This window comes from Candoia aspera, chromosome 2 (genome assembly GCF_035149785.1).
Source record: "Candoia aspera isolate rCanAsp1 chromosome 2, rCanAsp1.hap2, whole genome shotgun sequence".
NCBI lineage: Eukaryota > Metazoa > Chordata > Lepidosauria > Squamata > Boidae > Candoia > Candoia aspera.
In genome coordinates this window covers 41,412,546-41,700,903 of record NC_086154.1, presented here as the reverse complement: position 1 = coordinate 41,700,903, position 288,358 = coordinate 41,412,546, and the positions used below count along the sequence as shown (strand labels likewise).

Sequence of the window (288,358 nt, the reverse complement as noted above, 5' to 3'; positions counted from 1 at the left end):
TGTCAGTTTGATAAAAGCAGGGGATCCTGCAGATGCCTGTGCCTCTGTCCCACATGGCTTCATTTTGCCTCTAGTCATTTAATTTAAAAATAATAAATTAAAAGATAGGATGCAGCAAAACAACTACCTGCCTTCAGTGCCATCTTTATTTATAAAACTGTCTTTGGACACTACCCAGGACACCAAGACATTGCTAGAAAATAAAAATAGTAGATGGTAAGAGCTTGTGCTTTGTTTGGAAGTGTGCCCACCTGCCCAGAAAAAAATTACATAGTAAGAGAACAACCCGGGGGCTAAGAGGGGGTTTGTTGCAACCTCACATATATATCTTCTAATGCTTGGGTGTTTTGTGACTGGCCACATCAACAACAGCTGTTTTGTAATTAGGGAAGCCCTCATTACATTACTCCCCAAGGGTTGCCTACTCAATGGCCATTTGATACACAGAATTCACATTTCTCTTCTCACATTTTCCCCCATGACCAGTATTCCACACTTCATAACTACTTCTACATCCTTGATACAGTACAGAAAAAAAAAGTTTGGCAACTTTTATTTAAATAGGGATAATCTGAGCATGTGCAGTGTTGCTGCAGCTGATAAATTTAAATCGCAAAGCCATCATAACCCTTTTGTTACTGAAAGGACTAGTATACTTTTAAGAAGAAATAGTAAAATAAGGACTATAATGAATGAGTGCCTAAGTAGCTGTTACCTTTCTTTAAAAATAAAGAAGGGGGTGCTGCAGCAAGTAGTGTCAATCTCAGTAAACAATGGCTTGCTGATTCTGACCTAGGTGCTGAGTTCTTTGCCCCTGCCGCAGTATGGACCATTCTTTGGGCAATCATGCAGGTGATAGGAAAGGATAATGCTGCTCTATGGAACCACTGCCCTTGAAATCCAATCATAGCTGCACTACTGATCCAGCCCACTTAAAACCTTCAGTCCCAACTACCAGTTTCATCCTACAGTTTTTTCAACACAACTCTGTCTGTAGCCCATTGCTCAGACCTGAGAGTTAGGAGGATTTTATGCAAGGGCAAGTTCAGAATGAAATTCCCGCATGGCATTCTATACTATTCAACTAGAACATCAATATTTCATGGGCATAGTGCATGGCATATTGCACTGAAAACTATAAAACAGTGGAGTAGGAAAACAAATAGCAGTGTAGAAAAGTGCTACAGTTAAGAAGTTTGCTCTACCTTGATCGATTGGACATGGTCAAATATTCTATTTTCGTAGGATCTCTACATATTCTGCACTGGTATTTTCTAGCACTCTAAGCCTTGGTTTTGTCCTTTCATATCTGTGGGCCATACGGGGTCAGAAAATATGCACGTAGATGGAAACCTTCATTGTTGATCCATGCCCCCCCTGCAATAGCACTCATGAAGCCAAAACCTTCCAAACAGAGTTGGGGAAGACCTCCAAAAGGCTTTTGGCCAACACAAGAGCCTAGAGCTGCTAACTTGCAGGTTACTGGAGGACTTGTACATCACAGTAGAAGTGCACTGCCCCAGAGGAAACTTTTCTAAAGAAAAGGGATAATACAAATGGTATCCTTGATGTCGTCCCTTCTGCAATCTCACCCCTGCTTCCAGCTCTTGTGTCACTTACAGTGAGAATCTCTAGAAGCCATTCATGGTAGTGAAAAAGCTCAGAGAAATCCTCATTATTCCTTTTGCAACACTAGGCCTTTCTCTCTCTATAAAATCTTTGCATGAGGAACTAATGGCCATGTTAATGTTTTACAGGAACAAACATAAAATCTTGATAAAACATTTTAAGAATAATAGATTGACTGTGGCATGATTTTTCATGAAGCTCACTTCATCAGACACATGGTCTGTTAGCCTCATTATGCAGGCACACTGTTCTTATGTTTAAATGGATACAGAAGGGGAAAATGTGAATAATAAGACAAGAAGGCGAATGGCATGATAGAGATACAGCCTGTGACATTTTTAAATGGCAAATCAGAGGTGTGCAAAATACATACACAAGTACTTCAAGGATTTTATGTGTGAATGTTAAACAAAGTTCAGACTCAGAAGAAGCAAGCATTTAGCTATAGGATAACAGACCGTTTTCCCCCCAGTTACATTATACTTTGAATCACAAGGAAAGCAGATACCACAATGATTCAGATGCATGCTGGTGATTCAGGCAAATTACCAGAAAAAAAGAAGGTGGGGGGGGTGGAGGGAAGGGCAGGAGAAGCACAGCTCAGCAGTGGAATTTTACAAACTTTTTAAAATCATCCTGTTTCAAGAGGAGCAGGCAGATTAACCTGCCATTAGTATTCTGGCAAAACAAAATTAAATCAGGTACTGGCATGTAAAGCTGTGTTGCACCTCTCATAGTTAATAATGATATGAATATTATAAAAGAAGCTGGTGCTGGAGTCCAGACTAATGGAAACTTAAGCAAAATTAATCTGAGACTATTCACTTGACTGGCATTGTGCCTTGGCTGTAACTAGGTTAGCTAAGTGAGCATGTTTAGCATGTTTTCTTTCCCTGATGCTGTTTTGTTTAATTTGCTTTTATGCATGATTTCTGAATGGTTACAGATTTTTCCTTACTGAAATTTTAATTGATACTTACAGTGTTGGTGGTCTTACACTGTTGTTATTCACTCTGGGATATTTTTGTGATGAGCCAACTACATAACAGAAACAGTAAGTAAGTACATAAAGATTCTCAGTAACACAAGCATGTTGGCCCTGAATTCATATCAGATAGGAATAAATAAAACATTCAAAAATCCATTTGTGAATATAACTGGATTTGAAGTGATTTGAAATAGTACTAGGATATAAAATTATGGCATGCGAAGTATAATTATATAATTGCTGATAATCAGTAATGGGCATGCATATTAAAAAAAAGAAAAAAATACTAAATGGGTTACTTGGAATGCAATCAGTACTGTTATTCTCCTAAACAGATTAGTTGTTTTTAATGACTGTGCTATGATCTTTTAGTCATCTGATCATGAAGCACAAAGAAAAAAAAGTAAGAGGAACATCATGTTCCTGCTTATCCGAAAAATGCTTGTATTTTCAAAAGGATTAAAATAAAATGCAGAACTATGGGGTAAGACCAATTGCTAGATTAAACTCTGCAAATCTTTTGCCTCTGTGGCAGGGGATTTATTAATTACTTAATTAGTTAGGTATACCATCGTAACTAACAAGACTCAAGGCAGTTGACAGATTAAAGACTCTCTCTCCTGGATTTTGCTCTCAGAGAAGCCTCAAAATACTTCCATCTTGTAAAGTATCATAATTACTTGCCATTATTTGTCAATATTTTTTTCTTCTTGCTGGAAAAACAGCAAAATGACAAAGAATTAGGCTCTTTATTAAAAAGAAATACTTTCCTGAACATTTTGCTTTGCAGTTCTTTAAAGACTGCATGGCATTAATTACAACCATCTTCTGTCATACAGTTGGGATCCAGTTTCCAAAATTCACAAAAGCTTCTATAGTTGGAATGCCCTTAGGGATTAACCCACTGACCAGTCCTAGGCTAACTTCTTGTTTTGTTGCGCTGGTGTTGAAATCTCAGGGAAAACATTAGTGATTCCATTGCTGCACCAAACTAACCAACTACTCTTTAGCAGATTCCCTGGCCAAGTTAACTGAATTTCCTGAAGGTTGTACATGGATGTGAGCCTTCTTTTGCATTGTCATCTCTTTTGTATTTATTTTTGTTTATGCTTATACATTCTCTTCCTGTTGAATGTTTTATTTCATTTAGGGTAGCCCTTCCAGCGAATATGATATTCCAAATATCTCCTCCTGCATCTAGGATCCAGAATAAATTCCGCTTCATACTCTTCTTCCCCATCCACAGAACCAGGGCAGGGGGGAGCATCTTTTAAATGCAAGGAACAGGGAGGTTCTTCAGAAAAAAACACTGATCAGTTGAAGACCAAATGAATCTTCATTGGAGCAGGCAATTATGAACGAAAGGCCACTGGATTAGTTTGCTGTGCAACTGGGAAGGGCTGATATAATTTTGAGTTCAGCTTTTTAGATGGGGGGGCAGAAGACAAGCACATAGTGGAAAGCTACATCAACACACACACACACACCAATCTCGGCATCCTCTTGCCTATGTGTATCTGTAGCATGTTTTTGGCAGCCTTGGCCAAACCCAACTGAGGAACTGAGCAGCCTGTCTCTCCTGTAGAAGTCAGAAGTGCATGGCACAATGGAGGCTGCGATTCTGGAAGGCAAGATGCAGGGATGGTAAACACAGACTGCCTGAAAGGGAGACAACCCTATGGAGGAATGAGTTTTTATAAGCCAATTCTGCGAGAGGCAACTTTCACTGCAATTGTCCTTCTGATAAGAGACATAACATCTCAAGTACTGTCCTAATGACTGATTCACTTTCTCCAATTGCTTGTTCAAGGCCAGATGATGCAAAGATGACAAATGAATCTGAATGTCTAATCACTGGAAGAGCATTTGTGTGCAAGTGCCTTCATGTCAGTTTTTGACTCCTGGTGACTGCCTGGACTAGACCCCGCAGTTTTCTTGGCAAGGTTTTTCAGAAGTGGTTTGCCCTTGCCTTCTTCCTAGGGCTAAGAGAGAGTGACTGGCCCAAGGTCACCCAGCTGGCTTTGTGCCTAAGGCAGGACTAGAACTCACGGTCTCCTGGTTTCTAACTTGATGCCTTAACCACTATACAAAACTGGCTCTAATCACTGAAAGACAGCCTTCCAAAACTTCAGTGTAAATCAATGTAAATTGATGTAAAACTTCCAAAACTTTGATGTAAATTGAAACGTGTGTTCTAAGATCACATGATTGTTTAAAGGCCCAAGCCTAAAATGTGGTCTAGAAAGAGTTGTGCAGTCTCCTAAGCCAATGGAAGGCCCTCGCAAGGAATAAAATAAGCCATCTTGGTAAACAAATCCACTGTCACAAAAATGGTTGCATAACCCTGTGCAGGTGGAAGATTGGTAATAAAATTCATTGATACAGAATCCCAAGGTTCAGAGGAGTATGAGCTGAGAGAAAACTGAAAGGGTGGCTGAAGTAAACTGATGGAGTGTGCAGAGACAGTCTTGATCTGACAACAGAGATGACAGGATGAAACACAGACACTGACATCTGCTTTCACCCTTGACCACCAGAATTCTCTGAGTACACCACGCAAACGATCCCATGTCCAGCAGCTCTACTGTCATGGCATAGTTGCAATCTTTTTTTCCCTTAGAGGAGAGAGAATGTATAAATGGCTGTTGGGAAGCAACTGTCCATCATTCATAAAGAAATGGAAGAATTAACCTGTGAGGCACCCAGTGGCCATCCATCCAAGCCCTGACATATGAACCCAGTGGTGGTTGCACTCAAATCCAGTCCAACAGATCTACTGCCTACCTTCCTGCCTGTAACTTTCCACCTTTCTGAAGGGTCTATACTCCGGGAAAGGGGACCGTTGCTTGGGTTTAGGAGCATGGCAGGGAGGAATGGGTATGGAAGGTCATATTCAGGTTTACACAATAGCACATCTGTTAGGATGTTCTGTGAGCCAGGGGCGTAAGTGATAGAAAAATTGAAACACTGTGCCCGCCTTAGCTGACATGGTGTGAGGGTTGGTGCTTTCTGCAGGTGCTCGAAATTCTGGCAGTCTGTGAGTATCTGCACTGGATGGATTGCTCCCTCCAATAAATATCTCCATTGCTGGAATGCTGTTTTGTATAGCAAGCAACTCTTTACTGAAAATGCCACAGTTCTGCACAAAGCAGGACACCTTTCCCACCCTCTTTCAGAACTTGGAAGGAAACAGTGGCTGCTGAAGCATCTGTTTGCATCAAAAGGGATGAGAGGGGTCCCCACTGGGAAGAGAAAAAGACTTGCAAGTCCTGAAAAGCTGCTTGCTCTTGAGTAAACCATTTCAATGTATGTGCTTTCTTAAGAAGTTGGGAGAATGCTGCGTACTCAGCAAAATTAGGAAAGAACTTTCCATAGAAACTTTCTAGAAAACATTGGACATCCCTCACATTTCCAGGTATCTGCCATGTGAGAACATATTGTGCTTTTGCACTATTTGTACTCCTTCTGAAGAGCTCCAATAACCCAAAGGGTCCAATGAGGAAACATCACGTGCACACTTTTTGAACTCAGCAAAAAGTTTGTGTTTGCAGAGTTGCTCTAAGACATTTCTAACATGAAATGCTAAGATATATCTTCTGGAAAAAAAAAAAGCATATCATTCAAGTACACCACTACATATTTGTCCAAAATATCAGAAAATATGCAGTAATAAATCTGGAGAAGACCGCATTACACTTCATCAATCCAAAAGGCATCACTATATATTCAAATTTGCCATACCTGGTATTAAAGGTTATTGAATATTTATGCCCCTCTTTCATTCTGATCAATTTGTGCCTCTCAAGTCCAATTTATAAAGATGTGTGTCTTTTGAATGTGGTCCAGTCGGTCTGAAATAAAAGGCAGCGGGTATTCCTAACGGTTATTCTGTTATTCTGTTCAGGAATCTATAGACATGTACAGTCTTAAAACAATAATCCCTTGTAGGGAGGAAAAGCATGGATGCAGATGCTGAAGATTTAGAAGGGTGACTAAAATCTTTCTTTAAATCATTGTCCAGAAACTTCTTCAGTGTGGCTAATTCTTGAGTAGACAAGGATATTGCCTCTTAGCTGGGATCTAGGTTCCCAGCTTCAAATTGATTGTATAGTCACATGCCTGATGAAGAGGCTATGTAGTTGTTCCCTCTTCCCCAAAAACATTAGCAACCTTTGCATAATTTTCTGGCAAGGAAGGAATAACAGTAAAATGTACTTGCCTGTTGTCAGCTATCTGACCTTTTTTTAATTGTCTGAGAGCCCCCTCCTGAATTCTTGGGAGGGGAGCCTACACAGTTTTCCACAAATGAGGCTCTGGAGCAATTCAGGCACTTACTTCTTAAGTGGCCTGCAGTTCCATAGGTGCAGTATTGCGCCTGACTCAGAGATCTGTACTTTAATGGTACAAGTCTTGCTAGGTGTCCTGGGGCTTCACAGCAGATATATAAATAGAGATCTCTTCTTCTCTGTTTCACTGCTCTTATTTGCATTGGGTTCTTGGGAGTTGGCATTTCAGGAGGCTACAGGGAGGAGGGATAGTGGTGAAGAGAGAGTGTGAAATATCTTCCTGTATTTTTTTTTTAATCTCACCTTTTATTATTTTTACAAATAACTCAAGGTGGGGAACATACCAAATATTCCTTCCTCCTCCTATTTTCCCCACAACAACCACCCTGTGAGGTGAGTTGGACTGAGAGAGACTGACTGGCACAAAGTCACCCAGCTGACTTTCATGCCTAAGCTAAGGTGGGACTAGAACTCATTGTAAGGATTGCCTACCCTAATAGACTCAGACTCACAAGCAGGAACTTAATGATATCTGATTTATTAAAGAATAGTATGCAAATACAGAGAAAGCTGAGAATGAGCAAAAGCATGCCAAATACAAACTAAAAACCCTCGGCTCAAACGTAATCCCTCCCCTCGCCCTGCCATTGCAAACTCCCCCCCCCCCCCAGGTGCTGGTAACCATTTCTGCTGATGTCCTGGGAAAGGAACCTTGAACACACGAGATAACCCAAACATATTCCAATCCAGCTGCCAACATATAACAATCCCACGAGATGGAATCCTCCTCCCCTCCCAGACGAAACACGCATCAGCCAAATGACATGCGAAACGTTACGATGTAACGGTAACATTGGAACGGTGAACATGACATACCGCCCCCCCCAAAAAACACTAAGGAGCAGGTTTCAGAGGATAAGCCAGATGAAAGCGTCTAAAACAGGAGATTGAACATCACGGGCAGACACCCACTCAGGGTGGGGAAAGTGTTTCCAACGAATGAGGTACTGCAGGGTGCCACGAAGTCAGCGAGAATCAAGGACCTCCTTCACCTCAAAATGTTGCTGTCCATCAATCATGACCGGAGCAGGAGGTGGGGGTTGTGGATGCCAATGATCGGAGTGGTTGACAGGCTTGAGCAAGCTGCAATGAAAAACAGGATGTAAATGTTTCAGATTGTGTGGCAAATCCAGTTTAAACGTGACAGGGTTCACAACTCCCACAATGGGAAAAGGACCAACAAACTTAGGAGCCAACTTCTTCGAGGGCTGAGGGGACTTAATGAACTTGGTGGAAAGGTAGACCTTATCACCAACTTTAAAATCAGGTTGAAGGGCCCGTCGCTTATCAGCGTGCAGCTTATAGGCAGATTGGGCATCAGCCAACGCTTGCTGAATCACTGGCCACGAATCTGCCAGTTGAGCAGCCCAATCAGACGCAGAGCAGGGCTGCACAGGGGGTTGAGGCAACTCAGGAATGGGGACAAAATCCCGTCCAAAAACAATATGGAAAGGGGTGTGCCCTGTGCTCTGATGGACAGCGTTGTTATAAGCCACCTCAGCAAAAGGTAGCAGATCAACCCAATTATTCTGCTGATCGTTGACAAATGCCCTCAAAAATTGCTCCAGAGTTGAATTAAGAACCTCCGTAGATCCGTCAGTCTCCGGATGTGATGCAGTGGACAACGCTTGTTTGGTGCCCACCAGCTTCAAAAATCCTTCCAAAATTGGGAAGTGAACTGTGTCTCGCGGTCCGTGACCAAGCAGGAGGGGCTACCGTGAATCCAGTAGATGTGGATTAGAAAAAGGCGGGCCAATTGCTGAGCAGACGGAATAGAAGCACATGGAATGAAATGGGCTTGCTTGGAAAAGTAGTCCTTTACCACCCAAATCACAGTCTTTCTCTGACTAGGAGGCAAATCCACAATGAAGTCCATAGAAACCTCCTCCCAAGGATGGGAGGGGCTGGCCACCGGCTGCAGCAGCCCGTGCGGTTTACCCCCCTTCCGTTTTGACATGGCACAGACAGGACAAGAAGCAACATAACTTTTTATGTCATGTCTTAATGTGGGCCACCAAAATTGGCGGCGTACCAGATGCAAGGTTTTGACAAACCCAAAATGACCAGCCACTTTATCATCATGAGACCTATTCAAAATCTCCCTTTGCAAACTGTCAGGGACATAGAGGTGGTTCTGCTTCCAAGCTAAGCCTCTGTCATATGTAACATTGTGTCTATTTGCTTGCAACCAAGTATCAAATTGCACCTCTAGCAGAAACTGTTGTTGCAATTGCGAAGGAACTGGCGTCCTTCCCCCAGCTGGTGAAACTGAAGCTGGAGGCAGCTGCGCACGAGTTTGACTGCGTGTGACAGCTTGCAAACCCAATTGGGGTTCTGTCCACACCGAACCCACCACGTCAGGTGCCTGGACCGAATCCTGGGGCAGGCAGGAAAGCGCATCAGCCAGGAAGTTTTTCTTGCCCAGAATGAATTTCAACTTAAAGTCAAAGCGACTAAAAATTTGAGCCAACAGATCTGCTTAGGACTGAGCTTACGGGGCGTGCTGAGCGCTTCCAAATTTTTATGGTCAGTCCAAACCTCAAAAGGACATTTAGCCTCCTCTAAGAGGTGGCGCCATACCTCCAAAGCAGCCTTGACTGCAAAAGCTTCTTTTTCCCAAACATGCCACTGCCTTTCCATCTCGGAAAATTTCCGGGACAGATACGCACAGGGCTTCAGGCGGTTGTCAGCATCTGCTTGCAGCAACAGTGCTCCAATTGAGAAATCAGAAGCATCCACTTGAACCACAAAGGGTTTAGTGGGATCAGGGTGTTGAAGAATGGGTTCAGCAGTGAACAGGCTTTTGAGTTTGTCAAAAGCCAACTGGCAGTCAGGTGTCCAAGTGAGCAATGCTCCCGGGTTTTTTACCTTGCGTGGGTCTCCCAACCTCTTTGTACGTAACAAGTCAGTGAGAGGCAACGCAATTTCTGCGAAGCCCTGGATGAATTGGCGGTAATAGTTGGAAAACCCAAGAAAACTTTGGAGCTGCCTGCGGGTACGCGGGCGCTCCCACCCCAAAATGGCTTGAATCTTCGCAGGATCCATCTCAATGCCCTTGTCAGAGATCCTGTACCCCAGGTAGTCAAGCTGAGTCTGATGAAATTCACACTTAGAAAGCTTAGCATAGAGCTCAGCCTTTCTCAGTTTGCTAAGCACCTGTTTCACCAAGCGCTCATGTTCCTCTTCCGTTTCAGTATAAATCAAAACATCATCCAAATAGACCAGTACACCCTTGAACAAATGTTCATGTAACACTTCATTGATCAATTGCATGAACACCCTGGTGCCCCCACCAACCCAAAAGGCAAAACTTTATACTGAAAAGAACCCAGTGGACAATTGAAAGCAGTCTTCCATTCAACCCCCTCCCGTATTCGGATGCGGAAATAGACTTCCCGCAAATCCAGCTTAGAGAAGATTTTCCCCTTAGCCAGATGTGCTAACATGTCTGTTATTAACGGCAGAGGATATTTGTTTAATATTGAGACCGCATTTAATCTGCGGTAATCTGTACAAAGTCTCAATGTCCCATCCTTCTTCACTCGATACAAGATGGGGGCGCCCACTGGCGAATTTGCTGGTTCAATAAAACCCCTGGCCAAGTTTTTGTCCACAAACTCCCGCAACGGAGCCAGTTCCTTTTGAGTCATGGCATACATTTTCGGTTTGGGCAGTTGAGCGTCGGGGACCAACTCTATCGCACAGTCAGTTTTCCGATGGGGTGGGAGTTGTTCCGCTTCTTTCTCACCAAACACATCTGCAAAGCCTTGGTATTGCTCTGGCAAGCCCTCCAGTGGTGTGACAGCAAAATGCGGGGTTGCTGCCACTGCCCTCCCCACTGCAGCCTCCGGAGCATCGTCCTCCCCAGGGGCTTGATAGAAACCATCCCCAAAAGTCAAAGTCCTGTGCACCCAATTTATATAGGGGTTTTGTTGGACCAACCAAGGAATTCCCAGAATGACTAAGGGATGCCCCACAGGCGCCACCACAAACAGCAGCCCCTCACGGTGGCTGCCCATTTGCAACGCCACCATGCCCGTGAAATGGGTGACCGGTTTCCCCCCCACTGTAGAACCATCCAGCTGGGTGAAAATCATGGGATGTTGCAGTGGAAAGCTGGGTAACTCCAAAGCAGCCACCACATCAGGGTGCATCAAGCAGCGCAAACACCCCGAATCAATCAATGCCCAAACTTCAACGGTTCTTGTGCGGGAGCCTAACTTCACTTTCACGTTCAGTGTGGGATAGTTGGCACTCGCCAAAACATGTTCGTGCCCGTCCTCCACCACCTGCCCACAGGTGCTCCTTAGAGCAGGTGGCTGGCGTTTCCCGCTGGCTGGTGTAGATTGGGCTCCCCCTCGCACCCGAAGTGAGGAACCTCCTCCACTTCAGTTTCAGCCATGGCTGCCTTCATTTTCCTGGGTAGGGAGGGAGATTTCCCCGTCGGCTTCCCCGAACGATCATCGGTCTTGCCCTTCGGGCATGCTGCCACTTGGTGACCTTCCTTTCCACATTGGAGGCACTGCCCTTTCGCATAGTGGCACTCCCTCTCCTCCTCCCAGGCACGTTGGCCGGACTTTCCAGTGGGCGCAGCAGGGCGGGAACCCTTGCTGAGCCCGGAATATCTAATCACCTTCCTGTGAGCGAAGGTTTCATGGGCATGCTCAGCCTTCCCTGCCAACTGTATCCATTCATACAGGGTATTTGGGTCGTCCCTACCGAGCGACCATCTCAGGACCTCCGTGTTCAGACCATCCTTAAAAAGTTCTATTAAGGTAGATTGGGACCAATCCTCAACCTTCCCAGCCAGAGCCTTAAATTCCAGAGCATAGTCCGCTACCGATCGTGGCCCCTGGCTAAGCTCCCTCAGCGCCTGTTTTGCCCTTTCTTTAGCTAACGGGTCTTCAAAGTGTAGCTTCAACGCCCACAGGAATTCTTCAAACTCCTCCAGTTCAGGGGCATCCGATTGACATAACTGCACATACCAATCGGCAGCCCGCCCCTTGAGCTTAGTGGCAAAAGCATTAATCTTGGCTCTTTCTGAACGAAAATATGGTTTCCATTCATCCATATAACTCCTTGCATTGGTAAGGAAGAACGATAGCTTAGTTGGATCTCCGTCAAATTTAACTGTAAAGTCCTTAACCCCCACTCCGGGTGGTCCCTTCGCCACAGCTGGGCAGTCAGACTTTCTTCTAGCTCCCAGGGATCTCTGCTCTGGAGGAGGGGACCTTGAAATTCACACCCTCAGCGCCCTTGCCTCCTCTCTGTGCCGGGTCCTACTCCTTTCCTCCAAAGAAGGTGGGGGCGAAGAAGGGGACGAATGCCTATTACTAGATTCCTCTCTCCTCCTCTCCCGGGGACCCCAGTCCATTGATATTTTCTGAAGCATAAATTCTATTGACTCCAATTTGGCCTCCACCAGTCTTATACGGTCAGGGGGTTGGGAATCCTCCTTTCCCTCCTGCCTCACCACAGTTGGGGAACTCGGGTACCGCTGTTTCCAAGACGTTTTGGACATCCCTTGTAGGGGTCCCTGGGTTTCATCCCAGGTGGTCAGTTCGCCTGGCGACTCGCCGGTCGGTTCAGGGGCTCTTTTACCTCCAACCTCCTCTTCTCCCAGGCTGGAGCTCGACACCTCCCGAATTTCTGAGAGGTCCTGAGTAGGGACCCTCTCTGTTCTTATCACCGTGGAGTCGGGTTCCCCCTCGCTCGATTCCTCGCTTTCCATGGTTTGGGGATTTTGTTTGCTCATCGCTAGCACTTCTCCCTCACAAAATAAATCTGGAAAGGGGCTAACAGTAAATTTTTTTTTTAGATTCTCAGCTTTATGTAAGGATTGCCTACCCTAATAGACTCAGACTCACAAGCAGGAACTTAATGATATCTGATTTATTAAAGAATAGTATGCAAATACAGAGAAAGCTGAGAATGAGCAAAAGCACGCCAAATACAAACTAAAAACCCTCGGCTCAAACGTAATCCCTCCCCTTGCCCTGCCGTTGCAAACTCCCCCCCCCCCCCCAGGTGCTAGTAACCGTTTCTGCTGATGTCCTGGGAAAGGAACCTTGAACACACGAGATAACCCAAACACATTCCAATCCAGCTGCCAACATATAACAATCCCACGAGATGGAATCCTCTTCCCCTTCCAGATGAAACACGCATCAGCCAAATGACATGCGAAACGTTACGATGTAACGGTAACATTGGAACGGTGAACATGACACTCATGGTCTCCTGGTTTCTAGCCTGGAGCCTTAACCACTAGACCAAACTGGCTCTGTTTCCTCCATGCCTCAACAACTCTAATCGCCCATCAATTACCACCACAATAATTCTCTGGTGTGCTTTGTCTCACTAACTCATCTCTCCGTTCATCAGCAAGTTCTTCCTGAAACTAGTCAGTCAAAGCAAGTTAATTTCACCCCCACATCTCTGGCATACAATTGGAAATCCAACAGATACTCACAAACTCTGTGATCGGCTTGCTTCATTTTGTGAATCTGCTCTTTCTCTCCTGCTCTAACCATCATAAGCAGCTCTAAATGTTTGCATGAAATGTTGGTAATTATCCAGCAATGGATCATTGTCCTCAGTGAAAGTCACCACCCATTTGGTTGCCCGTTCTTTCAGCAGACTGGGAACAAAAGACAACCTGGAGAGATGTCAAGGAAATTCTGCTGGCCAACTCACAGTATCAATTCACACTGGGTCATATTAAAAGTCAGAAATTGATGCTAGGGTCCTCCAGACTATTCCAGCAAACTTCCATGAGAGCAAAGTAATACTGGTCAGGCTGCAAACTGTTGAGTTGCTCCTCTCTTAAGGCAAGCCTTGCCCCAATTGCTCTGTTGGTTGACTCATAGCATGGTAGAGGTGTGTTATTTGCATATGTATTTGCTGTTGAAATTGTAACAATGCTTCAGCAGGTTGTTCTGCAGACAATGGGTGCCCTGAGGACCTGATGACATCTCCACGATCAAAGTCAAGGTTTAATGATTCTGATTAAAAAGTGAAGAGGCTTTCAAGATTGATGCCAGCCCTTCGACATAGGCCAGGTCAGGAAACAGTCACCACAGGGACTACTGGAATTCTACTTTATTGTTGTAGGATATATTAACAGAATCTTGAAAGCCTGCAAGGTCTGCCCTCTGTCTCCTCTCGTACCAGACTCAAGGAGGGGTTATTCTGAGTTTCTTTCTCACATCTTTTCCTTTCCCAGGACTGAGTTGTCTCTTATTTTGCTTTAGCTGTTTCTGCATATCTTCAAGATTACCTCCACACTCCTCTACAACTACCCTACTGTGGCCCTACCCTCCTCACTCACCACTACCCACCACACTAGTTGCTGTGAGCATGCAAACTGTTTTTTTTAAGTCAGAATCCTAAAATAGTCCAAGTATTTGGCACCTTCTGAGACCAACTAGAACCATCCTGTAGGTATCTTCCAGGTTCATTGTACTTCAATGAAATCTTCCTCCATACTGGCTAATTTCTTAGGATAGATTCAGAGTTGCATCCATGAGCTTTGCACATCTATTGCAAATAGGACATGACAGCATGCTTTAAGCTGGTGCTTTGCATTGCCTGAAAAAGGTAGCTTGGCAGTTTAGTATATTAAGACATCTTTTCATAATTATGTCTTGGTACAGGTGTCAGCTTCCTACCACCTGCTGAGGAGGAGGACCACTTAGGTTTGTGTTTGTACAGATACTTACAGAAGCAACTGGACTGCAGAATATGCTGCATTTTCTGATTAACTTTACTGCTTCTCTGTCAATAGTCTTTTGCATTAACAAGCCTCCTTCAATTCTCAGAATCACATGACCTGATCAGCACTTCCTCCAGCTTGCCAATGGGGGAAGTTCAACAGTGGATGTTCCAAACAGTGGCCCTCATCCTTGCAGTAAGGGGAAATGGCCACTGTATAGGGGAGCAGCAAAGTCACCTTTCACACTGAAGAAGTTGAAGAGAATAGACAGGTACCCCCATACCTTGACTCAGGAAGCAATGGTGAATCTGAGATGCCAGGAGGTGGGATGATGCAAGAGTTTCTGCCAATGCAATCTGCCCACAATTCAGCCTGATAGAGGTTGTACAGTATGTGTAATTGACAAGCACATTTTTGTAACTCATCCAAGATTTGCTATGCAGCACCTGAGTGCTTAGAATGGAGTGTGCAGCACAAGACCACAAAGCATGCTATTACACTGCTACCAGTTCATAGGAGTGGGGTGTTTGATCAGTTACCCTCCCATTAAATGAGACTACAACGTTGAGTCCCAATGCATAGGCATGCATGCGTAATGTGCAGAAACAGGATTGCCAATACTTGTTCACCAACATTCAAGGTGAGCATTTCTGATCATGTTCCTTATAAATTAGCGGTCTTTTCACCAAGAGGGAAATGGCGGTTTGTTTTCTATAAGTACTTAATGATGCAGCACAGCTTTTCTTTGTGGTTTCAGTGTGAAACAGTGCAAATAAAGGATGCAATGCCTCTGGGGCTTCGATTACAGTACAGTTCCTTTCCCCTTCAATGGGAAGCAAACAAAAAAGGGTTGCACACATTATATAGAACATTATGGAGTAACAGTTAAACATTATGGAATAACAATTGAAATACATATCTCCCCCCCCCCCTTTTCTGTTTTGGATTTAAACGGTCTTTTTCTGGCAGCTGATTAAATATATAAAATACTAGATGAATTAGTGACTTTCTGGTATACCTACATTTCCATGAAGCATAATTATCTCATCACCACCCTCAAAAAGTATAGGAAAAGATTATATAAATTGCATTCACTTTATATTCATTGTTGCTGCTAAATCCTGCCTTTTTCAGTGACGTCTTGGTTTCTATAGTAACTAGTGTACTTGAGCAGAAAAATAATGGGGAGAGGAAAACACAGAAATGCTAAAAACAAGATACATACAATATGTGGCAAAATACAGGGCATCTCACATTCAGTTGCACCACCATTGAGAAGCACTAACCTTGCTCTGTGAATGTTCCTGCTTCTGGAATTAGTGTCCAAAATAATAAGGCCATTTCACAGAGAAGAGAGAAGAGAACAGCTGTGCACAGATGCACAAAGCAGAGAACAAAGGGAGTACATGCAGTGGATATGCACACATACAAAACATTCATATACGTATATGTGGCTGGATAGATAGAAATACAGTAATATACTTACCATAATCATAATTGTGCCTTAAGATTCTTATTTATTTCCCTAAATAGAGCTTCAAATGTAACCAAAACAGCATGATCCATGCACAAGAGGCAGTAGCAGACATGGAGAATCCTAAAGTTTACAGAAGTACAAAAACCTTACAGGATAACCTTTCACCCACCCAAATCAGCAGTGTGAGAACTGAGCATTGTCAGAAGCCATAAAGTGATAACTGGCTGTTGGTTGGAATAAGGAAAATTAGGATAAAGGGGAACGAAATGGAATAGGTGAAAAGGAGAATGTGGGACAGGCACAGAGATAACAGCAAATCTACCCATACGCTAGATTGGTCATTTCCTAGTCCATACAAGAAACCAAATTATTTTTATTCTCAGGGATGAAAGTGAGACAATGGTTTGTGTGCTGTAGTTCATGGTAAGACTAACCAATTTGCAGGCACTTCTGGTGCTGGGAATTCAAACTTCCTATGAATTGAAAACACATACATGTGCCATATTTCACTAATTTGGTATAAACACACTGCATAATTTAAGTCTGACTGAAAAAGTAAATTTCCTCTGACCCTTTGGAGGAAATTTCTTCTTCCAAGCTCTGGCTATGGATGCCAGAAGCATCACCAATAAAGTGATTTCTTTAAAGGTTTTCATAGTAAGTCAGCAATTTTATGTATTAGAGATCAAAGACATTATCACACTATTTTATTGTCGAGTACAAATACAGTTGGGTAGTAAAATTTATTTTTAACGTAAAAATGATCCTAATCATATATACAGCATGGGGGTCTCTGCATAATTTTATAGGGGAAGATTTTCAATACATAGATTGTCAAAAATACTTACTGCAGTAGTTCTAAAATAATCTTAGCCACCCTCCCTGGCACTTTGGTTAATGATATTATGGGATTTTTTAATCTCCATTTCAAGTTAACAGTCGAAGGCACCAGACTTTCAAGTGAAAAAAAAATCCAACAATTCAACAGAGATTTCAAAAATGCATTTTGCCAGTGGACTGAGTTTATGTTTATTCCTTGTCCTGATCTCAATATAATTTGTTTATCTCTAGCTTGCTGTAAGCATAGAAGAAACCTGAGGCAACCCCAGTCCTGTGTGTCAATGGCAGACAGTGCACTCTGTGTACTAAAAGAAGAGAAATCTGAGATAATTATCCCAGCCCAGAATTCTATATAACTTCAGGAAAATACATGGAAAAAAAATCACTAGTGCTCCAAGACTTGTGCTTAAATCAGTGTGTCACTGAGAGGCTATTTAACATGTCAAAGAGGGTTTGGGGACAGCTAGGTTCAAACCTCTATTCATCATGAAAAAAGGGATAGGTGATATTCAGTCGGTCACCATTTTTAAGCCTAAACCATCCTACAGGGCTGGGGTGAAGTTAAAAGGAATAACCCCCTTTGATTGTAAACTGAGCTAACAGAGCGAGGATGGGATATAAGTAGGCTGACCATACGTACCGTTTTGAATGGGACAGTCCCGTTTTTTTGACATTTCCCAACCGTCCCGTCGTTTTAATATAAATGTCCATTTTGTCCTGTTTTTTTAAAAACGTTGGAGCCGTTATTGGGAAAAGCGGGAAAAAAACTGAAATTGAAATTGAAAAGGAGGCTGACTTACCCCTTGGCAGTAGTTCTCAATCCGGTGGGAAACCTAAAACAGGAACCGCAGGAACAGCTGATTGGCGGTGAGCAAGAGGAAGAGTCACTGCCGCCAATCAGTGCAGTGGAAGACGGTCGGAAAAGCGTGCCAAGCAGAAAAGAAGCCAATTGGCTCTCAGGCCAAAACGGTGGGAAGAAAATAAAATAAAAGGGCACGCCAGAGAGGAACAGGTTGTCAGGGACAACCATTCACTAGACTCCTCCGTTCCTGTCCTTCCGTCCCAGCTCGCCGCCGCCTTCAGCCCTCCTGTGCTTCTCCAGCCTCCTGCTGCCTCCATTCCTGTCCTCCCGCCCCAGCTTGACATCACCCTCAGCCCTCCTGCAACCTCTCCGCCCGACACCACCCCTGCACTAGCCTTTCCGGACCCAACCACTGCCACATCTCCCCCTCCTGCACCTTCCCAGCTTACCGTTGCCTCCAAACCTGCCTTGCCCTTCCAGCCACTGTCAACCTTCATTCCTGCACCCCGTCCCGTTTTGCCATCCCAATGTCCTGTTTTTGTCTCAAGGAAATATGGTCAGCCTTGATATAAATCCTGTCATCAGCATCCTTCTTCTTCTTCCTCAGTCTCTGCACAGAGAGCTTCCAAAAGACTAACAACAGATATTTCTTGTTTACATTGCTTGCTTACAGAAGGCTTTTGGAATTAGGCCAGGAGCTGTGCATGGGCACTAGGCTGCCCATTTCAATTTAAGTTAATGGAAAGAATGTTATTGGACCTCCATGGGAAGCAATGCCTACCAAAACCGAGGTTTTTTAGGAATATTCTGAATGGAGAGAGCTTTCTGAATGAAGACACCCTCCAGCAAAAAGGAGGGAGCAGATTTGTCTGAAGTAATAAAAGCTGGTTTGATAGTGAAAAAGGAAGTACTGTCTGAAACAGTTTTAAGCTCTGCACTCTAAAGGCATCTTGGGATGTGGATATCTTTTGTCCCCACTCTCCCTCTTCTATGCTAGAATTGTTATGTGTGTTCTCCCCACTCCCCTCCACCCACACCAATACTCTAGATTTTTGTGCATATAACTACTTACATGGCAGCCATACAATCCATTCAGGTGAATAAGCAAGCAACAATATAAAGACCCTTACTAGTTCAGGCCTATGGTTCATCTAATCCAGCATTCTGTAGAGAGCCAGTTTGGTCTAGTGGTTAAGGCAACGGGCTAGAAACCAGGAGTCTGTGAGTAATAGTCCGGCCTTAGGCATGAAAGCTGGCTGGGTGACCTTGGGCCAGTCCCTCCCTCTCAGACCAACTTGGTGCAATGTAGACTAGCCTTCTCATGGTGCACCCCGGGCAACGTGACTTGTCATGGCTAAATAGTCTACACATCTGACTGCTGGACCTCACAAGGATTTCCCAGCAAGAAAAAGCAGCATGAACACCAAACTGCTATGCCATATGATTAAAAAAATAATCCAGCATTCTGTGCCCTTCAGTGACCAACCATATGAATTCAGGAAGCTCACAAACATGAACAGAGGAATGCTGGCTCTTTCCCATTTTGTTCCCATGCAGCTGGTATATTCAGGTCAGGTGCTTGTCATAACACAAATACCAAATGAGCCACCCAGAGTTGTTGAGAGTCAGGTGGCATACAAATTTAATTTATTATTATTATTATTATTATTATTATTATTATTATTATTATTAATTTACACAACAACATGAAATCACAGCTGCCAGTTCTTTAGGTGGTGTTGGCCTTCATTCACATCAAGTTCTTCCCAAAAACCTAGGATGATGATGATGATCATCATCCAGACTAGTAGTTTTGACAGCCTAATACTCCATGATTTTTCCAGTTTCCTTTCTAAGTCCATCTAAATTGTTAGCCATCATCCCATCTAATGACAGCAAATGTTATCTATTTGTCTACCTATCAACATTTGTATGCTGCCTACTCACAAGACTCAGGGTAGCTTATAATATACAAAACTAAAAATATCCATAAAAGCAGCTCAACAGAAGGAGGAGGAGGAGGAGGAGGAGGAGGAGCATTGCATAAGTAGAATGCTTATAATCATGGCAAATTTCCCCAGCAGTCTGCTGCCCTACCTGTCCTACATGATTGGATGTAGTTGCATTCATAAATCAAGTATTTCAAGACATGAGATATGCTATGTCTCTGGGATCTGTTCCTACACTGGGAAGCCAAATGCTGGTAGACCATGCTGGTGAAACCTCTCATCTTTCAGAGAACAGGGCAGCTGATAATACTATGAGAGGGTGCCCCACATTTTCTAGGTGTGAGTTACCAACCAATCTGCCAAGCTGGGAGCAATGAACACAATAGTATTGGAAAAGCAGGCAGGAATGTAGGCCTGATTCTTTGCCATAGACAAGCCAGTCAGCTCTAGCTTCTGTTCCAGCAGGACACAAATTTTTGTTGCCTGTTCAGCAAATGAGTCACTACTATAACCCAGGAGTAGGGAACCAGTGGCTCTCCAGATGTTGCTGTATAATTTTCTGTGCAATGGGTTAGCTCAATGTTTCTCAACCTTAGCAACTTTAAGCTGGCTGGGGAATTCTGGGAATTGAAGTCCACACATCTTAAAGTTGCTAAGGTTGAGAAACACTGAGTTAGCTGATGGGTGTTAGGATTCAATATCTGAAGGGCCCAGGCTCCCATTTCTGTCAACTAAGAGAGGTGAGTCTGGCACCACCAAGTACTTCACTATGAAAGCAAAATTGATGCTGCAGAGGACGGGTAGTATCTGAGGTTTGCCACCTCCGTGTGCAGAATCTTATCACCAGCATTATGCTTCTTTCAGTAATTGTGAGCCAAGAGCAGATGGAACTGCTTTTTTTTTCTTTCATAGGAAATGAATCACTATATGTGAAAAAAATAGCTCATAGCCTGCTTCTCCCATCAGGCCTTGGAGCATGTGCTATTTGTGAGTCAACATGCCATTACTGCTTTTGTATGAAGCGGAGCACTGGCTTTTGCTATCGTATAATTAAAATGGGATGGAACATAATGAGTACCAGCAGGTAATTAACCCGATCCCCAAAGTCTGCCTTGTGTTAAGTCTCAGCATTAGTATGAATTGGAGTGCTTTTTGGATGTTATTCTTGCCTTTTTCTTTAGTATTCTTCCCTGTAACAGAAAGACGCAAAAAGTACGGCCCAGGTGCCAAATGGAGCCCACCAGCATCCCGTTTCTCAGTTTAGAGGCTTGGGGAAGTTTAATGGGCAAAATTATGACAACACTGTGAAAGTTGTGTTGATTTTCTTTGCTTCTTTCCTTCCTACATTATTTCAACATTAATTCTGATAGTGCTGCAAAACAGCCTCTCTCTCTCAGTCATTTACTTAATGCATTCGTTATTGCTTAATTGTTTCGTAAAGCCTGCACATAATAGAAACATTTTTCTTTTATTGCAGGTTGTTGATGGGTTTTGTTGTTGTTGTTGTTGTTGTTTGGCTTTCGCTTTGCATACCTTTAGAACCTTTCATGGAGCATCTCCCTGCAATCTAATCCTGCCAAAACGCCTATGCTTTGCAGGCTGAAAGCATGGGAAATTTTCTGTAATAAGGTCCACCACCTTGGACCATTTAGAAAGGATAAATGAATAAAGCAGACAAATGAATTTAATGCTTTGTACACCAAACATCAAGAAAAGCATTATGATGGCCTGTATTATTAAAGTAATTGTTGATGACTTTTTTAAAAAGCATCTATGCCTCTTAAACCTATGTTGCATGTTCAGTTGTACTATTAATTATCATGCAGAATGAATTACAATCCTGATTTCAGTATCTTTCACAAGAATCCTGTCCTATCCTATCCTATCCTATCCTATCCTATCCTATCCTTAGTATTCCTATTTACAACTAGAAAACATAGCCTGGGATTTGTTCTCTGAATCTGGGGCTGAGTCAAGAGAGACATCTTGAATTATTCAATGTATTTCTATGATTCCAAGAACTTGATTATTCTGGTTCCCTGTAAAAGCAAAAGTTCATTATATATTAAAATGCATTATTGTAACTGTGTAACCTTCTAAGTATATAAATGTATGAATGTTAGTAAGTGTATTTTTGAGAAGCCATGTTAGTATTTTATTTCAGTGATGATCTACCAGAATATGTCTGAAGCTTCTGGGCTGCCATAGTCCTTATCCACAAGTGCCATATACCCACATTATAGCACAGTCTGTTTCTTTTTTCCTAACTCAGTGTTATATCCTCATGAGCATGCTTGGTCTTCAAGGAACCATTTACAGGAATTTCATCTGCATGGCTTCCTTTCTGAAATAGCTTCTGCACTTCTAGAAACCTTGGGGTTCCCTCAGAAGCTTCAGGGGAACTCCACATCTCCTGAGAACATAATTTGTTGAGAAGTCCTGATTCAGGTAATGAATCTACTGTAAATCTAATTATTACAGAAACAATGAAGCAAATTTCCCTGTAGATAGCTTATGTATTCATTATGGGTTCATTTTCTTTTTGGCAGGTCTTCAAAATTGAAGGCAAGGACATGAAAGCTGAATTCTGATCTGAACCTGCCCCCTGGGATGTTTATGAAGAAGTCCCCAAATAGGGATTGAATGTCAGCGTGAATAAATTTTGCTGACCTGCTGAAGCTAAAAGTCAGCAAAAGAAATTTGGGCATGATTTCACCCGTTGCATTATCAGCTCCTTGTGAGTCACCAGGCCCTGGCCACTAGTATGAAAAGGAGCAGAATAGCTTTGGTCTCAGTTATCCAGAAGAAAGCCCCTGTGGCTTTGGTGGCCATTTGATGCATTAACATATGAAAAGGAAAGAACTAGAATAATTAATTCTCATTTTCTGTTTGAATCCTGATGCTCCCTGGGATTTTTTAAAAAATCTTAATCTCAGTTTAGCATAATCATTTCATCTGATTTAAATCCATTGTTCAGTCTTTATTTAGTGCTACTTTAGTTAGGCTTAAGGATATGTATTTAATAAACACGTTGCTTCAATTTCTCCAAGCTCTGGGAACAATCCTAACTTTGCCAGGAAGGTGATGGAGAAAAAGGTGTGAGCATCTATTGCTGGTGAAATTCACTACAGGCTGACGTCCATCATCAGAAGTTCTTTGGTGAATGTTCTGCTTGTAATATTCTCCCGAAAAAGGAAAAAAAATGAGACATGCTGGGGGTTAGGGTTTAGGTCAAGATTCAAAGCTCTTTGTTCTTCTGACACAACCACAAAATTATCATGATATTTTGGAAGTTATTTCTCTATGATGCCCATCAGTGAGAAAAAAATGAGAAAAATCTTTCCCTATCCCTTATTACATCATATTTCCAGAAATCAATGGATGTGACAACCCTTCTGCCATCAAATCTCTGTGGGGAGTCTGCTACTTAGAATTTGCATGAGATCTCGCAGTTATGCCCCAAAAGATTGCTGACCTCTGCCTTATACCTCTGTCATATGCATTTTTTCTATCAGTACCTAAACTTTGAGGTACTACAATATTTAGAGATAATAAAATATTATTTTCATTTATTTATAATTGGTTCTATTACTCACCTTCAGCATTGTTGGATGGAGAAAATGAAAAGTTAGCATATGATACAGTATAGTATAATAATGAATCTAATCACTTATACCAGTCAAGAGATACTTGTTTTCATCACAAACAAGCAATTAGTGAAATAATATCTTGTGCAAGGACAGTTCTAGTCACACATCGCAACTTCCTTCCTCTCTTCTCTGCTTCTCAGATCTGCTCTGGAAAGTTCCCAGCTCTTCAGAGCAGATTTGTAATCACATTAGTGGATAGAGGAGAAGGCAAGTGTCTCCTCCACTGATGGAAGCAGAAGGAGCTAAGTGCCTATGAAACAGTTACAACAATTCTCAAAAACTCTGATTTCCAAAAAAAATATTTTGTTACCTATAAATATTCAGCTCACTCAGTGATATGCAGTCTAGTACTCTCCAGATGTTTTGGACTTTAACTGTCACAATCTCTTGTTATTGGCCATGGCAGTTTGAGGTGATGGGAGTTGAGACATTTAGAGGGCATCAGGTTGCCTACTAATGAGCTGTCTAACAACCTGCTCCCACATCACACAATGTTTTCATCTCCTAACAGAGATGTTATGATTGTTAAGAGATCTCTAACTGAGAAATCTCAATACTCTTATCCAAACACAGTTCCTAGGATCCTTGAAAGGAAAGTTAAGAGAACAGAAATCAGAACAGAGTTTGGTAGCATCTTTTAAGACAAACGAATTTTATAAGGCATAAGCTGTCTTAAGCTGCAATTCATTGGAGATCATTTAAGAGATTTTTAGGAGGGCAATGAGATTCCTCCCATTGTTTATTAATGAATTCTTTACAGAGTGCTGACTGCAATGAAACCAGGCTGCCATCATTGTTGTCATCATCATCATCATCATAGTTTGATTTATATCCCACCTTTTTAGGGTACTCAAGGCAGATTACATAGGGGTTCCTTTTCCATCTACACAACAAGATCCCTGTCAAGTCCATTGGCCTGACAGAGTGACCGGGGCCTTTGCTATAAATCTAATCCTATGGATCCCATGAGAGCATTCCAGGGCCATGAGATAAGTTGGACTCCTACCACCAAAAGCAGCAGGACTTCTGAACCTGGAGAAGAAGAATCTGACATAGTTCCTCTGTTCCTGTTTTGGGGGCTACTTCTTACTGAGATCTGGAAATCCAGACCTTGGAAAACCCGCAAAGACAATATTGCAGGGTGGTGGAGGGAGGGGGATGCAAAACTAATTATTTGCTCAAAGCAACCTTGTGTCTTTGACAAGACTAAAAATAAATAAATAAAATTGGCAAGCCTAAAGGATGGTCTAAATTTATTTCCTTCCACTGCAGACCACAGAAGTATTTTTTAAAAACAGCCTTTTAATATTTGGAGCACTCTAACAAGTCCTTAATATTGCTCTAACTTACACAGGCATGTAGAACATAACGTTAAATACAGACAAGTTACATGTTGGGCTTATATAGTTGCATCAATAGTTTGTAATAATGATTCTTAAAAGTGTTTTGCCAATCTATAACCTGCTCACCGGTACTTCATGAAACCAGCAGTGTGGTTTCATGGTCAGCCTAGAGGGCTGTAGAGCCTCCCCACAACCACTAAAACAAATCATCTGGCAATATGAGAGTGAGTGTGACAGCAATGGGTAGCGATTACAGATAGCCTTTCACGCCAAGAATTTCCCAAACTATGTGCTATGTAGCAAATTAGAAGCGGATTCCTGAGCTCTTCCACAGCAGCATTATAAATCTGCACTAGTGCTGATTGAATCGGCATCCTGTAGGGTATCTGGAGGTTGGCTTGGCTTGGCTTGGCTTTCAGTGTAAGGGGTTATCAGTGTTTTTTCAATCCAGATAAGTTCATAACAATCTCAGAGTTAGTGCTCATTTGTAAAGCTTACTCTATCATTATTTGATGTTCCTCTGTTATTCCTTTTATCCTTTATTTACCGCCTTGTTTTCCATGGTATCAGTTCACAGAAATAGTGCACAGCCTAGCTGACTACAGATTTTAAAAACACCCTTCTAATATTTATTCTTCTCCTGTGCCTTCCATTATACAGCTTGTTGATCTGCTTTTACTTATTAGTACAGCATATAAAAGAGACCTAAAAGCTAATCAGGAGTGGAAGGCAATAGAGCAGCCATCCCAGGCTGGCATCTTCCTCCAAGCATGGTGCCAGCCTGTGCTGAACTCCAGTTCACAGAATTCATGGTTCCCGTTGTTCCATCAAGCACAGTAGGAGGATATACTGGGACTGAAGAGTTTTGCTTGGCAGATGCATGTTTCAGTATGTTTTGTCTTCTTGCATAATGTTGATACATACTCTATTTGGTTTGTTTTATGCACAGGCTCATATATTATTTTTGAAGACTTTTTTTTCCCTTTCTGATTTTTTTCCCTAGTTGCCCAGAGCCTTTGGGACATTAGCCTTGTCACTAGGAATTCATGGTGAGGTCCAACAAATGGCATCCATACTTCAGTTACATTACAGTGCATTCCATGTGGGTCATTGCTACAAAACCAGAAGCTTCATTCAGTGCAAAATGTAGAAGTTAGGATGCTAATTGTTACATAATACCAGGATCACCTGATGGGCATGTTGATCTACATCTATATCTACAGAATTTCTTTCTGGCACAGTTTAAGGTATTGGAGATAATCTCTAAAGTTTTGAATGGCTTATGCCTGGCTGAGACACAGCCCCTTCCAGTATGAATTCCAGAATGAATTTACTGAACGTTAAAATCTGAACACCAGTCCTGAGGACCTGCATTTGGTCCCCCCCACCCCCCACCCCACTTCACTTGCCTTTAAGAGAGCAGTTAAGATACATTACTGCAGCCAGGTATTTAAACATCAATAACTTTCTTATCCAAAGATTTTAATTTTATTTATTTATGGAATAAATTTGTATACCACCTCATTCAAACTTATCTTGCCCGTATCTTGATTTTGTAAAATCCTTTTTGTATTTCCATTTGTTTTAATGTTATAGCTACCATGAACACTCCATGATTGGAAAGGCAGGTAGAAATTGAAAGAAAAAAATACATACAGGCACATCTAGACATAGGCTGCTATTAACCATGTTTGAAGAACCTTCAACCTTTCATTTTGGACAGTCTCCAAGATCTTTTTTTCCCCAATAAACACACAGGAAGAATAACATTGCTTTAGGAAGGCATCAGTGCTTCCATAAAACAGCAGCCATTATTTGAAGCTCCACCTTCATTTCAGATCTGAGCAGTTAATGGAGATCAGAAGACCCTTTAGACTTAATTTGCCTCTGTATCCTTGCTCCACAAAGTGCAGGCAGCTGTTCTTTGCCCAAATATTTCAGAATGTTGGCTTCCTGGGCAACTGCTACTTTTTCTTTATGACTAAATTGGATGTATATCCAGTATCCACAGAGAAGGAATGTTATGGAGGAAAGCAACAGCCAACATAAATGGCCTGGAAACAAGAAAGGGGGAGAGAGAAAGAGTCAAGAGAAAGAAAGGTAAGATAGCAATGCCAGCTGGCAAGGGGGGTTGGAACTAGCTTGTCATCTGATAAAAGAATAGCCTATTTTTCTGTGCTTAGTTCCAAACATATGCATTATTTGGTAGGTGTCCAACAAGAATCAGATGATCAGAATTTGCATTTACATCTATATTTCAGATGAGAAAGCTCAAGATTTTCAGTAGAGGAAGCACTAAGTCACAGTGCAATAATAAATACATGATTAAAACTGCATTCCAAAAATTTCTGCAAGTCATATGTACGTGATCAGGATCTCTCACTTAAAAAGAAAAGAAAAAAGAAAAAGTTGATCTGCTTCAGAAAAAGGCATCAGCTGGATCATTTGCATCCCATTCCATTCTTCCTGATTAAAATTGGGTCTCTGGTAAATTTGGCATGTATTATAATCAACCAAGCAACCATATGGTGGTTGTATGTTATCCCTGTGGGGGAAATGGCAGCTTGACGGGAATGGGAAAGGTGCAGAGATTAATCAGGAAAAAGGCACATATGGACTTATGAAATGAAGGAAACACAGCATTTTAATGTGTGCATTGCAAGAATCTCATTGGATGGTATTTAGTAGTGATGAATATTCATTAAGGCCACCTTTCTGAATTTCAACATTTCTCATTTAAATATTTCAAGGGTGAGTAACCTGCCTCCTGCCTACCTACAGACTGCCAACAATGGCCTGGGTCACTTTAGGGGTACCCAGAGCCCCTCAGACTTTTCTCTTTTCTTTAAAAAATAATAGGTTAACATGCCTATTTTGCTCTAAATCTCCTACCACTGTCTCCCTCCCAACACAGATATATGAGCCAAAGTGTTTGGACACCATCCCTCTTGATGACGTGGTTTTATTGCAGCACTCCCTGCAGCCTTCGTGGTCTGGAAACCTCTTCCTTTCACACAGAGTCCAACTCCAAATGCCATCCGCTGACCAGACGAGTTAGGATCAGGAGTATTATACCCATCTTGCAAATGAGGGAGGGGTCACTAGCAAGATAGTCTACTTCCCTAATATCCTCCATTTGCTTATACAACATGGCATACAAGTTCATTTGAGGTCTTCCTCATTTGCAGGTCAGTCTGCGGGCTATTACTCTGCATAGCTGTCTGTAATTCTCTGTAAGGATGCCCAGGATTGCATATTAATATACTGTAGGAATTAACAGCTTATAAATTAAGGGCCGTTGTTTCAACTGTGCTGTCCTGAGAGCAAGAATACTTGGATGAGGACAGAAATGTGTGGTAATTCTGAGCATGATCTGAAGGTTTATTTGTGCATCATTTATTGTTCAAAATGATTTCTAGCAAATATTAAGAATACAAATCTTCCTGCAATGAAAGACTGGTAGTAGGATTTTCCATTCCTTCTTTTTAATTCCTTCCTCCTGCCAATGTAGAAAGTAACAAATAAGATTGTCCAGTGCTATATCGTTTGAAGAAATGCTGCCTCCAGTTCAGTTGTGCAATAAACTTAAAACCAGGTTAGAAGGAGTGACAGTTTATTTATTGTCAATGAGTGTGCCCCGAAGTATTTCTCAGTACACTCTCTGCACTGAGAGGATTTTCAGAATAGAGGAAGGACCACATACATACTCCCAATCTGGGAATGCCCATCATGGCCTGGAGTCCCTCTCTGAAAGCTCTCCATCAGTCATGGAATAATCTCAACTGACAGGATTTCTTTCCTACAAAAACATGTCTTACATCACTGAATCCAGAGAAGCAGCCCTGCAATTAGCTTAGCCAATAGGAAACCACAATAGCCAATAGATTAAGAACATTATGTAAGTGGAATTATTTTCATCTCTGTCTCTCGGCAACCACTTGTGACCTATAACTACAAGTGCTTTGCAAATGGTTTCTTATCTAGATGTAGGAGAGGGAAAAAACATAACTTACACAGTGAATACCACTCTTGGTAAGTAGTTCAAATTTACAGCTGGACTGTCCAGCTACATAAGACGTCTCATTCTTCAGTCCAAATACAAACTGAAATACAGTGGCACAGCCACTTAGGTTTCTTGAATGTTAAGGCATGGTGTATCTTATTCTTTGCTATAACTGTCACTCTGCAATTTCCAGTTACAATAGTGGGTTGTTTGCATGTTCAGTGATACTGGGAGGGTGAAGAAAATACACTTTGCAGCCCCTCACTGCCTTTTCTTTTTCAGCAGAAAAAGGGAAGTGGAAAGGTATTCTAAAGAGTGTTCAGAACACCATTCCCCAGCATGCGACCTTCTACCATACATCAGTGTTTTTCAAACTTGGCAATGTTAAGATGCCGGCTGGAGAATTCTGGGAGTTGACGTTCACACATCTGAAAGTTGTCAAGTTTGAAAAATACTGTTCTACATCAAATGGGACTGCAGTGTTCAAAGTACCCCAGGCCACCAGCTGAGATGCCAGGTAGGGGGGATGGTTTATGGAGGAGTTTCAACAAGCTTTGAGGAGTTTCAGCAAGGCATCTGTCTTCTTCTAGAAGGGCTTTTCCCAGGAGCCCTTGCTACAGAGTGCGTTTTTCCACCAGCCACCCTGCAAATATTCTTTCTGTATTTTCCATGAGGAACCCTCATATGCTTGCCACATATGTTCTGTCCATTTTGAGGATAAACTGCAGTGTTTGCACTGAAATCACACTGATTTTGGGACAAACCAATTAGGTCCTATCTTCATCCTGCAGAAACTAAAAAATGCACTGAAGGCCCCACAACATACCTCCATGCTTTTGTTTAGGGTACATCACTGATTAGCACCAGACTGATGACTGTTTTCTTATTTTGATTCCTGCTTATTCCTAACATCCTAACGTTGGCTTTGCCTGCCATAATGCTTAGAATGAATGTTCCAGTTCCACCAGATTGCCATAATGGATTAATACAACACATGCATACAAAACACATGCATGCACACAAATATGCTAGCATATATTTGAATTCCAATTATTTCAGTATTCTGTGTCGCAGATTGTACAAATGTCTGCAAATTTTGTTTTTACAGTAGTCAGTGAAAACTGTAACTGAGATAAAATGGATAAGGTTTGGTTCAATTGACTGGGAGCAAATCAGGACTTATTTCTTACCCATCATCAGAACTGGCTGGCAATCATTACTGGAGGGCCAAAATGGACAACATTGCCCTCTATTGATCTCCAGTTGCTCTAAAAGCAACCCTCCACCAACAGGAGGACATGGTAGCCCTCAGTCCAGACTGAATACCTTGCAAACTATTGCCAGAATGCCTCAGTCCAGATATGATTTTCTTAAACCAGTTTAGAGTCAAGCTGGCATTTGCACAGGACAGGAGCAGCTTAAACAGTAAGTCTGGATATGTCCTGGATTTGCTCCATATAGAATGAGTCTAGCTTAGATGAGATGTCATATGTCTATTCAGATATGCATTTTAGTCCTGAGATAAATGATTAAATGTCATGAAGGCCAGGGCTCAGTTACAATGTTGCTTTGGCCAGAACTATTGATCTGCAGTCAGGGATTAACCTTCAAGAAATATGAGGCTAATTCAGTTAGATAATGAAGAGATAATCCACTTTTCTGAATCTTCATTAAAAGAAGATGGAGATCATGGACATCTGTTTGAATTGTGGCATAAGGGCCTCCTAGAGAATAAATACTAGCCACGGTTTCTTGGCTAATTTCCAGTATAGGTAATTATCAAGTGCAATGCCCTAGTTACACTTCCCTGTAGTTTCAATTAATCAAATTGTTATCATACTCTGTGGGGTACTTGCACTGTTCTTGTTAAATAGCTACAGCTTCTTCCCACCTAGGAAACTCTGCCTTTTCTTGGTGTGGCTGAATATGCACACATTATCAGCCCTTTGAGGTAGGCCTCAAGGGAAACAGACACCACATAGGCCAGTGTTTCTCAGCCTTGGGAGCTTGAAGATGTGTGGACTTCAACTCCCAGAATTCCCCAGCCAGCATGGGGAATTCTAGGAGTTGAAGTCCAAACGTCTTCAAGCTCCCAAGGCTGAGAAACACTGACATAGACTATTGGAACTCTCCTTTATTGTTGTACATATCATAAGAGAATCTCGAAAGCCTGCTGGAGCTTCCCTTTGGCCCCACTTATACCCTACAGAATCACAGTTGTTTGGAGTCTTGTCCTCACACTCCCACCTTTCCTAGAGCTGAGCTGTGGTTTGGTGTCTCTTTTATCTGCTAACAGTTGTTGCATTCCTTTGCCAAAGTTACCTCTGCCTTGTACACACCTATGTTTAAGTGGTTGATAGAATCCCAAATAGTGTAAATCAACATGATGTCCACCAACTTAATAGACCAATTTCAGTTTATCTCAACCAGGGATCTAGATCAGAGCCCTTGGAACTGATTTATTTCCTATATTAATGTTGCTATAAATGGCAGCTAATGATATGAAATATTATTGTTATTTGTTTGGACCTTTCAGGTCAAATTTCCAAACAGTGAGCTGTCTCATGCTGATTTTTTCATACAGCTACAGCACACAATTTCCTTAAACTGTGACACATGACCATCCACAGGAAACCCACAACAGGCATGCAGGCGTGCTTGTCAGTTTTAAAGAACAAGTAGACGTTCTATTTTTCTAAAACCTTGTTGATACAAGGATCTCTTTGGCTTCCTTCTGTGAGTTGAATGGGTCCAATAATTTCACATTGGTCCCATTCATACATATATATGGCACACAGACACACACACACACACACACATATTGTTTGCCTGATAATGGCAGAACTACTCTACTTTAAGCTGTAGTTTCACACAATTCCCTTTAAGACCCCTTCCTCACCCTCAGGTACAGCAGAAGAGTTTGTTCCTTTATTAGTGCTGAAAGTTCACACGAGAGGCTGTTTGAATTCCAGACATGAATTTGTCTTTTGCCTCAGTTGATCTCTAGCTCTAGTTCTCTTGATGCCAACCTAGGATTCCTACAATATGCCTGAAACAGCGATAGGCAATAAGGAAACCTGACATATTCACCAGGGGGCATTATACAGAATGTCACCCTTCTGTTGACATTTCCCTGGGTGGGTGTTTTACTACTTCTCTTTCAGGAAATAAATAGGGTTGAAATACAAGTCACACTACATTCTCAGAGGTCAGATTTTATGATTTCTTTCCCCACTGCTTTGTGCAACTCAGAAAACTCCTAAGTATAAGCAGCATAATGGGATATAGAAATGTTCAATATGAATCTTTCTTTCCACTTTGGGCGTTTAACAGGGATTGTGCACATGACCACAGTGGGATGCATCCTTTCTTTTCCAGCACCTGAAAATGTAAAGTTTTGATTATTGCTAGGCCAAAATACTCAGCTCTTTTTCCAGGACTGTTCTTGTTGTGAGCGGCATCCTCTGAAGACTGTGTATGTTTGGGAATGGGCACATTTTAAATACAAAGTCATCAAGGATTTGTTTTTCTTTGTTTAAAGAAACAACAAAGAAGCTATCGCTGCAAATGATGGCTACTTGTTTGCTCTCTGGCCTTATTCCTGGGACAGAATGCCCCTGGGAATGGCATAACGAAGTGGCTAAGAACAGCAGAGCTGCTGCATCATCTGGCTTGTTTATTTAATGGGGAAAAAGACGCTTGCTTGGCCCCCTTGTATTGGGGAGGGGGCAGGGGGAGAGGCCACTTCAATGCATGAACCTATGAAACTTAGCAAAACTTAGTGTTTTTCAGCTTACAAAAAGGTCTTAATTTTTGTTAGCCCTCATCCTTGTTTGCCTTTCCTTTCAAGTGAGGTGTTCCTCATCTCTGATAATTTTTGCTGATTTTTGTTTGCTCAGATCTTATTACAACATTCAACACAGGAACAAAGTTCTACATAGTAGTGTTACTGAATGGACTATACAAGAAGTATATGATCTAGCATGATCGATTGATTGATTATTTGCCATCAAGTTGTTTTCAACTCCTAGCAACCACATAGGTTTTCTCCATGACAATCTAGCCTTACTTAACCTGTTCTTTCAGGTCTCTCAACAGTGCACCCATTGACACTGCAACTGAGTCCATCTACTTTGCTGCTGGTCGTCCTCTTCTCTTTCCTTCCACCTTTCCCAGCATTGGAGCCTTCTCCAGAGAGCGATGTCTTCATATAATGTGGCCAAAGTAGGATAAATAACTGCCCAGAGTCCCTCTTTTGGGGGAGATGGGCGGTAACAAAATTTGAATGATAAATAAATAGAGAGAGAGAGAGAGAGCCTGGTCATTTCTGTCTCAAGTGAGAACTCTGGGTTGATTTGTTCAATGATCCATTTGTTTTCTTGGCTGTCCACGTTATTCTCAGGAGACTTCTCCAACATAAAAGTTGAAAAGCATCAACCCTATCCTGCTTCTTCAAAGTCCAACTTTGTGGAGTGTCACAGAAAATACCATGGCTCACGCAATTCTGATTTTTATAGGCATAGACACATCACAGCATTTGAATATCTTTTCCAAGACTTTCATGGCTGCTTTACTGCATGCTATTCTGCGGTATATTTCTTGACTGCTTGTTCTGTTACTGTTGATGGTTAATCCTAAAAGACAGAAGCTGTCTACCACTTTGATATCATCACTGTCAATTCTAAGGGTGGTTGTTGCACCCGTTGTCATTAGTTTGGTCTTCTTTATATTTAATTTTAGTCCCATTTTTCACTGTGCTCCTTGACTTTTATTACTAGACCTTGCAGATCCTTTGCATTTTCCGCTATTATTTAGAGTAGTGCCAACAGCATAGCACAAGTAATTGATCTTTCATTCTCCAGTTTTAAAACCACGCTCATCTTCTTCCAATCAAGCTTCCCTTAATATACAGTAAATTCAGCATAAAGTTTGAATGAATAAGGGAGAGTATACAGTCTTGTCTCACTCCTTTGCCAACCTGCAGCCAGTCTGTTTTGCCATGTTCTGTCAGAACTGTAGCTTCCTGACCTGTATATAAGTTTCTCAAGAAGACAATGAGATGTTCTGGGATCTAGCATTATTAGATCATGTTTTATTATTAAGAGGCAGTACTGTGGGTAGCTGTTAAGTATCAAGCTATGTTTGTTATAATCGTATGTTTTAACTGTCACATTTTTATTACTGAAAGCTGCTTAGATTCCATATAAAGGAAAGAAGGAGGAATTCATCTAACATTTTCAAAATTTTGAGTAACACTCTATCTTCTCTGAAATCTTCGCAACAATTATTATTATTCTATACTATCTGTAATTTGTACAGCTTCAGTACAGAAGTCAGCTGATACAGTGTTATAATAATTCAATCTCTCACACATAAAAAGTGCAAATAATAATTTCAGAAACTAGAGAGAAACATGACAGCCTGTCCCTCACACATGAGTTATTGTTTTCTCTTTCAGTGTTTGCTGGGAACATTTACCTGTCCCTTTGATGGAAGATGGTACCATGACGCTTACTAATCCTAGAATGGAATCTGCTCTGAAGCAGAGGTGCTGTTGGTTTTGAAGGGGGCTGGGCAAGGACTGATTTGACTTCCCCCAGGTACCACTACTGACCCATTTCTCCATCAGTTTCTAGCTGCCTATGACAGTGACACTGCTGTTTCTTCTGTCCCTTATCTTGGCATAATCTGCTCTGTGGCTACCATACACGGAATGTAATGCACTGGCTTGCTAGGCAGTGCTAAAGAAGATGCACACCACTGTAATTTTTAAAAATATAAATGTCAAGCATTCCTTGGCCATGCATCCAAGGCCAGCATCTACTTGGTTCAACTGCCTATTGTTTATCTGTTGAGAAACTCTCTCTTTTTAAAAACAGTATGCTCCTGCTCTTTCAGTCTGGACTGGCTGCAGAACATCATCAACACTGTTATCCGATGGATGTTTGGCTGGTCCCAGTTAGCTCCCAACCGTCTGCCCTAAACAGCACCACTGTACTGAGGAGTTGTTTCCTGAATGTAAAGCACTTGCACATATTAGAAGTAGCAAGCTTTCCCTGCCAATTTCTGACTCCCTGTTCCTTTCTGTGCAAAGGATAACTTCTGTTGCAGATACTACAGGTGAATGCTAAGGAGAGTTGGCTTCCAGCCAGGATTGTCAAGAGGTTAATCATTTAATCACATATGGCAGATGTGCATTCTGCATATATCCTACTGTTATCAGTGCTAACATGAACACTGAAACACAGTGTGTGGGGAGAGGCTTTGCCCACATGGTCAGCACCTCACCAGTCGTTGTCCAGGCCTTTAAATATGGGGGTAGTTTTTGAATATCTGATCCTTCTCATTACTGTTCTAGCACTAGTAATGCTGTGCTCCATTCACTTCAATGGGAAGCCAACGCAACGATGCTCACTGACCCAGCCAAAGACTGTCCTCTTGCTCATCTTCAGGTCCCTCATTTGTTCCAATTGTCTGATTCTCCTTTTCTTACTGTTTTGCACTTTATTTTAATCTATGAATAAGCACATAAAGGCAAGGGTCCAATGTGTTTACATTTGGCCTGCATAATTGCTTGCATTTGTTATATATTTATGAACTGAAATGGCAAAAATTTAAATACAATCAAGAGCTGCTAGGAGGAAGTGGAAACACCACTGAACTGCATGTTGTAACTAATATCTGGAGTAAGCTTTTCATTTGAAACTAATGGAAATAACAAAGAAATGAGCAAAAATTTTATAATCCATGTATATAGATTAGGTTTGGCCTTTTATCTATGTGCTTATCAGCTGTGCTAACACTTTTACTAAATACTTTATTTTTCACTGTTTGCTGAAGGTACTTTATATTTCCAAATTAAGTTTCAGTTCATAGAATCTGTGCCCAGAAAGACACATACCATCAGCATTTTCCGATGTATGTTTGATTTTGTGGGGACAGCAGAGAACGAACATTTCAGCGGAAGTAACTCTGCTTCTCCAAACGTTGTTGGTTGGGTTCAGGTGGTGGAGCAGTACCAAGAATAGAACTAATATAGACTTTCTTAGCTAACTGACAGGGGACTTAAATCAAAATTGCCCAAATTACCTGTTCTGGAATGAGACTACTGCTAGTGAGGATTTCTAAAATATTTGCCTGCACATAAGATATTTACCTCTGGAGGAGAATAGAAGGAAAAAGTGCATATGCAGCTGTTTATAAAGGCTTTGGGTTTTTTTGTTTAAATACTATATGGAGTTTTGTCCTGGTGCATTTAGAGTTTCCCAGAACTGTTTATCAAACAAGTTGGTTAGAATTTTTTTTTAAAAAGGCAGGAAGAGAACATTGTGCCTGATGTTTCAGTTATAACTCTACCAGGTCACATTTTTAAATAACAAGGCAGACCTGCATAATTGGGTTCTGGCAACTAAAGAGAAGGTGTTGGATTGCACGAGAAAAAGCTTGCTGAGAGGAAAAACACATATACACATGCACAAGCAATGTGGGCTTACTTTTCTGGAAATATGATTTCCAGAGCTAAATTCAAATATTTCTATCCTTTGTGAGATACAAAGAACCTTTGGTAAATGGAAAACAAAAGACATTGTCCAGGCGGTCTTTATATCAACAATGCGGAAATAATTTCAATGAATTGATCTTGGTAGGTGGATGAATGGATTTGGGGGTTTGAAAAGGAAATATGAAGGCAATTATGGGGAATGGGATAGAACTATGTGGGATAGAAATGGAACTGCAAAGGAAGTATGTGCAAAAATTATTCAATATATGTTAAAATTGATAGCGCTTATTTCTGAGTGGACATAACTAGGATTACATTGTTAAATGGAACTAGTCATGAGAAAGACAAAAGAATATACAGCTTAGCTCAAAAAACTGCTGATTGCTACATGAAAGGGAAACTTTATTGCATGACTGAAAATGTGGAACTTTCAGATTAGTTATCCTTTCAAAGCTAATAGCAACTCATACTGACATCTAACTTTTCAAAACTTCCTCTTTTTTATGCACTTTATTTTCACAACCATCAGCATGGTTACAACTTGTGTACTGCTTTAACTGTTTTCAAGAAGGTGTACATTGTGTGTCCATTCACCTTTTAAGAGTTCTTACCATCATAAAAAAAATCATACCGTGATTTTCCAATTTTTTCCAAAAATACATTTTCTAGAAGATTAAAAACAACCTTCTTCAGGAAATCAGTAGGTGCAGTGGGGCACTTAATATAGTGTCAGTTCAAGCACTTGTTAATATTTAAAGGACAGTCCAAAATGTAGAACACAGAGAGAGGACATGAACTCTTGGTATCTGCATGTTCCCACATAAAATCCTGATCTGCTCATCCAAGACTAAGGGGTGTATCAGAATTTAGCTATCCTAAATTAAAATTAGAGTACAGTTACTATTACTCCCCACATATTATTTTGTCCCCTGCTGTCACATTAAAAATTACACTTCTGGGGCAATTTTTGAAGAATGTCTGGGGTCACTACCAACCAACTGGAGCATGCCTGAAGGCTTGAATCCCTGGCACAGAAGATAAAAGTCCTTTCTTGTAACATCTAACCCCTTTTAAAAGTCTGTTTCAACCTGATGCCTCCAGATGAATTGGACTCCTAAATCCAAATCATCTTGGGTCAGGTAGTGCTATACTTTGTTTCTTTTCCTTTTTTTTTTTTTTTAATTTTCACTCCTTTTTCTTTTAAAATTTTCTTCCTTTTTACTGTATTATCCTGTAGCCAAATTAGGGTATGTGAAAATATGTGGTATAAAATTGTCTGTATATCAGACACAGAATAGAATGCGTTAATGACTCAAGGGAACCACGAGTAATGGAGATCACAAGCGTGTGCTGTTGATTTATGACCTGTTTCACCAATTTCTGTTAGGAATGGGATAGGTATGTACATTTGTATAGTGTGCTTAGGGTGGTGTCTTTTATTGCAAAAATGCTCAAATCACAAAAATATGCATTTTGAGAGAAAATGCATTCTGAATTACAGTTTCTGAATGATACTGCAATATTTATTGGCATAACAGTTTTTGTTTTTAAATCTCAGGTTAATGAAGAAGTAAAGCCAAATTATGTGGTGGCTTGAGGGGACCTGCAAGAGCAATAAAGGTCAGAATAAACTGCTTTTCCTTGGCATGAGCAAAGGAAATAAACCTGCTTAAAGGAAGGCTGTTCCCACCAGAAAGAAGGAGCAGATGGACTTAGAGGCCGGTTGGTGATCTCAGTGTAACCTATCAGATGTTCTAGGTCGAATTCTGATCCCGGACAGTCGGTGATAGTGTTGTAGTTATTTTGGTGGGCTATCCCCTTAACAGTCACCTAATCCCTGGGTCAACAATATCTCACACTAAGCCATGGTTCATTTTAAAGTTTCTTGAATAAACCACAATGACTAGTTTCACATAAAATGCTAACAATCATGTTGATACTGGCATAGTATATTGTGTGAACTCTGTTCTTCATTCCTTGTGCACATCTTTCTGCTTCCCCATATCCAAACTCTTTTAATTTCCTTTATTAACATTTTGGGCACCTTAAAGTGGAACTCTGAGTTTCTTGGAGGGAAAACCCATGAACATAATCTTTTTTTTAATGTAATCCAGAAGAGGTAACTATATATCTCTTTATGGATCCTATTATTTTGTACTATTTTGTAGATTATGACTGCAAGAAATTGTGAGCCAGTAGAAGGTATGAATAAAATCCAGAGTAGGCAGTCTGAGGCTCTAATGTACCAGGTAGCTCCCAATCATATTTTTATAGCCCTGGGAGGGGCACAAATGCTGAACTCCTGATGCATGCATTTTAAAATGAGAAATACATGAAATCAGTGCCAAAAGCCCCCAAATAGGGATGAAAAATTGTAAAACACCTTTCAAAGCAAAGAAATTATAGAAACCAAGTGGATCATTTACTGAGTTTAACCCTTTGCAGCCATTAGGATTTGGAAAATGTTAGACATATCCTAGCCACTCACAGGTTGTCCACCCTATTATAAAACAGTATTTTGCCACTAAGGCTATAATCTTATGCACATTCAACTAGGACTAAATCTCACTCAACAAAACGGGACAAAATCTTATACCAAGGGCATTTAAAAAAAAATCTTTCTGGAAATGATTGCAATTTTGAAAATGGTATGTGATTTCACTTTGTGTAAGAGCAAGTGAAGAAATTTAAGCCAAGTTGCTCTACTTAGAAAAGAGAAGCCTAATTCTACCACTGACTATGTCTCTATTCAGCACTGAAAATGACTGCTTTGACCTTTATAGATAAAACCATAGGAGAAGTGTTAAGATGAAGCGTGTCAGAGGAACAGAAATAACAAAACATGGAAGCAGCACAAACCTCAGAATTTTATAAATATCAGGAAATACATTACAATGCAGAAATAAAGCCCACATGGAAATTAAAACCCATTGTGGCTGCTGCTTTTCTGACAATTCCCTTCCGCATCTCTCTCCTCGGCTGGTTCTAATTTTCCAGATTTCTTTCTTGTTGTCCTTTCATGGGTATTCAGTTGTTCTATGCCATTGCCAAATTAGCAGAGGTTGCTTCCAGAGAAGCAAATTAAATTATGACAATGTAAAGCAACAGCTGTCAGATTAAAGCAATAAAACAACTACTATACTATATTCTAGACTAGTGAGTTCAAGTATATATGTAAGATAAAAAGAATGATTTGCCTAAGGTCCTCCCAATTTACTTCATGGCACAGAGGTAAAATCTGAACAGGTTTGTCTAGACATTACAGAAGATACTCTATGTAGCTTCCTGCTCTTGGGGTCTAATCAGATCCAGCAAAATAAAATTTTAGGCTCTTAATATGTTCAGAATACCACTCTCATCATTACCACACCATTCCACACCCCAGTTCATTGGCTACCATCTGCAGAGAGTGGGGAAACAGTGATTGTCACGCTAGGCATTTCTATATGGAGAGCTAGGTGCATAATATGTGGCTTGCAGCAGACATGTGTACCCCCTAGTAGGTTCTTAGTCACACTGCTACTGTGTTACATTATCTCAGTCTTGAAAGTAGTGTCATATGCCTCACTAATACTACAAAGTGGTAATATACAGATCTCTGGTTTTCACTCTTACTCATAGTGTTGAAACTAGTCCATGTAAATACTTTCATAAGGTATCTTAAATGTGAAACTTGCATGTTTAGGACTCTGCAGTCAATCCTCTCCCTGTTTTGACCATGCTATCTAATTGTGCCTAGGGTGGTCTTATCTGTACCAGGAGGTCTGGTAATTCTGTTTACCTACCCAAGTTATAAAAAAGAGCACCAAGCCCCCATGTGATTCAAAACACATATGATTTTGAACTAACCTATCAGCTCTATATAATCCGTCCTTATTACACTTCAGGAAGGGGTAGGTAGAGTGATGTAGAGATAGAGATTAGGGACAGAGAGATATTACCACCCTGGCCCCTTTAATTTAGAGTCTTCCATTGCTGGTTTTTACTGGCTTAAATGGTTAAGACTGAATGATAGCAGTCTGTAAACCATCTGTGGTCACAAAAGGACAGGGGTAGGGGGCTCATGGCCTTATAGTGATTAATGTATTGGACCAGGAACAGGGAGACCTAGGTACTAGTTCGCCCTCAGCCCTCAAGGCTCACTCTGGCCCAGTCAGTCCCTCTCAGCCCTAACCTACCTTACAGGAATAGTTGTGAGGAAAACTAGGAGAGGAAGCCCTATGTATGCTGCCTTTTGCTCCCAAATAAAGGTAGGACAAAAATCAAGTAAATATACGCTTTGAAATAAAACAAATACAGTATCTTCAAATAAGGCCGAAACATAATTTTCTGCCTGTCCAGGCCTAAGTGAGGGGATGATAACAGTCTGCCAGGATCAAAGCATGGAAAGAAGGTAGAGTTTATGGGGAGGAGGGAGGGTATATGTGTGTAAAACTGGGGGAGATTCAATTCAGGCTGCGTGAAGACAAATTGCGGTCTTTATGTAAAGGTCTTTCCAGAAGAGCTAATTTTCCAGTGTGTGTGTGTGCACTTATTGGACTTTTGAGTCTGTTGTTTTAAAGCAGCAACCCAGTTGGGCTTCCAGTACTGCTGTGCTGATGTTGGTGGAGCTATGCCAACCTGTGCCAGCAGAAATGTTGCCCTTAATGTCAGAGCCAGAGAATGACATGTTGCTAATGTTGGAGGTGAGACTGGAAACCTGGTGTAACAGGGGCTCAGGCTGCTTGACGTGGCCCCTCAGTGTCCTGGTCTCTCCAATTTACTTGTGAGTCTATTGGTGAGTCTTTCTTACTCCTCCCAACCATAATTTATTCACTGTATTCTGTTTGCTAATGAAAATATCTATTAGAGATTCCGAGGTTAGCAGCTTGCCTCTTTACCCACCCAATCCTCTTAGTGAATTCTAAAATGAAAGCCATTAACAAACATGTGGGCCACAAGGTTATCAGGAGGTAGTGAGAATAAATGACTGATGCTCCTTAAAATGGTGGAAGGTCCTTTGCCTAGCTAGCAAAACAGTGGAAGGACTCTGCTGGTTGGGGTTTATGTGGACTAGCCCTTATATTCTGGTTGCCCTTAGTGTGAAATACATTCTGGAAGAGACGCCTTTTCTGAATTGATAGCATACCGAGAACAGAAGCATGAGTGATGGCATCCATTGAGGGAGATCAATTCTGGTCTTCTCATACATTGTGCTGAATACAGATGCTAGAGAACAGATGCAGATATACAAGAGAGATGCTCATCCCCAGAGATGTAGAAGTACCCTTTATGTTTCTGTATCACCCTAAGCCATATTATAAGGTCTAATGGCAGAAGTGCTTAATTGGCAGGGTGTGTGGACCAAGGGCAGCTTCCAGGCCTCTCCCAGATCCCAATGATAAATTCCAGAGGTATCAAAATCCCCTGCTTTTTAATAGCAAATGACAATTTTATAGCTGCTACCATGCTAGCTTCCAGTTTTCCCAACTCTTTGCAGCTCCCTCCTTTCCTACCTATGCATCTTTCTGAACTCTACCATTTTTGTACCCTTCCCCCATTGTTGCTGTCTGTTCTTTACAACTTTCCTGTCTCTGCTTTTTAGCCTTTTTTCTTTCTTGCTGTCTCCTCTGTCAACCTTTGAACCTTTCCCACTAGGGATAAGTGTACTGGGTGCTTTGGACTACAGTTCCTATAATCCCAGGACATTGGTCATGCCGCCTACAGTCATGTTTCCTTCAATTTCCATACTGGCTGGAATTGATGGGAACTGAAATCCAGAACTTTTGGAGATATCCAGCTCTCCACTATGGTAGATAGCCAGGTCTGAATAATGTTACGTAAGGTCTACATAACGTAAGTATTTTACGTTGCTTGTCCATTACCAGAAGAAGCTTAACTATTAATACCTTCTTACTGCACTATAGCAGAACTTACAGTATGTGCAAGCTTTCAGCAAACATTTGAAATGACTTAAAATGACTCCACCCTGTCAAAATAATGGATTTACTGAAAGCAGATGATGGGGCCCATAAAAAAAGAATAATACATTGGGTAATAGTAAATAATAACTTTAAAAATCTTTCCATTTCTTGTGACAGCATGCAAGGAATTGATGGCTTCTGTTTTGTTTACATGTTCCAGGAAGCTTGCATGAAATTGAATAACCAAGTGAATTTCAAAACACAAAGAAAAAAACAGGTATCCACTTGCCTTCTTAGATAAATAAACTATCCAGGACAGCAACACCTTAATTTCCCGTTGAAGACAGCACATGGAATATTGTTTACAGAAGCCAGCATTGTGCATGGTACGATGAGTGGATGAATAGAGTTGGCCATGAAAAGAGAAGAACTGAAACTGCAAACTGTACAGCCAAGTAAGGAAATCCAGGACCTGGCACTTCTGGGGAAGAAATGGCGAACTGAAGACAGCTCCACTAAAAGCGAAGCTGACAACCACAGTGGAATAAAGAGCCAGCGAGTAGTCCAGCTCTTCGTAATTCCTCTATGGACAAGGACAGGACTTAAGATTGCCCACAAGTGCTCCAGACAGTTGCTCCTCATGAGGATATCACAAGACAGTGGTCTCCAGAGGGTTTAGAGCTCTGGGGGACGAGGAAATAGCCATTTTGCTGAAACCATGGTCAGCATCTTCAAAAGGACACTGGGTTAACATACTTGCTTTTCTAACCACTTAAATTGCTTGTTAACCGCTTTTCACCTGTTAGGAACCTTTGGATCAACAAGCTTTATAGCATCAGGTTTTCTTCAATCCTTAGCGAAAGAAGTTTTAATTATAAGTTTAAGGATTTAAAAAGAGTTTTTTGGAATAAACAACAAGCTGATTAGAATGTTGATTTTGGAAAATTACAAACGAATTAAGGGTCCAGATGGATTTGAAATAAGGTTTTGAAATTAATTATAAGAATCCTTCCCATGGGAAAATGCTGTTGTTTTGAATTCTTAAAAAAAAACATATGATAGGATGGAACTTTGAAGGTTGGACACTAGAGGGAACCAGAAGGAACTAAAGATTACAGTTAAAGGAGAAGAACACTTAAATTTGACTTACTAATATAGAGTGGAGCAAAATACTGTAACATTGGATGTACTGAAGGATTCTTGTGAACAATGGACCCAGAAGTTAATTTTAAGTATCTGCCATTATAGACAGACTGTGTTTAAAAGATGTTATGGAAGAGGGACAAGTTTTACTGGACAAGACTGAGACTGATCTGAAAGTGGATTTAAAAATGACAGGCTACAAGAATGATATAGAAAATGCTACATGGACATACAAAAGAGACTGGCTGATGTCTTAATAATTAAAAGGGATATAGAAATAAACCAAAAGAGTGACCTGGATAACTTTCCTATATTAGATTTATAGGAGAAACTTGTTAAAGTTTTGAAGAATTTTGTGAGAAGGGACAAAGAAAAAATGAAAAGAAATCAAGTTCTAGGACATTATTTGAAGGGATTAAATATCAAGATTGTTAAAAGGAAGGAATATAAAGTTGGTTTATTTGATCAACGTTAAAATTGATATGTTGTTATCTATGGTAATCTTTAACTGACTTTTGCTGATCAGTACTGATGAAACTTTAAGTATTTGTTTATAGATAAGAGATGGAATATGGGAAGAAGAGATCATTTGTTGTATTTTGAAAGAAGGTGATAAGTTACTAAAATTGTTTATACTTGTTGTGATGAAGGCGGAAGTCATTTCTTTATACTATATATTTCTTTTCTTTTTCTTTATACATTTTCTTTTTATTTTTTCTTTCTTTTCTATTTTTCTTTCTTTTTCTTTTCTGCACTTTCTATTTTTTATTTTCTTTTTTTAGTCTGTATTTGTTTTTATTTTTTAACTGTAATGTTTAATAAAGTAATTATAAAAAAAGAAAATCCAGGACCTATCCAGAAGAGAGCCAGAAAAGGAAAGAGTAAAGCAGTCTCATCAGATATTTCCAACAGGAATAGATTATACCAACACATCTTCCCAAGTAATAGGTGCATTTCTTCCTTGTTGTTGCAAGAAGGCAGCTCTATATCTAATCAGTGAAAGATTGGCTTTGACTGTTGCTAGAGGAGACCCACGCATAAGCTCCTCCTCTCTTCCTCCTTATGGACTCTATGCCCTCTTTTGTTTTTGCTTGGGATATCAGACCAAGAACTCATTCAGTCTCACATTCTATCAGTGGCCTTGATAGGAAAATGAGGGATCATCGGCAGTCTCAATACAAATTTCTGGTCACCCCCTTCCCCACTAGTTGCATCTAATCTTCTGGTGCCCTTTTCTCTCCCTCCCCCCACCCCTTTAAGAAACCAGTAGCAGTGGCCTTTTTAGAAGGAAGAGGAGGAAGAGGTGGGCAGGAACAGATCTCTGCTTATCTTAAACACAAACACACACACAGAGGAAATAGGTGGCAATTGAGTGGACTTTGGATTCTATGAGATCCAGGTCTTACAGCTGGCAATCTAGACTTAGCAGCACCACTGCATTCTCTTTCTGGGGAAAAGCAATGTCTTTTCCTTAAAACACACACGCACACACAAAACGTGCCATATGGCTTACTTAGCTTGTGACAATGTTTCCAAATAATATCAACCTTCAGTACTAGAGGAGAGGAGAGGAGAGGAGAGTAGACTGTAATATGAGTGAGTGAAAGGTCCCCTGTGCAAGCACCGAGTCATGTCTGATCCTTTGGGGGGACGCTGCTTTCGCGACGTTTTCTTGGCAGACTATAGCGGGGTGGTTTGCCATTGCCTTCCCCAGTCGTCACCTTCCCCAGCAAGCTGGGTACTCATTTTACCGACCTCGGAAGGATGGAAGGCTGAGTCGACCTGAGCCGGCTACCCAAGAATCCAGCTTCCACTGGGATTGAACTCGGGTCATGGGAAGAGTTTCGGTTGCAATACTGGAGCCTACCACTCTGCACCACACAAGGCTCCAGACTGTAATATACAGTCATGTAAAATCCTTGGGAAGAATTGTGGGGAATTTGTCCTAACAGTCAGGAACCACGCTGAGATGAGGAATAAGTCTCTAGTGTTTTATTACTGCTACATTAGATAGAAAATCCTAACAAACTGAAGAAGCGTGAGAAAACCCATACAGATAAACCCCAAAAGTCAAGGTGGGTCTGTTCTGTGTCTCTTTGAATGACTGCTCAACTCCTCACTACTACGCATACGTTTTCCCCCTTGGATAGGGGCCATCTCCTGCTCACCATCTGTGCTCATGACAGAATTAAAAGGTTGATGTTACTCTGAGAGAGAGAAAAAAACAAAGGAAGGATAAAGTCAGTGGTCATTATGCACTTCGGTTATCAGAATATGAGCAGTGCCCTGCTGGATTGGACCCCTGGCCCATCTAGCCCAGCAGTTTATTCCCTCTGTGGTACAACCAACTGCGCAAAGAAGCCCAGTAGTCTCTCAGTCACGCTGCCAGAAAGGCTAACAGCCTTGACTTCCAGGAATTAGTCTTTTTTGAAACCAGCCAAGATTACAGCCAGCACATCTCATGCTAAAAGGTCACAGGTGCCATGTTTGTGACCCCCTCCCCCTTCCACAGCAGTAGTAGGTAAAGGCACCATGAGAAATTACATAGTAATTTCTAGATCGAGCCTCCTGGTTTAGTTCAAAGTGATGGACTAGGGAAAAAAGGGGGAGATGTTGACACCATGATAGCAGTTTCCTGGCAGCTCCCCCCAAATGCCAGTTGCTGATACCAGGCGCTGCACAAAACTCTGTCTTTTGTATCTAGCCACCCAATTGCCTGATTCGTATATTGTGCTAGTGCACAATTTGTTTAACCATGGTTTGCTGACTATCACAAGTCCAGTACAATCAAACCGCATTATGGCTTATTGTGTTGTACAAATTAAATCTACACTATGTCTGGAATGGTCTCCAAAGCACCAAAATAACACAGTAAGCTTTAACCAATAGTTAATTGGTCTGTTCTTTTAACTGAACATGTGTGCAAAGAGAACACTTGCACAGTTTGTTCCACTGTTATGTAAACAATACTGTACATGCAGTGACTTGGTAGAAAGAGACAGACAGAAGTTTCTGCCTTCTAGAACCTTATCTTGGTCATGCCTGCCAAGTGAGGAAGCATTCCTTTGCAAAAATTCACAGTCTTCCTGCTGTCCTTTTCCATCCCCTGCCCCCTCCTTCATTTGCTTGTTGATAGTTGGCAAGGAGATCAAGAGAAACTTAGGGCATTTCCTGTCAGCTCATTTAAAGTGCTATCTAACTATCCTTGAGCCAACAGAAAACTACTGTTGTTGTTCAGTCATTCAGTCATATCTGACTTTTTGTGACCCAAAGGACATGATTTCCCCAAGGCTGTCTTTTTCTTTGAATTTTGTGAGTTCATGATTATGCCTACAGTACCTTGTCTTGTATTGGCTCCTTTGTCAATCTATCTTTCCAAGCATCTTTTCCAATGACTCTTCCCTTCATATTATGTGTGCAAAATATTTAAGCCTCGGCTTCATTATTAGTACTTCTGGGGAGTGGTCTGGTTTTACTTCATCTACTTTTGAATGATTTGATCTTCTTGCAGTCCAAGATATTCTCAACCACAATGCAAAGGGAGCCATTTTTCTTTGTTCTGCCTTTCCAGTGATCCAGTTTTCACAGTCATGTTACAAGTGCGAAAACCATAGCCCTGGCAACACATATGTTTGTGTTATGTCTATGCATTTTCATTACCCATTAAACGTTGATAATATTAGCTTGAGTGCTTCTGCCTCTTCTGAACCCAGGTTGGACATCTGCGTTTCTCATTCTATGTTTTGTTGAAGTCTAGATTACTAGCAGAGGTAAGTGCCGTTCTTCAATAATTGGAGCATTCTTTAACCCTGCTCTTCGTTATTGAAATGTAAAGTGATTTTTCCCCCATCCCTTAAATATTGCTATGTTTTCTATGCCTGCTTGCAAATGGTAAGTAGCACCTCAAGTTCAATCACTATCCTGCCATAGATAAATGGTTCACCAAATGGCAGTAAGAGCAGGCCATGTTAATACAAGGACTAGTAGATTTTCCCTGTTTCCCTCCCCTCCCAACAAATGGTACCAATTGGTGTGAAAACATCCACCCACCATTCTCATTAGCATGGTCTGGTGCTAGGGAGGATGTAAGTTAATGGATCTATGAAAAGCCAGTCCAGGCTCCTATTTTGCATAGGTGGATGCAAATGTTGTCTACGTATTGACAGACACGATGGAGCAAGTGAAGCAGGAGGGAACGCTTCTGCTGCAGTGTGCAACTTCCCCCAGCCATGCCTGTCACCTATTAGCCAGCCTACAGGGGTGTAACATTTTTTTCAGAATTGTGTTAAACCCATCTACAAAAATAGTCTAAGTGAATTGCTGACAGGTATCTTGGGAGGGAGAAGGAAGCCTGCACAGTGCTTTGCACAATCACCTCTCATGCACCGGACTAAAACAGCCTGATGAACAGCTGATAGCCACCTGTTGTGCGATGTAACTCCCATCTGCTATACTGTATAACCCATCTTCATATGTTGGTCACCTGACTAACTGGTAACAGGGTTGCACAATGTGGCAAAAGTCTCCCTTTTGCCTTCCTGCAGAAGCCCTCTCCCCACCTGGCAGCAGTCCCTCTGGGGGTAGCCCCTTTTCACATCAACTTGCTTGAAGACTCATCAAAGAAGCCCTGTCCCTATTTGCTATTTGAACTATATACAGTATACACGTAGGCTTCCTTTGACACTCTTCTGAATCAAAAGATCCCAGCTACAGAAAGCTGCTGAATTACTTGGTCTGTCAGCAATACCCTGTTTTCAGCTACAGCCAGGTGCTTTTCTTGATGACATGAGTTTTTGCCAGGGCAACCTTACTGGAACCCCAACAGCTGTGTCTGGAGCGTTACATAATATGGATTTTCTGAAAATACCACCAGAAGAACTTAACACTGATTCAGTCCTTGGGGATCAAAGTCTCTGTAACATTTTTGAGAACTTTAGAAGAATAAAAATACTGCTTTGCATCCCATACCTTGTAAAAGTTGTGATTAAAGTTGTAATGTAAAAGTTGTGATTTAAGGTAAAACTAAATCCACCATGAGATATGTTATTGCCAGGATTTTAGAACGTTTAACTGCCAGAAAGAAAGCAAAAAAAAGCAAGCTAATTTATTTTCTAGAATGGGAAAATTACATTAATTTTCTCAGCAGGAGTGTGGTTTACTCTGAACAGAGAAAAGAAGGCAAACATGTCTGGGTTCATTGTGCTGGAAAGTTATACTGCCCAAGAAAAAGCACAGTGCTCATTAATTTCAATGCACTCCTTTTGCAGGAGACTTTCTTGATGGATTGCACCTTCAGATTACCCTAAAAGTGACCTTGCAAATATTGTGGCTTTGCACATTGTGGCCCAGGGGAGAATGTCCTCTTTTCTCAAACACTCCCTGTTTCAGATCCGCTGACTGATACTAGGTCTACTCGATGGATTCTTTCCTGTTCTTCCTATGCTTTATCTTCTTGATTAATCTCTAAGTCATTTGCTCTTGGTTTGCGTACTATAGAAGGCAATGCTAGAAAACAATGGGGCAGGAAGTGCTACCCCCAAAACATGACTGTCTGCATAGTGACATGAGTTTTGCGTAAGTGGACAGAGCTCACAAAACCAAGGGAGTCTCTCCCAAAAAGCAGTATGAGAAGGGGTACAGATACGTTGCCACCTCAAAAAACAGTGAATAAAGATGGAAAACACAGAGCAGCTAAGATTCTAACCTTATGTAAACGTTCCTGAGAGTAAATCCAGAAAAGGCAGTGGGATTTATTTTTAAACATGCTTAGAACCGAGCTGCAAAAATAAGAAATTGCTAAGTATGTAGAGCACATCACCTAATTATTTCAACTTAATGATGCCAAGCCTTGAATTGGCGCTGTTTGCTTGCAGAACAGGTGCTGTATCACTTGAACTGTGATAACTCCCACCAGGCTGTTAATCTACCCCATCCGTTTAACTTTCAGGAACAAAATACTCATTTAAAAAGTTTGTGTATGTATTTATTTGTTTCAATTTTATACAGCTGCCCTCTTGCCAGCTACTCTGGGTGATGAGCAACATTAAAACCAGCAAAGTAATACAAACAATACCCCTGGACACACCAGTAGCACATAGACCAATCAGGTATCTTGGCCCAATGGAACATCCTTTTGCTAAGAATCTTTCCTTTTAAAACTCAGGAAATAAAAATATTTCCAGTTTAAATAGCAGCATACAAGCACATCAAATCTCTGCTGTGCAGTTGCTCTTCTTGTATATATAGTTCGTTCTTTAAACTGCAGTACGTTTTGTCTTCAGCTTCAACCCCCTCTTCAATGAATCACTACTCACTGTTACTTCTAAATTGGTTTTATTCTATATAATGTGTGTACTCATTTCCATTTCTTTCTCTATAAAATGGCTACTTATGAAATAACATAACAATATCCAAGCACATGCTGAAATTTAGAATCAAAACAACAACTGTTTTTTCTTCCCTTTATACTTTGGAGAAATATTGCTAAATTGATTTTAAAAAATTGGTATGTGCCTTAATATATGTGGTATGTGTGAATGTGTATCCAGGGAAGGAAAATATGTGCAAAAAAGGAAAGTGCAACTGATTATGCATAGTGGTGCAATTCATGATAAAGTATTTTTATATTTTCACTTATATTTTACTTAGAAGACTCAATATGTTTTTAAGACCTCTCCACAGATTAGTTGCTAGATCAACATTTTAAAGGTAGGAAGGATTGTGTCAGGGGTTTTGAATACCTAGTGGTATTAGTTAAGAATATCCCTTAGCAAATGGCAGATTGTTGATGACTTTGTCCAGGTTCAGAGCTAAACAGCATCAAGCCTGGTCAGCACTGAAACAAGAGATTATCAGAGAATCCCAGGGCTAAGGCCTAGACAGGTTGAAAAACATTGGAGGATAAATCAGTGTGAAACCACTGTCCTATTGTTCCTAAGAAAAGTGTTTGGACATGTCTATGAAATTACCAGAAGTTGTATTCAACTTAATGGGACTACTTTTAAAATTCTTGACTAGAAGAGACCACCTTTTCTATGGTTGGAATTGCACAACATGCTAAATTAGTTTCAAATGGGGTTGTGGAATTTGTGGTTCTGTATGTAATGGAAATAGAGCTATTGTGATAGGCTGCTATGCAAACATGACTATCACATTAAGTCATAATACTGTTGATTTGGGAGGTATTATATGTTATTGTGTACACAGCAATTATGTTTTGTTAACCTGAGTTTAGAGTTTAGAGCAGGAATTCTCTTTGGGATACCATAACACAATGATAACAGGAATCTGTGCCACACTTCAATGAAGAACTAGTACGCCCACCAGGGCAAGTAACACATGTACTATTTACTTTTAATAATTAATTTTTAATCTATGTATCAGATGAAACAATGATAGGTCCTAATGGAATACTTTTCATTAGATACAAGCAAAAAGAAAACAAATAACCTTTAAACCTCACAGGGTTGTTGTTGTGAGGAAAATAGGAGGAGGAAGGAGTATTAGGTATGTTCTCCACCTTGAGCTCTTTATAAGAGATAATAAAGCTGGGATAGAAAATAAATAAATAAATAAACTGTATTTTCAATGGAAAGCAAGCTTGCTTATGTTTACAATAATTCCTGAAATCAGAGTTTCATTTTGTACACAGCCACTCTCATTCACCAATTCAGGAGGAAAAAAGGGTGTTTCCATGTCTTAAACTAGTTTCTCTTAAACTGCTCTTAAAATACAGCAGCTTGCAAAATGCTGCAGACTTTAAGCTGCTATTCCACACAAAGAACTAGGCCAGATGGAAAAGAGAAAACTGGCAGCAACTCTTTATTCAGTGTGACTTTGTGGAAAGAGAATCCACTCCCTATTCTTGCAATTTCCATCTCACTACTCTTTCACAGCCCTCATCCCTTTCTCCCTCTCCAATCCTCTCTGCAAAGTGAGCATCAAGTCAAAAATGGTCAGAGCTTTGCCTAGAAACCTTGTGGCCTCCAGGCATGATGATTCCTCCTTTGAAAGGCAAAGCCTATGTGTTAAAAGGAGAGAGAATGAGAGAACATTCCAGCCTCATGCATGGCTCTGGAACTGTGGGGTTGCGCAGCACTTGGCCTACCCTCTGCAGCAAACTGGCAAGCCTGCTCAGGAAAAGTGTGTGAGGAAAGCACTCCCTCGTGCAGGGTTTCTCCACCAGGGTTCTGTGGAATCCTAGGGTTCCATGAGAGGTCACTAGGGGTTCCCTGGGAGATCACGATTTATTTAAAAGATTATTTCAAATTCGGGCAACTTCACATGAAAGAGGCAAGTTTCATTCTTTATTTTTAGTTTAAGAACACTGTTAATACATATATACAGGCCTACACATGAAACAAACATAATAATTTTGTAACTTGTGGCCTATATTGCAGCCTGAATGTGCAGGGGTTCCCCAAGCCCTGAAAAATATTTCAAGGGTTCCTCCAGGGGCAAAAGGTTAAGAAAGATTGATTGGATCCATTATTTCACAACCCCTTTGGGAGTCTTGCCCACATTTGGAGAAATGCTGGTTTAAAGTGTTGTGCTTTGGAGTTAGAAATATTAGGGTACCTTCTGGAAAAAATGTGGGTCAGTCTACTCCAGTGTTTCTCAACCTCAGCCACTTGAAGATGTGTGGACTCCAACTCCCAGAATTCCCCAGCCAGCAATTCTGGGAGTTGAAGTCCACACATCTTCAAGTGGCTGAGGTTGAGAGACACTGGTCTACTCTGCTTCTCAGTCTTTCTTATACCAAACAGGGATATAATATTTAATAAAGAAAATGGTAAGCTTCTCCTAAAAAGAAGCATGGGTCTTTTCTTTCATATTGGAGAACTTGTTTGTGGAATATGTTAAGCACTGATTTTCCATGAGCATGTGTAGGGATTACTGTGATCGTTCCTCGTGATAAAGCCATCTGGAAACAACCAACAAGCCAAAACTATTTTTTTCAACGGGCATGGCTCTTAGTGTAAGGGGAGTGCTGTGGTCACAGGACCACAGCTTTAAAGAGGAGATGGGAAAACAATTTCTCTCTCTGTGCCACTTGGCTAAAAATAATGGTTCTGCTTTAGTTTTTCCAAAACCAAACAAACAAAACAAAATGTGCAGTTCACGTTCATCCTAAATATCCTTTTAAACCACTTCTAAATTGGCAGCCAAAACCACATTTCATGGCAACAGATTGCCAATACCATCTGAAATCAATCCAGCAGGTTTTCTCCTCCGCAATAAATGCATGCATGGGCCACACATGTATTCATATATGTATGTCTGTATATCTATCTTCCAGAAGCCACAGCAGCAAGGCCAGGACAGAAAATTAATAACTGAACTAATAACTATTGACTAAAGTTAATTGCTTATAAAATAGAGTCCCAATCTCCCATCTATGCATACCAGCCATTTTCTTTCACACACAGGAGACTCACACATATGTGCACACGCACACACACATGCACACACATCTTCCTTCCAGGAGGAAAGAAAAACAAAAAAGAACATGATGGAGATGGGGAGGATGGGGAGGAATCGCTATACTGAAAAAGGAGGAAAGAGAAGACAAGGAGCAAAACAGAGGTAAGAGCTAATTGGACAAGGATGGAAAGGAAAAAGAGAGAAGTTCTTTTTAGCCATGAGAAAAAGGGTTAATTTTTGGTAGGCAAGAGCCCCTCTGGAGTAATTGCTCATCTTCAAGATAATCTTCAAAGGCGTGCAAAGTCATTTGCCTCTTCTGCCCATTCCTTGGTTTTCAAAGGCTTCTTTTATTCTTACCTTGTGTAAGAGTTTTCTTTTTATGTGAGATGACTTCATCAATTCACAGGTAATTATTGGGGGGAAAAAGACCCGAGGCTTCCAATATTTTCGGGAGAGGGGAACTAAGCTTCCAGATTACAAAAGTATTTTTTCTATCTGTCCTGAATGTCCTGCACTTTTTTTTGTTCTTTGGTAGCATTGCAAAGTGCTGACGAGTTTTGACCTGAGGACAAGTGCACTGTAGTTTAGTAGAAAAGGCTAGAACATGAACACCTGCACAAGGTAGTGAGTTTCTTTGTGCCATAGACATGATGTTAAAGATACAGTGATGACACAATTTTCCTCATTTTATTTATTTATTTATTTAATTTATATCGTTGCCCATCTCAAACTAGTGACTCTGGGCAGCTAACAACAATAAAAACAGTCATAATATAAAACAATAAAAACAATAACAAAAATTAAATATAAATATAAATATAGCTGAGCGATCTTAAAAGCCAAGGTGTTAACATAACCATGAAATGGGGCCCTTCCCACACTCGGGGCCCAGGCCTGGGCACAAAGCCAGGTCTTCAAGGCCTTCTGAAAAGCCAGCAGGGTCAGGGCCATCCTAATATCAGGAGGGAGGATGTTCCAGAGGGCAGGTGCCACAGCAGATAAGGCACACTTCCAGGTCCCTGCCAGCCAACATTCCAGAATGGAGCATACCCATTCTGCCAGACTGGACTGGACAGGCAGAACTAACTGGGAAAAGACAGTCCCTAAGGTAACCTGGTCCCAAGCCATGAAGGGCTTTAAAGGTGACAACCAGCACCTTGAATTGCACCCAGAAACACACCAGCAACCAATGCAGCTCCCGAAGCAGAGATGTTACACGTGCCGAGTAGCTGACATTATTTACAACCTGGGCAGCTGCATTTTGTACCAGCTAAAGCTTCCAAATGCTCTTCAAGGGCAGCCCCATGTAGACCACGTTGCAGTAGTCCAAACAGGAGGTCATGAGGGCATGAGTGACAGTGAGTAGTGCCTCCTGGTCCAAGAATGGGTGCAACTGGTGCACAACCTGAAGGTGTGCAAACGCCCTCTTAGCCACGGCTGCCACCTGCTCTTCCAGCAAGAGCCATGAGTCCAAGAGGACCCCCAAATTGCGCACCGGGTCCATCTGGGGCAGTGCCACCCCATCCAGGACCAAAGATGGAAAAACTTTGGTACCAGGAGGCCCAAACACCCAAAGCCACTCAGTCATGCTTGGGTTGAGCCGAAGCCCGTTGCGCCCCATCCAGGCCCCTACAGCTTCCAGGTACTGAGATAGGAAATCCACGGCATCGCTCAGACAGCCCAGGGTGGAGCTATAATACTGGGTATCATCAGCATACTGATGATTCCTCACCCCAAACTGTTGGATCACCTCACCCAGCAGCCTCATGTAGATGTTAAATAAGAGGGGTGAGAGAACTGAGCCCTGTGGCACCCCACACAGTAGGGGCCGAGGACTGGACCTCTCCCCTCCCACCAACACCGACTGGAACCAACTGCGGAGGAAGGAGGAGAACCAGTGCAACACAGTGCTGCCTACCCCCAACTTCTGAAGTCGGTCCAGAAGGATACCATGATCGATGGTATTGAAGGCTGCCGAGAGGTCAAGAAGAGCAAGGATGGTTTCACTGCCCCCATCCTGCTCCCACCAGAGGTAATCCAAGAGTGCAGTCAATGCTGCCATATCCCAGCATGAATCCTGACTGAAAGGGGTCCAGATAATCCGCTTCATCCAGAGCCCTTTGTGTTAATGGTTTTCCTACTAACAGATTAAGGTGCAATTGTATCTAATCATTTTGGCTGGGTGCAGAGGTTGAATTCAACTGCCCCCTTTTCGAATGTTAATTATTGCCCCTGGGGGAAGAAACCTGCCGGACTTGTTCTTTAGTTCCTCTTTTCTTTTTGTGCCTGCATGTAGCAAGTCAGGTAGCTCTCAATGAGAGCTAAGTCCTTTAAATATTTTTTGCTTTCGTTTTGCTTTCTGTAAATAAAATTATTTTTATAGAAATGCCTGGTGTGTGTGACTTTTCTGATCTCTCCTGGGCTAAAGGCTTTCCCAGCAATCTGCCAACACTTTGAAGCTGCTGTGCAACCACTTTCTCAACAACCTTCCCTAGAAAGGGGAGGTTGGAGACTGGATGAAAACTATCCAGATTGGTTGGGTCAAGCGATGGCCCCTTCAGGAGGGGGTGCACCACCACTGTCTGATTTTTGAAGTTGGTAGACATATAAATTGGATAAAAGGATGGATAGATATTTACTATATTTTTATGGCACTTGAAATAGCTGAGGAGAAAAATCAAGTGAAGAACTAAAAGTAAAGGAAAACCTCATAATTTTACTAAGTAAGTAATATTAGGCAATAGAATTTTGATTAAGTTCAGAATGTAGGATGTAAGAAGAACAAATTTATTCTCTGTGCAGTGAGGGAAGATGTTTAAAGAAGAACATGTCCAAATTTTGCAAAGTTAGATATAATGTGAAGAAATTGGAATAGACAATATACCCCAACTCTATCTCCTGTAATAGTTGGAGTCATCCTGGACATATATTTACTAGCAGATACTTTTTTGTGTGCAAAGCATTTCATTTGTAGGATTGGCTGCTGAAGATATGCTGATGGCCACCACAATTACTTTAAAAGAAGATTAGAAAAAATTAAGAAAGGAAAGTCTTTCAGAGGTTGTTGCCTAATGGAATTTTCAAGTCTGGAGGAATCACAAAACTAAATAACAACTGCAAGAGCACTAGGAAGAGGCAGGTATTCCTTCACATTGCCTAGAGGCTGCCAAGGAGGTAAGAAAATTCTGGTTGGATCAATCCAAAGTCTATATAATTCAGCATTCTGTTTCCTAGCCAGTTCTATTTGGAAGCATAGAAGCTGGAAAGCCCAAATGAGAACAGTCTCCCCAGCCATTAGTGTTTCTAGTAACTTGTTCAAACTCTGAACAAGTTACTTGAGATAATAAATAGCACTCTTCTGAGCAGGCAGGTGGAAGAACCATTTAGCTGTTATTATCTGACATAGGATCTTTGCTTTGATAAGTATGTGTGTGTGTACAGACGTGTGTGCAATTATGGAATCTGGAAGAAGTCCCCTCCAGCTTCTTTCGTATATTTTTCTTTTTGGCCTTTTTTAGTTCACCATTATGTTCTATTATAAGCTGGTATATTTCTCCCTTGTCCTCATTAAAGGACAATTAAAGCATTATTTTCTTCTTGCCCCCATATGATTCATTTTCCAAAACTGAAAACTCGACCTGTCCTATTGGCTTTTGCCCCACTAGTAAATAAAAAGGCTGTTTTGTCAAGTTTTAATGATAAATACTAGTAGTCTACTTCCATGTTGATCCAAATATCCGAGTCAAATAATCCCATTGTATTATTTTTAACAAGGATTTTCCATTTTTTAGAAGCAAAAAGTTTTAAAACACCATGTCATAAAATGCAAATTCCAGTCGTTTTATTTGTTTATTTTTGCAACAAAAGAATTTTATGGCACTATAAAGACTAATAAATATATAAGCACGTAAGAATAAATGGATAGAAATTTGACATCGTATATGACAATATCAAGAAATCAGTAAGATGAGATTTCCATTTGCCAGGACATTAAGCTACTGACCTCAAGGTAGCTATTCCTGAGAGAAAGAGCTTCAAAGACCAATTTCACTGCAAGACAACTGAACCAGAATACATCAGGAAATTTAAGATAATTTCTGACGGTTTGAAGAGAGACCACACTTTCTAATTGTACGGCATGTGTTAATCATTCCATTAATGCAAGAATATATAGATCATATAGAAGAATATACGGATCACATTTACTTTCCATTTTGTAATAGTCACTACCTATACGCAGGTTCCACCTAATCTCTTTTCCATTTTTCCCGAAATTGTGGAATGTACATACAGTATACTGCTCCTTTTTCAGGACTATGCTCCACTCATCTATTGGAGTGGATTGTGATCCATGTGCAAATGCAAATAGTACATCAGGGAGGTAAATCTCAAAGTGCTTGAGTACCTTTCTGTGTAGTCTAACACATTCCAGGCTCTAGGTCCTTTATCAAGAGCACTACATATACTGTATACAGAAAGCATTTATATAACATGCACAATGTCTCTTAAGATAAAATATTTACAGCATGGATCCATAAATTTAATGTATTTATACTCCATCATTTTAAACCAACTATTTTGTAATCTTTTAATGGATAATGTCCTTGATGAAGGACATGGGGTCTAAACTCGGTTGGGCTACACAGTTAACTCTGCTCAGGCACTTTGAAGCTCACTTCTGCATCTGTCCTCATGCCCTGCTAAGCAAACAGGGGATTGCTGTCATTCTGTCCTGGTCTCCTATGAAATCTTTTGTTCTCACATACAGCGCAACTTTCCTCTGCAGAGCCCTGTGATTACATTTACAGCTCAGAGGGAACGGAAGACTGGTACAAACTTGCATTCATGGAAAATGCAGGGAAGTTATGAAAAGCATACTGTAGCTTGATGAAAAGAAAAAAAAGAGAAGCTGGTACCATTGCTTCCCAAAGCCATTTCTCACCAGGTCCATTTCTGAACTAGAGCTTGGGCCTTTTGTACATAGTGCTGCAGGTGCTTAAGAGAAGGAAACTTTACTGTAGCATAAACAGCCAAGGATGGAACCTTCCATTAAAACACAAACACAAATGGGCAGGATGAATTCTCACTCCAGCACACAAAAGGTTATCTAGTGTTCAGGGAAACGCATTTCCCTAAAATGATTTCTAAGGATGCATTAGCATCGACACTTAAGTGTTAGTTCACACTGGTGGATGGACTGAAAGCAGCTACTTCTAATTGGCAGTTGCTTAGAGTGCCTTTTTCAAAGGCAACATTCTGCATTTTCATGCATAATACAGAAAATAGGGGACTTCTATCCCTGCCTTTTCTGCATGCTCAGAGAAGAAGTTCAATGGCCATGTAATAGAGACTGATGCAGTTATACAACCTACAGCAGCAAAGAGCCATTCATCAACAATCTGAAAAAATAAAGCATGGCCTTATTTAGATTACCATTTTCTAAGATAAAGGCAGTAGATAACACGCTGTATTTGCATGACATACCAAACCATATTCTAGCCAGCCAAGTCTATTCTGTTGTGTAAATCCAATCCCTGTGGTTAATTTATGATTTAGTAAACCATGCAAACCCAGAAAAAGTGTTCAATAAACCATGATTAAGTTAAACATAGATAAGTGTGTTATATGAACACAGCCAACAAATGCTTTCTAGTTGACACCCATGACTGGGTCCACGCATTAATTTTTGTTTGATTTTGGCTTAGTGTATATTGTGAATCCAGTTTTTGTGGCTTATTCAGCAAACCATTAAGTAGACCATGGTTTAGTGCAATATGGGAACCCAAACACTAATTTAGAGTAGCCACTTCTTTAATGAATGTTGGATTACAGGCTGTTTCAAGCTGGGGTTCACATTTTTGTGTGATATCTTGAGAGTGACATTTTTAAGTGAGTAAGACCAGAATGAAGGTCTGGGAGAGGCCAGGACAAAAACTAAAACATAAATTAATTAAATAAGTCAAAACATTATTCTCCTTGTGTCTGACAATTACCCCATTTTGTCACAGTAGAAATTACAATTTGCTAGCAACTTTTGGAGGAGTTTGGAAGCTACACACCACCTCATGGCAGCCAGCTGTGTACCCTAGTTTAATAAGACCACCTACAGGTAAAAAAGGGATCTATAAAATGTTTCCATGACACCTTACTTTCTAATCTGCTCAAGACCATTATTGAGAAAACATCTCAAAGATGAGAGCATTCATGTCTCTTGCCTGATGATTGTTATCAGTGTTCCAACTATGAGGTGTCTATGGAATTAGAAACATAAGAAGCTGCATTACGTTGATTCGTGTTACAGATCAATCTAGTTTAGTAATTTCTACTGGCAGCATCTCTCCAAGGTTTGAATAGATTTTCTGAGTCTTACTTAGGGCCCCAAGACATTGAGCAATGTATTCATCCATTAAGCTAGAAATCTCTTCCTGCTGCAGGCCTTCCAGATATTGTTGAACTTCAGTTCCCACCAGATATAGCCAGCATGGCAATGGTGATAGATGAGCATCAGTTGCACATCCCTGCTTTAGTGAATCAAAAGAAATGTAAAATTTAATAATTAGTCATATGAAGGTGCTGTCTTTGAAACCTAAAAATTTTAATGGCTTAGAGGCCAGGGACAACTTAACCAGATGCATGAGTCTGTGTACACACACAAAAGTTCAAACAGAAAGGGACAGCAGTGAGGAGGAAAGGATTATTATTACAAATAAGAGGTAAGGTAGATGTGTCAAATTATTACATGAAGCATAGTTCATCAAACTGAAAATAATGCAATCCTTTGATTGCTCCATTTATTACCTTAGGTTAAAATCTTTGTAAAACCAAAAATAATTAATGCCCTGGGTCCACTTCCAAGCCAGATGAATCTTATGTTGACCTGTAAACAATTGCAGTTTGAAGTAAACAGTAACTATTGATAGCTGAGAACAATGCTTTGAGAGAGCTGCCTATATATACCCATGAAAACAACTCCCTTGAGTCAGTTCAATTAACTGGAAATTCCTAAGTTAAACAATATATTTTTCTATAATTTGAGAATTATTAGTGACCTGCTCCCACCATAGAACTGTGCCAATGTGTAGCCTCTGGAGAAACCTTCATGTGGTGCAGAGACTTTAATCAGGGGGAAGTCTTTTCCAACAAAAGTCTTCTTTTGTGGTAATTGGGGGTAGACTACTGTTAAACTTGGCCTGGTAAGAATGTAATCCCTGCAGTGAAGTTCATTTTTGTTCAGTAGTGCCACATTCACTATAAATCCCCCCCCCCACTGCAATAAAAAGAGAAAAAGGAACAGCTAAAACAAGGCATTTTCTATTGGGGTACCCAGGAATTTCCTCCTGAGGTAAATTTGCTGTCCTCATCTTTGTTCAGCTTCTGGCTGGTGGTAAACCTGTTTTATTTCAATGTGCTTTGATTCTTTTTTACTGAAGTGCATTAAGTACTAAATTGTATATTGCTGTGTATTTGTTTTCATCTTGTTGTTCACAATATCTGGATTATTTTGGGGATATTTTTCTTATAGGGTTGACAGGAATCTTGTTTGTTAGACATCTTATTCCTTCTCAGTGGAACAGCAGAGTTCAAATATTTAGAAGTCAATCTGTGGATAAAATACCTAATATAGCACTAAAAAGAATCAAAAGTAATGGCCAGTGCGTATTCAATGAGTTTACCATATTAACAAATAGTTAATTTAACTTGAATCGGTCTGATTTAATTTAATATTACAAAGAAATGTATTAGCATTTTGATGGCTCTAATAAAAAGACATCTCTGTACAGAAGGCATACAGTTAAGGGACTTAATTTAACAAATGCTAATCTAATGTTTAATGTAGTCTGCACAATCTAAATAATAATAAGGAATAAGCAAGGTTTCCAAACCAAAATTCCACTTTGTTTTTAACTTTAATTTCTTCAGTGGGCTTGGTGGGTGTGGAAGTCATATAGTGATATTACTGAAAGGTGCTAGCTGTTTTTTTCCTTTCTTTTCTTTCATAATTTAAGCCTTCCAGAGTCTGAATGCCTAACATAATTACATTCTACTTAAGCCTTTTATGGTAAAGCAAAATAAAAATTCCAACAATGAATTGTGCTATTAGAATTGGGCACAATCTTAGAAAGCTCTGAATGGAAGACAATAATGGGACCAAAAGGTTGGTTATACATCTCTTCTTTGAAACACACAAAGACTCATAAGAATTAGCCTAAGTAATCGTCAGGGCCACAACTAGGGGGGGCAACCGGGGCATGTGCCCTGGGTTCCACGCTGGGGGGGCGCCAAAATAAGCGCTCGGGGACCACCAAAATGAGTGCTGGGGTGGGCGCCAAAATGGGCACGGAATCCATGTTTGCCCCGGGTGACACAGACCCTAGTTGTGGCCCTGGTAATTGTACCTAAAGATAGCCAGTTTGGTGTAGTGGTTAGGGCACCAGGCTACAAACCGGGAGACTATGAGTTCTAGTCCCATCTTAGGCACAAAACCTGCCGGATAACCTTGTGCCAGTCACTCTCTCTCCACCCTAGGAAGAAGGCAATGGCAAGCTACTTCTGAAATCTTGCCAATAAAACTGCAGGAACTTGTCCAGGCAGTTGCCAAGTGTCAAAAAACTGACTCAAAGGCACAGAAAAAAAACCCACCTTACCTTATTACTCATTAATTGTTGTATTTATATTCTACCTTTCCTCTGGGAACTCAAGCTGTACACATAGTACTCCTTCCTCCAATCTTTTGCCACAACAACCACTGATAGAGTAGGCTATGCTAAGAGAGAGTAACTCTCTTTTTCTTGGTCCTGGGGCAGGGGGGGATTTTAACTTGGGTCCCTCCAGTCCTAGTCCAGCACCGGAACCACATCACACTATTCACCCTGAATTCAAACCATGTTTTAATGTATAAGAGCTCTCTCATGAGCAGGAATGTTTAGAATATGGACTTAAAATGTAATTTAAGGCTCATATTATCATACTTAAGTACTGTTGTAAGTAGTTTTGTTTAATAAAACAAAGATTACTAATATTCTATGTTACACAAGAACAATCATCATTATTATTACTACTTTAGTCAGTTCTGTTTATGTGCTCCCAATTTCAAAACATGAGTATTGTCTTGTACACATTGGTTGCCCAGTGTTGCCTGATTTTTTTACTCCTGTATATTGGATTCAGTAGGACACAAGAAGACCTAAAGTAAAACAGTAGTAACCTAGTTACTGCTATCAATATATACAATGGTCATTTTTGCCCTATTTATTCCAGTACAGATTTTCATGGGATGATTAGTTAGCTTATGGAACATTTCAGAGGACTTAAAAGCCTGGTATTTTAGATAAGAGTTGGAATCAAGGGTTTGTCCCTTTCTTGTACTGGAGAAGTTACTCAGTGATAGCCCTACAATGCAGGGAAGGCACTCATATCCAGTGCCAGGTCATAAGGATGAGACATTTTCTTTCTGTTGTTCCTAACAAATTGATTTCTATTGCATTTCTTTCTGCCATAGCCATTACCCAAACAAAAATCATTTCAGCTTAGTCTGCCTGCATCGTGGTAGTTGTGAACATGACTACAGTACCACTGAGCTGATGGAAGCACCCTTCACTCACTGCTCAAGTTATGGGGACGGGTGCTTACTAATATTCACAGGCTTCACTGTCTTATTTGCACCAATTTAACCTTCTAAAATCAGTTGTTTAAACGTTCAATATGTAAGGTAAAAGGGTGTGGAGTATAAGCTGGGTCAGATCCCAAGCCTTGGTGCCAAGATGCACGGGCCTTGGTTCCCATAATTCTTCAGACAGGAGTTGAAGTACATACCTATCTGGAGGGCATTATGGATTTTTACGATTATCATCATTTCATCTTTTGCTCAAATGGCACTCAAGCTAGCTCTACTCCATTGGTTTTAATATAACATTGAGCAAGAACCAGAAATCAAGATTGCAAATCAAGGATACAAGAGCATACAAAAAAGTTCAAGAAAAGCTTTGTTCTTCAAACAGGATTCAATAGGTACTCAAAGTCTTATAGTTCTTTCTGTCCAGGAAAATCTATTAACCTTGAGGAGCAAAGGGAATTCAAGGTCTGAAAATCTTTCTTCCTGCAATTCAGTGACTCACCATATGGGGCAGATCCCCACAGCTCTTGAAAGTGTTACCTCTGTTTCTGCCCACCATCCTTTGGGCAGTGGGACCACTCCTTGCCAGCCCTGTGCAATGAATGTTTTTCCACAAGCAAAAATGTGCAAGGCTTTAGTGCAAGTGCAAGACAAGAGTATCTTACACCCAGTACTTTCCGATCTTGATTTCAGCTTCCACTTTCTCAGTATTACGTGCACCAAGATGTTCCAAATCTGCCTTCCCCAATCTAATACCTTTGAAGTTGAACTCTAAGGAATTGGGAGTGGGGTGGGAGGGGCACCAGGTTGGGGAATACCTATTATTCCCAAAGGTCACATCTGTATTCTTTCACTAAATCACACGCACACACCTCTTTTTCCTTGGCTTGATTGGAACAGGATAACCAGATGTCTCCTATTTCACTGACTGATGGACTGACTACAAGGAGGGATGGGGAAGAGAGATTCCAAACAAGGATTCTCATGTGAAATGAGAGGTGTCATGTTTCATGCCTGTAGGCAACTCACCCTCTCACCTGGAACCCTCCATTCCGGCTTTGTGCAGACTACAGTTGCCGTATTAAAGGAGTAAATATATAAGACTTTAGTTGATCAGATACTTATTACAATTTCACATATTGCAGAATGGACCCTGGTATTGAAAACTTTCACCAGGGCTGATCTCTGGCAGTGATTCCACATTCTAGGTGAAACCTGTGACTCTCAATTCCTTCTTTGTAATGAGCCAGTTTGCTGTAGTGGTTAAGGCAGGCTAGAACCTGGGAGACCCGGAGTTCTAGTCCCACCTTAGACACAAAGCCAGCTGGGGGACCTTGGGCCAGTCTCTCTCTCTCAGCCCTAGGAAGGAGGCAGTGGCAAACCACTTCCGAAGAACCTTGCCAAGAAAACTGCAGGGACTTGTTCAGGCAGTCACCAGGAATCAAGACTGACTCAAAGGCAGCAAAAAAAAAAATGCTGTTAATGGATAAATGTTGCCTGCGATTGTCCTTTCAGCAGCCTTGTGTTGCAATCTTTCAATTTTACAACAACCCTGGTAAGTAGGATAAGCTAACAAGTAGCGACTTGCCAAGTAGGAAACATGTTATAATGGATCAGTAACCAAAAGCTGAGCATTCGTTTGCGGTCCAGCTTTCCACTCATGTGAACAAACCGGAAAGGGTACAGTACAGTATTGAAACCTGGGCTAAAAATCCGAGAGGGTGAAGGTGAGGAATACTTGATTGCAAACACGCTGAGGGGCAACCCTGGATTCATTCACACACACACACACACGCCTTTTTTCCCCCCATGTTAAACGTCATGATTCTCTCCGGCCGGGCCGGGCGGATGGCAGAAAAGGAGACGAAAGCCTCCGGATAGGCTAGACCGGAGACGCCATCTCGTGCCAAGGGCCTCGTGCCTCCAACTCTTCAATTCGAGGGGGAGTCGAGAGGTCGGGAGAAGTCACGTTCCACTCTCACACGGAGAAAAAAGAAAGTCCCTTCTGGGCTTCTTAATCCGCCCTCCCCTCGCTTAATGAGGGAGAGGGGAAAGTCTCCCGCCTCCTGGCACATGCTGGAGTCGTTGGCTCCCTTTCCCGCCTCCCGACGGCGGCGGGGGCTTAGCTAGGCAGCTGTTCCCACCTCCTCGTGCCTGGCAGCCCCTCCCCGCCCCTTGCAGCCCTCCGGGCCGCCTGCCAGCCGAGGCTCCCCGTCCTCCCTGCGTGCATGAGTCTCCGCCGAGCTGAGTGAAACTGGCCCCTCCTTTCCCCACGTCGATCCCTCCTCCCTCCCCCCAAAGCTGAAGCGGAGCTGGTGTTTTTCCACTCACCAGGATGGGTGATGCTCAGCGCTCGCTCATTAGCGAACAGGCACGAGAGGTCAGGAAGAAAGCGCTTATAAATTACCGTTTCTTCCTTCCCAGCGCTGTTAGTCTGCCTTGCCGCTCCCGCCGAGGCACATAGGATAGAGGCAGCGGCAGCGAAGACGCTGGACAGCTACCGGGTCCGAGAGGAGCAGCTGCTACAGGTACCCCAGGCGGGTTTTCGGTGATTTGGGGAGAGAAACCAGCCCGACACGACCACCGCCGCCTCGCCTTCTCGCCCTCCTTCCTGGTATTTAGGAACAAAGCAGGCAGGCATATGAGCCCCTCGTCTTTGTTATTCCTCCCGCCCAACACCAGAAATGTGTGTGTGGGGGGGAACAAACCTGCATCAGGGGATGGGGGGTTTTTTTGGTTTTTTTTGGTGCCGGGTTTCAACCAAGGTTGAGCGACCCTTCCCCAAATTCCCCGCATTTGCTTCCTTGCACGTGCCTCTCGCTCTGCACTTTTCCAGCGCCTTGTTTCCGAGCGATTTCTTTTCTCTGGAGCATGGCGGTTGCCTTTTGTCTGCGTTTTATAAAACGTGCGTGCATGTGCACCTTTCTGGTGAAGCCGAGGGGTTTGCTCAGCTGGGTTCTTCCCCTTCATTCCTAGCAGTCAGCCTCCCATACCTTATGTGCAGTTTTAAATAACATATTTAGCAATGGTTAAGTGGAATTAACGACTTGTGTGGTAACGCTTTACGTCTGATTTCGTGCGGTGGTTTTTTTCTTCTTCCCTTGATATCTGTGAGCAAGTGCTTGTCTCTTCCCCCGCAACCCTCCCCGCGCTTCCTCCTCCGTGCGACGTGCGATTGAATTATATTTAAGCACGCGGCTGGTCTTAAAAAAAGACAGACTGACGGCAATTAGAAAATTCGAACAGAGCCCTGCTACGCCCCTGGTGCCAGCGCATCTTTAATAGCCCTCTTGCGAATTCGTTCGTTCATTTTCTGGAGGGGAGAGGAACCTAAAACAATTGTCCCGCGTGCTCTTGGAAACTTTACTGGCAAGAACTGAATCTCGGGCATACTTCGGGGTAAAATACGTCCTGAATCTGCATCTCTAGTCCTGGAATCAGAAGCCAGCATTCCGGGGTAAATATTCATTTGTATTTGACCGGATAACAAAAGGGAAGTGTACTCTTGAAAGGACACCATCTAAATTTCCATGTGAAAACATAAAGAGGAAACAGCTTTGCATGTCTCCTTGGATCAGCAGATGGCATTTGGGCACATTATAATCTTCCCTTTATACCTTTTCATTAACTGGAGAGTAACGTTATCATTAGGTATCAAACATGCTTTTGGAATAAGGAAAAGAATCTGGAGTAGACACTTGGAAAACATTTGGCTTTTTAAAAAATCAGTACTGTTGTAGTCTAATACTGTACCCTTGTGAGGAAAACTCAGTAGAACTTCCAAATAATTGCTTTTAAGATTGCTGTCTTTTGCATTTTAAAATAAAGGTGAGATAAGTTGTGAGATTAAAAAGCTGGGTGTGTGGTTGAAAAAACACTTTTGCATATAATGGCTTTTGTAATCTGGAGTTTCAGGTTGCTAACATGTTGTAACCTTTTAAAAATGGTGTTTTAAATGAATGAGCTTTTTATAAATATGCAGTCATTTATGCATAATGTTTAGTTTAAGGGAGGAGAAAACCCCTCAAGCTAGTCCAGGCCAAACCTCTGTGTCCTTGGCACATGATTGTGTATGTATAGATTTGTATTTGAGTGGATAGAAATTATCCCTAGAGCAGAACTCAAAAGAGTGTGTTGGAAACATTTTCCTGAAGACATTGCTTGGAAGTTGATATATTACAGTAGAAAATAAAATGGTTTTTTACATCGTATTTGAGATGAGATGGTCGTACACTGTAATAACCCTGCATTTGCTTAAGTTAAATGCTAAAAGTGAAAGAGTGGTTGAGAGAAATACATCAATATCAGCAGCACATTTTTCTCTGCTTTCAGTGTTTGATTGTTATTTTATCTACTCAAACTATTGCTTAAAATAAAAAAACCCTTGGCTGCCTTTTCATGGTTTCCCTGACCCTTCCAGTCATAAACTATTCTGGTCCCCAAGGTCTCCATTTTTCATTTTCCTTTACCACCTTCTTCTGCAGTAATCTATCACTCAGGAGTGATATAATTTATCACCAGCAAAGGCTGTTCTAATGTTTGACATCCTATCCTGTAGGGGGCAGCTGGTGGAATAAAGCAAAGATACTGCTGTATTTTACTACAGTAACAAATAGAGAGAAGATGGAAGTTTTTTTTTTAGTTTATGTTTTGGCCCTGAAATGTTACAGTATGGCACTTTAGGTAGAACTAGCCTGAAAAAGGGCTGTGTTTTCTGGGTGGAAATGCATGTATTTTAGAAATTGGCATAAGGAATGTTACATTTATGCATTGTTGGAATGGAGATTTAGGAAGTGAACAGATGATCAGAAATATTAGTCTATGAGTTGATCATAAAATTAATAGTTCTATTAGGGACATAGCTTGGTATTCAAGCTGGAAAAATTCTAATTTACTTAGGGGTAAAGTGATTCTATTTTTGTTTCCAATGCTGGAATAGAATATATACAGGTTTTTCCTCCTCCCCCCTTTTTTCATGTGGGAGAAGAATGAGCTGAAGTAGGAGTGGCTAAGTAATATGGCTTTAACGGTAGCATCTCTGAACATAGCCAACTTAATATTCAGGACAAAGTTTACAATGCAGGGGAGATGTGTGATTTGTTATTTTCACTTTTAATGAAATTTCATTTTTAATAAAATGAAGTTTGAAGGTTATCAGTTGGATCAGTGAAGCAGTGTAGCAGAATTAGATGTTTATCCCTTTCCCATGACACCATTCTTCTTCATTATATAATGTGTTGTAGTTTGCCCATTGGGTGGTTGTGAGCGCAAAGTATGCAAGTACTTTTATAACATTAGAGTTTTCTTCCTCTTTATGAGGCCATTAAAAAGGTCATAATTTTAGGTAAACAACTAAGATACATTTTGTTTCATGTTCATCAGTGTATGGTTAAACTTAGTACTTATGCCACAGCTTGCACAGGCTATGGGATTTTGTAGCACTTTTGAATAGGAGCTTGTTGGAATATTTATTTATTTGTTTGTTGGTTTATTTATTTATTTAATTAATTTCTATAGCTGCCCATCTCAACAAGTGACTCTGGGTGGCTTACAATCATAAAAATTATAAAACAGTTAAAATAATTAAAACAATTAAAATATATAGCTATTGAGTGGACTAAAAGGCATGTCACACCAGCATGTTCTGTATTGTGTTCGCTGCTAGGCTATTGGCAGAATCATTCTAACACAGTGGAAGTAGCCTTTATATTAGTGAACATGCCACAGTTATCTTCTCCAACCTGGTTCAATCCAGTTGTGTTTGTTGGATCCATAATTGCTGAATTCTGGAAGTTGGAGTTAAGTACAACTAAAGTACACCAGGTTAGAGAAGGCTGTTTTAGAATGGTCCTTTGTCAACATTAGATTTGACTAGCGGTGCTTTTACCAAACACATGCATACACACACATGGCTATTAGGTCATTCTAGTCCAGAACTCTCATAGGTTGATTGGCTTGTGAAACTGAAGAAATTAGAATTATTGTCTTCTTTTGTAACACATTGTTGCCATTACTTGTCTGAGTCACCAGTATTTGTTTATTAAAATATTCCATATTCAAAGGTTATCCATTACTTTTCTCCTATCCTCTGTTTATGGCATGCTACCATCTGAACACAGGGGGCAAGGTCCAGTTATGATAGAATAGTGTAATTGCTGTTGAAAAACCATCTGTCTACAGTATGAGTCCACAAAGCTACTTGAAGGTTTGTAAATATCTGTATATGTTAATCCATAGCTTTATGGTCATAATACAGACATCAATCCTTCCTAATCCCTCTGCCTGAAAATTCTGCTTGTCATATCCAACAGAATTTTGAAAATTATGTTTGTTCTCATGTGAAAGCACTGATATAAATACATCTGTAAAATCATTGACCAGCCTGCCTCAGTTTGATGCCCTCCAAATGATTTAAGAAGACTATTACTTCTAGAAATCTTAGGCAGCATGTCTCATCACTACACAACTGGAGAGCACCATATTGGAGAAGGCTTTCATTGATCTACAAGAAAATAAAGATGTTGCATTGACAAGGATTACTGTAATTATTATGCTTTTGGGGAAAAAGAGATGTAGATCATGGTTTAAGCTTATATATAATGAATGAATGCGTATAAGTAGGGCATCTCAGAATTAGTTACTTTTTTAATGACAGGGTTTATCACAGCTCAAGTTGTTTTTGGAAATGCTGATAAATTAATATGAGAACAAAAGTTTATTTTGTGGAAATGATTTAAAATTCTGCTGTGTTTGGTACTATACATTCTGATTTAGCTTCTCTTCTCATACAATACAATACTCTGGCTACCTTGCTGACTTGGTACTTATACTGTAACTTTATGGTGACTTAATTGAGCCAGATATTGCAGAATCATGTAGCACATATCTAGGATTGCATGTTTTGTTTTTTTAAGTAGGCATTCAGATATTTTTGTTACTTATACAAAACAAAACCCAGATTTCACGTATTTTTCCTGTATCTCAAGCCCAATAGCCAACAATGAGAAAGACAGAAGAAAAGAGAGGCAAGACAGCTTTAGGAGATATATAGATTCAGGGGAAGGGAAAAAAAAAATGGATCAGAGTTCAAGGACTTAAACATGCAGACCAGATGTGAAATTTAATACAAGCACTATGGCTACTAAATATTATCCACTTCTTGACTGTTGGGTGAAATTATTCCTCCACGTTTTAAGTGTGAACAAATCATCCCATTATAATGCTTGCGTGCAATGAGGCCAAAAGCATTACTAAATGATTACTTCTAATTTAACTACTAATTAATAGACTCAAAGTGACTGATTGCTACTTCAAGGAATAATGAGAACAAGACCATGTAAAGCTAGGTCTGGTGCTGCAAGTGCCGTAGGTAGGTAGGTAGGTTATTTATTTATTTATTTATTTGCTATCCTGCCGTTATTATTTTTATAAATAACTCAAGGTGGCAAACATACCTAATATGTATGTATGTATGTATTGAACTTCTTGACCACCCAACTCATATGCAACAGCTCTGGGCAGTTTACAGTAATACTCCTTCCTCCTCCTGTTTTCCCCACAACAACCCTGTGAGGTGAGTTGGGCTGAGAGAGAGGGACTGGCCCAAGGTCACCCAGCTGGTTTTCATGCCTAAGGTGGGACTAGAACTCTCGGTCTCCTGGTTTCTAGCCTGTTGCCTTAACTACTAGACCAAACTCACTCCAACAACAACAACAATAATAATAATATATTTATATATAAAAATATTTTTATCTTGTTTTTCTTCTTAAAAAGCATTTAAAGCAACTCAGTATTTTGTGCTGTCAAGTTGGTGTTGACTTTTAGCAACCACTTAGATTTTCTCCATGACAATCTCTCCCTAACCAAGTCCTTCAAATCTTCCAATGGTGTACCCATCACTACTGTAACTGTCCCGGGTTGGGGACAGATTGTCATGGAGAATATCTATATAGTCACTAAGAGTTGACACCAACTTGATGGCACATAATCAATCAATACTACAAACCAGAGTAAGCATGCATGGGCAGCCACAGGAGGTGGGGGAGCAAGTGATGCAATGTGTATCGTGACATCACAACATAAACCACTTGACTTACATCCTTGTGCCCAATGCCAGATTGCTAACACAAAAAGGTGAGGTTTGTATTGTGACATCACACACATTGTCATTTCCTCTATTGCGATTACTTGGGTGCCTGTCTTAAGTACTGTATGGGCTTGATTCTCCCTATTAGTTTCATTTTGGAAGCAGCAGCAAAACTTCCTTCAGAAATATTGGGTGGGGGAGTCACTGGATTTTGGGATCACGTACCTGAGAAAAATAAAAACAAGGGACGCGGTGGCGCTGCGGGTTAAACCGCTGAGCTGCTGAGCTTGCCGATCGGAAGGTCAGCGGTTCGAATACGCGTGACAGGGTGAGCTTCCGTTGCTAGTCCCAGCTCCTGTCAACCTAGCAGTTCGCAAACATGCAAATGTGAGTAGATTAATAGGTACCGCTTCAGTGGGCAGGTAATGGCGTTCCATTTAGTCATGCCGACCACATGACCACGGAAGTGTCTACGGACAAACGCCAGCTCTTCGGCTTTGAAATGAAGATGAGCACCACCCCCCTAGAGTCAGACACAACTGGACTTAATGTCAAGGGAAGTCTTTACCTTTACTACCTGAGAAAAACACCTCTTCCCCGAATTTAGAAAAATGCTCTATTCTTTTCCTGAATTGTTTACCATAAGAAGACTTAAAAAGAGGGCAAGATAATAGATTGGCTTGGGGATCTTAAGCCTTGCCAAGAAGAGTTACACCCAAATGATCCATAGTTACTACTTAGAACAAGATTGCTTGGAAAAATATCAGTGTGTTTGTGACATCAGCAGTCATTATACCAATCCCAACCCTTAAATCAGAATTCTCTGTACCTTTAAGGAATGGCACAAAGAAACCTGAGACAATGCCTTCTGATGTCACTGAGTATTTCTTTTTACTCCACACCTCACACTGCAGTAGAGACAGACACTGAGGAGGAGAAGAAGAAGGGAGGAGCATGAGGTCTGGATAAAAGCAGTGGTCAGAGGCAAGAGGCTGAACTCAAAGGGATGAAGAAAGGAGAGAGGAATGGAAAAACAGCTGGAATAGAAGATAGTGCTGGCTCATTCACTCAGATAATTCAATTACATCATTCTTCATAAGATTCCCAGCCTTTGTGCCAATTCCTAAGTGGTGCAGAAGCCAAAAACAGGGAGCACAGCTTCTTCATTCCTAGAAGGTGATCAGAGATATCAAGGCTTCATTCACAAATCTTCCAAGTGCTGCTGAACTGTTAGAAAATAGGAGTAGAGGAGACTGCACTCCACTGTGGGTCGGGTCTATTGACTTCTACACAAATTAAGAGCTAATTATTTCCGTTCATCATCCCAAGTTGTTCCACAGGAACTGTGAGCACTGTAGTAGTGAGCCAATCCATTCTTATAATTAAGGTAGGATAGGAAGCATCTTTAGATCATGATTGGGATTATTTATATCATAAGAAGTATATGCATTTGTTTAGCTTACCCAGGGTGTGTGTGTGTTGATATCCTCAATGAATAATTACAAACAGTCCAGGGTTATCTTGTAAAAGCTCTCTTATTATATATGCATTGCGTTTACTGTTCTTATTTCATTTATTTATTCTCTCAATCATATGCGTAGGCTTAATATTATAACTTGGCCCAGAAACCTACATATAAATAAGTCATGATTTGAACTCATATTTGAGCTCATTAATAAACTTTATACTTATCCAGTGATCAAATGTAACTAGTTTCATTGCTGCCAGGTTTATTAAGTAGTCATTTGTTAAATGGGCCTGGATGGCTAGAAACACATTTCTAGGCTAGCTTATAATGCAAAGCGAACTACATAAACTAGTAATAATAATGTAGTTCTGTACAGCATCTCCTGATGGTTTAAGTTTTTGTCTATTTCATTCTTGTTCTTCCATTTTTTTCTAGCTATTCTTTCCAGCTCAAACATTCTTGAATAATCTTTTCCAGCAGGATTTGAAGTTGTCATTTGTCAAATTTAAGCCTGTTCACATATAGTTTAAACCAGTGTTTCTCAAACTTGACAACTTTAAGATGTGTGGACTTCAACTTCCAGAATTCCCCATCCAGCATGTTGGGGAATTCTAGGAGCTGAAGTCCTCACATTCTAAAAGTTGCTGAAGTTGAGAAACACTGGTTTAAACCTTCATTCTCTTTCTACATATCTTATCTATCTTTCTATCTTTCTATCTTTCTATCTTTCTATCTTTCTATCTTTCTATCTTTCTATCTTTCTATCTATCTATCTATCTATCTATCTATCTATCTATCTATCTAATTTTTATCATGCCTTTATTATTTTTATAAATAAAGTACACACGAACACACAATTTTCCTCTTCATTTGCATCTGCACAAAATTAATTTGCCTGTATCTAGATGCAGCTGACCATGTGAGCTGGCTTTGTAGATACAACTTGATTAAAACAAACAAAATAATGCTTCCTATTATTTTGTGCACTGTTCCTACTATAAACAAGGCTTTATACCAGATAAACTCACTTCTTACTATTATGGGCTGCTGCTGAATTTTATTCTTTAACTTACATATTTGTGCCAAGAGTAAGCAATTGGACATGGACCTTCCATAAATATGGTGTTAAATAGTATGTGAAACTGTTACAAGGATCACAAGATACATGCTTCTCTTAAGTAAGGTATAAGTATGCAAGGTAGGAAATTTATCTTTTTAGTTATCCATTGATTGGAACTTGAATTGACAGTCTTATGAGAACTACAATTTCAACTATTCTTGGTTTAAATTATTTTAGTTCTTAATTTATTTTACATTTGTATGATAGCCTTATGTATTAAAAATGAAATGACATTTGGAGTAATTGAAACATCTGAAAGCAGTACTATGCTATGCTCATTTAAAATATATTCAGAACATCAGCTTTAGACAGAATTTAAACCAGCATATTGACTGAAAAATTCTGAGGGTCACAATCCTGGTTCATCTTGAAGGCACATGGGAATGAAGGATAACAAATCTGTTCTTTCAGCATCATTGTACCTTAATATTATTCAGTGGTTTATCTAGGTACTGCAAAGTGTGTTTGAAAAAACTGTAATAGTTTAAAGGTAGTAGGTATAAATAGTAGGGGCAGTGTTCAGAAACATAGGATTTTGTGCCTCTCTTGGCCTTATGCCTTCCAGATAACATTAGACTGCAATTCCCATAATTTTTCAGCAGTCATGGTCTTTGGAAGCCATATTAGGGAAGGCTGACTCATAGGTAACAAAACTGTGCAATGAAAGAGGGCAAAGTAAAAGTACTTTATCAGCCTACAGAATTCTTGAGAAATATCTGTAGTCCCTGAAATGCAGTTTCTTATGCCAGTCTCTGTCTTCCAGTAAACCTTTTAATTTTTCTGTCCTAATCCTCTAGAATTTGTAATGGAGGAGGGATGGAATTGATGGAATGGTATTTGTTCCACAGACCAAACATGAGGATAATTTATTCAGATTGGACTCCTGACAAGAAGGGATTCAAACCTTTACTGCTTCACCCATAGGACTAGAAAGAAGCTGCTAAGTATGTCAGCATTTAATTTTTAAGTTAGACTTGAGCAGGAGGCAAAAGACAAACAATGTGCCTGTAACCAGGCAGAGGTAGTATGAAAGACCTCTGCCTAACACTAAAGAAACACTATCAGACAGAATAGATAGTCCTAGATGAAATGGACAGATTGGTCTGAAATAAGATAGCTTTCTGCATTCTTGACCTTTCAGTTCTAGAAAAGAGCTGGAAAAATAAAGGTCATGGAACGCAAGAAAAAGAAAAGACTTCTGTCACGTTCCAGGTAGAACAGTATTGGAAATAATGTTCACTCACACAATTTGCCTTGAAATCAACCTAATTTTGAGGCAGTTTTCCAGAATTTCATGTTGGCACATTACATTAAAGTAGGGCATTAGAGGAAAACTATTAATGGTATTACAATATTTAGATTTAAATGTTTCTTAAATTGTTTCTTACTTATCCTCAATAGGATCTTAATTCATTTTCTTCCATTTGCATCATTGTTTTGTTTTGTTTTGTTTCGTTTTGCCTTGCTTTGCTTTGCTTTGCTTTGCTTTGCTTTGCTTTGCTTTGCTTTATTTTGTTCTGTTCTGTTCTGTTCTGTTTTATTTTATTTTCTTTTATTTTCTTTTTCTGAAACAGGAAGAGAAAATCCTTTCTGGAGAGACTCCTCTTTATGTAAGTGTTTTTTATGCTTGTTAATGAAAATATTGTAATATTAGCAATAAAGTCTGAATATTCAGAATCCAGATGTTTACCATCTGCCCTTAGAAAGAAAATAAAATTGATACCAAAAAGATTAACCACAGTTATGTGGTGGTTGAGACACAGCAACTTATTTGTTATGTTGATGTTATTATGATTTATTACATTATTATTTCTCTTATTTTGAACAAAATGTTGAGACATACGCACTCATGATATAAATGTGAAACAGTATTTACAGATCTCAGATATGGGCTAGAACTCCCTGCACTGTCAAACTCTGGTCATCTTCATGCCTTTATAGCTAGATGGAGTCATAATCAGAAGGTGGATGCAGATCACTCATGCCTTATCTTGCATATAGTTTGCCACAACATGCCCCAATTTAGCCATGATAATAATAATAATAATATAGTCAGTCAATAATTTTTGTGTTTGTAGGTAACCAACTCACCATACTTCATATTAACAAGTGGGTGAGTGTTTCTTGCCTGAAGTTGCAATCTAGTGTACCCTGTTCAAATGTGTGGGGGATCCATTACATTCAAAGGAACTTATTCCTGGAGCACCATAATAGGATTGTGCTGTAAGGCTGAAATCCTAAATATACTTAATTTAATAGAACTTATTTCTGAATAAAACATGCTTAGGATTGCACTACAAGAGATTATTCAAAGATAATAGAACAAATCAGCATAGAATTTTCTGCTTCCAGTCATTGGCTAAGATATGCTTTATTTTTCTTATACTCTCTTTGCAAACTTTCTGTATGGATAAGACCTCAAGTAATATTTCACAGCTCTTTCTATAATTTAGCATTTATCATATTATATCAACATTTAGCAGCCTTGTCTCCCTAATACATCTACTCAGTAAACAGTGGTCAGCCTGCTGATTCACAGTTAACAGGGCATCACAATATAGCTTGAGTCTGGCAAGCTGAATTAGGACCTCATGTTGGGTGCACAAGCAATGTTCTCACCAGAAGGTTGTGCTAGAAAGTGGTTCAGGCAGGTTCTCACTGGCTTATTTTGCATTGCACCTAGAGAAAACAGAATACCAAGCTGTGGTAAACATGTATTTATTTAAAGCATTTTATCTTGATCTTCAGATGAAAAAGCTCCCCAAATGAGCCTACTGATAAACTGAAACAAGATGTCTTTGACTTGTGGCTTGGAGTATAAAAGATATGACATATATATATATATATATATGGGATGGCCAGAAAGAAGCTAATGAGATGATGATTTTATGCACTTGTTTGCCAGTTTTGGCTTAGTTGTACACTTTGACAGGTTGCAAAGAGCTTTCTTCATGTGAGCCCATATATGTGTGGGTGAACCCAAGGGATTTTGCCCTTCCCCTTATAACCAATAAGTTCACATACCTCTTGGGAATGCTTTTTGCATTACAAACTAAAACCATGTATTTGGAAATGCATCGTATGTACTTTCAGTCATGGAAAGATTTCTCTTAAGTTTAAATACGTTCTTTTGATAAAGGTAAATTGGCTTTGGGAAAGAAAATTATGACAGCATTTGTGGTATAGGGCCTCTTGTTTTATATCATATTCTGTATGTGCACTGCACCTAACCTAACGGCAAGCTTAGAAACAATTTTATTGTTTTTCATTTTCTTTAATTAATTCATTAGCTAGAATGGTAGCTTACATTTCCATAGCAATCAGTTCAAAAAGCTGCTTAGTAACACGGGTCTTTGCTTTTGTGGGGCTGAAATTTTAGTTGACCTTAAGAATAAAGCAGCTGGTAGAGTAATTTAACTATTACTGTGCTGGCTACTACCAGTTTTGCAGAAATTTATTTGCAAACTTCCCTTTCCTTTAAGCCCCAGCCTTCAAACTAGCAGTGTGTTTGGGTTTAGGGATATACTTTTGGAGATTCATACAATGAAAAAGGTAGTGCAATGAAAGAAATAGTAAGGGAGAGCTCCCTTCTTTTGTGGGAGCTTTCATGTCCCTTACATTATTGATTATGCATTTATTATTCATATTTACAAAATGTCTATACAATGGATTCTCTAGGTATTATACAAAATAAAATATATTAATACAAAAATAAGTTTTTTGTCCCTGGCTCTGCTTTGTCATACCATAGACTAAATATGCATCCTAGACTACAGTTAGCTGAACTATGGCACTGAATTACAGAAACTTGCTTTGTGCTCTTCTCTGCTGCTCTGGTGCTCCATCCACTGCCATCTTCTGGAATGTGCATTGGCAGCTACTGCTCTCAGCTGATACCATTTCATAAGGAGTTTCCACATAGAGACAGTGTGCAAAGCATCCCACTCATTGCCATCCAACAGTGGTCATGGTCAGCTTAGTGATAGTACTGAATGAAGGGAGTGAGTGGTACATCTGTACCATTTTACACCATTTCATTTAATACGAGTGAGTGACAGAATTACTTTTTTCTCAGTAGCACTGGCCACATGAATATGAACTGTAAAATTAGGAAGTCATCTTTCTCCCTATCAGGCAGCTCTTTATCAAGGTTTTGGCACTTCCAAATGAAGGAACAGAGGGCGGAATCTGCATTTGTTCATTCTATTTCATTGACTTGAAGGATGTCTTGTGGAATGAGCTAAAAAGGCTCTCGTACAAACCTGCTGGTTTTTGAACAGGCTGCAATGGAGAAATGAGCTGGTATGCCTCCTCTAATCCAGACCCAGCTTAACATTTATCAGTCTTACTGTGCAGCAATTCTGGATAATAGGCTGCATAGCAGAGGCATGGGGAGGAGTGGATAGTATATGCCCAGTTCTGTACTCAAAGCCTGTGGTATATAGCAATTCTCATCAAGCCAGTGCATTAATAGGTCTGTCTCTATACCTCAGTGGAAGAAAAGTTTCCTTCCTCCTTCAAGATAGGTTAGTCACAATTCTTAGTTTGCCTGGAGAGTGAACTGGCTGATTTTCTTAGTAACCTAAGTAAGCACTTTAGAATGTAGATAATTAACATCACTCAGCGTGCACATTCTGTTCTTTCTTGTACAGTAGATGGCAGGGTGTGTGCATATAAGAATTTTCTTGGATTTAACTTGGATTTGCTTTCCTAGATCCCACTGCCATTAAAGAAGCATGGAAAGGAGAAACCCAGTGTTACTGAGCACAGTGGCTTTTTTCTTCCTGCTCTCACCTGCCTGGAGCACATACTATTTAATTAGACTAATTTATAGTGGGGTGAGAAAGAGAATCGTCTAGCCAAAGGAGGCAGTGATAAATCCGCTCCATATGCCCTGTATTTACCAACATTAGCATGTCAAGAGAAGGGTAGATTAGCAATTCAAGGAAATCAGTTGCAAAGTTAAAATAGAATCAGTCCCTTGGCCCACATTGGATGCCTTGATGTACCAGAGCATAGTCTCTTCCAATTATTACTAAATTTAGAACAGAATTTTAAAATTACTTTATATAAGAGAGAGACAAATGAAACCCTCCTAGGACCTGTTCTCAGATGGAAGTGTACTCTATAGGGATATGCCAGGCAACACTGCTGTCAGAAAGAAAAGTTGTAGTCCGACTTTCAGTTTCCTAAGAGGCCCTTGAGGGATGCAGAAATATTGTGCTGACTTTTCTTAATATCTTCTATACACATACACACACATACTCCACCACAAACCTGAGACTGACTGGCTTCTATAGTTGCATATGCTTGCTGTTGTCAAATCACCTTGGAAATTGACAATATGGAAGATGGAAACTTGGGTCTTAGGAATAAAGTTAAAGGGAACACATGTCTGGCAGGCATATATTTCTAAACCCATTCCTCTCTCTAGGATCTTCAACTTAGCAGGCAGAATAGATCAGTAGCTTTCAAACATTTCCAAGTTGCAGTATCAGTTTAAAAATTCCCAGAATCCTTAATCAAGAGGCAAAGCTCTAGTGATAGAAAATAGACTGCATTTCAGTAAAAAACTTCTTTTTGCCCTTAGTCTCTTATGAAACTCCATCCTCATGGAACTGTAGGGTTCCATGGAATATAGTTTAAAAAACCCTGGAATGGGTCTTCCTTATATTTAAAAGGGTCATAGTACAGGATCCTTGAAGAACACTGAGTCCCAAATGGCACATTCTTTGATCTCATCTGCTGATCTGCAAGGATTCTTTAATCAGCAAGACAGAATGCCCTTGGTATGTAAAGGCTACACAAGGCAAGAGTCCCAGTTAAGCTAAGGAAATCTATTGAAGGAAGCTGCCACAAGCAAGTCCCAAGTTTATATTCCATTTCACAGTATTATGTTAAAATGGACATGCACTCAAATGCACATCAAAATACTATACCTCACCGATTTGCAATTGGGTGTGCATGTTAGAAGCACATCTGAGTGAACGTCCATTGAAAGCACTGCAGGGCAGATATTCTATGTACAGATTTGGATGTTCATGCAGTTAATACTAATCGGTGGCTCAGAAGTAATGCATCAGCAAACAAAACAGTACAAAGAGAATACATAGGTCTCCATTTATGCAGTCCATTTATGAACAATCTTTTGACTATATACAGTACATCTAAATTATTGCTGTTATAGCATGCAGTAAACATAAAAAACGAAAGCGGCATCCCCCCAAAGGGTCAGACATGACTCGATGCTTGCACAGGGGACCTTTCACCTTTCACACAGCATGCAGTAATGAAAAGCAAACTGGAAATGCCAGTGGTTACTTCTGTATGTGCTCCCAACCTATGAAGGTAAACTTCCACATATATATATTTTCCTGCTCATAGTCTCTTCAATATAAATGACTTAGTTCTTTGGCTCCTTTTAACTGCTATGGCATACATTTTTAAACAGGTAATAAATGAGCTCAGAAAATTACACAAGGATATCGTCGACTCTTAGGCTTGTTAAGGTGTTTGTGTTTCATACAATATCTTGAAAAAGATACAGATTTCTTAGGTTTTTTTTAAACAAAAACAACTACATAAAGTTTTGTTTTGTTTTGTAATATTAATTTTAGCTTTGAGGAAGCTCTGTATACCTGTTAGTCTTCAATAGAAAATTGAGCCCAGGTATACTGGAGCCTTTAGCTCCAGACAGATATCGGTTCTCCCAGACTAGTGTCTTCGGAATTGCATTTTTATATAGAGACAAGCATAAGAATTAGTTTTGGAGTGGAGTATTTCTTAGTGTGCAACTCCACAGGGGGAAAGTTAATTGCTCATTGTCATCTCCAATCTTATTTTTAATTGCAATGCTCAGAAGGATCCATCTTTCTGTGTTCATTTGCTGCGACAAATACTACCAACATTCATTACTTTCTATCAGTGTCTTACCCTATGGAGGAGCCAGCCCTGCCCATCCACATTGAGGAGGGGATAGACGTTCCAACTGGTGAGTGCAGCTAAGGTGGGGTGCTTGTGAAATGGGGGGAGGCATGCTGATACAGGGAGCTTGAGACCTTGTTTGTGTTCATGTGTTTGGGAAATCTAGGAATGTTTTCCATAAACATTTAAAATAGTTTTCTGTTTTTGCAAAGTGTGCTATGTTGGCAGGACCAGTTCTCAGTCACCAACAAATGTTTCACCGTGGCCAGGCTTCCACCATGGTCGTGCCACACACTGATCTGTCATTACTGTCAGACTTGCAGGTTCTCATAATTTTACTGTTTGTATAAAGAATGTAGCAATTTTTTGCTGTTCAAAAGTAGAGAGATTGAGTGCAATAGAAAGACATTGAGGCAAGTGGTTGTGTTGACTTGAAATTGACTAACTTGTTCTGAATTGCTTGTTCTCAACTCTTAAAACACATTTGCAGGGTAACATACTTTTCTTGGGCAAATTTTAAGAAATTGCTAGCTTTTTTGTCATCTTTTTTTGAAGAAATGACATTAATAACCAAAAATTATTTTAAAAAAAGAACAAAAATGAAGAGACAACTTGGTTAACTAAAGACAGGATTCAGATTACACAAGCAAGCAGATAACCTCACTGCAAGGGGGATCTAGTGGAGCCAAGGATTCTGTTTTCGGAGGAGCCTTTTGCAGTAAGTGTTAATATACAGATAGGACCAGATGTATGGATAAATGCACTCTTAGCACAAAAGAGTGCAAAAAGTTGGTGCAAGTCATTTTTTTTTTTGTAAAAGACATCTTTCATTATTTAGAGATTAGTATTTAGTCACCTATATTTTAATCCAGAATACCTGTTCAAAATATTTCAGAGGATTCTCTTGAAATGAAGGAGAAAAAGTTTCTGTTTTGAAATTTGCCTCAATTGTTTATGTTTTTATGTTTTCTCTCTTATTCCCTGCCAAAATGTATGGTTATAAATTAATTTTTAAAGCAGAAAAGTGCTATTCAGTTCATAAAGTTATTGTGGAAAATTTGAGTGCAGTTCCAACTACTATCATTAGACATGTGTTAAATATGAGAATTACTTTATAATTTACCTTAGGATATGAGGCTTTAAACATAGAACTTCATATGAATGGATGCTGTATGACCCTTAATTGGCTTAATAATGAAATGAGAGTCCTTTTATCCTTTCTTCACAAGAAAGCATTGCAAATCTTTGATGTTTTTTATAGGTTTCTCTATGTGAACTGTCTAAAATCTGCAGGGTTTTTTTAGTTTATAACACATTTATATTTGATTTATATTTAATATTTCTTGTCTATATTGTTCTGGTATTACTCATGTTACTGTTTTTCATTCCAAACAGTAGAATCTCAGAATGAGATTTTAAGCATTTAATTTTATTCAGAATCAGATTAATTTGTCCTATAAGTATACTATCAAAATATACAAATTTTTCATTCCAAATATGAATTGAAAGTATTTTTACTTCCTGGAAAGCAACAGAAAAACCCACAAAATCTGTGTTTATTTCATATAGCTTTCTGTCTCCTATTCTTCTTGCCTTTCTTAAAAGCTCCATATTATGCAAGTGAATTGATTTGTGTGTATGTACATACAATATTAGCCTTTTAGATTTTTATTCCAGTTTTTTTATATAAAAAATGTTGCTTGGCAAATGCAGCTGTTACTCCTATAACACCTTAAAGCAGTTAGAAACCACAAATATTTCTATTTCTTTATAATGTCATTTTCAGGTACATAGCAGCGGAATTAGTATCCAAAATCTATTTATTTATTTATTCATTCATGTATGTCAATTAATTTTGTACAAACAGTTGCTTAGTATATTGTTGAAATTAACTGTATGTGTCTGCATGCTTACTGAGTGCAAATTGCCTGTGTTCAATTAACACAAACTAAATATAAATAATGATAGCAAAATCATTATCTGAACTCAGCTGGAATTGGAAAAAGAGAAATTGAAATAATCTTTGTTAGATGAATCTTGGTAGTGTTTCCACCATTGCTGAAAACTGAGGATAAATTGTCTGTTTGCAAGCATACAGTATTTCAATTTGCAGAACATAATATGCTGAAATAACTGCATATTTTTACTTCACCAGGGAAACAAAAAATTTATCAGTTATTCGATATTTCCTCTTCTAGTCTTCTGAAATTTAAAACAATTTTTTTTAAAAATCCAGTCTTTTATTAAATAATGGTGTCAAAGTTTTATTAGCTATATTGTACTGAAGATTATTTTATGTTTTAAATCTACAAAGAATTATATAAAGAAATTTTAATTCTTGGGCATTAAGGAAAATCTGGATTTAATGTGATAATAAGATCATCAGTAGTTGAAGAGGGCTACAAAGACGATACAAAGATTTGAGGACATGCCCAGTGAGAAAAGGCTGGAGGAACTTGAAATGTTCAGTCTAAAGAAAAGAAGGCTTGGGGAGACATGATAGCTATGTTCAGGTATGTGAAGGGAAGCTACAGGGAAGAAGTTGAGGAACTATTTTCCAGGCCATAAAAACTAGGCATTTTTTTGTATAAGTTGCACTTTCTGAGATTTTGTTTAAATATAAAGAACAACTTCCTGATAAGATATATACAACAGTGGACAAATCTTTCTATGGATGTTGTGGCTTCTCCACCTCTGGAAGTTTTAAGAAAAGGTTGAATAGCCACCTTTCATGGATATTTGTTTCCTCTATGTTGTAGAAGAAAAGATTAGAGGATCCTCGTGGTCTCTTCTAATTTCATAATTCTGTGATTGTATGAAGGATTATTATTTGGTGATTAAAGAAGTATCTGCATCAGTGAGATCCACCAGGCGATTCAGAGTTAACTAGCATACTACATGAAATATGCAGATTTAGCTGCCCTGTGAGTTGTATTTAAAAGAGGAAGCTTAAGTTGTTTCCCCCCTGCGAGGAGGTTACGTGTGAATTCTGCCAAACAAGATTAAACTTCTCCCTCTGTTTAGCAGTCTTAATTTGGATTGGTATACCTTGTACTTTCCTTTATTAAAAGAAAATCCTTTATTAAAAGAAAAATCATTGGGACAAGCATAGTTCTGCTGATTGTCTGAGAACTCCAGGCATTTTACCAAAGTGCAGTTAATTAGCTACCTGGGATAATTTAGTTAGTCAACCTGCATAGGAACAGAGAGGTAATTGGTAAGACTAGAAATAAGAGGGGAACGAGTCTCAAGCAAAAAAAGTTTCTAGTTACGTGCAATCTTAAAGACGATGTTGTGAAAACTTCAGGTTTATTAGTACCTAAAATTAATACAAAGGTAGCTACAGTATTATAACTTAACATCTGAATAAAGCTATGGAAGGTGAGAACCTGTCTTTCATTCCAGACTTCTTCAGATAAATTTATTATAGAAATCCTTTGATGAGTACTGGAAGAGGCAAACATAGACTATTATAAGTATATAAGCCATAAGGAAAACAAGAAACCAACGAATTATAGTTGTAGGCATCCGCAGGAGGGTGGAGACAAATGATTGTTACATCCTGGTGCAAATAACACAACTTAGTTGTGTCAGATATTGGGATGCAAGTATGGAAGCACAGAGTTTGTATCATGATGTCCTCATATCTATGTTGCCATTTTGTTCCAATCCTGCCTATGATGATAGCCATTATTTCTTCTGTTTCGAAAAGGATAAGTAGTTCCATGTGAGCTTCTGTAGCAGCAGACTTACATAATTTGTAACATATTCTCTGTAGAAACATTATGGTCTCTTTCACTCTGTGCTCCTTCCTTCTGGTAATTTGTCTTGCTATTTGATACCATTTTTAAAAACAGTACTGTAGTAATTGGAAGTGCCAGGGCAGAGCCCAGAATCTTCTCTATAGAAAGCATATGAGCTAACTAATGAGTACAGTTTAGGTTGATGCTGTGGTCAGTGATGTAACAATCCTATTTGCAGTGGATCTACCTCTATTTACCCCTCTATATATTTTAAATATTTCTTTATAATTTTTAATCAATACTCAGAACGGTTAATGGAACTTTGAAATATTTGTCCTTATTAGATCCAATGTATGAATGTTAAAAGTGTTTTAAGTGCTCTTCTTTCTTTACCCACTATGCAACACAAATTGTATTTTATTTCTAGGTACTTGGAGGGAGGACATTAGATTGCTTTTCTTCATTGAAGTAGGGATGCCAATCAGTCATTCAGGATTGGCCTAGACACAACAAAGTTGGGAAGTGCTGTTCATTCCCAACTTCCTTTCCATAGGTATAGGTATAGGGTTTTTTTTTAATTTTAGAGTCTCAACCTTAACCTAATACTTGTAGAATGGGTAATTTGGAGGTTTGTTTTTAGATTGACTTCTGAGAATTTGTGCTGCAGAATAGAGGAACACTTCACAACTTTACATCCAGAGTAATGATGTAATTCAAAGTAGCACACAAGTGGAGGTACAGTAATTGTCAATCATTAGGTTTTTTTAGTAAGCTCACCCCAGGGATTGTTAATTGAAGGCTGAAGGCTGACTTAGTTGGTGCATTTAACAGAGCCATCATTTTCCTACAGTAATTCTTGTGGATTTAACAATGGCTAGATACATATGGCTTCACCTGTGGAAAGCTAATTTTTTAGGAAGTACTGGCTTTGTTCAGACAATTTTATATGAATGAACCTTTTACTAGCTTTGTAGCTTCTGCTCCTTCTTTCACAAATGATTTTGCTGGTGTGTCAACCAAACTATTAAGCTTTATATTTATTAGGGATCAAGATTAGAGGAGTGGAATGGGTAAAGAATGTATACACATATTACAGTAATTGGGGTATTTTTATTTTATTGCTGAGCCAATCGTAACGAAATTTCATTTTAATGTACACTTGGGTGATAGTGAAATGACAATAAAAATTATTCCATTCCATTCTTTATGTGAACAATTCTCATGCTTATAAACTCTCTTGTTGCCAGCATAGCATGAAAATATTTTTAGGTACAGTTTAGAATTTTGTCCAAAAGTGGTCTAAGAAGTTGTCTTCTTTCTGTAAATTATATTTAGAAATAACCACAGTTTATGGCCTGGGTATCATGATAAATGGTGGTGGAAATAAAACTTTCCATTCTCCATGTGATCATGCCAGAAGAGAAAAGGGTAGGGTAGCGTAGGGTAGGGAGGAGTATGCAGGAATCTCAGAATTGTTCATATATTGCTAAACTATAACATCTAAAGTGCTTATTTATCTCTTAAGTTAAAAAAAAAAACCAATGTGTAGCCTTCTAGGTTCAAGTCTGAATCTTGAGGATTGACTGTGATCCCTCTCCAGCTTTCAGTTAATTCTCACTCTCAATGCTACTTCTGATGTTTTGAAGATAGAAGCAAACTAATTCAGATATACTCTAGTATTGGTTATGGAACTGAAAAATATTCATTAAAGTGGGGTTCTTTGCGTGAAAGGAATTTGAAATATTGTATAAGGAAGAGGATGTAGGTTTTCTATGCGTAGGTTTTAGGATTGTGTAATTTAGAGAAAGGTGTTTTGAGGCATCCTTTTCAAATCTGCTGTTCGGAGTATTAAGCTACCACATTCTCCAGAAATCTCCAAATGGCCATTTTGAGAGTCTCCCCTTGTCTTTTGAGCATACATGTGCATGTATAGAGGGCAGTTTAGTTAAGATTGTTGCCATAGAAAAGCCAGCCCCCTGAACTGGTCACACAGTCTTGTTGCCTTCTTCTGGTTTAGTGAAAATAGCTCAGAATCAGCTGAGGTAATATCAGGGGAAAATCCTATTTAAGAGAACATCTTGTGCATATCATAACTGATAGTTTAGTAGAGAACAGTTAGGGAATGGTTTATAAATAGAGATGGCACCCTATTACCAAAAAAAAAAAAGTTTGACAATAAAGACCATGCCTTATTAATAAAGTTGTGTGTCTGGGCAGCCTAAGATACACAATAGTGAAATGTAATAATTTCATCAGTGTAACATAATTGAACATCTTGGTCAATTATTGTGAATTTGATGGAACTGATTTGGACCACATCAATAAAATAACATTCACATTTGGCCTAGACATTACTCTTTTTTATTTTGGAAGGAACTTTCCTCTGGCTGCATTTATATTGTTTTTTGCTATAAATAGCAGCTGTTGTTCATTGTCCAACTATCTTAAATATTTGAGCCAAGCTCTTGTTTTTTGAAAGGAAGGCAGACCTATGTCTCCTAGAAGCTGTATGTTTTTCAGTAGTGGAACTATTCAATCATTTTATTGTCCAAGAATGTGAGAAGGTATTTGGGATATGTTGTTCCTTATTAACTGATACAATAGCTGTAGTTCATACTTGCAAAAGCCTTCCAATTCTACATCAGATTGTTGATTCTTTTCTATAAAAAGTAATTATAGCTTTAATCAGTAAAATAAAAGTGCAGGAAATCAAACACAAATCCCATGGCTGCTCAGCACAATGTCTTTTGTTAAACACTGTTTTTTGAGAATTTTCTTCAGTCTTGTAGTGCCTCAGACCACCTCCTTTTCATCTTCCTTTGGCATTTCCTTCAATTGGTAACTGTGGCTGGGGCATAGAATAAAATCTGAGATATGAGTGAAATAAAATATAGGGTTTTAATAGTCCAATATGAAAATAACCTAGAATTATAATACTATTTACTATAAGCTTGCTATGGGTTATCCTGAGCTAGAAAAACAAGTTTTTTTTTGAACTTGGCATTTGAAAGTTGGAGCTTTTAAGACTTGAATTGTTCTAGTAAATCAAGAAATTACATAATTATCTCAAATTAATTAACTCTGTTCCGTTTTTAACCACTACTTCCATTTCATGATATCTGAAATAGTAAGTTCCTTTATAAAAGGAGCTACTAGTGTTTGGCTGTTCCATGTTATTCAAGAGTCAAAAAGGATTCAGACAATCTCAGTTCTACTTAATCTAACCTGGTTAACTTACAGTAGCTATATTGTTATGTGTTTTTTAATCACCATAAGACATTCTCCTCCTCCTGCACCTGCATGTTCTCATTCCCAAGAAGTACATAGGCAAAATTTTGGCATGGCTCACTAACAAGCTTTTAAACATGATTCCCATTAAATGTTCATCTCAGTCCACTGATGATCCAAGAAGACAGAAAGAGGGAGTCTGCATAAAATGCTGGTCTGTGGAATAGGCAGGCCAAGGGCTGATTCAATGCCAGTCAGCAGCCAAGAAAAACAAAACTGCACCTTAGCACACATCTCAGTATGATAGAATTTCCAGTCCCTTTCTTTGCACAGACAATGGGAAAACGTAATGTTACCCTTAGTTATGGATCAGGGAGGTGCTGCTGCCTGTTGTAAACCTCAATGACCTTTCCCAAGTTCTTGTAAATCATTGAGAACTCATTGATGGAAGGAGGGTTACTGGTGATTTGCATCACAGTTGGTTCTGGTGTGCAGATATATGAAATAGCCAGGAATGGAAAATACACAGTTGATGGGACTTACAAAGTTTGCTAATAGTACCCAAGAATTTATACCAAATATCTCCTTTTTTAAAATTATTTATAATATTTCTTCACATATCCTCTCTTCCCTGATCAGAAACATAAACTTTCTATGTTTATGATGGAATGGAGGTAAAGATTCACCCCACTGATATTTGAAGACAGTTCTTTCTCAAGGAGAGTCAAGTTTGTTGTTCTTCACTGTCACTGTTGTTCCTATAATGAATATTACCTTTTGACTGTCTTAATCCAACATATTTCATGAATTACTCATTCTGGAGGGTTATGCATTATGTTGAATCATGAGCTAATTAAAAGGGAGTTTGCACAACACACTAAGCCACTGAAAAGAAAAAGCCAAAGGAAACGTAAAACTAGCCAAGCTTAACATGTGATGCAAATACAGCCCCTAGGCCTTTGATTGAGCTGGTTAAGTGTGGTGCGTGAACACAGCTATTATGTTCTTTAATATGTCTGCCTAGCATTCTCTTCTGTAACATCATAATGACTGTATTGAACCAAATATTTGAGACAAGTTGGTTAAACCTGTTAATTATTTTACTGTTATCTGGCACTTTCTATTGCTTTGGTTACATGTGCTCTCTCCAGATACATTCAGAAAAGCTAAATACTATTTAGATAATATCATCATGAAAGACATCTTGAGTTTAAGAAATTTCCAGTTGGGTATTAACAATGTTTTTAAAATATCCGTTAAATGTTCAGAAATACCAAAGCCAAGACATCTTGTTTTGCCACAAATTTAACTTGGTTGATCTGTGGTTCATGGAAAAGTGCTCATATACACGGGTATATTGATGCATATAGCTGTGAGAATTGTGTTCCAGCTGTAGGTTTCCTGCCAAGCTAAGGTCAACCTTAGTTTCAGTTCTCTGCAATACTAGCTATATCTATTTACAACTCAGAAAGCAGAAAATTAAATCCAGACGTCCAGTGCAACAATACAAACAATGCTTTTGCAGTGACATATAGAAGAAACCAAATAATCTTCCTAGTGTTCATAAGTCATATAAAAATGAAAGATATTTTTACTTATAAACACTGTGGAAAGATAAAAAGGCTTAAATTATTATTATTATTACTTTAGGTATTGGCTTTAAGCAAGGCAAGTTATTTTATTATCAGGTTTAGGTTTAAGTGTTTAAAATGTTCTGTTTTAAACAGATTTTAAATCCTTGCCCCATCCAGCATTCTATCACATATGGTGGATTGTTCATATGTGTAGGCCCACTCAATCACTGGAAAAAGTGGAAAAATAATGAAAGTTCATTGTGTTATCTCCTATATGTATAGTTCTTCAGAATGTGTCTCTGCTAAAATGAAACAATTAGCATATTCAACACAAATGGTGAGACTGGATTAACTCTTCTGCCTCCAAATGTGCAAAAGTGTATCTACAGAAAGGAGCTAATTTTATGCTGTCAAAAATATTTTGGCATGTTCTTCTGCAATCCAAAGTAAATAGCATACCTCTCAAAGCTATTGTTTCATATGTGGCCCTTTGGGACAAGAAAGCCTATCTTTATGGAATTTGCTTTATTTTTTAAATCAATGGATTATATTGAAAGCAGTGTTTACAAGCTAAGATTACTTTGAAAGTTGGGTGTGCTTTGGGCTTGGTATCAAGCAAGTCTTCGCATTGATGTTTCATTAATTAATAACCATTGCTATAGCTAAGAATGTACTTTTATTGTGTATCAGAATAATTCCAATATTTTAAAAACAATTCAGATGAGATGCTAAATGAATGATGGAATGAGGCAGGACTAACACTCAAAATTCAGAAAGGCTTATTACTAGGATTAATCATTATGTTTGAGAAATAACACTTTAAAAATTATTTAAATCCTTAAAATATTATCCTTTGAAAAATATAACTTCAGGCAAGGAACAACTATTGAGACAGTGAAAAGAAATGATGTAATAGTGTGCAGATTTTTCACAGTGAGCAACTCTAATTTACCTGATGAATTAGGCTGATATACTAATCTTACCCTTCAGCAAAGGATCGTTACCTTGCCGTGGTGCTGGAGCTTGAGCACCTCAATGATGCCATGAGCTAAACTGTGAAGGGCCGCCCAAGACGGGAAGGTCATGACAGAGAGGTCAGACTAAATGCGATCCCTGGGGAAGGTAATGGCAACCCACCCCAGTATTCTTGCCGTGAAAACTAAAGGGATCAGTACAACCAGAGATATGTCGGTATACCATCGGAAGATGAGACCCCCAGGTCGGAAGATGGTCAAAACGCTACTGGGGAGGAACAGAGGATGAGTTCAACTAGCCCCAGACATGATGACGCAGCTAGCTCAAAGCCGAAAGGACGGCTAGCGGCCGACGGCGCTGGTGGTGAACGGCGAATCCGATGTTCTAAGGATCAACACACCATTGGAACCTGGAATATAAGATCTATGAGCCAGGGCAAATTGGATGTGGTTATTGGTGAGATGTCAAGATTAAAGATAGACATTTTGGGCGTCAGTGAACTGGAATGGACTGGAATGGGCCACTTCACATCAAATGACCACCAGATCTACTGTGGACAAGACGACCACAGAAGAAATGGAGTAGCCTTCATAATTAATAGTAAAGTGGCTAAAGCAGTGCTTGGATACAATCCAAAAAACGATAGAATGATCTCAATTCGAATTCAGGGCAAGCCATCTAACATCACAGTGATCCAAATATACGCCCCAACCACAGATGCTGAAGAAGCTAAAGTAGAGCAGTTCTATGAGGATCTGCAGCACCTACTGGACAACACGCCTAAAAGAGATGTTATTTTCATCACGGGAGACTGGAATGCTAAGGTGGGCAGTCAAATGACACCTGGAATTACAGGTAAACATGGCCTGGGAGAACAAAATGAAGCAGGACATAGACTGATAGAATTTTGCCAGGACAATTCACTCTGCATAACAAACACTCTCTTCCAACAACCTAAGAGACGGCTTTATACGTGGACTTCACCAGATGGACAACACCGAAACCAGATTGACTACATCCTTTGCAGCCAAAGGTGGCGGACATCTACACAGTCGGTAAAAACAAGACCTGGAGCTGACTGTAGTTCAGATCACGAACTTCTTCTTGCACAATTTAGGATCAGACAAAGAGATTAGGGAAGACCCACAGATCAGCTAGATATGAGCTCACTAATATCCCTAAGGAATATGCAGTGGAGGTGAAGAATCGATTTAAGGGACTGGACTTAGTAGATAGGGTCCCGGAAGAACTATGGACTGAAGTTCGCAACATTGTTCAGGAGGTGGCAACAAAATACATCCCAAAGAAAGAGAAAACCAAGAAGGCAAAGTGGCTGTCTGCTGAGACACTAGAAGTAGCCCAAGAAAGAAGGAAAGCAAAAGGCAACAGTGATAAGGGGAGATATGCCCAATTAAATGCAAAATTCCAGAGGTTAGCCAGAAGAGATAAGGAATTATTTTTAAACAAGCAATGCTTGGAAGTGGAAGAAGACAATAGAATAGGAAGGACAAGAGACCTCTTCCAGAAAATTAGAAACATTGGAGGTAAATTCCAGGCCAAAATGGGCATGATCAAAAACAAAGATGGCAAGGACCTAACAGAAGAAGAAGAGATCAAGAAAAGGTGGCAAGAATATACGGAAGACCTGTATAGGAAGGATAACAATATCGAGGATAGCTTTGACAGTGTGGTCAGTGAGCTAGAGCCAGACATCCTGAAGAGTGAGGTTGAATGGGCCTTAAGAAGCATTGCTAATAACAAGGCAGCAGGAGATGACGGCATCCCACCTGAACTGTTCAAAATGTTGCAAGATGATGCTGTCAAGGTAATGCATGCTATATGCCAGCAAATTTGGAAAACACAAGAATGGCCATCAGATTGGGAAAAAATCAACTTATATCCCCATACCAAAAAAGGGAAACACTAAAGAATGTTCAAACTATCGAACAGTGGTGCTCATTTCACATGCCAGTAAGGTAATGCTCAAGATCCTGCAAGGTAGACTTCAGCAATTCATGGAGCGAGAATTGCCAGATGTACAAGCTGGGTTTAGAAAAGGCAGAGGAACTAGAGACCAAATTGCCAATATCCACTGGATAATGGAAAAAGCCAGTGAGTTTCAGAAAAACATCTATTTCTGTTTTATTAACTATTCTAAAGCCTTTGACAGTGTGGACCATAACAAATTGTGGCAAGTTCTTAGAGGTATGGGGATACCAAGTCATCTTGTATGCCTCCTGAAGAATCTGTATAACAGCCAAGTAGCAACAGTAAGAACAGACCACGGAACAACGGACTGGTTTAAGATTGGGAAAGGAGTACAGCAGGGCTGTATACTCTCACCCTACCTATTCAACCTGTATGCAGAACACATCATGCAACATGCTGGGCTTGAGGAATCCAAGGCTGGAGTTAAAATCGCTGGAAGAAACATTAACAATCTCAGATATGCAGATGATACCACTTTGATGGCTGAAAGCGAAGAGGAACTGAGGAGCCTTATGATGAAGGTGAAAGAAGAAAGTGCAAAAGCTGGCTTGCAGCTAAACCTCAAAAAAACCAAGATTATGGCAACCAGCTTGATTGATAACTGGCAAATAGAGGGAGAAAATGTAGAAGCAGTGAAAGACTTTGTATTTCTAGGTGCGAAGATTACTGCAGATGCTGACTGTCGTCAGGAAATCAGAAGATGCTTAATCCTTGGGAGAAGAGCAATGACAAATCTCGATAAAATAGTTAAGAGCAAAGACATCACACTGACAACAAAGGTCCGCATAGTTAAAGCAATGGTGTTCCCGTAGTAACATATGGCTGCGAGAGCTGGACCATAAGGAAGGCTGAGTGAAGGAAGATCGATGCTTTTGAACTGTGGTGTTGGAGGAAAATTCTGAGAGTGCCTTGGACTGCCAGAAGATCAAACCAGTCCATCCTCCAGGAAATCAAGCCAGACTGCTCACTTGAGGGAATGATATTAAAGGCAAAACTGAAATACTTTGGCCACATAATGAGAAGACAGGACACCGTGGAGAAGATGCTGATGCTAGGGAGAGTGGAAGGCAAAAGGAGGAGGGGCCGACCAAGGGCAAGATGGATCGATGATATTCTAGAGGTGACAGACTCGTCCCTGGGGGAGCTGGGGGTGTTGACGACTGACAGGAAGCTCTGGCATGGGCTGGTCCATGAAGTCACGAAGAGTCAGAAGCAGCTGAACGAATAAACAACAACAAACTAATCTTACCATAAAACTTAAGGGGTTTGTTGGATGCTGAAATAGGGGCTTAGCCTATTGAAAAATGTGGAGTGTGTCCTGAGAATGGCAAGGACTTTGAAGAGCATGCCAAATAATTTAGTGTCTTCTAGGCATTTTTCATCTGTGTTCCTCCAGTGGTGTCTGCAGGGAGGTCAAAACAGGCAAGATGGTACTCATGACATTGTAGTCCAAGCCTCCCCCCCTTTTTTTTGTTTGTTTGTGGGACTGTTGCATGCTCTTACAAAGGGGCAGGGCTCTGACTGTGTTGCTGTGACTACCAGCTTGCCTGTTTTGCCCCCCTTCCCCCCCTCCCCGCAGACACTACTGATAACTTCTCCCCTGAAGTAGATTGTGCTTTTTCCTTTCACCCTCAAATGCTTTTGCTGCGTTGCCTCCACTCAACCTCAGGGCCTAATTCCCAGGCATTCGCTAGTGCAGATGCTCTTCTTACCTACTCCTTACCTATTCTGCATTCTTACCTGTCATATATGGTATTTTTCCAAAGAGAGATTACGATTACATAATGTAATTGCCTAGTGAGTTCCTGAGTCCTAATCTCATCTTCTTCCATAGATGGTCTAAAAGATGCCTCAGAGAGTTTCAGAGATGAAGATAGTAGTAGTAGGCCATGAACTGCTTAGCTTTCACAAGTGGCTTCCATGTTCCTTCTGGATAAAAGGAAAGATTTATTGAGGCTTATTATTGATTTCTCTGCAAATAAAGTGCCATGATAGTGAGGCTAACACTTCCTTTAGCACGCTGAATGTAGGATATAATGACTGCCTATCCAAAGTGTTCAGGAACCTGGTACGCTAACCTCATTTTATGAAAAGTTTCCTCATAGCTGTTAAATGGAAAGAGACATCGGTGTACTTTCAAGTTTGGGGATTCATGCATTACTAACCATTAGTTGCATCTCTCTTGTGCACGTATTGATTTTGTGGGAATCCTGGCTTAGTTGACTGATTTTGCATATGTGCTTGCCAATGTGCTGCATAAGCAGATGGGCCTGTTGAGCAAGGTCTCTTAAGTAAATCAGTTTATATACCTTATATTGTAATTTTTATCTTTGTAGAAAACAAAAACATGGCAACAAAGGAGAAGCTGCAGTGTCTGAAAGATTTTCACAAGGACATCCTTAAGCCTTCCCCCGGCAAGAGCCCTGGAACACGGCCTGAGGATGAGGCAGAGGGCAAGCCACCCCAACGGGAAAAATGGGCCAGCAAGATTGATTTTCTGTTGTCTGTAGCTGGAGGGTTTATTGGATTAGGCAACGTCTGGCGATTTCCGTATCTCTGCTATAAAAATGGCGGAGGTGAGTAACCTTTTTGTGCTATTAATTACCTGCTGGTCTGAGTGGTTATTTCGCTAAGTCATAAAATCTTCCTAATCTCCCTTCTGTTTTTCCCTCTATAGGTGCATTTCTCATACCTTACTTCATTTTTCTGTTTGGGGGAGGTCTTCCTGTATTCTTCCTGGAAGTGGCACTAGGACAATATACCTCTGAAGGTGGAATTACGTGCTGGGAAAAAATCTGCCCTATTTTCTCTGGTTGGTTATTTATCTGCTTCTTCCTTAGTTCTTAGTATACTATGAGGTTCTGTTAGAATGTTAGGTCAACACCGAAAGGAAGTGTGTGGATGTCGCGGGGATGGGATGCTATGCAAATAGAGAAGGCATGTTTTTAATAGCAGAGAAGGGTTTTTATCTGAAACTGTGGTGCTATCCAGACTTCTTCACACATTAACTTCCTTTTATCCAAGTGAAAGATTGTCACATGCATTTCAAGGGTATAATGGAGTAGTAGCGGTAGAACTATTGCTCCGTGGACAAAGCCGGTTTGACACTTCAAATAAAAGTCTAAAGTCGATATTCTCAAAGGAACTAAAATGACCTATTTTTCTCATCAAATGCAGGATAATTATACCAGTAATGGAATTTGATCGGTAGGGATTTTTTCCCCCAACAAAACACTGCCCTGTATGATCTTTCTGCACATTTCAGTCTTTTCAGTAACGTCCTTGCAACAGTATTAACATGTTTTGTCCCTGTTTAATTGACAATTGAATGGTCTTAAATAGAAGTCTGAATAATTGCCTTCTCTTAATTCCCCCCCTCCCTCCCTTCCTAGAGTGGTTTCCCAGGTGTCTAAATTTAGTCGTTTGCCCCTGGAAGATAAAGAACTTTGAACAGTTGCCATGGCTTATGACAGCATAGATTATTACTGACCTGGTGTATTCACAGATCATTAAATTGTTCCAGGGCAATTTGGTGTTTTGTAAAGAGACGGTAGCTTAGACCACTTTTTTCCCCCTTCCTTTTTTGGTCTCCCACAGTGCTTACTTGAATCAAGATCCATTGTAAATTAGTAGGGCATTGTGTCAAGTATGTGAGGTTAAGACGGGCAAGCCTTATGCCCAGTGGTGTATCATCAGCTGCTTCTATGACATTTTGAGTAACAGTGCACATGACCTTATCAGACAATGAACCTGTGTTTGAAAAACAAACTGAGTAGTTGTCAGGCACTGATAACAGAGTTAAACTTTTATCTCTTAGCAGCCATGAAAATTTTGCAAAAATATTTGGGGAGGGGAGGGAGGCATAAATTACAGCACTCAGCTTGTTGGCTTTGTTTAACTTCAGTTCTTCTTGTAACATCTGTCACAATGTGTACCTTGTCATCAAGAATGTTGCTGTTAGTGCTGCTGGCAATGCTGCTTGTGATATTAAGTCCACCAACGGATGGAGTTGCGAGAGCAGCAACCTGCTCAAGAGTGCTGCCTCTTTTTGCATCCATCCATCCATCCATCCATCCATCCTAATATATATCGTATTCCACTTCTTTAAGCAGCATAAAAACGGAAGGCTATTGCATTTACAGTTCCAGGCATATAACAGAAGCTCCTAACCTAGCAAGGGAAAATGCTTATTTATTTACATGAATTGTTTCTTACATTTTTTTCTTCTTTTTTGAAAAACAGGAATAGGTTATGCTTCCATAGTGATTGTGTCGCTTTTGAATGTGTATTACATCGTCATCCTGGCTTGGGGGCTGTACTATCTATTCCAGTCATTTGCGTACATTCTGCCATGGGCTCATTGTCATCACAAATGGAATTCAGAAAACTGTGTGGAAGACACCCTCAGGAAGAACAAAACCCTGTGGTTGTCACTCAATACCACTAACTTCACGTCTCCTGTCACAGAGTTTTGGGAGTAAGCAAGTTTACTTGTTACTGTTTACAGCAAAGAGGCGCAGATTATAAATTGCAAGAGACACAAGTATCTTAGGAAGCCTGCAGTATTACCTAATCTTGCATGGGTGCGCAATGTGTAACCATCCAAGTACTGTTGAACCACAGGTCTTATAAGCAGTAGTGGATGGCATCACTGGTAAGGCATGCTGGGAAATTTAATTCAGCAACATTGGGAGGTTAACATATTTAATATCCACTGAAGTCTAGGAGAGGGTTTTGTTCCTGAAGCGTGGTAGAATCTTAAAAAACAACCCCTTCTCTTCTCCTTAGATGCCCATACACACATATGCTGTTTAAAAAGCCTAAAGTTACTATTCATGTTTTTCTGTTTTCTGTGTCATACATGTATGTGTGAATAGATTCAGTGGAGTGAATAGATAAAGGTGGAGTTGTCTGCATATTTAGGGCTCCTTCCCAAGCCTCCTGTATTAGAATGAGAATGAGAATTGGAATAGAATAGAATAGAAAAGACTATACTTTACTATAGACCAACAAAGAAAAGACCACCATAATAATACATTACATAATTCTTAACAATCACAGGGCAGAGTTTACACATGGTACAACAAAACTTAGTAATGCTTAAGGACCCAGAATTGTCTTTGTTATCTACTAGATAATGTAAGTAAAGCAGTGTTTCTCAACCGTGGCTGGCTGGGGAATTCTGGGAGTTGAAGTCCACAAACCTTAAAGTTGCCAAGGTTGAGGAAACCTGCAGTAAAGTAACTCAGAATGCCTGGGGAATTTAGAGAGGAGATGGGGGAACAACTGCAAACAAGTACCCCTTAGAACTAGTTGTAAAACGAAGCATGAAATGTGGTTTCTGTTCCACCTGCATCACAAGGGGCACCACTGTTCAGCAGAGGAGATTTTCTTGTATATCTTTTCAACCCTGCTGGGCATTAAAATGAGCCAAGGATGACGCTCTTCTGGGTTTTGAAACAGTGATCTTGTCCAGATAACTGGCCAGTTTGTATTTTGTGAACTGGTTGGGACAAGCAGCATAATTGGATTGACTTTCTACATCTAGAATCTTTTCCATCAGAATTGAATTTGCTTGCTCTAACCCAGTGGAAAAGAGCATTCCAATAAAAGCCATAGAAGTATAATTTCCTGGAAATGGCTTTTTTCCAGGTGGAGTCAAAATTATCTACTATAATGAAAGGGGGTGAATCCAGCTGGTTTATGTAATAATTTCAGCCAAAAGTTAAAGATACTAATCCAAAGGCCAGATTCAATTCTAGTGACTGCTGCTTCTTGCCAAAGTACCATATTTGGGGCACAGTGAGGAACCTGGAAAATATTTCTCAAAAATTTGGATTGGACTTTCTCTGATATTGCCATCTCACTGTATGGCCCGAACTGAGATACATTTTCAGAATTTTCAGGGTTTTTAGCTATCTGAAGATAGCAGAGGTCTTTGCGATCATTACATATCTCTTCTTTGGGGCTTATGTGTAGGAAGCTGACCCAAGCCTACTTTTGCATATCACCTTTTTTTGCGCTAAGCCTTCACTTATTTCATTTATGAATGTATTATGCTGGCCGTTCACATGAGTTTATGTTAGGGCTATCAGGTCTGGGCTGCAAAAACCAGAAGGATCATTAGATGCAGTAGTGTCTGCAGGAGAAGGTAAAAACCAGCAAGATGGCAGATGGAGCATTGTGATGCAAGCCCAGCCCCATGTGTACATGTTTTGTAATAGGCAGGGTTGACAAAATTATTTACATTTTACATTATTGGAAATCTTCAGTAAATCTACAACCAGTTTGGTCTAGTGGTTAAGGTGTTGGGCTAGAAACCAGGGGTCTGTGAGTTCTAGTCCCAACTTAGGCATGAAAGCCAGCTGGGTAACCTTGGGCCAGTCACTCTCTCTCAGCCCAACTCACCTCACAGGGTTGTTGTGGGGAAAATAGGAGGAGGAAGGAGTATTAGGTATGTTCGCTGCCTTGAGTTATTTATAAAAATAATAAAGGCGGGATAATTTTAAAAAAAAATAAAAATTTAATATGCTGTACATATTAATCTGTATACTGTGCTCTTTTAAAGCTAGCAAATAATTTATATAATTAATTTATATTGTAAGATAGTTCATGTCCCCTTGTAGTTATGTAAAGCCCTTTGTTATGTGTTATTAAGTCACTTGAAGTTTGTACATTCAGGAGACAACTGACCCATTTTATTAATAACATAATCCTAGATGTTGTTGATGTTTGAGGAGTAGTATAGTAGAATTTAGGTGGGTTAGGTTTATTGAAAAACTCACCTTTACATGCTAAGTGATGTAAATCACAGTAAAGCCACTGATTATGCATCAGAGGCATAATAATTATAGTTTAGTAGAACTAATGGTCTGTGCAAATCTCATGCTTGTTTGAGCAGCAGTCATAAGGGATAAGCAAATGGGGCTTTATTTCTATAGATTCCTCTTGGGATTATATTACGTGATCACATGCTTCAGTTTCTTAGTTGTAAAGTTGTTTGTTCATTCTACTGTGTGTGGTTGTAAGCATAGTATTGAAATGTAAGCGTGAGAAAAATATCAGTAAACAAAGGCTTGGACTGTTCACACAGTCAATCCAAGCTTTAAAAGTGTTTCATAAATTAACAGTTATGGTTTATTGAATATCAAGAGAAGTTCATCACATGCTTCAGACATGTCCAGCTAAGCAAACCAGAATAAAACTAAACAAAATCTGACCTTGAAAGCAGCCATAAATTTTTTAAAAAGCCTTTGTATTTTTCTTCTCTTCAGTGAGATCTGGCAAAACCAGTTTATGATAATTCCTGCTGTTTTCAACAGTTTTTGATCTTAAATGAGAATTCCGCAATTCCTCTAGATCTGTGTTTTATTTCTTCTAAAGCTGAAGATTACATGATCATGTAAAAGGCAGTTCTGCACTGAAATACACACTGTACTAGATTTCAATTTCTAAATCAAGTCAATATATCTTAAGTAGTAGTAGCAGTGTATTTGTTTGCAATTGAAGCAAATTGTATCTAAGATGGTGGAAATTTGCATATATACCTTCCACATAATGTGTTATCATTATGGAAGTTATATTTTTTTTAATGTCTCCAGTTCATAAGATACTTAATTTGAGTACTGCTGGAGCAGTTCCATAAGGATTCTCATGACTGTATTGCAATTCCAGTGTGCATGTACCTCATTCTGAAGTTAAAACAAAAGTATCATTTTTAATCTTGTTCTAGTATGTTACTTGTGCCAAATGTTAATCTATGGCAAGTGGTGAGATCTGGGCCTTAAAGTAGCAATTTCTTATGTATCTGTGCTGCTATCAATGATACATAAACAAGAGGGATTTATACCCAATTTAACACAAATACCTCTTATTGTTATACAAGCACTGACTCCTGCAAGGAAACAAGACCAACCAAATTTTAGTAAAATGAAGATTTTTTTTTAAAAAAACCATTGTATTGCTGACAATTAAAAAAAGAAAAAATACAGTCCTAGTTTCTGTAATGAGGTAGCCATCTAAGGTTGTAAGATCTAGCTCTCACTAAGGTGATAAAAACAAGTGTACCTTTCAGGCTGTAGATGGAGGCTCACTTGATTTTTGTGTTTGTGTGTGTGTGTCAGAAGTACCTACCAAGGTCCTTCTGTATTGAGAGGATTTGCTGGTGACGTCACCATTGCCCCGGGGATGCCCGAGGGGGCTCCCTTCATGTCCCTGTTGTTTTCCCACAGGTGGTGCCTATTTATCTACTTGCATTTGCATGCTTTCAAACTGCTAGGTTAGCAGGAGCTGGGACTAGTTGACGGGAGCTCACTATATCACGCAGCTCGTGCTCGGGTTTCAAGCTGCCAAGCTGCCGACCTTAATGGTCATCTGACTCAGCGTCTTAACCACTGAGCGACCGTGGCCCCGGTGATTGAATGTGCTCTTTACACCACACAAATTACCCTGTATATAAAGTTCATACATCATGGAGAAGAGTGATATTAGAAAAATATGAATGTATATTAAGAAGCAGTTGGTTATGAAAATACAATTTATAGCAAGAACAGAGGAGATAAATGTCATAACCACCACTACTATACATATATATCAAAGACCACCTTTTGAGTAAAGCTGATTAAATTGTTTGTTTATATATGTGCTGTCTTTTGTTTCTTTTCATCCTTTCAAGGAACAATGTCCTGAGCTTGTCTTCAGGAATTGATGAACCTGGTATTATCAAGTGGGACCTGGCTCTTTGTCTTTTCCTTGTCTGGGTGATTTGTTTCTTTTGCATTTGGAAAGGTGTGAAGTCAACTGGGAAAGTAAGTTTCTGCTGTATTTCTGCTTGGCAATAGTGATTTTTAAAAAATGTTAGCTTTACTTAATTAAAGGCTTGATACAGTTCATCTAACTCCAAAACATTATCACCTTGAGATAATTATAATATAGGATTAAGGGGTACATTTTGAGCCAAATACTTTAGGTGCCTAAGCAGGATATTCAGAAACTAATTTTAAACCAGCAGCAAGTTTGGGACCTAAAATTACTGACTCGTCTCCTTGGCAGGGATTATGATTCAACTATTTTAATCCTTTCAAACATATTTTTTGTTTATACAAAGATTGGGAATACAGTTTCTTATCGGAACTCATAACTTTTTCAGAATGCCTTCAAGAAGTCATTTTTTCCATTCCTTTTAATTTTTGCTTTTATTCTGAAAGGCCTTTTTTAATAATCCACATTTGTCAAGAGGATAATTGTACTTTTGCAAGAGAAACTTACCAAATGCTAATTAGTTAATAGCTAGGTCTCTCTTCATTCTAAATGTATGCAAAAGAATAAAGTGCAAGAACCCAGTGAAATTACCCAAGAATGTAAATGTGTAATAATTAGGATCTTACACCAGATTGCTTTGATACCCCCTCTTAATTTAATCAGAGATGCCAACATTCCATAAAAATGCTTGCTGAAATGTTTCTCTTATGTTTAATTTTCTGCAACACAATACTCTAGGCTGGTTTACTTCAGAATAATTTCTCAGTAATCTTCGTGTTTAAATAGATTAATTTGGCAATAGAATTTACTAAAACTGGTGAACGTAATTTATACCTGAGAACAAGCCTTGCTTGAATTCATTTTCCTTTATGGTAGATATGTATAGAATGGAATTTCTGATAAGTTCTCACTTAGATAGTGCTCTCCATCAGAATTCCAGAAAGAATAGGTAAAAGAAATGTGATTACCATTAACAGCCCTATCTACAGATTATGTTAGTTTACCTAACTCTGTACTAAACATGTTAAAAATGGGGAGGAAAAATAAAAGAGGATTAATATTAAAAAGTAAGCTTGGGGCAAGATTTTCTTAAAAAGAAATTGAGATGATCTTTTACATGATGATACTTACAAATTGAATTCCTATGATATTTCAAAACAAAAAAGTGAGATTATATGAAAATGCTGATGAAGTTAAACATGTTGCATTTAGAGATCAGACTGACTGCAGGACTTGTTATGGTGCAGCAGGCTTCAATACCTGCTTGTTAATCTCCTGAGGTTCACTTAAAAAGCAGGGAGACAGATCTCAAGAGCTTTTATCTGGCTAAACCAATTCCATGAAAACAGAAATATATTAAACAAAATAGCAGAGCTGTAATTACCAGGCAGCATCATCTGACCTTATTAGAAGAAGAAAGGAAATGGGTTAAAAAAGCCAATCAGAAATTGACTTGAACCTGTAGGGCTAATGAAGATTTCCAGAAGCCTGCACTTTTTGCACTAGTCAGAAAGAAACAGAGGGTATCAACTGCTAGGATTCTTACTTGGGTAGTTATTTACCTGTAACTTTATGTCAAGACATTCTCAGTGAGTTATGCCCATCCCAACAGTTTCTTATTGATCTACATATAATTGACTGCCATATCACAATTCTGGTTGTGATTGATGATGATTACATGCCATCAAGTCCTTGTTGACCCTGTTCACTAACACATAGATTTTTTCCATGATGATCTGTCCCTAACCTGGTCCTTCAGCTCTTCCAATGGTGCACTCATTGCTACTGTAACTGAGTCTGTAGTGAATTCTTATTAGTTCTGCTTGAACCTTCAGTCCTAAATAATATTAATAATAATCCAGTCTAAACATCTGACTGACTGCAACCAATGACAATAATAATAATAATAATAATAATAATAATAATAAATTACATTTATCTGCTGCCTGACTCCCAGCAACTGTGGGTGATTATATGGGAGAGAATGTAAGGAACATGAGACCATGTACACAATCCACAGTATCCCTGTCTTGATCCCTGCCTGCTTCATCTTGATCATCACATTTGGCAGGGAAGTGTAAAGGAAGTATTACACTGTTTTTCTTTGAACACATGCAGAAAGTACTGTATGTTGAAATGAGCCTGCTTTAATTAGATTCTTGATTTCATGGAGGATCTGGTTGTCTTTAAACAAAACGCCCTTCAGTTTTTCCTGCTCAGTGTTTGGGAAGTGAGAGGGCAGTGCCAGCACATGGTGAGATACCAGGAGCTCAGTGTACACATCCACTTATTCTATCAATTGCTTAATATTTGATCAGGACTTCTCTGAAAAAGTTTTCTAGAATCCACTCATAGCCCCTTGCTGCATTAGGGGCTCTACCAGGTTGGCTATCCTGGTGTGACATTGCATTAAGTTTAGTGAAAATGGGAGGGATGGACATCTGAACATCTGAACTTCTAGATGAACATCTATAAGTACTGTGTGATTTTTTTTAATGAGTAAAACCACCCTATATGAAAAATAACAAGTCACTTTGAACAACATTGGTGTATGCAAGAAATCTCAGGGGGAAATACCCCAAATTTCACTTGCTTCTATAACCGTAATTTATATATTTCGATTTTGCATGGTTCGTTAGTCTGACGGATGCCATCTGCAAACATCTGTGATAATGAGAATGAAATGTGTTGGCTTGTCAGCTTGAGTGAGGGTGCAGCAAGCTGTCAAAAAGGTTTAATTTTAATAAAATTTGACAGTAGACTTGGTATTCCTTAATTTTCAACTTCTTCATAATGCCTGCTTATTCCCAAATAGTTTAAAGAGCTATTAATTGAGAGAATATTCAAGTATGTGGTCCCTTTATATATTTAATTTATATTAATTTACATTAATTACAAGGAAAACGGAGATTATAAAGAAAAATGTGTACACAGTTAAAACTGACATGAAATAATTTTACTTTTAGGCCTTAATTGCTGTCATTGCTTCTTTTAGGGCATCAACTAAGCGATGATGCAGTTTAGAGGGCTGATTGAATCACTGAGTATTAGAAGTCAAAGACTAAACCCAAATTGGAAAATTAAATAGGGGTAATTCAGCTCTAATATACAAATGAGAAAGTTTTCGCCATTTTGCCTTTTATTACCAGGTTGTATACATAACGGCAACATTTCCATTCCTCATGCTTTTTGTACTCTTGATCCGTGGTGTCACTTTACCTGGAGCGGCAGAGGGCATCAAGTTCTACCTTTACCCTGACATCTCTCGTCTGTCAGATCCACAGGTGGGTTACTTGAAATAGGAGATAGTGATAATGTCTTCCCTACACTCTAGAACAAAACCTAAGGAGGGCAGTGGGGTGATTGTTCTGTAGATGTACTGATTGCTTAAGCAAACCATGCTTGACTGAAGTTTTATACCGTGGTTCAGTTTTCCATTTTATCTTGTCAAAAAGGCTGTTATTAACATGTTAATGCATTTTCCATGTGTGTATATCTTTTTGTATCAAAAGGATTCTGAGGCTTGTAGACTCTATCCAAATATAGCATCTCAGCTTTTTTGTTGGTATTAGGCTGTGGACAAGGTAAGGGAAATAATTTGCTTCAGTCTTTAGTTGTTAAATTCGTGGAGCAGCAGCAGGAGCAATAAGAAGCACTTGTGAGTATTTGCAACTGTCCACTTCATATGGACACCTTGGGAGGGTAGTTAAAGACCGTAGCATAAATACAATGGGAGAGGGTTAAAATACTGGCCCACTTGCACTTTTCATGTAAGTCCCTGGAAAACAGTTTCTTTTCTAATATGCAGGAGCCTGGTTGGTTGGTTGGTTTTTATTTTGCAGTGTATGAACATTTTCATCTCCTTACAGATTGTATGAAGGTATATGATGTAGACAGCCAGAAGATCTGTTTCCTTAACCTGGGGAAATGCAAACCTTTCTATTCAAAAGGAAAAAAATGAAAGTGTGAAATAAGCAGAATCAGATTTAAGGATGCAAAGTAAATCAGCAGCATAAATGTTAGAAGGCAAATGGAAATGCCGTTGGGTACTAGCCATCTCTAGTGCCTTCATAGCAGAATGGAAATTATGCAAGAACCCTGAGGGGTTTCTAAAAAGCTGCTGCTTCTCTCCACTTCAGAAGCTGTGGGCAATTCTGTATGAGCCTACTTACTATAGTATCTGATTCTACATGACTGTAGCGAGAAGGTTGGGAGGAACACAACCCTTTTAAAAATATGGAGCCCATGAACTGCTAACCTGATTTTAAACTTAGTTTTTTTATAAATGTTACCCTGTTCTTGTCTTCAAAAGTGGGACTTTTTATTTATGTATATAAAATTATGTTCTTGTTTTAATTGATTATATTTTAAATTCATTTTCATGCAATAATATTGTATTATGCCACTGAATAGCTTTGGTCAATGCAGCATGGTTATATTGTTAGCAACTGCTAGTGTCATTGAATCAATGTTTTTATGATATTGTTATTATTTTAAAAAAATAAGATTATGGTTTGCCTAATCTGGATAGCTCATAGCTAAAACTGATACCAAGCACCATCTTCTAAGCTTGCTGTTTTTCATGTTTCCTTTAGGTCTGGATAGATGCTGGGACACAGATCTTCTTCTCCTATGCAATCTGCTTAGGTGCAATGACTTCCTTGGGGAGCTACAATAAATACAAATACAACTGTTACAGGCAAGTTTCCTACCAAAGGGGATTAGTCTGTTAGCTAATTGATGTGTAGGGAACCATGGGTTCAAATTTTTCTTTAATTAATTTCCTCCATGACATATGTGTGACATAGGGACTGTTTGCTGCTGGGATGCCTGAACAGTGGTACCAGTTTTGTGTCTGGCTTCGCAATTTTTTCCGTCCTGGGCTTCATGGCACAAGAGCAAGGGGTGGACATTGCTGATGTGGCAGAGTCAGGTACGATGGTATTGGTGGCAGTGATGGTGGGCACTGCCATCCAGTGTGTGAGCAAAGTTCTACAAGCTAAATCATCCCAAAACTCAAAGGAGAAAGACTAAAAATAGTATTTCAGCCAACAAAGTAATAATTTATTTCAGTGAGCAATACAGTTTGAAATGCACATTTTTAAAATGTGCTGAAATACAATATGGACTTGTATGCTCAAGACTGAATCAAAATTACATGAAATGTCAATATTGTATAAAGAGATGACCCTTTGTGGTTACTGTGCCTTAGCTTCAATCAAATCTCTAATAGACATCGTTTTGCAATCTCCATGGACCCACCATTTTATCCAAAACTATGCTAGCTATGCTAGAAAATCTGAGTTGTGTGTTTTTTTAAGTGCAGCCTATATATTTTAATATAGAGCATTCATGGAATTGATGAAGTCTGTAACAAAGTGGCTCAAAATATGGGTGAGAGGGAAAAGATGATCTTCCCTGTCATATTCCATCTGCTCTTTGAGTACGTGAAGGAGCTTTTAGATTCACTAGTTCATACAGTCCAGTTACACTACTGTATGCATATGCCCAAAGCAATGTGCCACATATATTTCCAGATGTGGAAATCACAACTGTCTCATGCATACAGGGATATTTTTGCCTTTTATTGTGCTTGTAAAATATTTTAAATAAAGCTAAGCTTTCTGAATTCTGAAAGGAGTATGTCCCTACCTATTTCTTTTGAACAAAGCATGCAAATTTTTTTGGACTTCCCTGAAAGCACTTACGCAGTTGACATTAAGACATGCTGGACCAGATGCTCAGTTTATTACAAGTCTGTATCAATCTACTGAAATCTATAGTGCTAAGACTGCCAGACACGTGAGTGCAGCAACTGGTAAAAAGTGTCTTTCAGAATTGCAGGGGTTATTACTGGCTATCGTGGTTGTAGCCCAAGTTATGTATTTTATGTATCTGCTTGATGCAGATTCTGACTCGCTTAAAAAGGTATAAAAGTGAATCAGCCACTAAAAGGCTGTATCTAACTGGGCAGCTGAAGGGGCAGAAAAAAAACTTCTGAGTCAGGTGCTGTGGGACAAGCAACTTGGTGATTTCCATGCTGTATTGTGTAACAAATTGGTGTGTCTTCCTGTGCCATGTTATTGGTGACAAGGAATGGCAGTAAGATTTGCATACTTAATTTCAAATTTGTATTTCTGCTGTAATTATATATTTCATGGGGCTCTTTGTGCTTTGACAATGATGCAGGCCCAGCACAGCACTTCTGCTCCACCTTAAAGCTGCCTGACCTTTCTCAGGCTTCTTCATGAGCCTGTAAAAAGATGCTGCGGCTGCTGCTTAGAGGAGCCCCTTCACCAACAGGAAGACATCCTCAAGGGGGGCCTGTTTCCCCCCCTGGGCTGGCCCCAAAGTCAGGCTGCCTTAATGAACCCCAGAGGGGCGGTGCACTTGTGCTGGAACGAAGTCCAAAATGTGCACGCCTCTGATACCCAACACTGGAAAATGTGGGAGCTGGTATGGCTGTTAATGTATTTTAATCTTGAGGACAGTACAAAGTTAGATTCACTTAACTCTATTGATTTCAGTTAGTTTACATGTTCTTAAGGCAGCCATCTTGTGCACTCTAACCCGGGACTAAGCCATGCTGGACACAGTAAGACTTAATTCTGAGTAAGCATGCATAGAGGATTGTGCTGTGACTCTGGAATGGCAGCCCCTGGATCTGAAATTTTGCATGCCTTATTCAACCATCCCACTGAAAATAATTTCCATGAAGAAGTAACAAAGCTATATTATACCTACGTTAAATGAAGCCATTAGGTTCAATGGAACTTAGAGCTGCATAGGAATTCAACTAAAACAGCTTAATGAAAGAATTAATACATTGTATAATAAATAAATGAATAATAAAATTGAATAGCATGGACCTTGTGTGAGAATTGGGTCATTTTAGAAATGAATCCAGGATACTAGAACTCTTTGGCTCTAAGATATATCTACAGGTGTATAGATGGAATGTCCACCTTTTAAAGGATTCTGTCAGGCAACATAGTTGTTGGATCACAAAAGAGAATAATGAGCATATGTGGTCCTTGATCCAGCAGAATGTTTATAATGGATATTACCTTAACAATGCATAATGCAAGCAGGATTGAGCCCGAAGGCTTCAGTCTGAAGAAAGTGAATTGAACTCTCTTTCCATTAGAATCAATGGGTTAGATGTGGTTAGCTTATTAAGGCTTATTAATTCAAGTGAGGCAAGTGCAGTTAACGTATTCTGGGCATTAGGTTTTTAGTATATTTTTTGTATCGTTCTAAGTATATATTTTGTTAAACTGAATGGAAAATAGAAGGTAGCAGCAGCGTAACTGGTGAGTGACCAAGTACTAATTCATAGAGAGTAATTTCCAGTTTAACATACGGAAGAAAAGCAAGAACTCAATAAACAGGAACATCTTAGTCCAATTAACAAAAAGCTTGCATGAAAAGTGTTGGTACAGTATTTTCCCATCATGTTCAAAGTATCAATCAGTTTTAAATAAATACAAGCATCTTTCAGCTCTTTAAAATGATAACTATCTCATTGTTGCACATAATTATTATAAATCATAGAATTGTGGTTGGTTTTGGCTTTTATTTGCTAATCCACAGAGAAGGCAATGGGAAATCTACTACTGACTTTGCTGTTGATAATCTTACTTAAAGGAAAGTTTTTCAGATAGTTTCTGTTGCTTTGTATCCTAAGCAAATAATACTCACTGACTATGTTAGATATCTGCAAATGGATTTATTATTGCTGTATTGAGGGAACTTACTAATGTCATGTAGCAGTCAGTTGTAACCAAGGATGGATTCTATTCTGGGATATTCACACAAGGGTTATTGTATTCTGATAGAAGCTGTTACACCATTTCCTTTGCTTCTGTATGCAGACACAGTATTTTGGGATATCGATAGAATTCTGAAGTCTTACACCTGTTCAGGATCTGGTCTTCTCTGGCCTAAATCCTAGAAACTACTCTTTGGGTTTTGCTTGTCCAAGAACAAGTTGTGCATAAATAACTCAAGAGAAAATTTAGAGCCCAGGCTTTTTTCTCCTTAAAGACCATAGGAATTGGTCATGCAATAATTACATCTCATTTAGTTCAGAAGCTCTCTTTTTGAATGAAGTGTGCTGGATTCTGCTGTTTTTCATACACCTTTTGGATTGAAGTTCTTATACCCATGCATGCCTCGTTGTCAGATAAAGGATCAGAATGAATTCCTTTCTAGAATCTTCAGTTGGGTTTGGGTTTATCTGAATAGAATCAGGCATCTTAATGAGGAGCAGGGGGGAGGTCTTCATTCAAAAATGAGTTAAATACTTACTACATTGTCTCCCTTTTCCCCCTTCCTTTCTCTCTCTCTCTATTCCTCTAGGTCCAGGTCTGGCCTTCATTGCTTATCCAAAAGCTGTGTCCATGATGCCATTGCCAACTTTTTGGGCTATTCTTTTCTTTGTTATGCTTCTGTTGCTTGGCCTGGACAGCCAGGTGAGTAAGTTATAGTAATATAGTATCTGTGGATTTTAATAGAAAAACTACATAAATATAATTATTGTTATTGCACTTTGTGCATTGGAGCACTGATGCAAACAAGAATTGCTTATCTCTCTTCCTACTAAGAATAATCAAGAAAAGTGGCTGAATGTTACTCCTTAACTGCTTCTTGTCAAGGAGTTTCAGCATAGATATTATAACAGGCATCCCCAGACTTTTTGAACTGGGAGGCACATTTGGAATTTTGAGCATTTTGGGGAATGATCACAAAATGACTATGGGCAGTCACACGAAATGCCTGCACACAAAGCAGACCAGTTAATGTTCAGATACCCGCCCTGGGGGGACAGAACCAGTTACAAAACTCTGGTTTAGTATAGATATGCCTACCAACATCTCTAGTTTCTGCCCTCCACTTCTAGCAGGCATTCTGTCATGTCCCTATTTACCTCCCTCTTAACTCTGCTTGCTTCTGCCCTTTGTTGGGGCAGTTGATGCAACTTCAAAATAAAGCAGAGTCTTAGAGCTACCCATAGTATATTATTTTCTAAGAAAGCTTTCTCTCCATATGATGTCCCAAAACATTCATAGAAATAAAGATACTGGAGGCTGACACTTTAGTTTGCTATTTTGCAGCATGCCGCCTCCCTCCCTCCCTCCCTCCCTCCCTTCCTTCCTATGTACTTATTCATATTAATTCATATGAATATGATTGAAAGAATCTAAACATTATAAGAAGTCACAGAAGGTAGCAAATCCAACAGGTTCCAAGGGAGGAGTTCACAGGGACATGGGAACCTGGATGCACACTGGAGATCCCATCTCCAAAACATAAATAGCTTTTATTACTGTATGTTTTGCAATATATACACACATTTATTTATAAAAGAAGATTTTTTAAGAAACGCACCCAATCCCATGCTAGAATATACCAGTAGTCCAGTCTCTGTAGATTAAGACTGAAAAGTGCTGCTTACATTGGAATGTATAGACACATAATTTCCTCCTCCACTTCTCCAAATCTATCAATTTGTCAGGAACATGTTTATTTCTCATACTCCTGTCACTTCTGTGGTCTATTCCTGCCTTTATAGTATTTTGCTTCTCAGAACATAAAATCAATCCAAATAAAATGGGAATAAAACTCAGAATAAAAATGAATGGAGGTGGCCCAAGGTTGGTGTTTCCTCTTACAGCCATGCAGTTTGGTGGCATTTAAACCCCTAGGCCTCGATTTATGTGAATCGGTGTTCCCATATATGCTGGTTATTTTTGTCTATCCTCAGCAATTTGCTTTCTGGGAGACTGAGCAAGGGAGACCTTCTTTTTTTTCCTTCTCAAGGCCTTTTTATGTGACACAAAGAAATCTGTTAATAATCTCTAGACTATTAGAAGTCACACAGCTGTCCTAGGATTTTAGAGAGAACTTCTTTGAAATGGTTTAAGATTTTAAGCTAACAAACTCCTAATTGTTATTTGGGAAAATAGTTATAATGTTGAATTAATCTACTAGCCTGGGACAGAAACTTTACTGAATTCAAAATCTCTCATATGAGTGGAGATTAGAGGAATTTTCCCTCTGGTTGTTATTTACTTGATCTCATAAATTGGCAAGGCATTCCATTTGTTTTAAATGGCTCTTGTGGGCTTAATCTTTGAAGGCCAGTGAGTGACTTTTAATCACTTCCAAACTGAATGTTCAGACATCCTCAGAGCTGTGGTTCTGCAACCAAGTACTTATGTAAATTAAAGGTTGCCTGGTAATGTTCAGTCATTTCTCACTATGTCAAATAATTAAAGCTAATTAGAGCACTTAATGTTTTGTTTGCTTTTGGAGCCCTGTCAAGCTGGATTTTGGAATGCTAAGGAGTTTAGGAGCAAGCTGGATATAGTTACATGGCAGGAGAAAAAGAAAGCAAGAACTTCTATATGTAAGATCCGAGACTTCCAAGGGATTATTAAGAAACCAAAGAAAGCCAAGTGTTGGCTGATTATAGAAACAAATATAAAATTAAGTACATTAAGGAAATATGTTCACTTTAATAAAGTAATCGGCAAAAATGCAAGTCATGGATGCCACTGCACAGAAGCATTTTAGAACTGCCTCTGTGTGACTTTTTGGGGGAAAAAAAGGGTTTCAGTGTGATACTGAACCCCTCTCTGTAAAGTGTTGTTGTTGTTGTTGTTGTTGTATTTATTTATTTATTTATTTATTGGATTTCTCTGCCACCCAACTCGTGCACAATGACTCTGGGTGGCTTATAAATAATAAAAATGGTGGCAATTCAATATAAATACATAAAATTACAAATACAGGTACAAAATATAAAATATAAAATTCAAGATGGGAAGATCTTAACCTTGGCACCCTCATGGGTAGCTGTCCCCCCTCCCATCCCAGGCCAGGTGGCATAACCAGGTTTTTACTTTCTTCGAAAAGGCCGGGAGAGTGGGGGCCTGTCTTACCCCTGGGGGTAGCTTGTTAAAAATTATGCATTTTTAACACATGGTTCATCATTTAATGTAATTACCAAGTGATGAATATTCATGGTTTAATAATGCCAGAAAGCATCACTGTCCTAGTAAGAAAAATTAATAGGTAGAAATTAAATACTAACTTTCTGGCTTGTGGATCAACACAACAAAAATTATATTACTCTGTGCCAACTGTTTTTACATTTTTAAAAATTATTGTTTAAAGCATGTTTGCAGCAAATGTACAAGGAGAATAGCTTTCCCCAATAATAAAAATACATAAAATAATCTTATGAATAATAAGCAACCAACTGCAATATAAAACAGTAAAATATAAAACCAATTTCAGGCTGGAAAGAAGTCTGGGAAATAGAAGGATATTTACCTGTGCTGAAATTATAGAAGGTGCCAGCTGTGGGCAGCCATTCCATAGCCAGGAAGCCTCTGAAAATACTTTCCCATCATCCTCCTGGGAGTTTGAGCACCAAAAATTATTTTAATCTACGCTGAGAGACAGGTATTATTACGGCATCCTCATGCCAGCTATTAAAATTGACATCAACAACAACATACTTCAATTTTGCCCCAGAATTGGGTGGGGACTAATGTAATTTAGAAAGCTGTGATATGATATGCCAATATTGCCCAGTCTCAGACATCTTGCTGTTTTATTTTGAGTTGAGGTTTCTGGTCAATTTTCAAAGCCTCCTGTAGTAATTCAAACATAATTAGATTACTAATATGTACCAAACATTTACTAAAAAAAGAATCACACAAATCTCTGTAAGGTTCATTTTACCCAGTTCATAAAGATAATTTACTTGTTTAACTGAACCACAAAACAAGGCAAAAACTAAAAAATTAAAGATTTTAAAAAAGATTTTTTTTTAATGGGAATATATGTGTGTGTGTGTGCATGCTTGCATGCATATGTATATGTGTGTATATGTATTCACAGATAATCATATGAACATTTTGAACGCTCATATTCCATACTTCTACCCAGAACTATATTTTATTTTTCTAATAATGGGTTTTGTTTTCATTGCCTATTCTGCTTTGTTTTTATATCAATATATAATAGCTGTTTGTTCTATTTTATTAAAATATTAAAATATTATAGTTAATTAGGAGAATGAAACAACTAGAGGATATCTTATCTTAAAGTTTAACTGTGTTTAGACTTCCAAAGGGTGCACATATGCAGCGTTTCTACTCCTAAAATTTTCCCTTCATTTAATATCTCACCATGATTCACATTACATTTTCAGCATGGAAAATGGAAGTTAGTTTTCTTGAATCTACAGTTCAAAGGGCTGGATGAAAATAAGGGAGCTTTTCACAGGTCTCCTACTCTGTGGACTGTTCTCATTCAGGAAATGAGAGGGCAGAAACATTTTTCTGCTGAGAAACTATGAAAACTTACCTTCATGCAGACACTATGTAGAAAACAGTTGATCAAGTTCCTTCCAAGAATTACTTGGTTTTACTCTGGAGAGACTACAAAGAGCATTACCTCTGTACTATCTTCTTTCTCCTTTTGTTCATAAGCTTTATGCATGCAGTAAAGAACTCACATCCAATTAGGACTGACTTATTTTTATAATTGGGAGGTGAAGGGAAAATCAATAAACCTACTAAGAGCTTACTATCAGCTGTATGCTGCAATCTTAAATATTGAAACATATACAGTGCTATATAAATCGATGGTGAATACCAACTCTCTTTACAAGGGATATATTTTTACGGAAAAATAAACTAACATAGCGTTAATCCACTTATTTTTTATTCTCCTCTACAGTTCGTTGAAGTTGAAGGACAGATCACATCATTAGTTGATCTGTACCCATCCTTCCTAAGGAAGGGTTACCGACGGGAAATCTTCATTGCTGTAGTATGTTTCCTCAGCTATCTTCTGGGACTAACTATGGTGACTGAAGTAAGTAATTGGCTGATGTAGCTCAGGACTGCTTTTCTTTTTTCTTTTTTTTTCTTTTTAACTATTGAACTATTCAAGAAAGTTACAGTGCAAGAAGAATTCAGCATAGTTTAATGGTAAAGCAGGTGCTTTGGATGGAGAAGGTCCCAGGAGATGGTCCTTGCCATCTTTATTTTAAATGATCAGGTGTTGTAAAAAACATATTCTGCCTGGAAAACCTGGAGAGCTTCTGCCCAGATGATGAACAGGTAGCCCTAAGAGAAAGAATTCTTCAAAGAATTACTCTGCAAAAGCATTTGAGCCCCTTTGTACTAATGTCTTCTAAATTGAGCACATGTGCCAATGTAGGCCCATGACAATTCAAACTTCATGGTATTACTTCTGCTATTATGACGTATTGTATTTCTGCAAGACTGTATTCAACTATGCAATATGCTACATTCTTTTGTGCTGTGGACGGACATGAAGTGAAGCTAGTTAAATATAAAACATGTGGAAAATAATGTCCAGATTCCAATCTATCTCATATTCAGAATGTAATAACAGAGTATTCTAGAAAATGCCACGCATGAAAGAAAATACCATGCTGTAGGAAAAGAAATCCATCATCCCATATATTAGGTAGCTCCTTGGTGAGTTTTACCTAAGTATTATATTCTCATTCAAGACTCAATAGTCTTCAAGACTCAATTCCTTCTTTCCATCATGCTTCTATAAATGTCATCCTAAAACAACATACAGTAGTTTAAGCAGCAGTACTGGAATAGTGTTAGTCAAGTGGCTTAACTTTATTCAGTCATTGTCTCTTTCAAAATGCCTTATAGAATAAGGAATGAGTGCAGGTTTTAGGAAATACATGAGTGTATACTTATAATGTTCAAAGGGCTGACTGACAGTTGTATTTGTTGGGAGGACACTTTGTGAGGAATTAATTGAAGATGTGAAAGTCTCTTTGTTTTGCACAGTGTGTGTCTTTGTGTTGGTGTATTAATACCAATCAAGGTTCTTTTTTTCTATTCTTTTATCCTTTTTCAGGGTGGCATGTATGTGTTTCAACTCTTTGACTACTATGCAGCTAGTGGTGTATGCCTTTTGTGGGTCGCATTCTTTGAATGCATTGCTGTAGCCTGGGTTTATGGTAAGTTGGAAGTTAAGTTCTGATCTGACCCTTTCCCCACAGCAGCAGTGAAAGCTACAGGGATCTTGCAATAATACAGATCCTGGGGATAAGCTGAGTGATCAGAATTAGAGGACAGAGGAAGGACAGAGAGATAAAACAGTATGTGCCAAGGAAGGAATTTATTACATGACTTCTCTGCATTGTGGGGATTCAGCCAAGCACTTCAGATTTCTTGGAAAACATTCTCACTTGACCGCCAAGAGAATGAGTTCATGACTTGCTTCTTTCTTAGAGTGCTTCACTTTAAGGCTGTAAAAGTCTGCTTGACCTGCTGAAGTTATAAAAGGAGAGATCTTAGAGGCCAATGACCACAGTATTTTTTTTGCCTATTGTTTTTACCTGCTTGGTAAAAAGAAGGAAACAAATCTGTAGAATAACAAAAGTAGCAATTACATGTCAGTTGGATTTACCAGGAGGTGATAGCTATGTGACAATCTTAAAATACGGAACTACTCCATATACAGTAAGTAGTTGTAAGAGGAACTGAGCTAATCTGGATGGGCAGCAGGTTTCAGAAAATGTTTGTGAGAAAATACTTCCCACTGAGGCTGTGCAAATCTAACAAGTGCTTCAATGCTGATTCAACCTCAAAGCTGCTTCATAAAGTAAAAGTGAAGAGCAAAGCTTTTAGCAAGATCGTCAGAGGATAAAAGAAGCTAAAGAAGGCAGTGAATGGTCCAAAGGGGCCTCCTCTGCAGAACTCCCAAGAATGTTGTAGAGGACATTCTGAGCCATGCTGGAAAACATGTTTCCATCTTCTCTGTGATGGAGTTTTTAAAGGTTAATAAAAGAACTCCAAGCAGCTAACAGCAATCTTGCAGAGTAGAAGCGTGAACCAAAAAAGAGAACTTGCACATTAAGCTTAAGTGCGTTCAGAAAATGAATTCAGTCTTCACACAGTAGTTAGATGAAGAAAAATAGAGATAGCTTACTTTTATTCAGTAGATCTGGATGCAAGTAGATTCATAGTAGAAAGCACTTAATCATCACTGGTTCTTCATAGACACTTTCTATGTGGAATAGAAAGGGCGAGCGGCTGCATTCTGCAGCCCACCCACACCCCCCACTTGCATGTCTGCCAGAAGGGTAATTGATACTGTTAATCCCCAAGCCCAAGAAGGAGGAAATGGAAATCAGGTGACCCATGTGACATCCCACAAGCACAATAGAGATGCGATTTGCTAGAGTGTCCCCCTTATGCTTATGAGACAATGCTGAGTTGATCCCTGATAATTCCAACACTTTGATGTTTCTGTACCAAATTCCAAAAAGGCTTCTGCCTAAGCACAGTGCCTCAAAAAATCTTCCTCTAGCTTTGTGAATGTACAGGCCATTTTGTTGCTTTAAGCGATGCCACCATGTAAACACTGGCTGTATTATGCCATTGCTTTTATTCCACGATGTGTGGTTAGTTGCATCACCTACAGAAGGAGGTAAATGAACCCCTTTCCCAGTTAAAGGAAACACCAAAGCTGAGGAGAATAAAGGCACAGAAGACAGAGCAAAATGATGACAGACACTGGTTTTCATGGGGCTCTTCACACTCCTAATAAAGTAAATGCATTTTCTCCTTGAAAATTTAGCATAGCTGTAGATGAAAGGTTAAAGTACACATAGGCAGTATATGCAGAGTAATGCGATTTCCTTCTTCTGTGCTGAAACTCTAGGCGCTGACAATTTTTACGATGCCATTGAAGATATGATTGGTTACAGGCCTGGTCCTTGGATGAAATGGAGCTGGATTTTAATTACACCAATTCTCTGCATGGTAAGTGTTGAAACGTCTTTGCCAAAACTTGATTTAGAACATTTTTGTAAGTTTAGCTAGCTTTTTGCTCCTTGCATTTTCTGAAAAGAAATAAGATTGAATAGATAGGTGTTTAATGTGTAGTGTGTTTAATGTGTAAGCTCTTCATTGATTACAAGGCTTTTACTGACCTCTAACTTGCTTCCGTATCCAACATGTTGCCTTTGGCATTAGAGGATCTGGAGCAATTTTGGGGTGGACAATGGGCACATTTAGAATGTTGAGAGCATGTAGCTAGATAGTGTGGGTATTCTTTCATTTACAAATTGGCTGTCTCTGTGGTGGTGGCCAGTGACAAAGTACTGTAAGGCAGACTGTCTCCCCTCTTGATGTTTCTTAGTTCACAATATATTTTTGTCTTTTTTTCTGGCTAGATGGGCCATTTCCAAACAAAACACTAGCGTGGTGTTTCTCAACCTTGGCAGCTTGAAGATGTGTGGCCTTCAACTCCCAGAATTCCCCAGCCAGCCTGGGGAATTCTGGGAGTTGAAGGCCACACATCTTCAAGCTGCCAAGGTTGAGAAACACTGCGCTAGACTGTGGCTACTTACCATTTTTGTTTTCTAAAAATGCCTAGGGGACTATGTGGAATCAAGAACGTCTGATTCTTTCCATGTTTGAATCACCAGGTCACCTGTCTGTCTATTAAAATCTTGAAAGACCCTTTTTGGGGCCACTTTCCCTTCTGAGATAAAGCAAGGGGCCACCAGCAACTGTTGGTTGAAGACAGCCTAATTATTTCCATGGGTCTTGAATCTCTCTCTTTTCCTTTTTTTTTTCCTAACACAGGGGTGCTTCATCTTTTCTCTGGTCAAGTATACCCCCCTGACCTACAACAAGGTCTACATCTACCCTCAGTGGGCAGTCGGTCTGGGCTGGGTGCTTGCTCTTTCATCTATGATCTGCATCCCACTGGTTACAGTTATCCGTATCGTGCAGTCAGATGGCTCCCTCCTTGAGGTAAATCCAAAACAACTATGAACCATCGGAACTATTAAGCATCCAAACAGATGATTTTCTTTGCAGTTGTCTTCCTGATCCCTTAACACAGCAGTTCATCCAGGGCACACATGCAGTTCCTGTAGCTGCACAGATGTTCTCAGTCATTCATTTCAGTAGATTAGACTATTGCATAGGCACTGTTTAGATACGTGTTTAGTCTGTTCCTCTATTGAACCGAACTAGGTTCAGTGCCATTTTAAAACATCTGTTCTGGATCATACATACTAGAAAAGATTGCTGATGCAAATTCAGCAGCTGGATAGTTGGAAAATGGAATATAGTCAGGGGAGTTTAAACATTGGTATGACACTAAATGAACAAATTGTATCACTAGAATTCTAAACTGTCTGTCCCAGGTTATTTTCCTAAATCAGGGGCTTTCAGCATGTTCAGCCCTAGGAGCATCTTTGTCCCAAATCCTACAGTGGGGAAATGTCTATTACTTTTTGAAAACCTATCTTTGGATGTTAGCATACCATAGCAAGTCGCCCCAAGGCAGGACCATGATCTAGAAGTCGATCCTCATCCACTAATCAGTGCACTTTGCCTGCCTTCCGCACTATATCGTAAGATATTTTCCTGATATAAAGAACATTACAAAAACATACTCAAGTAGTTAGTATCATAACATTAACATGTAAAGAAAATACATAGAATATACAGCTATATAGAAGCGATTCTTTTATTTACTTTTTGTGCCTTCAAGTCAGTCTTGTCTCCTTTCAGCTTCCTGAACAAGTCATAGTTCAGTTTTCTTGGCAACACTTTTTTCAGAAGTGGTTTGCCCTTGGCTGAGAGAGGGGGACTGGCCCAAAGTCACCCAGCTGGCTTCACGCCTAGGGCTAGACTAGAACTTGTGAACTCCCAGTTTCTAGTTAGTGCCTTTAGCCACTACATCAAGCTGGCTCTCTTATATAGAAGCTACTCATTTGTTTATTTATTTTATTTTTATCCTGCCTTTATTATTTTTATAAATATCTCAAGGTGGTGAACATACCGAATACTCCTTCCTCCTCCTATTTTCCCCACAACAACCACCCTGTGAGGTGAGTTGGGCTGAGGGAGTGACTGGCCCAAGGTCACCCAATCGGCTTTCATGCCTAAGGCAGGACTAGAATTCACAGCCTCCTGTTTCTAGCCCAGCACCTTTTCCACTAGACTGAACTGGCCAATCTCATAGCCTAACTATTACCATGGAGTCACAGAAAAGTTAGCATGCATTTTGGTAATAGATTTCAAAAGCATTTCCAGGATCAGGAAGCCCTGTGATGTCCTCATGTAGCACATGTGGTCTTCTCTGTCCCTCATGCGCACTGCATAAAAGTTGAATGTCTCATCAGTATCATGCACATTGTGGAAGGAGCTAACTTCATTAGCCATAATGCTGAATTGGGGAGCCATCTAGTGGAAATTTAACCTCCTTCCTTGCATTACTTTCTCTACTTTGTCTCCCCTTCTTTTACAAACTATATACTTTCCCAGCAATAAGATCAGCTTTCTGATCCCAGACCAATAATGGTATGTTGTGGACAGTGGCTTTTGGGATCAAACCATGTCCAGTTGGTTGTCGGACCATCCATAAATACATTGTTTGATAATGATCACACCTTGGCTTAACTAAGTATGTGAATCAGAATCTTTCTGGTATTTGAAGTGTGTGATTACAAACTAAGGAAAGTTCTGATGGGCCACACTGATGGCTTGCCCAACCTCTTACTCTGTTTCCCCTAATGGACAATCAGATAACAACAGGAAATTCACAAAGAGAACAATTTGAAAATTGTTATTTTAATCAAACTGAAATGGTTCTTCTTGGCTTACAAAGACAAGAATCTCCCTTATTCTATTCCCTGGCAAACAGCTATCATGTTTAGTAATACGTGTAATGCTTAATTCAGCTTGGAAGAGGTGCTTTGCAGTGCAGCCTCCATGTGCAGCTTACTAAAGCAGATGTCTTTTTTGTGGCTGTGTGATGCTGAGGAAAGCAACAGCCAGAACCTACCATGTTCAAACTTCTCTACTGTATATTCCTAAGTGCCTCTTCCCTATTGAATCCAAAATAGGTCACAACCCGAATATTTAGTATAGCCTTAGCTCCCATGAATTTGTCTGGGAGACTCATTTCCATGAATGCTTTTCTCCCTAGAGGGTGAAGGCAATGGCTGCTCCTCGTGAGATCACGCGGTGGGACAAAGAAACAGAGATTGCTGCCACATTCTGCCCTCCTGGCCTGGCCAACGGAGAACTGATCAAGCCGACTCATGTCATCGTGGAGACAACGATGTGAGCTCTCTCTATGAGAGGAGGACACCTGCTTTAAAACTGCCGTTTACTAACCATAGAATCTTTCATAGGACCAGGTTTACAGAGCTTTATATTTGCACTAGGGTTTATTTTTATTTCTCACAGAGAAAGTAATTTTTTGTGTGTTTGGTTTTTATTTTTTAATATTTTGTAAAGTAAATCACAGCAGATGCCTCTCCTGCTCTATTTAGAGGCAGAGCTTTCATATCAAATTAGGCACACTGCAGGAATTTACTTTCTGTTTTCCACACAGCATATCTACTAACTTCTATTCATAATGCTACTTTACCACTTTTGAGTTGATTTTCTTGCCAACAATATAGCCAGGCTGCAATCCTATGCACACGGTCTTGCAAATATGCCTCAAGGAACACAATGGGACTTACTTCTGAGTAAACATATGTAGGCTTGTGCTGATACACACACATACGTATGTGCACATGTACAAGTTTCAGATTTCTCTGGGTGTTGATGTGGTTGGGAACAGGGTAGAGAAAAATAACCCCTCTATATAGCAAATTTCATTTTGGATTTTTTTTTTAACCCAAAGCTCTGACTTTTTAGCAAGTGGTTTTTAAAGGTGTGGCACTATCTTCCTCTGGTTGAAGCAGGAAGAATTAAAGAAAGGATACATGTTTTTGTGCTTGCTGTGAGCCATGTGGGAATATATTTATGTGTATAATTGGAAAAGCTGCAATATAAGCTGGGGATTGGAACCAGGGGAACAATCTGAGCAGCTTGTGAACAGGCTCTAAGAAGGTGGCAGACTCATTTTTCCTGGCGAGGCATTTCAACCAATAATTCCTTTTGGGGGCAGAGGAGACAACTCCTTCCATCACAGGAGGAGTTGATTCTACATTCAATAACAAGGAGAGTTTCTCTGCGGACTTAGATTCAGATTGGAGTACGATTGAGTTTCACATAGATTTAGAGAGATCACCTAAATCATCATTTACATCATTTATAGTTGATGTGAAATGCTAGTAAGCCTGAATCTGTCACCCATTACCTCAAAACAGGAGTGTAACTTGGCAGTGTGGTCAAGTAACTGAAGAATATAAAAAATGGCCTTTTATAGGCTGCACCTGAGAAATAAGCTGTTTTGACTTGAATTTTCTTAGAACATTAGGCTGGTTTCAGAAAACCCATAAATGCTACATTTATAAGGATGCTGCAAACCATATTTAATGTCACAAATTTGCCAAACTTTATCGTTATCAGAGCAAAAAAAGGAGTGTTGGGCGTGTATCATACCAGTCAGCTAAGTTGCATATCGCTGAGTGCAGATGCAGAAAATGGCCACTAGAATCACTATTGATGAAGCTACTGCAACAAGAAAGCACAGAAGGAGTACAGTTGAGAAAAAGTATGTAGACTGATATTCACAGGCTTAAGATGTCATCATTTGTATCACATTGACATGAAGAAACACAAGGAAATGATGTAAACTATAAATCTGTTTTAGACTGGATGAGGCATAAAACACTCAACAGGAGTTTTATTGGTAAGCCAAGTTCCCCACTTTCTCTAGAATAAGCGTTTGCTTCTGGAAACCTCACCTCAAATTCTGCAAAGCTCTTGTTATCTTCAACTGGCATTGACTAGAGGCTCAAGCCTTTTCCGTACGGGCATTGACCTTGGGGATGGGTGTCCCCTTTTAGCTTAGTATTGGCACTAAACACAACTCGGGCAGGATTGTGAGCCAGTAATAGCAAAAAACCTTTTGTTTGTAATTTTTGATAACTTTGTCTGTCAGTGACAGATACTGTAGCTGAAACTGGAACTTAACCAGTATTTGAAAACATTCCTATATGCTTTAAGAAAAGAAAGAAATTGAGAAACAGTTTGTGTCTTATGCTCTCCATGGCCACCACATATCGGTTATGCACATGCTTGCTATCTTAGTTTTTATATTAACAAAAAGAACTTTAATTAAATAAAGGACCAAAACAGTTATTTCAAGTGTCTTGTTTAGCTAATATTTGTTTGTGGATGGAGTCTGTGATTTATTTTATGTGAGGGAACAGAGCTTTCAGTATATGCAGGTGGCCACGATCTAAACGCTTTTGCTTTCCTGTTACCGAGAGCTCTAAAGGAAACACTTCCAGAATACAAATCCTTTGGAAATGTTCACCTTCCTACTGTACTGAATAATGGCCAGTAAAAAGGTTAGTTACAAAAGAAGCAAGGAAGCCAAGAGAAAGCTGCTGTTTGGCTTTGTTTTCTAATCCTGCAAAGCCAAAGATGGAGGCATTGGCATCCCAAACTCCATTGCATTCCAGATCGGACTGCAGCTTAACTAAATGAAGCACAAGTTGTTGGTATTGTTGAAGGCAGTGAGAAATTAGGATGAAGGCAAGTCTTAACAGTTAATTCACTTGACTTCCCTGGTGCATTTTACATGAAAGGTAGTACAATATTTTGCTACAGGAATAGTTTCAAGAACAGCCACGGAACCAAAAGCAGAGATATCAACCAGGGGAATACTCTTAAGCGCATAGTATGAGAGGATGTATTTCAGGAACAAACCAGAGAATCAGTCCTATACCTTTAGAGTTCCAGCTAACGAAGAATAGTACCCAACCTATTTTGAGGTTAAGCTGTGCAATTAGAACCAGTTGCTTCCATGCTAAAGTAAAGAGGTTTTCTAGTCATGACCTGAAGTCACGAAGGTCTCTTACAAGGAAAAAACCAATTAATCAAGTTGCAACACAAGATTCAGTCCTTCACCCTTTGGTTTTTCTTTCAAGGAGCATATTTTCATATAGCAAAACTTGTGAATAATAGAATGTGTTAAATCTGAATGTTAAGAATAGATTCTGCCAAATGAGGCCAATGGATGGGAAAGTGTGGGGCAGGGGAAAATTACTGTTTGTATTTTCTACTTATTTATGACTGCAAAAAGACTTTTTTTTTCTAATTTCCTTTGTAGAATTGTGTGGCCTATTTTATCCATCCTTTGTAATGAAGAAGTTAATATTCAGTATTGTGACTAACTTGTTGGTGAACTGGTTTGGATATGGGGGATGGGGATAGTTTAAATGTTTATTCAAAGAAATAATTGCATTTCCAAAAATGGGGGGGGGGGCTGGGAAGAACATTAGAGTGTAACAATTTGTTGTCATGGAAGTGTGGCATGTTTTCTCAACTGCTTTGGATGTGAGTGAAGTAAAATAGGTTATGACAGCAGTAAATGGGCATTTGCCAATGTCTAGTCAAAACAGTTGGACATACCTGTGTTTGCAACCAGCCATTTCAGGCTTGTTTCCAACCAAGGCAGGATCTTTAGATGTCTGGAAATGTGTCCTCCTCTTAGTCCAATCTTCCAAGTTGTCAACAATTTAATAAGTAACTATAGTACTAATGGAGGGTATTAGTACAGTCATTCACATTTCACAGTGTATTGTCTTTAGACATTGTACTTGATTATAATGAAACTGAACTTACTGGGCCATCAATCCAGCTGAAAACCTAGTTGAAATAAATTATTTGATCTGTAACAGTTGAATGGCCATAGAAGCAAGAACAGAGATGATGGGAAGAAGAGGAACTGGAGGACAGATGGGTTCTAATAGAAGGAAACCTACAATGCTGGAATGCTTTATTTTTTGCTTTTGTATGCACCGTGCAGTCTTCCATATTTACATGGAAGTAAATAAGTGGAAGAGAGGACAATAAGTGAAACCTGCTTCTGAGGCCACATGTAAATACCAGTGTTGTAAAAGGAAACAGTTTGAAGAAGCTAGAAACATTTTGGAATTTATGACCTATTTGACAAGTCAGCTCCCCAGAGTCATTTGAAGTGGGCTGGCTTAATAAATAGATAACAAACAGTTGTCATAGCTTGCTGTAGTTGAGGGCCTGAGACCAAATTTTTTTAGTTAATACAGCTACTCTTTAAACTCTTTAAGTGCATGATTGCTACAGATTAAAGGCCAAATATAAACCAAAACTGATTGTCATACTGAAAGACAATCATATCCTCCAGAGGCACAATTTTTTTATTGAATGTTAATAGCGATTAATCCAAAATTGAAACTCACTTTTTAAAGTTTTTTATGTATCCTAAGCTGAAGTACTTTGCCTTGCTGAAAACAAACCTGTTGAAACCCAGGAACACTCCAGCTCATTCAACACATTTGACCAAATATCTAGTTGAATCACCAGTCTACTTTCCTAACTCTGCCTAGCAATAGAATTCAAAGTCTTGTGTGTAGCATTAGGGAATATTGACAAAGGCTTTTGCAGGCCGATAGTGGTCTGCTAAAAAGGAGAATTGCACTCCTAATGCTAACCACTTGGCATAATCTGCAGTTCATTTAAGCTACACTACTTTGATTCTGCTATAGAAGGAGAGGTGGAAAAGAAAAATGCAATATGTGTGCTCTTTTCAGGAAATAAAATAAGGCCATGCACTTTATGAATCTCATGTTCTGCTGAGACATACATTTCTATCTGTAAAACTAGATCAGAAACTTAGCTTCACACAATTGGATCCAAATCTTTGGAGGAGAATCAGTATTTTTCTAGAATAAAATGTGGCAAAAGAAAAATAATACATTATCTAAGAACATAGATGTTGACATTTGCAGATTTCAAAACACACTGTGCAGGTTTGGCCAAAGAGAATACTTGCTCCAGAGATAGGCCGGCTCATTCTAAACATGTACTTGCAAATAAGCCATGCCGTTTTCAGTGGAACTTCCCTTCTGGTGACTTCGCTTAGGGCTAGAGCCCCTACCTTGCAGTTTGCAGCTGGGCTCAGTACCTACAGGAGTTGTCTAGCTCAGCTACGTTTGCCAAGTCCTGGTCATTTCAGAAGCCAAGTGGGCTAAGATAGCTGGCTTTCTGAAGATCCCGTTCTTTGGAGAACCAGACTGCACAGTTAACAAGCTCTCTCGGGAGAAGTAAGAGGCCTAACAAGCCCCCAAATGACTCACTAATGCTCAGCAACAGGAAGGCACTGCGGACGCTGGTGTCGCGTGGCTGTGATGTGTTCTAGGAACGGAGGGGGTTGGCTTGTGAGGAACTCAATGGCAGCTCGAGATTGTTCACTGATGTCTCTCCCCACCCATCCTCAACCTGCCAGCGCAGTATGCTGATAAATTCACTGTTGTAATAGAACATGGTTGTGTCATTATTGCTGTATTTGTGCTGTTGAAATTATGAAAGGAATGCCACCCAGGGGTTTTATGGTTATAAAATAAGGCAGGCATCTCTATTTCTACTGAAAATGTTGGTGTGCATTTTTAATTCTGTAAATCCACACTTGTGACTACTGACTAATGAGTGTGGATTAAGAGGACACTAGATTATCCTCCTTTTAAAAATAATTTTTAGAATAATTTTTTAAAAAGACATTTTAAAACTGTTTGTCATCCTTATTGTTCCAGAAAGGAATATTTGTATAGGAGTAAGAATTTGGCTTGTACTTCAGCCCTGAAAATTAGGGTGTGTGTGTGTGTGTTTGTTATACGTACACAGTAAATGTTTGTATTTTGCAGTTTTACCTGTTTTGCTTTTTAGATAAACGAAATGGATATCAATATTTTAAAGTCATTTTGCTTTTTTAAGATGAGTTTGTAATCATTGCAAATAAACAATAAAAAACTTTCATGTATAAAGTGAACAAATCTTTCTTGTGGTCCCCCCCCCAAAAGTCTTCAAATAGATTTTCATTTACATACTTATATGAAACTTGAATGCTGTTCTGTTGAGTACCATTAACATAAGAACTACTTGTCTGCATCATCCCTAATTTATTGAATTGTGATCTGTAAGATTCATTCACCCAGTTTATTATTTAGGGTTTGTTACACTATTTGTAATACCATATTCCTAACATTGTTACTAGAATTCAACACTTTTTTTCCCGAAACAGGTATATTCAGGACAAAAACATACGCTCAATTCTGATCAGATCAAGGGCCCATTTGACTTTACAGAAGCCAACCAGGCATCAATAGCTTGGGTCCCTAGTACTCTAGATAAATTTGGGTGCCTTGGTATAAATATGGGGGAAAAGATGGAGAATTTTTAAGATAATATTGAAGGGAAGGAAATGGCTATATATAAGGTTGTGTTCCTACCTATTTTGTTATATGGAATTGAGAGTTGGAGATGTCTGGAGAAGCCTACAAGTTGAATGCAGTGAAAATGGGTTGAGAATGAATGGATCCAGATTGAGTACAAATGTGAATGATCAGTTTAAAAGAAGTATCCTGATCACTGAATGATGACTGACTTGCCAAACAAATGTAAGAAGGAAGAGTAAACATAAAACAAAAAAGGGAAGACCAAGGAAAAGTGGATAGGGATAATGAGATCTTCAAAAAGAAAGTGGGAAGAACAAAAGGCAATTTATGAAGCCTTGCTTCGCCTCTTTAAGGAGATGAGTTATAGTGAAAGATTATCTATGCCATCACAGCAAATTTGCATAGTTTTTTTTTCATGGAGTTTCATGATGAGCAGGAATAACCAACCAATGGATGTAGCAGTGTATTTCTTCCAGACCTTAGCCTGTTGGATTGAGTCAAATGCAGGTTGGCACTGTTCCATTTTAATTTTTATATCAATTTATTTGTACAAGAGTTGACAAAACCTGACTAAGTCATCCCCATCTTAGATCGCAGATCTGTACCAGTATTTTTATATGCTGATTATATGGCAGTCCTCTCCCTAACACAGGCAGGCTGGGAATGAAGTCTTTGTTCTCTTGCCTAACATTGAAGAAAGGAGAAACTCATAATCAACTATAATTTCAATTTTTTTTAACCCAAGCTATAGCCTGATGTTACATTAGTTGTTGATATAATTTGATTTTTATTCGGTATTTTATGTATTAAACTAATTCATTTTGGGATGTACCCCACCAATTCATGATTACAGCAGGATATAGCACAGCAGATAAGTAAATAAACAGCTATTTTCTCCAAATGAACTACCCCTTGCCAGCACTCCTGAAAATGAATGGCTTTGACATTGAGCAAAGGAAGTGTTCTCATCTGATCTTTCACGTCTTGTGATTCAAAAGAGAAATTATTAATTCACTCTGCTATGTGTTATAAAAAAGGGCATTGCAAGAAGACACGTGAGACTCTTTCAATTTCCTCAAGAGGACATGGGCAGGGTCGTTCTTAGATTGGAACATTTTGAAATTTTTATAAGGGAGGCAAAATACTGTATCAGGTAAGGGTTCTCCTTCAAGATGGACAAAGGATGTTGGCTAGTATTTTGCATGAGAACAGTCTCCCAAACAGACCAGTGGTTACCAAGTAAGGGTTTTGAACAAATCCTGTTGAATGTTTCAAATCTAATCAGGTTTTCCTGGGCCAAAGGAGATCAAATTGTGAACTGAAAAACCATAGTAGCTAGATCAGCTAGGATCCCTTCCATATGGATGTGAATTCCCCCAAGAGGAGGGAGGCCATGGTACTACTAGAGAAGGGTAATTTCCTTGTATAATTCTTCAAGACAGCCCGGCTCTGCCTTAATAGATAGCACCTGATAGCTACCCAAGGGCCAGACCTCTAAATAATTCCTGCCTAAAAAAAGACTCAATGATCATAGACAAAGGACTACACGTTAGAAGCGGTAATCTTTTTTGAACATTAACTGGGAATAAGGATTCAATGTACAGGTATCTGTTTTCAGCCTCACAGTTACAGTAAAATTAATACAACAGTAACATAGACTCCTGGTGACTTAATGGACACATCTGTGTAGCTATTTGTAAATGTAGAGTCATAGCAAAGTAAGAATGAGCACCATTAGCAAGTTGGGCACAAGCAGCATAGTCCAAATATGAATTAAACAATTCTGGAACTCCAATAGCAGAATTTAGTAACATGTCTAATGCTGCTATCTTAAAAACAGTTCCTTGGAGTAAAGTCCTATCAGTAAGTCAAGATGTATTCCCAAGTAAACATGCCAAAAACTAGGTTTTCCAGTTGAATCAATTTTGTTCATTTCTTTGTTTCCTTTGCTTATATTAGAAATCCTTTGGCTGTCAGGGTGATCATAAAGCTAGAGCCATGTGCAATTAATTGGCATCGAGAGAGCATTTTGGCCTCAGCCAGCAAAATACCTTTGTGGAAACAGAGGTAAACCCTACAGATATATAATCATTTTAACTTAAAAAAATGTAAATGTAGAGTCATAGCAAAGTAAGAATGAGCACCATTAGCAAGCTGAAATTTTGCAATTTACTTTTATTTAATTTTAAAAAAAATCTAAGGAATTGCAATACCATTTAAATACATAGATTTACAAATAGGTCCAAAACAGGACTAAAATATTCTTTGAATATTGTGCTTTCATAGATACATAAGAAAATTAGCATATAAAAATACTTTACAGGAATACACTCTTAATATATGGATAAAAATACACATTTAATGCATTTCATTTTTATATCATTCAAAATGCATAGGAAGGGATACAAGGACCATTTTTAAAGCCTTATTAAAAGTCTTCATTAAAAACCTAATTGAAGCCACATGGAGCTTCTGCCAATTATGAGAATATTGCATATAAAACCCCCATTTTCCACACATCCATCAATACTTTTTTGTTTTTTTTATGGCACATTATCTAGGTTATGGCAGCAATGGTATGGAATATTGCATACTTTGAGAAGAGAGAATGGCTACAACTAGAGACAGCCTGATGAGAGACTCATGCACACCTTAAGAAAGTCACTGAAATAGCAGTGCTGTGAAATAGCAAAACAGATATATATGCTCACAGCTTGGACTGGGTTCAGACCAGAAATGTGTCTTGGATCAGCACTCATCTAACGGGTGTTTCCAGTCTTGACCAAAACATGGTGTCTCAATATGGATCAAAACAGTAGAAAATAACACAACAAAATTAAAGCCATTAGAAAGGAAGAGAGGAGCCAGTTTTCCCATTCAAGGACTAAGTTCCCAAGAAAGGGTCAATTTAAATAGTCACAATAAAGTGCTGTCCAGAACCCACCAGCATAGGCAACTGGACTAACCAGGGAGAGACCACAAATCCTGGCATTTTCCCCCTTTGAAATGAAGAAATCATGGCCTCTTTTGCGACTGTTAACTGTAGGCAGATAATTGAAAGAATGTGAATATCACACCCGACAGCACAACAATAGGATTTGACTCGGGAAGCTGATGCAGGGTCCTGGTTCACAAAGGCATCATGCTCACAAGTCATAGGAAAAATGGTAATTATTGAAAAATACAGGGCTGCTGCTACTGGTAGATTACAACAAGGTGTCAAACATTATCATGGGATTAAACAAACATACACATTTTGACTTGCACTGAAGCAACCCACAGAGGATGTACTTGGAGGTACGATACCAATCTAGAGACAGTGTCTCATGCTATAGAGTAACAAAGGTTCCTCCCACCACCACCACCACCACACAGAACTTTAAGGGTGAGACAAGAGTTTGATGCAAGTGATCTGTGTTCAGCTGCCTACTCACAAGCATATACAGGGAGGGCATCAAGGAACAATTTTGGTGCTGTGTGTGTGCCCACAAAGAAAAGGGCAGTCCCAGAGCTTCATCTTCTCCATGTAACACTCTACAATAAGTGCTTTCAAGAAATGGTAGAGTGGATGGAGAGTAAGAAACTTAGTAAGAAACTAAGCTAGACAGTATTTTGAAGTTAAAAAGTATTTCTGCTACCTCCCAAAGAATAAATGCCTCAGACATTAAGGGGAAGGTATTTGTCAGAGCTTCATCTTCTGTGATCAACTTGTTGCCTTTTAAATTAAACCCAAAAGTAAAACGTGCTTTTAGTTTCAAAGGGACGTGTGACACAGTGATCTGTGAAAGTGTGCAGGGGAATGGGAGAAACGGCTCAAGGGATGTTGTAGGGGTGTTTCACAAAAAATGAGGGGATCCATTTTAAGATTAACTTTACATGATTAAACAAAGCAAACTAAAACAGCACCATGTATCCAAGTCCTTCAAGACTGGGGAAGAGAAGTTGGTGCCCTATCATCCCATGCATTGGAGACACTCATATCATGAGTAAGGATGTTCTCCTGTAGGTGAATTATTCTGGGTGTTGCTGTCAGCAGCCAACTCCATCCCTTACTAGTTTAATCCATCTCAGCTTGATCCTTCAAAGCCAAGTTGCGTTGGCTTCAAAATGTGACTGGTTGGGGGAGAGGAAACATTTATTCACAGCAACTGACATTACACAGATTAAGCATAAATACAAGTGCAAAAGAAAAATGAAAACAACCAAAACAAAAACCCTCACGCAACACACAACATACACTCATTAATTCCTTTGCCCCCACAGAACTTTGAGAACAGCTGACACCGAACCCACCCATTCTTCAGAGTGTCTGTGCGCTTGTCTTCACCTCCCCTCCAACCGACTGCTGGTTTGGAAAACTTCTTGGCTCCTGTAGACAAGTGTTGGCAATGAAAGCCAGGGGATTTCGACTGATTACAAGGTCCAGTTTATTTCCAGCCTCAGATATCAGAGGAACAGCCAGGGAGCAATCAAAGTCCCTTGTACGGATGCAATTCACCTAAAAGAATGGAAGATCCATGGTGAGATAAAGGGAAAAAGAAAGAAGATGTGGGGAGGTGGGGGTAAAACTAGGCAACTGCTTCTTTTCAGAACAACCTTGTGTGCTGCAAAGGAGGCCTGCCACACAAACTACCCAGCCCAAGCCAAATCATGCTCTGCTGTCATTCAAAACTGAAGGAAAACATGTATTTCTGCACAGGGATGTGAAGCGTTGTATTTTTGCAGGCCACTTATCCTCCAGACAACAGTTTCAGAACCAAAAGTGAATTCTACCATGTCCCTTATCAACAGCCACGCTCCCAAAATATATTGGCCGTATTAGCTTTCCAGCTATGAAAAGTTTACCTGTACATTTTTATAACCCAAGAGAGATGGGGACCATTTAAAAGTTGAATATTTTGAGGCCTTTTCCCTTTGAGAGCTTCCCTCCCCCCTTTTACTTTCTCTCTGACAGGCAAAACAAAGAGCAATTCTGACACAAGCTATATGCATGACCAGTAGTAGTGTTAACACTTCTGCACTCTTTGGAACATCTAAGTGGGGTTGGGGAAGATCCTCTGGCCCATCATCCCAGACAGCTACCACCCTTCAGTAAAAACTAGGGTGGCATTATTTTCTTGAGGGGGCAATTGAGGCCTTTCAGGGCTGTGGCCAGTTATGTCATGACATCACTGCAATGAGTGTCGTCAAACATTCAGGTTGGTGTTGAATTCGGAGGGAGGGGTTCTAAAATCTCCCTCTAAATTTCCTCTAAAAGTGAATTTCAAGAGCAGGCCTGAAATTTTGTCCCCAGTCTACAGGTGCCCTGAGGACAACAGGGGGCCCATGGGTTGTGGTCTCCCAGGCAATTCTGCCCTTAGAGTGATTCCTGGAAGCTTTCTTATGCTCTATTTTGACTTCTGTGTCTGGTTGTAAAGCATTAAAAGAGAGAGAGAAAAGGGTATTGGGAGAAAATAGGTCTTGGGAGACTGAAAACCAGACTGTCTTCAGCAAGAAGCATGGGCACAGATTCAGGGGCAACAGCAGAAAACCTGTGGGTATAAGGATGGACAGATAAGAGGGCAAAATGCATCTAATGGAATGGGTTTTCCCTGTCTGTTAGATTTCTGAAAGGGAAATAATGGCATTTTTTGTTTCTTAATAAATGTTTCATAATGAACAGGTTTCCACGGGAAACAAGCTGTTGATGGATATTAGGTTTCCCCTGACATTAAGTCCAGTCGTGTCCGACTCTAGGGGGCGGTGCTCATCTCCGTTTCAAAGCCGAAGAGCCGGCGTTTGTCCGTAGACACTTCCGTGGTCATGTGGCCGGCATGACTAAATAGAACGCCGTTACCTGCCCGCCAAAGCGGTACCTATTAATCTACTCACATTTGCATGTTTTCGAACTGCTAGGTTGGCAAGAGCTGGGACTAGCAACGGGAGCTCACCCCGTCTCGTGGATTCGAACCGCTGACCTTCCGGTTGGCAAGCTCAGCAGCTCAGCGGTTTAACCCGCAGCGCCACCACGTCCCTCAAAGATGGATATACTTTCCAATTTAAAATTTAATTCCTTGGTGCTGGACAAATGGTTCCCTAACTTCCCAGTGACTAAATAATAATGGAAAACATTTTTCCCCTGCAGGTGGGGAAAAGATGTCAGAGAAAGGAGAGAGGCTAATTGGCAGGAAAAACTATTGTCTCCTTCACCTTCTCTAGCAAAGTTTTGAATCCGGGTTGGACTAAATAACCAATTTCTGAGAAAATCGGGAAGTGTAGAAAAGAAAAGCTAGCGGGCAATTCCCTTTGTGTATTTTTCTCTCTTGTTAAAAGCAAATTCCTTCCTATGGTAAACAACAAGGTGGGGAAAAGGTTTTCTTTGGGGCTAAGGCAGAGGGGAAAAGAAGTTCTGCTACAAACATATGACCCTGCCTTGTACGCCCCTTGCCAGCTGTTTTTCTACTTCTTCTGCACCCAAAGGGAAAAGCCATCTGTCCTTCCAATCTTCCATCCCCCAGAAAAACTAGAGAGATTTGTTGCTTTTTAACATGAATTTTGTTTTAATTGGAATATTTTTATTGTCTACTTCTATTTCAGCTTGTTTTTATAGTGGCTTGTTTATCTAATTGCTTTTATTGAAGATTGCTTTACTGTCCTTTCTTTCTGTTTATTGCACTGTGCTCCTTCGGGAAGAATGGTGTAGAAGAAGACAATGACTAACAAAAATAATTAAAAATAATGAAGTGGCTTTTCTCAGCATGATGACTGGGTAGTGGAGAAGGGGCAGAATTATGGAGAAAAGCTTAGCTCAGCGCTAGTGCTCTTGAGCAGAAGACCAGATTGAAGGACACAGAGACAGAATTTTAAATGAGTGACACAAACACAGCTGCCTTTCTATCATTGAAATTGCACAATGTGAAGAGAGAGAGAAGGCAAGCATATTTTAGGTAGGATCCCACAATCATCACACATACACAGCTGGCTGAGAGCAAACTCCTCTAAAAACTCTTTAAGAAACCAATTTTTTTGCATTCCTCTCCCCCCGCCCCCCTTGTGATCTATTACCTGGAGGACTCTGTCGTAAGGCTTGAGTCCACATTGGTCAGCTGGCCCACCTGGACGGATCATATTCACATAGACACCTTTTTCTAGCAAGCCATCAGAGACACTGAACCCAAAGTCTTCAGTCTCGGGATCCTTGTAAATCGTCACCTGTAGGAAATGGTAACTTTAATTTGGTATGACAGTAAAAATCAACTTGGGTATGCAAGATTGAGATGCTGAAGAGCTTACAGGGTGACATAATAAAATATTCAACAACTTGGGCAATATGAGATGTTCACTGTACCACTCTAGCTTACTTATCAGACCCCGAAGACTTGAATTCAAGACCTTAATCAGCCATTGCCTTGGGACCACTTACTGTCTTTCAACTATTTTACCAGATTGTTAAAAAAAAGTATTACAGGGGCGAGATGCATTACCAAGCTTTGCCACTTTCAGTTCCTTCAAGGAAGATCAGATTACAGGTAAACAAAAATTAAATTCATGTTATATTGCAGAAGGAGTGTTTTTAATAGGCTACATCTGGATCACCCATAGATCTGTGTCCAGAAACTCCAGATAATACGATTTTTATCCTGCTCCAAAAGATTAACATGACACTGTTTTATTAAGAATAATCATGAAGCTGCTATCCATGGCCAATAGAAACCATGTTTTCTAGGTGGTTGGAATACATTTGTGTGCAGGAACTTCAGTCATCCACATGTCAGTTCAATGATATGTGACAACATGGGGGCACATAAAGATGATTAAACACCTGCATTCAATTAGCTTGACCATTTCACAGCTACCCAGTGCTACCCTTGAATGCTTGCTGACTAGGCATTCAGCCACCCAGCCTCACTAGCTTACACAGAGACTTCAAAACTGCATCATACAATAACTACACAAAGCAGTCTTAAAGATGCAGAATCTATTATTGGCTTTGGTTCATTAGGAGTGGATAATGTTTGACTGTATTCTCACTAATTATTCTCCAATACTGAGGTCCCCAATATGATGCCCTGGACACTAATCAGTTCCCTGCTCCACTCACCTTTTGATATTCTTTAAGCACCCTTATTTTATGTTTATGGGAAGCTGGCATGTTACAAAACAAGTTATTAGTATCATAATCATTTCTAAGAATTCCTTTGAGTTCCATATGTGTTCCAGTTTCTTTCTTTAAAATGAAGGAGAGTGTTCACAACAACCCAGTGCATAACAGTGTTTGTGTTGCATTTTTATCCAAAAAGATAAATTAAGCTGGAAAAGAGCAGGGGAACCTTTGAGGGGGGAAAGGGGGAAAGATCAGAGTTGGAGTGAGGAGCATCCTCAGCAGTTTGTCTTACAGTGATGTAACAGATGTTTGTGACTGATCACTCCCAACATGCGAGCCACGTTAACGGGCAAGCTACCTTGTGACAGGCATTTTGATACATTCCAAATTCCAAATGTGCTCATTCCCCCTAAAAACTGGAGAGTTGACAACCCTTTGGTGTCAAAGTTGGTATCCCTAGCCATGCCATGCTCAAGTTTTGAGAAGGGGGAAGGAATCTTGACAAGATACCCTCAGATGATCTTTCTCTGTGCATTGGGACTGCCTGTCCCCTTCAACTGGTCCCATTCTACATGCTACAATGTACCCCCAGTGATACATATTGGGGATTTTAACCAGAAACCAGTTCATCCCAGAGTCAGAAAAACAGTTGTTTGGCTATGGAAAAGGTAAAGAAACAATCAGAAATTTAGGTACACCAATACGGGTTTTATTATGAAAGGAGGGATATTAGTTATAATTATACTATAGTATTTGGCTAACTCTATGGTGCTCTCTGGAGATGAGGAAAGGCTTAGGTGAGATGGAAAGAGCAGGCAAGAAAGGAGACAGATAGATTTCTAATCAGGTAGGAGAAAGAGAATGAAAAATAAACAGCACCTTGGGCCTTAGAGGGAGGAGAAAGCTGCTTGATGGTTAGAGAGGAAACAGAGTGAGAGACAGAAGTAAGGTTAAAGCATGCTACCAATTTCAAAACCTGAGTATAGGAACAATGATCTTTTGTAACATGGGTGCAGTTTTTTTGGATCAGAATGCCAGGGTTGTACAGATTAATGATTAATACTGGGTGAAATCACTTGGTTTTCAGCCAACAAGCTGCAACTTATCTGTGAAAAGCCTGGAAAGAAGTTATGACAGAGCAGGTATCTGATGGCCAGCTGAGGCCATAAAAGTTCCCTTATCTGCGCCTTCTCTCCTTCCAACCCACTTATAAGGCACTAAGCTTGGTGGAAGCAATGAAACAATCTTGCTGAACAAGATATATATATATATATATATATATTGAGAAGTACCTGGTTGAAAGAACTCTCAGGGCAGAAAATAAAGACATAACTACCTACTAACTATATAAACTACCTTTTCAAAAAAAAAAAAAATGAAAAAGAAAGAAGGATGTTCAACAGAGTGCTGATTTTATTTTCTCCCTAAGAGTGTTTAGTGCAAAAAATTGTAGGACATATGGGCTGAGTGCAAGTTTGGAGTGAAAGTGAACATGCTTTTAATCTGAATTAGTGCTAATATTCAACTGAATGTCTCTGGCATGGGTTCTCAATACTTCCTAAATGGTGTTATTTCTCATTATACCCCTAGATAAGCCAATCAATAGATCTATGAAGGACCAAGTAAGGGCTGAACACTCTCATAACCTGGAGGTCAAATGCCTAATGAGGATAGGATGAGAACCATACCTCCTGTCTAGAACACTAGGGGAAAACTAATGATTATTTACAACTCATTTTGCCCTGTATAGCCAACTTCTGCTTAGATTTCTTTCCAGATAAAATTGAGGTTTTGAGAGCTCAGAGAGCTACTTAAAGAAGGATATTTTGAATAGGAGGAGCAGGAGGAGGAGGATTATCAGCATAATACCCTAATGCTCAGAGAAAAAGAAGAGATGATCAAAAGTAACTGCTCCTTTTCTCACTCCTGCCACAGTTTGGTTGCTCAGAAATTACAGGAGCAGGCAAAAACAGCAAAGAGAACAGCAAGCCCAAGAGCAGAGCAGTTGGCTCTAACAGACGTCCAGTGATGTGGACCCCTTGATTCCGAGCAGAACAATTAGGTGAAAGAGAGTGAGATACTAAATAGAACACTTAATTTTTCTAATCTAATACCAGGAGTCATAACGAATATTGTTAATCAAAACAGCATACATATATGTTGCAATCAGGTATGCTAATGGAAGCTCTAAATATTACAGCCTTAAAGTTGCCCCTTTTCCATTTAGTGAAAAGTTTTGTTTCTCTTGAATCATATTCAAAAAGACCTCAATGAAAATTAATTCCAGGAAGACAAAGGCAAGAATCCTTTTAGAAGTCAGTGACTCCAGTTTCTACCTGGAAGGCAGCAAAAAGAATTCAAGACCTGCTTACAAGCTGTGGTTTACACACCCATGTAGTAAGCTAGTTGATTTCTCAGAGCCTTTCCATATATTGTACTTCAATTCTCATCTGTAAGCACCTTAAAAACAATTATCAAAAGTCAACACAAATTTGTCAAGAGCAAGTCTTACTATACTAAATTTATTTCCTTTTTTAATCAATTAACTGCTTAAATAGATTGAGGAAATGATGTAGATGTACTGTATCCTGGTTTTAGCAGAGCGTTTGAAAAAGTAATCCATAACATTTTGATTAGCAAGCTAGCTAAGTGTGGGTTAGATAATTAAATGGACAGCTGGCTTTTCAGTGAATGACAATTAAGTAGACAGCTGGCTCAAAAATTCATCAACCGTTCTTCATCAAATTGATGTCAAATGGGGTTCAGTCCTAGGCCTTACACTGTACTAGGTATGTAGGGAGGTAGAGAGGTGTGAATATGCATTTGATTGTATTTTATTTCATTTTTCCTAATGAATTGGATGAAGAGATAGAGGGCATGCTTAAGGAATGTTTGTTACCGAATTATCAAATGATACAAAATTGTGTGGGATAGCTTAGAAGACAAAGAAAAAACTCAAGAGCAATCTTGATGCTAGAGAAGAGACTGAAAATAACAGTGAAGTTTAACAGAGACAAATTCAAGATTCTTTAAACAGAAATCAAATGCATAGGTAACAGGATGGAGGATACCTAGCTTGATAGTAGCAGTTAGGAAAAAAATCTTGGAATAATAGTTGATTGCAAATGGAATAAGTATCAGCAATGTGATGTGGCTGACAAAAAGAGAAATGTAATTTTATTTTTTTATAGTAACTAATACAAACTAAAATATAAAGGAAAAAAAGAAAAAAGAACGTGCAAAAAAGAATAGAACAGAAAGAATAAAAAAGAGAAAAACTAAGAATATAGTAAGAAAAAAAAGAGATATATAAAGAAATGACTTCTCACTTCATCACAAGTATAAACTATTTTAGTAATGTATCACCTCTTAAAATACAACAAATGATCTCTTCTTTGCATATCTCATGTCTTATCTATAAACAAATCTTTAAAACCTCATTGTTCAGTCCTGATCAGCAAAAGTCCATTAAGGGTTACCAGAAATAACAACATATCTATTTTAAGCTTGATCAAATAAACCAACTTTATTTTCCTTCCTTTTACTTTTAAAATCTTGATTTTTAATCCTTTCAAATAATGTCCTAGAACTTTATTTCATTTTTTCTTTGTTCCTTCTCACAAAATTTTAACAAGTCTCTTTTGTAAATTCAATATGGGAAAGTTACCCAGGTCACTCTTTTGGTTTGTTATTTCTATATCCCTTTTAATTATGAAGACATCAGCCAATTTCACGTGTACATCCAATGTAGCACATTTTTCCTTATCGTTCTTGTAGCCTGTCATTTTTAAACCCATTTTCAGATCAGCCTCAGTCTTGCCCAGTAAAACTTGTTCCTCTTCCATAACATCTTTTTAAAGATAGTCTATCTATAGAGGCAGATGGGTCCATTGTTCAAAAATATCCTTTAATATGTCCAATGTTACAGTATTTTGCTCCATTTTGTATTAGTAAGTCAAATTTAAATGTTGTTCTCCCTTAATTGTAATCTTTAGTTCTTTCTGGTTCCCTCTAGCATCCAGCCTTCGAAGTCCCATCCTATCATTTTTTCTTTAAGAATTCAGCTTCCGATGGAAATGGCAGACCTATCATTTTTTCTTTAAGAATTCAGCTTCCGATGGAAATGGCAGACTGAACGGCTGTGCCCGCAGGTTCAGTGGGTGGAGCTGACAATGAGGTAATGTCATGTTCACCATTCCAATGTTGCTGGTACCTCGTAACGTTTTGCAGCTGGATTGGAATGTGTTTGGGTTATCTCATGTGTTCAAGGTTCCTTTCCCAGGACATCAGCAGAAACGGTTACCAGCACCTGGGGGTGGGGGGAGTTTGCAACGGCAGGGCGAGGGGAGGGATTACGTTTGAGCTGAGGGTTTTTAGTTTGTATTTGGCGTGCTTTTACTCATTCTCAGCTTTCTCTGTATTTGCATACTATTCTTTAATAAAACAGATATCATTAAGTTCCTGCTTGTGAGTCTGAGTCTATTAGAGTAGGCAATCATTACATAAAGCTGAGAATCCAAATTTTTTTTTCCGTTAGCCCCTTTCCAGATTTATTTTGTGAGGGAGAAGTGCTAGCGATGAGCAAACCAAATCCCCAAACCACGGAAAGCGAGGAATCGAGCAAGGGGGAACCCGACTCCACAGTGATAAGAACGGAGAGAGTCCCTCCTCGAGAGCCCTCAGAAGTTCGAGAGAGGTCGAGCTCCAGCCTAGGAGAAGAGGAGGTTGGAGGTAAAAGAGCCCCTGAACCGACCGGCGAGTCACCAGGCGAGCTGCTCACCTGGGATGAAACACAGGGATCCCTACCAGGGACGTCCAAAATGTCTTGGAAGCAGCGATACCCGATGTCCCCAACCGTGGTGAGGCAGGAGGGAAAGGAGGATTCCCAAACCCCTGATCATATAAAACTGGTGGAGGCCAAATTGGAGTCACTAGAATTTATGTTCCGTAAAATGTCCATGGACTGGGGTCCCCGGGAGAGGAGGAGAGAGGAGTCCAGTAATAGGTATTCGACCCCTTGTTTGCCCCCACCTTCCCCGGGGGAAAGGAGTAGGACCCGGCACAGAGAGGAAGTAAGAGCAGCGAGGGTGAGAATTTCAAGGTCCCCTCCTCGTGAGCGGAGCTCCCTGGGAGCTAAGAGGAAGCCCGACTGACCAGCTGTGGCGAAGGGACCGCCCGGAGTGGGGTTAAGGACTTTACCGTTAAATTTGATGGAGATCCAACTAAGCTATCGTTCTTCCTTACCAATGCAAGGTGTTATATGGATGAATGGGAACAATGTTTCCGCTCAGAAAGAGCCAAGATTAATGCCATTGCCACTAAGCTCAAGGGGCGAGCTGCCGATTGGTATGTGCAGTTATGTCAATCGGATGCCCCTGAGCTGGAGGAGTTCAAAGAATTCCTGTGGGCATTGAAACTACACTTTGAAGACCCGTTAGCTAAAGAAAGGGCAAAATGGGCATTGAGGGAGCTGTGCCAGGGGCCACGATCGGTGGCAGATTACGCTCTGGAATTTAAGGCTCTGGCTGGGAAGGATGAGGATTGGTCCCAATCCACATTAATAGAACTTTTTAAGGACGGCCTGAATACGGAGGTCTTGAGGTGGCCGCTTGGCAGGGACAACCCAGATACCCTGTATGAATGGATACAGCTGGCAGGGAAGGCTGAGCATGCCCATGAGACTTTTGCTCAGTGGAAGGTGATGAGATATGCTGGGCTCAGCAAGGGTTCCCGCACTGCTGCACCCACTGGAAAGACTGGTCAACGTGCCTGGGAAGAGGGCGCCGCTATGCGAAAGGACAATGCCTCCGATGTGGGAAGGAAGGTCACTGAGCGGCGGCGTGCCCGAAGGGAAAGACTGATGATCATCCGGGAAAGTCCTCGGGGAAATCTCCCTCTTTACCCAAGAAAATGAAGGCAGCCATGGCTGAAACTGAAGTGGAGGAGATTCCTTACTTCAGGGACGAGGGGGAGCCTGATCTACTCCAGCCGGCAGGAAACGCCACCCATCTGCTTTAAAGAGCGCCTCTGGGCAGGTGGTGGAGGGGCATGACCATATTTCGGTGAGTGGCAACTATCCCACACTGACAGTGAAAGTGAAGCTAGGCTCCCGCACAAGAACCGTTGAAGTTTGGGCATTGATCGATTCAGGGTGTTTGTGTTGCTTGATGCACCCTGACGTGGTGGCTGCTTTGGAGTTACCCAGCTTTCCACTAAAACGTCCCATGATTTTTACCCAACTGGATGGTTCTATGGCAGTGGGGAAGCCAGTCACCCATTCCACGGGCATGGTGGCGTTGCAAATGGGCAGCCACTGTGAGGGGCTGCCATTTGTAGTGGCGCCTGTGGGGGGTCCCTTAGTCATTCTGGGGATTCCTTGGTTGGTCCAACAAAACCCCTATATAAATTGGGTGCACAGGACTTTGACTTTTGGGGATGGTTTCTATCAAGCCCCTGGGGAGGATGACGCTCCGCAGGCTGCAGTGGGGAGGGCGGCGGCAGCAACTCCGCATTTCGCTGTCACCCCACTGGAGGGCTTGCCGGAGCAATACCAAGGCTTTGCGGATGTGTTTAGTGAGAAGGAAGCGGACCAACTTCCACCTCATCGAAAAACTGACTGTGCGATAGAGTTGGTCCCCGACGCGCAACTGCCCAAACCAAAAATCTATGCCATGACACAAAAGGAGCTGGCGACGTTGCGGGAGTTTGTGGACAAAAACTTGGCCAGGGGTTTTATTGAACCAGCAAATTCGCCGGTGGGCGCCCCCATCTTGTTTCGAGCGAAGAAGGATGGGACATTGAGACTTTGTACAGATTACCATGGATTAAATGTGGTCTCGATATTAAACAAATATCCTCTGCCAATAATAAAAGACATGTTAGCACATCTGGCTAAGGGGAAAATCTTCTCTAAGCTGGATTTGAGGGAAGCCTATTTCCGTATCCGCATACGGGAGGGGAATGAGTGGAAGACTGCTTTCAATTGTCCTCTGGGTTCTTTTCAGTACAAGGTTTTGCCTTTTGGGTTGGCGGGGGCACCGGCGGTGTTCATGCAGTTGATCAATGAAGTGTTACATGAACATTTGTTCAAGGGTGTACTGGTCTATTTGGATGATGTTTTAATTTATACTGAAACGGAGGAGGAACATGAGCGCTTGGTGAAACAGGTGCTTAGCAAACTGAGAAAGGCTGAGCTTTATGCTAAACTTTCTAAGTGTGAATTTCATCAGACTCAGGTTGACTACCTGGGGTACAGGATCTCTGACAAAGGCATTGAAATGGATCCTGCGAAGATTCAAGCTATTTTGGGGTGGGAGCGCCTGCGTACCCGCAGGCAGCTCCAAAGTTTTCTTGGCTTTTCCAACTATTACCGCCAATTTATCCAAGGGTTCGGAGAAATTGCATTGCCTCTGACTGATTTGTTACGTACGAAGGGGTTGGGGGACACACACAAGGTGAAGAACCTGGGGGCATTGCTCAATTGGACACCTGAATGCCAGTTGGCTTTTGACAAACTCAAAAGCCTGTTCACTGCTGAACCCATTTTGCAACACCCTGATCCCACTAGACCCTTTGTGGTTCAAGTGGATGCTTCCGATTTCTCAATTGGAGCACTCTTGCTGCAAGCGGATGCTGCTGGCTGCCTGAAGCCCTGTGCGTATCTGTCCCGGAAATTTTCCGAGACGGAAAGGTGATGGCATGTTTGGGAAAAAGAAGCTTTTGCAGTCAAGGCTGCTTTGGAGGCTTGGCGCCACCTCTTAGAGGGGGCTAAATGTCCTTTTGAGGTTTGGACTGACCATAAGAATTTGGAAGCGCTCAGCACGCCCCGTAAGCTCAGTCCTAAGCAGATCCGCTGGGCTCAATTTTTCAGTCGCTTTGACTTTAAGTTGAAGTTCATTCCAGGCAAGAAAAACTTCTTGGCTGATGCGCTTTCCCGCCTGCCCCAGGATTCGGTCCAGGCATCTGACGTTGTGGGTACGGTGTGGACAGCACCCCAATTGGGGTTGCAAGCTGTCACACGCAGTCAGACTCGTGCACAGCTGCCCCCAGCGTCAGTTTCACCGGCTGGGGGAAGAACGCCAATTCCCTCGCAATTGCAACAACAGTTTCTGCTAGAGCTGAAATCTGACACTTGGTTGCAAGCGAATAGAGACAATGTTACATTTGACAGAGGCTTCGCTTGGAAGCAGAACCACCTCTATGTCCCTGACAGTTTGCGAAGGGAAATTTTGATTAGGTCTCATGATGATAAAGTGGCTGGTCATTTTGGGTTTGTCAAAACCTTACACCTCGTGTGCCGCCAATTCTGGTGGCCCACATTGAGACGTGATGTAAAAAGTTATGTTGCTTCTTGTCCTGTCTGTGCCATGTCTAAACAGAAGGGGGGCAAACCGCAAGGGCTGCTTCAGCCGGTGGCCAGCCCCTGCCATCCTTAGGAGGAGGTTTCCATGGATTTCATTGTGGATTTGCCTCCTAGTCAGAGAAAGACTGTGATTTGGGTGGTGAAGGACTACTTTTCTAAGCAAGCCCATTTTATTCCATGTGCTTCCATTCCGTCTGTGCAGCAATTGGCCCGCCTTTTTCTAGTCCACATCTACCAGATTCACAGGAGCCCCTCCCGCTTGATCACAGACCGCGGAACACAGTTTACTTCCCAATTTTGGAGGGCATTTTTGAAGCTGGTAGGCACCAAGCAGGCGTTGTCCACTGCGTCGCATCCGGAGACTGACGGATCTATGGAGGCTCTTAATTCAACCCTGGAGCAATTTTTGCGGGCATTTGTCAACTATCAGCAGGACAATTGGGTTGATCTGCTGCCTTTTGCTGAGGTGGCTTATAATAATGCTGTCCATCAGAGCGCGGGGCACACCCCTTTCCGTACTGTGTTTGGCCGGGACTTTGTGCCCATTCCTGACTTGCCTCAGCCCTCCACACAGCCCTCCTCCCCTTCTGATTGGGCTGCTCACCTGGCTGATTCGTGGCCGGTAATTCAACAGGCGTTGGCTGATGCCCAGTCTGCCTATAAACTGCACGCTGATAAGCGACGAGCCCTTCAACCTGCTTTTCAAGTTGGTGATAAGGTCTACCTTTCCACAAAGTTCATTAATTCCTCTCAGCCCTCAAAGAAGTTGGCTCCTAAGTTTGTTGGTCCTTTTCCCATTGTGGGAGTTGTGAACCCTGTCACGTTTAAACTCGATTTGCCACACAATCTAAAGTGTTTACATCCTGTTTTTCATTGCAGTTTGCTCAAGCCTGTCAACCACTCCAATCACTGGCATCCGCAACCCCCCCCCCTCCTCCGATCATGATTGATGGACAGCAACATTTTGAGGTGAAGGAGGTCCTTGATTCTCACAGACTTCATGGCACCCTGCAGTACCTCATTCGTTGGAAACACTTTCCCCACCCTGAGTGGGTGTCTGCCCGTGATGTTCAATCTCCTGTTTTAGTTAGACTCTTTCATCTGGCTTATCCTATGAAACCTGCTCCTTAGTGTTTTTTTTTGGGGGGGGGCGGTATGTCATGTTCACCGTTCCAATGTTGCTGGTACCTCGTAACGTTTCGCATGTCATTTGGCTGATGCGTGTCTCGTCTGGGAGGGGAGGAGGATTCCATCTCGTGGGATTGTTATATGTTAGCAGCTGGATTGGAATGTGTTTGGGTTATCTCGTGTGTTCAAGGTTCCTTTCCCAGGACATCAGCAGAAACGGTTACCAGCACCTGGGGGTGGGGGGAGTTTGCAACGGCAGGGCGAGGGGAGGAATTACGTTTGAGCCGAGGGTTTTTAGTTTGTATTTGGCGCGCTTTTACTCATTCTCAGCTTTCTCTGTATTTGCATACTATTCTTTAATAAAACAGATATCATTAAGTTCCTGCTTGTGAGTCTGCGTCTATTAGAGTAGGCAATCATTACAGGTAACTTTTTTCAGGCTCAGGCAGGTTTTCCTGAAGCCCAGAAATGTTCTCCAGATAAAGGAGAGTACCTGGAATCATCCCATCTGCCCTCTGGATGGCTGCTTGCAGCCAGAAGATCGGAAACAGTGTTTTGCTTTTGACTGGTAAGAGTCAGCTGGGAGGCAGGGACGTTATCATTTTCCAAGCCATGCTGTAGCCTCCTTAAAGGGACACTAAGACCAGCCACCCCATTTCTAAATCCCCAATTTGTATTTTTTTTTAAAGTATATGTACCCCAAGAGAGGCTTTCTACAGCAAGGAGAAGCTGGTTCTCTTGGTGCTTAACGTGATTTTTGGGATTACTTTAAAAAATATATTTTTTAAGTTTTGGATTTCGTTTTCCTTCCAAATATAAAGGAGGATTGAGAGTAAACAATTGTCTTCCTGTTATTATTTTTGTATTAAATTTGAAGATATTAGCATTATCCTACACATTGAATTGGCTGATTTGAACCTTCAGCTTTCTGTTTTCACATTCCCTTGAGGACTGTCTGCTATCTCACACTCACTTTATGCTGGTTAAGCTCCTAGGGGGCGCCATAATCTACTGCGTGAGACATGGACGATTTCGAACAGACTCCTTCTGATTTCCACCAAGATTTTAAACAGATTTCTTCTGACTTTTATCAAGTATTTATTTATTTATAAATTTATTCACCGCCCATCTCCCCCTTATGGGGGACTCTGGGCGGTTTACAATAAAATGCAGTTAAAACTTAAAACCATTCAGTATAACAATACAATAAAATAAGAATATAGTAAAATCTAAGTGGCAAGAGATTTTAATCAGTCCATGAGTGTAGGACGCCCCTCAAAATCACTTAGGGCACTAGCCATCCCCAGGTATAACTATTCCCCCTCCCATTCCAAGCCTGCTGACAAAACCAGGTCTTTAGTCATTTTCGGAAGTCCAGGAATGAAGGGGCCTGTCGGACCTCTGAGGGAAGGATGTTCCAAAGGGTGGGAGCTACAGCAGAGAAGGCACGCTTCTGAGACCTCATTAGATGAAATTCTTTTATAGATGGGATCTGTAACATGCCCTCCCTGCATGACTGGGTAGGGTGGGTCGATGTAATAGGGATGAGACGGTCCCTCAGGTAGCATGGCCCCATGCCATGTAGGGCTTTAAAGGTGATGACCAACACCTTGAATTGGACCCGGAAGCAAACTGGGACCCAGTGCAGCTCATGAAACAAAGGTGTTACATGTGCAAATCTTGGAGCACCCAAGATTGTCCGCGGGGCTGCATTCTGAATCAGCTGAAGCTTCCAGATACTCTTCAAGGGTAGCCCCATGTAGAGCGCATTACAGTAGTCTATCTGGGAGATGACCAGGGCATGAGTGACTGTTTGAAGGGCCTCTCGGTCCAGGAAGGGGCGTTTATGCAAGATATCCAGGACATTGTGGAAAATATGACATCTAAAATGTGCCATCAGGTTGGGGATGTGGTGAATGAAATTGAAGAATTTAAGAGTGATAGAAAGGGGCCTTTTTTTTTTATAAGATTGAGATTGGGATTTTTATCAAGATGCTGGATGAAGACTGGATAGTGAAGTTGGAGAAATTTAAGGGAGAGAGAGATCTGCAAGCCATAAGTGAAATTGACTTTCTGGTGGAATGCCATGAAAAGAAGTTGGAACTTCTGAGGGGGGCAGTTGGGCTGTTTGATTCTTTCAAGAGGAAAGCTCTGTGCACATTGTCGGGATATGTAACTGCTTTGGTTTATTTTGAAGCAGAATAAGGGTTGAAGAATGTTCATCTGGTTTGCTTTAAGGATTTGATTGATGTTATTCCCTTTTAAAGATTTGGATTTACTATTTTGAATTGGCTTTGTTTTTGGGGTTTATTAAGATTAAAATTATTAAAACTGTTGTATTATGGTAAAGAATGTTTATCTGGTTTGCTTTAAGGATTTGATGTTATTCGCTTTTAAAGATACGGAATTACTGTTTTGAATTCTCTTTGTTTTTTGGGTTTATTAAGGTTGGGATTATTAAGATTGTTGTATTATTAAGTACAATACCAGACAACTCATGTGCTTTTTAAGTTGATTCTTATTATAGTAGGCAGAAATGTATAGAATAGTTGTAGGAAGGGAATAATTAAATATGTTTTATCTTTTGGAGGGGAGAAAGATGTTTAGGAAGTTTATATTAACTTTTTTTCCCTTTATTTTAATATAAGGGGGAGGAGTAACTGTACTTAGTGGTTTTTATTATGTGTTAAAGTAGAATGATTTATAGAAATAATGTCATGTCTGGGTTTAATTTAGAGTAAGAGATTGATTATGGAAATTTTTGCGTATCCTTGCTGTTAAAAGTCGGAAGCCACATCTTTTTGTAACTTTAAAAAAAAATTTCTCTTGTGTTTCCATACCTTTTTAGTTTTTTTTCTCTTTTTGTAGTTTTTTTTATTTTTCTGTAGTTTTTATTCTTTTTTGGAAACTTGATAAAATTTACTACTTAAAAAAATATTTTTTTCTTTAAGAATTCAAAACAACACCCTTTTCCCATAGGAAGGATTCTTATAATTAATTTCAAAACCTTATTTCAAATCCATCTGGACCCTTAGTCCATTTGTAACTTTCCAAAATCAACATTCTAATCACTGTTTGCTGTTTATTCCAAAAAATGAATTTTTTAAAAGTCCTTCAACTTATATTTAAAGCTTCTTTTGCTAAGGACTAAAGAAAACTCAGTCCTGTAAAACTTGTAATTCTGAAGGTTTCTAATAGCTGAAAAACAGTTAACAAGCAAGGAAGTAGGTGAACCAGTGTCCATAAAGGCACCAACCACAGTTTGGGCAGAGAGGGAGTTCCTTTGTCTCCCAGAACTCTAAACCCACCAGAGACTGCTGTCTTGCGGTCTCCTCAAGGAGAGCAACTGTCTGGAGCACTTGTGGGCGATCTCAAGTCCTCTCCTTGTCTGGAGAGGAATCACAAAGAACCAGTCCACTCACCGGCTCTTCATACCACCGCAGTCGTTGGCTCCAGTTTGCCATTTCTTCCCTGAAGTCCCTGAGAAATGCAATTCTAGACATAACAGAAGTACAGTTTCCTAATCACGAGAATTGTTCCACTTTGTTCTGCTTTGGTGAGAGCTCACCTCAAACACTGTCTTGTTCTGGGCATAGCATTTAAGAAGGATTCAGAGAGACTGGTAGTTTATAGAAGGGCAATGAGGATGATCAGAGGGCTAGAAATAACATTCTTTGAAGGAAGAATGAGGGAATTGGGAATATTTAGTCAACTGAGAGGGATCTGATAGTACTCTTTGAATATCTGAAAGGATGCCACACCAAAGTTGAGACTTGGATAATGGATAATGGAAGCTATTATGAAGACAGATTCTAACTTAATATTAGGAAAAAACTTTCTAACAGTAGTAAGAATTTGATGGTGGAATTAATTACTAATATTAATTAATTAATAGTGGGCTCCTATTCACTTGATGTTTACAAGTGGAAATTAGTCAGTCTTCTGTTGTGGATGCTTTGCACTGAGCAAGTAGTATAATGCAGATTTCACACCTTGGAAGGCCCATTGAGATGTATTCACTGAGATAATAAAATAAAGGCAAGATGTGGGAATTAGGATTGTTTTCTAACATCTGTCCATAATAATAATGACTGAAAGACCATGAAATTGCTTGTTACACAGAATATAGCTGGTTAAGCAAATGTGAAAAAGTATCAGCATCATTTTTATGGTAGCAGATTAAATGGATACATTAAATGAATAATCTTAGTTTTAACAAACAAAACAAAAAAATAGGAAAGGGAATGCTCCAGTTTTAAAACAGGTTGCCTCAGCTTGTTCCCAAACAAACCCTTGACTGTGTAAATAGAGTGTTTGATTTTTAACTAAATCTTGAAGTAATTCCAGTAACCAAAAATCTTGTGGGAAAGGCTGGTGCCAGAGTAAATATTCCCATGCAAGAGGTTAATGGTTTACACGTCATTAGATATCTCTGATAACCACAGCATTCATACTTTGAACCTCAAGTTTTTCAGAACGATAAACCCGAGAAAAGGAAAACATCACTGTGGGTCCAGTACAGGAATCCCCACCCAATCCCTGGCTGCCACCAATAATATGATATTTGGAGCAATTATGAAAGACACGGTGGAGATTCTCTTCTTATGCTGGGCACAGGGAGACTCCGTTCTTCTGATACTGGTGGCACATAAGACCTGCTTCTCTTGTCCCTGGAGGTTGCCTTGTACTAACCCACCTGGTCAGGAATGACCTTCCATGGTTTTACATAGTAGACCTTCCAGGCTTCCCTGGAGTTGAAGGGACCAACCTTAGCACTTCCCATTGAGCTGTTATCTAAGTCAGGGTTGCTCCAAGGGAATTGGGAGGAGAGGCTGAATCCCCACAGGAGGATACTTGATGCTGTGGGCTCAGTGGAATGCTCTATACCATTTGGTGCTCAAACAGAACTAAGCAGTCAATGAAGCAGTCTGTATTTTCTTTAGCTCTCAAAAAAAAAAATCCAAGGCTCATGAGAGATACTCCACAGATGCCAAACTTACTGTGAAACCATTATTCAGCATGCACATATGCACACGCACACACACCTTATGCAGCTCAAGAGGAGTTGGAGACATGATTTCTTGAATCTCATCCTTTATCATCTTGATCTCCAAGTTCTTGTCATTCTTGGTAGGGGTCACACTGCTGTTGTTCTGCCCTTCACCTGAGCTCTTGGGGTTACTTTTCCTTGCTGGGCTCAGTCCTGACTGGTTTACAGAGTTCCTGGGCAACTTGCCCCCATCAAGGCTCAGATTATGTACACTCCCAGTCATGATGGATGCCTATAGGGAAACAGAACCAAAGAGAATGAGTAGAATGGGATCAGCCAATACAAGAAAAAGGAAGTCTTGTGAAGTTCATGTTGATATGAAACAAAGACCTTCAGCCCTGCAAATCTTAAGTTCTGCCTTTCTCCAATATCCAGAGCTCTGCTAAGGTAATCTCACATTTTGCCAGCTCTTACATATGCCTAGTATCCTTTCCATCAAAGAGAGATAAGAAAATGCTGGCAAGCAAAGATATTCTGAGACACTATAAGACACTGTTGATCATTATGCTTCAGATCTGTTTGCTATTGAATGGCAATTTCTGTCCAAGCTTTGTCATGAGTCCACTTGCCTCTGTGGCAATGAGAAATGTCCACTGGATCTTACAGTCAATAAAGTATGTGAATAGGCACAGTGTCGCAATGTTCCAAGTAATTGTTGCCCTGTTATGCAAAGTAGCTCCCCTTAGGCTTAGAGGGAATTGTTCCAAGCAAGTCATGAGTCATATTTTGAGTAGGAAGAGGATAGCAAACCCAGTTTTTGTCTGGGCAATATTATGCAAGGAGTGACAAGCAGCTGGACTACCAACCTCATAAAAGGTTACTCTGAATTTTGTGGAACACAGTCTGAACCTATCTGTAAGTTTGTTGCTATCTTTATATCTGTGACTCTCAATCTGTGGTCTGTGGACCACTGGTGAGTCCACCTGGTGGTCTGGTCTGCAGCCTCCCCTGTAATCACCTCCAGTCAGCTGGTCAACAGTCTGCTTATTGCCTAAGTCATGTCTCCCCACATTCACTGCCTATAATAATAAAAAGCCTAAAGAAAGAATCAAAGAAAAGCCATAGTGAACTCTGTGTCACCATGAGGAAGACAAGAACTGCTTAGCAATAACAGAAAACCAGTTATTCTAAGATCAGCAAGTAACGGGAAGTGGCTTAGATGAGTATATGTCTGAAAATAGCTTAACAGCAAATTCAATTGAAAAGGAAGCATGTACTCAGAGACCACGTTCACAAACAGTGTACGAAATGCTGAAGGAAATACAGTAACAACAAGGAGGATGGAATCAAGGAGTTTGCCAGAAGACTTCTGACCCAGGTTGTCTACCTGCTGCACACCATCTTCCCTGATTCCAGGCCAAAGCCTAGCCAGCCTGGTGATGGGATGTTATGTATGTTTGCGTGCATGAGGGAGTGAGTGGGAATTGATTATTGAAACTGCTGAAATAAACCAAATACTTTTGCTGCTTATTTCTTGTATCTCATATCTACTGTTTGCCCAAGACCCTAAACTTTATGGCATTGGTCCCTAGGTGCAGCTGCCCCTATATTTGCTGTGGAAAGAAAAAATGCTTAGCTTAGTCCCCTGGAATTCTCTGATATTGTCAGCTCCTTTGATGCCATGAGCATCTCCAGGGCAGTGCTGCACAATTTCCATCAAGAGATTTCTCTCTGTGGAGCTCACAGACTGGTGGCAAACACTCCATGAGACATTTTTTTCCCCCTATATGGAGCCCTTCCTGCATCACTAGCAGGAAAGGGTAGGAAACTGCAATATTCCCAACCTGCCTGCTTTTCACAAAGCGATGGATCAGTGCCTGTTTCTGCTGTTTCCAGTTTACACAAGCATTTTTTATGTTTGTGGAGTTCTTTTTTGCTGTTACTTATCATGCTGGAATGTGGTTAGTCATTTGCAAAAATGGGTGCATCTGAAAACTGGTTCACTGAAGTGTTCAAGTGCTAATACATACAGCAACGTGAATACTAAAATACAGGAAACTGATAACACAAACAAGTCTTGAGAGCTGTTACGAGTGTTAAGTCCATCTTGAATTAAATGGAACTGTGATCTCACACAAGCAACCCCAAACCAAAAGTGCAAATAGGAAATGAAGTGATGAATATCCAAAAGTACATTGGGCTGGAGGGCATTTGGCCCTAATCTTCTATGTACCGTTATTATATGGCATGTGGTACATAAAATAAATCAAGTGGCAAATCAATACTTAATTTTGCATTAATTTTGCAAGGTGTTTTTTTTTTTTTTACAAAATTTAGTTTTTAAAAAAACCCTTAAAAATGGAGGAGATGGGAAGGCGTACCCAAAGGCACCCATAATCATTATTTTATTTGCTGAAAAAAATATGAAGCCCCATGTTCTTCAAAACAAAAAATTAGGGAGGGACTGTTGGTTTAATTGGCTGATCCCTGCATTTTCTGAACATCCATTTAATGGTCCATGATGGCAGAAAGTGTGAGAAGTATATACTTATAAATCAGATGTACCCTGTAAGCTTCTTGTGATCTTACTTTAAAGGGAAACACAAACTGTCTGGGCCTCTTGGCTCGTCCGACTGCTCAGAGTAAAGGTAATACAGGTTGTTCTCCCTACCTTTGTTCCCTGCGCTATACACCATGGGAGAGACACACTCACAAGTACAAAGGGGAAAACTCTGTAGGCGCAGCAGCAACAGCAGAGCTAGGCATACCCACTTTCAAAGATTCATTACCTCAATCTCCCTCAAAAGTTCAGACTGGCCGCATGTTTCCAAGTCCTCCAAAGCTTCTCCAAAAACGCTCCAAAAATTATCCTCATGTGGCATCTCAAGGCCATTTTGGCGGGTGGGATATCTGTTGTAACGTAGGAACCAAAGATTGTCAGCACTCTTCTGGAGCAGGACGGAAGCTTCAAGCCTACAGCAAGTGGCTCGCCAGTAAAAGCAGAGACTTGGCAGAGTCTTCATATACAAAAGCAAACAACATGAATTTTTCAGGCAAGAAAGAGTCCAAATACAGAACCTCCATGCACTTTCACTAACAGGGCAAAAGTCCTTCAAAAGGAAGAATTAAACTGGTGTAGCAATGTCAAGTTCAAAAGGGTAAATTAAGAAGAGCCTGTAGGAAGATTGTAGGTTTAGGAAGACGTTTTGGTGAAATAGAGAAGTAAAAGAAAAAAAGGATGCATGATGGGTAAACCAGGAGCCTCAGAGACTGTTAGTACAAAGGCGGATGGGACAGAATTCAGATCTGAGACACAGAACACCTGAGAAAAGAGAGAAAAACACAGAGGGTAACAGACATGGTGAGAAAATGGTAAATACATCAGGTCTCTAGGGGAGCATATAATGTAAAAAAGATGTATATAAAAATGATTTTCCCTAGACTAGGCAAGCAATTACACAATCAGCACAACTTCATACAGAGGACTGAACAGGGCCTGTATGTAAAAACCACAAAGGTTTCATTTCTTATTTTCATTGCTTAAGATGTTTATTTCCAATATACTGTAATTTAAAACTATTCTAACGTCCCTTTTTATATGAAATGGAAAATATATTCTGGTAGAGCAGAAAGAGTTATGTTTATTGTTATCCACCCCTCTTCAAAAAAAGGGGGTAAATCAGCACCCCTCCCCCCATCCCATCACCTTATGCAACTTTCCCCTACTAGCATTGTCACATGTGTTTGGGCTACAGCTCCCAGAATTCCTAGCCATTGTACTCAATGGCTGGCTGGGGAATTCTGGGAATTGCAGTTACCAAATTGAATGGGCACCAGGTTGAGGAAGGCAGCTTAAACAAACAAATAAATAAACGGGGAAGACCCAGCTAGAACACAGAATAACCAAGAAGGGCTATGAGCAGCTAAAGGCAAGCAGCCCCACAGTTAGGCTAAAATGTGGCTTAAAATACTCTGCTCTGTTGGGGACAATGCCACTCCCAATACGTGAGAGCAACTCCCCTCAAATTCAGTTACACTGTTAATAAACCAAAATATATAGCTGGAACAGAGCAAGCAGACAGAACCAGGCTTAATTCTTGAGAGCTTTAGATTAAGTGGCAGAGTTAACTTGAGAGAAAGAAGTTCTAATCCTCCCCTGAATTGTATTCTCTAGTGCAACATTTTACTCTCCCCCTTCTAAAAGATTAGTGGCTGCCATTTCCTCTCAAGCAGGAAAAAAAAAAGAAAAAAAGAAGAAAGCCCTGAATTTAGGAGGAATTGTCACAGGGAAAGCAGAATCTTTCCTGCAGCCCCAACATGAGATGGACTGGACTTTAGGGCCAGGAAAACCAAGGAGCTTTGGTCCACCTGGGCAAACAAACCATCTTTGTTTTATCCAGTTTTCTAGGTCGGAAAACCAAACAGCAAGGCCTGGCATTCTTCCTCCAAGAAGCCCCACACTAGGTTTTGGTGTCACTTCTTAGTTCTTGAAACAGAAAACAGGAATTACAAATAAACTAAAGTCATGAAATGGTTTTGGAAATCCATGCCAAGGAAATGATTATTGTTTTAATGGTTTAATGCTACAAAAAACTGTGACACAAATAGACAGAATGTTGAACTGAGATTTGTTTGCTTTTTAATTTTATGCCACTGCCTTTTGTTGTTGTTGTTACAGTCTCATCTCAACCTGTTCCTCCTCCCGCCCTCCAATCCTTAGTTACAGAGTTCTTTTGCCTCAGACTGCCTTTGTTTTCATGTCCATCCACCAAGGAAGTTACTGCTGGCATTTCAAAATTCAAACCTCAAAGATTTATGACCCAAGCAATTTGAGGACCTTTGTCTGGGCCTTCTTGGCTGTTTCCCCAGGCAAAGGACTCTGAGAAGCCATTAGAAGGACATTTTCAGATAGAGTATCCCTGAGATATCAAAAGAAACCAATTCTGTCCCCTTGACAACTTCAAACAAACCAATCTCTGCTTGAAAACGGGGCAAGAATCAGACCGGGTAGCATAGATTAAACTCAGTTCTAGAAGTCTCCCTGCTGTTGTGGTGTAAAAAGAAAACATTGCAGCTGACAGGGAAGACTGGGAGTTAGTTTTCAGTACCAGGACATCCCTTTGCATGTGCAGTTTTAAGTCTATTACATTTTCCTCACACAAACAAGCAAGCAAGCAAGCAAGCAGAAAATAAATAGTTTTAGACATATAACCATGCAACCTAAATAGTTTTCACATCGGGCTAAGGATGTCTATAGGATGTGGTCAAAAAAGCTAAGATGGGGGCCATGGCAATGTGATCAGAACTCCACCCATTTTTTTCTGTGTGACAGATACAAAAAAAACAGGTGGAGCTTTAATCCCATTGTTGTGGCTGCCATCTTGACCTTTTTGACCACGCCCTGCAGACAAAAAGTAATGGATCCTGAGGATGCCTTTGCCGCTGTTTCACTTGCAATCTCTATCATGTTCACAAAACACAAATGCAAGCTTAGTTCTGTATAATATACATGTAGTCCTCAACTTACGACCAGTTGTTCAGTGACCGTTCGAAGTTACAAATGTGCTGAAAAAAGTGACTTATGAGCGGTGCTCAAAGTTATGGCTGTTGCAGTGCCCCCACAGTCACCTGATCAAAATGCAGGTGCTTGGCAGCCCGCCCAGACTTAGAATTGCAGGTGTGCTTCAATTCCTCCCACCCCCTATCTCCCCCCATCTATGCCCTTTAGGCCCCCTGCTGCCCTGCCATCCAGGGCTGTGCAGCTATGGGGAGGGAGATAGGTGGGTGGGGGGAGTTGGAGGCAGTCCCTTACCTTACTGAGGCTTGGGGCTAGGAGGGTTGGATTGGGGTGGGTCCTCGGCTAACAACCAGTGAAATTTGCTTAACAATAGCAAAAGAAATTGCTGGGATTCTGGTCACTAAGTGATGCGATCGTGTGATGTCTCGCTTTATGACCACATTGCTTAGCAATGGAAATTCCAGTCCCAATTGTGGTTGTAATTCAAGGACTACATGTATTCCATTTTCAGGAAACTAGAAATACAGTAGATCTGAAAACCTTAAAGATAAATTCATTATACTGCTGATTATCATCTTGCGGAGATAGAAACATTCAGACTGATAGAAATCTATGAACGTAAGAATGTGATGAAATTCTGATCTTCATTAACAACAGAGAACCTATTTTGGGGGCATTATTCAGCTCCTTATAGTAATGGTTGACCTGCTTCACCCACAGGGATCATTATATATCACCTTTGGGGAAAAAATGTCTTTACACAATACTGTAAATTTGAAAAAAACAGCCAAACCAATTGGTATGCAACTGTATTTATAAAAATCTGCCTGTGCCCAGTACAGTACATGTACGGTACATGTCTTCCAGGGCATATAGGGAATTTCTTGAAAATAGAATGCAGTAATTCCCTTGGAAGCAGATTTCCATGATTTCAAGAGAATTACTGGATTCTGAATTGTTTATTCCTTCTCACTTAACTAATGCATCCATGAAACTCTGCACCCCGAAATGCATGAGCATTGCAAAGCACAAGGATGAAAGTTTGATTAAGACAGGGTTGTTTCATCCTCCTACACTATTGCCATGTATGCATCACAGCTTTTCATTAATGTTTCATATCAACTTTTATGTGAGCAAAGCTGACACTTTCAAATGCCTTGATAATCATTTGTGCTGACAATGCCAATTAGAATGACAGTTTGGAGAAGAGGAGGCTCATTTCAAAGCCTGTTCCGGTGCAATGAATCATCTCAGTCAGAGTTAAAACCACCATGCCTGGATGCTCGACTCCTGCAATAGGTAGAAATGCTCATCCGTTTCTCCCCTGTCCTTCCCCAAAGAGCCTGACATACCTGCTGTGCTTCTCCCAGTCTTCCTCGCTGAAGCTGCCATGCATGAAAGGGTAGCTCTTCCTGGGATCTCCAGGAGGAGTGCTGCTCTTCTGCCTGCTGGATCTCCATTGATGGGGGTGAAGAGCAATGCCAACAGCCTGAGGCAAGTAGGTACCTACTGGAATTGGGGCAGCAGGGAAGATACAAGGAGAGGAAGGAGATTATTTGGCTGCTATTGCTGAGAGCGTTATCCTGGACAAGAAGTCCAGTGGTGTGTTTTCATTGATGGAACTGCATCTTGTCAGCAAACTGAGAGCGGGATGGACTCTTTGCAGTGCAGAAAGGTCATCTTGCCCCTTAAAGATACATTAAATGTGCCAGATGGCTCTGCAAGTGAAGAAATGTTTCAGCCAAATGATACCAGTGCTTCACCAGTGAAGCATCTAGAGGAAGATTCTACTAGTAAATAATAATCTGAAAATGATATGAGTTGACTGTGAAAAATCCTGCTCTGCTAGTTAACAGACTTCCTGTATCAACTTCTATTATTGCACTGTTTTCTTGTTGTAATCTTACATTACCTTAGATGCTTCTAATAACAGGATGGGGATTCTGGGCCTTTTGCCACCAGCCAAGCTGGCTGGGACTGGGAGGGATGCCCACACCATACCCGCCTTAAAGAATCTGCGTCTTTTTCTGGGTTCGTATGCTAGCCGTCCAGTGTCAAGCAAATAAGGGAAGGAAGGAAGCACAAATGCCCGCATGGAAACAGCCCATCCCTCAGTTCATGACACATCCAGGATGTTTCTAAAGGATCAGAAAGTGGAGGGAGGGAGGGAGGGAGGGGACAAAATAGCCAGGCGGCCAACCAGAGGATTCCCTATTTGTTCAAAACTTAAGTGAACAGATTTGATTAACAGGGCAAAGTTATTTAAGCCTTCATTACCGCTGAAAAATGGACTTCTCACTGCCAGCAAGGTTTCAGGGAGACTTTGTCAGGATTGGAGTGCAAAACTGGAAAAAAAGGCTGGGTTCAGAAGTGGATTTGGATGAATGAGAGACCAGAGACTCAAGAGGATAATGAAGAGCAGGGAAGGAAAGTACAGGGGGGAACAAAAACAGGGCATGCAAGATGGTGATGTAGCAGGCAGGAAATGGCATTGTCAGCTGCTTTGGCTAGCAGGCTCCTCATTCTGCTACAACTCAAGGGGGAGAGCATTCAGTAACATGTGTTTTCTTCACCTGGTTTATGAGTTGTCCATTTATTTGCTCATGATACCCCCTTCCCCCCTGAAAATAAAGTTTAAGACTGCTAGTTAATTTTAAAAGATGATTTGCAGAGCTGTCTGCAGGGAGGGGATAATAAAAGTCAAGACGGTAACCACAACCATGCAGTTGAAGCCCTGCCCCTATTTTATGCAGTTATTTCTGCCTCTCATTCGCTCATTATATTTATATTCTGCCTTTCCACCAGGATTTCAAGGCAACGTAATATGCTTCATGTTCTTTTCCAATAGTGTTTCAAGAACAATGATTCTTTGAAGTAGGGGCTGAAAGATAGTGACCAGCCTAGTGAGTCTCTGTGGCTGGGAGTGAACTTTCAACCTTCAATTGTGGATCATTGCATCCCTCATCCTAAACACATCACTAAGGTCAGTTTTCTGTGGCAACTGGTTTGAAATAGGCCAAGGAGCGCCACCCACAGCATTCCTAATACCTACGATAGGGAGACTGCCAAAACAGTTGGTTGATCTGTAAACCCTTCTCTCCAGATAAGAACATCTGTAAACAAAGTGTGTATCTCCAAACATTTAGAATTACAGCAATCGTAACATCCATGAAAACAAGAGGAATTTATAGAATGGAATAATAAAAGGTCCAGTTTCAATTTAATATTGTGATTTTTATGCTTCATTACTGCTTCCTTTTTTTCTCTGATGAACATCCCCAACTGGAACAGTCAACAAAGAACTCTATATCCTAAAATTATTCTGACCTGGTCAAACAGAAAAAAAGAGAAAGAGAACTTTTCTTATCTTCTTGTCAAAGAGAAAGAAAGAGCATGCCAATTCCAGAATGCACTGTTTCATGAATTCATCATGCCTGTATTAATATATGTTTATGTATTATAACACGTATCTCTCTTGTTTTCAACAAGCAAACAGCAGTTTGGGGTGATGGCAGAGCAGGTGCAAAAAGGCCAAGTAGTCTTATGGCAATCATCTAGTACTTGTATATTTGTCCAGTACATATTATACTTTATTGAGCAACTTATTGGCCACATCCCACTGGCCAAGGTCACAGAAGAGAACATGACAGTGTACACTGGTGCACGTGCAATTTTGTGTGAGAGCAGGACAGACTGTCACCCTTGTACCAACCGTATAAACCTGACGTACTTCTTTCCAGCACTATTGGGGCAGATGCTAACCATCTGTTGGAAATACAGGAATCTGGCTTGGTCTTTTGACATCTTTCTTTTAAGGTCTTGAGAGACTCACTTCATAATAGTGTTGATGGTGAGTACAGCAGAGTTACAGTCAGTCTAGTTTATCAGACCCTTTTTTTTTTTTAAAGACCCCCAAAAATTCATAACACAGTTGGAGGACACAAATACAGTATATTTTGTCAGAAATGAATTGCAATAAAAGCAAGATACTGACTTACATACTCACATAAAGGAACAGTAAGGCCAACTTACCTTGGCTTCCGTAGCCTGTATCAATACCCGAACCATCCCAGGATTCCATGGCACTATCCACACTAGGGATTGTGGTAGAATACACCTCGGAGAGCTTGCTAGTTTTCTGAGAATCAGCCAGATCATCCTCTAGGTCACTGACCTCATTCATGCTCCCAGATTTTTGTGGAAAAGTCCCTGGGATCCAAAGAAAGATGCATGTGGACACACAAAATGTTAATGACATTCCACAATTTGTTTGGTGTCTTTTGTACTGTATACTATTGTAACAACCAACTAATGTGTGTCAGCTTCACAAGATGCAAGTCTGATGCTATAGCTCACAGAAGACACGGGCTGCTTCAGCACTGTGGTGAGGTCAGGGTGCTTTTCCTTCTTCCTCAACATTTTTTTGGCCTCAACCTGCACGACCATAATTGATAAGAAATGCACAAATAGCACTTTTCTAGACTTAAAAAAATTGCAGATCACTTCTGCCAATATGACCTTATTTATTTATTTATTTATTTATTATGTAAATTTACTTACAAGTTTGACTGAAATCAATTAGAGACATATTTCCAGGTAAATGATTTTTGCATTTGATGATAGTACAGTGATTTATTCTTTACTGGACACTTAAGCTAACATCATCTGGACAATTTGCTCTCACCATAGAACCTCTCAAGCAAAAGACTTTTCTTCAAAGAAAAAAATATATAACTATAGTTATGAGGATAGATGGAATTGCTTATAGTAACTCTGCTGAAATGGCACTGAAAATTCCAATTTTGGATACTTCTGAAGTTGCCTAAGATGGCTATTTAGCCCCTTAATACCTGCAGAAAATGAGAGGAAAGCACCTGATTTTTAAGAAGCGCTATTTGAAAGTTTTTAAGGGGTAAAATGGAGTGCCATATGCCTCAGCAAGACTTCATTTTGGCCTTGTCCACTCCAGGGCTGCCAATGGGGTGCTGGATGGCTGTCCACCAAAGCTCTAGACTACAGATACAGAGCTGTGGATCTGCTACCTATTAAGGGTGCTAGGAAGCTTGCCTCTACCTCTGCTCTGCTTGTATGTTTGAAAAGAAATTAAGGATTACAAAATCTATTAAAGTTTCAAGTAATCTTTCCTCCAAAAGGAAGTCCTCTCCCAGGACTGCTTCCTCCAGAGCTTCTCAGGAAGGGTGGAACAACATATTTTGCACTGTAGACGAGTTGATGTGAAGGTGCCAACATCATTTTTTGTTTGTTTCATGCATATAAATTATTTGTAAGCAATCCGCAAAGCAAGGCATACCCAAGAGGCGTAAAACATCAAAATACATCAAATGCAATATAACCTTATTAAATAAAGTATCCCTTGAGTTAGCTGGACTCCAGGTGACTATGTGGGTGCACCCATATTGTTTCCTCGTAACATCATAGCCAGTGTGGAAGTGGTTGACCACCACCCCCTCCCAGGATTTTTTTTTTCTGACTTTGCACTTTCATCTAAAACTTTGGCTTTTTCTGGTCTCCCATCCAAGCATCAACCAAGTCTGACCCTGCTTAGTTTTTCTGAAATCAGTTAAGGTCAGCTACGTATGTGCTGCCACCTGTGGGGCATACTTGTATTGTAATCCATGAAGTTATGGATCTCATGGCTGTAAAACTGGTGTTTTCTACATACATCAGTGATGTCTTTGTCTTTCAATGTAAATTGGAAATCACCTCTCTTTTTGGCATCTTCTAAGATGACCAATTTGGCACTAAAAAGTGTGAGGATGGAGAAGATGCAGAGATAAAATAGATCTTTGTTATGATTATGAAGCTCATGTAACTTCTTAGTGAAGACCAATAGAAGGTTTAACAAAGATCAGAAGACAGGGAGATGTTTTATCTCATCACAGCACAAAATATTATGAGAACATCAGGAGAAGGAAATGATGGCAGAATCCTAGAAGACCTAATGTGTGAATGATGATGGGGAAGAGGCGAAAGATTACTCTCACAAAGTGCTCTGTATTGAAAGCTTGAATAAATGAGGCAGGTTCATTGTGGTATTTCCCATCAGGCAGGAAAATTAAATTACCTAGTGACTACTTAGTGATCGGTCTGTTTGTTGCGACTAAAATACCAACCAACCTGTTGCCACAGCCTGACGTCGGGGTCCATGTTTAGCTCGGCCCCACCCCAAATGGGGGGCAGTTTCCAGCGGCACCGCGTGGAGGAATGGACCATCGCCGCCACATGGGCGACCAAAACAGAGATGGCAAGACACCATCAATAGGGACATGCAGTTGAGGTTCTGCACCCTGAGGATGCAGACGATTGGGCAAAGTGGAGTTTCAGGATCTGAAAAGCAGACCCCGCGATAGCGGGAAAATGCTAGGAAGAAGAAGAAGAAGAAGAGACTACTTAGTGACATGTCTTTGTGAAAGGAAGTAGCTGAAGGAGTGAAACCTTTTCCTTCATCTCATGTTGGACTTGAAAGTAAATTTTACTTCTTTACCCACAATGGAGGAATGGTTGGTGAAGGTGACCAAACTAGGAGAGATGACAAAATTAACTTGTTTACTTAAAGAAAGATCAACTTCTATATTTATTGGTGACTGGAAAACCCTTATGGACTTTTTGCTGAAAAAAAGAAAAAAAAATGAACTTGTGATTTATGGGTTTGATGATTAAAAAGGGTAGATTGTGGAAAGAAGGAAATCATGGTGTAACGTTAGAGAGAGAGGCTAAACTATAAATGTAACTAATTATCACTGTTATGAAGATAGGGAAGCTGCTTTTTTATAATCTTTTCTTTTCCTTTTCTTTTCTACTTCTTTCCTTTTCTCTACTCCTTTCTTATCTATTCACTACTTTTCTTTCTTTACTTCTTCTCTAAAATTTGTATTGTTAAAAATCTCTTTAATAAAAACTATATATTTATATTTATAGATCCTTTATTCCAGAAAAGAAACTGCTGCTGCATTATGAAGTCAGAAAAAAGAAACTCTCAGGCTTACAGAGTCTGATATGTGATGTCTGAGCATCAGATTTGACAGGGAAGGAGGCCTATTCCCGAGGTTTTCTACAATTCAGTTCTCAGCAATTTTCTTAGAAATTTAATGCTGTATCAAAACAGGGGTGCCTGCTAGGTTTCAAAGAAGAGAGAAAATGCTACACTGAAAGAACAATAATTTTCTTGCCTTTTTACATTAGAAGTGAAATATACACACACATGCTGTACATGAATGATACAGCCTAGCACTTAGTTAGCTTCTTAAATCAGAATCTGAAGTGACTGTATTATGATGAACTCTATCAGTGGGTCACTGCTGCTCTGTGCATTTTCCCCCTCTCCTTGTTTTAAAGAACTCTTCCAAGGAGCTGCTCTTTCCCGTAAGTAAGTGGCCCTATTAAATGTTTAAAAGAGGAACAGCAAGTTTAATATCGTAAAAACAAACGGTACAGTGCATCGAACTGTTGAGTGCGCATTTTTAAAAGTTCCACCAGTGTTATCTCATTGATCTGGCCAGTTCCCATCAAAACAGAAAAGTATACATTTTCTTTATAGTGTATGAATCACACAGAACGACAGATGTCTGTTCAAAAGAACATTAGAGATGGGAAAACTTGGGGGAGAGGAAAACGTTGCATTACATCTCCTTTCCTGAAGGCCTGAGAAAAAGGTATCTTTCCAAACTTTTTCAAATCTGTATCCTTATGAGACAGGCATACTTCAGAGTGACGAGTCCAAACTTACGTTCGGTCTGCTTTTTGATCTTCAGCATTACTGTCTCTCCAGCCATTTGGAGTAGATGAATGGCTTCACTCAGGGGCTTCCCTTTAAGGCTGACATTATTAATAGCTAATATCCGATCTCCTACATGGATGGCTCCAGTTCTAAGGAAAAATTAAAGGAAACTTCAGCTGTGATGCATGGCAGCAATTTCATTTAAAAATCAAGACACATCCATCTACTGTGAATTATAAGACAGAGGGTACTAGGGACATCCAAAGAAAAACATGAAAACAAAATCCATAACTATGTATAGACTACCAGCCATTCATCACAGTCCTGTGATTTATACTGGGAAGAGAAATTCTACTATGCATGTATTCTTACGACACACACAAATAAAATAAAAACCAAGGAATGGCTCAACAATTTGGTATCAGAAATGAAATTGGTCAAAATCTTCTTACAAGATTTCAGTGATCTCATCCCAGAGATTTTTTGGCCATAACCTGAAGAAAGAACCTGAAATTGCATGAAGTGTCAAGATCTCATAATGATTCAGCTATTTTTTATTTTTAATATGACTTCAATTTTAGTTTAGGATGCTTGGTGTGGGGGTGAACACTACTGTGACTGTTGAGAGCTATGAGATGACTGTAGAGAATAAGGAAAATGACCTTGATGGAGATATGCAAGGTCCATTATCAGGGCAACTATGGGGGGAGAACGGGGGCATATTTGAAGTTCACAGCAGATAATATTCAGAAGCGACTCAGGAAGACACCTCCCTAATTCACTGGAGTATAAGGGGAGGAGGCACAACACAATCAGACTTGCAAGATTCTGTTATTATACAAAACTCAATAAAGTGCAGTTCTGGCCTTATGATAGAGTTGATTTGGGCTGACAAGGACCTGGAGAAACCATCCAGTAGTCATTAAGACAACAGCAGGTGCAGAAGCATGCATTTAGCCCAGGGAGGCAGGAAAGTACCACAAAGAGGCTCAGACTGGCTCCCTCTGACTCCCTGCGGTAGGGAGGGAGCGAAGGAAAAACAAAGGCAGGTTTGTAAACTTTTGTTACTAAAGCCTTTATCAATAAAGTTCTAGTCTTCCTATGGAGTCAGTTTCCTGATCTGGTCTTCGTCATAGGGTTGACAGTGACCAGCTCTTGCAGTATACCTAAGTTTTCGCTTCTGAACAGCTTCTACTGGATAGCAGCAGGAGAAAAACATGGCCCCTTCCGCTTGCCTTTAGATGTGCTCTCAATCAGAAATGGAAAAAAGCATAGTAAAATAAGAATGGTTGTTTAGACATATTCCATCAATTCCCCCCAAGGATCTTTCCTGTTATATTTACAAATCATAAAGGATCTTAGGTGTATATGCTGGTCTAAGACTGTAATAAAGTCGCTTTGTTGGCTTAAGTCTTTCCTCCTGCATTGTCTTTTATGGGTAAATGACTTTTACTGACAGCATGCACAAACAAAAAACACTATTCATTTTCAGTGAAAGAAAACAAAAGCTTTGCACCCTGACATGCAATTAATGTTGCAAATCCAGTCTGCGGGCAATTTAATATTATATTTTAACAATTAAAATATTTGGAATTGAGTTTTTTTTTGCGGGGGGCGGAGTTAGTACAATACAGTACTGTATATTAATCTCATAACTAACCAGTAGAGGTCACTGTGGCTCAATCAAATAGCAAAGCAAAACTATTCAATAGAGCAGCATGCATTCAAAAAGCTTTTATTTTTCCCCATATTCAGTGGTGGAGTTGAACTGAAAGCTCAAGTAATCATAATACTTTGAAGGGGAATTAAAACTTGGTGCACTCTGTACTACTTTCTTGGCCCCAATGCCAAAGGAATCCATGGTACAGGATGACAAAGCACTCTGTCAGCGGGGAGGGCAGGTGGGGGGTGAGAATATTGCAACAACTGCATTGTTAACAGGCTGCCAGCAGATGGCAGTGTTGGCTCAGAAAGACAGCAATAGCATCTCAAGGATTAATTTAGTTTGGAACCATCTGGTAGTGGACAGGTGGATTCCCACAATTCCTGTCAAAAAGGCAAGGCAGGGATCCAGTCGTTACAACCACGAACTATTATCAGCATTTATTAGCTTAGTAGCATCCTAGGAATTCTCACTAAGTACCTCAACTGAATTTCAGGACAAAATTTCTTGCTGTGTTAATGTGAATATTTTCCATCCTATTACTGACCAGTTACTGATCTCATTTCTGTTAGCAATTGTGGAAGGCTGGCCTCACCAGTGTCTACACAAATCAGACAGAGAACACAACAGACAAATGCCTCAGAATAAGGTTCCCCTACCCCAGTTCTGCTCTACCTTTGCTGGGGATACATCATAGGAAAAAAAGAAGGGATCCCTGTGTCCAAGGGATCCCTTGGATGCCCATACCTTGGGGCAATGCTGCTTCTAGTGTATCTTGAGGATAAACCACCTCTAGGCAGGCCAGCTAGTAAAACAGTCTGACAGCTGTAACTTTCAGCCTCTGGACCAAGAGTGGATGCCATCTACAGCCTACATGCAACCCCACATTTGGTTTTTGCAAGTCAGAACCCAATTAACCATGACTGCTGAAAAACAGAGTGGGGTCTCCTCTCCCTTTGAGGAAGGGAACACATGGACACTGTAACATTATCCCTACAATAAGCTTGATACTGTATTATAATGAAGACCAGCAAAGTCCCCACCACCACCACACACAAACACAAAACCCAGGTTAAAAAGAAATCTCATGTTCCCCTACTTTGAATCACCACACGCACTGTGGTCTTCTGCAAATCTGAAATGTTGGTGTGACCTGATTGGTCACAAAAAAAAGTTATGTGATCTCTAGGAGCTGAAAATGACTTGATGGCACATGGCCAATCAATCCATCATGTGAGTGGGAAGGTGTGTTGAAATAATTTCTTGGGGTTTTGCTTTGTTTTAAAATGGCAATGCTGTTGTTCCACCTCCCAAGCTATAAAAATAGACTCAGAAGTAAGTTCCACTGAATACAATGTGGTTGAACAAATATATAAGGGAATGTGAGTCTGCTCTTTAAATAGAGCACCAGTACAAGTAGCAGGTAATCCAAGCCAATTTAGGAGGAACATCTTTAAATATTAGAAAAACAGTATTTTCTTCTTTGGTAATGTTTGGTAAATGGGTTTTAATATTGATCTGACTTTTAATTATTGTTATGATATGTTTAGAATTACAAAATATATGTTAAATAAATATTTGGAGGCTTTGGTTATTTTTCATCCTCTTTCTCTCTTTTTCCAATAATGTCTTTCAGTCTGCCAGGATACAAAGTTGGGGGTGGGGGGGAAGCAGCAAACAAGAAAGCTAAAGCAATTGCACCTTTCAAATATAGTATCTTAAATTCGGTTCCCTGGTGCACACATCTACATAAAACTAACTGATGTCCATAACACTATCAACACAATAGTGATATCTGTGCTATCCTGGAGGCTGAATGTACAGAAAAAATTACTAGATGGTCTTATGTTCCACATCACTCAATGGAATGTGAGCAGGCCCTTTCTCTGGAAGCTTATGCCTGCAATGCCACCCCAGGCTTCTGACTCTGAGGATGCAAATTGTAACTCACCTTTCTGCTAGCCCTCGTTTTGTCAAGCCTGAAATGACGATGGGGTCAAAAGGTTCCTCTGTTCCTGAAATAGTGATTCCCAGGGGTCCACCATATCTCTTCAATTCCACTGTGTAGATGATAGCCCCAGTGGTTTCTTGTTCATCTGTTAAAAGGAACAAAGACGCTGAACAATGATGATAGAAATCATCTAAGGTCCAAGCTCAGCCGTTCCAGCCAATCACTAAGTCACTTGTAGGCCTCTGTATCTTTTTGGAGGGGCCTGTTTATATAGAGAGAGTGTGTGAATACACAAGCACATTAATTAACAATATTGATTCACAATCTGTCAACCTCATTAGTCTTTGAAAGGATTGTTTTTGTCAACAGATTAATTCAGTGTTTTTGTACCAGAGTTATCCTCATCCTTCCTGATCTTCAATTTGACAAGTTCTTCACACTGTTTTAAAATCTGCACTGCATCTTCCATTGAGCAATTGTCAAGTCGGATATTATCAATAGCTAACAGCTTGTCTCCAGGCTCTAAGGTGCCAGTCCTGCATACAAAGGGAAAACAAATCTTTAAAAAAACATTTTAAATAGTGTTAACATTGGTTCTTCTCAAGTGCTAACAGTGTTGATGATATGATGAAATAAGCGTTAGGCAAACAAAATCATTCATATTTTTTTTAGTAATTGTCTTTCAGTATGATGAAAAAGAATTTGCTTTAGAAAATGTTTTAAAATAAAGTGATTCTTAGAGAAATTCTCCTAGTCTTCTTGCACGGATTTTAACTACAATGAGGCCAAGGGGGTTATGTAAATATATTGTCTAAAAGACAATATATTTCTCCAGCTTTCCACTACCTCCCCATTGCATGCTTCAGATGAAGTTCCAAAGGAAGACATTATAACAGGACTCTTTTCTTTAGGGTTTTTCAGATTGGGACAGGCAGGCAGCCAAAAAGGCTTTAGATGCAGTGTTTCTCAATCTCAGCAACTTTCAGATGTGTGGACTTCAACTCCCAGAATTCCCCAGCCAGCAACACTGAAACACTGCTTTAGAGTGATGCAAAGGGAAAATGAAATATCAGCACCATCACCTTCAATCACCTTTAACAACAAAGGAAATTCAAACACTATTAATAGGAATTGGAAAGAAATTCCTGGACACCCTGAGAAGGCAGAAAAATAGATGCTTCTTTCTAAAGGGAAGAAAACTTCAAAGGCAGATTTTGATACAGTATTAATCTGAACAAGTATGTACCACCTTCATATGTATTAACTAGGTTCAATCACTATTAGAATCCAGTATACCTATGAAAGATAGGTGAGGTCATAGAGAGATATAACAGATCCTAATGAACAAGTCCATTCCTACTGTTTACTAAAACTCAGAAACAGAAAAACAGGTAATTCACTCACCTGTGTGCTACACTCCCCTTCTTGATATCAGAGATAATTAAAGGCTCACCAGACTTTCTGCTTGCTGTTTAGGAAGAGATACATGCAGACACTCAATCCAGGCATTTAGAGTCCATGATAATCTTCAGAATTATATAATACCAGCCTTCCACAATCAGGCATTCCTGCAGAATTCCCAGTCTTTGGGCCATTGGAGTACACCCGGTTGCAGAAGGCTATATCATCCAAACATTATATAAAGCAGGAAGCAATATAATATATTTGCCTTTCTCAATTGAGCTTTAATAAAAACATCTAAGCCAAAACTACTAATGTTTAATAAAAGTCATAAAGCACAAACACTTGTTATGCCTTGAGAACTGCAATCAAGACGATATTTTTGTATCTTTCCTTCTCACAAAAGAGATGGTAAATTTTGATTGCAACATATTGATGTGGTCAATTATGATTTTCATTTATTAAAACAGGGAGCCATATACTCATAGAAGTGGTTTAGGTCATGATGTAAAGAAAATGAAAGATAACCAAGAAAAAATGGCAAAGGCCATTTTATTAGGAGCCAAAGATCCAGTCCTCTATATAGAATATGCCTATATAGAATTCACTGATATTGTGACTGAAAGCTGATGAAGAAAATGAGTTAATAAATATTTTGAAATATTCCATCAGAAGCATATGGGTGAGGTTGGTACAATGCTTTGCTCATTCTGTGGCAGCATTACATTAGTTGAAAGAGGTAACACGTTTCAAGAAAGAAAGATCATCTGGAGATGGTCTATCTATATAACTGTTAAGAGTCAACACTGATTTGATGGCACATAATCAATCGATAAATCAATAAATCAATCTGCTTAAAATATATCCTATATCCATCACATTGCATTACTTTTTAAATACATGGCAATTTCACAAAAATAATATTGTAGCTCTCCCCAACGTGGAACTAAAGCATTAGATGGCAAACTTCTTAATTCCTAGTCAGGGAGCTAACAAGCATGCTGACTGGCAAAATGGGAGCTGTAGGCTTCATGATGGGGTGATTTAGGGTGATAGATAAAAATTTTTTGAATAGATTTGTGGGGGGGTCTACTTGAACAAATTCACCTTTATTTTAGCTATATAAAAATATTGCAGATTAAGTCTCCAGTACAAAAAAAAATATTTGAGGATTTCATTTGGACAAATCTTCAAGGCTAGCTGATGTACATTACACCTCTAAGACTAACATGCAAATTGGTTTTTAGATTTCACACTTCGGTTGCAACATAACTCCTGGCTCATAAAATAAGCAGATGATTCTCAAAACCTGTCTTTCACTAAAAAATAAAATAAAAATAAATTTGAGATTATAAAAGTTTAGAGATATTTTGTGAAACAGTATGTTCCAGACACTCATTTTAAACACTAATTCCATGCATTTTAAAAAACTGACCATTAATATGAAAGCATGACTAATTTGAATTCTGAATAAATATGCCTGAAACTGACCCTAGCCAGAAACAGTGCTTCATTTCTAGCATAGTTGGTAAAGTTTTAGATTTACAGCAGACCTGCCAATTCTTGAAATATAATTAGCTGCATTTCCTTTTAAGGATTTCATTCCTACTTCTATACACTATGAAATGAAAAGCAACTATTTATAGAATATGATATTCACAGCTGAGGAATATTTGGATATCTTCTCCCTATTTGTCCACAGGGAGTCCAAAATGGGGAGGAAAGCCAGGCTACGAGAAGTTTTTCATTTATCATTACCTCCCACAGATGACAGTAACAGTCCTAGATGGGTGACTTAGATTTACTTCAACAAAGAGATTCACACTGTGGAAGCAACATGATTCTCATTGTCAAAGTTCTTTGGCCAGGAAACTCTTTTTGTTCTTCTCTCAGTGCTGTCTGGAGCACTTGAGGTTTGGATGGCTTAGTGCACAACAAATAATACTATGCACACACAGTCACACAGCCTGGAAGACTTTTGGTGCACTCTAAGGGGTTTCCAGGCTAGGTACCTTCAACAGATACTGTGTGGCTGCCCACAGTTCTGTGGGAGAAAGTTAAGAGAAGCTGGAAAGCATAGCAGTATGAAGAAGAAGGTTCATGTTTGATCTTGGGAGCCACATAGCTTTGCAAAGCAACTTCAGGTGGTGCTTTGCTTGAAACTTTGTAGAAGCAAAGCACCCCTTTGAAGATTGGCACAGCCCTAACAAAAAATTGGTGTTGTTGTTTGAAAATGTGCACCCACATTGCCTTTGTGCTATTGTGGAACACTGGCAGCAAAGCAGAATACACCCATAGTAGACCTTAGCACTTTGAATTATAGATTCAACATTGAAAGAAGATACAGTTGTAATCAAAATTATTCAACCCCCATTGCAAATCAGGTTGTCAAAATGTACAGAGTTTCAGCTGCTTGCAATGAACAAATCAAACAAAAGCAATTGAAATAGCTCAACAGAACGAATGCTCCAAGTGGTGTCCCCATATTCAACTGAAAATACAACTTATAATGACTTCTCCAGTCTCAAAATTATTCAACCCCCTGAATAGAATCCATCACAACAGCACACATACAGTATGCAAAACAGGTGTTGTCTCAAGCACACCTGATGCAACTCAAGGGCTTCATTAGTTGCACCAGGTGTGCTTCTGCTGGAACACATGAAATAACTGAACTGGCTAGGGGTTTGTTGAGTGTCACGTTTGACTGCATGTTAGAAATAGTATGGCTAAGTCAAAAGAATAGTCCCAAAAGGTAAGAGATCATCGCCCTTCACACACAAGGAACAAGATACAAAAAGATAGCGAAGGCACTGAATATTCCTAGAGACACCATTGGAAGCATAGTTCACAAGTTCAAAGTTAAAGGAACAGTGGTTACACTACCTGGACGGGGCAGAAAAGGAAGCTGTCAATGGCTGCAACCAGATTTCTGAGAAGGCAGGTGGAGAGAAACCCTCAAGTGATTGCAAAAGACCTGCAGCAAGACTTGGTGGCAACAGGCACTGAGGTTTCAGTGAGCACAGTAAGGTGCGCACTAAACACAGAAGGTTTCCATGCCAGAACTCCAAGACGTATACCACTACTGACCCAAGAACACAAGAAAAGTCACCTCCAATATGCTCAAAATCATATAAATAAGCCACAGAAGTTTTGGAATTCTGTTCTGTGGAGCAATGAAACAAAACTGGAACTTTTCAGCCCGATGGATCAGCAGTATGTCTGGAGGAAGAAGAATGAAGCATATGCTGAAAAGAACACTCTGCCTACAGTTAAGCATGGTGGTAGCTCGGTGATGCTCTGGGGCTGCTTTGCATCCTCTGGCACTGGAAACCTACAGCATGTGGAGAGCAAGATGGATTCACTGACGTATCAGGAAATCCTAGGAGAAAACGTCATGCCATCTGTAAGGAAGCTGAAGTTTGGGCGTCACTGGACCTCCCAACAGGACAATGATCCCAAGCATACCTCAAATTCCACTAAGGCTTGGATGCAGAAGTAGTCCTGGAAGATTCTACAGTGGCCATCACAGTCACCTGACTTGAACCCCATAGAAAATCTCTGGTGGGATTTGAAGAAGGCGGTTGCAGCACATAAACCCAAGAATATTACTGAACTGGAGGTCATTGCTCACAAGGAATGGGCTAAGATTCCTCAGGAACACTGCCAGAAGCTGGTGTCTGGCTGTGCATCTCGTTTGCAGCAGGTCATAACAGCAAAAGGGTGCTCTACTAAGTACTGAAGATGCTTGCCATGAAGGGGTTGAATAATTTTGAGACTGGAGAAGTCATTATAAGTTGCATTTTCAGTTGACTTTGGGGTAGGCTGACCATATTTCCTTGAGACAAAAACGGGACATTGGGATGGCAAAATGGGGCAGGGCCGGGCAACGGGCTGGATCAGCAGGCAGGAACTTCTCTGGTTTTCTCGGGCTGGGAATCTTCAGATTCCTTCGTTTGTGAGAGGCAAGGCTGGGCTGGAGAGTCTAGTGAACTGTTGTCCCCGACAAGCCATTCCTCCTCTGGCTATGCTTTTACGTTCTTTTCTTCCCGCCATTTCAAGGTAGGAACCAATTGATCACTGCCTATCAGCTGATCCTGTTTTTTTCTTTTTAGGTTTCCCACCTGGTTGAGCTTTGTGGCTTTTTTCCCACCATTTCTGCCGAGCTACCCCTCCTTCCACTCAGTCAGACTGCATTCTGACAGCTTCATGGAAACTTTCAAATGTTTAAGTAAGGTTTTTAAGAAAACGGGACAAAATGGACATTTATATTAAAACAACAGGATGATCTGGAAATGTTAAAAAACGAGACTGTCCCATTCAAAATGGGACGTATGGTCAGCCTAATTTGGGGATACCACTTGAAGCATTCATTGTGTTGAGCTATTTCAATTGCTTTTGTTTGATTTGTTTATTGCAAACGGCTGAAAGTCTGTACATTTTGATAATCAACCTGATTTGCAACGGGGGTTGAATAATTTCGATTACAACTGTAGATGTGTTAGTTTCCAGACTAACACAGATCCTAGAGACTACGATGTAAACAGCCAGTTGCAAGCTTCCTTGTTATCAGTAAAGAGACCTGCAACCTTGCTAGATCATAGGAAGGCTATTAGAAAAAAAAACCCAAAAATATTTGCCCCACTATCTATGGGGATATGTTTACCCTAAATAGAAAACAGTTCAATTGCTGAAATTCTTGTAACTCCATCTCTTCCATATCCCTAAATCTTGCTGAAGAGAATTCTGCAAGAATCTTTGGAAAAGAATCACCCTTGGTTTTAATCAGCTGTCAACACTCTTGACAAACTGACTCAGTCTAAGACTACAGATTCAGTTTGATGGCAAACTAATATGACTTGAAGCACTTTGAGATTCAACTTTTAACAAGTCAAAGATCTTGGGGAAAAAACAGCCTCTTTGGGCAAGATGTAGGAAAATTATCATTGCTGCCTCTGATCACTGGGATTTCTGGAGAACCAAGAGGACTGACTTAGCATATAGCTGGTTAGCAATCTGAACCTCTCTCATTACTGGCATTGGCAGAACTCAGTTATGTCAGGGCTGTGGCTTGCTAGCAAAAATTATGCTGGTTAGTCAGGAGAAGCAGTGGAAACAGGCTGACACAATGAGACACAATGCCACAGAGATAAGCAACCTTCAGAGAAACATGCTGATACAGAGAAAATTGTATTTATAGTCTTGTTGCCACACCACCCCATTTTTAGAGCAGCAAATATTTGGAGCAGCATCTGGACACTTTAGCCTGGCACCTATTGTATTCTTTCACTGTGGAAAGCCAGCATGGTGTAGTAGTCAAGGTGCCTGATTAGTCCTTGGAAGACTCAGGGGCATGTCCTCTCTCAGCTATGGAAACTCATTGGGTAATTCTGGGCCAGTCACTCCCTTTCTCAGCGCAACATATCTTACAGAGTTGTTGTGGGAAAAAGTTGGAGGAGAGGCTGGTATGACTCTATATTTTAAGAGGTGAGTTGAGCTTCCAATTCTGATGACAGGACCCACCCCAAAGTGTAACATTACCTTAGTATACGAGTGAGCAAATTTGGGGCTCATGGTTGGCCACTCTAAAGAAGGTGAGAGTGAGAGAGAAAAGGAAGCCCAAAGTAATGGAAGCTTTGCCATTCCAAAAAAGCTGTCTTAGGCTAAGAGTTAATGAAGCATTAAACTGACTGGCTGGTTATTCAGGACAGTGTCAGAAAGTCCCACCATGACTCAACCCCTCCAACATACTCCTATTTTGGAATGGAAGCACCAACACAGGATATTATTTATGACAACCTCAGAAGCAGTAGAAACATCATTAAATTTGAAAAGAGCTTTGACAGGCCACAAGTGCCCAAAAGCCACCTGAACTGAGTTGTTTCATTGAAGCAAGTCCCTACTTCAGTTCTGATCTGATTCCCTGATCATGGGCCATGCTTGCTGCTACTGTTGGGAGACTAAAATACCTGGAAAGATCCAGGATGGGAAAGACTGAAATAAGTAACAAATCAAACCTTTATTATGGCCTTTGGGCCAGAAAACACAACAATAAAATACATAGACCTGTAATTATTAATAACACTTTTTAAAAATGCAATAAAATTACAGAAATACATTATTATAGTAACTGTAGTACAAATAGCAGTGGTAATCACCAAAATTTGTGCTAAACGTTAACTGTAGGTAGGACGGATACAACAAACGATAGCACAAAATTGGGCAACCTGGAAAGATATGTCAGAGTCCTGGTCAGATGGAAGACAGTATATTGTGCTCACTAGCAGGGTAGTTCTTTAAAGGGGGGGGGGATATATCTATATATCTTCTGAGTTTCCTTATAGAGAGAGCAACAAAGGAGCATATGGCTTAGGGATTCCACATAGCCATCTCCACATGGGCATAAGCACTGCTAAAAAGGGATGTTTATATACCACCCTGACAGAACTGCAGAGGATAGTACATTCAACCTGGCCAGAGTGAAAGCCCGATGAATTAGAATTGAAGAGAGAGAAGATGATGGTACATGCCCATTTGAGAAGAATCCATAAACTGTAAGGTTGGATACTAGACTTAAACTGGTTTGAATCAATAACCCAGATACGTTGTTTAAAATGACTCCTGGCATTTTCAAGTCCTAATGAAAGTTCTAATAGGAGTTTGCTGTTAGCTTTTGTTAGCCAGGTTGATTTAAAATGGTCTCTGAGAACCAGTGGAGCCAGACCCACAGGAGAAAAAATCAATTTTAACCAGAAATAAAGGAGATAGAACGAGGCTCTGGCACCCACAGAAACAATACCTGTCTCTAACCGTAAAACAACATTCTTGATGCATATTGGGACTGTGAGTATTGCTCTTGTAAATTTGGACTGGACAGCTTCCAGGATATTAAACTTTGTAAAAATGCAAATTGGAACACCATGAAGAAGCTGAGAGATGACCTGAGCAAGGAAAACCTTGCAAGCTGCAGGAATAAAATGTGCCCCTTTTGAATAGAAGAATCTTAAGACAGCTATGGAACTACATTGGGCCACACTTGCCCAATAAGAGAAATGTGTGCTTCAAGATAAGGAAGCCTGGAACTGCACCCCGAGATATTTATAAGTACGTACCTGCTCTATTGGGGTCCCATTAATTTGCCATTTATGTAACTTAATGTTGTGTTGTGCAAACCCTAGCACTTTAGTTTTTTTGATAATTACAAGTTGTTCTTTTAGGCAAAAGGGAGCCAATGCTCTCAATCACTTCTCATTCCCACCTGGGAGACAGACAAAATTACTACATCAGCTACATATAGCAAGGCTGGAATCTGCTAACATTGGAGAGTGATGATTACAAGATGAGAGAGCTTGAATTATTGAATTGATGTACAAATTAAAAAGGAGGCTAGAATACACCCCTGCCTTACCCCTCTTTTGATGGAAACAGCTCCAGAAAGGTGCCTGACTCTCAATGAGGGGAACATCTGACTCTCAATGAGGTGTTGGATAAGAAGGAGCAATCTTTTATCCATTGAGGATTCCTGAAGTTTTTGCCATAGCCTTTCCCTTAGAATAAGTATATTTTGGCAAGCATCAGATCCTCTTTCTTATTGCTTCATAAAATGTAGATCAAAAATGGAGTAGAAAAGGTGGATTTGCTCAAAACTGCCACTGGCGTTCAACTAATATATCCTAAGAGATGGAAAATCAGCTTTCATTTAATCCTATCTGGGTGGTGCTACAAGCAGACAGTTAAAAAAATGACTAGGTTGAAATGCTCAAGAAAATGAGATCTGGAAATAAGACTTGTGAAATCTGGTATACCTAATCCAGATAATTATTATGATTAACATTTATCAAACTGACTTGATGCATTTTCAACATTTTTTTTAAAAAATGAATTGCTAAATGGTACTTTTATAAGATAGAGACATCAGATCATCCAATTGCTATTCTTCATAAATGATCCCTATCCATGCTTTAAAGAACTGTTCTCCAATTAACATAGTTGTAAATCAGAAATGCATACTGTGCTATACTTATTCTGCTACAGTACACATGATTGCTGGATGGGATAACATGTCTACTATCTCCAGAGAACAAAATGGCCCACATACAAAAACAAAAACCTGCTATCATAGTAAATGAAGAACCTAGAGGGAGTTCATCTGTAGATGCAATGTGAATTACCAGTTTCAAATAGGCTTAGTGATATTTAATTTAGATCTAAAGTATAGGCCCAGAAAGCTATTGTGCATTCTGATAATTAAAGAGTTTCCAGATCAGGCTTCAACAAAACTGGTAATAATTTAATTACTTGAAAATGATCACATATAATTAGGAAGGTTTACAAAAACAAGCTTATCATTTAAAACATAGAAGACATTTTACAGGGAAAGGTTGGTGAAAAAATAATCTGGTATGGTACTGATAATTTTGCAATACTCCTCCCAAAATGCAAAAACAAAACAACACATTCTCCTAATTTGGAGGAAGAAAAGGTTTGCTCAGCAGTCAGTTAGTTTTCGATTAACCCTAATATATCTGATTAGCCAAATTAAATTCTCATTGGCAAGCTACTGACTTTGCTGTACATTCAGGTTTGCTTCCTTATGTGTTGGATTGGCTTTGAAGGCATCAAGTCCTTTTATAGCAAGCCTAAGGTAAAGGTAAAGTTTTCCCTTGACGTAAAGTCCAGTCGAATCCGACTCTAGGGGGCGGTGCTCATCTCCGTTTCTAAGCCTTGGAGCCGGCGTTGTCATAGACACTTCCGGGTCATGTGGCCAGCATGACGACTCGGAACGCCGTTACCTTCCCGCCGAAGCGGTACCTATTGATCTACTCACATTTGCATGTTTTCGAACTGCTAGGTGAGCAGGAGCTGGGACGAGCAACGGGAGCTCACCCCGCCGCGCAGTTTCGAACCGCCGACCTTCCGATCGGCAGCTCAGCGGTTTAACCCGCAGCGCCACCGCGTCCCCCTGCTATCTGCTATCTGCCTGCTATCTGACAATTTGGGCTTGAGATGTATTGTAGATCTTCATTTTACCAAATCTATGTCAATTTCAATGGATAGCAGTGGCCAGAAAAGGTGATGCCCAGATTTCCAACAACTAAGTACTAAAAAGCAAAGTGTGGTGGGATGTGAGAGAAGATGGGGTGGGGGGAGAGATGCCGCCTAGGGAATGATCAGATAAAAGAGAAAGGAGCCCACAACAGATTAACGGCCAGAGAAACAAAGGAAGGGCCTACCCTAATTACTCAGGTGGTAAATAGGGAGGGTGGGACATGTGTACTTTCAGACTTGCAAGATTCTGCTAACGTAGCCTTACAATAAAGTAGAATTAGCTCATCTTGTTGTGTTTCCTGTCTGATTTACCTGGGAGGGCTGACACAAAGTGAGCAATCCTTTTTCTGGTAAGGGCCATAAAGCTCAATCTCTCAACTTTTATCAGAGGAAGCATGTAGTTTAATAGTAAATGGGGATATTGTAGCCTTAGTATTATTTACCTCACAATCCACTGAAGGCCAAAGATCATGCTAGTTATATACACTTAAATATGATTTAAATAACCACAAATAATAAATACAGTGGAAAATAATAGCTACATGAAACATACAACCAACAAAATAAAATAAAATAAAATAAAACAAACATACTAATAAATTTAAAAAGCAGAACTATAACTTGAGCATACACATGCCAGCAGCTAACAAAGCAGCTACAAATTCTCCAGCTTGCTCCTCTTCTTCTCACTGTGTGTTATACTTAGAATTTGTTCCTCACAGCAGGCAGGAACAAATTCTAAGTATTTTCTTCCATTTAGTAAAATAAAAGTATTACAGGGTACAAAAAGGAAAGACTGGCTCTCTGAGGGTCTCAAAAAATTTATTCACAGAAATTCTTCAAAATGTAACATCTCACTCTTTGTTTTACCTTATGTAGATTAAGGACTGACTTATACTATAATGGAAAGTTTAAATGAGTTTGTAAATAACCTTGTTAGAGATGGCTAACTATTCCTATATTAAGAAAAAAACCAAAAGGTGTTTATAAAAAGATTTTTAAAATGTTTCTTTACACCAACAGAACATGTAAAAAGCATTAGGCCTAGGCATGGTTGTTGATAAAAATTCCACTGATGTCACAGTATGATGCCTAGAAATTAATATACTCTTGAAGAGAAAAAAATGGAGAATATACCAAACTGGCTTTTGAATATATATTAAATAATGTTGCATTTCTGTTCAAAATCATACCATTCCTCTGTGTCGTGACAAAACAAGTGAAAAGAGTCTTAATGCAGAATAACACCACAAGCTCTTCTCTTCCCTTCCACCAGCCATTTCTCTTTTATTGTTGCCTAGGATTGCTGCTAAGAAAGATCTCACTTTTTCACAAACACTAACCAAGCTCACAACATTCTCACTGTCATAATTTGGCCTACTGGCCACCTTAGTATCGAATATCATATTTAACCTCACAAGGGATTAAGAGACTTCTGTCAGGAGAAAGACTTCAGCCATTGTAATGGCATGTGGGAATGACCTTGGGAGACAGGGGGAAGAGCCACAGCCAGGGGAATGGTCGGATAAGAGGCAGCTTAGCCCGCAGAATGAATGTGGGTGACAGGAGAGACATGTACTTTCAGACTTGCAAGATTCTTACAATAAAGTAGAATTAGTTCATCTGGGTATGCTTCCTGTCTGGATTACCTCACAAGGCTGACATCAATCTTGCAAGTGTCTCCCGTTGCCTTTACAGACAAAGAAACTAGGGAGGGTCCCTTCTGAGACATTTGCCATGCCCACATTCCTTCTGCAGGCTAAGATACCTCTTATCCAACCGATTCCCTGGCTGCAGCTCTTCCCCCTGTCTCCCAGAGTCATTCCCACATACCATTACAGCTACTGAAATGACCTCTAGCACCGGAACAATAAGCAAGATGGCTGATGCTCTTATTTACTTTTCCTGCCTCACAGTCTGCAGGAAGTCAGACAGCTTGTTTCATGACATGATGGATGAAATTTCTCTATACACATGCCCATTTTGTGTTTTTAATAAGATGCATAATGACTTAGATGGGGAAAATTTCCCCCTCAATGAGTTTGAGCATATAACTCACATGCACCACTGACATAGCCAGTCATAAAACACCTTCCGCCATTGAATGAAACAGTGCAGCACTGAGGAAATGTATGTACTTAAACCAAGTTTAATACTACTACTACTACAACCACACTTCAAAAAAGAAAAAAAAATCATCCTGGAAAGGACAATTTTAAAAAATCCCCCTCCCCGCCCAATTCAAAGAGCTAAGCAAACTTATACACAGGACAAAGTACATTTAAGGTTCGAATTACAAAAGAATAGCTGTCTGTATAAAAATCAATTACTGCTAGCAAATGTCTGTAGAATCTATTTATTCAAGAGTAAATGTTGTAAATGAAAACCTGTTTAGAAGCTACCAAGGCTTTTATATCAAGCTGTATCAATTTATTCTCCAAATTTTTATATCCTCAACTACAGCAGAGAATGGACCAATTCATGCATTCGTTTTTGAGTGGTTAAAATTATAAATACAACCAGTTTCATTCAAAAACCTCCCAAGACCCCTGTGAGATGGATCAGGGATTTTCAGTTAATAGCCTAATTTAGGGAGAGAAAAATCAATTTTGTTTTTGCTATTGTTAAACACTTGGGGTTAGAAATTCATGCTCATCATCCAGAGAGACTGAAAGCCCCAACTAACATTCCTGCCCCTGATATATACTATATCCTATGGAAATGTGACATTATCATGTGAAAGCTTTGTCACACTGAAAGCAAGTATCTGAATTCCCTTAACCCAGCGACAAATACTTTTGTACACGTTATATGACACAGGGTGAAAGGCCTTAATGACAATTGGAGAAAATTATAACTTTCAATACAGAAGTCTCCAAAACACACCTTGAACAAGCTATTACAACAAAACTTTCATTAATGTGTTTGAATCTATTCATAGGTTTAACTCTCAAGCAGCTTGTTTGGTTCTCGAATGTATGTATTACATTGGGAGGGGGAGTGTTTTTGGTCTAAAAAAATAGCAGAAATTAACTCTATGCATTTTCAAGCACAGTACATCATTCTGTAGTGCCACTGTAATATTTTAATAGCAGTTGCCAATCCTCCAGATTCCAATCCTTCTATTATCCAGTGCCATCATTCATTAAGAAGAGGGAGGCCTGAGTAATACTCAAGGGAACTTCAGGGTTTGCAGAAATACCAAGAAAACTTTAGATGAAAATTCTCATATGCATGGAAATGAGGATTTGCAATTAGAATACTGACGGGAAAAGAATAGATTATTGTCTAGGACAGCATTGCTGACCAATTGATGGTCTGAACAGGAACACCACTCTAGAGCATTACATTTGCTATATATCCCATTCAATTACATGTTCCTCGGAATATGTGAATAGGAAACAAGAAGTACCAACTCTCTACCACTTGGGTTTAGAGCTTTATTTTAGTGGAAGCTCCTTTCCATCCTGCCAACATTGCAAAGCTAGGAACACACAATGATGCAATGGTATTCCACTAATTTTAAGGGGCACCTAGCATTGCTTAAAATTAGTCTGAAATAGGGAATATGGGCAGAGCTTCAGCCAATTTCAGACAATAGTATGCATTTCTTCAAAACAACCAAGAGTTGATATGGCGTAGTGGTTAAAGTGCTGAACTAGGACCAGGACATCCAGATGCAAGTTTTGCCTCTGCTAGAGAAGGTCACTGGGTGACTTTGGGCCAGTTACACTCCCTCAGTACAACCTATCCTACAAGATTGTTGTCAGAAACACCGGAGGAGGAAGTGTGACTCATGCACCCTTGAACTCCTGGAGAAAAGTCAAAATATAAATCTAAAGTTATTATGTTATCAGTCTGGAAATGAGCTCCACTGATATTGCATGACTGATCTGCAACTCTTAGGAATTCTTGTCAGGAGGATTTAGGAAGTCTTGGCAGGACAGACTTTAAAGTGCCACCCGGCCATTGTCAAGCCAACATACAGCTTCTCCTCATTACTGCTAAATCAACATATTGATGTTTGGATGATATTAGAAGATATTATCAACCACTAGTAAGGAACTTACTCTGACATGGCGGGCAGAGGTGCCTTGAAATAATTTAATGCAGAAAGTTATCTTCAGAACATTCTCTTGTTGAAAAGGAAAAGGCAAATGGCATCTTGTAACTTAGAAATACTTACAACTGATGGTAATCCCAAGCTCCACACCCCTTTTCTTGGGTAGTTTCACATGGAAAGTACCACTGCTTGGAATGACAGATTCTGTGGAACAAGGAAACCAATTAAAGGGCAGGATCGTAACAGAGGATCATGCGGTTTGTTGCTTTGTCTGCCTGTATTAAAATTCCCGATATGTAAGTAGTGTAGCACAGAGTTTATATCATGCATTTCAGCCTTCATAAAAAGTCATTTGATGAGGGAACACTGCTTTCACAAGCCACTTCTCATCTTCACTGGTTCTCATACATGTACACCTCCATGTTCATACTGGAAATTGCTGCCACTGGAATCAAAACTTGCAAGACAGTTGGGCCAGATCATGCTGGGTTCCAGAACATTATTAGTTAGAATAGGTTTGGGCAGAATTGATGGGAAGATCCTAATGGATGAAGCTGCCTTAAGTTTTCTGTAGTACGTTCTAATAGCTCGTAATAGCTTGTGCCTTGTGTTTAATGAACAAATAACATTTCTTTAGTATATTCAGTCCAGTACTGTCAAGTGATCAATAATATATAATAGCTGAAATTTACATTTAAAAGTATATTTGACATCTTCTTGCATATAGTTTTATTTCTGTTTGAATTGTAGGTACAGTAAAGACCTTTACTAGATTAATGTATATATTTATATACCATTCAACATACAGAAAGGTGGGTCATAAACTGAATAAATATACTCGGTATTTTTTGTGGATCAACGTCTAGGAGAGAAATGCTATAATTTACATCATTCTTGAAAGAAAATGGTTGTGTACAAGTGATTTCTTCCTCCCTCCCTTAGACTCACCAACTCAAAAGATTTTGGGGGTGGGGGGGCTTTGCAGCTCAGGTTCTAGAACAAAGGGAAATCCCAGATGTTTTAACAAGACCAAATTAAGCAACAGGTTATTATTTTCCCCCAGAGATTTAGCCATTTTTAGTTTTACAACTACAGGCACATCAGAGCTTTGACAATTATTTAGTGACAGTAGCAGCCTGAAAGGGGCTGGCAGCTGTGAGAACATAGAGAATGGAGGAGCTGCTGCCACATTCCTGTGCCTGGCATGTTCCCATTTATTGATATGAGAACTGGAGCTCTGTGGGTGACCCAGTAACTTCTAGACTCTCCTATATCTAAACATAACCACGTTAATTGACGCTGAAGAACACTTCTCTGCCTTTCTTAGTTACAGCATGGTACAATTGTAAAAGTGCTAATTAAAACCAGGAAGATCCAGATTCATTTCCTGGCCATCATGAAGATCACTGAGAAATCTTGTGCAGTCACCACTCTCATCTCCCTTTACCACATAAATGAAAACTTTGTGATAGTGTGGAAGGAGTACTTCATATGTAGTTCATACCACATATGCCACTGAGCTCTTAGGAGAAAGGGAGAATCTTAGACATAATAAATATTGCCAGTGGTAGGGGAAACTGCACTCTTTCTCATTCGTATGCCTGGTGAACTGATCTGAGTCAGAAACTTGGAAAAATGACATGATTCTTACAACAAGTGAGCTTTCTTACACAGAATCAGACTATTCACCGATAACTTACTCTTAACAGAAATTTTACAGAAGCAAAGTGTGAGGTTCTTTCCAACTGAACTGTTTACCATATGAGGAGTTCTGGCATTTTATATGCTCAAAATGTTGCTTTCCCATTATTAGATAGTTTTTCTCTTAAGCAGTCCTACTTGATCTACATAACTGTTGATACGTATTTGGGATTTTATATTTCTGAAAAATGACTTGAAATGATGCTGGTATACACTGTTTCTGTACACACAGTTTCTAGCTTCAGAAAACAATATATAGTTGCCAAAAACAACATAGATCATGGGTCATGTCTGGTCTCTGGGTCACTAAAAATAATCTGGTCATCTACTGCTCTGTGCTGCTGCTTTTCATCTACTGAAAACAAAGCAACATAATTAAAAAGGAATTTGGGATTAGGTTGAAAAATTTCCATACCTGCCACATCAAATTCAATCTCTAGCACAACTTTATTAGTAAGTGCTGCGTCCCGCAACAGCTGGTTGGCTTCCTCCATTGTCCCATCTTCTGTTGCAATGCTGTTGATGGAAAGTACTCTGTCTCCAACTTGTAGTAGGCCACACCTTTAATGAAGAGTGATGAAGTAGATTGGGAGAAGTGAAAAGGATACTCATCAAGATTGTGAAGTTCCTTTCCCATGGTGTCAAAGAACAAGACTGATGGGGAATCAATTTGAAAGCATACATATTTGAGATAGGCAAGTAAGAGAGGATTCATACATATGGATGGCTAACATGTTCAGTGGGTACTCAGATGTTTTCAATTTCTATGGAAAAGCTAATGCCAAGTTTTACAAAAAGTGTCTCTTTTCTAGAAAAACAGTGACTAATGGACACCCGGGAGATGTAATACCAGAAGAGATTCCTAGAACAATGTTGGAAGAAGGCGAAGAGTGAATCTGACCAAACATGACTAAGAATTTACATTTAGATTACATTGTGATAATGAGGGCAGCAAAATATAGTTATTATTCTGCTCTATCTGCAGACAGATACCTGGCAACCCTCTTTAAAGTGACTCATTCCTGCTAACAGCTGAGCCCTAGAAACATCTGGAGAGCCACTCTGAGGAAAATTCTAGGAGATCACCCACAAAGCCCTTCATGACATAGGGCCTGAAAGACCATCTCTCTCCTGTGGTGGCTGCCTATACCATCTAGCAGAGCCAGCGTGCTCCAGGCTATCTGATAGGACCCAGGGAGCAGGACTTCTCTACTGTAGCACCTACACTCTGGAATGAGACTCCCCCTGAGATTCATCTGGCTCCCATCCTGAACACATCTGAGTAAATCCTTAAAGTCTGGCTTTTGGCTAGGGTAGGTGATGGGGCTTCTATGGGGATGACTAGTTTATTGGAAATAGTTTTCTTTTTTGAGGCATCTGCCTGTCATTTTGCTTTGATCCTATACTGTCTGGGTTATATCGTCTTGAAGTTACATTGTGCGATGCTCAGAGTCGTTATGGAGTCAGGCAGCTTATAAATCCAGTAAATGATAAAAATATCATTGTGGAGAGTCACAGGTAGCATGCTTTAAGCCCTAGAAACAGAGAAAGTATTAGAAAGAAGCTCAAGCTAGCTCTATGCTAATTCACTGAGGTGTAAGAGGAAGAAAAGAAAAACACAGTCAGGTTTTCAAGTCAGCCCACTGAGGCAGGCCAGATCAGAGAACAGACTCCATAAGAATGACTGGAATTCTCCTTTGTTGATATAGGCTATAGTAACAGAATCTTGAAAGCCTGACAGCATTTTCCCTTCCCTCCCTCTTCTACCCTAGTGAATTAGGGTGGAGCCTGTCTGAGCTTCTGCAGTGGTATCCGAGAAAGACCTTGAAAGACTGGGTGAAGAGATGCTGCCTAGGGAATGGTCAGATAAGGGACAGCATAGCCCACAGCTGCATAATGGGTGGAGAAAGAGGCTCAGAAGGGGCCCTCCCTAGCTTCCCAGGCTATGAAGGAGATGGCGGGAAATTTGTACTTTCAGACTTGCAAGATTCTGTTAATGTAGCCTTACAATAAAGTAGAATTAGCTCATCTGGTCATGTTTCCTGTCTGGTCTACTTGGGAAAGCTGACAGCTTCTTTCTAGTGCTTTCTGTTTCCTGGCTTCAAGACATGCTTTTGTTTTTGTGATGATTTCTGCATAATTTCTCTGTAGCTTTCTACACATCCAAAGATACATTAAAACTAACATCAGTGTTATGTGGAAGGTAAAAAAGCTGGTCTGAAGCATACTTTATTCTTACAGAAATCCAATTAACCATCCCTGACCCCACTGTCACTCAGACTAATGACACTGAAAGTTACATATATATGTGCAGCATTGCAAGTTACAGCTCATTCAGCTGACTTCAGTGTCTCACCACATATACCCCGATTTTCCAACATATTTTCTTCCTTGAAGCCAAATATACCCAAGTGTTGCTTAATGGTTTTGAAAAACCAGTATTGCTTTAAGGTACACTTCCTACATAGTCTTGTCTCACATTTATTGTATTGATAGTTTTGCATTCTGAGTCTTGGAACAGTGGGAATGAAACAAGAAAAAAAAAGAATTATGCAATATGAAAGTGAGGATGAATCAAGCCATAGGAAGAGACCCCCAGTAGAGGGGGCCAAGGCAGTTTAGAATATCAACTGAACAATAAGTAGGTGAGTTGTAGCAACTCTCAGAATATGGGGACAGAGAAGTGTTGGATAGGAACCACTGCAACACAGTCCCTTTCAGGGACAGGACTTTAAAATGAGTGAAGAAGACTATCTAGTGATTACCTTGAAAACTCTCAAAAATTAAAGAGTAGCTATGGCAAACTGCAAGAAAATACACACAACTCACAAACCACTGGGTAGATCGTAATGCTTATAAAAGAAACGGGTGCATTTATGTATAAACTCCTTCCTGTTTAGTTATTACAATGAAATGGCTGGAGAAGCATTTGAGGAATTGCAGTAGCAGCTCTCTCTGTTGAGTGTTTCTGATGTACCATTCAAAGACTGGGAAAAATCCATTACTTGAACTGAACTTCTAGCAAAATTGTCTAAAGATCTTTGGATTTCTAATCAATAGGAAAAAATTACAAGAACCAATATGTAATTTAGCCCAAGAATAGAATACTTTGAAAATTCAAATCTTTTGTATCTTGGTTGTCTGAGTCTAAAACATTTTATTTTCCTTATTAGTGGATTGAACAGAGCTAATAAGATGTTTCATGCCCAAATCCTGCAGCTTTATAAAAGTTTGTGAAATGAAAATATGGCCAGTTTGTTCCTTTAATAAAGGCACTGATAGAAGATGTCACATATAACTCCTTCAAAAATAAATTCAACAGACTGACTCATGCTGTAAAAAAAAAATCAAAAGTCAATTTTTACTTCTCTTTCCAGTGCTTTACTAGGCTTACAGAAAACCTGAGGCCTATCAAGACACTTTTATATGGTACTGGATTTATAGGATCACTGTTTTCTAAAAAATAATAAGAGAATATCCACTTGGAGATTCACATAAAACTTGAGAGGGATGAATATGAACAAAGCCACTCTCCAAATAACAAAATAACCTAGAACTGTTAGATATGTATGACCAATCTTTGAAATTTTTTATTTTTATTTTTAAATATTAGGTATTTGCCTTCTTCTTCTTTCTTTTTTATTTTCTCAGTTATTCAGTAAGACATGTAGAATTGAGGAAATTTCATAAAACAAAATAATAGACTCACACAAAGAATTAGCTCTAGAGGTGTTAGTGACAGTAGTCCAATTCACAGATAGTGGGACCTTTTGGCTGCAACAGCCTTGCTATATAGAAATATCATGTTTACTTCTGTAAAATAAATAGTAACTAGAAGCTGGAAGAATTTAAGGATGCTGAATGGTGAAGAACTTTCACAGATATAAGTCCAGCTTCCTATAATGTAAATTTGATGGAATAGTTCCTATAATTTATAAGAATCACCAACTTGGTTTTTTAAAAAGGATTAGCCAAATTCACAGAAGATGAGATCATCAATAGCTATGAGGTTTAACAGCTAGCATTCCAGTAATGTGCTGCTAACTACCAATTTTGGGAAAATATCAGCTGGTGCAGGAAACCACAATAATAAAAAAAGAGGTCATTATGGAAACAGAACAATGGACAAATGGAACTTATGGTCTGATCCAGCACTGCTTTTTTTATGCTGTTATGCATCAGTTACTCTGGAATGACTTCAAGCCAACCTCATTCGAGATGTAGCACAATTTCTTTTTCCTCTAATTGAAAGGGTAGAGCTTTTTAACTTTTTCTTCTATCTGTATGGACCTTCAGCAGCCATGGGTACCCTATATTTTCCCACCCTGGGTAGGCAAACCTTTGGAAGATTTTAAGTGGATAAGTGATAGCTATTCTCCTGCCATTACACCATCTGAACTTACAGTCATACCAAGGGTGCTTTTTATGTGATAAACAAAAGTCATATGCATAGAAAGTGGAGGAGAGAAGCATGCAATTCCACACAATATTTGAGTTCATGGGAAATAATATAGTTTGCCTCCAGTTGGAACAGAAAGATCATAGCTGTATCTTTTTCTTCAGCAGGGCCAGTCACAAGGCTCTTCCGATGTGACAGTGGGCCAATTAACATCTAGAGCAGTGTTTCTCAACCTTGGCAACTTTAAGAGGTGTGGACTTCAACTCCCAGAATTGGCTGGCTGGGGAATTCTGGGAGTTGAAGTCCACACCTCTTAAAGTTGCCAAGGTTGAGAAACACTGCTCTAGAGATAGTTAATTTCACTCTCTCTTAACTGACCAGTACCCCAAATTAGACCTCTAAGCAGAGTTTAATACGAAGCACTGTTCTGAGAGGAAAGGAATTGTAAGGCCCTCAATTTGGCTCTTCCTGTTCATGTTGTAGAAGTAACCAGGCAGTGTTTCTAGCTCTGTGGCACCTCTGAATAACTTTACCCATTTGTATTCTTCCCCATGGTCAGAACTGGATTGAGGCATAAGCTTAGCAAGCTAAGCTTGGGGCCTCATGGCCTGAAAAGCCCTGTCAAAATTTCAGGGTTTTTTAACATTTGTTAATTTTATAACTTCATGTATTTATTTTATTTTTATTTTATTTATTTTCTATCCCACCTTTATTATTTTTATAAATGATAGCCTCCATAAATTAAGTCCCCTTGTATGCCTAACATGAACCTCATTAATTAAGATATGCTTTGTTTCTGCATGCACTCACACCTTGTTTCAAAGAGGGTCATTCCCCACCCTATCATGGCTTTGTTATGCATATTGGGAGAATTCTTGCCAAGTGCAGCTTTACATAGCTTTATTCTCTGTTACCACTTGCCAAATAGAGCCTTTACAGCTTCCCATAGCTTAGGGCCTCACCATGTCTAAATCTGGCCCCGCTTACTATATTTAAGGAGTACAAATTAGAAAAGGAAAAAGATTCTTATGCTTTTATCTAAATGGTAAAGGTAAAGTTTCCCTCAAGTCAAGCTTGTCTCCTGGTGACTTCACAGACATTTCCATGCGGCAATATGGAAGTGGTTTGCTTCTGCTTTTTCAACTTCCCAAGTGTAACCTACGCATTGGAGATGCCTTGAGGTCTCCCATCCAAGTACTAACTAGACTGACCCTGTTTAGCTTCTCAACCAGATTGGCCAGATGCTTAGGTAACAAGTTTAGTTTCTTTGCTTCACTGTGCTATGCCCATTTAAAGCACAGCCTTACATAATACTAGGGAATATGTTGAGGGTCTACTTAAATGAGGGGGTATCAGTGTAACACATGCATTGGCTGCTTGACACTGGCTGCTAGTTAAGTAGGCAGTACTGGCTTACAGGGAGCCACAGATTTACATGCCTGCCTTCCACTGATCAGGATGAGCTATAGCTGTGTCCCTCAATGCAGAGGTAGGGGACAGTTTTCCCTGCACTCTCCAAGCAAAATCTGGAGGTTCTCCAACTTTTTCAGAAGAATGATGTCACTGCAGGGATGAATTCTTGCTCCCTCCTTCACAATTCCATGGCCTCATCTGTGTTGTTCTGTGCTTTGGAGGACCCTAAGCCACTTAGAACAGAAGCATAGCATGAAACAGATGAGCTCTAGTTCTCCTGAGGTTGGGGCTAGAATAAGAGACTATAGCATACCCTACCCTAAGGACTTTCAGCATTCATTGGGGTATAATAAGATACTACAACACCCCCTTAGCATTCAACAACAATCAAAATTTGAAGACTCTTGGATGGTCTTGCATAGCATATGACAGCTTCAGATTAGAACTGGTCAGGAAAATCTGTATCTGACTCTAGGAGAAAGCTAGTGCTAACATTCATCCAGAGAAATCAGGGATGGAGGCTGTTGATCTAAAAGACATAGTTGAACCTTAGTGGTGTGATTTGGGCATCCTTCCAGTTGGATGGCAGTCAGAAGCTTCTTGCCTACAGCATTATTTTTCAATGCCTGAGAACATTTGAATACCTTGTCATGGCCAGATGGCATCTGCAGTTGAATTTTAACAAAGAATATTTCCTCTTTATTCTAATGAGAAGTGGCCACTTGATCAATTGTTTCAAGATGGAGCAATTCTGCTATTAACGGAAGATAGAAAGCATGTAATGTATCATGATAATCCTTGCAAAATTCCACATATCCTTAACCTTGTTATCGGCAGCAGTGGTAATAAAAACATTCATATTTTGATTAGTTGAGAAGAATTTGAAAGTATGAATCTATCCTTACATGTTACTCTTACTTATCCAGCATAAAAAGCAGTAGAGGGGAGTTGGTATCACACATAAGTAATAACTTATCAAACAAGCTTTCCAAATATTTACATAAAATTGGGTCAACCAATTTGTTTCTATAGGGAAAACTGTGCAATGTTGCTGAACTGAAGGTCAGAGCCCAGTTTCATTTGAGAAGTAACAAGGAATTAAAGCAGAAAAACATTGGAAAATGTCATACTATGAGAGCTACCAAAATATAAATATACATCCTTGAGTGAGAAACATAAACCACTTAACAACAAAAAGGTTCACCATATCCGAAGAATATAAAATTAAAATTTACAACGGATTATTTGGAGAGGGAAGAAGTTTCAATTGTGTTTCTTTTTCTGGCTTCTTTCTCTGTGTGCAATAGAAATTTGCTTCTCTACTGTGTTTGAATCATCTTTAACAGGATCAAAAGGTCAGCATGTGCAGAGTCTGCAGAATCTGGGCATTTTAAATCTTAAATTGTATATAAATTGTTTTTCACTGTGTCTATCCTGCCTTTCAATAAATAGAATATTCAACATGGCAAACAATGTCATCAAAAATTAAACAGAATAAATCAACATGATGAAATATACCTGTAAAATAAAGCAACAATATTAATCAAAGCTAGCATAAAAATGGAAGCAGTAAGAATGTTATTTTGTAAAGTAAAGCAAGGCCGAACTCATTGAATTTTAGAGTTACAAGGGATCCTGGAGGTCAAGTAGGACAATCTACCGCCTAATGCAAAACCAAGATGTGTGATGCAACTCCAACATCCCAGGTAGAGGTCATCCGGCCTCTGCTTCATCACTTCCAATTAAGGAGGTATTGAGACAACCCATTCTGCTCTTGTAAAGGTTTCATGCTTAGTTGTATATGGCCACATTTAAATACTTCCATTTGGAAGAAAACTTTGACAATACTAGAAATGTCTCCAAGGGGTGGTCAAAAAAGTCAAGATGGCAGCCACAAGTGCAATTGAAGCTCCACATACAAAAATATGCAGAGCTTTGAACGTATTATTATGGTTGCCATATTGACTTTTTTGACCATACCCTGGAGATAACCTTGGACAATGTAAATGACCGATGGGGGAGTCTGGTTTGGGAAAAGTATCTTCTGAGGACCTCTCACAAATCTGAGTGTTTTTTTTAAAATCTGTTTTCAAATTCTAAAAGCAACAGTCCTTTAGCCTCCATAGGTACAAACCCCATTCCCTGGACTCCTCTAAGTATTTCATGGCCTTTGAGAATAAATCAGAACAGTTCATTTTCAATCACTACAAAGCTTGGGTGATAGAAATGAGCCTTGCCCCAATTGTAACTTACCAAACAGAACACAATATACTGTGAAACATATTTTCTGTGCTTAACTAGCCCACAGATAAGCAAAGATTTATTGAGTCTTAAGAGGATTATCATGTATGGTTGATCACATGTGCAGCCTCAAGATATAAACTTTCAAGATTTATGGAATATGCAGAAAATAAAACATCAATGTTGCATTAACTGGGAGAGACTGCAGTTTATATTTTATGGGAGCTATGCCTTGCAGCAGTCAATGATTCCTAGACCCCAAATAAAAATTTAACCTGATAAGCAGGGCAGAATTCAGAGTAAGTTAGCTGCACTTAGACTACATGGAAGTCTGTGTAAAATATTACTAGTTTTGGGTGCCACTGTAGTTAGCAGAATTCAAACATACCTATTGCAGCTATCCTATCCTCAGATTCTTATAATTAAAAGTAGAGGGTCGCAAAACTAGTAAAGTGACATTTCTGTAGGATAGGCATCCGTGAATATAAAACCTGCATGACTCATTCCTTCAGGTATGTCCATATTTTTCTCTTGCTCTGATGCTTTGGAAAAAGCATGAGAGAAACTGAGTAAGTACCACACCTCTTGGGACAACGCATTTTATAAAAGACCAATGTATCTAATTGTACACCGACACACACACAGACATACGCAAATTGCTGACTTTGCAACTATGATGTCTGTCAAACTGATGAGTACTACTAGTCTAACGGTGTCTTGGGCTTCTTGAAAGAAAGGAGCAATAAAAATGTACTAGTCCAATTTCAACTTCACCAACTACATGTGACACACAACACAATCTGAATCTGTACTTCAGGTTACAGTTCTTCAGATATTGTCTACTTTACAATCATATCTGCTCCTAAAAGAGCTGCCTGGGAAAAATGCAGACTGAGTACAGAATATGTACCATAAATACACATCCAGTTTTAAAGCATAGAAAACTTACCCCATTCTTATGATTTGTCTGAAGACACACAGAATTTTACTATAATAAACTACACTGTATAGATAGCATAAACTATTTCCCTTCTGAGTTTCTCCAGTCTAGATTTATTTGCTCTGATTCAATTTTTCACTATGGCTATATTAGTGTCATATTTACAAAACAAAACTTCTCTTCCTGCTTGTTGCAACTGCACCAAACAGCAGATACGTGTCCTTACCTATTAAACACAAACACACACTTGAAAAGGAATCCCTGTTTTAGAGATCAAGCAAAGCTACTGCTGTCCTTCAGGCTCTGAATGCAGTATCACAGTAACCTATTACTTTTGGTGTGGCAGTAAAGTGGTCAAATTTAGATCACAGAGCAGAGTGCCCTTTGAGTTAATCAAGCTGTCAGGATAATTATGGTGCAATTTGAATGATTTGTGACCATTACATGGTAGGCTGCTTTTGACTGTTTAATTCTGAATGCTACTATAACATCACAAAATCCAGATTCAGCTGCTCCTCCCAGCAAATGCTGGAAACACTGTAATGTGCAGCAAAATTGAATAGAAATGGCCATGTGGATCAATTCTTTTATACCTGGAAGATGTGCAAGCTCCAAGTAATTGCCAATTAGAATTCAGAGGAAAGTATGATCTCTATAGGGATGAAGGAGACACCTCTGTTAACACTACCCTCATCATCTGGAACCTAAGAGGTCTCTAACCTTTCTGCTGGACTGTCAGGCTCAATGAAACGGATGAGAGGAGGCGAAGAGAGGGTTTCGGTAGCAAAGATCCCACCCTGGAGCTGCAGTCCAAAGCCGTTCAAGGGGTCTCCTCTTAAAACCACCTCTGTTGTTTCTGTATGAACAATCTGCCCACCAGGACCCACAGTGCTGGAAGCTAATGACACTGAAACAAGAGAGGGACACAACCAAGTTAGCGTTTTAAGGAAACACCGGACACTTCATTTTCCAAAGAGAAACTTAGAAACCATTCTTATGAGGGAGACAGTCAGCTCAAGCAAACTGCCATCATGCTTAACAAGCTCTTCGGAGGGAAGTACTGCCCCTCTGATAAGAAGATATGCATCCAAGTGCACCGTCGTTCCTGTACCTCTGTCCTCTCTTCATACAAAGTATGACAAAAGTCTAGATGAGAAGGAAGAGTTTCTGAGTTTGGGAGGAAATTTAAAGGGAGCCAACAAGAACATATCACGTCATGGTGATGAAATGGATATATTGTCCATTCCCCTCAATTCCTCCTCAGAGAAAGGGGAGGGAATTGGAATCAAATTTTGAAGGTGAGCCTGAATAACTCTGCAAGTGCCTGTGACCCTTACATGAACTTTTGTGCTCTTTCTTCCTCTGTCTTCTCCTCATCATCGTGGCCCGTGGGCTCATGGGATGATTGCTCCGAGGTAGAGTATTGGAATTCTGGCAGGCCAACCCTGGTGTGTTCATTGTGGGAGATGCAAAGTTGGAAGCTACAAGAGCTAGATAAAATACACAAGAAGCCATTTCAGTATTTGATGTGAACTCCCCCTTGTTCATATCAGTTCTAATCCCATGCTCAGTTATTCCAGTCAAGAAATAAAATATGTCATTTTGTACCCCAATATTCCCAACGTATGTATCAAAATGAGTAAATAGCTGATAATTCTTTTCCCATTCCCAAAGCTTCTTGCTAAATATTACTAAATTAACAGTCTTCCAGCCTTGATGTTAGCATCTTTGCTGACCTACGAAAATGTTTAAATCTGGAAAATCTGAAAGGGCTTTCTCAAAGCCGGTACAGTATAGAGATTCCTATTTCCTCTTTATTCTCATTCTTTTAAAAATAATTGGGAAAAACTGAACTCCTCTACCACATACTGTGTCTCGTGCACAGGACAAGGAAGAGATTTGCAAGGAGTACTGAGGATGAGGTTGGTGGTCCCTGGAGGAGTAGGTAAAGAAAAACCATGCAATCTTCTTCAAGAAGACCTTGCACACAGAGAGTGGGTCTTCAGAAGGGGAAGACAGAGAAGGCTTGACAACTGGAGAGGGCAAGATTGGTCCAGAAGAAACAGCTCATGGGACAGATTTTGAGTAAACCTCAGACAGGGGCCTTTCAGCGTTGATTGCTGAGAGTCCAGATTGTGACTCTGCAGATCAAGAAAGTAGAAGAATAGACTACATTACATTTACAATAGTCCTGGCTGGATGTCTGATTCCAGGTAGGTGTCTTGCAATGTCCTGGATGGTGGGTGTGGCAGTAGCTGACGCAAGGATCCCAGCAATGGTGGTGGTCACTCTTCTGCACTTTGACTTTGGCCAACAATAGACAGATAATGTAACAAAAAGAGAATGTCAAAAATCACAGGAAACTCAAACCTATTGGTTGGCTCACAAGTGAAAGCATGCTAGGAATCTACTCTTTGTAAATTGTACACATAAGAACACTAATCACCCCAGGGACAATTAATACAAACAGGAAAGAAAGTCCTCAAAATATCTGAGTAATGTTTATTGTTTGGCTTGATGTGCTTTGGGTAAAAATCCTTTATCAAGGATACTGAGAAATTTGCACATTGGCTCCTATAGCTTACTGTACTTGTCTTGTACTTTCAATCTGCCATTGCTCACTTTTTCTGCCTGTTCAGAAACACAAGACAAGGGAACATGAAGGCCAAAGGGCAGGTTTATCAGCACCTTTGAGGAAATATATTTCTCCTTCTTGGGCCTGCAATAAACTTTCCTCTTGACACTTTAAGGCACATCACTCTTCTTCATAAAGTAGAAGTAAACTTACGTAGTTACACTACATAAAGCCAGTGTAAGTACCACTGAATTAAAGAGCACATACTTCTCAATTTTTGTCTCTTATTGTAGATTAGACAGTGAACATAGCTTCTAATGCTTCACGATAAACCTAGAAATGGGACTATAGAGAATCCAATTGCAAAGAGCTGACTCAAATTGCCCCCAGAGGCTTAAAAAGCGCAATGGACAGTCTACAAAGGTGGGGACAGGAGCTCCTGATATTATCCATGGAAATTACTTTTTTAGGTCAAAGGAATGTAGTACAGCCACTTGTCATGGCAGTGTCTCTTGTCAGAGAGCTAGTCCTTTGCAATATCTGGTACTCCAGGAGCTGACAGCATTTAAACTGTACCTGAACGTTCAATTTATAGAGACTATCTCATCCATGAAGGATGGTTATCAGACTGTGCAAGGTTAAAAGAGCTGGAGTTAAACTCATAACCAGAAGAGACAGCCTTTGCAAGTAGCAGTTGCAAAGCAAGACTGGAAAATTCAACTCTGACTGAAACTTCTGCCAGAGAACCTAGTCACATTTCCTGGTTGTATTCAGGATAACTTCTGTAGTCACCTTCCAGAAATCTGCAAACATGTGTAATACAAACAACTTCAAGCTAATCCTCATGACGTGTTTCACTTCTCCAGAAAGAAGGCGTAGTGTTAAAAGCCAAAAGGAATGAGCAAGTGTGTGGAAAAATCGGTGATCTCTCATTTGGACATTTTCCCCAAATTTGGTTAAGGAAAAATTCTTTTAATGCAGAGTTATGGATCACTGTAACACAAGCGGCTAGAAAACCACTCTTTCCTCTATACATTTGAAGGTTAGAATTTTAAAAATGCTGCTAAGCTAGGCTTACTAGCTCATTTAAAAAATGCTATTATTTAGGAGCTACTTGAGATGAAGAAGTCATGGTGATTTACAGACCTCTGTATTTAATTATGTTTAGAGGATTATGAATTTTTACAGTCATTGTTTTATACATTGATGCTGAATGATTGTTTTTATGACTAGTGTGCTGACACTATTTATATACTGCCGTGAGCTATTTAGAGTTTTAATGACTGAAGTAGCATGGAAGCTAAACAAATAAATATATACACCAAAGAAGTCTGCATCTTGATCCCAAGGCCTTTTTGAATGCAGCAAGTGGACTGTGATTGAGGATAGTGACCCAATTAAGGAAATCACAAATCTAGATATATTAACTATATTACAGTAGTGTTCACCAATTAATTACATTTACATAAATGTACATGTGAAAAAGCAAAAGAGCTATGAAAAAACTTTGTTTTTAGAAGCTGAACATATATCCTGTAACAAATATGGGAAAAGCCCCACCTTCACCTTGGTGTTTAATTATTTTGGGCACCTTTTAGTAGAACCAACTTTACTTTTTTAAAAATAAATTCATCTAAACAACCAAGCAATTCAAGTTGTAACCAGAGTTTAATCTATTCATCAGCTTGGCCCATGACAGGAATGGCATTGGCCATTCCTTCAGTACTGATTTATAGTGTCTTCATGACATCACTCAGCCATCACTGAAGTATTATAAATCCTCTCTTCATTGCTATTATTTTGGCACAGTGATGGTTGGTTGACTCTAGAAGACACTAATTTCCCAAAGTAGAAGATTAATCATACCAATCCACAAGAATCAATAAAAGGCCAGGTTCCTGTCTCCTCCCAGATGATCTTAGTTTTGTTTTTTTCAAAACTGTACTTAATCTCACACGTTTCTATGTAATCAGAATGGGGGTCAGTATTTTCTCCAAAAAATACATGTACCCCGAGCAAACAGAAGTGTTTCATATCTTGTGCTCAGTTATGGCACATACCTGTATCCAGAGGCTTGAGGGGAAGTCTATTATGGTGAGCAGGTAGTATCTCTAACTTGACATGTTCTGATGTGGCTGCTAACAGCTGGGTGGCCTCCAACAAGGAGCAATGCTCTGTGCTGGTCCCATCAATGGAAAGGATATGATCCCCTACATGCAGAGCCCCACATCTGCCAGAGAAACACACAACCACAGGCATATATTGCAGTCACCTGTGGTTGAAAGTAGAGCAATTCAAAATCCATCAAAGTCACACAAAAATCAATGGCTTGCATCATACATACTCTTTGCCATGTTCTTTACCCATATTCAGCTGAAACCTCATTTTAAAAAGCCAGAAATCTAGCTTTGAAGCTTCCTGGTTGAAAGACCATGAAAGAACACAGGTTTTATCATGAAAGAACATCAGTTAGGTTAACTGAACTACAGGTAATACTTCCCTAAAAAATAAAGAGAAAATTTTCATGTGGTCAGATAGAATCTGAAATGTATCTTTATCATAAGAATCTAAGTGGTCTTGATAGATTTAAAAAAATCACTCCAGGGTTGTCCTTCTTTGCTTTCGTTCTTTGCCATTTGCCATTTTAAAAAAAGAGTTTAACCTGTGTGTGAAGACTGTATCTGCATAACACATTTGGAAGGATGTGGTATCTGTCCCCCTATACAAAGGGAAAGTCAGCAAGAGTCAATGCAAAAACTATAGGGAAATCAGTTTACTGAGTGTGCCTGTTAGGGCATTTGGCCAAATTCTAGTTGAAAGGGTATGAAGGATGACCATTTCAGCAAGGCAGTGCAGCACTGCCAAGCAGGGGCTGTGCAGACAGTTTTGCTCTTCAGCAAGTCACTGTTGAATGGTTTGAAAGTGAAAAAGGGAGTTTATGCATTTGCTGATGATAACATACGTAATATGACATAAAAATAAGGAATAAGGATCTGAACATTTCAGATACAAAAGTAGTTGCCTGATAGGGAAAACTGAGCGAATGACTACAAAATGGAACAAAAATGACAAAATAAAAATAGAGCAAATGGTTGAATCTGATACTTCAGGAGAATATTATTAAAGTTGGGAAAATGGATGGAGAAGTGGTAAGACAGAAGATGTTGGTAGAAAGGGAATGAATACGTGGCCTGTTGCAAGGGTTGAATCTTTGTTGAAAGAAGCAAAAATGGCTTTAAGGAGGAGCATGCCATTTTGTTATATGGAAATAAGTGTTATCAGGAGAATCAGAAGAAACCCAAATGTAGACAGAATGATTTATTTAAGGAGCAGGTATGACAAAAGATAGGGTTAAGAACTGAAGGTTGGTGAATGAACTTGGATTGAACACAAAATGAGTGATAAGTATAAAATAAGCATGTTGTGATGCTTTGGTCATATAGACAGAATGAATGACAGCTAAATTGTGAAACAAATTTATGAAATAATGAATAGGTCAAACGGAAGGAAAAGACTGAGAAAGTTGTGGTTGGGTGAAGTAGATGAGATCCTGAAAAACTGAAAAGTAATAGTTTAAGAACAAAGAGCAATATATAAAGCCCTGTATGGACATTTTGGAAGCAAGAATGGTTTGCAAGGATAGAAAGGTAGGGAGAGACACAGTGAAATGCACACTAAATTTAGCAAGATTTCTTTTTCCTTGTCTTATGTCATGCCTTCAGTTTCATCGGTTTCATATTTCTTACTGTTTTCTACAGTTACATGGCTTGCCATAAAAGGGAATAGTGTGAAGTTACCTTTCTATGCAACAGATAAGATCTCAGAGAACAAATTAATCTATAAACGTTCATATTGCAAGTTCAACATCATATTGCAAGTTTAACAGGGTCCAATTTATGTCTGATACACCAACTTTAGTTAACATTGAAAAAGTGATATACTGGGTTCCCAACAACATTACCAAGGTTTTTTGTTTTAGATGTTTCACAGTACTTATAGAAATGGTTTCCAAAGTTCCTCTCCTGAAATAGTCTGGAATATATACCATGGGTATTGGAGAAGCTAGTCTAGTTTTGAGTGTTGCCACTTCTTTGGATGAACTGTGAGGGGAAATACTGGTGTAGAAGTGACAACCTTCCCTCATCAGGGAACCCATCAGATGTCTCCAAGATAAACTCAGTTCCTCAAAGCACTGCATTATATCCCTGAAATTTTCACCTGTACAGGCATGAAAGCCAGCTGGGTGACTTTGGGCCAGTCACTCTCTCTCAGCTCAACCCACTTCACAGGGTTGCTGTTGTGGAGAAAATAGGAGACAGGTGCATTAGGCATGCTTGCTGTCTTGAGTTGACCAAAGATAAAGGATAAATAAATACATACATACATACATACATACATGTCCTCCCTTACACAGGAAATGTAGCTTGTGCAGAGTAGAACTTATGCAGTAGCTGTTTTTTCAAGCTTCCCCAGACCTCACCAGAAATAAAACATTTCAAACAGAAGTAAAAATTAAACCAAACAAATCTGGGAGAACATAATCACAGTTCAGCCTCCTACCTGTCTACCACACTAGCCGGCTTGATCTTGTCAATGATTATGACCTGTTTATTCCGATGGGTGTTCACTGACAGTGTGATTCCTAGGGCAGAACCGGGAGCCTTTGCAATTTCCACTAGCAAAGGGCCTGAAGCATTGGCTACCATATCTATAAATCAAAAAAGGCATTTGAAATTAGTTCTACTTAGCAATTCCCAACCAGAACATCAAATGGGACAGGTGGGCGAAACAGTGGTTTTTATAATATGTTTGACACATATGGTCACACAGGAGTCTTGATATTACGTAGAAGATGATATTGTACAACCTTTAACATATATTGAAATTTGGAAATTCAGAACAAAATAAAAAAACTATAAGGCCAGTACACATGTAAAGTCAACCCCTAAAATCTCTGTTTGCAGATGTCCTTTCACAACTGCTGTCTGAAGATCTCAACGATCAATAAAATGTCAGACAGACCATAAAAGGGCGGCCCAAGCCAGCAACTGGAATAGACTTTAAGTCAAAATGTTAATGGTACACATTATACAGGACCAAGGATAGCTCCAGGGCCAAAAAGAGAACTTTATTTCATTGTAGAGTCTGATGCCTGAAGGATTTCTGCCCCACCTTGGTGAGGAATCATTTCCTAACAAAGCCATTCTCTGTATCTAATATCTGTTGGGTACTCTGTGGCTTCTTTGCAGGCATTCTGGCATCTCAGGAGAAGGGATTGGTATATCTGTACCTTATATCCATGCAACGTATTCAAAGGTGTTTACATCTATTCAAAGGAAGGGGTTATAATAGAACATACAAATAGAAGGCAAAGTCCATACAATGTGTGAAAGAAATTTGGGCAATTTCATTTCAGTGCGTATAACTACCACATGTCCCATTTGGCATCTCTCTTGACATGATCTAGTATTTAGCTTTATTAAATGCTTTACTGTTTAGCTTTAGTAAAAATACAGTAGTAAAAAGCTTTCTTATTTAGTTTTACTAAAAGCTTTGCTACACACTGGTTTCTTTACTACACACTGGATCCTGGCAACAAATGCTTATACTATTAAGCATCAATCCCTACTACTTCGCATATCTTAAAGGAACCTGAGAAAGTGACAACATAATTTGCATCATTCAGATCATATTCTGTAAGCTATGTTAAACACACAGTACACACAAACGTTTCACACTGCTTCATTTTAAGATCTAATAGTACATCCCAAACACACTTAAATTATAACTGGAGCATATCCCATTTAGACTGACTTTAAAAAAAATCTAAACAAATGTAGCTACTAAGATATGCTAAAATTAAATATCTGGAGAGAAACCCACACCAAAGTTTCACAGGATGTAACAGTGTACCTAAATCTAAACTAACTAGATGTCCAGAATTAACAAAAAATTATCTTACATTGATATACAGATTAACAGCAAAAAGCATGCAGTGGATGTTAACTTATAGACTATTTTTGGACCATTAACCTTAGTTAACAGAAAGCTTTTGCAGATTTAAGAAACACAACTCATCCAAATGATAAATTAGCCTCAATTATCTATTAATAGGATTGCCATGCAATTAACTACATTACAGTAAAGGGGATCTATAAGGTTCTCTGATGTATATATGCAGGACGGACATTTCTAGAGCAGCTGGATCTGGTTTTTAAAAATCAGATTTGTTCACTTGTTTCAACCTCATTGCAATACATGCTACAAAAGTGTAATCAATAAATATAAATATATCATGTTCACATGTTCACTGGAGAATTGTTCATCTCTGAAAATAGTGGAAACCTCTGGAGCTTCATCTGTATAGGGTCAGCAGCTAGTTTTGACTATCTAGAAACTCCTATTTTTCAAAATTATTCTTTTCAGATAAAATTATTGTTTTTAAAGTATGACTTACAAACATCGCTCACCAGACACTGAAAGATAACCAAGCAGTACACACTTAGAAATTAAAGAATTAATGGCCTGGCATTTATTAATTGTCCAATATCCATCATCAACATAGGAAACACAGTATTTTCAATGATCAGGAGGAGCTTACGGAGAGAGAAAAGGAACACACTTCATAGAGCAAATACCTATCTGATCTCCCACAAGGTAGAAGAAACCATCAGACAGAGGTAGGGTTTATGTAGCTGCTAGTGCTATCACTATCATTATCATTCATCCTGCAATTAGGACAATCGGTGTACTCAGGATATGCAGAGGCTACTAGTGTCACAGTAACCTGTTCTGTCTCTTCAGAGAAAATCGATGGTATCACTTCAAGGAAATCTTCTATCTCCTGCTTTCTGATGAGTCGGAGGAAGGCTTTCACTCCCACTACATATACAATTTCCTCTCTGCTGAGAAGCATTTCAACCATTTTCATTTATCTATTCTCCAATACCTGCCATGTTTTGGGAAACGACTTCTTAAAATGTTTCTAGGGTGTGATACCGAATCATTACGACCATTCTGTCCAGCCTGAGCAGCTTGCCTTTCCAGGTTGGGTGTTGAGCAGTAGCACACAGCAGCTGCTGGTCCCAGGCCACCCTGACTTCTTCCCCAGAGCAACACAGCATTGCAGAGAAAAATGTCCCAACACGCACCACTTGAGATACTTTAAGTTAGGAGAATTCAGACTCCTTACTCAGCTACACTGAATGACTCTACAGACACGTTACAGAGCGTGAGCATAGTCATCACTATTCGTGGTCTCTAAGTTCCTTTTTCCCTTTTAGCAATGAACTGCTGTTTTGTGATGCTCCTTTTGCCTCACTCATACTCTTTAATTAGCTGTCTGAATGAAGACCATTGAATAAAAACAACCCCATAAATTCCCTGTGTACAACAAGGCACAACTGTTTTTCCCAGCCATCTTGCGTATACAGTCAACAGCACAGGGCCAAGACTACTTCACGTCTACCACATACATATTGGTAAACAATTACAGGGCTTTCTGCTTGCCAAGAAGTCCCTTCCTTTAACAGATGATGTTTATCTGAAAGGTGCCAAATAAATATAAAACATGCCAACACTGAAGCTTCTTTTTAAAACCTGTAGCTCACATACTGTAGAACAGCTGAAAAGGGAAACGTAAAAACTGTTGGCTCTGCAAAGGGACAGGGAAACCCAGGAAAAATATCAAAGGCATCAGATATTTTCATTTCCCTCAGCCAAAAGAGATGCTGTCTGCTTGGAAATATGCACAACAGCAGCACTGCCAGAAGCCAAGAAGAATCCCAGTCATCATGCGCTGCTGACATCAGGAAAAGCAAACAGGGGCTTCTTCTACACCGGATAGGCCTTTCCCCAAACAGTGAACCTCCCTACATTTTCATACAAGGCAAAACTACCCAACTTTTTTGGCCACCAATGTCTATTCCAATCTAGGAGCTATACCAAAGCTCAGCACAGTTGCCCTGCCCTGTGTCTAGTCCCAGCGTCACAGAAGAGGCTGCACATGCCATGGTGATATTGTTCCCACGGGGATGGATGCTTTGCTATTAAGAGGAGGAGATGGAGAGCAGCCTGCACCTACATTTTCTGCCATATAAAGCATCAGCAACAAACCTTGGCTTCGTGAACAACCTCCTTCCTTCTTCACAAGATCAGAAAGTTTTGCTTCTAACTTTAAACAAATCTGTTTTATGGGAAATCTGAACTCTGTGGACTGTGATGTGTAGTCTCTTCGCTAACTAGAAAGTAAATAGCAGCTTGTATAAAATTGGCAGATAGTACAGACCCAAAGGAGGAGGAATGGGATTCTGTGCACCATAAATTTGCTATAGCTTATTCCTATAGTAAGAAACAGTGATTTCTTTTGGTGCCCAAGCTAGAGGTTGGTGTTGGCTCTGCAGCTTTTGTAAAGTGGATTCTGATCTTAAATAAGATGCAGTTCTGATATGGCTTAAATTCAGTTCTAGAAATGTAGAATTAGCAGGAGAAAGTCAACATCAGTTTGAAATAAGTATTTTTAAAAAAAAAAAAAAAAACAAATTGAATTGAATCCGTATCTATCTCTTTGGAATGAAAAAGGTGAAACAGTGGCATAATCTAGCATGAAAAGTTTCCCATAAATGCACCAGCAGCAATTAGGCCATGAAAAGTAGCAAATTCTAAAAGTAACATATTCTTCTTAGTGGTGCATTCTGACAGTGGCTGTACAGAAAGAAAGCAAAAGCATCTTGGCAAGACAACATGCCATTGATCAGCACAAATAGAGCATATTGTGGCTATGATTCTTACTGAACAGCTTTAGCCAACTGATTGTTGACCCAGGAAGCAAAGAAGTCGCCCAGTTAAATATGGCGCCATTGTAACACCCAGGGCTAGACATCTGTTACTGCTGAATTAACAGCACAAGAAAGGCGGAGATGAACCACTCTTGACATTTTTAAAAACCCACCTAGCAGCAGCGTGTATAATTCAAGCAGAAGTGATCAATAAAGGAAGCTAGCCCCTGAAAGGCTAAAAATACCCTGAACAATGATATTGACTATGCTGAAAGAATCAGAGAATGCTTTGCAAGCAATGAATTTGGCCTCTCAGCATTATTAAGTGACAGGAGACCACCTGTGGTTCACAAAGAGGAAAAAAAAAACCCTAGCAGATGAAGCATTTTGGCAGAAAGATCATATGAATAGCAAAGGACAGCCTGAAGGATACCAAACTGGCTTCATCAGAAATATCCTCTGCCTGTTTAAAAAAACATCCTACTTTCAAAAGGAATGAAAGTGATAATTTGGACCATGAGAAGAGATTTTTTTTTCACTTTTCTCTCACATCACCCATTTGTTGATTTCTACTTCTAAATTAATGCAGTTACACTTCAAAAGGCATCTAGTAAGAACACCTTGGAACCTTCGACAGGCAGAAAAGCGGGGAGAGAGGGGTCTGAATCATGTTCCCAATATGCATTACAAAAGCTGTTCCTAAATAACTTATCAGACAAGAGCCTGGTGAGAACTCAGTGATTCCAGAATGAGGACTAAGCATAGGATCAGTCCCCCCTCAGTCTTTCTCATCCTCAGAATGGCAATTAAGCTCAGAAAATGGATTCCCTACCTGTCTTAACTAACATACTTGGGAAGGGTGATTTTCTTTCCTGAAGCCTAGCATACAGGCTGGGAGGGTAGATAATCCTTTTCTGTAATCTCCTTTAAAAATCATCCACCACATGATACAGTTTAGGAGGACACAAATGGGCATTATTACCAGTGGATTTCCAGGGATTTGAGAAATAGACTTTGAACTCAGGACCCACATCTAGCATGGCCTTGACATTAAAGGAAAATATTGAAGAACACAAATGACCTTTTGAGTCTTTCTGAGTCACTCATTTCCCAAACCAAATCAATCCTTAAAAAAATAAAATAACCTCCACTGCATTAATAATTTCTGCTATGAGACAATGTGCTGTTTTGCAGCAAAGGGATATCAGCCGAACAAGGTTTTATTTCAGGTCCCTGGAAAATAAAGTGGTTGTGACTGTGTAAGTTACAATTCCTTTATTGAGATAAAAGCTACAACAAGCAGGCAAGGAATTAATGAATGAAGGTGGAAAGTACACCCTGTCCACAAAACTTCAGGGAAAAATCAATGTTTAATGAGGTCATTCTTCCAGCTGCTGCTGATTTCAGACAGAATGCAGGTCAAACCTTTGGCTGACCTAGGCAACCTAACAGCCAAGTCCAGTTTCAAGTTAAGCAGTTTCTTGTTCTCATTTGCTCAAGGTCTGCTTGCTTTGCTTATGCATTGCTCCCCTCAGACCTAGTTATCAAATGACCTAGTTATCCACTTCTGTTGCAGATTAGGCTATCCATCTGTTGAAAGGGGGGCTATCTGTGTTGTTTCGCTTGACAGGAATGTGGGTTAGAGTCTAAGATTTGACAAAGAACTATTAATGCACCCAAAATGTCCACGTTAGCTTTGAATGGCAACTAATGATCAGAAAATCTCCTTGGTATGCTTGGAATGTTGAATCAAAGCTGAATCAGGCTGAGTTATCTTGTGATCAGTGCAGAATTTTACATATCTCCCATCTTCCAGCAAAATGGATACCTGCTCAACTTTATCAAAAAGTGCCTCACCACCCAACCCACTACAACCCAACCAATAGAAGCTATGAAAAGGATAACACTGCCATACATCAGAAACATCCCAGAAACCACCAACAGACTGTTACAACCGCATGGCATCACTGTAGCACATAAACCAACTAAAACTCTTCAAAACATATTAAGTGACCCAAAAGACCCAGTAGCCCAAGAAGAAAAAACAGGAGTTATCTACAACATACAGTGCAAGGACTGTAACAGCCACGATGTAGGACAGACAGGCAGAAGACTAGCAGAGCGCAACCACAAACACCAACTAGCAGTCAGAAGACACGACGAGAACTCCTTCATCTCACAACACATGGACAGACTCAACCATAGTTTCAACTGAGAAACTGTGAGTATCCTAAACCAAGCCAAGTCCAGAAACACCAGAGAATTCCTGGAAACCTGGCACTCAGACAAAGCAGCCATCAACAGACACATAGAGGTAAACAACATTTACATACAATTCAAAAGAGACAATAGAAAAGCCAAAATACCAGTACACTCCCTTGCCAGCAATCAACACCCAGATATGCAAAAATCAACACTAGGATTAACACCAGATGAACCATCAAACAGCACAATACACCTTAATCAAGGAACTATTAACTCAGGCAATCAACCAAGCAGCAAACAACAGCCCAATCAAAGAACCAAGGAGAGAACAACACCCCCATCAACACAAGCAGGGCAAGCCACGGTATATAAACAGAGAGCAAGGCCCACTCCCTCTATGCACTGAAGATGTTGCCTAGTCTGGCAATGAAACGTCTGTAAGAAAACAACAAGGCTCAGAGAGCACCACGGACTCCGCAGTTCAACCCTGAGCTACAAATATTTGCTTCAATTGTTACGTATCTCCCTGTTAAATTCCATCCTAATGATTTCAGCCCATTATTAAGACTGCCTAGATCTTTTTGAATCTTCTCTTTTTCATTTAAATAATTAACCACCCCTCCCAATTTTGGCTTAAGCAAAGGATCGTTACCTTGTCGTGGTGCTGGAGCTTGAGCACCTCAATGATGCCATGAGCTAAACCGTGAAGGGCCACCCAAGACGGGAAGGTCATGACAGAGAGGTCAGACTAAATGCGATCCCTGGGGAAGGTAATGGCAACCCACCCCAGTATTCTTGCCGTGAAAACTAAATGGATCAGTACAACCAGAGATATGTCGGTATACCATCGGAAGATGAGATCCCCAGGTCGGAAGATGGTCAAAATGCTACTGGGGAGGAACAGAGGATGAGCTCAACTAGCCCCAGACGTGATGACGCAGCTAGCTCAAAGCCGAAAGGACGGCTAGCGGCCGACGGTGCTGGTGGTGAACGGCGAATCCGATGTTCTAAGGATCAACACACCATTGGAACCTGGAATGTAAGATCTATGAGCCAGGGCAAATTGGATGTGGTTATTGGTGAGATGTCAAGATTAAAGATAGACATCCTGGGCGTCAGTGAACTGAAATGGACTGGAATGGGCCACTTCACATCAAATGACCACCAGATCTACTACTGTGGACAAGAGGACCACAGAAGAAATGGAGTAGCCTTCATAATTAATAGTAAAGTGGCTAAAGCAGTGCTTGGATACAACCCAAAAAACGACAGAATGATCTCAATTCGAATTCAGGGCAAGCCATCTAACATCACAGTGATCCAAATATACGCCCCAACCACAAATGCTGAAGAAGCTGAAGTAGAGCAGTTCTATGAGGATCTGCAGCACCTACTGGACAACACGCCTAAAAGAGATGTTATTTTCATCACAGGAGACTGGAATGCTAAGGTGGGCAGTCAAATGACACCTCGAATTACAGGTAAGTATGGTCTGGGAGAACAAAACAAAGCAGGACATAGGCTGATAGAGTTTTGCCAAGACAACTCACTCTGCATAACAAACACTCTCTTCCAACAACCTAAGAGACGGCTTTATACATGGACTTCACCAGATGGACAACACCGAAATCAGATTGATTACATCCTTTGCAGCCAAAGGTGGTGGACATCCGTACAGTCGGTAAAAACAAGGCCTGGAGCTGACTGTAGTTCAGATCACGAACTTCTTCTTGCACAATTTAGGATCAGACTAAAGAGATTATGGAAGACCCACAGATCAGCTAGATATGAGCTCACTAATATTCCTAAGGAATATGCAGTGGAGGTGAGGAATCGATTTAAGGGACTGGACTTAGTAGATAGGGTCCCAGAAGAATTATGGACAGAAGTTGGCAGCATTGTTCAGGAGGCGGCAACAAAATACATCCCAAAGAAAGAGAAAACCAAGAAGGCAAAATGGCTGTCTGCTGAGACACTAGAAGTAGCCCAAGAAAGAAGGAAAGCAAAAGGCAACAGTGATAGGGGGAGATATGCCCAATTAAATGCAAAATTCCAGAGGTTAGCCAGAAGAGATAAGGAATTATTTTTAAACAAGCAATGCGCGGAAGTGGAAGAAGACAATAGAATAGGAAGGACAAGAGACCTCTTCCAGAAAATTAGAAACATTGGAGGTAAATTCCAGGCCAAAATGGGTATGATCAAAAACAAAGATGGCAAGGACCTAACAGAAGAAGAAGAGATCAAGAAAAGGTGGCAAGAATATACAGAAGACCTGTATAGGAAGGATAACAATATCGGGGCTAGCTTTGACGGTGTGGTCAGTGAGCTAGAGCCAGACATCCTAAAGAGTGAGGTTGAGTGGGCCTTAAGAAGCATTGCTAATAACAAGGCAGCAGGAGACGACGGCATCCCAGCTGAACGGTTCAAAATCTTGCAAGATGATGCTGTCAAGGTAATGCATGCTATATGCCAGCAAATTTGGAAAACACAAGAATGGCCATCAGATTGGAAAAAATCAACTTATATCCCCATACCAAAAAAGGGAAACACTAAAGAATGTTCAAACTATCGAACAGTGGCACTCATTTCACATGCCAGTAAGGTAATGCTCAAGATCCTGCAAGGTAGACTTCAGCAATTCATGGAGCGAGAATTGCCAGATGTACAAGCTGGGTTTAGAAAAGGCAGAGGAACTAAGGACCAAATTGCCAATATCCGCTGGATAATGGAAAAAGCCAGGGAGTTTCAGAAAAACATCTATTTCTGTTTTATTGACTATTCTAAAGCCTTTGACTGTGTGGACCATAACAAATTGTGGCAAGTTCTTAGCGGTATGGGGATACCAAGTCATTTTGTATGCCTCCTGAAGAATCTGTATAACGACCAAGTAGCAACCGTAAGAACAGACCACGGAACAACGGACTGGTTTAAGATTGGGAAAGGAGTACGGCAGGGCTGTATACTCTCACCCTACCTATTCAACTTGTATGCAGAACACATCATGCGACAAGCTGGCCTTGAGGAATCCAAGGCTGGAGTTAAAATCTCTGGAAGAAACATTAACAATCTCAGATATGCAGATGATACCACTTTGATGGCTGAAAGTGAAGAGGAACTGAGGAGCCTTATGATGAAGGTGAAAGAAGAAAGTGCAAAAGCTGGCTTGCAGCTAAACCTCAAAAAAACCAAGATTATGGCAACCAGCTTGATTGATAACTGGCAAATAGAGGGAGAAAATGTAGAAGCAGTGAAAGACTTTGTATTCCTAGGTGCAAAGATTACTGCAGATGCTGACTGCAGTCAGGAAATCAGAAGACGCTTAATCCTTGGGAGAAGAGCAATGACCAATCTCGATAAAATAGTTAAGAGCATAGACATCACACTGACAACAAAGGCCTGCATAGTTAAAGCAATGGTGTTCCCAGTAGTAACATATGGCTGCGAGAGCTGGACCATAAGGAAGGCTGAGAGAAGGAAGATCGATGCTTTTGAACTGTGGTGTTGGAGGAAAATTCTGAGAGTGCCTTGGACTGCAAGAAGATCAAACCAGTCCATCCTCCAGGAAATCAAGCCAGACTGCTCACTTGAGGGAATGATATTAAAGGCAAAACTGAAATACTTTGGCCACATAATGAGAAGACAGGACACCCTGGAGAAGATGCTGATGCTAGGGAGAGTGGAAGGCAAAAGGAAGAGGGGCCGACCAAGGGCAAGATGGATGGATGATATTCTAGAGGTGACGGACTCGTCCCTGGGGGAGCTGGCGGTGTTGACGACGGACAGGAAGCTCTGGCGTGGGCTGGTCCATGAAGTCACGAAGAGTCGGAAGCGACTAAACGAATAAACAACAACCCAATTTTGGATTGTTTGCAAACTTCATAAGTGTCCTCGCAACTCCCTTGTCTAAGTCATTGATAATAATGTTGAACAGCTCATGGGCCAAGACAAAGCTTCATGGCACTTCACTTGACACTTCCCTCCAAGCTGAAGTGGAGCCATCAATGAGCACACTTTGGTGTAATCACTCAGCCAACTATGAGTCCATTTAACAACCTAACCCATATTTTAAGGTAAAGGTAAAGGTTTCCCTTGACATTAAGTCCAGTCGTGTCCGACTCTAGGGGGCGGTGCTCATCTCTGTTTCAAAGCCGAAGAGCCGGCGTTTGTCCACAGACACTTCCGTGGTCATGTGGCTGGCATGACTAAACGGAACACCGTTAACTGCCCGCCAAAGAGGTGCCTATTGATCTACTCACATTTGCATGTTTTCGAACTGCTAGGTTGGCAGGAGCTGGGACTAGTAATGGGAGCTCACCCCATCACGTGGATTCGAACTGCCGACCTTGCAATCAGCAAGCTCAGCAGCTCAGCGGTTTAACCCGCAGCACCACTGCGTCCCTAACCCATATTTTACCATGTTACGAAAGAAGATATCATAAAACACTTTGACAAAGGCTTTTCTGAGGACTAGATACACCATATCTGTGGCATTCCTCTGCTCAACTCAGCTAGTAACTCTATCAAAGAATGAAATAAAGTTAGTCTGGAATGATCTGCTCAGAACAAACCCATGCTGGATCCTGTCATCTGTCGCATGCCTACTCAAATGCTGCTTGATAATCTGTTCAAAGTCCTTAGCTAGTATAGATGTCAGTAGTTTCCTAAGTCCTCCTCTTTCTCAGAGATTACCAACAGCAATTCTGCAATCCATCACCATTAGTTCCTTCAGTTCCTTCGGATGTAAAGTAATCCAACTGATTTTGGAGACCTGAATTCATTTAGATCAGCTAAATTCTCTTTTAGCTAATACTAAGCTACAGTTCCCTTGATCCCCACTGGCAGAATGATGACCAGTTAAGGCTCCATTCACCTTCTGAGAGAAAACAAATGCAAAATAGGAATTAAGAAGTTCTGTCTTCTCACCATCACCCATTACTGATTCACCACTTTCTCACAATGGGCTTACACTCGTTTTGGGTTTCCTTTTATTTCTAACTTACCAAATGAACTCTTTTGTTGTTATTTTTAGTATATCTCACAAGCCTCAGTTTATTCTGAGCTTTAGCCTTTCCAACAAGAGTTCCTACATCCCTCTATTGTCCTAATCACAGCTAAAAGAGCAGAGCAGATTTGGGACAGAAAGAGAGAAGGAACAGAAATGGCTGAATGTTGGATGTAGAAACTGTTTGACTGTGTGTGATTCCTGGGTCTTTTTTACTTACCTATTGTTGCATGTGCCTGCTTGTAAATAAAGATTACATATCACTTCTTGAGGGAAAAAAGAGGCAAGTAAAATTATACATTGCTGTAAAAATGGGAAACTGGGATATAAAAGCATTAATGGAGCCAAAAATACTCCTTCTACCTTCTGTAATAGATTGTTGGGTGACTGCACTTAATAAGTGACACTGACCTTAAGTTGGGGTAAATGAACTGCAGCCTCAGGGCCTCAACCCTCCTTTTTTGCAAATTGGTTTTGGAGATTGCAATTGCCAAAAATTGGGCAGGTGGCTTCTCATTATTTGCAGGCAGGAAACAGATGAAAATACCAACTCAGACATCTAAAATAAGCTTAACGCAGGTCTAAAAAATAAACCAAAAAATCAAACATCCTAGGGGAAAAAAACAAAGCAAGAAGGAAAATCCTGGCAACTTACTGATATGGCCACACCAGTTTTGCATTGCTGCCGTTGCCTTTTGTGGTTAAAAAAAGCTAAAACTGGCTTTGATCCCAAAGAGCTGCCCACCTCACATTCTTGAATCTTCTGAAGGGATGAGGTGTACACTCCCTGCTTCCCAGCCCTGTTTAAAGGTGATATAATTTAGTTCTTTTTGAAAGGATACAAAGGGGAACAGCTGCATGGGACAGAAAGGAACAGGCACAGCATGGAGCTTTGGGTCTTGTAAGCATATGGAAGAAGAATTATATTCCAGAGCAGTGTCTCCACTGATGCTCAGTTTGTTCTTTTGTAAATCAACTCTAATAATAATAATAGTGATGATGATGATAACTATTCCTTAAACCTGCAGTGACTTTCTTCCAAATAAAACCAAATTGATGTAAACGTTGCACCCTGAAACTTTTCGCCTCTTAGATTTGAAGGGAGAATGTAGTAACACGGCACATACTTGCTCTCTGTAGATCCATTTAAAACATCTCTCTTGTCAGGTCTGAGGCCAGATGAAAAGATCTAAGGAACCAAAGAAGAACATAGCCAAGATGGAATGAATTCTTCCTTGACTTACCTCTCTAAAACCCTTTACCTTCAAGCATTTTTCTTTCAGCCAAGCTCACATCTGTCACTGGAGCCCATGAGGGGGAAAAGTGGTGGGAAAAGCTGTGAGGAATTTGGTCTTCCTGATCCACATACCATTTTGGCTCTCTAAACTGGATTGCCTCATCTCTCTCACTCTCTGGGCTTCTAGCAGAGCCAATTTTAAACACTTAGATATGTGGTTGTCACACTGGATGGCCACGTACACACAGCTGATTTAGTGTCACACACTACATCACGGATACAGAGCATATGCATTTGGAAAGAATTTTCACATGCAAATTTATATACCTGTATACAATTTTAAAAATAATTATTAAAATTTAAATTCTACTGATAGCAGATCAAATCAACCCTAAGTATTCTTAATTTGCACCTCACCTTAATCAATCAGTTATCTCATTCATTTGCTCTATTTCTAGATGCATCAAGCCATATTTCAAAATAAGATTCACTTCAATTATAATTACCTCAATCAATTCAAACATCATTACATGCTTCCAAAGCAAATTAAATTTCACAACAATAATTATGGACACATCACAATTCTCTTCTGGTGGTAGAGTCATGTCTGTTCAGAACCGAGCTGCTTAAGTGGGCCATAATCCCAGATAAGTATGCATAAGTTTGCACTGCATAGCTCATAGAGTCTCTCACTCTATACAGTAATCTTCAACCCAAAGAAGACCTCATTTTTAATTTTTGTACAAGATTTTTAGTCTGCTTTTCAGTGAAAAAAAAATGGACTCCCTTCCAATTATCAAGAGTCTCTCTTCTTCTTCCTCATATACGACTCATCCATCATGTTAATACCACATAGCCACATAGCAAATATCCTTATAAGCCCAAGGGCGGGCCAACATTTGTTTATTTATTCATTCATTTCATTTCATTTCCTTCTATACTACTAGACTTCTTATTGTCACAAGATGCTACAACATTGGTGGGGAGCAGTGTTGCTTCCCTTTCTAATACAAGTAGGCAGCAGCCAGCAAACCATCCTTTATCTTGCAGAAGGAAACTTTGCCTCTTTTTCGTAAAACTCTCTTTCCATGCCCTCAGCCCACAACTGCTTACTGGTTGGATTTATAGCCTTTGCCATCTATTTTGCTCTCTCATTTCCCAGGGATATTCCAGCACCCAGCATGCAGTACAAATTCTTTCCTTACGAATCAATAGAGAGAAAGGCTAAAAGGAAGCAAGAATAAAAAGAACCCTAACGCAATGCTGGAACTGGATTTCCAGCCACAACCTCATCCTGTGACTTGGCACAGTCAGTACTACACAGATAGAAACCATAGAGTTTTCTAGTAAGCCTTGAAATAATTGATGGTTCATTGGAAGTACTGATTCCTGATCATATCATCTATAGTTCGGGTCTGAAGCTGAAACAACCTTTGTCTTTTATGGATCTCATATCCCTGTCAAATTTAACAACACCCCCCCCCCCCATGCATCATAACCCCAGTGAAACATACTCCATATCACATCCATTAATTAAACCTGTTTGACATGTTGCCAGACTTTCCTATCCCATGGCCAGCTGACAACATTTTTGAGTGAAGTGTAAGCAGTGTTTTTTAAAAAAGGGCATAACAAGTAAGGTGTTGACTGGTCCATTTATCCGTTTTGATTTCTTAAGTGGGTATTCATGGTGCATGATTATAGAACAGAAGCATGTTAAAGAATTTTGACTTCTGCTTCATTCGAAGGATTTCTGCATGTATAACAAGATGCAGACAAACTGGGTGTTAGGTCAAACAGGGGCAAGCCAAGTTAATGTTTGGCTAAGTAGCTCTGGCTATTCCATAGATTAAGCTCCTGACCTTCCAGGATCTTCACTGTTAGCTGTATCCCAGATATACTGTTATGTATATATGTATGTACGTGTGTATGTGCATATACACACACACACACACAGACCTTCATTTTATTTCTTTACCTCCTCCTCCTATTTTATATGCGTAAGATTGAGAAAACATAATCTGAGCAACCATTTTGCTGATCCTCAAGATACAGAAGAATCATGACAAGATGGTAATAGTCAACAAATCTCTGTTCCATATCAACAATCTTGATTATGCAGTTTGAGACAGTAGTTCTCCAGATTTTGTTGTGCTGATTAATACAAGTAGGGCTTTCCCACAAGCAGTATCTCAAAATTGCCCTTGTGTATCTTTCATTACAGCTCCCTCACCAACTGCTTTACTTTGAGACTGGTATGGCATGCAACTGTGTTTAACAGTTATATTCTGCGACTGCACATTGCACAGAACTTCCTAGAAATTCACAAATCAGCCACATATGAGAAAGGAGTCGTACAATGTCTCAAGTCATTAAAACTTGATGCATGTAAACACAAGATGACATAAATGTAAATATGCTATTTGCATAATGTAGTTTAACACAAAAATCAATAATGTAAACAAAAATTATATTAAATAGAACTAATAAAACATTATAAATACTATATAATAATGAATAAACTGTAATAAAAATAATGAAAGGAATAGACAACTGAGGCACCTCCTCTAATCTAAATGTAGAGCAGAAATTATCTGAGAAACTAAATTAAAATATCCTGAGCACTTTTTATTTTAAAGGTAAAAAGAAATAAAGTTAGAAAGAAATACTTTCTAAGATAAAATGTCTGGAAGGTGGATGAATGAAATTTATTATCTCACCACTAGCAAATTCTTTGTAGATCTTTTAGAAACTACATGACCAAGTCTGCAAAATACTGATAAATACATTTCCCCACCAATATACAGGAAAATCACTTAGTTCAAAGACATATGTGTCGTAGATCAGAGATATTTGGCTCAGCTCTAACCTTCATTCTCAAGCAAGGAAGTTTTTTATTCTGATTTTTAAGGTGCGGATTTGAAGCTGGTTTGAAACTAAGTACTTAATTTGTACCCAGTGAGGGATGGACCCACAGAAGTTGAAAGTATTCACCCATAAAGATATTGGAAAAAGTCAAATGAAAAGAAAATTGGAAGAAGGATGAGGGAAGAATCTAATTTTAAATCTGAAGATCATAAACCTGCTGTAATTCTGCTTCACAAAGCATAGCCAGCTAACTTGTCACCTTCACAGCACTAGTTCTTCAGATCAAAACCCCCAGATTCTCCATTAAGCTTGTACACCAGGATTTCTAATAGGATGCTTTTCCTTCATACATGACATTTTTAGCACTAATTCTGTCCCAGAAAAATGCCTGCTGTTGTGCTCCAGTTCAAAACTCAAAAACACAAGATACCTGTTTTAACCATTATTCATCCTGAAAATATAAAATATTAAGTAATCCATGTTGGCTGATACATAAAAACAACCAAACCGAAGAAACATCTGAGTCTACAAGGCAGAAAACAAAGAAAACATTCTCTGATGTGCTTTCCTTTAGTAAGTTAGCTCATGACATTATCAAGCAACTCTATATAGCAAACATGAATTAAGCTGATATCTTTCCAAATCTACTCCTACGCCAAATGCTTGCAACCTGAGATCCACTTTTGCTCATTTTTGTCAAAGCTCTCTGCTTTCCATTCTGCAGCATTCTTTATTTTCTCAACTCAGGAACTGTTGCAAATTAATTTCAGCTGAATAAAAGCAATGATATGAAGTGGGGAGCAAATTGGATTACATTGGTATTATAATGCATGAGACTCTAGTTCTAGATTCCAAAATGAGACAACATACATTTTGAAAGTGGAAATCCAGGTTCTTAAAAGTCAGACTAGATTACTTCACATTTACTTTGGCAATTTGTACACATTTCTGATGGGAAAGCTCATCTGCTTTAACATGAAATGTGTTTTTCCTCTCCGTTGGCTGCTCAAGATGACATCCTATTGGAGAGACTGAAAATTAAGGACCAAAGTTGATGTGATGTGCGAAACAAACAACAGACAAGCATAGAATTTCAGCAGAGAGTTCTCCCAATGCTGTAGTATTTCCTATTATAAAAATGTGAGGGGAAAATGCATTAAAATGCAAACTATCAACTGGAAGCGTTTATGATTCCTGTGAAGGAATGCAAGAGAGTGCAAAAAAGCAATTTAATCTTTTTCTTCCTTAGTACACTTCATAAGGAAACCTTTCTTTATTTGATTGGCGGGATCTTCTTCCCGGCATCAGTAAAAGGGGCTTTCCTCCTTCTGAAGTAAATGCAAGCTACAGAAAAGAAATTTTCCTCAGAGGAAGAGAGAGAACGCCCACTTTACTGACTCCATATCTTACCCCCAGCCCCCAGCGGAACTCATTTTAAAACTGCTGCACACCAACTGTACAGTTTGGTTTTCCTTTTGATTAGATAATAGGTTAATACCACATCTCTGGTAAAGGTCTTCTTTTTCCTCCCACCTTAATGCAGTTGGTGGCTGGAAATGTTCACGGACTGAAAGCTTCCACGTCAAAAATTAGAGTTTTTCCATCTCTAGAGCCAGAGAGAATAAATTCAGTTGCACATTTTAACTATGTTCCATTTGCAAGAAAAGCTCTTCTGTCCTTGATCACTAGAAATGTTTTGAGCCCAATTGGATTTATTAATTTAGTGTTAAATTGGCACCATAATTGGGCATCATTAGTCTTTTCCTTCTGTGGCTCAAAGCTTAAGCACGGTGATGTGGTTCAAATGGTTTGCCCGCAAAGAGAAAAATGGACTTTAAAAATGCCAGTGTGTTGCTTCTTCCTCCCTGCAAGGCATCACTTTCTGCAACAGTTCACTGATCTTCAACAGCCATTTTAGACTCAGCAGTAACCTTAAACTCATCGTCTCTTATTTTGTTTAACATTTTCAGTAATAACTGCTGTAAATTGCTGCAAGTTCTGTGAAATTCAAAGGCTTGAGTAGCTTTGTGTTGCAAAATATTTGGGGTTGGGCCTTGACCTCCACCAGCAGTGGCTTATAATACAAAAGCAAGCAAAGACTTTTTTCCTTCCATTCAGTGGCTACAACTTGTCCCCTCTTTGCTTCAGGAAGTAGCAGCAGCAGCAGCAGCAGCAGCAGCAGCAAAGGACTATCACTTTCTCTGAAGCAGTGTTTCTCAACCTTGGCTACTTTAAGATGTGTGGACTTCAACTCCCAGAATTCCCCACCCAACCCAGGCTGGCTTGGGAATTCTGGGAGTTGAAGTCCACACATCTTAAAGTTGCCCAGATTGAGAAACACTGCCCTGGAGACTCCATGCACAAAATGGAGCCATGTGTGTTCTCACTTCTCAATGATGTGCCCGTCCTGGTGCCCTCCAAATGTGCTGGGGATGCCACCCAAAGACCAGAAAAATGTAGACAGGGTTACCAGCCAATGAAAGCCCAAAGTCAGTTGGGGGGAGGGGAGTCTATAAATGTGATCAAACGGTCAAGGGACTCTCCTGCAGCACTCTCATTTTGTACCAGCATAAAATGTTGCCCACGTACTATCTGTGCCTTGCCTTATCTCAAGAACAGATGCACAAAACTTGGGACACAAGACTCCCAAACCTCACTGAATGTTTATCAAGTATTGTATTGACCCAGAGCACCTGGACAGATTCAGGGCATCTAGAACATTTCCACTACTTCTGTACTGCTGCCTAGAAAATATGTCTATGAAGTCACCAAGGGGTTCAGCTCTATTTGAAGGAGGCTTTACTTTTAAGACATCCCATCCAAACTCTTGCACCCGATTATCCATTAAAACAAAGTCCTGGTAGCTCTGGAAGTGTTTCACCTGTTCCAAATTCTACCATATATATGTCTTATCAGAAATATCTCTCATTTGTGAATGGGAAAAAATGCAGTGGCGTTGATTTTCCCCGTCATCTGTGTCCCCAGGATGGAATCAAACCCAAGAGCCCTTACCCATTATGGAGACATCATACTCAATCTGGAAGAGTGCCTCCTGGCTGCACTGACGCAGGATGTTTAGTGCATCAGCATGACTTACACTGTGAAGAGGAATCCCATCCACACTCAACAGCCTGTCCCCAATTTTCAAAGACCCTTCCCTGCAGAAAAAAGATAAATCAGGAGCACATACTGTACAGAATCAGAACATGCTTGCAACAAATGCTCATCTTAGTACCTTTTTACTGACAACCCTGCCACTGTTTCTACATCTGCTCCAAGATGTGCAAATAGCAGGTCTAGAAGTTCTCCAAGTGTGGGATGCAACTTTTGACAAAGCACAGAGCAAATCTGGATGGTGTTCCTGCTTTGCTGGGGAAAGCCCACAATGAGTTTTGAGGTAATTCTAACATTCTATGTACAAGACTGGCTTGCACATATAAAGCAGGAAAACTGTCAAAACTTGTTCCTGCTTTGCCTGGACGAGCCTGTTGTAGGCTCATCCAGGCAAACAGGGAGTAAATCCTGGAGCAAATTTTGAGAGACAGCTTAGGTCTGTAAGTCTAGCTATATTTCTAGGCCATCTGCCAAACATAGCAGCTCTGTCATCTAGCTATTTATTATTTATTTTTATTGATAGGGGTTGCACAAATTTAGTTCTCATTTTAAGGGGTCACAGTTTGATAAACACTGTGCACTTGTTTAGGTTCCTCAGATCTGTTATTTGCTTGATACAAAAGGATGGTGAAAAATTTTAGGGCTTACATATGCTTTATTGGATTATTTCTTTCAGTTAGTTTTTTTAAAAAAATGTCAGTATCTCACATCTGTTTTACTGTGTTATTGCTTTAATTAATTGTAGTATTTCCATACTTCACAGAGAAAATCTATCTATCTATGTGGTTGCTAAGAATCAAAAATGACTTGATGGCACGTCATTTCCATACTGATATTTTTATAACACATCCCCACCCCTTGTAGTCCCATCACTGCTGAGTTGCTGAATCCGAAATTGGTTTTAAATGATCCACCATTGATTAAATTTTTCAAATGTATTTTCCATAGTTCACCTTTTCTGGTTACCGAGAACTAGTTCAGCACAGCTCAAAGAGAATCTATGTTCAAGAAGCAAAGAAATATACACCAAATGTCGAGGTGCAAACCTATTGAAAGTGTTTTTTATAGGTGGTATGAAAAATATGTCTTTGTTTAAGCTCCACTGCTAAATGTGAAACTATGTGAACATTACCTGTCTGCTGGGCCACCTGGTCTAACGTAAGTTAGTACTAATGGTCTAGATTTATGCCAATCTTCATGGGCTCCTCCTGTAAGGAAATTGCAAAAATAATTTATAAATGATACAAGCATATATCCAACAAATCAGTAAAAAAAGATAAAACATTTTTCAATCAGCAAGCAGCTATCAGTGATTCTCTGGAAAACATGCAGAAACCTGGCAGTATCCGTTTGTCAGTCTCTGAAGATTACTTTTCCATCTCCAAAAGGATGCCCTTCAGAAAGCTACCTTAGAATAACACAGAACACTTTGTTTCATTCTTTCCCTGTTTTCAAATGTCCCAGTGTGTTGCTGATTACTAATGCACTGACCTCGTAGTACAAATCCAAAACTATTGCCTTCTTTGTAGAGGGTAACTTCAATGGTCTTTGGAATGATGCCAGCACTATTATCTGGGGCTGCAGACAAGGGAGATAAAAGGATGAGCTAATGCTTCTCACTTGCTGAACCCTCCTTCTATAAAATCTGCATATTTATAAGTTCTGCAGATGATCTCAAATACAAAAAGTCATTCACATAAACCTCCTAGATTACATAAACTGGGCCATTGCCTATAATATTTGCCACAATTGAATAACAGCATTAAAATTACCAAATCTGCCTTCCAGTTTTCTGATCAATCTTAATACCTATACCTATATACCTATACCTATACCTATACATAGCTTGTTTTAATATATTAACAAGCCAGAGCCTTTTCTTCTACACACTTCAAAGCTCAGTAGGTTCCTAGAGCTAATACTTTTTGCCACAGATGTTTACTGGATTCTCAGATACCTTAATAATAAGCCAGCTGGCAATTTTAAATGAATATATTCAAATCCTTATGGCTAAGAGGACAGTTGTTGATTGTGATCATTAAGTAGAGAAAATGATTAAGTGTAAAACAGCCCTAAGGGAAATGTGTCTTAGTCCATATTTAATTTAGTACTTCATTTAATTTTAAACACTTATGAAAACAATGCAAAAACAAAGACTGCATCTGTTATTAGTAAATGGCAACCTACCACATAGTCCATGCTACGACTTTCCAGACAACATGCCTGCCTCCTTATTGTAACAGTGTGTGAAATATATACACAATATGAATCAAATAAATTGGTGAAAGAATTAATAGTGCTTTTAAAAGTGCACCAATTAAATTGGGTAGATTGGAGAAAGAAGAAATTATTGTATTTAAATATAAGTACTTCAAAAATGCCAACTGCCAGCTACCATTTTAGAAATGGTATCTCCCCATTTTGTCATGCATTTGAGTAACCTCTCTCAACCCAGTGCTCTCCAGATATGTGAAGAGCAGACTTTCAATAATCCTGACCAGCCAGTTCATTTGCCTTGCTGTCTGGGAATTCTTGGAGTTGCAAATAAAGAAAGACTGTCCAGAAGAGAATGTCTTTTCTAAGATGCTAAAAGACTCCTGTGCCTCAAAGAAATCAAAGAAATATCTTTTTAACTTCAAAATTCAAATCCAGTAATAATGAATCAATCAATCAATCACCACTTTGATAGTCAACAAAGATTGGGTGTTTGGGGTTGGATCCAGCAATGAGCTCTCTAAACTATGTGGTGTAGTAGAGATTGTATTTTCTACCTCAGAATCCTTCTTCTGGGTCAAAAATCTTCCCATAGTTACAAACAGATGTTGTGTATCTGGACAGAAGCAAAGCCTTCTTCCAACCGTATGTAATGTTAATAACATTTACAGCCAACTAGCCAAAATGACTGTACTCTATTTAATATTTTAAAGCAGCAATAAAAACATTTAGTTGAGGGAAAAAAGGCCATTGGATATTGAGCATAGGAAAATTAAGCAGGACCTCTACCTTCTGGCATATTACTTAAAATCATAACCACTTTTAATACTACAATTATTTTACTTCTCTAACCTTACTCATTCACAACCTCTGTCCCTTGCAACTCAGAATAATGCTCCAGAGATTGGACAAAGTAGATTGTAATCTACTAAAGATCATGTCATAGTGTATTATTTGTCACACAGTACATTTTTATTTGATGTCCAACTTGAATCGCATAAATGGATTCAAGTTTGTGGGTCAAAAAAGAATGGTTGGGATTTTATGAGCAGATAGAAATCCTTCCTCTGAAATAACCATGGACAGGAAACCTTTTGTGTGGTCTGCTTTCTGTATTTGTTGATGCTTCTAGTGTCTACTTTATATATTTGCTAATGTTTGTGAAATCTTTAGCATTGTTAAATGTTTATGAGCAATGGCATCCAATAATTTGGGTAAAAGTGGAAAGTGGGATCCATTGTAATCACTCCATATATGAAATCACTGGCAAAATGTGACTTCAGGTAAAAGGATCTCAGATAGCAAGGCTGGAACATCCTGAACATCTGGAGAAACTACTGTTAATTGGAGTAGGATTATTGGTCTAATAGTACAGTCACTTTCATATGTTTATATGGTTCTTCACAAAAGAAAAGGGGAGGAAATGAAAGGGAGGTCACCTAATCTTAAAACACTGAACCATAAAGCTTTATTAAGGATATACTAACCAGCTAGTGGTAGCTCATATTCTACTTCTAATATTACCCTTTCTCCCACATTCTTCAATAGACTTATAATTTCATCATGTCGCAATTTTGTCAAGTTAATCCCGTTCACTGACTTGATGTAATCACCAACATTTAGCTGATCACTCCTGTAACATACAAAACAAAATATCTCAGTTCTTTCCAGGGCCAACCCTACCATTACAAATTTGAGGCAATTGTCTCAGTAATAGAGGCAGAGTGACAGTCTCTTATTATTTTTGTTTTAAATTCCCTGGCTGTTTTCTTTGTTGAAGGGTACATTGTTGAAGGGCCTAAGTAGGTTTTTGCCTTTTTCAGTCACCAAAAAGCTCTGGTTATGTCTCTGCTGACTAGATCAGCTCTGGTTATGTCTCTGCTGACTAGCTAAATAGAGAAATCTACACAGTAAACAAAGTGCAGAGCAAAAACCAAATCTTATTTAATACTTGAGATGTCTATCAACATTTTTTAAACAAATGTACACAGTAACAGAGAACATAAGAGAGTTTATGATGTACAATCTTAAATCCTATCTGCAGAAACTGTCTTAGATGGCAAAGTTCAAGGAATCATCAATAAGCCCTTCCAGGCTGGGATCCTAGCAAGCAGTTCAAAATGCCACATTACATGCCTGTTAAACAATTAAATGAAATACCGTTTAAGGTTGACATTTGCCATTTGGCATGTGTTGTATTGACTATCTGACTTGCTAGTTTACCCTTGCTGTACATTTCATTCTCCAACCTTGCAACTGAAAAACACCCTTGCAACTGTAACTGTCTTACCTTGCTGCCAGTCCTCCCGGCCTTAGATTAGAGACCCTTGGTTTCCCATCTTTATCTGTGCCACCAGCTATGGTTAACCCAAGGGTGCTTCCCTCTTTTTTGATTAGCTCCACAATTGTGACTCCTCTAAATTCTTCTGAAGATATAAAGAGAGAACAACTCAATGCACTGGATTTTTTTATTGTATATTGGAGTATTTAGATCCCACCTTTTGATTTCTGAACAATGAGGCATTCAAGACAACTTACAGAAATATACATTTTAAAGACTTCAGTAAAAAAAATATTAATCAAAATAAAGGGACTAAATGGACAAAATCAGTCCAGCTAAGTCACTGATGATAATAATACCTCTATTAAAAAGAAAATAGTATTATTTATGTTATTTATTATTCAAATTTTTTACCACCCATCTCCCCCAAAAGAGGAACTCTGGGCAGTTTACAATAAAATTCATACCATAACAATAAACATCAAAATTAAAGTACATAAAACAATATATTGTATACCTATAAAAAGCAGCAAGTAAGAAGAATAAGCATAATTAGAGAAATGGGAAGAGAAAGGAATTTCTTTGTCATATAGGATAACCTGGATCAGAAATATGCTTGATTCCAAATATTCTTGATCCAATTATACAAGCATGGAGGTTCTTAGCATTCTGAGGAGCTGAAGGTGATGAAATGATAGCAAGGCTGATATGAATTCAAATAGCAGAAGACTTGTAAACAATATGATCAAAAACAAAAAAACCCACGATTTTTTATTTTATTCTGTAGTGCTGGTCCACAGGACCCCTTTCAGTTATGAAAGGAATTCTTTTTCTAGATTGTCTAGATTTTGGGTTCTCTAGAAACTATGATAAATGTGTATATAAAATCACTCCCATCCCTTCTGAGCTCAACTTGGGTACGACTATAGCCTAGCCATATGGTTTGGTGTTCTTTCCACCTTGTACAGCTCAACCCTGAGAAATTTCCTTAATTTCTTTTTATTTATTTAATCAGACTTCTTGTCTGCCTCAGTTGCAATCACAACTCCAGGTAGTTTACAAAATATGAATAATTAGGATTAAAACAACAAATGAAAAAGGTAAAATTAGCAATAAATAATAAGATTACCAGACAATCAGATTGGGGCAAATGGCATGACCCATTACAAAGCAGTATAGAATATATATCAGAGCCAGATCAAAAAACCCTCTGCCCCAGGGCCTGCTGAAAAGGCCAAGTTCTCAAGGTTTTCCAAAAGCCCTTCAGGATTAGTGTTCCAGAGGGCACGTATTGCCACAGACAAAGTCTGTCTCCAAGGTCCCACATTGCTTTAACAATAGGACCTATTCACCTTGGCTACTGAAGGGATTAATGCATCTTGGAGGGATGAAGTTGCCTTGAAAGAAAAGTGAGGACTATTTATCATCATACTCCTGATGATTAAAAGCTGAAGCAGCATTACATCGGTTGGTGCCAAAGCACCATATTTTATTATTCTATTAACATATTCTACACCAATGTTTTTCAAGCTTGGCAACTTTAAGATGTGTGGACTTTAATCCCCAGATATCCCCAGCCAGCACAGAATAGGTTAAAAACCCATATCTGATCAACCACTGAAGAATTGAACCAAAAAAAAAAAAAGGTAGCTGGCCCCCTTTCATCAGCAGCATTTTCTTCTGTCTTCTCCCTTTTACTTGGTTTCTTTATTTATTGATCATTGCTTTGGCACCAACTGATGTAATACTGCTTCAACTGTTAATCATCAGGAGAATGCCATATGGGGCTTTATGTTTATTCCCCCCCCCAATATGTGCCAATTTCTTTCTCCAGTTTTTAGAGCTGAGCTTACAACATCATTCTGTCTATATTACCATTTTACAGGCATTTCAGCCACCTGTGTAACTGTGGTTGACAAAATACTGTTGTACATTTGTAGCATCCCAACACAATCCAGTTGTGTCCTCAGTATGAACAAGTTTGAAAAACACTGTTCTACACCAATACTTGTAATACTGGTGTTGTGGAAAACACCCTCAAACATATTACAGCACTGAAGAGTGATAAATATTTATAGATAATCTATTATACAGTACTTGTTCACCTTTACTCTTAACATTAATGTCAGATTATCTTTTAAGTGAGGAATGCTATATCCTTCATGCTTCCATTATTCAGCATCTTGGGTTCTTGCTCCATTTTTATCTGCATCTTACATTTCCATAAAAATATCCCCTTAGCTGGGGTCATAGCAGCTAAAGGATCTAGAATCGTATCAAATCAATGCCAATTACATTTCCATGGTAAAAAAGTTTAAGATCACCGGTGCAATCCAAACCAGAAATCATGCAAATTAGATGGAGGAGAATCATCAACACCTAATTTAACATGCATCATTCTAGCCAAGTTCAGAAATTTAGGCTATGCAGCACATTTTTTTTCTTCTGAAACAGCTAAAGTACAATGACACCCAATATGGTAAGACTTCTGAAATGAACAGCTCCAGAGTTCAGTGAAATAGTCTAAGTAAGGCAGGATGTGTTTCTCCGCCCCCACATTTCTTTTTCTAGCCAGCATTCTAGGAGTTGAAGTCCACACATCTTAAAGTTGCTGAGGTTGAGAAACACTGTTCTAGACCACTAACTCAGAATGTTCAAATGGACTTGCAACTTATTATATGATCAATACAGCTTGCCTATTTGAGATAGCTGGACTTAGACATATATGAATATATACTTGACATAAATATATAGTTATACAAATAGATGGTTCATCCACATATGATACTGTCTACATTTTGGCTACTGCATTTGAAAACTATAGAATAGTTCTGGGAAAAATGCAGAAGAGGGAAATCAAAATAATTAGGGGCTCAAACACTTTCTCTGCCAAAAGAAATAGGTAAAACCTTTGACACTGTTTAACTTAGAAAAAAGACAAGCTGGGAAATGATTGATATGTATAAAATGATGCGTGAGGAAAATGTTCTCCCTGTCTCAAAACATTAGGGTCATCCAATGAAGCTGACTGAAAGGAGATTCAGAACAGACCAAACCAAACTATTTCTTCATGCCGCTCATAATTACACTGTGGGGGTTACTACCACATGATATGGTGAAAACCACTAACTTGGATGGCTTTAAAAGGGGGTAGAGAAATTCATCTGCCAAAGGGCTTGACAATAGGGGTACCATGCCTCCAAGTACCAGTTGAAGGGAACAATGGCAGGAAGTGGGTCTACCTTCATCTGAGAGTATCCCAAAAACATTTGGTTAGCTGCTGTAACAAATGAAATGCTGTGTAAAACAAATGGTCCATCGGGGTTATTTTTACATCCTTACATATTTTTCATGAAACTACAGTCCTGTCATAATGCTTCTCCCCAGAAAATTCTCTGCCAGTTTAATGAACTGGAAGGTACAGTCTATAAGGATAATGTTTTTGTGCACATTTGCCTTGAAGAAACTCACCAACAGTTGTGCTTTTCATTATAAAGTGGTCAGTAACTGAAATGTAACATACAGTACTTGGCTAGGAAAAAGCTATATGAGAAATTGGTGAGGGAGAACTTTGTTCTCCTTCACGTAATTATAGGGTGATCCACTGAAGCTAAGAGTGCACGATGGGCAGATAAAAGGCAATGTTTCACATGCAGCAGATCTACCAGAATTAATGCTGATTTGTGATCATTTTAAAAGGGGGTTAGATAAATTAGTGAGGATAAGGCAATCAGGTTATTATGTTATGATGGCTTGATGTTCATCCCCTCCAGCATCAACATCAGTCCGTATCTGTTGCTGTAAAAAGAGTCGGAAACTGTTACTACAGTCCTGTTCTGCTTGTGGCTTCCAATGGTCACTATGGGAACATCATGCTAAATCAGATGAACGTTCAACTAGCCTAACTGGGCTCTTGTATGTTTTTACACTACTTCCCAGCCTTATGACACACAATGCATTATCAAAGATTAAAATTGTTCCTACTAGATGGTGCCCTGCATCTATACATTTCTGCAGTCTTTATGCAAACTACTGCTCACAACCCATTGATCTTAGTGCATTTATTTATTTGAATGCATAAGTTAATTATAGACAGATAACTTTTCATTTCTGCTCCTGTGGAACTACAATTATATTGCTGATTACTCATTGAAAATCCCGTCCTCTTCTGCTTAGTTCCTTATGGAAACCCCAGTCACACATATTCTGTATTCTGCTGTACTCCATCGAGAGTTTCAACGCCAGTTTCACATGCAGATAATACCAGCACAGGGACTGAGAGATCAAAATGGAAATAGCCCTCCAGCTTGCCTTGGACAGAAAGAATCAATTTTTAATTCCTAAGAAACGGAAAGAATTCTGATAATTTTTTCAGCCATCTGAGGCTCAAAAAAAATTACAGTGCGCCAGGACTGCCCCACCTCTTCCTGGGTTTTTTAACTGCCTCCACCATCCAGGTATGTAAGGGGGAATGGGGCACTTCAGAGAGAATAAGAAAGTCTCATTGTTTAGAATGGTGTATATAATTCATGATTCCTTAGCATATTAATTGTCTTACTTGAACATTAATGTTGTAAAACTACCAATACATTACCTAAAGTACTGTATTACATAATGTTTAATTCATGATGTGAAGAACATTTATTAAATGAAGGGAATACTCTTAATTACTTATGCCAAACTGCCTCTTTATCAGGCTCTGATCCTTTCTGCAAATTCAGATTTAACAGTGAAGATCAGAATTTGACAAGGATTTAAGAGGAGAGTCATCATACAGTAGAGAAGACAGATCTCTGGGTGATATATTGTACAAGTATTCCTGACGGCTTGGGAACAGCACCAACAAAATGTCCTCAGTTGTCCTGTTTTGGAAGGAAGGAGGGGAGAGAAGGGGTGGGTGGGGGAGAAAGAGAAAGCTAGAAGTAGATCTCGTCATGAAAGAACAGAAAGTTCTGTTAAATTCTAGAACTCAAACAATTTCCAAATTATGAATTTAAAATTCTGAGAATATCTATTTTGTCTCCTGTTCTGGTTGGTGAATCTCAGAGTTGTAGTAAAAAAAGAAAGAGAGAGAGAGAGAGACATAGTTCCTGTAAGTCTGAAGTCTGTCTTCCCTCGTTGTAGTAAGCTCATGAAATAAAAGAAAAACATTACCCATCTGTATGTTAGCAAAGCAAATTGGATAGATACACACAGATAAGACAATAATTGCAGCTACCTGGTATACTTTGCCTTCTTGAGACCAAGGCGGTGTCCAATCCACCTGAGTCTTTGCTTCCTTTTGAATAAGGCCCATCATCTACAAAAGAAAGAAAGAAAGAAGCCTGAAATTGTATGAGTTCTAAAATAAAGCATTCTCTCTTTATTAGCCCTAATAACTTCGTAAATGTGCTTATATGATATTTTCTACCCTTATATTTAGTGCATATTACCCTTAACAGAGAGCTGTGGTTGGAAATGATGTCTTTAGGGTGATTTCTCCATCATTTGTCATAGCATCTTGAACAGAGTGGGCTCTACTGCATGGAGCTCAAATAGGTTGAAGTACGTAATGCAGATAATGCCAGGTTGTCCATTCTGAGCTTCTTCTTCTTCTTTTTATCTGTTCAATTGTGTCCGATTCTCAGAGACTGCCTGGACAAGTCGATTATTTATTTATTTACTATTATTTTTATGCCACTTCTTCTTGTGACTCTAAATGGCTTACAATAACTACAATAAAACATCCAATAAATTCATAACAATGATGACTGTCTTCATCTTGCAAAATAGCTTTCTCTCAATCCCTTGGGTCCTACTGTCATGGGCAGAATCAGAGATATCAATAAATATGCATAAGAACTATTTAAAGTTGTGTCAGGACTGTGGGAGGATTTCATATGGAAGATTCTGCTATGTAAAAGATGAATTCTATATCCTAACACCTAAAGCCCTTTCTTTAAGAACAATGATGATAACAACTTTGTTTTCCCCCCAGAAATAGCCCTTAAAAGGTGAAAGAATATCATTCTCATAACTCTTAAGCGTACCATAATACTTGTGAAGAAATGCATGGTCTTCGGAAATGGAATAACAGAGAACCAACAGAACTCTAAATCATCACACTTGAATTCAATCACACATTCTGTTACATCCCTTGTTTCAAAGTCATCGTTTTCTTGCAGTGACTGCAAGTGATTTAAGGAGAAGGAAGAGGGTGTACTTGGAGGAAGGTGGGTAGAGAAAGGGAAACAGAATTTGAAGGAACATTCATTTAAAATCCAAACTGTAAGACAGGCTTCATTTGCGATGTGCTGTTTTTCCATTGAGGGACTTGGTCCCTAAGTAATGAGGACTTCCAAATCACTTCTGCAATACATACTTTCTGCATCAATTCCAGAAAACCCAGGACCGATTGAATAAAAATAATTTTAAGACAACCCAAGGGTCCAGTAGTTAGAATACATCTCAGTGCAGTTCAGTGGAATGTCTGTAATTTACTGCCCAGAAGGAGTTATTCCTCATGTTTGAAACTGACTCCCACTCCCTGTCCCATGTATGGCCTTTGCAGTACCCAGTGAAAATAAGTTCCCACAAACAAGGCAAAAATAGCACATTTAGAACATAAGCAGCAACAGTAGTTGGATGGAGGAGGACATTCTCAGATGTGCATAGAAGTTTCAGTTTCATACATAAATAACCATTTCTGGTGACTGTTAGGAGTAAACATGGCTGTGTGCTTATGCACACCAAGTATCCATGCATAATGAAGGAGTTCCAATTAGAACTTCCAGCTGGGAGAGAAGACAACGGAAGAATTGCTCTTCTCCATCTTCCCCCCCCCCCAATTTTAATATCATTTTAAAAAGTCTGGCAAGGAGGCTATTAAAGAGGCCCCTAGAACATGTTACATGATATGATGGGATATGCCAAACAAACAATGTAAGATTCTCATGTGAGGATGGAATAGGAAGAGAGAAATCTCTCATAAAGTAAACCTGACAGACAAAGCAGGAAGTCAGCCAAATGTGAACCAAAGGTGCACCACAGGGAAACAAAATACAAGAAAATGCCAAGTCACACTTCAATGGGCACCTTCCTTGACTGCTTAAACATTTGGGTCAGATAATGAGCAAAAGCAAACACTGTAGCATCCTCCTCTGGGTTTCAGATGAAAGGAATAACTGAAAGAGTTGTGGTGATGCTAATTGTTTTGCCATCTGAACTGTCAGTAAAATGCCAGATAATTTGTTGACCAGCAGAGTTGTTAAATTGCTAACTGTGAATGGTGAACACAGATTAATTATTGCTGGCTCAGAGCATTTAGCTGTTTGCAGAAGGCTGACTTTGGGCAAGATTTCTGGAATGCCAGCTTAGTTGTAAAGCTCGTTTGCCACTATCCCACATACCTCTGAAGCAGAGTGTTACTGATTTTGAGGGAGGAACAGCAAACATTGCTTTGGGCTTGTTGAAAGAAATTTCAGTGTTCTCTCATATTGCTGAGGTGTTCATAAAGAGAAACAGATGGCTGATGGCTTTTCTGAGCCATCCATGTAACCATGGATTCCATGGTTTCTCCTAAGCTATGTTATTCCAGTTGCAATACTGTGCGGAAGGACACAACTAGGTTACCATCCAACGTTGATAAAAGCCCTATTTTCCAGAGATACGATGTTGTTGTCCAGAATCAAAGCTGGGTCCAGGAGGATTCCTAGGCTGCAATCTGATCATTAAGGAAAAGTGCAGTTCCATTCCAAGCAAGCCTATCACTCCAAATCCTGAAGTTAGCTTCTCTAACCCTGAAATCAGCCACAATTCCTACTTGTACAAGTTCATCTTCAACTTGCTCTCCAAACCAAATCTCTAAAAACACATGGAGGTTTATGAAATATGTAATACACAGCTTACAGGGGGGAAAAAGGGAAATACAGATGAATATTAGCATATAGGTGCCAACTGACTCCAAACCCTGATATCTTCCAGGCAGCTTCAAATAAATACTAAATAATACAAATGGGACTGTGTATGACCTCAGGACAATGTCTAAGGAGTCAAGCAGAATTCTTCCAATGCCACCTTTAAAAAGTGCCTAGAGAGGAAAGAGTACAACCATAATAAACACAGAACTTCTAACTCCCAGCTGTCTCAAAAGTTACTAGGACATCATGGTCATAGTGTCAAAAGCTACTAAGAAATCCAGAAATATAAACAGGTTTGTATTCCTCTCATCAATCACTTGACCTTAGGTCATCGTCAGCATAATCAAGGCTGTCTCCAAGGCAGATCCTGCTTTGAATACAGACCAAGAAGGTTCTAAATAATTTGTTTCCTTTAAGAGTTCCTGGAGTGCAATGTTATTGTCTTTTCCAAAAGCTTGGTCTAAAAACAGTATATTGGGCATCATCCATAGTTGTTAACATTGGTCAGGGGACCAGAGATAGCTTCTTAAGTAATACCTCACTACCTCTGTTAACAAAGGCATGGGAGGAAGGCTCTTTCAGCTGCAGAGAAGTGCTAAGAATCTCAGAAATTATTGGAAGGATAGACTTCCTGGAGATCAAGCTACAGAAAAATCTAATGAAAGCAGTGTTGTGAAGTGATCCAAGGACCTTAACTTCTTCCTTGAGAGGCAGATAGTTAAACTGATTCATACAGATATTTTTACACAGTGGATGTAAAAACAGATACAGTACTATCCAAAGTGACCTTATGCAAACTGGTTGCATTAGAGCTTAGATGGTAGTGGTGCTGATGAAGCCACTCCATAAAGCCCTGAACCAATAGGGTCTTCTCTTTTTAAAAACAAGTTTGCATTCCCTTCTAAAAAAGCAGAAATCTGTTTTCTAGTTCTGCTTTTATTCTGAAGCCAAGTCAAACTAAGGGCAGAATTAGAAAGCAGTGGGTTGCTTCTTGTTCTTTGGCTACCCAACAGACATTGTCAGAGGACAGGCAAACTCTGGAAGCAATGCTTTATACTTGCAGAGAAAAATAAAACCCTGCAACTTCTTTTTAAAAAGGAAATATTTAAAATATTTACTTCAGAAGCTTGTTGCAAGAACACATAGAAAGATAATAACAGTTATCCAGAGTCCTCTATCTATGCAACTACACCAGAGGACTTCAGCCCCTACTTTAAAACAAAATAGAACCAGAAATCAAAACAATGTTATGTAGAGCAGTTAAATCTTTGGACAAATCAGACAGTACAGTAAGTGACTATTTTAGAAAGAATCATGGAGAGGGGGAAAAGCCATAGCATATAACAATTCATTTCTCTCACTGAGCAGATACTACTCCCACTTCTAACTGAAAGCGTTCAGTAGTGTGTGCACAAATGCAATTGGTTTGACTCGGCAATGAGCCAAATTAAGCAGTTTGCTGGTTTTCCTTCTACGTGCCCTGAACATCTTTTTCACAATGCAGTGAAAAGAGGATTTTGCTGCTTTGATATCTTCTGAACAAAGGCATTTATTACAAATGGATTCAATGCCATTTGTAAAACAGAACCAAATTCCATCCTCTGTTCTGTATTTTAAGGCACTAATTATATTACTGGTGGCTGCTAGTAAAAAGCCCATCATGACATAGCTGCAAAGGAGGACTTACTATAGCTGCTACCAAATATTCTCAGGTCATTGGTGACCCAAGCTCCACACACATCTGGGTCATATTTACCCTGCTATTACATCATCATTTGTAGTGCCAAAGAGAAAAGAAAGAAATCTCAAGAGATTACAATATAGAAACATCTTTGGCTAGAATTCCTCGTTGGTGTACGTGCTCAGGATCAAACTCAAGGTGCAAAAGGTTATGACCTCAACCTTTTGATAGAGTGGATCTGAGCTGGTGTGATGTTGTGGTTAAAGATACTGGAACAGGACTTGAGAGGGTCAAGCCTACTCTTGGCTTTAGAAGTTTATTGGGTGATTCGATTCAACCCACCTGTCAGAGTTGATATTACTGAGAAAAATTGCAGAGGATCCTTCCACACCATCTTGAACTTTGGAGAAACATGGGGCTATTAATCTAATGAATAATAAACAAGCAGTATATAAATATGTTGAGGTCAGTGGCAAAATCTTCCAATGAGTCCAAGCTATTCTTAGAAATAATGTGTCGAAATGCTGGGTTCATACACAATGTAGTTAAGTCGGTGAGACAGAAACTAAGATTTGTAATTATGCAGTCTTTGAGGGAGGGCGGACTTCCTGCACCCTAACTTGTAAGACCAAAAATTACAAGGGAATAGGCTCATTTGAAATTACACTACCTTGACATTTCCTTATCTGATTATTAAAATGTCACCACCAAAGTAATCATTAAAGAACATCCTTCTTATCCTTCTTATCTTTCCTTCCCCCCACCCCATTTTAGTTGAAAACAGAATTTATTACAGGAGCCTATAATCAAACAAGAAAATCCATTCATCCCAAAGGAGAAGAATGAATGAAAGTGTCTCTCTCTACTTTATACACAAGTTTGTCATAGTATAAAAATATTCACAAAATACTCTTCTTTCAGAATAATTGTATACTAAAATATAATAAATACAGAGAGAGAGAGAGACTGACTCAGATTGATAAGAATATGATTTATGGGGTAATATTTTGTAGCATTTCTGTAACAAGAAATTGTGTTCAGTATAAATAGATGCTCAAGTCTTAGAAGGAAGAGGATTTGAACCAGCATTGTCTGAAGTTTTAATGTGAAAGTTGTGCTGATCCTTGGCTAATTTACAAAAAGAAGTTGTCAGAGTGGATGAACACTAACAAAGCTGATTTGTACAACTACAAATTATAAAAACCATCCTGAGGTCTTTAATGCATTAACAAGAAATCGCCTGTTTCCAGCCAGCAACTACTTTTAGTGACTGTTATCAGTAAATCATTTGATGAATAATAGATTCATCAATTCATTGTGGTTGAAACTCAGATCTCTCCAGACCAAATACTATCTTACATAGGTGAAAAGTGAAAGGTCCCCTGTGCAAGCACCGAGTCATTTCTGACCTCTGGAGGGATGCCGCTTTCATGATGTTTTCTTGGCAGACTATAGCGGGGTGGTTTGCCATTGCCTTCCCCAATTGTCACCTTCCCCAGCAAGCTGGGTACTCATTTTACCGACCTCGGAAGGACGGAAGGCTGAGTTGACCTGAGCCGGCTACCCAAGAATCCAGCTTCCACTGGGATCAAACTCGGGTCGTGGGGAGAGTTTCGGTTGCAATACTGCTGCCTACCACTCTGCACCACATGAGGCTCCTTACATATAGTACATCACACTAATTCCACTTCAGCTTCAGTCCAGCTCAACACAACTCTTTCATATTATTAGCATTACTTTATCTTTATAAGGAACATACGAAAGACTCTACTGGATGAGGTCACAGCCCTGTCTAATCCAGCATTCTTATGAACAAGAGGCTAATATTTAAGGTATAGAGCCTTGTCATTTATAGCTCTATGTTTCACAAATTTGTCTAGTCTCTTATAAAGCATTTGGATTGGTGGCTATCAAACCCTCTGATGTAGCAAATGCCATAATTTATTATGCAATGTATAAAGAAATACTACCTCTTATTGGTCTTGAATCTTCCAGCATTTCATTTCAATTAAAGGCTGAGAAATACAAAACTTTATTCACATTGTGCTTGGTTTATATATCATTATTATTTTCCCATCGCCGATCCCACTTTCTTTCTGAGCTAACAAGCCCCAAATGCTGTAATTTGTTTTGCACACAATTTATTTTAGGCTTTTAATCATTTTAGTTGTTATTTGCAGAACTTTTTCCAGCTCTACACATTCCTTTTCTGCGGTGCCATGATTGGAACAGGACACAATATTTCAAGTGAAGTCACATCACTGTGACTTCTACCAGGGCATTATCAGTCTAACAATTTTATATCCAGCCCCATTCCTAATTATTGCTAACATGGAATTAGCCACACACCTATTTGATTTTTTCTCTGAACTCATGATCCCCCTCTTGGCAATATTTCCTGGATTTATTTCAGGGTTCCATCATTCCATGAAGAAAGCTAGTGTTATAGCATTTTGATTTGCTTGCTTCCACAGATAACTTAAGAATGGTAATATGGCTGGCCTGCAAAAGTATGCTGGTTTATGTTTAAATGCATTAATGTATTTTATTAACTTTCAAAAGCTATGCTTCTGACTAAGCTAGAACTTCTCTAAGTTTTCCTAGACTTGTAATATGTACCAACATTTTCTATCCTTGTGAAAAGAAGAAGAAAAATGCAATGCCATCCCAAGAGAAATGCTAGGCATATAGTATTTTAGGCTGCCATTTCTGGCAGAATTTATTTACAAAGCCATGCCAGGACAATTTTATATTAATTCTTTGCTCACTGTGTCAGACAATTCGTTAAAAAGAAATTAGGAAGAGATGAAATTGCTTATTTTACTGTTAGCAGAACATCTGAAAGTTTGTAAAGCTTCACTGGGCTCTTGCCACTTCCAAAAATGAAATGTTGCAAAAATCTCATCCATATATTTGCATTCAGAAGGTGCCTTTACATTCAAAACTGAGACAGGTGTTTATCAGTTCAATTCTCCCACAGGAGGGTGTCCAGATTTATTTGAATGTTTCCTCCCCCACTTCCTTACAGGCAAGCTTTCAGCTGTTCATCACACAATGCAAAGTTATTTCCGAAGGATCTGGGGTGCAGGCAGGAGAGGACAGGATAGGAATTCAGAAACTGGCCATTACAGTTCTGAAACTTCTTTTAAAAGAAAATATCTAACACATTTCATTTTTACCTGAGGTAACTACTGTATTTACCTAGACAAGAAGACAACCCATGCATTTAAGATGACTCTACAAAGGAAGACTGGATAGAGGAAAAAAAAATCACAGAAAAAAATCCCATGCAACGCCCAGCTACCTTACCTAGGCCTGTCAACTCTAGCTGGAACAAATCTTGGAGACTACCTCCTCCCCAGTAAATGTGTGCATGGGTATGTGTGCATGTTGGTTTTTTAAAATATACCTAACATAAACCACATATCAAATCAGAGCAAGGCCAGAGCACATCTGGAGATGATGACGGAGACAAGCCTAAGCCTAAGGAAATCTGGTCAGTAATGGTACCAGTACTGAAACAGGGTTCCTTGTTTTACAAGGAGAAACACAACAGGAATATGGCATGTAAGAAGTATGAACTGAGGAAAACCTTAAATTCTCAAGATACGAATAATGCATACGCAATTGGATGTTCTAGGAATAAGTGAATTTACATGACTTGGCATGGGTCACTTTAAATTATACTATTCAGGGTACAAGATTATAAGAAGCAATGAAGTGACCATGAAACTCAAAGCTGCTCAGCTACAATACAATTAAAAAACAGTATCACTTCTATTAGAGTAAATAGTTATCCAATGAATATCAGTGTTGTACAAGTATATGAACCTACAGATGCGATGGTGGAAGACTAAGGAATTGGCAAATTGCAAATTGCAAAATAAACTAAATGCATCTTCTAAAAGGACATAATAATGCAAAATTAGGAGAGATGGAAACTTGGAAGTATAGGGAAATTTAGGCCTGGTAGCTGAAATAATGTGCAAAATAACAAATTGCAAATCTCTTCCAAGGATAATTTTTGTTTATTACCTACACTTGCTTCAAACGATATGAACCCAAACTCTACAGATGGAAATCATCGTATAAGCAACATTGGAATCAACCAGACATTATGATAGGAAGCAGATGATGGAGAAATATAGTCAAGCAGAAAACTTTGAGACAGAGATTCGGAAGCAGACTATGAATTTCTGGTGTCAAATATGTATTAAAGAGCTAGCAAGATTTGACTTGGAAACCATACAGTCAGACTATAAGATCAACCAAAGAGGCAGGTTCAGTACCTTTAACTTACGTGAAACAGAAGGTGAGGAGCTATGTGTAACAAATGCCTAAGACTAAATAAAAGACTCAGACTCTAAATCAAGTTTAAGCTCTGACTTTTATTTAGAATGGAATGCACACCAGTAGAAAGCTGAGAGTGAGGGAAGCGCACCAAAAGTTGAATTAAATAGTCTCGCGCCAAACAGTGCTCCACCCCCACACTCCCCGGGTGTGCCCCACGAGTTCCACGGAGTGATAGGTTAGAGGTCGTCCAGCCCCATTCGCCCCGGGCGTCACCCGGTTTATCTTCCTGCGAGGTAATGGTCCATTACCGGGCGATTAGACTGTGATATTCCTAGAAAGCCCAGACGCGCCTTTCCGAACCTCGCCCTGATCCTTTCTCTATCAGGGGCGTTAATGGCCGATTACCGTGCAATGGGACCTTGTTTGTTCAGTAGATCTCCCAACCCCATTATCTTCTTTTGTCCGGTTTATCGCCCGCACCTCTCCCCCCATTGACACGCATCCACGCTTTGTCATGCGAGCCGTTACGATGTCGCAAACATCGCAACGGCGATCATGACACTATGAGGATAGTGAGAGACACTGTGAACACTGAAGTGGAAAAAGAATCCCAACATTTTAAGAAAGAAAAGAGCTGAGAGGCTTTCAGAACAGCCTAACAAGATAGCCAAAGAAAAAATGGAGTATGAAAGCCTTGGGCAGCAGGAAGGATGCATAACAACTGAATGCAGATGTCCAACATAATGCAAAGAAGGACTTGGGAAAATACCTTATCTGAGTATGTCAACAAATAGGGGAATGTAACCTAAGGAAAGAAAAATGAGATATGTTTTTAAAAAGCTCAGAGAAAATACACCAAAATTTACAGCAAAAGTAGAAATACTCAACAGTAATCAACAAAGAAATCTACAGTTTATGAGGCAGATAATGTCAAAGAAGGATGGAAAGACTTTTACTGAAACTCTGTACAAATGACACTATAGAATACCATAAACCTTTTCAGAGAGAGTATTGGAAAGTAAAGAATAAGGGGCAATAGGCCACCTGCCAAAAAGAAAAGTACCAGGCACAGAAGAAACACCCCTGAATTATTTAAAGTTACAAGGAAAGAGGCAATTAACATGCTAACAGCTCTGTTTACTGACTACTGCAAGACCTTTGACTGTATAGATAATTCCAGAATGCAGAATATAGGAAGGCTGATGGATGGGCCAGAAGACCCAATTATTCTTTTGAGGAACCTTTACAATAAATCCTAAACTGTAAGAACTGAGTTTGGAGAAACAGCAGAGTCCAGAATAGGGAAGGAACTACTGTATGTATGACAAGGGTACATATTGCCTCCCATCTGTTTAATTTATAATGTAAGAAGGGCAGGATTGGCAGAGTGACAGCTGGAATCAAACTGGTGGCTGAAACCCAAGCAATCAGAAATACACAGACAACCACCATCTTCTTAACTGAAAACAAAGAAGAGCTTGTTATGAAAGTAAAAAAAATGTAAAGTGAAATATGGCTTAATGACAAATATTAAGAAAAAGGCAATGTTAACCAGCATGTTCTCTCCTTCCTCCAGGGCCGGTCCCACTCGGTGCTGATAGGGGAGGGGAGATCGGCCCCACGGCCCCTTCTTTGTGGAGTGCCACAGGGATCAGTACTCTCCCCTCTCCTTTTTAACATCTACATGAAACCGCTGGGTGTGATCATCCGTCACCATGGGATGAGGTATCATCAGTATGCTGATGATACTCAATTGTATATCTCCATCCCGGGTGAAGTAAGTGATGCCGTGACTACTCTCTCCGAGTGCCTGGGGGCTGTGGGGCCCTGGATGGGGAACAACAGGCTTCAACTGAACCCTGATAAGACAGAGTGGCTGTGCGTTAATGGCTCTTCTGTATCTGGGACATTGTTATCTTTGGTTCTGGATGGGGTTGCACTGCCCCAGACAGACCCTGTGCGTGACTTGGGGGTCCTCCTGGACCCATGGCTCCTGCTGAAAGAGCAGGTGGCAGCCGTGGCCAGGAGAGCCTTTGTGCAGTTACGTGCTGTGCACCGGTTACGCCCCTTCCTGGATCGGGAGGCCTTTCGAACAGTCACTCATACCCTTTGTTATCTCTCATATAGACTATTGCAATGCATTCTACATGGGTCTACCCTTGAAAAGTATCCGGAAGCTTCAGCTGGTTTAGAATGCAGCCACGCAAGCTGTTTTTGGTGCCCCCAGAAGGGCACATGTAACACCACTGCTGCGTGAGCTGCATTGGGTACCAGTTTGCTTCCGGGTACAATTCAAGGTGTTGGTTATTACCTTTAAAGCCCTACATGGCATGGGGCCAGGTTACCTGAGGGACCGCCTCTTCCCCATTACATCAACCCGTCCCACCCAATCGTGCAGAGAGGGCATGCTGTGGACCCCATCTTTAAGACAACTCCATTTGGCAGGGTCCAGGAAGTGGGCCTTCTCTGCAGTAGCTCCCACCCTGTGGAACATGCTGCCCCCGGAGGTGAGATTGGCCCCATCGCTCCTGGCCTTTCAGAGGAGTCTGAAGACCTGGTTCTGCCGTCTCGCTTGGGGTGTAGAGGGGAATAGATCTACATGGGGATGGCTACTATAGACCACTCCTCCCACACTTGGACTGTTTTTAGATTCTTTCACCACTTGGACTTTTTATCTTTACTCTTATTTATATTATTTATTATTGTAATTTTATACTGTATATTTCATGATCATTGTTTTAATTGATTGTTGTATACCGCCCAGAGTCTCCCAATGGGAGGAGATGGGCGGGGACAAATTGGATAAATAAATAAATAAATAAAAAGTTAGTGAATTCACAGTTAATTTACAAAGAATTGAGGACAGAGAATAAAGCAGCAGTGTCCTGGTGAAGTAAAGAGAAGATTAATCCTAGGGAGGATGGCAATGACCGACTTAAGCAAGACCATGAAGAATAAAGACATTTCAATGATAACAAAGACCAGGATACTTACAGCAGTGGTAATTTACAATTGTAAAAGCTGGACACTGAGAAAAAAGCCAGAGAAAGAAGACTGACATCTTGACATGAGGGATTGGGAAACAGTTACTAAGAGTAATTGCAAGAAGAATCAATCAAGTGGTCCTGAAAGAAATGAAGACTGACTACTCCCCCGAGGTGATCATGAGCAAATACAAACTCAGGTACTTTAGACATGTGATGAGAATAGAGAATGGCCTGCTTGACAAGGCTGAGGGAAACAGAAGAAAGGGGAGAAAACTGATAAGGAGGACAGATGGGACCAAGGGGATCTCCGAAAGGTCCTTTAAAATGTTATAAATTATCTCCATGGATAGAGATGGTATACTAAAGCATCTAGCTAAGGAAATTTCAAAGGCAGCTAAGGTCTTTAATAGCTGATGTTTGGCAGTCTTGCCAGCAATTAGCCAAAGCAACTATTTCCACCTTCTGCGGATTCCTTTGTTTTTAAATGCTTCTTCTATTCTTATCAGCTGAATGAATCATATACTCAATTCACAGGCACCATATAAATTATGCCAGCCACACTACCTCCCCAGCACTATCCAGGAGGTACCCTTCAAATTTAAATGCAAGAATGTCCCAGGAGAGCACAGGATCATCTAATGAGTGAGTACAGTCTAACCTCCATCTCAAGTATCTACGAATGATTTGTCTCCAGTGCAAACTCTGCCACCTCACTGATCTACTCTCCATTTGAACACAAAGTCAGAAATTCACAAGATGAAATTAAAAATTTACGAACTTATTTAACCCACCACCACCACCTCCTCCACATTATGTTTATAATTCTCAGTGCTTCTTTGTATCTTCCAATGGCAGTGACTCAGTGATCTACTCCACACACCTTTAATGACATTCATGATGCAGGTTGAAGTCTTTCCCCATTACATGGTATACCCTCAGATTTTTCTTTTCATGGTTTATTCTAAAGGTATTATCCATTTTCCCAAAGAATCTACTTAAGGCTTGCAAAGTTCATAACCACTTGCTGCTTTATTCGTAAAAAAGGAATCTGTAAGGTAAACAGCCATTCATTGTTCTGCTAAGAACTCTGTTCTTTGTATTCCTGAAATCTCTTTCTGTGAGATTTTCAAAGAGAAAATTGACTTCCAGATGCATTTAGACTTGATATGAGGAGCCATTTCCCATAATAACTTTTAGAAGAACTCTAGATATCAGTAAAATTTGGCTAGTGACAGGTATAATGTCACTGAAAAAGAGAAGGCTGCAAAAGTATTTCTTTCTCTCCTTTGCACACACCCTTTCCCATAAACATAGGAAGACAGACTGGAATTAGGCCAGAGATTTCTTAATGTTTGCAGAAAGGAAAAGTAGGAATAGTATTGCTGTACAAGTAATCAAAAGAAGTCTGGTAGGACCTTTTCAGTCTAACATTAAAAAAAAAAAAAGGGGGTAAGTTTTCATCAGCTACAACTCACTTCATCAGATGTAATGGAGTGGCTAGACTGTTGTAGCATTTAAATCGGGATAGGAGGGAAGGAGGGGAAGGCAGCAGACAGGGCGGCTATCCAGACGCAAGTGATATATGCCCTCCTCTGCCAGTAATGCTCTCAGGATTCTAGGTAGCACAAATAGGCCAAACTTTGCACAAAAGGATTAATGGACACAAGTTTGACATGAGGACTCAAAACAAGGCAAAGTAATATCAGAACATTTCAGCTCCCCAAGACACTGTACTGCAAATCTCAAAATGACCATTTTGGAAGAAGTGACGCTGGAACAGCACAAATGAATGAAAGACTGCTGAACTCGCAGACATCAAGAGGTTTCAGGCTATGTCAAAAGGTCTCAACGAAAGCAGTGGGTTTTTAACACATTACAATTGTTAATCAATAAGGTACTTGTAGTCTGTCTCACGTGTAACCTGCATCTACATAACCAATCTATCTTCCTCTTCCCCACCCAGCCTCTTCCCAATTTAAATCCTACATCAGTCTAGCCACTCTACACATCTGATGAAGCTTGCTGCAGCTCACAAAATAAGCCTTTTAATAAAATTTGTCAGTTGGAAAAGGCGCTACCAGTCTCCCCTGATTTTTGGCTACCACAGACTAACACGGCTTTCCTCTATGGGTGTGGGTGATCTGTGGGTTTTGTTTTACAGATCTGACCAGCCTGAGGGCAGTTCTAGCAGAGATTTGGGGGGGAGGGGTCTTCCAAATCTTGTTGTGACTTCAACAGTTCCATGTGACTTCCATTTCTTAACCATGTTTCTCACTGTTGAAACTGCTAGCTGGAAGGATTTAGTGATATTTTATGGCCTTCTTCTGCTTTTATCATTAAATTATCTTCATTTCAAAAGCTCAGACACTGCTTAAAGGAGTTCATGATTCTTAAAAATAGACAAAGTAACAAGTACAACCTGAAAGGTTAGAAAGGGCAGAGCATTTGTTCAACGGTGGAAGGGCCTTCAGCTGGCTAACTGTAGGCCTAACAAGTCAAGTCATTTTCTGGAGCCTTATTAACAACTTTAGAATTTTTAAAAAGTCAGCTGAAAGTAACTTCCTCATGTCTTCTTATTGAAACTGTGAATAACTGTACATAAAATTAATTTCAAGATTTATAAGGCCAACTCAGACAGTGGGTGGCATACAACATAAGTAATAACATACAACCAATATATAAACACAAAAGCTAAAATGTAAAATGGGAACCAAGCACAGAACATAACAAACCTCAGAGGGGGGTCATCCACTCAATCAACCCCTAATGCCTGGGGGATTACCTAAATAGTAAATATGCATTCAAGTATTAAATATGCATTCCAAATCTAAAGAAATATGTGGTATTTTGCTTTATATCATTTAGCGATTATGTCAGCTTCTGTTCACTTAAGGACTCCTTGAAACATACATTTTGATTGGGGTGCCTAAACTTTAGCATGTAACTCTGCATGTCCATTAAGCTCAACTTGAAGGAGTTTCTACCTTTATACAGGTAACAAGGCCGGAGTTTTGAAGAAAGCAGGGTACAAAGCTACACACAGAAATTTATATGTCACTCACAAAGAGTCGGAAGCGACTAAACGAATAAACAACAAATACATAAATTGCCCATTGCTACAATAGTGTGGGATATATACAGACACACACGCACACACACGCACATATACAAGTAGTCCTAGACTTATGATCACAATTGGGACTGGAACTTCCATTGCTAACTGATGTGGTCATTAAGTGAGTCATTCCCGATTCTACCTTTTGTCATGGTTGTTAAATGATTCACCGTGGTCATTAAGTGAATTATGTGGCTGTTAAGCAAATGATGCAGTTCCCCATTGATTTTGCTTGTTGGGAGCCAGATGGGAAGGTCGCAAATGGTGATCATGTGACCCTGGGAATACATTGTAAATACATGACAGTTGCCAATTTTGATTACATGACTGTGGGGATGCTGCGACAGCCCTAAGTGCAAGGACTGGTTGTCACTTTTTTCAGTGCTGTAGTAACTTTGAACAGTTATTAAACGAATGGTCGTAAGTTGAGAACTACCTGTATGTGTGAGTGTTTCTATGTGTGTGTATTCACTTATCTAGGATGTGCTGTGGAAACAGGCCTACAAGCCAGCCTGGGAAATAACAACAAATGCCAAAATATGTCAATGGTCAATTACTTCTGTATTATTCTCAAGAAAATTACAGAGATGTGTCTATGAAACCTCTAAGAGTTGAGCTCGAAGGAATCTGCCTGTTAAATACCTGCCCCAGATCAAATTGGGTTTCCCTTTTCTTGACTACAATATCCTTTTGGGGAGGCAGCAAACACTAACAATGGCCTTTCCATACTTTCATCAGAGATGTCTGGCTTCTTCTAGATGCCAAACTGATCTCTTACTTTGGACAGTATCTTAAGAGAGACTCATTTATACATCCAGAAGGTTCATTAGGGGGATTAGCATTACTGGTTCCCAAGAGGCTGTTGATCTGGAGTCAATCACAAGGTGCTGCACCTTATTCTCTTCAGAAAAATGTAGTGATGTGGGAATGAAGAATGAGTCCTAGATGAGGTAGGAGCTCCAGGGCAGTTTCTGTCTATGGGAAAGAGAATGAATAATGCATGCAATAGGAGGTACAGTCCAACAAATCCAGAAGCTATGAGATTGGAAAAGGTTAATTGGTGGATATGTGTCACATGCAAATATATGTACACATAACAATCTTGTAAAAATAGGAACATAGATTTAATTCATTTTAAAAATGAAACTCATTCTTCAGGCAGCCCTGTATTTCAGACTCTGAAACTTAGCACATACTGTAGAACTACAGGTTATAAGCATTGCAGAATAAACTTATCTGAAACAGATTATTACCTTAAAAGTTCAGCCCTGAGAAGCCACCCTTGTCTAATCATTAGGACGAGGATTTCTATGACATGTCATATTTTTTCTGGAACCTTTATTTGAATTTATACATAAGTTAAAACATGTTTTAGAGTAATCTGGTGAGAATTAGATGCTTTTTATTTTGCCTGAAAAGTCATATTTCAATTTTTTAAAGGTGTTATATCATATTTCTGCTTAATTTTGTAACAAACATCATATTTTGGTCATATTTTGGTCATTGGCAACCCTCCTGATAAGCCACCAAGCTTGAGCCAGCAAAGAAAGTGAGAATTTGCCTGTTTTTTTACTTTTTCTTATTCACGCCAACTCAGGGAGGTATGTATATATATGTGAGAGAGAGACAGAGACAGAGACAGAGAGGTAGGAACAAAGGCTTCTGCCCTGACCAGGCCTGAAAAAAAGGTGAGAATTTGCCTGTTTTTTCTTTTTCTTATTTGCTCCCCACCTCAGGGCTGTGTGTGTGTGTGTGTGTGTAAGAGAGGAAGAACAACCTTTTTAAAAATGACTTCAGCAGGCAAAGGCTTCTCCCCTGACCAGGCCTGAAAAGAAGAGTGAGAATTTACCTTTTTTTTTTCCTCATTTGCTTCCCAACTCAGGTTTGAGGTGGTAGAGTCACGTGAGAGCTGCAATCTGATTTCAACATGCCTAAAAGTAGATGTTAAAGGCAAAACTGAAATACTTTGGCCACATAATGAGAAGACAGGACACCCTGGAGAAGATGCTGATGCTAGGGAGAGTGGAAGGCAAAAGGAAGAGGGGCCGACCAAGGGCAAGATGGATGGATGATATTCTAGAGGTGACGGACTCGTCCCTGGGGGAGCTGGGGGTGTTGACGACCGACAGGAAGCTCTGGCGTGGGCTGGTCCATGAAGTCACGAAGAGTCGGAAGCGACTAAACGAATAAACAACAACAAAAGTAGATGTTCAGGAAGTGTGAAATTACGGCATCTTGTTCAAGAATTTAGGGAGCAGATTTTCAGTAGCGATGGTGATATTTTGTTTTGTAAATTGTGTGAAGTTAAGGTATCGACCCAAAAGCGTTTTAATATTCAACAACATTGTGACACCACAAAACACAAGAGTTGTTTAGCAAGATTTACCTTTGCTGAGAACAGGCAATGTCTTTTTTTTGAGAGAGCTTCTTCTTCAACTGCAGGTTCATCAAATACCCAGTCAGAATTTTGTAAGGATCTCTGTACAATTATGGTTACTTCAAATATTCCCTTAAGGAAATTAGGTAGTAGTAGCCTCAGACATTTCTTGGAGAAGTACACCAGTCACCCGATTCCAAATGAATCAACTGTAAGGAAAAATTACATCTCTACCTGCTATGAAGATGTGTTAGAAAAGATAAGATCTGCTGTTGACAACAATAAGATATGGGTTTCAATAGATGAAACAAGTGATGTAAACAGAAGATATGTAGCCAATGTTATCATTGGCACTCTGAAATGTGACAAGCCTGGTGAAGTATTTCTTCTAACACGTGAAACTTTATAAAAAGTAAACAATTCCACTATTGCTATGCTCTTTGACAATTCTATGAAACTACTCTGACTGGATGGTATAAAAAGGGGAAATATCCCCTTTGTAACAGATGCCGCTCCATACATGACTAAAGCAGCCAAGGGACTTAAACCTCTTTATCCAAAAATGATCCATATCACATGCCTTGCACATGGTTTACACAGAGTGGCCAAAGAGATTTGAAGCAACTATCCCGATGTAGATAAGATAATTTCAAATGGGAAAAAAAATGTTTATTAAAGCTCCACTTTGAATACAAAAGTTCAAAGAAATTGCTCCTACTTTGGGTCTCCCTCCCCAACCTGTCATGACATGTTGGGGGACTTGGCTGGATGCGGCTATGTATTATTTCACAAATTATGCTTCCTTGCAGTGGAGAATTAAAGAATTTGACTGTTGTGAATCTTCCTCCATCAAGATTGTGCAAGATTCCTTTTCTGAAACCTTGGCTAGAAACTTAGCATATATAGGATCTAACTTCAGTGGATTATTAAGAGCAATCACCTGCCTTGAAACTGTAGGAATGGAACTTAGTGATGCATTGAACATTGTAAAACAAACTGAGAATGATTTAAAGCAAGCAAAGGGTAAAATGGCTGAAAAAATTAGTGATAAACTGCAAAAAGTGCTGCAATCTAATCTGGGGTATTCAACACTTTGCAAAATAAGTAATGTTCTAAATGGACTCGAAGCAAAATTTGAAGACTTCAAGCCAGAATTTTCTCCAGATGAGTTTGCTTTTTTCAAATTTGTCCCTATAACCTCCTGTGATGTCGAACAGAGTTTCTCCAGATACAAGAACATACTGGTGGACAACAGAAGGAGTTTTGAGTTTGATAACCTCAAGATGCACGTGGTCATCCAATGCAATTCTGCTGTTAATGAAAACTAATCCAGGGATGACCATTTTACTCTCAAAATGTTCATTTGATTCCTTTAATACTAGCGCTTCTGCACTGGAAGAGAAGAAGAATAAACCTTTTGTGTGTGTGTGTCTGTGTGTGTGTAAGCACAGGTTTTTAAAAATTGGATGCTAATTTCAAAAAAATTGTAAAGTCATATTTTTGCTTTAAAAGTCATATTTTTGGTTTAATTGGTCATATTTAAATGATTTTAATGTGATAAATGCTTGCATATTTCTAACATTTTTAGGTCACAGAAATCCTCACCCTAATAATCATCATGTCATAATGCATAATGCAGTTTTCACTAACAGTTATTGAATTCTACACAAAATAGATTTAAAAATATATATTTTTTAAAAAGGGAGGGATGTAGGCAGAGAGAAAATTACTTTCTGAGAAAAGGACTAGAAATGATTTCTATCAAATTTGGTAAGAAGAGAATTCTGAATTGTTCACAGTGTATGTTTACACATTGTTTAGTACCAACCTTCAATTTATAAATCTATGGCTCTTAAAAAGTTGAACCAGCAAGCATAAGCAAGCGAACAAGCAAAAAAAAAAAAATCCATCAATGGTTGGCAGACTGCTTACAAGGATGCCATTTTCTAAGTTTATCCCCTGCTCTTTTATCAAGAAGTTTGTTCAGTTGCTGTATTGAATTGAAAGAACTCACGGCCTTTAAGAATAGAAACGCTGGGGACCTGCAACCCATTTTTTTCCTCAATAATATTTAAGATCAGACATGCTGTAAGTCTGTGTTTGCAGCACGGAGAACATTGAGCCAGAATAAACAGTTCAGAGGGGGAAAACAGCAAGCGTGGTATAAGAACCTTCTCCCAGCAGATTCTTTTCTACCAAGATTCACAGTGTTTTTCTGTACTGTAATTGTTTTCCAGATTTCAACCCCTTCCTCCGCTTTGGTGACAGTGATGGCCAAGTGCTCTGTCTGGATTACAATGAATGTGGCCCATGATTGATAGATTTATCTTTTTCTCTCCTCCTACCCATACCAAAAAAGCAAGCACCAATTATTTTCCCATCTGTGCACATGTCTTTTAAGGAGAGATGAAAAAAGATCTACAATACTTTCCAGTTCTTCTTCTTGTTTGGGTTAGATGGGGAACCTTGGCAGAACTTGTGTCTATTTTACTCAGTTTAAAAGCAACACCCACCACCCACCAGCAGCATCAACCATAAAACCCACAAAGAAACAGCCAGAATTTTGCCAAATCCGCAAACTAAGGGTGGACTAAGGAAAGCAGGGAGCATAGATCAGTCCAGCCTCAGCAGATACCTTGATGAGTGTTAATTTAGCCAATGTCTCCCTTTAAACCTTAAGTGACATCATGGAAGATTTAAAAGAAACTGTACTCAGGAAGCTCAACAATAATTTAATTGCGTCTCTAAACAACAGAACAATAATAGGAAGTTCTACCCAGAATTGCAGTGATACCTGTGACCAAATTCTATAAATACAATGAAAATATCCCTTCAAATCAGTTGGGATTTCAGCCGGTCTATCTCAGGCTTTGAAGCTGCATCGCATTGACAATTTGCTCCCCCGGCACCTTGGCTGTGCTATTTTGAATCAAAATCTAGGTAGATGGTTTGTATTGTTTACTCCTCTGTGGGCATGAGACATTATGTTTATGAGTAGGGAAACAGGCTCAAATCCCCACCTCCACTTGAAGATCACTTGATAACTTGGGGCCAGTCACTATCTTTCAGTCTCACAAGGTTATTGTGAGGATAAAATTGGAAGCAGAACACTATGTAATCTGCCCTGAACGACTACACTCAAAATAAATACACCACCACTTCTGTCCAATCTCAGTGGATCTCAGAAAGCTAAGCAGATGTAGACTGGGTTAGTCCCTGAATGGGAGACCATTAGGAAATATCAGAGCTGTAGACTAGTCTGAGAAGTTGAAGAACTTTCTCAGAAGGTGGCAGAGGCCACTTCTATAATGCTGGCAAGAAAACTACATGGAGGTCTCAGTAAAATCACCAGATATCGTTTGCACTGGCAAATTAGAGAGCTTTTCAATCACTGGCTTGGTTTTCATAGTCAATATGACTGGCTGTTTCTCAAATAAAAATGTGGCCCCTATTAAAACAAATTGCTGAGCAGAGGTTTCAGCTGCACATTCAATTTCCAGTCAGCATTACCTCTACCATTAATTATATTCATATATGGCAGAAATAGTATAGGAGCAAATCAGTTATGCTTTTCTTGGTCATATCTGAAAATACTTGCAAACTGCAATCCTATTTCCCAATATAGTTAATTCCCATTCAAAATCAATAGGGCTTAGGAGTATTTAATAGAATATCGGATTGCAGTTTAACTGATCAAGCCTCCAGGCTGACACAGTCCTATCTGTCACAAAAAGACATTTAGTGGCTGAAATTAAAGAGGTCTTTTATTCAAATGCCCTGTATTATTAACTTAAAATTATACAAAACTATAATATGCTGAAATTCTCCCTTGAGGTGCCCCAAGGTTAGCTCATCAATATTTCAGCCACTGAAAACCCCATTCTACTTGAAACCAAAGGGAATCATACTTTTGGTATTAGATATACAGTTTGTATGTTGGGTTGGCTTTATCCAAGCAACAGATGCTATTTGGAAAACACAGGAATATTAAGTAGAATATGGAATCCTTGCCCCATAGCAAAACGGAGGAGGAGGGCAATAAAGTCAGAGTTTATTTAAATTAGTGATTCAGGAATGACCCCATCCTCTCCATAGTTCAATTCTCAACTGAAAGACAATCTCATTCCCTCTGCTTGTATTGGATGGAGGGATAATTGCTCCTGTCCTACAAAGCCTAGGGCAGAGCAAAAAGGAGAGGCCCTGGTCCTGCTTTCTTCCCCCATCAGCTGAGAAATGGATGATGTGTGAGCTGAGCATGTGAAAACAGCACATTTCTTCCCTTGCCAAAGGATGAGGAGTTGGGATTGATGGGAATAAAAGCCAACTAGACCCAACAATGTTTTTTTCCCCCTTATATATGGTGGAAGAGTAAGTCCATACTTTCCCATCAACTGGAATGTCCTGGTCTGCCAAGTACACATAGTAGGGTAGTAGCTGAATGAGGAACAAGGGGACGCTACAGTACCTGGTTTAGGATTATGCATTCTGCGTTATTCAAGCATGCTCCCCCTTCAACTGAGTAGAAGACTAGCAGAAAAGCATCCTTCATCCTTATGTAAGATTGGAAGGAAATCTCTCTTTCTACTGCACTTAGGAAGACAACTGGGAAGAAAATATCACTCAGTCACAGGATTAAATTCAAGAAGTTGGATTATTAATTTTGGTTCGGATTTTAAAGTACTTTATTAATGAAACAGAAGGCTGCATAAGGGCTAATCCAACAAATGATTTAGAAGAAATGCTACTTGGGCTATTATCTGAAAAAACCTTCACAGCTAAGAATAATGTTAAGAAAGATGTCAGCTTATAGTCTGAATTGCAGGAAAATATTAATTTCCTTCATCTTTTTATACAGGGAATATTCAGGCTCTGCTCTATTCAGTATTTGAATGTAGTGTATATTAACAATATTGCTGGGCAATATTTGCTTATTTATTTTTAAGATTCCTCAAGAATAAAGATGCATATATCTCTTCACAATGTGATTTTGAAAAAATCTTACTGTGCAGAGAGTGGAAAAAAACTCTCTCAATCCACTACTTCCGGGAACTCTAAAATGTATGTTTTTAAAAAAAAATTAAAAGGGGGTTGCTTTGAGGATGCAGTGCTGGAAAGCCTAATTTCAGCATATTCTGGGCCCCCCCTCTTCCTGTTTTACTACACACACTCATAGGTACACAGCCCCACCACATTCAACTTTCTTCTGTCTTTCTCCTGACATACCCAATGCTCACTTCCAAAAAGCAAAGAGGGCAGAAGCACACTCTTAATCAGATTCCACCTAACACACCACTTCCTTTCTACCAGCATTTGCATATTTCTGCAACAATTTCCACTTCTTTATTAATATTCTACCAATATATACAAATTCATATCCTGGCTCTCGTTTTTTGCCATTTACATAAAGCTTGCTATCGTTCCCTTCATTTTTCCTGTCAAACACCACTCTCTTGGTCTTTGATACACCGATTTTCAGATCCATCATCTTTGCTGTATTTATACAGTTAATGTAACAGTCGGTGCAAATAATTTGGGTTCTTAGCCAACAGCACAGCATCGCCTGCATATGGAAGTATACATATGTTCATTTCTCCCCATGAGCATGCTTTATAACCTATCCACAAATACATCATACAACCCAGGAGACACACATCCTTATCTTACTCCCTGCTTAATCATGATCCATTTGTTTTTACATTTGATATCCATCATATACTGCTCTTACTGCATTCAGCGACCAACCTTCAGCCCTGTAATTGGATAAGACTTTCCATCATTCAAGCCTATTCACTTTATCATATTTTCTTTTTCACATTCATACTTTCCTCAGTGACTTGCTGAGGAGCAAAAGCCCAGTCTGCAAAGCCCCTGACTGACAAAAAGCTGTGGCACACTTGCCAAATGTTGTACATTATCACCTCTCATACCCTTTCAATCAGTATCCTGTCATCACCTTCCCAGGAATAAACTAATTTCCCTGTAATTTCTGCATTCACTATGGTAACCTTTCTCTTTCTAGAGAGGACCAATAACAGCATTCTTCCAGTTGTTAGCCACAGATGCCTCTTCATGTACACATAAAACAAATCACACAACCATTCTATTATCAAACAACATCCATATTTGGGAAACTATTCATAACATTCATTTCAATTCCATTAGTTGATATATTATCAATTCTTAAACACATCTTTAGACTCCTATTTCCAGAGTTTCCTTTGGTTTCCTCTCAAATAATTTAATTACTTCTGGTATTAATTCTATTCACTCTGAAGCTTGTTTAATCTCTTCACCCTCTTCTAAACAGGCTATTATTTTCATCATAATCACTCTATACAGGTAGTCCTTTTTTAGCAACCACAATTCGGACTGGCAACTTGGTTGTTAAGCAAAGCAGTCACTAAGTGAAATCATGATTGTGCTTACAATCGCACTTCAGCTTACATTTGCTTTATAGGCTTGCAAAGGTCGTAAATGCGAGGATTGTTCGCAAAGTTACTTTGTCATCACTGTCATAACTGTGAACAGTTGCTAAACAAGGCAATCGCTAAATAAGGAGTACCTGTATTTTCTCTGCCTCTTTTAATCTTAACCATTGCTGGTTCTCTTTGACTATATTCCCTATAGCTAACGTTTTTCTCTATACATACATTGGGCAATGTCCTTCTTGAATCATCCTCTTCCATGCATTTTTTTTTTCTCATCCACAGCTTTTCTCATTCAGTTCATCCCACCAAACAGCATTTTCACACTCACCACATGTGTAAACTCCACATGTTTCTGTGGCATTCTGTAGCATAAATCTTTTCACTCTCTTCAAAGCATCATCCATGGCATATTTCCTTGCATTCCTCCCATTCATTCTGTTACAAATTGGTGAGGGGAGAATTCAGAACAAGGATATGTTGTGGGAGGACAGTGTTAAGATGTCCGGTTCTCCAGGAGTAGAGCTTCAGTCCAATTTCCTCCTGTAGCTGTGAATATATTGAAATAACCTATCACAACTATTTTAGCTAGTCTTTTCTCAGATAGTTCAATGAGCACTAAATAACAGGGAAGATGCCCTAACTTTATTCTTATTTTCATTAATATTCCCTCGCCCCCACCGCCATAGCCTGCAATCATCATTTTCCATATGTATGGGTATTGAAAGGAACACACACCACTAGATAAGAACATTTAAAACCCATGCCTGTACCATTGTAGTTTTGCCAGCTTTTTAAAGTAAGATAGCAATGATGATTCATCCACTGCTGTATAAGTCTTTTAAGTGGCTGCTTGTAGATTCCATTTTTAAATTTCATGAGTTAGCAAACTATTGCTCAAGGAGGTTTTAGAAGAGTAAGCACGGCTTCTAGATTCTGCATTACTCCCAAGTAACTTCAGCTAGTTCAAAAAGACTGCAGCTGTGCAGTTGAGTATGGTATAGTCCATATTACATCATCCAAGATTATGCAAACTTCATCTAACTCTCAGGCAATGAAAGATGAAAGACTGGTTTATACATTAAAATACAGCATGAAAAAGGACGATGAACAAAGATTTTGTTTTATTATAGAACTTCGAGCTGTAAGTGTACTAATGACATAAAATGAATATTAGGGCAAAGAAGGTTTTGGATGCTTTGCATGGCCGCACTTTGAGCAACGCTGCTTTATGGAATATGCAGATCCCTGTTTATGAACGGTGATGTGAAACTGCCACATTGTTCCATGGCACGTTATTCCAGTGACCTCCTCTGGTACTTGCCGTAGCCAGATGAGGTTTCTGTGCATATCCTACTTGCTAGTTCAGGCCTGTACAAGGCAGCCACAATTTGCCTCATTGCATCACTGTGCACCACTCCATCTGTCTCCTTTGCCATGTCTGGTACCCAGAAGAGGCTCTTGCAGAAGTGTTGTGCATGCACAGAAGCTTCTTTTCATGCTTCCATTTTGTTATTAGAAGCATCATGAGATGCTTTTGCCAAAGCACAACCCTGCACCAAAGCTTTTTCCATTGATGGGATCTCTGGCTGTCTCAGCCAGGCCCAATACTCTTCAAAGATTTCATCTGCTCAGCCAATTCGATCCTGCAGGGTTGGCGTGCTCTGGGTTCCTTCAATTAAACAATATAATTGGACCAATCTAAGCAACTTCTTTGCAGCAGTGCCTGCCCTCTCAAATGAGTTTCCCCCTGAGATCTGGATGGCCCCCACTCTGCTATTGTTTAGAAAAGCCATTTGGCGAGATAGAACGGGACCCCTCGTTTCTCTCTATCTGGTCTGTCTCCCTTACCACCTTTTATCTTTATCTTTTATTGGTTTTATTGTAATTTTTTTTATTATTTTGAGCCACCAGTGTTGTTGAGAATCGGGCGGCATACAAGTTTAATAAACTATTATTATTACTTACTATTAGTCTTTTATAGTGGTTTAATAGTAATAATTTATTAAATTTATATGCCGCCGACTCCTACCAACTCCTAGTCGGTTTGATTTTCATATCGTTCAACTCTTTTGTCCAACATAACTTGGTTAATATGCTGAATACTCTAGTTGGGGCCAAAGAAATTAACCTATTGGGAGCAATTCATTGGTAACATCTGTAATCTGATTGTTAGCCTGGTTCTGACATTTTGTGTACACACAATGAGCAGGCAGAAAAGAGGGAGCAGGACTATGTTTTTAAGCCAATCTGGACAACAGCCGGCATATTTGTTGACACTGTAATATCTTCTTTGCACCAGGCCATACTTAGAGCTCCTCCACATCCAATATTGGCACTATGCCAATGCATTCCCATGACATCATAGTCCTCAGGCAGCCAAACCTATTGTCCTTGGCTTTGCTATTGGCAGTTCAAATTATTTCAGATTTCTCACTGGGGATGCTGGAGATCCACAGATCTAGCAGCACAGCATTTCCAATTTATGAGAATTCTTGTCTCACCTGACTTACTACTGCCTGAACTCAGTTCTGTAGTAATTTTCAGAGGCAAACCAGCTTTCTGGTGGATTTCACAATCTTTGAAAAAAAATGGCCTGCTTAAGCAGCATGCATCCACCTTTTGCCTCATCCAACCCCTGAGCAAAAGTCGTAACTCCCTCCCTCCCCTCAGACCCAGAGGCTCCACTCTTCAGTCTACACTGGTAATGGCTGCTATTGGGAAACGAAGTACAGCGCAATAGTTAAGCTCTTTGGCTGGGCTGGGAAGACCCAGCTATGGAATCTCACTAGGTGACTTTGGGGCAGTCACTCTCTCAACCCAACCTCCCTCACAGTTTTGCTGTGGGGAAAAAATAGAGGAGGTATTATACTTAGGTATGCCAGTTCGAGCCCCTGGAGGATTGACAAGATATAAATGTAGCAAATAAATAAATGCTTGGTAGTAAAACTACAATGTCATGCCATCATTACAGCTTTCAGGGAGAATTTATATGCAGGAGGAATGACATCTTGACAGCCAAGGAGTTTTCCCCTCATGCTAACAGCTCATATTTTTTGCAGAGTGGTTAGAGAAATGCACAAACTGTATTTCTGAAAACAGTGTGTGCACATATCTGCAGCAATTTCTCCTCTCCCTCTTCCCTGCAGAGTAGGGGCCAGAGAATGTTGCTGGCATAGCAATGACTAAATGATGATTTTTGTATCTTTCTCTTGGTTGGTTGGTTGGTTGGTTGGTTGGTTGGTTGGTTGGTTGGTTGGTGGAAACTCTAAATGGCTTATGGAATTCCCTGCTTATTCTCCATGTTCTTCAATCAGCACAACTGAAGACAATTGTGTGTCCAGCTTCAAAACATTCTGGACCAACTGGAGAATGCAAATGTTATCCTGTGGGAATGCTTTTAATTTAATTTTCATTTTTTATCACTGCAGTTGTCAAACTACGAGAGAGAGACTCAGGTTGAACCCACCGCAGCAACCCAAATGCAAGATTAGCAGAGCACAAAGGACTATGATCATGTTTATTTTTACCTAGAAGGGATTCCAGTTGCTAGACTTCCACCCTAACAATAGGGAGGTAGTTTGTAGGGTCAAGTCTGGCCATGTCAGCCAGTACCCCAAGATTATACCCTTGGACTTTCAAGAAGAAATTAAGCTCAGTCCAAACAGGATAGAATACATTCTGTCCAGCATAATCCAAAAACCAGCTCTATTTGAGAGCAGAAAGGAGAGGTTGTGACTACCACAATGAATTTACCAGGGTCTAATTTCTTATACCAACCTAATTTTATTTCCTTTATTTCATTTCCCCCAGCCCAGAATATAATAAATAAAATCAATCAGTTATGGATAACTACTGTTGTTCATAGCTTCCTATTTATGCAGCTTAATCCTACAGTAAATTATCTGAAACTGCATAATCACAAAAAAGTTATCCTTTTCTGATTTTCTTATTAATGCCACATTAAGCTACCTGTGAAGGAATCCTGCTATTAGATTTTCCTGGAATCTTACTGCTGTTTATTTGGATGATTTGTAAACAGGGAATTGCTGTTATTTCACTGTTAAAATTAGATTAATAAAATGTGTAAAAAGAGCAGGGGGGGGAGAACCGTTCAAAGCTGTTAAAATCTGTACAGCCTCCAGGGGTGTCTACAGGTTAAAAAAAGCCAAGATGGCAGCCATGGCAGTGCAATTGAAGCTCCACCCAAACCATCATGGCCACCATCTTGGTTTGCTTGTTAAAGAAAGCATATGCACTGGCTGCAGTATTTCTATCCATTCATTCCTGACAAACATGACTTAATCATTTGCTAAGCCTTCTGGATAATAGTTACATTTCGTATAATTGATCTTGTGATGCTAACAGAACATTTAAAATAAACAAATATTTCATCTAGCTATTACTATTTTTAAACAGAGTTGTAAATTGCAGTTCTATCCATCAGAAAAGTAATGCACAGTTTGAATACAGAAGTCCTCGTTTAGTGACCACAATAAGAACTGGCAACTTGGTCATTAAGCAAAGCAGTCACTAAGTGAAACTTCAGCTTTCCTTAGCTTTACAGCTTCAGCTTTCCTTAGCTTTACAGACCTGCAAAGGGCATAAATGCGAGGATTTGTGGCAAAATTATTTTTTCATCACCATTGTAACTGCGAACAGTCACTATATGAGGCAGACACTAAATGAGGACTACCTGTACAACTAAGATTACAATAGGGAAAAAAACGGGGGAAATTCCACTAAAAAGGCCCAAAACGATCATGCAGTTTTCAGCAACTGTCTGATATTAAGTGGAAGTGATACTATAGCAGTCTTACCAGTATGAGGAGAAATGCTGTGGCTGGTGGGCCACAGTTACTCCAGGCTTATCTGACTGTTCTATCCGCCTGAAGTTCTCCATAACTGGAAAATTCTTCCAAAGATTTGGTGCAATATAGGTAATGGAACCCAAAGTTCTTACAAGCAAAACTTGATCTAAAAGCTTCTTAACTCAATCCATTTTTGCAGCTTCCACTGGCAACACAGTCCTGCGTGCTTTAGCAATGAAGCTAAATGTGTCTAGGAAGACACATTGCAAAGCACTACAGAAAGCTTCAGAGCAATGTTGGAAACATCTTTGACTTCTGATTATTAATCTTGAAGCCTGCTAATATACCAGTCCTTTAATTTTCCGATTAATGCTTCTACCCCCTCTAGTGGGTCTTCTAAAATTAACACCAAATCATCCACAAATACCCTTAATTTATATAATTCTTTTTAAATCTTAATTCTCATAATTCTCTGGTCTTGTTTTATGACTCTATTCAATACCTCAAGAATCAACATGAACAAAAGTGGAGACAGTGGACATCCTTGTCTTGTCCCTTTTTGAATCCCACAGGGTCTTGTTAGTTCTCCATTAACAATTATTTGTGCTTGCAGGAAGTATAAATCAACCTTACCCATTTAATAAAATTATCTCAAAGGTTCATATGTTCCAGAACTCTAAACAAAACTATTATGACATAATATTAGAAATGTTTTGAATATTCTGGAATACTTGGAGCAACATAATGGAAAACAAGCTGTATTGATGTTCTTAGGTGCAGAGAAGGCCTTTGACAATTTGAACTGGATTTTTTTATTTAGAGCTCTGGAACAAAATTAGAGAGCTTCAGAGCAATGTTGTCAACAAGTGCTCAGTTGAACCATAGCCAAAGATAGATGGCAGCACCTAGATGTTTGGTTTATTGTTTGGTTTTGTCCCCCCACCCCCATTTTTTTGCATCTTTTTCTTTAATTAAACTTTTAAAACTTTACAATTAACTTTTCTTTAAAAAAAACTTAGTAGTTTGTAGCATTATATGTAAAGTAAATAGCAATATAACTATATGACTTTGGCTGATCTCCAAAAACATTAATCTGAATCATGGGAAGATAACAGGAAATTGCAGAGCTGTAGAGTAGATTAGGACTTGAAGGGGGGGGAAAAACCCTAAAAGAAGGCAGGGACGAAGTGCCACTGTATTGTTGCCAAGAAAACGACACATCAGACAAGCTCAAAGTATCTTCATCTTTAAAGAGGGGTGGAACTATCAAGGCCAGAGACTTGGAAAAACCAGGACATGCAGCTACATACATAGTTGTAAATATCCATATATTCAAGTGAGTACATAGGTTGCCTGCTATCCTGATAGTGTGCATTCATTCCCCTTGGGAGGGTTGCGGAAACTGCCCAACTCTTTGTACAGTTCCAGTGGTTCACTTTTCTTGATTGCTAGTATCATGACACTGCCTATACTTTGCAGTCTTACAATTATGAGTCCACTATAGCCCAATCTCTGTTTTTAGACTACTGCTCCAGTACATTTAAAACATCCAAAATTATTCATAAATTTGCCTCAAGGTTATGTCTACGCTCTGATAAACTGATATTGAGTAGGAAGAATTCTATTAAAGAGTAGGTGATACTACATCAATTACTCCGAATGGATTAAAACTGAATGTAACTATAGAAGACTGTAGGGGAGTTTCATTTTAACCTAAAAGCAGCATACAAGAGCTTTTGTATTTTGTAAAGCTCTGCTCAATCAATCCTAAATGTACCAAGGCATGATTTCCCAAGTACAGTTCTCTTATCATTCTTAATCAAGTAGCAGCAATTTAAAAAACAAATGCTTGTGTGAGCATCATTATGAAATCAAATAAGGTAAAGAAAATGAAGCCTTCCCCACCATTACAACTGGGACACACAAAGATTTCATCATAGAAACCCACTGCACAGGGACTCATGAATTCGAACGGAGCTCCTTCATTGGACTGGGACGGGAACATTGCCCAGCACTATTAAAAATATATCCTAACTGTGCAGTTTTAAAAAGAGTGGGGAGATTTCGGGGGACAAAAAACGTATCAGGAAGAATAAGGTGTGAAATTACAAGTGGACAATATTGCTGAGGTAGCCAGACAAATATCACTGTATCACCAGGAGGGGGACAGACACCACCTTCATTATTACATAGCAGTTTGAAATCAGAACTGAAATTCATTAACATCCCCCAAGGCTTTCAATATGGTTATCACATCATGGGTTGAACTCATGCAATCATATAATATAAACTCATATAATTATGCTGGGTTGTCATAACTAAAACAGCCTAAGTTAGCTGTCTAACTTCTGAAGCCAGTGGCATCCTGAGTAGAAATATTCCTGAATATCCCTAGCATATACAAACATTAAATATTCCCTAGGCATTTTAAGAGGTTATGGAAGATTATGGTTGGTTCTATCCATCCCACAGAGTTAATTCCAAAATAACAAGGAAAGCTTGGATGCTGGAATTTAGACTGCTATCATAGATCCATTTGCTCTGGCCAGATTCAACCCACTCCCTTCAGCAGTTATTGATGGTAAATATCAAAAAATTCCCTTCCACAAACGACTGTGACTGCCCCTGTGACTCCCACACTAAGGAGGATGTTCAGCAGGTCCTGTTGTACTGTAATTTCTGTTTGAACCTGTATGAGGTATTAATCCAGCCACTCATAAAGGAATTCCCAGGGACAGACGATCAGTGGTACCTCTCCTACCTTTTAGCAGACCATAAAAGCACTATCACCCAAAATGTTGCCAAATGCTGCCTCGCTGCTAGAAGAGTGAGGCAACAAATACTGTCCCACAAAACAGCATTTCTGTGATACCTTTAAAACCCCTTCCCTTCCCCTTCCTTTCTTCCTCTTTAACCCATACAACTTATTTTAATTGCCATCTTTAATGTATATTTTATGTACTCTCTCTGTGTGTGTACACATGTTGGTCAAAGATCGTAATAAAGGTCTGTCTGTCTGTCTATCATTAGATTCAAGACCCCCTGGATTTGAATGTGATCCAAAAGAGTTGTCTATGGGATGGAATTTCTGGAAACTGTTTCCTCTCTAATGCTAGATGCTGCAAAAGGGGTGCTTCTAAGCTTTCCTATGTAAGAGTTGAAGCCAATTTAGTGGCCTGCTAGAACCACTGAAATGGAGCAGGGCTTATAACTCAGATGAGAAGCTGGCACAGAAGAAGGAAAATTATCTTAGATAGCTTCAGTGAGCATGCCAGAGAAACACAGGTTATTGATCTTACACATTCAGCCCTCTGAAACATAAAGAATCACAAGCTTAGGCATATTAGGTTAAGAAGTAAAAAGAATCTTACTGACTTTATTCTGTTACATCCGTTTGGTGGAAAAGATGAAGTGCCTTTGTTCTTCTTTTCTTTCTAAATACTTAGTTTGCCCTAAACTCTCAGCCCTACAACTGCCAAGAGCTGCATGGAAGAAAGGGCCAGAATCCTTCATCAAGGCCCGAGCACATGGCCCTGATGAATGGAGAACAGAGCAGTATGCTTGCTTCTCCCTAGGTGGAAGAAGGAAAGAGAGAAGAAGTGGGAGTGGCAACAAACATCTTCCTCAGAGTTGCATTGTGGGACAACTCAATTCACATGCTAATTGTCATGACCTCGTTGCAAGGCACAAAGAGCCTCACAACGTAGATCATGATCATTAAGAAATAGAGGAAGGAGATAATTAAACCAGGGATTAACACAAGCACCCAAAAGCACCCACACCCATGGACCCATAGACAGCTGAAAAGAAGGACGTCGGAAGAACGGAGGTAAGCCGCACCTGGTGCCCTGGAGGACACAACCGAATCCGGGGGACAAAGGAAGACACCGGGAAAACGCCCAGGCAGCCATCAAGGGTCCCATCAAGAGGGATCGGGACAATGCAGGGTGGAGGAGCCCGGGGCACTACAAGAGGGTATAAAAGGGGCACCTCCACATCACCACCCCCGTTCCCGTTTTTCGTTCTGTCAGCCATCATTCCAATAAACCAGAAATCCTTAATACCCATTAAGTGAGTCTGTGTCTTATTGCGAAGCGAGGCTGGCCCTGACACTAATTCACATGCTAATGAGGCATGCTGGATTTGCCAGGACTTCCAACAAGAGTAACATCATCATATGCTCAGGATACCTGCTACTGAATTCCGAATTTCTGGATTTTTTTTTCCAAAGTCCAAAATGATTCCGTGGTTATCCAGGAAATAAAAGTACTGATTCTGAATTTAGCTCCCTTCCTATGCAAAACATCATTGCTTTCGCAAGTGGAATGTTCCTATGAGTTAAGAAAACAAATGAATGTGATATGCAATTATATCTGAGAAACTGAGAAACTGAAAATTGCCCAGAAGAGGGCAATTGCAAGCTATTGTTGTAACACTACCAAGAGAACTACATAGGTGCAGACTTTAGGAGCTAACCTCAACTGATACATGTCTTCACTTTTTACTCTGTAGTAATGATTATATAATGCCCCTGTACAGACAGGAGATACTCCTCACCCCATTCCCAGGGTCATCCCTACCATTTGCTAGAGTGAGACAGCAACCTTAAGCAGCAGTTTTTAGGTGTCATAAAAAGGCACCAGACTGCTGAGTTATTCATTTACTGTGGTGCAATTTATTACTATTTTCACAATTAGGGAGGGAGCAGGAATGCTTGTGAGATTATCTGTCCTGTGTGCCAAAATATTTTGACATGCTAGTAATAGTAGTGCCATTTGCTACTCTCAAGTAGCAAAATACCTCTCCCATTTACATAGGTTTCCTACAATCTCACTTATGAAGAACACCAAAGTTGACAAACAAGATTAATTCCAAATGTTGGAATACTGCAGCAGAGGACATGTACAAATTAAAAAATGATATGAAAATGCTCTATCATGACTTTCCACAAAGTGCCTTGGGAGCAATAGTTTCATTAAATGTTAAAAAAAATCTGATGGATAGCTTTAAGCCTTTTAAGGAAGTACAATTTCCAGAAGTTCTCAGTAGGCTATCTATAAATTTAAAATTGCAGCAAGAGACACCTAAATTTAGACAATAAAAAAATGTAAAGTCTGAGGGGATGAGTGAGCTGGAAGAGTTCCAATGCATATTTTTGATACATCTTATTTGTGGAAAGACTAATATGTTAAGATTGGGAGAAAAAAGATCCCAAATGTCACAGTTACTAACTTACTATATATCTTATCTGTACTGACTTGTAGCAGAGGAGATAATGTCAACACCCAGGCAGTAAAAGGGGATAACTGCAGAAACAAAAGTAACATCCCTATGGGAAAAGTAAAAAGCTGTATACTATTGTATACTATTACTAATCTAAATTCATCATTCCAATTTAAAGTTTAAAGTTGATAAAGACATGCATATAATTTAGTCAAGTATGAAACATAGACCTTTAAAATTCAGGACTTACCTTGAACTGATATGAGCATCCAGATGTAACAGTATGTGTGTGTGTGGGGGGGGGGGAGATTGGTGAAAATGTACTATAAGAGTAGATTTTTGTGTATAACTTAGCCAGCACTTAATCCATTTATGAGTAGGACTGAACAAACATCAAGAAATTGGCTGTCCATGCCTCATTTGGCTCTTTAGCAGATTTGGAGGAAATGTTTCCTAATGAAATGAATAACCAACATGGAATTTATTGACCTTAAATGTGCTGATACTATTTTTTTTAAAAAAATAGAATATTAAAGCATCTCAACTGTAAGGTAAACCAACTCATTAAACTGCAAACCAAACAACTAACTGTTTTGCTAACTGTTGACAAGCAACTTCAAGGCTTCTATTCTCTCTTCTGATAATTTTTTATGTTTAAGCTGGCCTTGGAATGAAAAGACTTCCAAATAGAGGAATGTCTTCTATAAAACAGAAGGCTATCCTCCTATATCAGTTAAAATATATCACTCAGCAACTACCAGACTTGCTCTGAAGATTATTTTCTTTCAACGTGCACTTTGCTTTGAATACTCAAAATGTGGTATTTTAGTCTCCAGTATTACTGGGTGATGCTGACAGAGTAGGCACAGTATTGTTATGAATTTTGAAAGAAGAGAAATGAGCCATGAATAAATTTAGCACATCATGAAAACTCCTTTGATTTCCATTTGCTTGTATTCATTAGCATGTTGTGTACCTAGGAACACACACACACGCTAACTTTTCTAATAAGGAAATGGTTAACTTATGGAGGATAGATATATCAATGGTTATTCCTTGCGTCAAATAAAAAAATATTTTTTTTCCTCAGATACAGTACACTTATAATTACTTGATAAAATATCTATAGTATGGTCTTAATTTTTGTAAGGCTTCCAGGTATATTTTGCTAAGTAGTATTGAAAAGCATGCTGCTGGATTCTGTGGCCCTCGGGCTGATCCAACACAAGTTATATTCTTATGTTAACCTGTTATTTAAAGACACAGAAACATTTCATCAACACAGTGCAGAAAGTATTCATCAAATGTAATACAATTCTCCTTGAGCTAGCGAATCTAGGCTAGGGGCACAAATATGGGCAGTACACTTGACCTTCAGATTACATAATGTGGGCCACACTCTCCAAAATAACTGAAGCTAAAAGAAAACAGATGAGTCTAGAATGAAATTGAAATGTTATGTAATCATAATTAAATGACATATCCAGTTAATTTGACTACTCCCCATGTCTTAAATAATTTCCCTCTTCTATTGCATTAAGAATTACAATTTGATAACATTTCAAAAAGCTGTGCAAGCTACACTCAAAGTCTTTGGGGTTGAGGTTGTGTGTCTCCAGTTTTTGGTAAGAGATGTCAGAAGACCTAAGGTCACCAGATGTTTGCTTTGCCAGGCCAAGTCCAGTTTTGGAGGAGCTACCTGAAGAGCTGGGCACTTCTCCAAACCAGGAAAATGTGCCAGTTCCAGGTTGGGTTGGCTAGTCAACAGTAGCTACATGAGCCACAGCACAGGAAACCTCGGCACCACTCATTGCACCTGCTTTAGTATATGAGTACGATCCAGTTGACCATCATAAAACAACTCTTTGCTGCCATCTAGCAGTCATCCAGACCATTTGCAACCCAAATATCATAGCTGTAACTTAATTATTTTGGTAGCGCAGTAATAGTCATAGAAATGACATCAGGAAATTAGGCTTTCTGGATACTGCCTAATTAACTGATGTCATTTCTATCATTACTTCCTGTGGAATGGGAGATAAGGATCGAAGAGAAGATCTCCATTTTCCATTTCCTGACTTACAGACAGGGGTCTGTTGCTTATTCACCATCCATTAATTTGGTTTGACCTAGAAATCATTTTGTTTAACAGCACGATAAAGAACAAGAAGTATATGGAATTACAGAAATCATATTCATTTCAGGGAAGCTTTTCCAAATGTTAATTTCCTTTTTTTTTTTACTGTTAGGAAATCGAGTTATGGATTAACATTAATAAATATGTAGACATAATACAGATTAATGTGTCCTGGCTTATACTTTTGGAAATCTGGTCATCCTAACATTACCTGTTGTGAAAAGATTTTACATTTGCTTTCATCCTTTTGTGAATTTGCAAGCTATGTGCCAAATCAATTGCTAGGCAAGATGAAGTGTGCTCATCTCTTCCTATCCTGACAGGGTAAATTGCTTTCATGTCCATGTCAGGAACCAAAATACGCAAAGCAAATTAACATTTATTTAAAAACTCACACACACACATATTCAGGTCTTTTATGATTCCCAGGTGTGGGGGCCAATTTGCTACACAGCAATTTTCATGTTTTTCTTTTTGAAAGCCCACATCTGCCAAATATATTGGCACTGACAGAAGCTAGTATATAAATTTCCTTGTGAAGCAAGTCCTTCCGTGATGAGTTGAGTGAACGCCCAGCTCATAATTGTAGATTTTTGGGCTTGTTTTTTTTAAAAAAATATATCTGGGAGAGAGATATTTTTATCTGCCTTTCTAGCTGAAAATGGCAGATAAATATATTTTTCCAAAGCATATAATCTCCAAGCATATAATTATTAGGGCTTTGAACAACATATTAAATACACATAACGGAGCTGGTAGGAAGAGAAAGTTGATATAGAGAGTTCATATAGTATACATATACATATACATATATACATATGGTCTCATCCATGTAGAGGCCAAAGTGGTCCCAGTGGTGGTAGGGGCACTTGGGGCTGTGACCCCCAAGCTGGGAGAGTGGCTCCAACAGATCCCAGGAGCAACATAATTGCTCTCTGTCCAGAAGAGTGCAGTGCTAGGAACAGCTAAGATGCTGCACAGAACCCTCAAACTCCCAGGCCTGTGCAAAGGACCCGAGGTTGAGGAAGATATGTACCATCCATAGGGGATAGATAGATAGATAGATAGATAGATAGATAGATAGATAGATAGATAGATAGATAGATAGATAGATAATGTGGCAGCAACTTCTATGCCAGGTGAGACAACATTAGGGATGTTAAAAGATTCAGTATGGTCTAGCAAATAGACAATTGGGAGTTGTTTTCAGAGGTCACTGAATTGCCTGGAACAAATAACTCTCACTCTTAATTCTTCAGTTACCAAATAACCAAAGCTTATTGTGACTATGAGAACAAAGGACTGGTTCCCACATTGACTTAAGCCAACATATGATTTGCCTGTTTGGGGTTTAGCTATAAAGGCAAGCCCAGCCTTTATAGTTTGCAAGCTATGGTTTATACCCAACACACTAGGGTTAAACAAACCATGGCATAGTACAGTGCATAAACCCAGCCAAAAGCTCCAAGACACACATTGCAAGTACCAAAATCACTGGTAAAATGATGTATTTAAAGGAAATTAGAAAAAGAAAGGCACAAAAAGGAAGGTGGCATCTGATGATAGTTGCCAACCTAACTTTCACAGGCTCCAATCCACCATTGTGGCAAACATTATAGGATAGCAATCTTCTATCCAAACAGAACTGGCCAAATTGCCCTCCCAAATGCATAAGACGTGTCAAACATGTAAGAAAATAATTCCAGACATAGTGCTGAATTGCACATTACAGAGGATGCTTATTTTATATCATACTTTCCTCTGACCCAAAACTTCTCTTTCAGCTTAAACAAACAAGCAAGCAAGCATTATTGGTACATATTCATTTTGCAGAATTGCAGAATGCGCAGCTTTGTTCCTCAGGTTAGACTGAAAGACAGGGTAGGCAGGCTGGAACAAAGAGCCATAACTTTTTCAGATGAGGGCCACAGTGGGCTTTGAGTGGCATAGCCGTTTCAGAAGTATCTGAGCTAGGGCACTGAAGCCACCACAGCAAAAGCTAAATTTGATTGAATTTAAATATTAATTTCATTACAAAAATAGAGTTAACAAGATTACCCTGCTGCCGTGCTTAACATTTCCAATTCAGTGTCTGCATTCTGTGGTGCTCCATTACTGCATCCAAGACTTTGGGGACTATATGCCACCCTGAGACCTCATGTTCTGAACCCTGATAGAGAGCAACAGCATTTCAATTCCTCTTTAGCCGGAAGCTTGAACATTGGTCTCCTCTTATGCCACATGTTCTGCAGCCTAAGTCATGAAAGAGGTTTCAGAAAGCTTTTTTAAAACAGAAGTGGCCATTAGGCACATCACAAGGGCCAATATGTCAGCATGGCATTCTTTTCATATTTATTTACATTACATACATTTTTATCTAGTAAGAAACTGGTCATTACAAACCTATAATCCAGTTTCCTGGGTGGTTAACCAAGAAAACTTGACACATTGCTGCAAAAATTAAACATCAAACATCATAAATGCTTTGGTAGCTAAAGCAGTTTAAAAAAAAATCCCTGAATCTTAATATATTTTCTTTTAGAAAAGGGGAAAATGAAAAAAGGATTTGTCCTAGCACTGAAGGGACAGTGGTGCATATAGCAAGCAAGTCTCCCTAGGATGAGTCCTAGAATCGAGAAGAGCACCTTGCTAGTATCACCCACTTTTCAATGAGTGCTTGGAGGTGAGCATTAGCAGATTACTGTGCTGCAGGGCCAGAGACAGTCCAGCTGCCAGAGAGCTGATATGTGGGATCACGAATGGAATGGTTGCCGCTAGTTATTTACATTCTTAATTATAATTTTAGTCCCAGGGAAAAGTCTTGTGGGAATCTTCTACCTCAAATACTAAATTAACTTGACAAGCCTTGGGAATAATGTACCTCGATTTTGGCAACACCCAAAATGGCATTACAGTTCTCCTCTCCACAGCAATGTGTTTTAGGCCAGGATGTGGGAAACCTGACTAAAATACAGTTTCCATCAGTAGTTCTCTCTGACTTGGGCTAAGCTGTTCAACAGTGTTAAAATTTTGATTTTGTACAACACTCTTCTAAAGGATAGATGTGACTACATTGCTTAATGAAGACTTCTTTTTCTTTTTTCTTTTTTTAATAATTTTTTATTTTATTTTATTATTCAAATTTTGCTACCGCCCATCTCCCCCAAAAGGGGGACTCTGGGCAGTTTACAATAAAATTAAGACTATAATGCTAACAATTTAAATATATAAAAACAATTACAAATATAAAATGCAATATAAATAAGTATAAAATCCAAGAGGTTAAAAATTCTAATCAGGTGGGAGGGGCTCTAAGGTGCGAGCCAACTCCATGGATGGTTGCCCACCTGCCCGCCCCACACAAGATGGCAGAACCAGGGCCCTTCTGAAGGTCGGAAGTGAAGGCGCCTGCCTCACCTCTGAGGGCAAGATGTTCCAAAGGGTGGGGGCAACTGCAGAGAAGGCCTGCATCCTGGACCCCGCCAGATGGAATTCTCTTACAGACAGGGTCCGTAACATGCCCTCTCTGCCTGACTGGGTGAGGCGGGTCGATATTATAGGGATGAGAGGGTCCCTCAGGTAACCTGGCCCCATGCCATGTAGGGCTTTAAAGGTGATAACCAACACCTTGAATTGGACCCGGAAGCAAACTGGCACCCAGTGCAGCACGCGCAGTAAAGGTGTTACATGTGCTGATCTAGGGGCACCAAAAATAACCCACGCAGCTGCATTCTGGACCAGCTGAAGCTTCCGGATACTCTTCAAGGGTAACCCCATGTAGAGCGCATTGCAGTAGTCAATATGGGAGATGACGAGGGCATGAGTCACTGTTCGGAGGGCCTCTCGCTCCAGGAACTGGCACACAACCCGAAGGTGAGCAAAGGCCCTCCTGGCCACTTCTGCCACCTGCTCTGCGAGCAGGAGTCATGAGTCCAGAAGAACCCCCAGATTACACACCAGGTCTGTCTGGGGCAGTGCCACCCCATCCAGAACTAAAGATGACAATTTCCCGGAAACTGAGGAGCCGTCAACCCACAGCCACTCTGTCTTACCAGGGTTCAGCTGAAGCCTGTTGTTCCCCATCCAGGCCCCCACAGCCCCCCGGCACTGAGACAGGGCAGTCACCACATCACTTACTTCACCCGGGATGGAGATATATAGTTTAGCATCATCAGCATACTGATGATACCTCATCCCGTGTTGACGGATGATCTCACCCAGTGGTTTCATGTAGATGTTAAATAAGAGAGGGGAGAGAACCGAACCCTGCAGCACACCGCAATGGAGGGGCCAAGGATTGGATCTCTCGCTCCCAATCACCACCGATTGGGAATGGCCCTGGAGGAAGGAGGTGAACTAGCGCAAAACCACGCCACCCACACCCAACTCCCTGAGCCGTCCCAAAAGGATACCATGGTCAATTGTATTGAAAGCTGCTGAGCGGTCAAGAAGAGCCAGGATGGATGCACTGCCTCCATCCCACTCCCGCCAGAGATCATCCATAAGTGCGACCAGTGCAGTTTCTGGCCCATGTCCTGGCCTGAAACCTGACTGAAAGGGGTCCAGATAATCCATTTCATCCAGAATCCTCTGGAGTTGCAACGCCACCACCTTCTCAACCACCTTCCCTAAAAAGGGGAGGTGGGAGACTGGACGAAAATTGTCCAGCACAGTTGGGTCCAGCGATGGCTTCTTGAGGAGGGGGTGCACCAGTGCCTCCTTAAAGGCAGCCGGGAACACCCCCTCACTCAAGGATGTATTTACCATCGCTTGGACCCAACCACATGTCACCTCCTGGGCTGCCTTCACCATGGAACTAAATGACAGGTGGTGGCATTCACAATCCGGAGGATCCTGTCCACTTCCTTGGGTCCAACAGGATCAAACTGTTCCCAGATAACTGGGCAAGAACGTTCCCTTGGCATCTCCACAGACCCTGCTTCATGCTTGGAGTCCAACTTGGAGCGAATCCGAGCAATTTTATCCTGCAGATGCTCAGAAAACTCTTCCGCACAGCCGTGTAGGTGGGCCACTGGGCCCATCTTCCCCAAAAGGGTGTGTGTGATCTTAAACAGGGCCATGGGGCAGCATTCTGCGGATGCAATAAGAGCGGAGAAATATTGGCATTTCACCACTCTTTCCACTATAAGGTAGGACTTAACAGTGGCTCTAACCTGTGTTCAGTCGGATTCGGTCTTTGTCTTCCTCCAGCGGCGCTCTAGACGTCTCTTAAGCCTCTTCAAAACCCTCAACTCCTCTGTAAACCACGGGGAGTGTTGGGTTGGATGAGGCAAGAGAGGCCGCATAGGCGCGATCCTGTCCAGCAGATCCTCAGGTATAACCCCCAGCTCCCTCTGAAACCTCACTGGGTCCATCAGTAGCCGGGGGTGGACCAGCCGAATAGGTCCTACCTCCCTGCGGAGGGGGGCAGCATAGGAGAAACTCAGAGTCACCAGGGCATGATCTGACCATGACAATGGGGACAGATGCGGTTCTCCCCTCAGATTACATTGCCACTGCTCTGACAAGAAAACCAAGTCCGGGGTGAGGCCACTGTCTCGAGTCAGGTCCTGAATAATCTGGGACAGGCCCATGGCTGCCATGGTTGCCATGAACTCCCGAGCTGCCTCCAAGGCCCACCCCAGGGAAGGCAAATTGAAGTCCCCCGAAACCGTAAGTCTGGGGAACTCCACTGCCAACCCTGAGACAGCCTCCAGCAGCTCAGGCAGGGAGGTTGCTACGCAGCAGGGAGGTTGGTACAGCAGCAACACTCCCAACTGTTCTTGGGAGCCCAACTTGAAGAACGGGGTCTCACAACCGGCCACTTGTGGAGCAAGGCCCCTGAAGGCCACCAGAGACTCTCGGATGACAACCGCCACCCCTCCTACCCTGCCCTGGTGTCTTGGTTGGTGCCACACCTGAAACCCAGCCAGGCACATTTCTGAAAGGGCTACCCCCCCCCCCCGGGCCCAGCTAGGTCTCGGTGATACACGCCAGGTCTGCCCCCTCCTCTGTGATTAAATCACATATGAAGGGGGCCTTGTTGTTAACAGACCTGGCATTAAGGAGCAGCAGCTGGAGACCAGGGCCCTCAAGAATCCGCTGACCAGGGCCTGGGTCTGAACCCGGAGGGCTAGAATGTGCCACCGGTAACAAACACCAGGGGCGTCTTCCCCAAAGATGGCCCCCCCTCCGGTTCCTGTCATAACATCCCTGACCTGTCACCACCTCAATAGTACATGCCGCCCTATAGCCCCCAGGATTTCCAGGCCCAGGTGCCTCCACTCCCAGACCTTCAGGAACCCTGGATGGAAGTAAGGGTCTCCTCCTCCATTCACACATCTCCAGCCCTCAACCACCCCCAGGGCAGTGGTAGGCCCTGTAGCGCACCAGCTCACGCTCTTGGCGCTGCGGGAGCCTAACCAATGCCCCCACGCTTTCCCTGTGCCTCCCCCAGCCTCTCTCACTGGTCAACGGGGAGGCACCTCATCCATTCCTGCCCACCTTCTGTCTCTTACACAGGGGTGAGCACCCTTACACACAATCACACAATTCTGGACTCCCTCCAAGTCTCTCACATCGGAAGGAAGTACCACACTCACACTATACCACACGCACATTGGAGGGACCCTGTTAACTGCCTGGGCAGGTTAGGCGAATGACCCATGCTCTGGTCTAGCTCCCCACCGCTGGGGCCTACCCGCCAATGCCCGTCACAGTTGTTATATCCCTTCTGCGGTTGGAAGCCACTGACCCAGCCCCACTCAATCCCCCTTCGCCCGTCTTGAGGGCTTCGGTAAGGAGCCAGAAACCATAAAGGCTCACCGCCCCCCCACCCTGCCAAGATCTTCATCCAGAGGGTTCTGGCACCGGGGCCTAAAGTCCCAACACTCATCGCCCCCTATCATCAGCCACTCCACCAAGGGCTCACTGCCGGGGCCCAGAGAAGATGCTAGAGAAGATGCCAGGGCCCAGAGAAGATGCCAGGTCTGCTGCTCCTCGCCGCAAGGCCACCGCGTCGCTGAGCCGACTCCACTACGCTAGAGTTCTCTGAGATCCGGTGAGCCACCAGGGGTCAGGGAAACACCAGGCCACTCTTCCACACTGCCCGGGCCGCCACGGGTCACGCCACCCGGTTCCAGTCTGCCAGGCCCCCAAAATCCACAGGGTCTATCCCCAGACCTGCCAGACCTACCGGGATCCACCATGCACCAAAAGCATGGCGCACCTCAACTGCTCCGTCCCAGGGACTCAATCCACCTCTGTTCATCTTCTCCAGCAGCCCAAGATATTACAGCTGGGGGGAGTTGAAGGTATAAAGCCGGGAGACTTCTTCTTCAAAGTATTAAAGTCGGGAGACTTCTTCTCCCCAACCGATCCAACCAGTGATTGGGCGAGGGGCTGATAGTCAAAGCCCCAAGAAGCCCCAAACTCCATGGAGTTTGGAAATCTCCCCTTCTTGGAGCGGCAGCAGTCAGCGTCTGCCTCTGGTCGCCATCTTGAGGGGAAAAACTACCAGAGGTTCAGGAAAAACCTGACCTTGGTTTCAGGGAAATGTGCCCCTATGTTGATTCATCAAATATTTTTAATATTTTGATTCATCAAATATTTGTAATATTTTGATTCATCAAATATTTTTAATATTATCCACATTTCAAACAACAACTGTGAAGTACTTTTGTATTTTTAAGCTTTACTAACAATGTTTGTATTTGACAATCAAGCTTATAATTGCAGTGGCATCTCTATGCTGAGAAATATGCTTAAGTGCCTGCAGGAGCTACAAAATTATTCATGGACTTTTCCCACTTTAGATACTATCATCAGACTGACAACAGAAAACCTATTCCTTCCCAGTTTGTTGAATATAAAACCAGCAAACAGAGCCATGCTTTTTTTTCCTTGAAATTCTACTGCATACATGGCCAAGTTCAAGAGAATCCCAAAAATGTACCTTTTCATTTGTGAAATATGAACTTTTCACCTCCATTGAAAGAACAGAGCAAAGAAAGAAACTGTGCTGCTCCTTTTGTGACTGAACTTCTGGCCTCCATAGAACGGCACCATTAGTCATGCTAAGTACCATCAACAAGGTTAATAAGGTGGTCTTTGTATGAGGTCTTCATTAAATATTTTGAACAGCACATAGCATCTCTGTGTTTGAAAGTAATTTAATGAGAAGGGCCCTTCAACATTTTTTAGAAGCAATAGGAGAAAAATATATAAATTGCTTGCTTATCAAAACTCAGCAAAATGTCACTTCTACTTTTTTACATTTTTCCAACCTTGGATTGTCTCAATAATAAACACAATTGTTCCACTTTATAAAATGTTCAAAACACTTCATTTGCTTTTTGCTGCAAACAGTTGACATTGGCTGTACTTTAGGAAAGGACTTAAACTGAGAAATCGTGGCTTGCATTCAGAACAGAAAAGAGATTTGAATCATGGTGCCCTGGGCTCACAGTGCTGCCTAGTGCTTACTCGCAATTGCTTGCTTATGTATGCTTATTTATATATTTCTCTAGCACTCATTTCAGTTTATATGGCTGCCCATCTCAAATTCATGACTCTGGGTGGCTAACAACCATTAAATTTAGGGCACCCTAAATAAATAAATAAAAATAAATAAATAAAGACTATACAAAAACATAGAACAATTTAAAACAGCACAAATACAAAAAACACCCACAACAAATAAACACTACCACTGCATATCACCACACATCCAGATCCCTAAGGCTGGTGACCAAAACCACGTCTTTAAAGCTTTGCAAAAGGCTGACAGGATCAGGGTCAATTTAATCTCTTAGGAATGATGTTCCATCATGACAGGAAAAGTCTCTCTTCCTGGGTCTCACCAGATGGTGCTCCCTAACAGATGGGACCTGGAGCATGCCTCTCCTCCAGACCTGATGGGACAGGTAGGCATAATCAGGGGGAGGTGGTTGTACAACATGCGCAACTTGTACAAAAACTCTCTTTTTGTATTTTATGCTATACACCTATGTAATAGATCATTGTATTTTATAAGGTTTGTTTTTATCTCTTGTAAACCACGAGGGCATCTTAATGATTATGCCCATGAATGCCTAAACGTGTGGGGCAACTTTTAGCCATCTGATGGAGAGGTCCATACCAGAACTGGAAATAGTCTATTGCAATGCAGTGAAAAGAGGAACTTACCTGTGGGTGTCCTGTTGCAAAGAAGGAACTGCAGTTAGGGCTGATGGGTAAGTGAAAGAATGGAGAACCTTTGATAATCTTTTCCTAGGAATCCAAGATGTCTCGGAACATGATACATGCACATACACACCCATACATACACATTATTACAGTATCAGTGAACATAACTGGTATATTAGATAGGAGGGAGATGGAGGTTAAAGGCACCAGTGATTATAAAGCACTAGGCAAAAGCTTTCCAAAAACCATCAAAACCAAAGCTAAGTAGAAGACATTCTGAGCCCCACTCCAAAAAAACTGTTTGCTGAATTTACTCTAAAAATATATAAATATGCTCTTTCCTGGAGACAACCACTCTCACAACTACTCAAAATGACAGGCTACAATGGCAAAAGATGCAAAATGATGGTTAGACTTCCAACCCAGTTGTAGCTGCCTCTTATAGCAGCCGTAAAAACAATACATATTGAATATTTTTAGGTGATTTTTAAAACAATTCTGGAAATGAAAGCCAACAAAAGACAATAATGCCTTTTACAAGATGAAGCTAAGCCTAATGAATTTTAACAAAGATTTTGAAGAGCATTTGGGTTCTGTGCACTGCACCTATCAACACTGCAGAGATTTATGGGGACGGAAGGATTCTTCCCCTCTCTAAGATTCTGTGCATAGCATCTCAAACACTACCCCTTCAGTTCTCAACAGCCATAGGGTGCTAGTTAAGAAAAGAGAGAGCTGCATTTTATTAGTGCTCCCCCAGCAAGATGAGTACTGTGTAGCTGCAATGATTGAAAGACCTGGGGGAAAGTAATCGCTGTTCTTCTAAGTAAAGAGTAACAAGTACACCATCATTTTACAAATGAGATACCTGTGCAAGCATAAAAGTAGCTTGCAACAGGCTTTCCATCAGGAACCATAATTGAACAAAGCTGATCCTTATTGGGATTCTAGCTATTTTTCATACTGGAACCTTTGTGGCAGTTCCTTATTTAATACAGAGTATGCATCTAGCAGGCTAAGCCAGTGTGCTTAGATCCTCATTTGGTTTCCTGATCTTGAAAAATACACAATATAAGAAGAATTAGAGGATTTCATGAAATTGTATCAATAGTTAAGCCATGAGGAGCAAATTGCTAGACATAAAACTAGAAGTTTAAAATAGCTCCAATCATTAAACATCCACGCAAAGAACACAGGATAATTATTAAGCTCCCCTCCTGAAAGAGCTGGACAGTATCAAACTAGTATCAAACTAGTTAGTACTAGAGGCAGGCAGAGAAGCTGTTATGCTCTAATCAGTGTATGTACCTTTGAGTTCTAGCTGTCCAAGAGCCAAACAAGACATGAGACTAGAACTGTATGCTTATATCCAGATCTGTAATAATCAAAAGTTGCCAGAAGGTAGATATCCAATATTAACAAAAATATGATTATTAAATCCTGCTAAAACAATTTATTTACCCGTAAGTCTGCATCCCCAGTGCTTTTCTTGTCTGCCAGACTTCGTTGTCAAAAATAAATTGAGTCCAGAGAAAAGCTTTTGGCACAAAGGGCTGTAGGGAATAATGTGGCCAGACAGCTTTGTGCTCTCCATATACCCAATTTACTATCAAACTGGAAACTTCAACAGGGTTGAAGCATAGCAGAACCACAAAGCACCTGCTTGCAGGCAGAAGATTCCAGGTTCAACTCCTGTCAACTATAGCTGAAAGGATCAGGCAGCGGGTCTTGGACAGCATATCCCCTTGACACCCTGAAGGAACACATCAATCTGAGTTGGCTATAAGGCACTGCTGAGTACAAGTTGCCTTTCATCCCAGATCTGAGGAGACAGTTCCTTCTTGAAAATAGGGTTGCAATAGATAAAGCCCAGCAGGAGGAACACCCTTGTGATGCCTCTGTTAAGATTTAACTGAAGTATGGGAAGGCAAGGAGAATGCAGACTGCTAGGTGATGTAATATGAAGGACAGGTCATTCACACATACCCCTTGGACCCCTCATAACCAAGGAAGTTCAAAAGACCACACCACACTCACTCTAAAGAAAACTCATCAAATTAAATGAGAACTAGTCAGATAAATATATATGGAGAATTTATCCCTCCTAGCAGTACTATAAAGTGTCTTATACTCCGAGAACAGTTGGGTTGGGTTCACACAACATGCTAGGTGAAAATGTGGTTAGAAAGTTAGTATATTATACAGATATTATACAGTATATTATACAGATCTAACCACTATGGTTAGTTTATAGTTAATTGTATTATAATTGGATTAATTCAATAAGTCATTGTTCAGCCATGGATTATAATGCTGAGAGATTATACGCCCCTTATATACTGCAACTGGGAAAGATCTTGATCACACGCAAAAATTTACCAGTGCCAAATCTACTTCAGCAACGTAAATAAGACTGACAACTTAAAACTTCAATATCTTAAAAATGTTCACATGTTTAGTACTCAATTTTCATTTTTACACTATTTCAAACAATGTTTGACCAAATATATGTCAATCCCTATCAAGGGGAGTCTTCAGCAGAGGATCGTTACCTTGTTGTGGTGCGGGAGCTTGAGCACCTCAGTGATGCCATGAGCTAAACCGTGAAGGGCCACCCAAGATGGGAAGGTCATGACAGAGAGGTCAGACTAAATGTAATCCCTGGGGAAGGTAATGGCAACCCACCCCAGTATTCTTGCCGTGAAAACTAAATGGATCAGTACAACCAGAGATATGTCGGTATACCATTGGAAGATGAGACCCCCAGGTCGGAAGATGGTCAAAATGCTACTGGGGAGGAACAGAGGATGAGTTCAACTAGCCCCAGACGTGATGACGCAGCTAGCTCAAAGCCGAAAGGACGGCTAGCGGCCGACGGTGCTGGTGGTGAACGGCGAATCCAATGTTCTAAGGATCAACACACCATTGGAACCTGGAATGTACGATCTATGAACCAGGGCAAATTGGATGTGGTTATTGGTGAGATGTCAAGATTAAAGATAGACGTTTTGGGCGCCAGTGAACTGAAATGGACTGGAATGGGCCACTTCACATCAAATAACCACCAGATCTACTACTGTGGACAAGAGGACCACAGAAGAAATGGAGTAGCCTTCATAATTAACAGTAAAGTGGCTAAAGCAGTGCTTGGAGACAATCCAAAAAACGATAGAATGATCTCAATTTGAATTCAGGGCAAGCCATCTAACATCACAGTGATCCAAATATATGCCCCAACCACAGATGCTGAAGAAGCTGAAGTAGAGCAGTTCTATGAGGGTCTGCAGCACCTACTGGACAACACGCCTAAAAGAGATGTTATTTTCATCACGGGAGACTGGAATGCTAAGATGGGCAGTCAAATGACACCTGGAATTACAGATAAGCATGGCCTGGGAGAACAAAATGAAGCAGGACATAGGCTGATAGAATTTTGCCAAGACAACTCACTCTGCATAACAAACACTCTCTTCCAACAACCTAAGAGACAGCTTTATACATGGACTTCACCAGATGGACAACACCGAAATCAGATTGACTACATCCTTTGCAGCCAAAGGTGGCGGACATCTATACAGTCGGTAAAAACAAGACCTGGAGCTGACTGTAGTTCAGATCATGAACTTCTTCTTGCACAATTTAGGATCAGACTAAAGAGATTAGGGAAGACCCACAGATCAGCTAGTTACAAGCTCACTAATATTCCTCAGGAATATGCAGTGGAGGTGAAGAATAGATTTAAGGGACTGGACTTAGTAGATAGGGTCCCGGAAGAACTATGGACAGAAGTTTGCAACATTGTTCAGGAGGCGGCAACAAAATACATCCCAAAGAAAGAAAACCAAGAAGGCAAAATGGCTGTCTGCTGAGACACTAGAAGTAGCCCAAGAAAGAAGGAAAGCAAAGGGCAACAGCAATAGGGGGAGATATGCCCAATTAAATGCAAAATTCCAGAGGTTAGCCAGAAGAGATAAGGAATTATTTTTAAACAAGCAATGTGCAGAAGTGGAAGAAGACAATAGAATAGGAAGGACAAGAGACCTCTTCCAGAAAATTAGAAACATCGGAGGTAAATTCCAGGCCAAAATGGGTATGATCAAAAACAAAGATGGCAAGGACCTAACAGAAGAAGAAGAGATCAAGAAAAGGTGGTAAGAATATACAGAAGATGTCATGAGTACTGATGGTGAGCAGGAGGGGGCCCCTACCCAGGGGGAAAACGCATGCGTAGTACTGAGGAGTTGAGCAGTCATTCAAAGAGACACAGATCAGACCTGCCTTAATTTTGGGATTTATCTGTCTGGGTTTTTCCCATGCTTCTTCAGTTTGTTAGGATTTTCTGTCTAATGTAGTAGTAATAAACACTAGAGACCTATTCCTTGTCTCTGTGGTTCCTGGCTGTTAGGACAGAAGACCTGTATAGGAAGGATAACGGGGATAGCTTTGACAGTGTGGTCAGTGAGCTAGAGCCAGACATCCTGAAGAGTGAGGTTGAATGGGCCTTAAGAAGCATTGCTAATAACAAGGCAGCAGGAGATGATGGCATCCCAGCTGAACGGTTCAAAATCTTGCAAGATGATGCTGTCAAGGTAATGCATGCTATATGCCAGCAAATTTGGAAAACACAAGAATGGCCATCAGATTGGAAAAAATCAACTTATATCCCCATACCAAAAAAGGGAAACACTAAAGAATGTTCAAACTATCGAACAGTGGCACTCATTTCACATGCCAGTAAGGTAATGCTCAAGATCCTGCAAGGTAGACTTCAGCAATTCATGGAGCGAGAATTGCCAGATGTACAAGCTGGGTTTAGAAAAGGCAGAGGAACTAGGGACCAAATTGCCAATATCCACTGGATAATGGAAAAAGCCAGGGAGTTTCAGAAAAACATATATTTCTGTTTTATTGACTGTTCTAAAGCCTTTGACTGTGTGGACCATAACAAATTGTGGCAAGTTCTTAGTGGTATGGGGATACCAAGTCATCTTGTATGCCTCCTGAAGAGTCTGTATAACGACCAAGTAGCAACAGTAAGAACAGACCACGGAACAACGGACTGGTTTAAGATTGGGAAAGGAGTACGGCAGGGCTGAATACGCTCACCCTACCTATTCAACTTGTACGCAGAACACATCATGCAACATGCTGGGCTTGAGGAATCCAAGGCTGGAGTTAAAATCGCTGGAAGAAACATTAACAATCTCAGATATGCAGATGATACCACTTTGATGGCTGAAAGCGAAGAGGAACTGAGGAGCCTTATGATGAAGGTGAAAGAAGGAACTGCAAACGCTGGCTTGCAACTAAACCTAAAAAAAAACCAAGATTATGGCAACCAGCTTGATTGAAGGCTGAGAGAAGGAAGATAGATGCTTTGGAACTGTGTTGTTGGAGGAAAATTCTGAGAGTGCCTTAGACTGCAAGAAGATCAAACCAGTCCATACTCCAGGACATAAAGCCAGACTGCTCACTTGAGGGAATGATATTAAAGGCAAAACCGAAATACTTTGGCCACAAAATGAGAAGACAGGACACCCTGGAGAAGATGCTGATGCTAGGGAGAGTGGAAGGCAAAAGGAAGCGGGGCCGACCAAGGGCAAGATGGATAGATGATATTCTAGAGGTGATGGATTCGTCCCTGGGGGAGCGGGGGTGTTGACGACCAGCAGGGAGCTCTGGTGTGGGCTGGTCCATGAAGTCACGAAGAGTCGGAAGCGACTGAACGAATAAACAACAACACATCAAGGGGAGTGCATGCATTTTATGGCTGTATTTTACATGGATTCTCAAAAACCCAAATCACTCCAGAAAAGTTTTGGATTACCCCTTGTAAAATGCTTGCTTCTGTATGCATGGGATGCCCCACTTTTCAGTTCCCAGAGCTGCTGAAACTTTCATTCTTAACCACTTGCATTCTTTGAACTCAAAAGTGTTGTAACACCCCTCCCCACAGAGAAATGCATATAAGGTAGTGGTATAAATGTCTTAACATATGCATTTATTTTATTTAACACATTTATATATTAGATGTCTTTATCATGGAACTCAACTGGTATACACAGAGAGTGTCAAAGTACTTGCATTACTTGGGTTCAGCAAAGGAGCTGTATACTGCATCCTCAGGATAGAATAAAGACACAGACTTCTTTGTGAAGTAGTTCCTTGATAATTACTACTACTCAATTAAGCTTCAAGAACAGGTCTCTTATTAAAAGAAGAAAGATTCTTTCTTTTAGGATTGTATTTGGGTTTCCCTAGGAGGGGGCCTTCACTTGCCTTGGTGTCCATTATTTCAACAAACAGAATCCAGAAAGTAAATACATTTGCATTGAATATTCATCCTTGCTCCTGACTATAAAGAGGCTTAGTTTAACTTCTTTGTCTCTCTCCTTCATGGGGCAATTTGATATTCTGCCTTCAATGGCTATTACAGGTAGATATCACAATATTTCTTACCAGGATCACTTTTGCATGTGCTCAGACAACAAGGCTGAGTCTGTAGCATGTGTGTTACCACACTGCCCCCTGCCCCCATTACACTTTGTGCCTTCATCTCATCGAATCACTTCTTAGTTAGTTTTCCCACCTATCACAAACAGCGGTTGTAGATCAGCTGCTGCAGGAATAACATACTGAAACTTCTAAGAAGGTTGCAAAATTCTTAGCCATAGCTGAAGCCATTAGAAACTAGGGGGTTGCTCTACAACCAGCTAAGTTCTGATTTTTCCTGTCCATCCACTCATGTTTACATTTGTTGACTGCCTTGTGCCAGGCGTTTCCACCAATTCATGTATGGAATATTGACACCCTCCACAACATTATTTTATTTATTTATTAATCATATTTATATAGCCACTCAACTCACAAAATGTGGCTCTGGGTGGCACACAATAAAAACATTAAAAAACAGTAATATAAAAAAACAATCAACAATTAAAAATTAATATTGCAATTAAAAAAGGCAAGGAGATAGTGACAGATACTAACAATAGTGGAGCCACCTCAACAACTCACCATTCCCTTGGGGGCCCCAAGCCTGATGGCATAGCCAAGCCTTGACGGACTTGCGAAAAGCCTGACCTTGGGGGGGATGATGTTCCATAAAGTGGGTGCCATGGCAGAAAAGGCCTGTCTCCACAGTCCCACCAGATATAGCTCTTTAACAAACAAGACCCGCAACATACCTCTTCTACCAGATCTGATGGGACAGGCAGATGTAAATGGGGAGAGGTGGTCCCTGGCCTCATGCCATGAAGGTCAAAACCAGCACCCTGAATTGGACCTGGAAGCAAACTGGCAACCGATGCAGCTCACAGAGGCATAACTTGTGCTGTTCTAGAAGCATACATAACTGCCTGCATTGCTGCATTCTGCATTAGCTGAAGCTTCTGGATGCATTTCAAGGGCAGCCCCATGTACAGTGCATTACAGCAGTCCATCAGGGAGGTGACCAGGGTATAGGTGACTGTGAACAGAGCCTCCCGATCTAGGAAGATTCATTATTCTCTGCTGAGAATGATTTGCCCACATCATAGTGGCTTTTGCTGTGCACTACATGATGCTGCTTTTATGTTTTACTTTTCCCTAATTACTGTATAATTTCACTGATTTTTATTCTTTTGGTCTACGGCTATCAAATACACCCATATATTCATACATGGAATCCTTTTCAAGCCCTTTCCTCTGAATTCATTATTTTTAGAACTCTTTGTATTTCCCAATAATGAATTCTGATTTAGAGTCTATTATTCCTAGGATTCTATTCTGGTTCAGCTAAACCCATGCTTCAGTAGCAGCTTTTCATCCTGGGAAGAACAGTTCTCTGGCATGATCAAATGCATAGTTTGAGGAACCTCCTTACTGAGAAAGGCCAAAGCGGGCTTTTCTCTGGAGGAGGCAAGTGACCTATCTGATAACTCTCTAGCAGTGTTTCTCAACCTTGGGAGCTTGAAGATATGTGGACTTCAACTCCCAGAATTCTCCAGCCAGCATGGCTGGCTGGGGAATTCTGGGAGTTGAAGTCCACATATCTTAGAGTTGCTCTAAGTTGCTCAACTTCTCTAGAATTGAGAAACACTGAGAAGTTGCTCAACCTCTAGAGTTGAGAAACACTGCTCTAGAGGAACCAGATTGGAACAAGAGTAGTTTCTTTCTTACCTGTTCTCCCCAGGATGTTATGGCACATTCCGTGCAGGCCACCACCACCAGGTTCCTTCAAAACCAAGTCTTGGCTCTGTTCCCTATATTTTTTATTTTCTGGGGTTTTTTTCTCACTTTGCTCTCTCTTGCCTCCCCTTGTTAGTATCATTCTGTTCAATCCACCCTTTTCTGTCTCCTTCCTTCATTCCTTTTTGTTCTCCACCCCATAGTAGGCACTCTCCTTGTTCCACCTTGGGAGCTTAAATAAGAATCACACCGAGACTGGGGCATCCTTTCTTCCCTGACCAGTCGCAGCACATCTTTCTCGTCCATCTAGCTAGCATCTATCTAGCATCCATAATAATTTCATATGCCAGCTCTGCCTCTCATAATCATGGTGACTTGTATACCTTGGTGAGAAGAAAGTAGTGCAATTCGACAAACCATATATTCTATCACAGTTTGCTAATATGATCGTCAGTTGGGTACACCTGCTGCAAAAATGAGTTTAGCACAACAAATCTGAATATTACAACAAATCTGAATATTCTCCATCAGAGAACTTCCTTATAACACAGCATCAGGGATAAGACAAACCATTGGTCAGCAAATTTAGATCCAGATTTGGAATTTTTGGATCTCAGGTTCAACAGCAGATGTGAAACTAGAGGCATAAAACCAAAGCAACAGTTTGAGCAGAACAGCAGACTACAAAGAGCTTAAACACCACTGTTCCTATTTGTATCAAGTAGCTAGGCTCTCAATATTAATGCCTAATCCAGAGTCTATATATTACCTGCCAACTTTCCTCAATTACAAGTCAGATCAATTGAGAGACAGTATATATACTACCTCCCAGTTAAAGGAGGTACATCCCTAATTTTACACATCCCTATTTCTTTCCATATCTTCAGAAGGATTTGGAATTTAAGATTATACAACTGCAAACAGCCAAACAGACATGCCCCTAGTCGCAGAACACAAAATTCCTAAATCTGGACCTCCTTAGTTCTTTAATACAAAATGCAAATATAAAATAAGGACTGGGAAGAGATGAATGTGGCACCTGGATTTGTTGGCAGTCCATGGGCAATAAAGGACTATTAACTGAGCATTCTATCTCAGAGGTAGTAAAAACTGTATAATAGTGATGATTGCTTTTACTCCATTGCTTAGCACACAAAAATCAGTTCACAAAAATCTTAACCTAAGAGCTCAGTGCAAAATATGGACAGTCTACGCATTCTTATTTGTAATCAGATATTCACAAAAGTCATCTGGAATAGTCAATACATTTACTTGGGAATACAACATTGATAAAAAGGAGGAAAGCATAGAATTAGTTACTTGTTTTGCCTGAAGCAGCGATTATGAGATTTTGTGCACTTACACTGAACAACTTTAAAGAAGTATTTCAGTAAAGAAGATAGGTTCCAGTATCAATATTTGTTGCAAATCCATTTTATTGAGATTTTCACCATTTTTTCTATCCACTAAATTTACAAGACATGAAGTTCTTGCGTAAAACTGAGTAATTGGCCTAACTCATAGTTAATCACTAGGAAACATACAGGCAGATTGACTTGAGATTTATGTCAAAACTGCTTCTTTTTAACAATACACAGTGGGATTAAGAGGACAGATAGGAAACACTTATTCATTTACCCCAATTAAATTAGATTAGGTCAAGAAAAAGTTGAGTTTCCAAGCTTAATAGAATCTTGTAGCATCTTAGAGATAGATATAGCCTGAAGTATATTTTGTGGGCTAGACTCCCCTTCATCAGTTGCATCCTCAATCAATAGACTAGATAGACCGGTCTGCTGCAATTTGGTGCTGTCCAGTTGTATTGGACACACCTGGAAGAACTAGGTGGATGAAGGCTGACAGCTATAAGGGCCCAAACAGCCACAAAGGCATTTTATAATGTGGGTATTAGTCCATAAAAATTTGTATCATAGTGTTTATGACTCCATCCATAAGATGTGCTGATTTTGCCACAAGAGCCTCCCCACAGACAGCTCACAGAAATAAGCTGTTTTCTCAAACAGTTGAGGTGTTTTGAAAAAGACCACTTAACTCAGAAGTCCAACTTTCATACTGCAGATTTGAAACTGAAAATTGGGGGGAAAAGGAAAAAAGCAAGCAAAGAATGATTGTTCTCCATAGACAAAACTGAGCTAGGTTGTGGTTTATTATCATCAGCCCCCTTGAATAACTTTATGAACATTATTAACAATAATTTTATTATCTCCTCAAGTGGCAAAATCACAGCCACCTGTGATTTTTTTTCCCTATGGATAAAAGAAAAAGAAGAAATCAGGGTGGGAATAAATGCACCATGTGTACTTACAGCAAAACAGATGTTGCAGTGAAGTTCAAATGGGGAGATAGACATATTGGATTACCTGCCTGGGTACCTTTAATCTGTGATATGTGGAATAGCTCTTACCATGCTGGCAGTTTTCTACTGCATTAAAATAATTAATATGATTCATTACATCAGACTGTAAGATTACCATAAGAGTACCCTCGAGCACATACTAGAGTTAGTGATCTGTCTATATTTAGCATGCTCTTTTACTACATACACATACACTAAGAAAGAGAGACTTCTCTCTCCTTTCATCAGAAAATCACTGTGGAGTTTACAGGAAAAATACAAATTGTACCGAGCTGTACACAAAGCCTCTGTAATTCATGAAAGCTACAGAAAAGACTTTAAAGGGAGACTCAGTGCAAAAGCCCATAGTTTCCAAGGTTACAAAGTCAAATTAATTACATGCAAGAGAACACACGGAAGCCACAGCATAAAATTCAAGAAAATATTCAAGATTTCTGCTAAGATTGATATCCTCACATTGTTCGGTGTGTTTCCTGCGCTAATCGCTAAGTTTGAAGGACCAAGTTTCCTTAAAATAAAAATGAAAATAAACAGGAGGTGAAGGAATACAGTAAATCTTACTCACCAAAATCAGACTGCAAATCCTTTTTCAGCCCACAAAGCATGTCTGCTGTTATCTATCAAAGCATTCGTTAAACAGCAAAAGGCACTCCTCTTTGCCTTGGCTGGCACTGGATCACGTTACAGCGGTCTCGCTCCCAGGCCGTCTCTCGCAAGAAAACGGGGTTGCACAGCACAAAAGGTGCACTCCTCCACTTAAAGAAAACGAAGTCCTCCACTGCTCTGACACCCAGCAAACACAACACTCCCACCGAAAAATAACCACCACCTCAAAACCAGGCTCTGACCACCTCAGAAGATTGAACGTCAAAAGGAATTCAGAACAAGGATGAGGTGTGAAAGTCTCTCCGGCTGCTCTTTAAGGGAAAACATCACCGGATCTGTCAAAGTGGTTTCCATGAGGGAGAGAAACAGAACAAAAGTTCTACATGTAGGCATTAAAAAAGGAGGAGCTGGTTGAAGGACAAGGAGCAGGAACCGGGCAGCCCATGGGTCCCTTGCTGGCATAGCAAACACAAGGGGACCCTTCACTGCCCGCTGTGTTCCAACTCAGATCATGCTGGAAGAGCGCAGCCATCATCCTACATGGGTGGCGTGCTCCTCTTTCAGATTGAGCCTTTTGTTTCTCTCATCCAGGAAATCCATAAAGATCACAAGAAGCTAGACTGAATTGTCTTGGCTGACAGCCATACAACTGAAGGTTCCTTTTTTGGCTCAAACCAGCAGCGCAAGTTGGAAGGCTTAAAGGTTCCCCCCAGATTCTCCTAAGTTGCAGGCAGCAACATTTCAGAGTGCGAGGGACGGCAGCTGTAAGTGCTGCAGCACAGCTCAAGCCTCTTGACCCCCCCCCACCCCTTTTATCAACGGGCTGTATGGCTGCCAGCCCCTTTCAAAGCAACATCAAAGCTGCTGTTCAAGCATTATTTATTTATTTATTATTTAAATTTATACCACCGCCCATCTCCCCCCAACGGGGGACTCTGGGCGGTTTACAATAAAAGTAATAATAAAAACATATAAACCTAAATAACAATCTAAAAATATAAATAAGATAATAAATGTAAAATCCAAGAGGATTTTATGCTTCCTTCTCTAATACAGGAAAGGCACAGGAGCAGGAAACAGCTAGTAACTTGATTTAATCCTTCTTTGCCCCATCATGTGTTGCGTCCTCTCTCCTTTATGCCTTTGAAAAAACAGTGCTTTAAATTGTTTGGCTTTTTAGCTCTTGACTGACCAAGGAACTAACCATTGATTACATAGCAGAGACACAAACAAAACAGAGAAGGGACACCATGTAGCATTCACTTCTCAGAGAGTCCCGTTTCAATCTAAACATAGAAGGCAAGTCACTTATCCCTAAAACTCTCAACTGAAGTAGGAACTGAGGACCACATTTGATTTTAATTATATCACCAAAATGAATCAGTTTGCTCAATTACTAATATTTCCAATGTGGTTTTTCTCCAGATATATGGATCTGGTCCACAGCTCTCATTATTCCCAGTCTGCATGTGTTAGCAATTCTGTGCATTGTCATTTCAACAAATCTAAAGCGCTCAAAATTGGGGAATGCTATTTGAAAATAAAAAGTAAAACCTCCTGGAAGTCAAACTTGGCTCTTAGTGAGTGCTTGTTATTTATTTATTTAATTTATTTTTAATTTTCTATCCCGCCTTTATTAGTTTTATAAATAACTCAAGGCAGTGAACATACCTAATGCTCCTTCCTCCTCCTATTTCCCGCACAACAGCAACCCTGTGAGGTGAGTTGGGCTGAGAGGGAGTGACTGGCCCAAGGTCACTCAGCTGGCTTTCATGCCTAAGGTGGGACTAGAACTCACACACTCCTGGTTTGTAGCCTGGTGCCTTAACCACTAGACCAAACTGGCTCTCTTATCTTTCTGGATTTTTTTTCTCTTTTACTTCCCAGTCTAACTTACTGCTCTGAAATTTCTCAGCTATTCTCTCTGAAATGCTGCCAGACAAAAGCTGTACAAAAACTGAAGTTTCTTAACTCTCCATTGTGTCTTAACTTTCAAAATACATGTGTGTATCAAGCCTTCATGCTATACCGCTAGAGATTTGATTTAGTTTTTTCTTTTATCTGCTTACAGTGAGATTGCATAGAAAAAATGTTGGATTCCAGTGTGGTGGTGACAGTGACTGCACATCAATGGGTCACTTACCCATTTGTAACAACTGTCTCATGCAACAGTTAGTAGAGGCCTCCAAGTGATAGACACCAGATAGCTGACAGCTCCACCCGATGGAACAAAGTGAAAAACTGACAGTTTAGATCAGTGTTTTTCAAACTTGGCAACTTTAAGATGTGTGGACTTTAACTCCCAGAATTTCCCAGCCAGCATGCTGTCTGGGAAATTCTGGAAGTTGAAGTCCACACATCTTAAAGTTGCCAAGTTTGAAAAACACTGGTTTAGAAAGTCAGTAGAATTTCACATTAGCACTGGAATGTCTATAAAGTAACATCTCTATCAGTTGCTTAGGTTCAATTGCTATGAGAAGAAAGCTAAAAATAGCATGCATGCATCCACATCCTCACCCCGTATCAAAGCATGCTGTAATTTGTTAAGTGGAAACCACCATTTGGCTTTTTCATAGACTTAATTAGCAACAGAAGTAGAAGTTGCAGTAATAATTCCTCTAAATTGCCCAGCATTTTCTAAACAGAAATGTTGCAGGAGCTTCAGAAATTCTTCAAAAATGGAATAGATCTCACCATAGATAAACTGGTGCAGAGAAACTGTAGCGGTTACCAACAACAATGAAATTAACAGTATTGTTACTGAATTCCTTTTTCCATCCTCTTCACTTATGTAAGAAATTTAAAAGTACACACCTTGAGGAATCTGAATACATCACTACCATGATAATTGACTAGGTTAAAAACAAACAAACAGACTGGGCAGTGTCTATACACATACACACATGCACCATGCATATCTAGTACAATTATGTACAATAAAACAGCCAGAAATATAAAGGGAGCAGTGCCTGGCACTAGGTAGTTATCATCAAGATAGAGGTTAATTAGCAGTAGAAATATATTCCCAAATATTTGGGAAAACCAAGGTACAGTCAGAAAGAGAGCTTGCTAATCTTGCAGATAAATCATATCTTATAAATGTGTATCTTTCTGTTTCATGTACTGTATCCACCTTATTGCCAGGTGTAGTATAGCATGTTTTACAAAAAATATAAGCACATTTTCCCCAAACTCTGACCCACACCAACTCTGAAATCAAACTGGAAATTCTGCGACTTATAATTCAAGATGCCCCAAAGGAACTAGTTTAGGGAAGGATGCCTCATTCTATGGCTTTACCATACATGCTACAGAGTCCTCCAAATTTTTTTCTCATAAAACATAAAACATCACATCAATGATACATAGTCTTTAAAGGACACTTCAAATGGGATTGAAAAGAAGGGATCTGGCATGATGTTCTGCATGTACTTAACAGCTGTGCTGGATCAGACTAAAGGCTACCTAGTCTGGCATTCTGCTCTCACACTGTCCTAGTAGATGCTCACCAGAAGTCTTGAAGCAGGACATGCAGACAATGCATCCCTGCCACTTGTGATGTTGAGACACAATTGGTTTCAACTGCATAAACCAATTTTATTAGAAACCATTCTAATAAAATATGCAAATTCGTTTCATCCCCTTTTAAAAGTCAAATCAAGTCTGTAAGTTGAGCTTGGTCTTTGTGATTTCATAGACACATCCATTAGTCTTCTTCAAAGCAAAAGCAAAAGTGGCTAGCCATTGCCTTCTTCCAGGATGTTTTTCCCCCGTTTCCCATTTAGCCTACAATTTCCAGGAGGTACAAACTAGGTCTGACCCTTTCATAGCTTCCCAGTCTTTACAAAGTCAACAAGGTAATGCCAAACGTAGTGACAAATTTCCCAGTGAACCTGTAAGATATATGGAAAAATACTTCCTTGCATTTATCTCTTATTATTTAGTATTATAGAAGATTCTAATGTTATGGGTCAGGCAGTCCTTCCTCTTACCTCTTCCACGTAAAGCAAAATGTTATATATCTGTATCTTGTATCCCTTCTCTCATCATTGTAAGTTTGCCTCATAAGGGAATTACTCCAGCACCAATATTTGGTTCATCCTTTATCTTTTTTTTCCTTACATTTTCATCTGTTCTACAATATTATTTTCAAGATAGTAGTGACCAGAATTGTATGATGTGGTCAGGTTGCAATTACAGCATAGATCTGTATAAATATATCACAATGATCTCCCAACATAAAATCTGTCTTTTTCAGAACAGCTGTACCTTGAGTTCATATTTTCAGTGATCTCTCTTCCACCAATCTTAAGATTCCTATATAGCTCCTGCCAGCTCAGATTCTATCAACGTATTTATGAAGCACCTCACATTGCATTTGTTTCCACTGAATTGCAACTTGACATTTTTATGTCCTTAGCCCCAGTTTGAAGAGCTACTTTTGTAAAAGTATCCTTAAAATATCTTATAGTTACAAAGATCAATGGGAAAAGAGTAGAGATAAACAGTATGTAATATATTATGCTTCGACTATGTCCTTTTTAACTGTCCCCCATATTTCAAATTATAAGGGAATGTCTGTAGCAGAAATAGATACACCAATTACTGTACGCCATTTTTATTTATACATTCTGTTACTCAGTGGAAGACCCCAAGAGAAGATAGCTGTGGTTACCTGTTTCAATTGCCTAGCAAATATCGCTTACTGCAAAAATTATTCTGTTCTATAGTATATACTGTGTGTACCATATTAAATGAGCGGGACAGGCAGATAGAGAGAACTTTGCTATAAAACAGTGTGTCTCAATCAAGCCTCAGGTGTACCAGAATTACAAAACCTCATGTGTATGTGTATGTGTGCCTTTGAGTCAGTGTTGACTCTGGCAACTGCCTGCACTAGTCCCTGAAGTTTTCTGGCAACATTTTTGGAAGCGGTTTGCCATTTTCTTCCTAGGGCTGAGAGTCACTTGCCCGAGGTCACCCAGCTGGCTTTGTGCAGTGGCCAAGGCATCAGGTTAGTGAACAGGAGATCATAAGGTTCTAGTAATCTCATAATTTATTTTTCTGCTCATCTATCCAGATGGTTTCTCTGTAGGTAGAATTCTCCTTTTTTCCAGCATTAAATAGTCTTGACAGATGTGTTTCCACTAGCTTTCCTGTTTAAAAATCTGCCCATTTCTCCCTACTATATCTGGTCTAATGATTTTGCTGCTATCTATAGATGACTAATAATTTAGCTGCCATATTGGCCGTACCACATAATAAATCTTAAAAGAAAAAAAGATGAGAGACACAAAGTCATTCCAATTGCTGGCTGGCAAATAGATGTCTATGTATACATTTGTGTTTAATTACATCTCTAATGCACAAAAAAAAATCCTGAATATTGTGGTCTATTGGCTTAGAGCCATCTTTTGTTTGAAGAACTTGCTTAAAATGTCCATTCTTTAAGCCCAACATAAGCCAAGCAACTGCATTTAGAATAAGTAAAACTATAGAAGGGATGTAAGGATATGTAAGACCTTATTGCAAAGAGAATATGGGAAAACTACCAAGACTGAATTATTAGTTAATTTGGGCTGGGCTGTGTGCAATCCACACTTTCAATCACATAGCATCATAATTAGAAATTTAGCTCTACCCAGACTGAGGACTTTTGGATTATAATGAATTTTTAATTCAACTGTATCAGCTTTACTCCAGAAGCCATACCTATATCACCTGAAGAAGAACTTGAGATGCTCTGGTCAAAAGAAGAAGACCAGGACAGCTTTCAAATGCTTCAAAGAATTGAATTACACCTCAGATGTGTGTCATATTAAATGGGCTACATTCTTCAGAATATATAGTGCATTCCACACCATGCTTTCTAAGCACAGAGCCATGGGGCCTCTCTAGGTATCATTCTATAAAAACATAACTCCTCTAAGCACCCTTAAAAGTTAATTCTTCATCAATAATTGGCACTGCAAGATAGATGGATCTTTCTAACAAGCAATTATAGTCCTGATTTCAGAGACATGAACTGGCAGAAAACAAAAAGTGGGAAGAACATTTCTGAGGACAGGTGGTATGAAGTGTGTGTGCATGCCTTTGGGTCAATGTTGACTCCTGGCAACTCCCTGGACTAGTCCCTGTAGTTTTCTTGGCAAGGTTTTTCAGAAGTGGTTTGCCCTTGTCTGCTTCCTACAGCTGAGAGAAAAGGACTAGCCCAAGGTCACCCAGCTGGCTTCATGCCTAAGGCAGGACTAGAATTCACCGTCTCCTGGTAACCACTACACCAAAGTTGCTCAAAAGTGCTCCTCATTAAAATCCTCTCTCCCTCAGAACTGAAATCCAATGAAAATTACCAATTTCAGCAGCACGGTATTTCAACAACTAGTCTGCATCCATCTTTGGCTTAAAGTAACACCAAAGTTTGTGATCTATGTATCTAGAAGACTAAAAAAAATAAAGCCTGAATGCGATATAAGATAGGACTGTGATTAATTGGAGTGCAGAGGGCCCTGAAGTGACCCCTTTATCTGATCTCATTCTCTTTGAAAGTCCAGGGTTATACATATCCTATATGCAGTTTCTCTCATCAGGCTGGAATGCATGCTGAGATAACAGGCTGATATTCAGAACCAAGTAATGCAGCAGAACAAGCACAAGATTAGGGGGTTTTTTGAAAGAGGGAGGCACAAAGCCACAAAGTCATTCTCTCTCAACCCTAGAAAGCAGGCAATGGCAAACCACTTCTGAAATC

The 288,358-nt window shown here is 39.9% G+C and overlaps 2 protein-coding genes and 1 long non-coding RNA gene across 9 annotated transcripts; 2 read left to right on the top strand and 1 right to left on the bottom strand.

The window, feature by feature from the left end:
* The first annotated feature begins 22,009 nt into the window (after window positions 1–22,009).
* On the top strand, window positions 22,010–25,899 carry LOC134492238 (uncharacterized). Its single transcript, XR_010067407.1, has 3 exons — window positions 22,010–22,193; window positions 22,796–22,919; window positions 25,742–25,899. It is a non-coding gene; the product is annotated as an uncharacterized LOC134492238 (long non-coding RNA).
* A 38,753-nt stretch (window positions 25,900–64,652) lies between these two features.
* SLC6A6 (solute carrier family 6 member 6) lies at window positions 64,653–125,002 on the top strand. 6 transcript variants are annotated; one of them, XM_063291663.1, is made up of 16 exons: window positions 64,653–64,852; window positions 74,573–74,608; window positions 79,924–79,989; window positions 93,768–94,007; window positions 94,109–94,243; window positions 95,674–95,908; window positions 100,106–100,238; window positions 103,341–103,475; window positions 104,787–104,890; window positions 105,000–105,124; window positions 108,553–108,665; window positions 112,948–113,085; window positions 114,121–114,223; window positions 115,933–116,033; window positions 116,862–117,032; window positions 119,221–125,002. In XM_063291663.1, exons 3-16 carry the CDS (start codon window positions 79,935–79,937, stop codon window positions 119,359–119,361), a joined length of 1,929 nt encoding a protein of 642 aa, XP_063147733.1. In that variant the 5' UTR covers window positions 64,653–64,852; window positions 74,573–74,608; window positions 79,924–79,934; the 3' UTR covers window positions 119,362–125,002. The 6 variants fall into 6 exon arrangements, with proteins under 6 accessions (XP_063147733.1, XP_063147735.1, XP_063147736.1 ...); XM_063291664.1 differs by lacking the exon at window positions 64,653–64,852 and adding an exon at window positions 65,085–65,781; XM_063291665.1 differs by lacking the exon at window positions 79,924–79,989.
* Window positions 125,003–127,618: 2,616 nt separating this feature from the next.
* GRIP2 (glutamate receptor interacting protein 2) lies at window positions 127,619–282,122 on the bottom strand. 2 transcript variants are annotated; one of them, XM_063291661.1, is made up of 24 exons: window positions 281,570–282,122; window positions 225,544–225,624; window positions 220,335–220,470; window positions 219,532–219,677; window positions 217,322–217,408; window positions 216,963–217,038; window positions 215,729–215,874; window positions 197,188–197,335; window positions 194,688–194,857; window positions 192,231–192,356; window positions 191,390–191,542; window positions 190,773–190,959; window positions 181,475–181,620; window positions 179,482–179,562; window positions 166,251–166,314; window positions 165,237–165,382; window positions 164,847–164,991; window positions 161,242–161,381; window positions 157,527–157,703; window positions 154,847–155,003; window positions 150,766–150,886; window positions 148,032–148,268; window positions 132,458–132,604; window positions 127,619–129,911 (listed from the first exon to the last, which is right to left on the bottom strand). In XM_063291661.1, exons 1-24 carry the CDS (start codon window positions 281,607–281,609, stop codon window positions 129,714–129,716), a joined length of 3,255 nt encoding a protein of 1,084 aa, XP_063147731.1. In that variant the 5' UTR covers window positions 281,610–282,122; the 3' UTR covers window positions 127,619–129,713. The 2 variants fall into 2 exon arrangements, with proteins under 2 accessions (XP_063147731.1, XP_063147732.1); XM_063291662.1 differs by having other exon boundaries at window positions 154,847–155,000.
* Window positions 282,123–288,358: the final 6,236 nt, after the last annotated feature.

Coding starts and splice junctions, on each gene's coding strand:
- SLC6A6 (XM_063291663.1), top strand. CDS start 79,935: ATGGAGGAGCCAGCCCTGCCCATCCACATTGAGGAGGGGATAGACGTT. Junction 104,891..104,999: donor TACAAATACAACTGTTACAG/GCAAGTTTCCTA, acceptor TGTGTGACATAG/GGACTGTTTGCTGCTGGGAT. Junction 117,033..119,220: donor CAGATGGCTCCCTCCTTGAG/GTAAATCCAAAA, acceptor TTTTCTCCCTAG/AGGGTGAAGGCAATGGCTGC.
- GRIP2 (XM_063291661.1), bottom strand. CDS start 281,609: ATGCTTTGTGGGCTGAAAAAGGATTTGCAGTCTGATTTTG. Junction 157,704..161,241: donor GATCAAAAAGCAGACCGAAC/GTAAGTTTGGAC, acceptor TTTGGATCCCAG/GGACTTTTCCACAAAAATCT. Junction 148,269..150,765: donor AACTTTTGAGGGAGATTGAG/GTAATGAATCTT, acceptor GTTTCCCTATAG/GCATCCATCATGACTGGGAG.